The 234,386-nt window shown below is 45.3% G+C and overlaps 1 protein-coding gene across 4 annotated transcripts; it reads right to left on the bottom strand.

Moving 5' to 3' along the window:
* Positions 1–13,832: 13,832 nt before the first annotated feature.
* DAAM1 (dishevelled associated activator of morphogenesis 1) lies at positions 13,833–179,319 on the bottom strand. 4 transcript variants are annotated; one of them, XM_045014066.1, is made up of 26 exons: positions 179,181–179,319; positions 119,066–119,289; positions 98,374–98,463; positions 71,996–72,067; positions 62,922–63,016; positions 60,957–61,290; positions 60,083–60,193; positions 59,886–59,989; positions 59,144–59,210; positions 58,323–58,440; positions 57,234–57,372; positions 56,446–56,504; positions 54,869–55,056; positions 53,738–54,034; positions 53,353–53,460; positions 48,336–48,365; positions 46,377–46,480; positions 35,107–35,191; positions 32,205–32,311; positions 31,045–31,133; positions 29,232–29,400; positions 27,219–27,326; positions 25,170–25,230; positions 23,263–23,394; positions 20,293–20,463; positions 13,833–16,932 (listed from the first exon to the last, which is right to left on the bottom strand). In XM_045014066.1, the coding sequence occupies exons 2-26, from the start codon at positions 119,246–119,248 to the stop codon at positions 16,723–16,725; spliced, it is 3,231 nt and encodes a 1,076-aa protein (XP_044870001.1). In that variant the 5' UTR covers positions 119,249–119,289; positions 179,181–179,319; the 3' UTR covers positions 13,833–16,722. The 4 variants fall into 4 exon arrangements, with proteins under 4 accessions (XP_044870001.1, XP_044870002.1, XP_044870003.1 ...); XM_045014067.1 differs by lacking the exon at positions 179,181–179,319 and adding an exon at positions 131,168–131,334; XM_045014068.1 differs by lacking the exon at positions 48,336–48,365.
* Positions 179,320–234,386: the final 55,067 nt, after the last annotated feature.

Genomic DNA, 234,386 nt, shown 5'->3' with positions numbered 1-234,386 from the left:
AGTCTGGCGAAGGACTGAGGACAACACACCACCTGACAAAGTTTTCAAGCTGCTCTTAAAGCTCAACTCTCCCACCAGCTTCTCAAATCCACTTGATCCCACCTTCTCCAGACTAGCCAGGCCTCTGTGAGGCCCTCCCCGGTTTCCATACTCTCCAAAGGGGGATGGCTGGTGCTGCTGGCTAGGTGGGGGCTGGCTTAGGTTTCTGTGTCCTTTCTTTCCCCACACTGGCTGGCTGCATCGTGCGTCACCAGACTGGAGTACACTCAGCGGCTGCCTGGACCAGTAGCAGCAGCACCACCAGCCTCTAGGGTCAGGTGGCTGAAATGCAGAGCTTGGAGGGTGCCACCATCTGTAGCTGTGGTGCATAAGGAACCATGCACACTGGGGATGACCATGGAAAATTTGGGGATGGCTTCCCTTTTGGCGGGAACTAGGAGCCTGTGGTAAAGGGGAGGGATAGCTCAGTGGTTTGAGCATTGGCCTGCTAAACCCAGGGTTGTGAGTTCAGTCCTTGAGGGCACCATTTACAGACTGGGGGCAAAAATCTGTCTGGGGATTGGCTCTGCTTTGAGCAGGGGGTTGGACTAGTTGACCTCCTGAGGTCCCTTCTAACCCTGATATTCTATGAAGTCCTGTGGCCTATTCAGAATAATGGATGTTTACTGCCCTGTAGCCTTTGCTCTATGCCTAATCCTTAAAATAGGAACTAATACAAATGCAGTGATGAACTGAACAGTAAAGGTCTGCTTAGCCTGACCCCAGTGTGTTTTATGTGACGTTATTCTGAAATTCAAGCTGAATCAAATCTAGACGTTTCGATAGAAAAAGAAAAGGCTATTGCACTCCCTCAGCATTCATTCAAGGGATCATGTGAGTCTATTTACCTTCACCACAGCAGGCTGGGTGCTGTACCACATCTGAGACAAGGAGACTGTACGATCAGTGACATGACGCAGGTTGTTTACCAAATCCAGAGACAAAGCCCCCAGCAGGGAGACACGGAGTAGTGAGAGTGATGGATTAGGATTATCCCCTACTAGAGATGAAATCAGGAAGGCGTGCTTTTACTTCTGTTTCTAATTATTATGGAAAGAAGGGGGGGGAGAGAGAGAGAAAAGAACCCTCTCCCAAAGGGTTTGGATCCTTCCAAAGAATGCTGGTAGCTTGTCCACCTCCTCAGCCCTTAGACATAGGAATCGCTAGGAGAAAATATTCTTGTGTGATATATTTTTACATGCTAAATGTTACTTTAAACCCTTCCTTTCTCCTTGGTTTTTCATGGTATAAAGCCCTGCGCTGGTTTCACGTTATATTAACAATCAAACCGTACTGTGAAATTCTGTAACAAACAGCTGTGATGTTAATCACCATTACACATGCCAGTGCAGCTGGAGTTTGACAAAACATGAGGTCACACAAGCTCTCTTCAGTGGGAAGCACTGGTCTATAAATAGGAAAAGCATCCTGTATTTCCCAAAATTGACGTTGCCTGTGTGCGACAACACCAAAAGGAAGCTACAATAACTAAAGACTAATGGTGAGCTGGACAGAGGTGTTCTGAATTACAGACATCGTCAGTGTACAGTGTTGTGCTTAACGGGTGCAATTTCAGTGTTCGTGACCAGTTTGAAATTAAAGTTTTTAAATGCAGGCACTTCATTTGAGCAAGAATCCTGGAAAAATGAGAAAGCACTGAAAATCCAGGAATCTTGATGGATAGTGTATAGAAAGAAGAATTGCATTATGATGGGGGATTTCAATCTGGGGGATATATGCTGGATGTCTCATGCTGCAACTAGTAAAGTAACTCTGGAGTTCCTAAAAATCATAGATAACTATCTAAGGGTTTATCTACACTTACCAGGGGATCAATGCACGGCGATCGATGCATCAGCAGTCAATTTAGTGGGTCTAGTGAAGACCCGCTAAATCGACCACAGATCACTCTCCCGTCACCGCCTGTATGCCACCTGAACAAGAAGTGCAAGGGGAGTCAACAGGAGAGCGACTCCCGTAGACATAGCATAGTGTGGACCCCGCAGTAAGTAGATCTAAGTACGTCGACTTCAGCTACGTTATTCATGTTGCTGAAGTTGTGCAACTTAGATTGATCTCCCCCCGTAGTATAGACAAGGCCTAACAAAAAATATTATAACTCAGTGTAATTCCATATTAGCTCTCATTTTGACAGATAAAGATAAATTGATCAGTGACCTAAATATTGATGGTTGCCTAGGTGCAAATGATCATGACCTAATCTCATTTGCTGTGTGCAACCAGCCTACAGTCCCAACAATAAATATATTTGGTGCTTTTAAAAAAGCGGTTTCCCAAAGCTGAAAACAATCGTGAGCAAAATTAAGTTGGAGAAAAAGAATGTGAATGATAATTGGGAATTGTTTAAGAAAGCTTTTTAGATCCCCAAACCACACAATACTACAATCTGGAAAGAGAGCCTCTTTGGGGTAAAAAAATCCTGATTAAGAGGAGGGATGAAAGTAGCAATGCAAAATAAAAAAATATATATTATATAGCAACTGGAAAAATGTGGAAGTTGATAGCAATGAGCACAAATTAGCACTTAGGGCACACAGACAATTGATAAGGGAAGCTAAAGGTATCAGTGAAACATCTATGGCCAGTAGCTGTAAGGAAAATAAGAAACTCTTTAAATATATCAGTAACAAACAAAATCCTAGCAATGATATAGGTCTGATACTAGATAAGGATGGTGAAATTGTAAATCATGGAGTAGAAAAAGCAGAAGTGTTCAATAAATATTTATATTCTGTATTCAGAAAGAAGATATATTCATATCTTACTCTGATAATAAAATACTTTCTACTCAGACAGTAACTAGGGAGGATGTTAGACAGCAACTATTAAATGTTTTTAAAACTGCAGGAATGGATAACTTGCACCGAAGAGTATTAAAAGAATTGGCCAAGGGGCTATCTGAAACATTTATATTAATTTAAAATTGAATGGTAAGTAATGAAAGAGACAAGTCGGTTATTCAGGTCAATCTGGACCACTTGGTAAGGTTGGCTTGTTTGAGTAACATGTGCTTTAATATGCCCAAATGCAATATCTAGCAACAAAGAATATAGATCACACTTACAAGATAGGGGACTGCAGCCTGGAATGCAGTAACACAGAAAAGGACTTAGATATAACAATAGATAACCTATTAAACATAACCTCCCAGTGTAATGCTGTAACTAAGAGGACAAATACGATCCTTGGATGCATATGGAGGAGAATATCAAATAGGAGTGAGGCTATGGAATTACCTCTGTATATGGTATGAGTGAGACCATTACTGGTATACTGTGCCCAGTTCTGATATCCACATTTCACAAAGGATATTGTTGGAATATTAGAAATTACAAATATTAATATGGGAGTCCCCTGCCCAGACATCAAATTAATAAAGGAATTTATGGTTAAGTTTGAAAGCCAAATGGTATTTTATAGAATTGCTCTAAACCTGCCTACTGGCCTAAAACTAAGCCGTCACTACACCCAAGACCAAGGCAGGGAGATAGTATTCATAAGCATGTGATCGGTATACTTACAAATAGGCAGCCAGTGGGGAAAACCGTTTCATCCTGGCGTGCTCCAGCCCGTTCAGGTAAGGTCTGATAAAGAACTCACCAATTCCAAACTCTCCTTATACCCTTTCACAAACAAATAATGTCACTGCCAATTACCACTGGAGCCAAGAACGAATTTAAAGGCAGTTCACCTCCTTTCTCTTCTCCTCCTTCCTGCTGACAAACAACTTTTCACTGTACCCGGTTCACATAGGCTTGGCTTTGCAGATAACACTGGTATCCGGGGTGGAAGTTCCATGCTGGCTCCTTAAGACAGATGCTTATTGTCTTATTTCAGAGATGGGCAAACTACGGCCCGCGGGACCGTCCTGCCCAGCCCTTGAGCTCCTGGCCCTGCTGTCCCACCTCCCCTGCAGCCTCAGCTCGCCGTGCTGCCAGCACTCTGGGTGGCGGGGCTGTCGGCTCCTGCTGGGTAGCACGGTGGCGTGGCTGGCTCCATCTGGGCGGCACGGCTGCCAGACATGCTGCTCTGAGCAGCATGGTAAGGGGGTGGGGAGCGGGGGGTGTTGGATAAGGAGCAAGGAGTTCCAGGGGGCAGTCAACAGGGTGGGTTGGATAGGTGTGGGAGCCCTGGGGTGGCCTGTCAGGGGGCAGGAGTGTGGATAGGGGTTGGGGCAGTCAGAGGACAGGGAGCAGGGGGCACTTGGATGGGGCGGAGGAGTGGGTTGGAGGGGTGGGAGTCCTGGGGGGCCTGTTGGGGGCAGGGGTGTGGATAGGGATCAGGGCAGTCAGGGGACAGGGAGCAGGGGTGGTTGGATAGGGGGTGGGGTCCCGGAGAGGCACCTATACGGAGAAGAGATTTCTGATAGCAGATGGCTCATTAACGTAGCAGATAAATGTAGAACAAGATCCACTGGTCAGAAGTTGACTCTAAACAAATTCAGATTAGGAATACGATGCAAATGTTTAACACTACGGGCAATTAGCTATTGGAACAACAATGTGGTGGTTTCTCCATCACTTGAAGTCTTTATCCTCAAAACTAGCTGCCTTTCTAAAGGAAATGCTGTACCTCAAACAGGAGTTAGGGCTCGATGCAGGAATCACTGGGGGAGAGTCTCTGGCCTGTGAGATGCAGGACGTCAGCCGAGATGAGCATCACAGTAAAGCCTAGAACATCTCTTCAGCTTCTCCAGAACAGGCCCCTCCCTGCTGGAGCTGGATCCCTGTACCACACAACTGCTGGCTGTCCTTGCGTGGTGGTGGTGGTGGGGGGGGGAGCAGGGTAGGAGCCCTGGACACCTTTGGCTGCTTTACTGAGCCACAAAACAGATGAGATATTGAACTTAAAATATCACTGAGAGCTCCCCACGGGCAGACCGGGGACTGCAGCTGGGCTGAAACTGAGGAGCTATCAGCTAGAGCTGTGTTTCTTAACCAGTGGGTCATGCAACGCCCGAGGAGGTCATGAACGACAGACGGGGGAGAGGGTAGCCAGACGTTGAAAATTTTATGCTGTAAGCACAGAAAAGCTCTCGCCCACGCTGCCCTCACTGTTCAAGGCCAAGTATTCTGTTAACCTCTGGAAACACACACACTACTTGTATCAGCCTTTCAGCGTTGTCACTGAGATATATTTTACTCCTATTCATAAGCGTAAGCGGCTGCAAACGTTTTTGACTATGGCTAAGGGGCTGTGAACCTGAAAGGTTGTGAAACACTGATATTGACTAATCTTCTTTGTGCTACAGGACCTCCCAGAGGTCTTGACTGAGACTCTGTAAAACCATAAGAGACAATCCCTGCCCCAAAGGGTTAGTTTAGAAACTAAATTCTGCTCTTATTTGCACTTGATTAAATCCAGAGTTACACCCATGCTTTTCACTGGAGTTACTCCAGATTTACAGTGGTGAAATAGAAGCAAATTTGCTTCTAAGTGTTTATAAATGTAAAATATCTGATTTCATAGTTTTCATGGCATTTTTTCTGAGCTTACTTTCCTCCGTCTTTTTTTTTTTTTGGTCTCTTTTGGGTAGCATTTAAATAAATAATTGGAGATATACCTATCTCCTAGAACTGGAAGGGACCTCGAAAGGTCATCGAGTCCAGCCCCCTGCCTTCACTGGCAGGACCAAGTACTGATTTTTGCCCCAGATCCCTAAGCGTCCCCCTCAAGGATTGAACTCACAACGCTGGGTTTAGCAGGCCAATGCTCAAACCACTGAGATATCCCTGATGCTTCAAATGACTTTAAAATGACACTTCACACATGGCCAGCTAAGGAAGGAAAGTGACAAAGATGCTAGTCAGTTTCCCCTCCAGTCCTCTGTGGTTTTTGCACTTCATAGGACAGGAAACTGACTAGGCGCCTGATCTTGGAAACACTTATTGCCAGGTGCACGTGTCCCGCAAGGAGCCATCTTATGGATGGCTCAGTAGTGTTTGCAGGATCCGGCCCTTGTATCCCAAGATCACCATCAGCCTTTGTGGCCAGCTCCCTGCATAAACAGCTGGCCCTAAAAGGAAACTGACTAATCAGTCAATCTCCCTTTGCAGCAAATGCCTTTAACAGGAGCTGATTAATAGGTACCAAGGGCCACATTGTTAAAGGTATTTAGGTGCCTAGTGGTTTCCAAAAGCACCTAGGCACCCAACACATCTAGATGCTTTTGAAAATCCCACAAGGTGCCTAAATACCTTTCAAAATCTGGCCCCAACTGAGTAAGTCACGGCTCCTGCAAGCTGATCTGTATGAGTGGGCTCCTGCACAAAGTTGCACCAGTTTATCTAAAGGCCTGTAGTTAAATTGGAGCACCCATGTGTGGACACTCTTAAATCAATTTAAACGATTTCTAGCAGCTTAGCTTGCCGCTATACGTTTACAAAGGCAAGTTAAACCAGTATAACCAGTTTTAAACTGGTGTGTGTCTTTACACAGGGGTTTGCATTAGTTTAATTAGAGCAGTGCAAGGTGCAGGGGGTGTAGACAAGCCCTCAACTAAGCACAAGGATCCTTAGAACCAAGGACAGAGGAAAGGAGATTGTCTTGATTCTAACATGTTTCTTACATCTCCTAGCCTGGCCGGAGAGTGCCCTGGATAAAAAACAAAACACAACAAAAAACAACCACCGTGCCTCTCCCCAGTACTCATTATTGGATGAACAGGTTACCTGCTGCACCAAAACACATTCCGATTTCTGATCACTTCTCCCTTCCTATCTACATTAATATTAGAAAGTGAAGAGGCAGCACTTCAACTTCTACTCTCTGGAAGGCAGGATGGGTCTCGGCTGCAGAAACGGGAAAACAGTGCCTTGAGCCTGCATAACTCAAAGAGCGAATACTGTAGGGTGACCAGATGTCCTAATTTTATAGGGACAGTCCCGATTTTGGGGGCTTTTTCTTATATAGGCTCCTATTACCCCCGCCCGCTGTCCTGATTTTTCACACTTGCTGTCTGGTCACCCTAGAGTACATGCTGAAGGATCTATCAAGCTTGCCTGCTTTTCCTTAGCGAAAACCAAATGGCATTTGAATTCAGTAATCAGCATTCTTATCTTCATCCCCAGTGAAACCACGCTAGAGCATGGAAGAGTGGGCAGGCAGAGAGCTGTGCACAGGGCTTCCACGAAGATCTGCTTCTGCCGTCATTTCGGATGCAGGAAATCCTTTGTTTACCACAAAGGAAGCACATACATGGTTTTGTCCTCCCTGGTTTTCTTCCACGTGAGATCTGAGATGAAAACTTAATGCTGTTGCTGAGGCGACGGCTCTAGAAATGAAAAATAAGTGCTGGGAGCATAAAACCACAGTACAACCAGGTTCTGCTGCTGGAGTCACGGTGCATTCTGGACAGTTTACCCTCATCACTGGAGAATGAACTATTTCCAAGTAATGCTCAGCACTTTTCGGCTGGGAGATCGGAAAGCACTCGCTAATGGTGAAACAGAGGCACAGAGAGACTAAGGCCCAGAGCCAGTGGGAGTTGGGATGCCTTAAGTAACTTGTCCAAGCTCATAGGGGTGAATCAGTGGCAGATCCAGGAATCAAAGCCAAGCTGCCAGGTTCCTACACAAGAAGGCAGCGTGGTCAGCAGGACTTTGGAAAATGTCCTTTATAGGAAGGCTGGGCAGGATTCAATTTTTATTTTAAAGATTTATTTTCATTTTGACAGGTGCTGGCAATGAAGGGGAGGGAGTAAGATCAGCACCGACAGCGGGGCTGCAAGAGGCCCCCATCACAGCCAATAGGGCCCATATGCTGTGGCACAAAGTGCCTGGGAAGCTGCAGTGCTGGCCTGGTGGCGCAGAGACCCCCTCCCCCAGCCAGGACTGCAAGGAGGAGGTAGAGGATGAGCCCTGGCCATGAGAACAGAATCATTTAGCAGAGGGTTGGCCTCCCCCATGGCTGGGGTGAGGCTCCTCTCGGTCCCAGCCAGCTGGTCTCTGCTCTGTCCCACCGGGACTGCAGCCTTCCCCGTGCCCTGAGCCTGCAGGGCCCTGGTGTCACCGGCTCTGTGGCAGCACTGAGAGCCCTCTGCACCCCTGCTGCCACGGGAGGGAGGGAACAGGTCCGTGATGGGGGAGAAGGGACCTCAAAGGGTGACACCCATCCCTGCAGGCACAGCTGGGGGAGGCTGCAGTTCCACCAGCTGCTCCCAACAGGTTGGTCGATGGCAGCAGAAATGGACATTCAGTGACAACTAAACGCGAGTCCTGCCAAGCCTACTTCCAGCTGTGTCATTCCCCTGTAATGAAACGGTCTGTGGCCCCAGGGTGACCTGCCACCATATCAAAGGCACAACCCTAAAGGTCCTTGGCGCATGACATCGTAACCTAGGAAGGGACGAGCCGGGTGCCCAAGTACAGGCCGTTTGGTGCCATGGCCACGAGCACAAAGCAGCAACAATAATTGTCCAAGGATCCAAGCAGCAGCCGGCCTCAGTGGTGCTCCCCTCACCTGAGCATTTAGCCCCGTAGGAGGAAGAGGCAAGAAACTCCTAGCAGGCAGCCAGTGCTCTCCCGCAGAGTCAGCCAGATACGTAGTAGGTGATTTCGCACTCTCTCCTCCGCCTGCCTCAGGGCACCTTTTCCCTTTTACTTGCCGAGCCAATGGAAGAGTGAAGTTACTATATTGCCCAGCAGGTCTCAAACTGTGGGTCGGGACCCCAAAGCGGGTTTGGACCCCGTGTTAATGGGGTCACCGGGGCTGGCGGTAGGCTTGCTGGGGCCTGAGGCCCGAGCCCCACTGCCTGGGGCCAAAGCCCAAGGGCTTCAGGTCCGGGTGGCAGGGCTCGGGTTTGGCCCCCCGCCTAGGGAGGCAGAGCTTGGACTGGCTCAGGTTTCACTTCCCTCCTCCTGGGGTCATGTAGTAATTTTTGTTGTCAGAAGGGGGATCATAAGAACGGCCACACTGGGTCAGACCAAAGGTCCATCCAGCCGAGGATCCTGTCTGCCGACAGTGGCCAATGGCAGGTGCCCCAAAGGGAATGAACAGAGCAGGGAATCGGCGAGTGATCCATCCCATCACCCATCGCGGTGCAATGAAGTTTGAGAATGCCTGGTGTAGCCTAATTAAGCAGGTATTTCGTCTAGCTCCCTAGATCAATACCCGCACAGTCACTTGGCATCAGAGGAAACCCTAGGACTCCCCAGGGACATGATTCAACATGCACGTCTCATACGCTAGTAAGAGAGCTGGTGGCTCTCCCAGTGCTGAAACAGCCATTGCAGCTGTAACTGCTTTGCACGGCCCCATAGGAAACCTCACAGTGAAAGCCTTAGAACTTGATATAGTCTGGACTAGCCAGGTTGGCCCCCTGCTTTAACCCCATCCCCCATCACGTCCAGAAATGCTACGGCATCGCTAATCTAGCGGAAGGCAGGGAACCAGGTTCTGTCCAAGGAACCATATGAAGAGCGTGGCTACTGCACCTCCTACCCAGTGTTAGGTGAAAGAGAGGTCAAATGACTTCACTTTAGGGTGACCACCTGTTGTGTATTATAAAGGGGAGCCCTTATTTAGACCCTGATTCAGAAAAGCATGTGAGCGCACTCACACCCAGGACTGCCAGCATGGCCTAGTGGATAGAGCACTGGCCTGGCGCTCAGGAGTCCTGGGCTCTAGTCCTAACTCACCCACGAGAAAAGTCATTTGAACTTTCCTGTGCCTCAGTTTCCCCATCTGTAAAATGGGGATAATGATACTGCTTCTCCTTTGGAAAGTGCTTGGAGATCTACTGATGACAAGCTACATGCTTAAGTGCTGTCCTGGAGCCAGGCTGTGGCACTTAATATTCCCTGACCCCAAGGGAGTTAAATAATGGATCTGATAAAACATGTATTTAAACATGAATACCGCAAACAATCACTGTGCTCCGATATGGAATTCGCTATCCCCTGGGGGAAACATGCTGTAGAAATAAGCTCTGCCCTGGATTTTAGCTCCCTTTATAGCCCTGAAACAGAAGCTGTGACTCCACTTCAGTGAAACACACAGCTTTCGGGCCCCAGCCTCCCCCATGCTCGCTGGACACAGCTGTCACCTCTCAGCTGTGTCCAGCACACACTTTTAATGCTTATTGGGAATTTTTCCTAACCAAACTAAAGCCCCGACTCAGGCCGACCAGAGGAAGGAGGAATTCAGTCCGGCACTGGTTTGCAAACAAACAACCCAGAGACGGTAAGTCATGAAAGGATAAAAAGACGATTGACTCAACAAAACAGAGTTAAAGGGAAAGAAAGTAAAAACGCCGGAAGATGGTTCATGTCAGTCACTTGCTGCCATGGTAACAATTTGGTTTTGAACCGATGAAAAAGCAGGGAGACGGCAGCCAAAGAGCAGGTGGGACCTTTTCCTCTGCAACTCACTGACTGGCATTTTTCACATGGTCTTTGTGCTGCTGAGCAGCGAACGCCTCCTCCACTGGCCTTTCTATTGTGCGTGGGGTGAGAGGGGTGATGTTCGGATTCAGGCCCCATGGAGATAGAATCAGGCTCTGGCCAAGGGACTATTCTTCAGTGCGTAGCTAGGAGTTTCTTCCATTCCCTCCCCCGTGGGGTGGGGCAAACCCCACTAGAGCAGGGCAGGAAGGGATTAAAGGTCCCTGTTGGGGCAGCTGGCAGAGCCAGCCGCATCCCACACCACTTGCTGACAGCACCGGTCTATAGCCCCAGGCAGATAAGAGCAAGTGGAGCCGCTGGAAGCCGGCCAGCTGGTGGTTAACCTGTCTCACTGATCTTATTTGTTAGTGTAACCAGAGCCCAGGCATGAGGACTAGATCTTGGAGCCCGAGCTGCATGGAGGCAAGCCAGGGCCCTAGCTGTGTTGTATCTCCCCGTCCTCCCTCTCACACCTGCTGGCCCTACTCCCACCCCGGGCCCCATTTCCATCCCAGGAAGCAGCAGCAGGACCTCTACCCCCACTTCCAGAGGCCCCCCTCCCGCACCAAACTTACCCCAGCTGCTGGGTGGGCCCTGCTGGGGTAGGGTGGTAGGCCCCCCCCCCACTCCCAAAGCAGCGGGGCTTAGCCTGAACCCCTCGGAGAGAGGAATGGGCAGGGCGCACCTCTTGGACCGATTGCTTCAGGCTGGCCTCAGACTCAGACCGAGGCAGCAGCGTTGGTTACACTCCGCTCGCCGGGCCAGGCTTTTCTTTACAGAGATGAGGGCCAGAGATTTCCTCTATTTATTTTTAAAGCTGAGCACCTGACACTCCCATGACTACGGGTGCTGGGCCCCTCGATACAAATCCAGCCCTGCCTGGAGCAGGTGGGAAAGTCACCTATTTCCATCCTTCTTTTAAGAACCTATTTTTATTTAGCCATTCGGAGTTTGTGGAAGGGAAAGCTCATGGGACACGTGTAGTGCCCACCAGCACAGTGACTTCTCCAGTGACAGGGTTTGGCTATTCACATCTCTTTAAAACGTTTGTCATCCTGACCTGCTCTCATCTGGCGAGGAAAGATCTAGCTCACCGGGAAATTAGGCCCTAAGTGGCTGGGTTCTGGCTATTAATTCACAAGCCGGCTGAAGTGCAACATGCAGATCTCCCCAACTTCTGTGCAGAGGCAATAAAGGAGAGGCTGATCTCTCTTGCTACCTGCAGTCCTAAGGGGGCTCCTTCTTGGCATGGAGCACATGCTGCCTTGCCACCCAGGGCCCTTTGCAGCAGGGGGAGGTCAGGGCGGAGAGTGCAGCAGCTGAGCAGAACATTCCAAGGCCATTCTACCTACACAGGGACCATCTAGGGAAGCTGCTGCCCCTGCTCCAAACAGGATCGTTGTGAATCACTGCCCTGCTGCTGCCTGACAGTAAGCATGCTGGGACCTGGGCCACGGAGCACCGCTGGGCCCGGGCTGTTATTCAAGGAGCAGCTCCATTGGGATTCTGTCTTGTATCTGCACTTCAGAGACGGGGGAGATGGGGGATAAGGAATCCTTGAGTCCTCTCACCTCCCCGTCCCATGCAGCCAGCGAGAAGTTTGCCTGAAGTAACAGGGTGGCTGCTGGAGAAAAGACAATTAAAGAAGTTCCTGGAGGATAGATCTGTCAATGGCTATTAGCCAAGGTGGTCTGTGACCCCCCAGGTGTCACTAAACCTCTGACTGCCAGAAGCTGGGACTGAATGCCCAGGGATGGATCACACACAGTTGTGCTGTTCTGTTCATTCCCTCTGAAGCATGTGGCACCGGCTACTGGCGGAAGACAGGACACTGGGCTAGATGGACCGTCGGTCCGGCTGTTCTTATGTTCTAATCTAAAGATTTCCAGGAACAAAAGCACTAGGAGCAGCAGACGGGCTCCACCAGCGTGTTCAGAAACAGGGCATTGTTCTGCTTAGCTGGAATCTGTACCCAGCCAGCAACGTCTCCTGGGTATTGCCCAGCCCTGTCTCCTTCGCCGCACCAGAACCAAGGGCATCCGCAGGGCCTCGCCGTTCCCCTGATCCAAGCGCAAGGAATGCAGTAATCACAAGAGACAGTTCCAAAGGTTAGGAAGAGGATACATGCAAATCATTGTGCCTCAGCAACAACAATAACCTTTTCCATTCACAGTCACAGCACGCGCTAGTAACCGAGCACAGCGCAGGCTGCTGCATCCTCTTTGGGGGTAATGCCTTCGCCACAGGCTTCAGGGAGCCGATACAGCAAGCTCCTCTCCCAAGCCCTCCCCCCGCCCCCAATCTCTTCTGAGCAGGAGGGGTGGGGGCTGGATGCACAAACTGTCCAGCAGGAATGTCTGAATTTGGCCTCTGCGCACTGGAATCTGGGTCTTATTCAGTCCTGTGCACAGCAATGGCAGGAGGCCAATGCACCATGTATGTCCCATGTCAACCCACACAGCTGGGCGTGAGTGGTGCAGACACTTCATGCTGACTGCCCAGGTGGACTGCAACCATCAGCTGATCTGCCCTTTCGATCACACAACGGCACTAGACATTTCTCCCCCCCAGCCCCTCCCTTAGCTGTTCCCTGTTCGAGTAGCCCTGTTCTCCCCTAGTTCCCTACCCATGTGTATGCTATTCCCCTTCCACCCGTTTTCATCTCTGCGCCCTTCGGATACCAACCTCACTGCTCTGCCGGCTCTCACAGAATCAGAGAATATCAGGGTGGAAGGGACCTCAGGAGCTCATCTAGTCCAACCCCCTGCTCAAAGCAGGACCAAACCCAACTAAACTCTCCCCCTCCCTCAAACCCCCTCTGCTCCACAGCGAAGACTAGATCTCGCCCTACTCACTTTACTGCTCTGCCTTGGGTCAGGCTCTGTTTAGCTACGGCATCTCCTCCACTCTGGGCTCCATTCCCGACTGCCACAGACTTCCTGGGCGATCTGGGGCGAGTCACTTAGGCAAAAGGGCATACCTGCCTCAGAGGCCTAAGTCTCATTGACTTTCAGACTCTTGAATCAATTGGGTGCTTTTGGAAAGCTTTGGCTTTTAAATCTTTTGTTCCTCAGTGCAATGGAGACAGCAATTCCTTCCCTTGCAGGGGCGCCACCAGGGTGAATTCACTGGCTGCGAGGTGCTCACTATGCAGACTTTTCCAGCACACAGGTTGATACTCCAGGCTTACACCGGCAGCAGACAGACCAGAAACTGGGCCTTTGTGAACTCATTTGAAAAAAACAAACACTTTTTTTTCCCATTTGTCCTTAGGGATCAGCAGCCTCCTTGCAACTATCCAAAACAGGCAGCTTCACTTTCTTCTGAGGACACACAGGAGCAGCTGCTCTACAAATCGGCTTGAAAAATAACTCATGGGCTCCAGGGACGTACACTCAATGCAAGTCTTTTGCTTTATTGCATATTGCCATCTTAAAAAATGTACAGTCTCATAACATACACAGCATTTTCTGGCAGCTAAACTACTAACATTCTTGCACCTAACTTGATCGACTACTAAGCAAAGAAGGTCCATGACATATACTTCAGTTTACAAGTAATTTTTTCCTTTTTGGCATTATTAAAAAAAAAAATCTGTAAAATACACACCCAAGAGAAAAGAGTGGCTACTGACACCAGCACCTGTTTAAAAGTAGCTTTCAACAATGGCACATGAAATTACCTGCACATGGCCTTTTGTTTGGAAAGAAAACGAAATGGCAAACGCAGCCCAATAACCAGGCTGATGGAAAACAAGAATGATCTGGAAGGGCAACTAAGCCCCCGAGCTCCACTGGAATCCCATAGGGTGAAGCCCGAGAGCACCACATGGCTACACAGGCTGCGGAAGCGGGATCCCAATGCAGGACTAGAGACCTTTTCAAATTCAAAACGCATTATTCCAGCGAAACAATCAACTGACCATTCCTCAGATCGTCAGACACGAGACTCCCTCGCCCACCAAAAAGAGTCCGTTCCCTAAATTGTGTCAGCCCAAATTTCTGAATCTATAAATAGAAAATATAAATAGAGGCACTTTAGTTAAGGAACAAGAATCACCATTAAACTTTTTTTCCCCCTTCTTCTTCTTAAAACAAAGTGCTTCACTCCCAATCTTTGAAAATTTGCAGGTTTCGCAGTTGCTTTGATAGGAGGTGCAGGACTTTACCGAGCCGTAACTTTGTATTTATTACTGCTTTATACGCTTTTTTATACTTACAGTGCGTCGAACGTTGCAATGAGGAAAAACAAAAATCGTTAAGACCACAGCTCTTGACAACTCTTTTTAAAGTGACACTTCACAGCTTTCAGAAAGCACAGAGACCCCGGGCCGGCTCTAGGTGCTAAGAACCATATTTTTATACAAGTTACTTTAAACAGCACATTTGCTATACAGTACATATAGGAAAAATGACACCCCAATCCCACCGATAATACCCATTGCATGAAAAACTTATTTTGAATAGTGTTAATATCTAGTGCAACAGGGACAAACTAATCTCTCCACAGGAAAAAAGAACAAAAAAACAAAAAGAGCATAAGAATATTGATGGTATAAAAGAGTTTGTTGGTTTTAAAAAAATAAAACCACCACAAATAAATAAAAGCAAAAAGTAACAGTCTTCCATATATTCTGTATAATTTAAGAATATTAAGTGTTACTATGTTAATGGCATTTACTTTTTATTTTCCAATTTTTTTAATTTTTTTTTTAATTTATGTATTTATTACTTGTTACTAGTTTACTCCCTGAGAGCTTTGGGGTTTTTTTGGACTGACATTTTACAGGTAGTTTTGCTTACAAATTTTAATGACAATATAAAAACAGCAAACCACTTGAAAAAGTACATTGTTAAGAGAGAAATATTTCTTGGCATCATTGCTACTGTATGTCCGTTAAAAACAAGGGGCCCGGTTCAAAGCCCACTGAAGTCAATGGGGGCCTGTCCATCGACACAATGGGTTTTGGATCAAGTCCTTTGTGCATTGGTTTACATGACCTTCAGTTCGGACCTACATTTAGGTTACGTCTACACTAGAAAAGCTACAGCAGCATAACCGCAGTGCTGCGCCGCTGTAGTGCTTCAGTGTAGACACCCGCTACGACTACCATCACTGTAGGTAGTCCATCTCCTCAAGAGGAGGTTGCTAGGCCAACCGAATAATTCTTCCATTGACCTAGCGCTGTCTGCACCAGGGGTTAGGTCGGCTTTACTACATCGCTCAGGAGATTTTCACACCCTTGAGCGACAGTTCAGTTGACTTAACTTTTTAGTGCAGACCTGGCCTTACAGAGGATACAGTTTGTCCCACTGAATAGAAAATGGAAAAAAAATGACAACACAAAAAGTTGGTGCTCTTTGTCTCAGCAGAACCCCTCCCTCCCCCACTTCCCATTTGTCATGAGCAAGAAAACGTCGTAACAGTAGAACTATGTCTATGTATTGTTCTAGCAATAAGCACACTGTGGTAATCTGTCTTGAGCAAGAGCAAGGGTTGCGGAAAGAGACATAAGTCCAGTGCTTCCCAAAAACAACTGAAAAGGGATTATCAAGAGAGTGTGCAGCACGGAACTCATCGGAACCCGCACAAGAGCAGAGATGTTCAAGTTTTGAATAATAATAAAATGGATGGTTTCCACTTGACTTTCTTTTTTCCCCCCCAAACACACTTCAGACTGTGTGCAAGGCGTTCCTAGCAGACTAACATACTGTATTCTTACACCACCACTACGGTCTCCAGGCTGATCCCCAGCAGTCCGCGATGACACCCCAGCACCAGTGGTTCGGATAGCGGCGCCGTTTTTGTTTCTCTCTTTGCTCTCCGACATCAGTTACACCAAGGTAAAGAATTCCAAAGGGAGACCAAGTAGAAAATATTTCTCAATGCCTTTGTTTACTACAAGGAATGTTTTTGTCATCTCTTTCTCAGGAGACACAATATTGTGCTTGTACACCAGAATAACTACTTTTTGAACAACGTGGTTGAAGGAAAGAAAATGGAATTTGCACTCAGTGACCAGTATCTATATACGTGTTTGCGTGGCACACATATATACACTGTCCTGCTTGACAGAGACAGACAGACACTTATATTCTCCATACATACCAACAACCAGACTTTTTATATACACGATACATATACACACACGCACACACACACACACAGAGAGTGTGCCACTGTTTCGGTTTGAATTACAAGGCAGTATAATGAAAAATCCTAGCCACTTCAAAAAGACTGCTAATCAGTTTTCTAAAAAATGTTTACAAAACCAAAAGAATCAGAAGTTGAGTTTGGTGACCGGCCTCTCGCGGCTGCTGTCCGTCAGCTGGTTGGTGATGCGCTTGCGATTCCGTTTCAGTTTCGAAAGGTCTTTGTCAAAGACTTCACCTGACCGTAAAGCCGAAACGAGGTCGTCGAACTCCCCACCTTCCTCGCTGTTTTCTTTAGCCTTTCTGGCCTTGCGTTCCCGCTCGCGCTGTTCTTTCAGCTAGAGAGGAACCAAGAAGAAAAATAATCCAGCTCGTTTTCTGTAACACATTGACCTGAAAGGGATACAATTTAAGGCCTTGATTTGGTTTTTTGGCCTGGTCTACATTTAAGTAATTTATCATCACTACTCTGTGGACTGGGGTGTGATTTTTTTTTTTTCTTTTTTTAAATCAAAATGGTTACACTGCTACAACCACTTGAATGGATGCATAGTAGAGGTGACTGACTGGTGTGTTATTCACTTCCTCTCAAACCAGAAAGCTACAGCAGTATAAAGCACATACATTCTAGTATACCTGACTCCAGGGGCTGTATTGCTTTAACTATGGCGATACGGCTAAAAGCAGGACAACCTGCTAGTGTGATAAGCCTTCAGGTACCACTGTGACTAGAGCTACGTTGCTCTGGCAGCACCTTTTGGAGCTCCCTGGTCTGCAGTGCATGTGCGCTGCGCCTCCCAGAACCAGACAGCATGCATGGGGAGCGGGCCCTCTGCATAACACACCCTTTGGAGGCGGCAGCACGCGCCCCTGTCCGGGCCGAAACATTGAAATGTTCTGGATTTCAGTATTGAAAAAAGATCCCCATTTAAAAAAGGAAAAGGAAAAATTCAACTAACGTTCCCTCATCTTCTGATCAGTGATCGAGCTAGTCAGAGACACACTTTTATACATTTCAATGGGAGGAAGGAAAAAAAAAAAAAAACTGATGGAATTCTTTCTGTGTTTTCAGCCAGGCCTGGCAATGCTGGCTGAATGCAAGGGGCAGGGGTGGAGACAGCCAACAAAGGCCACAGCCCCCTCTGTCCCTGAGCCTCTTTGGGGTGATCTAAGCCCCTTGGGGCGCTAACAGGGAGCAGCCTTTGTGTGACGGAGCCCCACTCCACAGCGATCTCATCCTTGATTTAAAAACAGAACACAAGTGCCCCGGAACCAGTGCACGTTCGATAGCCGGCCAGCAGACGTCGTTATCCATTTCTGTCACTGCTTAGCAGCTATGTATATTGGTGGAATTCCAGTACAGTGACTGTAGTAACATGGCAGGCTTCCTATGCATGGTGCAGCAACATCACACCGCTGGCATTGCTTTGGAGATAACAATCCCGGTTTTGTCCTTCTCCCCTATGCAAGAGGCTCAGGCATCTCTGCTCCGGCATGCCATTGTGGCTATCAAAACCTTTATACCAGTTATCAGAGCTGAACACTGCGAGGCCAAATTTATCCTGGGGGCAAGCTTGATAAGGTCTGTGGAGTTGAGTACCCCAGTAAACTCAGCTCCTTTTTCCCCCCCATCAGATCACGAGAGGACACATAAGAACGGCCGTACTGGGTCAGACCAAAGGTCCATCCAGCCCAGTATCCTGTCTACCAACAGTGGCCAATGCCAGGTGCCCCAGAGGGAGTGAACCTAACAGGCAATGATCAAGTGATCTCTCTCCTGCCATCCATCTCCACCCTCTGACAAACAGAGGCTAGGGACACCCTTCCTTACCCATCCTGGCTAATAGCCATTAATAGACTTAACCTCCATGAGTTTATCCAGTTCTCTTTTAAACGCTGTTACAGTCCTAGCCTTCATGTACTGAGAAACTGAGTCTGTAGCATCTCCTGCCTACTGAGATGGTGACCTGTCCACAGCAGGGAACTGAAGCCGCCAGGCCTCTCAAGGCGACTCTGAAAAAAATTTGGATAATCAGCTGAACATGAGCTCCCACTTCTTCTTAGTGTATGTGCCACATGCCTCAGGTGGCACGTGACCAGGACTCATCACCAGTTGGTCGTCTGGTTGGATCATTAGCTTCCCCGGCCTGGTCGCTGATGGGAGTGTGACATGAATGCTGATCCACGCCCCCAGCTCCCACTGTGATACTATGGCCAAAAGAGCTAATGAGATCCTGGGATGCATAAATAGGGGAATCTCGAGTAGGAGCAGAGTGTCTGTATTTGACACTGGTGCAACTGCTGCTGGAACACTGCGTCCAGCTCTGGTACCCGCAGTTCAAGAAGGATGAGGATACACTGGAGAAGGCTCAGAGAAGAGCCTCGAGAATGATTCAAGGAATAGAAAACCTGCCTTACGGTGATAGACTCAAAGAGCTCAATCTATTTAGCTTAACGAAGAGAAAGCTAAGGGGTGACTTGATTACAGTCTATAAGGACCTATAAGGGCAACAAATATTTAATGTATTCTTCCATCTGACAGAGAAAGGTCTAACACAATCCAACGGCTTGAAGTTGAAGCTAGACAAATTGAGACTGGATATAAGGCATACTTTTGTAACAGTGGGAGTAATTAACCATTGAACCATTTACTGAGGGTTGTGCTGGACTCTCCATCACTGACAGTTTTTAAATCAAGCTTGGAGGTTTCTCCTAAAAGCTCTGCTCTAGGAATTATTTTGAGGAAGTTCTGGAGCCTGTGTAATACAGGAGGTCAGACTAGATGATCACAATGGTCCCTTCTAGCCTTGGAATCTATGAAACATCTGGCTTAATGCAAGATTTCACTTCCATAGTTTCCAAAGGCAAAATTGTTTTGCCTGGTCTGAAGTCATTAGGGACTGTACTGGACTGCACTCTATGGTTCTCTTAAAGCCACAGGTCCCTTTTGATTCTGCTCCCTGGAGCAAAATTGATTATGCTTTGAAGAGAAGCAATTGGCAGCATGTACTATTTGTATTACAGTTGCAGTTAGAGGACCCACCTGAGATGGAGGCATCATTGTGCCGTGGCTGCACATACACAGAGGTAGAGAGATTCCCTGCTCTATAAAGCTAACCATCTAAATCGACAAGGATGAGGGGCCTGTCCTGGAGATCTCACAGTCTAAACAGACAAGGCACGCTAGGGTGGGAAAAAGCAAGTCAGTATAATCTCCATTTTACAGCTTGGAAACACACTCGGAGAGATGAAGTGACTTGTCTGAGGACACAGGAAGTCCAGGGCACAGCTGGATAGGCTGGACCCAGGTCTTTTACATCCCAATCCAGTGCCCTTATTCACAAGACCATCCTTCCTCTCAAGGGGAAGAGACAGACCTAGGCGGTTCCAGGTGGGATTTCCAAAAGTTCTCAGCATATATGTATTTGTTCCCAGTGAAGTCACTGGAAGTTCCACCATCCATGTCAATGGCAGGAGAATTAAGTCAAGATGTAGAACTTCCAAAGTCCCACCCCACAGTAGCCCTGAGGACTGAAATGAATCCCACATTTCCGAGCACATGCTAATAAAATAGTCACCATCTCAGTTCCTCCCATCTTCTCCTCCCTGTCGAGCATCCTGAAGCACACGCTGACATTGACTCAACCATGCCTACAGTACGAGCACTGAAGATCATAGCGAGCAAGTTCTCCTCATACCTGTGCTTCCATGCGCGCCCGACGCTCCTCCTCCTCCTTCCTTTTCCTCAAGTTTTCGTTCTCCTGCTTGGCCTCAGTCACAGCTTGAAGAAACTGATCAAAGATCCCAAAGAACTCATCCGGCTGCATTTTGCTCGCGTCTTCCCCAAAGTGCTTCACTGCCTTGGTAAACTGGGGAAAGAACAGGAAGGAGTAGTAAGCTAGTGAGAATCCACTGAACCAATAAAATCCTTTCCTGAAAACCATCTGCCTGACAGATAGCCAGAGTAATATTTAAGGTGGTATTTGATGGAGCGGGGAATTAAAGGGGAAATGGTTATCTATTAATTCAAGTCTCAATTTAAAAAAATAATCATATTTCGTCCTCTGCTCATTAAGCGATGGCTTTTAAGCGAAGATTTTCCAATGGGCTGTTCCTTTAAATCATGTAAGGAGTTTTACACTCCTGTTTCTGCTTAACATCCTTTACTACCTAACTCAGTTTTATTAACTAAGCAGTAGTAAAAACAAGGAAGCAAAGTACTGTGGTGCCAAAGACTGAAGACATAAAACTAATAGCAGACACGGCAGGGGCAGGAAACTTGCACTTTTAAGTTTTCTTTGAAGTATTTTTTGGGGGTATTATTTATTGTTGCCACATGGTTCAATATTGAAACCAAATGTGTTAGTGAAGCTCTTAAAAGGCATTTATTATTCAGTCAGAAACGACACCAGTTAGAGGAGTACGAAGTTTGCAAGACCTATAGTACCATCCATGGACAATTCATGTGATTACAGCAACGCGGTAGCTAAGGTCGACGCAAGACTTCCATTATATGCCCCTGCTTCTAGGTGCCTTTAAAACTGATAGAAGTTGTCCTTTGGCCTGAGGTTCCTTGAGCTTATTTGCAGCTGTGGGGGGGAGGAAAGGTGGGGCAGAGAGAGAGAGAATGTGTGTAAACCTTGTTAAAATTGTGATTGTACATTTTTGAGATTATCATGCTTTAAAAAAAAAAAATGTACTAGTTACTTTGGTTTCCGCTCTGCTGAGAAGGAAGGATAAAGATTACGGGTAACGTTTCTGGAAGTGCCTATGTGCACTTATTTTCCAAAGAGGCTTAGCCACTTCCTAAGTCTCATTGAAAGTCAGTGGGACTTAGAATATTAAGGACCAGATTTTAAAAGGTATTTAGGGGCCTAAGGATACAAATAGGTGCCGGGTGGAATTTTCCAAAGCACCCACGTGACTGATTCCCATTGAAGTCAATGGCAGCTAGGCAGCGCTTTTGAAAATCCCACTAGACGCCTATCCTCACCTTTTAGCCCCCCCCAAACTATAAAGGGCCAGATTTTTAAAGTCCCACCAACTTTCAATGAGACTTAGGAACTGAAGTGCTCACAGGGGTGTAACGCCCCTGTAGGCATGGAGGACACAAGCTACAAGGTACCCACCTTGCGCTAACATAGTCCTGTTGGAAAGAGGACGATGTTCATGTGATCTAGGTACCTCGCACCCTCAGCGTGTGCACAGAGAAGATACAGCGCAGCACACTAGCACGATCTGCAATTCACATCCCTTAGTCCGAACTGCAGGCATAGTCTTAGGCGATTCTGAAAACGTTACCCTCCTACCACCTGGAACATTCCAGAAGATTGACCCAGCATCCCCAAAAATAACGATAACGAGACTGAAATCCAGAGGAGCCTTTTAAAAGTGAGCATCACATTAACTGAGCATGACGCAGGGCCCAGTGCATGGCTGCTGCACTGTCTGACAGCTGTCGAAGCAGCAGCTCAGCGTTTTAGAGTAGGCCTTGAGTGACACTTCGGACTTGTCTACACTAGAGCCAGCCATCAGTTGTAGCATCTCCACTGATTGAAATGCATCTTGCGGCCATACATCAGAGCGTACCAGCTGATTGGCCGAATGGCAGCATTAAGTTACCCCGATAGCTGGTACGGGATAAGTGGCCACTGCAGCTCAATCTGCTGAGCGCCAGCATGGATGAGGCCCATGGGGCTGTGACTGCCAACAGCTCCCATCTTTGATCGTTCCCTCAGCCAGGGAACTTAAGAGACCTGCTGGCTGAGAATCCCACAACCCCACTCTGCAGATCAGGAGTGGAGGCGGCATTTCCATAGGGTGGGGGTACAGTGGGGAGACATTGTCAGAGGACTGTGATGGGGCGGGGGAGGCCTGAAGACCTGTGGTGCTGGAGCTGGGGAGAAGATACCTGATGGCCATGCCTGGAGGACTTTTATAGGCAGGCGGAAAGCTGAAGGGAGGGGTGAAGAGGAGACCAAAGATGTTCACCATCTTTGACAGAGATTAGATGACAGCTCACACTCTAACCAGGCTTAGGTCAGCCCAGCACGGACAGGCCTTATACCAGCCGTGCGCACATATTCCGCTGGTAGCGACGCCCTGACTGAAACACAAAGTGCTCAAGGGCAGATGAGCCCATAAACTGCAGGATTTGAGAAAGGCTTCAGTCATCGCTGGGCTAGTCCTCTCTTTCTCCGGAGATAGCAGGGTCAGCCACACAGGTCTCAGAATAGAAGACCGAGGTTATGTCTGAACTGTTATTTCACCCGAGTAACTTTCAGGGAGTGATTCTTTCTGTTTGCAATGGATCATATGTATTGGTGTATGTACTAGTTGTATTTTCTGCTAATCAATCAATCAATCAATCGCTAGATACAACAGCATGACTGCTCACTATCCTATCTCCGTAGGAGACCCTTACCACAGCATCCAGCAATAGCATTCAAGTTTAAGTTCTTAACAAAAAAAATAGAAAAAAATCGATTGGGTTTGAGGGAAGGCTTTTTTTGATAAAAATCTAATGCAAATAGTTGATCTATTGTTTCTATCCTTTGGGGTAGATCTACTGACATATGACATTCAATGTGAGAAGGTCCTTTAATACCAAACCACTCGCCTCTAAAATAATTACCTATGAAGATCATGGATTATACCAGGGATCTTACCAGTTCTTTAGCTTCCATCAGAAGATCTTCAACGTCAGAGAAGCCAAAGCTGGCTAACGTGATGAACTGGCTGACGACTGATACAAACTTGTCTCCAGGCTGAGAGAGCAGCGATTTCTGGTATTCCAGTTCCTTAAGGAAATAAATTTAATTTTGGTCAGTGTCTGTTTAAAAAGGGACATAGGATTGAGCATATTTAACAAAGCCCAAATATATCCGATCTTAAAAAAAACTTTAGCAGTCTCTTTCCCCATGGAGAAACTATAACACAGGTAAGATTTCAATTACTTTACTAGATGGTCTGACAATAAACCCTAGGACCTAGGTGTCTGATCCTGGGCACAAAGATGTGACACTGACTCTCTGTTCTTGCGAGAAAGCAGGGTGTTGAAATACATCAGAACATAAGAACGACCATACTGGGTCAGACCAAAGGTCCGTCTAGCTCAATATCCTGTTTTCTGACAGTAGCCAATACCAGGTGCTTCAGAGGGCATGAACAGACCAGGTAATCGTCAAGTGATCCAGCCCGTCGCCCGTACCCAGCTTCTGGCAAACAGAGGCTAGAGACATCCTCTCTGCTCAGAACAGATACACTGAGCAGAGGTGATGCATGGTGAAACACACCCAGAGGTGGCAGGCGTCCTGCTAGGACTCCTTGTCTGGACAGCGTTGCCATAGTAATAATTAATTCTCATCTCTTCCTATTCTGCCCAATTCTTTGGGGTGTGACTGTGCAGAAACAGGACAATTTTCTGTTTTATTTCCCCTCTGAAACCAGCGAAACTGGTCAGAATTTGTCTGCCAAAGGAGTGGTGCTGGCGGAACCACAGTGTCCCAGATTAGCATTTTGCTGCTGCGTAGCTACGTAAGGGCACCCAGCGTTCTCCATAGTTAGCTGGCTGTTTTCTAGTGGTTCCTCTTCAATTTTCACATTAAGGCTGACAACATTCCCCAAACCTCTGCAGAAATCAGATAAAACATGAACAAACAACAACAAGCCTATAACCTGGTCTTATCATTTACGCAGGGCTTTCCCCTAAAAAAAAAAAAAAGGGCAAAACATACCCACTTTACCTATCTCCTTGTTTCTGTGGCTACTGAAGCTTTAACTCCACCACCATCTCTTTATACTGTCAAATGCAAGAGTTACAGGAAAACTTAAACTCTAGAAAGCCTATTACTTTTCTTGTAGAAGTTAGCTCCCCAAACTGCTATTATTTTTATACATATGTTCACACACAGTCAGTACTACTCAAGGCAGAGTTGCTATCATCGAATGGAGCTGTGCACAACACTTTATGGAGCACACCAGGATGCTTAGGAATTGCACGTAAAACATGCTCTCTCATCACTTCTAGGCTCAATGTACTGTCAGGTCACCAGGCCAGGATTATTTTGGTGCTCGCTCTGTCTAGATCTATACATGGAACTGTAGAGAGCCGCCCAATTATCAATAGAGCCCCATCTCCTATGTCCATGGAGATATCTTCCAGTCCATTTGTTCACCACTTCCTTCCCACGCCTCACGCGAGCTCAAGACCAAGCAAGAGGAGCTGCTGTCTGATCCGGGGGCTTCATGATGGGCAGTTTTAGAGGTGCAAGCCCAGTACTCGTTCATTACCTCTTCATGGTTTTGGTCAACACAGAAAATAACTAAACTTACCCCAACTCCCTGGGACTCTATTAGGCGTCTGGCTGATTTATAACCAGCGTACAGTAACTCCTGTCCCGACGCAGCCTTGAGAGAACAGGCACACATGCAGGGCAGGAAGGAAAGACAAACTGATCCCCAGGAAGTAAGATAAAAGCAGCTTTGCTAAGGGCTTCCTGTCCTGCCTCCCTAAGGATGGATGCTATGAAGCTTGGAATCAGAGTGGACTATTAAGTGGGTAAATAATACTTACAGTTTCCACAGCCCTCAGGCCGCTCCTCAAGGTGTTTATTTCTTTCTCCAGCTCAGTCATGCTGTTGAAAATGGCAACGCTTTAATTTTAAGCCTTTCCTAATGAATTGCATAACACTGTGCTCGAGTCAACTGTGTTTTCCCCTTTTAAAATAATCCCTCACGGTGCTTCCTGTTTTCAGATAAGCAGCTTTCAGGTGGCAAGTTACGATGACACACAGTGACCAAAGAGACTGATGAATGTGAAACTGGTTATGGCTGTTTATTTTGAGCTATGCACACTGTGTTATAAAAGGAACAGCCTCGAGTTAAAAATCACGGGCCAAATCTTGGCATAGAACCCATCTGTGGAGCCTTGCATATGTTTGAGGGGAGGCAACCTTACCCGCGACCCTCCCGGTAACCACGTAGCAATGGTGGGACCACCAAATTCTTCCTCAGGGGCACTGTTTGTCTCCCCACAGCTCCCCGTTCCCTTCCACCTCCCAACTGCCACATATAGCCATTGGGACACAGGGGAATGACATCAGATCAAACGGGGGCTCCATGATGTCCCAACACAGATTGACATGGCTGAGTGGTAGTTGAAGAGGAAGGCTCAATAGGCCCAGCAGCCTGAAGGCATCTCTATAAGAGCTGTCGGCTGTGGAGAGGTCTTGTGGCTTATCGGGGCAAAGATTTCGCCTCCTCTCCCTGAGGGGCTGGGGTAGGAGACAGTAAGTTAGACCCTTCCTGCTCCCCAACTGACAGTCCCTCAATCTTCCAGCCCCAGGAATTTTTAGATGAATATCATAAGGGAACTCTCCTCAGTCAGTGTCTTTCCCCTCAGAGTGGCAATAACCACCATCGCCCCGGTGTGGAAGGATACAGAGACCAGGGTCTGCAGGGAGCTGGTTGTAGAGTTAGGGGATTAATCTCATTTATATAAGGCCTCCCCCACCCCAAACACTGCTCTCTGCTCCCATGGTGTCTCCACCCATATTCAACACCAGGCCCAAGCATCCTGCTGCATTGTCGTCATACCCCTTACTGCTAAGGATTTGGCCACATATAATTATAATATATAAAATTATATAAAATTACTAAAACTCAGTCTGCTGTAAACATTAAAACACTTGCCACCGTTTATGGTATTTTGCATGTCGCTGGTCTTGGACAGTGAATCTAGACTTTGCATTAAAAGGGCCCTTTGAAACGAAAAGAACCACAAGCCATTACGAGGTTTTGTAATACTCCTCACCACAACCCTAGAATTTAGGATTAAACGATCTAACATTGACCCTTTTAATATGTATCAATATATCCGCAGTTCAGCCTTAGACATGCCTGCACCTTTGACTTATTAATACACACTCAAACTCCACAGCAGCAAAGCATACACATTTCAAAACCTTATTCATTTTCGTGTGACTTAAGCATGTGCTTAAGGGCTTTACTGAACCAGGGCCTCAGTCTGGTTATAAAGAAATTCAATCCACTTGCAACTGGTTTAAAAAACTAGTGGGCAGAATTTAGTAAGCAGTGGGCCACGTTTTCAAAGAATGCAGCAGATGCCACAAGGCTTGCATTATTGGTTTAGACATGCTTGGGTGAACAGCTCCCCGCTTTGCATGCCCTAAAGTCGGGTCACAGGCAGAAAAAGGAGTATGCAGATTTGTGCAGACATTGCCATTGCATTCACGTTTAAATATCTGACCTATATCTGCAACCCATCTTTGTACAAAATTCATTCATTTTAAAATTGTGTCTATTCATAAATGGAGTATAAAGGCTTCTGTGGTAAGCATAACAGGACATGGCTGTTCCGAGTGGCTCTCCCCTTGTCACAATTAAGAGATTTACAATTCTTTTCTGTTAGGTCAGGGGTTTAAAATCTCTACAGTTGACGTGTGCTTTGTCAACAGTCTTTTGCTTCTCTCTAAATGGTGGATTCCAGACACTGGTGGGGGAGGGAGCTCATCGGAAGAAATGCAAGCAAAGAAGAATGCAGTAATATTATCACATGTACAATATTCTGTTGGTTTAAGTTGGCACCTTAACTTCTACCTACTTTACTTTGGCTGCTTGAGGGATGTCTCGCAGCTCTTCATGAAGCCTGAGGACTTTGGGATATTTCTTCTCAACTACAGTTATGAGATAGTGCAAAAGGGTGATGTTCCTATGATAAAAGAAAGACGACATTACAGATATTAAACTGTCACTAGCCTCAGAAGTTGGGTATTAGCCCTAGTGTCCTGGCCAAATTCTTGCTTTGGTCATTATAGTCTACGTGTCTAAACTCTTCTGGAAGTCCTAATTAGTTAGGGCATTCTTCACTTCCTGTCCTGATGGCTGGGTAGCATTGGGCATGCTGTCAAACAACAGCTGCCTTCCACCCCCAAGGTGGCTGATGCTCTCCACCCAGGCCTGGTGCAGAAGGTGGCTGCTTGCCTGTTAGCCAACATTAGCTGCAGTGGACATGTTACCTCGGTGCTCCAGGAACTGCATCCATCTCCTATGCAATTCCAGGTGTTGACTTTGGTTTGTTGGGGTCTGGCTATCATGGAGGCTGCCTCTCCCCCACCAGGAGCCGAGGTCAGGCCAGGAGTCCCTACAATCAGACATCTAGGGGCTGGTGACCAAGGATTCTCAATGGAGGGCACTAGACTCTAGAACGTCATTCCCCCCTCGTCCAACACAGTTCAAGTCTGTTGACAGCTAGGTCACAGGGCAAGGGCCCACGGATTCTCTCAAGCACCTGATGAAAAGGGTGGCTGGAGGGAGACAGTCCAGAGACGCGTCCTCCTCTTTCTGCTTCTTGGCAAGAGGAAACACTGCATGTTTTATTACATTTTGTATGGTGCCAGCAGCATTAGACACAGACGCTCATTTAGGACGCTATTTTGTACGGGTGCCTCCAGCCTGGCCACTTCTCACCACACCCTGCACCATCTGGGAGCTGGCTGCAGATGCAGCCCCTCTGAGGGGCCCCCTGCACTTTGCAGCAGCCCTCATTCACCAGGAGGTGACTGGAGCTGGGAGCCAGTTCAATTCCAGGCTGGCCAACCTGCAAGCCCAGGACAGGTTGGGGTGTGTGAGAGAAGCTGGGGCTTCTTCCCAAACAGCCCACACCACCAGCAGGATACCTGGGTGCCCCATCAACACAGCTCTGGCCTGGCTGCATGGCCCAGCACTGGAGGGATGTTCAGGACAGCAAAATCCCTTGTGTTGGTCCCAGCGGGAGACGTGTCCTGAGATGTATTCAGGCACATTTTATAAATTGATCTATAACTCTACAGAAAGGGACCAAAAGTCACCCCAGGCCTGTAGCAAAAATACTCCATTCAAAGCGGACCCAGCAACCAACCACCCCAATCTCCAGACTAAACAGTACAGGTGTGCCTGAAACCTAAATGGCCCCGCCACTGCAGGATCTGCTCACGTCCCTTCCCAGAGCCTGCTAGAGACACGGAGGTACCCCACTCATGGTAGCTGGTGGGAATCATTTCAATGGCATTTCCTCAACCCCCTGATATTATACTGTCACTGACTGCCCAAGGGATTTCTTAGGTGCCTACCACTGTGGTGTCTAAGGTATCCTTGAGCATGCCCAGAAACGCAATTGTGATGCTGGCAGACCAGCTCATGCCAGGGCCTCACTGAACACTGACAAATGCGTAGCTGGAAACAAGTCTGGCTTATCTGTGTGTTACTATTGTTAAAACAGATAGTAGCATTGTGAGAGCGTGTTTATATTTGATGAAATGCTTGTAAGATGCTGCATGTATTGATCTCACTGAAAACAGCTGTATCCCCCGGTATAAAGTTATATTGAGTGTTTGCATTGTTAACATCTGTAACTGTGTAACTCCAACAGGAAAGACACGGGAACTAGTGTAAAATGCTGGCTTTCTACTGAAGGTATTAGGTTTTGCTTACAAGAAGGCCCATTGAAACCAAATTAGACATTGTGAAGCACTGACTGTTCCCCCCACACCTATGAAGAAGGGAGTAATTTATGGATCCTCTGAGCTATTCAGAATCCATAAACGCTTTCACCGATGCGACAGGCTGAGCCGCTCACTTGTCAATGCTGGACTTCGTGTCTGCAATCTTGTTTAGGCTGATGATTTTGAACCCAAAGGCATTGCCTCTCTGGCCTTTATTCATGTAGTTTCCAAAGGCCAGAACCACCTCCAACAACTGCTTCAGGCTGTTACTCTGAAGCACCTCCTTTGAGCCAGCGCGGATTGCTAAAAGGGGGAAAAAAATGTTTTTGCTGCAGTTAGGTTCTGGCAATACATGACACAGACTAGTTTGATGGTTACTTTAAATACCAAGCCACCATAACACAAGCTAACTGGAACTGCAGACCAAATGCTGCAGGTTACCATTGATGCTGACAGACCAGGTGCCAGCTCATACCAAGGCCCCTCGGCCTCACTGAGCACTGACAAATGCATGCTGGCTCACCTGTGTGTTAGCATTGTTAACAGACATGTTAAGTTGATCATGTGTTAGTGTTTGGACTTTATGAAAGGCTTGTGAGTTGCTGTATGTACTCGTAACACCTGTTATAAGGTAATATTTAGTGCTTGCTTTGTAACTATAGAAGTGTTGGCTCTGCAACTGGAAACCCCCCAGTCAGGAGAGAAGCATTACCAAGTCTGAAATACTAGTTTAACACAAGAGGTGTCATCTCCTGCCCAAGCAGAGGCGGCCTATAGACATCAGACAAGCCATTGTGGAACATCAGTGGGCAAAAGACTTCGCTGATTGCTCCCCCCATGCCCAGGAAGAGGAGTCTTGCACAAACCCTCGTCTCGTCACACTCTGAACTCTAGGGGAAGGGACTAAAAATCCCTGACCCAAGGATCTGTATCACTGCGCTGTTTCCAATTGTGTGAGGGCAAAAGCAAGGAACCCCCAAACTGCTTAGCCCTGAAGGCCACACAGAGCTTGCACATTAGAGCTGTTTCTACGACCTTTGAAACCTAAGACTGTAACTCATCTCTGCGTGTACATTACCTGCTGTCACCTTGTCAATAACTTTTCCCTAGTTAATAGGCTACAAGTGTTGGCTTCGGTGAGAGATCTAAGGTACAACTGACCTGAGGTAAGTGACTGGTCCTTTGGGACTGGGAGTAACGAGCATTGCTGTGATTTTTGGCGCAAGGGACCATCTATCACAAAGGCAGGCTTGCCTAAGTGTCAAGAGAGGTCTGGAGTGCCCCACGGGACTGACCGTGGCTCCACGTTAACGCTGTTCCAATGCTCGAGGAGTTCACGCTCGACACTTGGCTGGTGAAATCTAAGTATAGATCACACAACCAGTTTGGTAATTGAGCCCTGGCTTGTAACAGGCTGCCCCGAGGTTGGCATCCATATCCGTGAGCCACTCCAGCCAGCTTGACAACCACCTGTTGGGGCTGATGAATTCAAGCTATTCTAAACAACAGCGTAAACCATTTGAAAGTATTAATAATCACCTCTTCCTTAAAGCAATCCTGTCAATACCAATACACCCAAAATCCGACCTCTCCCTCTTGGTATATATTTGCTACTTCCACATAGCTTGAGCATATTTGGTTTTTGAGATTAAAACCTCAGTTCTCCCCCTCCCTCTTTAAAAAAACCAAACTGACAAGGGCAACACTACAATTAAAAAAATCAATACTCCAGTGCATCAGGAGGGAAAATATTTCTGTTTAGAAACAGATTTTCATTTCTGGATTCCAGGGCCTTGCTAGACACAAACGTATTTGGTTTTATTGTGAAGAATACGTTGAGTGAATCTGGGCTTTATGAGTGATGTGAAAATTGGGGAATGCTTGACATATCAGCAAAAGCTTTCTAGCAAACCAATAAAAAAAACAACAAAATCCCCATTAACTTACATTCAATCTTGGGCTTAACTTCTGCAACTCTCTCCGCAAACTTCTTTTTGAAGTAAAGGGACTGCAGCCTTTGCTGATAGTGATTTATCCTGTCAGAGTAAAAGATGCACACATTGAAATTCGTTTGCTACTCCACTATTCACAGCTGCAGATAGGAAGGGCCAATTTGACCTTGAGAGCACCTTTCTCTCTGAACTGCAGTGGGACAGAACAGATGATGCCTTAAACTGCCATCTCTTAGGCCCCAATCCAGGTAAACGCATGCTTACGTCCATCCCCCTTCAGGACATTATATCACCACTTGCTTAACTTTAGACATGGATTAGTCCCATTGAATTCACTGGGCCTTAAGCATGTGCTCATGAGCTGCCCTGAAAAAGAGATGCTCTCCTGAACTGAGTCCTCAGGATGTTTGTAATGGGCCATAGCTGCATAGACAGGTAGACAACACAGCTACCAGCTATGTGGAACCTGCAACCTTCAGTACCAAAAAAAAGCTTTCCTCTACAGTTGGCCAAGTTCCTCTGAAGCATTAAAGGTACGTCACCGCTGGAGGCAAGTCATTGGGATATGTTGGCTTGAAGATCTTTGCCAGCATGGCAAAGCTGATGTTCATAGGTCCTGAAAATGCAGCAACGTTTCCTAGTTTTTTCCCCCCCCTCTGGGTAATGCAAACTCTACAGTTAATGGTAAAAATTTCTAGACAGAGGGCCAGATCTTCAGCTGGTTTAAATCCGTGAGAGTTGTACTGTTTTATATCAGCTGAGAATCTGGCCCACAGTACAGAAAAAGGAAAATTGCTCCTGTCTTGCATAATTTGGACAGTACTCTCTACTCTTAACCACACTCTCTACAGAGAGTTCTAGCTTTAAACATTCAGCACCGGGAGATGAAGGTTGCACATGGAAGTTCCTAATTTATCCCCAGGGCAGCAAGGCAACAGGCTCACACATGTATATGTGAGCTGCAAAATAAATAAAAATATCCAAGTGGATTTTCAAGCCAGGCCTCATTAGACTCCCCAGCTGCATTACACAAGATTATCTAGCTCATTTATCTAAATATTTTATAGAAGCCCTGTGACTAATCTGCTCAGCTGCCATTCCAACAGGTCTAGTGCGTAACTGCTGACATTGTGCAGCTGGTAGATTCAAGCATACCTGCTCATTTCAAAGAGGAACCTGTCAGCCTTGGCCATGCGATCTAATTCATGTTTGTGCTCCTCCAGAAGGTCAATATCGGCTTTCTCAGGAACAAATTTCAGGAGCTAAAAGGAAACACAATTTAGACACGAGACCTACACTTGTTTTTATGCAGTCCCTTTCTTATAACGGGGCTTTGGCGTCATTAACAAATGAACAGAAAATGAAACACTGCTGTGTCTACTTTCACCCCAAAACCTCCCCCACGTACAGAGGGTGTGATATGGAGCTATTACAGATTGCCTAGGAAATACTGAATGTCTGCCATTTCCCACACACACACATTACTGTTCAATACTTTCCACCATGCCCTGGACATATGGTTTGATTTTACACGGGCTAAGCTGAATCTTCACCCAGTCTGTTATAATACAATTATTTTAGATGGTAGCACAGTGGTTCTTAAATTGCCTAGTGGTCAGATCAAAAGAACGAACTAAAAATGGTTGAAAAAATTTAGACAAGCCATTCCCCCGCCCCTCCACCCCAAAATGCAGTTGTGTTGAATCCAAAATGTTTCACGGAAACATAGTGGTGTCAATGTACATTTCACTGGGAAAGTTTCTCAGGTCCAGAATGCAACAGGGCATGAGAACCACCCCAAACTATTCAAGAGCCCACAATAGGATGTAGAGGACTCAAGTTATTGTCTTGATTCTGCCTGATCCAGAGCAGGGATTTCTGGGTCTCCCACTTTCCAGGGGAGTGTCATCACCACCAAGCTATTCAGGGGTCTCTATCTCTCTCTCTCTTGTGTGCTTTTTCCATGAAAAGTTTTGAAAGGTCTTAGCTCCATGATAACAAATCTCAAAACTTTTCAGAAAATTGAATTTTTTTTTCTACCCAGCCCTGGTTGCCATCAAGGTGTTTTTACTTGCAAATTATATTCCAGCTAATTAATCCTCCCAACTCTGCTCTGGAGGCAGAAGTATTATCTCTGTTTTACAGACAGTGGAGAGCTCTTTGTTTATTTCCCTGAGATGCCCAAGGTGTCTCAGCAATGTAATGTCAGAGCTGGGATTAGAATTCAGGTATTTTCGCTCAGATGTTGAGTTGCCTAGAATGTAGATCAGTGCCTCTTCGGTACTGCCAGGAAGGCAGCCAATGCATCACCACCCTCACTAGTGCTTGGCTGAAATCAGCTCCTGGATAAGGAACAGCTGATTGAAGCTGAACTGGAGTGAGAGGGAGGCGATGCTGGTGGGCAGAGGAAAACACGCGGGGGAGCTTGCAGCCCTGGTGTCGTCTTCTCCGGTTAAAGTTACACACCCACAACTGGTCAAAGCAGCCTCCAGCTTATGGCAGCCCTGAACCCCTCACTGATGTTGAGCTCTCCTATTCCAGCATCCTCAAGTGACTCACTACCATCTCTGGCTGGCTAGGAGACCCTGTGCCAGGCTGGCAGATGATATGCCTTCCCAAATGAACACCAGCAGTGCAGCCACCTGGGCACGAAACCTTCAGCCCTCAGGAAATTCCAACGAGAATAAACCAACACAGAGCCGCTCTCAATTACACCCAGCTGCCTGCAGCCCCTAGGGACTGGACAGGAGTGTTAAAGCTGTGCCCCCTTTTGCCTGGGAAGGCAGGGAGCTGTCAGCTGGGGATATCTCCAGAGCAGGCAGGTCCCCAATGCTGCTGTGCAAAAGGGTTCACAGCAAGACCAAGACTCTTGATTCGCCATTTGAATTCTGCATGTTTGGCTAAACCAATGGCCCTTACTTTTTAAATGGATAAATAAACCCATAATTTCACATTTCTGCCCGGAGTGAATCGATCCGGCAGAGCTAGAGTCCCCTGGAGACAACATTGCTCAAGCAATGAGGCACTCTGGGGTGCGGATCTGCCCTCCCACACGGACAGCTTGGCCCTAGGTGGGGTGATGTTAGTCAGGCAGCATCACCGCACTCTGGTGCCTGCTGCTTTTATAAAATGTCTCTTTAAATAAAATCACACCAAGGAGGGGCATCTGCCCCGCCTCCATTAGGAAATAACAAGCCTTTCCTTTGATTCACTTCTAATTCCTACCTCCACCGCACCCCATGTACCGTGTGTCACTGATCTGAATGAAAGCGCTTACTCCAAGGAGCTGGAGCCTTGTGTCTGGTTTGTTTGCAAAGGCTCCAAGCGCCCTGTAAGAGTTCAATCAATAAAGAAATCAGGATCACGGCAACATTGCCTGACAGCATTCATGGGCTGGGAGTCCAGGTGACTAATCAGATTCCTATGGAAGTAACACGATGTGCACAGATGTCACAATGAATCTACACTTGCCAGTTCTAGCTTTAACAGAATGTCATCTTCATGCTCTGCATACCAACGTGAGCCCTGGCTCCGGGAACCTGCAAAACAGCACTGCGAGGAAAGGCTCTGGGGCCAGACTCACTGCTCCAGCTATGCACCAGCGTAACTCCATTGGTTTTAAAAGGAGTGATAGAAGCCTAAAACCGGAATAGCGCTGGTGGAGGAGACCCCTCATCTGCTGTATGTCCAAGAAACTGGGATTTTGTCTAGCAACAGCAAACCGTTGATTGGACTGAGCCGTCCCCTATGATGTCAATGCATTGCTAGGATCTGAGCACAAGGGTTTGTGGTTGTGAAAACACGATCAGTAAATACTGTTTAGGTCACGTTTTGCATGTTTGCCGAGTGGCACATCCTCTGCTTTGGAGAGCAAAGGTGTTGTAAAGGCTGCGTGGACAAGCTCATCTCTGTGTCGCAAACCCCAGCTACTCATTCGGAGTTATTTTAAAGCTACCGTTCATGAATCTGTCACAAGTCTTCGCCTTATTTTGAAAAGGCATCCAATACTAACAACCGGGCGCAACAATATGCATGACAGTAAGCGTCCGTCACCCACCTGCTCTAACATGTCTTTCGGCAGGTCCTCGTGTTCATCCATTGTTAAAATTGCACGTTTGATTTCATCATTTGATAATTTCAGCCTGGGAAATGAAATAAATGGATGTTCAGAAGAGTGTTATTCACAGATAAAATGCAGCCTAGTTGTTGTGTTATCAACACTGGTTCTTCATGATGTTGTTTTGCCTGGATAATTTAGGCAAGACTCATCCCAGTAACCCAAGCGCACTCCTCGACAATACGGCAGATCCTTTCTGCAGATCTGAACTTCCCTCAGGGCTTTATGCAGGAGTCAGAGATCAGTTCAAGGGATCCAAGCAGGACCCTCTTCTGTTCTACTCACTGCTGTCGAATTCCTCGTATTACAAGGTCAAGGGGAGGGCAATGCAAGCTGGAAAGAAAGGTTAGTTTCATCCCATTATATAATGTAACACCTGAATAACAAGACTGCTCTTCTATTCCATGCCATGAGTGACACAAAAGGAGAGTGGAGGTGAATAATACCTTCCTCCCTTTGGCTTATTATGACCTGGTTGTTTTTCAGCAGACACTTCTTATTTGGCCAGTTACCATGTTAAAAATCGGCAATTTGATAGGAGTAAGATTGCTAAGGAAAGTGTTTCTAGTTAAAATCCTCCCTTTCAGTCCATTCCACACCCCTGGCCTGGGTCAATCACTCCATTGTACGTACTCCACCTTGCACTCCGTGGAGGCAATGATGCAGCTCAGTCAAGGGCTCATTCGGTTACAAGACCAGACAGTTTGCAAGCCCACGTAAAGCTGTAGAAGATCGATCTTCACAGCCCAAGAGGAGATCTGGTGATATTTACCCTTCCTCCTGCTGCAAAGTGGCCTGGGAATGTTCTCTGAAATTGTGTGGTTTTGTCAGCTACCGTTTTTAAAAACCACACTACACAGTCTGTTATATCCGTAGCACGGTAATTCGTCTCTTTTTTACGGAGCCAAATGTTAAGGTCCTGATGTGACAGCCGCCATCTTGGCTGACACACTGGGGATGGACTTCCAGAGCCAACAGCATGAGCTGCTACAGTTTGAGCTAAAGAGTCAGTGCTTCCCAGATGGGGCTGTAATAGACTCATATCCTCTGTGGATCGGGTACCGACAGGGACCTGCAACTCACCAGGTGGTTACACTGACTCAGGCAATTTCCCTATCGACTTTAATGGGCATTTGACTAAGTCAGGACCTCCAGATTTGGCTCATTATTATTATTTTCACATGATAATTGGACAAATGGTGTGTGTAAATTAGCAAACTTTTGCTGCCCCTTAACACCTTTTTGAGGTTCAATTTACTTTTTCCACTTCCGCTGACACCGGACAACCTCAGGTTGGAGTCTATTAAAAATGAAACCACCTAAAAAACAAGAGCTGAAATTTTCAGCCGTAACTAGTCATTTTGGGGGTCCAGCTTGAGACACCCAACTGCTTGATTTCCAGAGAAGAGGGGCTCGGCGCGTTCTGAAAGTCAACTCCTTTCGCTGCGTCTCAGGCGGGAAACCAAAAAATGGAGGCACCCAAAGTTACTAGGGCTTGTCTACACGGAGAGTTCACGTGCGGCAAATCAGGGTGGGACTCTACCGTACTAGTTTACTGCACATTAAGCCTCCACATGGACCCTGCTACAGCACTCCTGTTTCCAACCAGCTGCACGCCAGAGGTCACTATGGACCGTTTAGTGCACAGCCGCATGGGGTCCACATGGCCAGTTAGCGCACAGCAGGCAAGTGCGCCGTCGAGTCACAGCCTAACTCTCCACATAGACAAGCCATTCATCCCTTCTGAAAACGTAGGCAAATGCAGAACAACAAGTAAAAAAATCATTTGCTGTACTCCCTACGCCAGGTATTGATTTAGCACCAAACACCCCAGAATCTAGGCACTTTGGATGAAATTCTGGCCCCCTTCAGTCAAAGGTTTGGTGGGAGGGAAGGGGAACAAAAACAAACAACAAAACCTACACCACATTCAGCTCCTCCTTCTTGGTTCCACCAGCCACTGATTAGGGCTAAATGCCTCTGCAGACTTCCCCACCCAGCTCGCCGGGAGGGCTTTGCTTGCTTCTCTTCCTATTTTGCATTATGCTGGATGGAATAATTTAGATGCGAATGGAAACCCCCCCCCCGCAGAGTTAATGAAAGGGTGTTCATTCCAGGGAGTGAGTATGGCATTTGCATATTATTGGAACGCCAGGGCTGTTTTATTTTCGACACTGTGTCTATTTGCGTGCTCTTAGCACCCTCCGAGGCTTTGTCTGGATTCCACCTCATTTAGCCTGGGTTTGAAGAGCACAGCCTCTGTTTCTCTTTAGATGTATGCCTACAAGAGACAGCGTTATAGGGTGAACTCGCACAAGGAAAAAAACAACAGAACTTGCACATGTTACAGTATCAGGAGCTGGTAGTGATGGTTAAAGTCAGCACTGTAATTCCCCGGATTTCACACACGCCAATCTACTGAAAAAATTCACTTTCTTGCACTTATTGTCTATGCATTCTCTCTGCCTGAAAGCCATTTCCCACCCCTGCCCTTGGTAAAGTTTGAACACAATCCATTCAGCTGTTTATTTACAAGTTACGCGAGACTGACCAAACACACTTTTCCAATTGTAAAATTATTCTAACCATCATCCCTATGGGCTTAGCCAGGATTTGAATGGCACACGGGCATCAGGCTAGTCCCCTGTGCACAGAGCGAATTACACCCTGAGTGAATAAATACCACATTCAGCTGCACATGAAATCAGCTCCTAACCAAAGCATGGCAGTGGTTTAGCCGCACAACGGTTACAGGAACTAATTTAGCAAACAATCATTTTGGTATTCCTGTGCAAAAATAACTACAATGCATTTTCAGAAATAGAATTTGCTCATTTGGGGGAAAATTGTCTGAATTCTTAGGATTCAACAAACATTGTTAAAAGCAGAGAACTACTTCTATATACACAGACAAACAAACAACCGAGTTAACATTTGAAAACAGCCAATTGTGCTTAATTAACCGGATCTATTAATGTGAACTATTATTTGTTGCGATTGTATAAAGCATTCTTGAGACCATTACCGGAAACTGGGGTTCATGCTTCAAAAAGGATGTTGCAATATTGGACAGATTTCAGAAAAGAATGATTCAAGGCCTATATAAACAACAAGGAGTCCAGTGGCACCTTAAAGACAAACAGATTTATTCGGGCATATGCTTTCATGGGTAAAAAAACCACTGAGGTCTGAATATCACTACTTTAAAGAGACTTAAGTTCAGTCTATTTAGCTTATCAAAAAAGATCAAGAGGTGACTTGATAGTGGTTTATAAGTACCCACACTGGGAGAAGATTTCTGATAGTAGAGAGTCCTCTACGTTAGCAAACAACGACATAACAAAATCTGATCACTGGAAGTTGAAGCTACAAACATTCAAATAGGAAGGCACATTTTGATTTAAACAGTAAGGGCAATGGCCCATTGGAATAATTTATCACAGGATGTGAAGGATTCTCCATTACTTTGAATCTTTAAGATTTCAAGATTGGGGGTGAAATCCTACTCCCGCTGAAGCCAAGGAAGTTTTGCCATTGACTTCAATGGAGCCAGATTTTCACCCTGATGTTCTTTTCAAATAATTCCTCTAGCCTATGGCCTGTGTTATGCAGATGGAGAGACAAGATGATCACAACAGTCCCTTCCAACCTTAAAAATCTATGACTGCTTAATATTACAGGCTCAAGAGTAGTACTAACCATTAGAATCTACTGCACGGAGAATAGCCATTTATAATATTATCTCAATGGAACAGGACTAACAGTTTGATGGGATTCCACAAGATATTTTTTCTTGTTGTAACCATAAGAGGAGTCAGGAAAAAAAAAAAAGTCCTGAAACTCTTTGCTCAAAGTTCATTTTAAGCTCAGTTTTATTCTATACTATTCAGTTCTCCTCTACTTTTGACACCAATGCCCACAATACAAGGGCATCATAAGAGAGCTCATCCAAAAACGAGGAGGAAAAATGGTGCCTGACCTGGGGAGAAAAGGGGGAAAGAGAGCAGTGATGGCACTGTGCGGTGCCCACATCGAAACCTGCCACCACAGAAGGCACGGGTACTGCTGTTAAATGGACACAGGGGGTCACAGCTGCAGTAACATGCAGCCTTATCCTGTGCGTATCCTCCCTGTCTCGGACAGACATCTAGCAGGGGAGGAAGGATGGCCTAGCAGACCTGGCTGGGACTGAGGAGAATTGGCTCCAATTCCCATTTCAAACACAGATTTCCTGTGTGACCTTGGGCAAGTCACCTGGGCCTCAGTTCCCCACCTGTCAAATGGGGATAGCACTTCCCTGTCATCCCAGGGCTGCAGTGAGGACAGACACACGCACGCCTGCAGGATGCTATGGCCCCGAGACTGAGATAATCAGACCTGCAGGGTCCAGTGGGTTTGTTTATTTAGGATTACACACTTCAGTCACACTTGCATAGCTTGCTGCGCCAATGAAATCTCACTGCATCGCCTCAAACAGTTGCACAAGGCTTATGCTGCTTGTGGTCTGCAAGCAATTCAAAGGCTGAAACAGGCATGAAATCATTGGTTTCATATGACAAAACTATAGAATGGTTTTCTCTGGAGGACACAGAAATGCAACCACTCCCTTACTTTGATCAATCCCAATGGGGTTGTTGATCTTCTCCTCTCCTGAAGCTTAACTTGAGGGCCACTACGTTAGCTTCACTCCTGCCAGGGAGCAGCCCCGTCTCTCTGGCTTTGTAGATGGTTAAGTGGCCCCCAGGCAGACTGGTGTCACATCAAAAAGCTTTGCACCGGCTCCCAAAAACAAACGCACTAGCTCCACTGAACGGCCACAGTCTACCAGATGACGGAACCAGAAGGCAGGGAACTGCAGTGGTCTTCTGGGTGGTTTCATGTTCTAACACATCCAAGCCCTCTGACTTGGCCAGTTACTGGGTCAGTCTGGCCTGTACCAAGATCATCGAAGACTGAATTTAAACTAAAAGCGTGGCCTGGAACGTGGCAATGCCAGCTTCCCTCACCCTGCCACCAGGGATCCCTATTCTGGATCTGTGAGGTACCACCTCTAGGGAGAAGCACACCGCTCAGTCTCCTTACCCAACGAGCCCCTGGTTTTCCTGTGCAGACTACCCACAAGGATCATGATTAGTGCCAGGTGTAACAGTGCATTTTCTAGGTGACCTAGATAGAGCTAGTTTTACACCCATGCATGGGAGCCTGGGCAGAGACCACTCACTGATGCCATGCAGGTCACTGTTCAGCCAATAGTCAATAATTACATTTTCATCACAACCATCCTGGGCCCTATCTGAACCGGAGTTCTTCTATGGACTTTCCATAAAGCCTGTTCGTTATATGTCAAGTTTAAAAACTTTTCCCAGAAGTGACCCACAATGAATGCCAAGAATTGCAACGCTTCTTAAAACTAGAGTGTTTCTTAATATCTTGAGAGAGAAATCACCCAGTGCTGGAATTAAACAACTTCTCAGACAATTTGATGGGAAAGAGGCCAGTGAAAGCTATAAGCTTATCTATAGCCACAATAATGATCACTGCTGGCAGCAGCTGTCGAACGCAAACCGTCTGAGAGGAACTGGGTCACAGTATTTGCTGTCACGGGGATTTAAACCCCACAACTGAGAGATGCAGAGTGACAGCCCACAAGCTTGACCAATGCAGGGTATTTGAGACGGCTTTGCAGAGGCGAATGGAGAACCTAATAAGTGTGAAAGGAAAAAACAAATTCCACATTGAAAGAGGCGCGCCCTCTTGAAAAGCCCCGTTCAATTAAGAAACATGCTTGACATGGGCTCGCAGATGAGAGAAACAAAACCAGCCATTCACCTACACAAGACTTAGAAACAGAAACACTAAAGTATTCATTTGCATCTTACAAAACACACTACATGCCTCCTGCACTAGAAAAACCTGACCAGAGCAGAAGCTGTGATGTGGTGGTTTGTTGAAAGAGGCCCAAAATGCATTGACATCAGCATGCTTTGAGCTATACTAAAAAAAGCAATGTCAAAAATATTTCCATGTTACATTACAAGTTTGAGGAAAATCCAGTGATCTCACTAAGCAGTAATTTCTCCCAAAACAAGAAAAGCAAGCAAACATCGAGAAAAAGAGATAAAGTATCTAGCCAGCCGTAATCTTTCCATGCTGCAAACCAGACAATGGCTGTGTAGCTTACAAACGTCTAGGCTAAATGAAGAGCTGGCCGTGCAGTCTTTTCACATGCAAAATTCCAATAAAAAACTTCTGCTGGTGTTCCACAGATACAGAAACAGGACAGCATTCACTGAGGGACAACTCAGTAACTCTCTCTAGGTTCACACAATACACCGTAGAACAAAGTGCATGAATTTGTCCTCAAAATACCTAGGAGGCAGGGCAAGAATATTATCCCCATTTTACAGATAGGGAACCGGGGCACACAGAGGCTAAGTGACTTGCCCAAGATCACCCAAGAAATCTGTGGCAGAGCAGGGAGTTGACGCTAGAGCTTCAAAGTCTCAGGATAGTGCACTAAACACTGGGACATCCTGAGCAGTGCCTTCACCGCAAGGCTATCCCTCTTTGCAAGGCCCTCCTTCCTCTCATCCATTTTGTGTTAAGAGTAAGCAGTCTGAAAGCTTTAAGGGGCAGGGACCTGATTTCTCCCCTGCTTGTAAAGAGTCATGTAGCCTTATGGTGCCGAACAAATAACTTAACATGGGCCTTGATGCGGCAAACACTTGGGCCCAGATCCTCAAAAGGTACCGAGGCGCCTAACTCACACTGATTTCAACAGGAATTAGGCACCTAAATATCTTTGAGGATCTGGGCCTTACTGCTGAGCATAACGCTTGCTACTGTAATTCTACTGGCTTCACTACTTACAGCAGCAAAGGTTTGCAGGAGCAACCCTAGGGCTGCTACCGAAGCTCTGAAAGTTACCGTTGCATAAACCCCACAAACCTCTCCAAACATGCTGTGAAGTAAAATGTCGGCATGATAGAGGGGCTTGTCCTCCCGTGTCATTAAATTGAAAACAGGCACCAAACTCACGCAGTCAGTCAAAGACAGGCCTGTCCTTCAAGCTCAGTAAAAGCTCACACCAGGTCAAATTACCTCTCCGCTACAGAACTACTATTGTCCAGCACACAGAGTCCAGGCTGTACTTAACTGCAGGCTGAAGGTTAAGGAAATATCAAACAATTTTAGCAAATTCGGTCCCTTTTGGATCTGCCAAGTGTCTATTTTTGGCTTATTTTGCTTCTTACATTAAGGAGAATATAAAAAATAATATAGTGTAGTTTAAAAATTCCCACAAAAGACCACAGCATTCCCCTGTTAGTAAGACTATTTGGTGTTTTCCACAGTCGAACCAACTTACAATATTAACTAGTATTCAATACATCCTGTTAGGGAGATGAGAATATTTAAGCCAATCTTACAGAAGGGGAAACTGAGGCAGGCAAGTTATGCGACTGTCCAAGGCCACAGAGGAAGCCAGTGTCAGAGGCATGAAGAGACACCATAGTCCGCAGTCAGGCTCAGGTCACTTCCCATGAAGAGGGGACTCAGCTAGCTTGCTGCACTGCCCTCATTACCAGTCTAATGAGAGGGTTGGCTACTGGTCCTCACCAGCTCCATAATGGAGGGGGGAAGACTTGTTAGAAAAACAAACTGAGGTCCTGACTGAGCAAGGCCCTTAAAAATACGCTTTAAAATTAAATACGTGAGTAGCCCCAACCAAAGACAAAAGGACCCTTCATGTGCTTAAAAATAAGCACATGCTTAAGTGCTTAATTAAACTGGGGCCAAAGCCAGCTCAGAATGTGAACACAATCAACTTAACTTCTCAGGGAGTGATGCACCCAACTTTCTAAACGTTAACTTATTTTCCTTTCAAGTGCCCTGTTTAGGGAAATTTCCTCAATGAGGAGACTTTTTATTCTATAATTCTCCCACCCCTTTTCGAGCTTATTCTGAGTTAACATTTCTTTCCTGCGTCCTCCTTTTTTTAAGCAAATCTTTGGAGATGAGGCAGCAAATAGCCATGGGGGAAAAAAAGACATTTAAAATGCAAAGATTTACATACAGCTTGCTGTACTGAGAATTAACTGTCTCCAGGACAAAGGGAAACATCTAGGATACACGGAAGAAGTGCACGCCAGGGAAAATTAACCACTCTTTTTTTTTTTTTTTTTTTTTTTTTTTTTAAAGAAGAGGTATATTTTTAAAGAGGTATTGCATAATTTTAAAAGGAAAATAAGCCTCCCTTTTTCTGAAGCATTATTTTTATTTACTCTTACCTATAGACATGGGGCTGGTGAGATGAAGGAGGCTGGGAGACTAAAGCAGCTAGCCAGTGGGGCTCACCAGCAAAGGAAAGCTGAGAGATTGGGGTTGGGTGTTTTCTTCTCCTTAACTTGCAGATATTATACAAGGAAGATCCCACAATGGGAGGAAAATGGCACATCAACTCCACTGCTAGCGCTCCCTCTGCCTGCACGTCAGGCATTCTGATTCTGGACGCTTCCGCCGAGGCCCTGGGTCTTGACTTGCTAGGAATGTGGCCAGAGAGTGCTTTAAATACATTATGAGCAAGAGAAAGACAGGAAAATGTAGGTCCTTTGCTTAGCGGGGGAGGATTGCTAGTAACTGATGACATCAAGAAGGCTGAGGTGTTTAATGCCTATTTTGCTTCAGTCTTCACTGAAAAGGTTAATGGTGACCAGATACTCAACACAATTAATATTAACAGTAAGGGGGAAAGAACTCAGGCCACTATAGGGAAGAACAGGTTAAAGAATACGTAGATAAAGTTAGATGTATTCAAGCTGGCAGGGCCTGATGACATTCATCCTAAGGTACGTGAGGAACTAGCAGATGCAATCTTGGAACTGTCAGTAATTATCTTCTAGAAGCCATTGGGGACGGGTGAGATCGCAGAGGACTGATAAAAGGCAAACACAGTCCCTATCTTTAAAAAGGAGAACTCGGAGAATTATAGACCAGTCAGTCTAACTTTGATACTTGGAAAGATACTGGAACAATCAGCTGCTCTGGGTCTTTGCCAATAGGACCTCAGGGCAGAACCTCACATCGGGGCTGGCTTTCATAGGTCTCAGACAAGTTATTGCCAGCAGGCTGCCAGGTGGAGGGTTGGAGCACGACTGCTCCCATGAACCTTAGGCCTCCATTTGAGATCCATAGGCCATGACAGGAGGGGTTGCAAGCACTTTGGAGGACAGGATTAGAATTTAAAACAATGGTGACAAATCAGAGAATTGGTCTGAAATAAACAAGATAAAATTCAATAAAGACAAAGGCACAATAGTTTACTTTGGAAGGAAAAATCAAATGCACAACTACAAAATGCGGATTAGCTGGCTAAGTAGTAGTACAGCTGAAAAGGATCCGGGGTTTATAGTGGATCACAAATTGAATAAGAGTCAACAATGTGATGCAGCTGTGAAAAAAGCTCATATTCTGAGGTGCAGTAACAGGAGTGAAGACAGACACAGGAGGTAATTATCCCACTCAGCACTGGTGAGGCCACACATGGAGTCCTGTGGCCATTCTGGGCACCTCCCTTTACGATAAATTGGAGAGAGCCAGAGGAAAGCAACAAAAATGATAAAATGTTTAGAAAACCAGATGTTTAAAGGTTAAAAATTTGGCCGTGTTTAGTTTTAAGAAAAGCTGATTGAGGGAGGAACCTGATAACACACTTCAGATTTAAGGACTGTGAGTAACCGTTCTTCATGTCTGCTAAAAAAAAAGGACAAGTAGTAATGGGCTTAATCTGTGGCAAGGGAGATTTAGGTTAGACATTAGGAAAAGCTTCCTAATTATAAGGGTAGTTAAGTACTGGAACACACTACCAAGGGGTTGTGGAAACCCCATCACTGGAGATTTTAGGAACAGGTTGGACAAACACCTGTCAGGGATGGCCCTGCTTCAGCACAGGGGACTGAAGTTGATGATCTGTCAAGGTCACTTCCAGCCCTACATTTCTATGAAACATGGAATTTAAGCACTGAGAAGTCGAAAAAATGGACCTACCCAAATTCCACATGGTACTTTTAAAGTGATTCTTAGCTTATACGTCATTTCAACATTTTCATGTACTGAAGGAGACATTTTCTAAATGGAACAGGAGAGGTGGTTTTCTTTTTGTTAGAGTATTTATCATTTATTTAATCATTCACATTTGCACGCCAAACTAGACTGGCTCGTATTTTCACATAAATTTAGTCTAATCCATGTACTTTGCTAAAATGCTCCTTTTAGCATGTAAGCAGAATTTAGTTTTAAAGACTAGATTAAATGACTCATAGTAATTAAGTAACAATGTAACCCTTTCCAGACTGTGAAACTAATTTCATCCAGGGAGTCCAATGACATCACATCCAGGGCAAAGTCAGAGGGGTTTTGCTTGTAGCTCTGAACCGCTTCAAATGAATTATAGTCTTGATGAATGTAAATCTCTTTGGGAATGCAGTGGGGTTTATTACCCATAACCCTATAATTCTCTCTCTATTCCTTAGTATCTCTTACCAAACCTTCCCTTGTTGTCTCCTAATCCTAGTAGGATAGCTTGAATCTGAAAATCATTCACATTCCAAAAAATCTAAAGTCGTGCACTGAACTCTCATTACTAGTATTTGACATCCCTTTCCAAACAGCACTCCTCACCATCCAGAAGCCTAAATATAATAATGACCGCCTCTCAGAGGCCAGTTACCCATGGGTGTTCTGCCTAACTGAGCATTTAGAATCTATTTCCTTTTCTGATTTTAGCAGAGTCCTTCTTAAGTATCACCAAAAAAGTAAAGAAAATATAGGGTATAAAAAGGATATACAAATTAAACCTTTCTGAACAGAAACAATGGTTCTTGTAGCATTCCCGCACTGACATCGGGCATTCTCGTGTATCCTATTAAATGCATTTGCCTCTGCAAAACTATACATAAATGGAAGATGTAATTCCATATCTGGGTTCAGGTGTCAGTGAAACTCCTCTGGTTTAATTCCCAGCATTTCTGTATTAGAATCCCTCGAGAGAGAACTACAGTATGATCTCCAGGTCAGGGCACATTATTCTTTACAGTTCACAAGTATCAGAACTTAGAATGACACAGTTAGAAAAAAAGTCTCTAGGTCCTCTCACAGGACACAAATAGCACCCAATAACCAGTTTCCTTAAAGGGAAAAGACATTAACAATACCTGGAGAGAAGAATATTGCAGTTCTGAGCTCTCCGGCCGTCTATTACCGAAAGCTCCTTGACTTTATGTCTGGAACTCAGTGTGTCATCGATGGCATCTTCTTTCTACAAAAAGCATGATGAGAAAGTATGAAGAAACACAGCACATCGACATTTGGAACCCTCAGCACACACCAGTATTGTATATAACAGGTCGCCATTAATCATGAATGTCACAAAGGCTTAGCACTAAAACCTGTAGCCTGTAACTGAAATACAAGAAGCCGTTTTATAAACCAGAGCGTGCTTTGAAAGCCACTAGGTAGAAATGTAAATATGTTTTCACACCGGAAAGTTTGAGAATCCACAAACTCACAAACACTAATGAATAAATAAATCAAGCCTTTCCTAGCATATGTATTTGAGATACTTCATTAGATCTTCACTTGAAATGCTGTGTTATGGACTGTCACACAGGCTCAAGATCATGTTAGTTCTTCTTCTGCCACTCTAAACACCTGTGGCATCCACTCACCCAGTAATACTCGATACAAGGTTAAACAATAAAACCTAACAGGCTAATGAACACAACCTGCAGCATTTATTACCCTTTATGGGGAAGGTTTCCAAAAACATATACAGGATTCAAGAACAGGAGTCAACAGGACTTGTGTTGCTAAATCCCTTGAGTGGTTTGACAATCTTCCTCAAATGATTTACAATGTACAAAATTGCAGTTACACATGCAGCAGAACAAAAATGGTATGAGATTTAGTAAACCTGGCCTATGAGGAAAGGTTAAAATATCTGGGCATGGGTAGTCTGGAGAAAAGATGACTGAGGAGGGATCTGAGAACAGTCTTCAAATATATTAAGGGCTCTTATAAAGAGGATGGTGATCAATTTTTCTCTATGTCCACTGAAGGTGGGACAAAGGGTAAGCAGCTTAATTTGCAACAAGGGAGATTTTTCCTAATATCTAACATAACTTTCTAACAACAAGGATAATTAAGTACTGGAACAGGTTACCAAAGGAGCTTGTGGAATCCCTGCCATTAAAGGTTTTTAAGAACAGGTTAAACAAACACCTGTCAGGGATGGTCTACGTTTACTTGGTCCTGCATCAGCGCAGGGTGGTATGGACTAGACCTCTTGAGGGCCCTTCTACATTGCTGATTCTATCAGTGGTATAAAATACATAGTAACAAACGTAATGAATATTACTGAACTACACAAGTGGTCACGTTTCCTCTGATTTTATTTACACTGTTGCAATAATCTTGATTAATGTTAATAGGTGAATACCTGCCTATTCCATTGATTCCCCAAGGAACAGAACATTGGGAAGGAAGGTGCTAATGCTAGCAGATGTGTATCAAAATGCATAACCATTTAGCTTGGACATCAATCCACTTCATACTTCCAAGGTTTAAAGTGAGCACAGACATGAATTTCTGTTATGCAAGACATTTGCAGTCCAAAATAACTAAGTATCTTTTTACCATCTAGGAATGAGATTTTCAAAAGTACTCAGTGTTGGCCCGACTCAGCTCCCAGGAACTTCAATGGGCCAACGTGGAGTGCTTTTGAAATATCTTATCCCTAGGAATAAAACAAATTTTCAAAAGCATCTTAGTGACTTGGAAACTTCAGTCCCATTTTCAAAAGAATTGTAAGCACTTAGGAGTCCAACTCTCATTAAAAGTCAATGGCCTTTAGGATAAACTAAGCCCCCTAAGACCCATTTTTAAATTTTACATTATCGCTCTACTTCCTCAGGTTATGCTATGTGGCTTTTTAAAAAAATTCTAATTAAAATATTAATCTTTTACAATTATCCAAATATAATATCCAGTAGTACTGCCTATAGCACTATTCTGCTTCGAGATAAGGGTGCTAAACCTGTGTTAATGATCCAGCTAAACATTAGCAAAATCATCACGTTAATAAAAACATAAGATTTCAGCAGAAGCTCACTTACCTGTTTGGAGTTATTGTTCACAAAGAAGTCCTACAGCCATAGCAGAAGCACGGAAAAGGCAGTAAAAACATGTGCAATTCAGTGGTCACAGCAAAAGAAAAAAGAGTCAAAGCATAGTCAGGAAGAACATATAATACAGAGGTATCTACTGCAAGAGAAGCACCTGGGGCATACGAATTCTGACAATGGATAATGCAAATGAAAATGCACTGAGCAGTAAAAGAATATAAGTGAAAGGCCACCGAATGGGAAAAGCACGCAAATCAGTGACAGGCAGGGGAAGCATTGGTATCTACTTGTTTCATCAATGAACCATGCAACGACACACTAAAACAGGGTATTAAAGCAACACATGGAAGGCAGAGAATCCCTCCAAACTTTCTGAAATTCTGAGTTCCCTTCATGCAAGAATCAAAAAGAGCTGTACAACAGCACCAGTGCTCGTTAAGCAAACACTGGGGAGAAAATTGCTATTTTGATGAGTTTGTGGGAATTTCAAGGAGTGAAATGTCAACACATCTGCCAGGAAAAAACAGGGCTTTGAAACGAAAATGAGATGCTCCTTCCGGAGCAAATTTTGAAATGGTAAAACTTTACCATTTGCCATGGCAATGTGTTTGCTCAGGAACTGTCTTACAGGGGAAAAGCTATGTGGGAGCTAGGCAACCTTGCTAGGCCTAGAGAAATACTCTCCCCATACCCAGACTAAACCTTGCCATTGTGCAGTTCCCCAGATATCTGGTGGGCTTGGGCATGCCCCATATAGCATCAACCACATTCCACCAGGCTGCAAATCTGTGCAGCTGGACTTTTATCATGAAACCACCAACATGGATTTTCCCTATTTGTATGCCGGGGTCACTCTGTTTGGATAGCTCTAAAGACCCCCATCATACAGATGTGCAATCTGGAGCAATGTTCAAAGGTGCAGAAATACACCTTTTTGAATCAAAATGACTTGAGATATCTCAGTGTTAGATTTACTCCAAATCAAGTTGCTACACAATCATGTTTCCTTCCTGGCCGTTACGCTAGAGAGCAACTGATAGTCTGGATGGCTGTTTTAAGTTATTATTAATCCCTAAACAGATTTCCATCACAACAGCAATGTTAAAGGAAGCCTTTTTTCTGTAGGTCCTTGCTGGCTGGCGAGCTGCCAATCAGTTTGTTAGCTCATGAATGGGGCGGTGGGGAGAGGAGGGGAGAACGGGGAAGTGGTTATATAAATTACTCCAGAAGTTTTGGGCATTGATTAAACTAACACCTAGTAATGAATCTGAGTTTTAGCCTTTTCTTTCCACAGTGTTGATTTTAGCTTCAATAAAGATTCAAAATGAATTCTGAAAATCTTCCTAGAGTTTTGAAATAAATTTAATCCAACAGGGGGAAAGACACCCTAGCCAAAATACAGAGGCAGATCAGCAAAACACTGCCCTGAACTCCACTGTCACTGCCTGCTCAGCTGCTGTGCCAGAGTTCGCTGTCACAAACAGCAATACACTAAGCTTCACAATGAAGAGGTGCCAAGGACCTAGAGTTGTCACTAGCTGGAGCAGGGCTACGATGCTCTAACTCCACCCTGAAACACCGCTGGAGCTAAGCATGTTTCTGCTCCCACTAGGGACAGGGCCTTAGTTTCCAGATTCTTCATTCCCTGGGTAGTAGCCCCCTTTTTGCAGATTTCACATTTTTGTAGTATTTGAACAGCAGAAGCAAAAGTAGCACCTTGAACCTTGCTTTCAGCTTTGTTGGGGGGCGGGGAACTAATCGGTGCCCACGAATCCTTAATTCTAATCTTAAAGTTTTTGCATGGGTCCCGCCTTCTTACATTGGTACCCTGAGGAGGGGATCCTTTTCTCCACTTTGCTTTATTAAAGAGGAACTATTTCCTAGCTTCAGGGCTCAACTTCCAGCCCAAAAAAGCACTGAAGGAGCTGCTCTATCCTGCCCTATCTAGGTTCTTATATCATTCTCATCATGGTAGTAACCATAGGCTGTGGGCGGTGTGTGTGTATGGGGGGACGGGGGGAGGGTACAGGACAGGGATCAGGACAGGACCTGACCATTGTTTGGCCAGGCCACAGCACCACACGCTCAAATGTGGCCCCGGCCACTCCTCCATCATGACTTAGGGGTGAGTAGACCAAATTTAAGTGGGTGGCGTTGTAACCTGATGGGCGTGGGGGTGGGTGTCAGAGGGGAGGAGGGTGGTCAGGCAGGTGTAGGGGGAATCTATGCCCTTCAACAGCTCCTGAGCGCCTTCTAGCAGACCACTAAGCAATGTGGCTAAACTTCTGTCACGTGTTTGTTCTCTCATCCTCTCCGTGCAGCAGAGTATCTTGGTTTTGGAGTTATCACATGCCCACGTTTCTATACGTCAATGTTAGAGAAAGCAAGCTCAAAGAAATGCACCTTGCACTTGGCGGGGAGGTTTGTGATGGTCCTTAGTTCCTGGAAGAATTCATTCCACAGGCTTGGGCCAACCCACCAAAAAGCTCTGTCTCATTAACTTCATTGAGACTCCTCACATGCTTACAGTTAAGCACATGCTGAAGTGCTTTGCTAGAGTGGAGTCCAAGTACACAAACTGCTCTTTCCTATCGGCACGACAGTGCCACTTACAGGGCGGGATGACTGAACTGCCTTCACTTGGGGATGACACATCTAGGACGGAAATATAGTCAGAGATGGGGCTTGAAATTTGTCCCCTCCAATTTCATAACATTCCTTTGAGAGATCAGAGACTCCGATGTAAGAGCCCTGTGGATGCAGACCAGAAAGTTCTGCTGATCCATGTAGGTTCCACTGTCCAAGCAGAGTGATGTGCCAGAAGCAGCTGAAATGCTCTACTAATGGCAAAAAAGCAATATTGATGTTAAATAACTCTTTCCCTGTATTAGTCAATGGTGTGTTACCAGTAACAGGGATTTGTGTTCTTAAAGTCTTGATAGAATCCCTCTAAATATTGCTGAGTATTTTGAAATATTTTAAGATGAATACATATATATTCAGTGTTCTCAACATTGTTCTGCGTGCAGGGGTGTACACACACACACACACACACACACACACAGAGTTGAGAACACAATTTAATTGAAATATGCAAAGGATGCACTATGCTAGGTCATGGGTGATCATTTATACACCCAGGAACTTCTGAGAGTCACAGGCTACAGATATACACTCTTCAGGAAAGGACCACTCCTTTCTGCTCTCCTGACCTCCCACCACTGCTGCTTATTTAAATGTCTTTTGCCAGCCCCTCCCCAGCCTTCTGCTTTACGGTGACAAATTCCTCAATTCACCTAAAGTTTGGCTTTGATGAATTCCTGACCCCCTCTCTCTCTCACTCTCTTAAAGCGCCTTTTGATTCCAGCTAGAACTACACACATTTCAACGCTCACCAGTACCCATCTACTCAGGCAGAGAAGTTTTCCTGGGATGTTCTTCCAGGAGGTACATTTCTATGCCAAAGACTTGGCAGCAACGGTTGTTCAGAAGTGCTGGAGAACGTGTTTTGCTGGTCATGTCTCCCAGCCTCTATGAGCTCTGGTGCTGGGAGGTATTCAGAGCCTTTTAAACATCTTTGGCCTGTGCTCTGTGCTTTATCTTTCATTACTATCGGCTGCTCTCCCAATCAGGCCATTGGCATTAGTTACAGACAAACAGCTGCCCAAAAAAATGTGTTTGTCCTTCCTGAGCCCTCCTCTCCAGAGCAGTTGAAATATTCCTTCCATATTGGCCCTACAGCCATTGTAACGTGCACCTATTTGAGGGTTCATCTAGCTGTACTGTCAGCTGAGACACAAATTATTTTTAACCCTCTGCCTTGTAATAGTCTCGTATCTAATCTACCTGTGGATTAACTGGCTCATGCTGATGGCTAGGAGGACAAAGACACAATCTACCCACTAGCTCTCTAGTTCGTGCTTCCCTCCCATTTCTTATTCCCCTCTCACCTTCCACCCTGCCAGGAAACCCCTTTGCAGGCGATTCTACAAATTCAAGAACGGAACCCAACCGCAGCTTCGTCAAACTCAAAGCAAGGGGGAAAGAATCACTCTTAGTGACCTGTTTGCAAAAGACACTCTCGCTGTGTTTCCTTCTCTTAGGGAACTCTCGACATCTGCCCTGTTCTAATCTGGCGATGATCTCTACCTGGATTAGCATCAGGAAGAAATTAAGCTCCTTACAGAAGGTGCACGTTTATCTGTTGAATCCATTTGTTCCCTGAAAAGTCCCTCTGCACCTGCAACTAGCAGAACACCCACTGATCATTCTGGCCAACTGACTAGGCAGAGTTCACTATTCTCAGCACTACGAATTCTCCTGCAACCCCATCTCTTTTGGCAGCTCTCAGTCTCCGCTGACACTCATACCATGTTAAAAATCTCAATCTCTTGCCCATCCATGGCCTCAACTCAGGAGAGCAGGTGTCTATCCTTATGTACTGAAGTTATTTGATGAATCAGTCTCACAAGGCTTATAACAAATTGAAATTAAAAGCTGAGATTTGTTTGCAGTGTCACTTTTTGTTTAATACTCAAACTTCACCCTGGGCTTGCTAAAAAAAAATAAGGAACAAGATCCACACATGGCTGATGTGGTTAAAACTAAATCTTTTTGGCTTGAGACAGACATGAATTTTCAACCCAATATGTGGAAGTGAAGCATTTGCTCTTAGAAGTGATCCAAAAACATGACTGCATTGTAATCACATCTGTGTGTTATTTTTAACCATTCCCAATAATTTCTTTTGTGATCCATCTTCATTACGTGCCTGTGCTTACGCTGTAAAGCATGCTGTCAGGTGTGTATGCGGTGTGAAGAGATCTGTATCAGGCAGCTAACCAATATTTAAATGCAAAACACAGGCACGCACAGGGGGAGTGCAAACCGACTGAGCTGAGCTGACAAGTTAAAATGGGATTAGTGTGAAATAATGATAAAATGTATATTCTGAGATCACATCTGACATGGAGTGATTGAATCTGTGCAACACACACACGACCATTACCTGCTGCCTCTGGTAAGCAGAGAATGTTCTTTCAAGGTCTTCGAGATCAAGGATTTTAAACACTTTTGCATCATCAATGTCAGTCCACACGGTGCCTGCCAGCTTGTTCTGAAACACACCAACATTATTAGATGCTGAGTTTCTTTATCCCAGCAAAACTGGCTGTTTCAAACACGGCTGGCATGTGGCGCATCATGTGGTGCCCTCCGTTATATGAGTAGGGCGCACAGGCATGCGTCACTCGTCCCAGATACCTGCGCAAAGGTCAAGTGATGGAGCAAGACTCTTTTTTCCTTTCTAGGAAAACAAAAATCTTTTCATGGTCTGATCCATGAGCTCTTTATAGAGAAGACAGCGGCACGTTAAACAGCCAGTGAGAACTTACCTCAGGCAGCTTAGACCAGTTGAAGGATTTGAGGGCATTCGTCGGCTGTGGGATGTTTTTCTTTTTGAGGGCTGAGCCCATCGGTGCTCCAGGAGGCGGGGTTATCCCACCTAGAGGAGGGGGGCCGGGTGGAGGGGGTGGGCCGCCAGGAGGTGGGGGTGGTGGAGGGAGGATTCCACCAGGCAGAGGGGGCGGAGGAGGGGGAAGAAGGGCTCCTGGAGTCTGAGAAGGTAAAGGTCCACCAGGTGCTCCAGGTGGCAAGGGAGGCCCTCCTGGAACGGTAGCACAGATTGCCCTCTGAAAGAGAGAGAATGAGCACAGTTACAAAAGGGGGCTACGGTCAATCATTTTTAGCCCTTATGCACATTAACCTAGACCAGGTGCTGATCACAGAGGGCTCCGTTAGCTAAGATGGACGTCAAGGGCTGACACATTCTTAACGAATCAGGAAATCAGTTTAGGATGTCCTGCACTTCCCAGCAAAGGTATTGGGATAGCTGCCATCCTGGAAGACATTGGAGATTGAACTGGGGACCTTCTGGAAGGCACGAGTCTCTACAGCTTGAAGAGCCAGGCTTCATTGCTGTGAGTTGTAACCAGCTCACATCCTCAGAGGATGGATACAGAGTGTTGGGGTGGCCAAGGGATTACATACCTCCTCTAGAAACTCGCCTTGAGCACCGGAGGCCCCTAACAGTTTGAATCCCCAAAGGGCACCTATTTACATCCCCCTACTTGATGGACACCTGGGATTGAACCAGGCACTTTCACAGCCAAAAGCTCGGGTCTACAGCTTCAGCTAAGGAGAAGCTGTAATAGAGTCACACTCTGTTTAACTTGCAGTTGACCCAAAATGGGTTTCACTGCAAAAGAGCATCTAACAAGCCCACCTGGGAGGCAACCAAGGAACAAGCCAATAGCCATCAACCTAACAAGGCTATTTCCATGGCTAGTTTAAAGCTCTCCCTTCCCCAGCTAACTACAACTCTGATTTCTTGCAAACATAGTTGGGCCTTTCCCACACTCAAGACCGTTTTGTACCCAGAATTCTTCATCTGCATTCTCTGTTTACTGCAGTGAGAGAGAATCTGGAATTGCACCATAAATGGGAAGCCTGCCACATGCCCTTACCCTATTCAGCTCATGGAGCTGTGCTGTGAGGTCTGCCACCTGTTGCTTGACGTGCTTGTGCTCGGTAGACTCTTTTTCGAGTTTCTCTTTCATCTTACTTAAGGTCTGCATCATCTCCTCTTTCTCCTGAGTCTTGGCATCGCACTCTCGCTCCTTCTTTTCCAATTTCTGCTGGAGCTCATTGTGTTCTAACCCCCAGCCCCCAAAAAATTCCATGAAGTCACTTTTAACTATACCTTCTTCCTGATAGCAAACTACACACATACACGCGCACACGCATAAAATCCTTGATTTCTAAAGAAAAAGTAAAGCCAATAACAAGGAAAAGGAAAGATTGTTGAGTCAACAGGACAAACTAGGACCATTTACTTCCCCCCTTGCGCAAAGGACATTAACCCCTTCTCAAACACGATGGCCAGGACTAGCCATCGTGTTTGACTCTAAGACAGATCATACATAGCGACAAGGAGCTCGCCAATGCACTTTTCTTTTTTTAAGTTATACACAAACAGGGTGAAATCCTGAGCCTACTGAAGTCAATGGCAAAACTCTCATTGATTTCAATAGTGCCAGGATTTTATCCTTAGTATTTTTGAGAACAGTAGCTTTGGAGCGGTCATATGTCATGGACTCTCTCAACCGCTGATATGGATGTCAACACTGATATTTCAGGCTTTTGTGCCTGATACTGTAGTCTGGGCTGCCTTGCCTTAACTTAGACCCCCAATTCAGCAAAGCACTTAACTTTAGCCACCTAAACCCATTAAAGTCAATGGGACTTAGGCACACGCTTAAGTGCTTTGCTGAATCAAGATAAGCCTCCCTGCTGGGCCCAGGTGTCCCACTGTTACCTATCCTATTAATTTTGCTGTAAACATCTAATCCACAGTGTAGCAAGAACTAGTTCTTCTGCTCACAAGACCAGGCTTTGGAGTAGCCCAAGTTCAAGCCAGGGTTAAACAACTGCGCATAACTGAATGGGAGGCAGTGAGCATTGACTGATAGAGCTGAGGTCCCAGGGCAGTACAACAGGATGGTTGGCCTCGGAAAGTCAGGGACCTACTTTGCTGTACCAAGGGAGAGAAAGAGCAGGCGTGCTCTCGGATAGCAGAGCATTTAAAACGGATTTAATTTACATGCCACATTAGAACACGAGACTCAATTTTTCCACTGAAACATTTCCCCTCACAAAAAACAGCGTTTCAACCAAAACGAAAAATTCTTCAAAGAATTTGTATTTTGGTCTAAATATTTTTTTTTTTTTTTTTTTACAAAAAAGGTGAAAGCATTGGGTTTCCGTTTTTCATAATAAAACGGATACATTTTCACTGGAAACAGACTTTCTTCCTCAAAATTACTTGTAAAAAATAAATTGGCTTTTTTTGACCATCTCTAGCCATAGGCACTATGGATATAGGATAGTTTTCACCTAGTTAAATGCACAACTCCTATAGATAAAAATCAGTGAAGATTCCAGACTGGGTGTGTAAGTGTGTATATACACGCACACACTTTATCTTAAAGTATGTATGTAAGTAAGTATTAGATTTAATATATATATATTTTTTGTCATTCACCTTTTCGCATTTTTTCTGCTTGTTCTTTCCACTGTTTAACTTCATTTTCATTAACTAACCTAAAAAGAATAGAAAAGTAAGTTTAGGAAATAATCTAACAGAGAAAATAATACAAGAAGCAATAAACGAGATTAAAGTTGGGTGTAGACTGCAAAATAGCATTTGCAAATATTTGTTGAATGCAAATCCCAAACTGACTGCATTGGTGTTGAGAACATCATCTATTTGTTTTCATGAACATTCACACTGGCAAGTTTTTGTTTGCCAAGTCTTTGCATGGCCATCTTGAAAGCTCTGTGGATTTTGGAGTCACTCAATCAGGAGGCACAAATGACCTTCAATTTAGGTGGCCAATCACCGTACAAATAAAATTATGAATAAGGAATACAGGAAAGAATAGCTATGGGAAATAGTTCATGGGCAATCCATAGGCTGAGCTTGGTTCATAGGCACATTTTATTGAGTAAGTTCAAACAAACAAATTCCTAAAGTCTACCACAGAGAAGTCACAAACGGGAAGAGGGAATATATTAAATATCATTCCCCGCAAACGGTTCACCCCGCTCTACTTCAGAGGTCCAAGAACAGAAGGCTGAAAAGCAAAGTCCACTTTCAAGTTATTAAATACTAAGCTGTTTAAAGGAAAACTAAGAGCAGATTGTTAAAGCTGCCTTGAGTATGTGAATGAACCTGATAGCTTTAACAGATCACAGCCACGTCAAAACACAGCATTAGGACAACTACTTGTCCTTTGCGCATACGGTTCCCAAAGGAGGGCATGCACTTACATCCGGACGACGTTTTTAATATTAAAGTTTTCCAAGGGAGTGGAGTCAGGGTCCTGCCCTTTGTCATTCTGTATGACTATTTGCTGTACAATCCTATCAAGCAGTAGCCAGTACTGGACCGTGTTGCCGCTTCTTTTAACTAAAAAGAGAAAGAGAATACGTAGTAGTGGGAGGGAAAGAAACAAAAAAGGAAGGGTTTTTGGAAGCTGCTTTTCCACAGCATCAAACAGAACCACACAACCACGCATTTGTAAAAATAAAAGTTTATTTGTGGTGTGTCTAGAGGCCCCAACTGAGCTCAAGCTGCTGCTGTTAGGCATTATAACGTGCCCAGAGTTTTTGACACAGAGAGCTTAAAATCTAAGGGTAGGTCCACACTTGTGTCGGTGTGCAGAGTAAAGACACTGCACGCCCAACTAGCACGGATATAAATAGCAGTGTAGACAGTCAGGCACTTCTTAGGTGAGTGGAGACATGCCTGACTCTTATGGTGTGTGTCCACCCTACATTGCTCTCTACACATCCAATGACTACTCTGCTATCTTGAGCAGTGTCGTGTCCCATTGTGGGAGCCTTTCCCTGCCGCAGTGAAAGGCCCTGGCAGTGGGGAAAGGCCCTGGCAGTTCCCTGCTGCCTCCCCCTACCAGAACCTTTCCAGGGCGCATGTAGCTACACACCGCAGCGTGGATGCAGCCTGCCTTTTGCTGCGGCGTGTAGCTACACTGGTCCCTATACGTCACCACAAGTGTAACCCAGGCCTCAACAGAGAAGACAGACGGGGAATGTGACCTGGCCAAGATCACACAGTAGGTCAGAGGCAGATCTGGGATTAGAAGTCAGGTCTCCCAATTCCCAATCTAGTGCTCAGCCCACTACAGGAGTCTGCCTCTCCCCACACTTGCTTTAGTTTGCTGCCAAAAATTAAGAAATTAAAAGGTATCCACATTGTATTATGCATTGTGTACAGTAATTGTTCTACTTCAGCTCCAGGAGAAATCAGATTTTCTGGCAGGGCTGAAATACGAAGCCACTTGCAACATCAATTCCTTATGCCCTCCAGAAGGGCTGCAGATGGATTTGTCTACTCACAAGGCATTTGGAGACAGTGATGAAGGATAGACATAAAATGCGGATACGCTTCCGTGTGAGTCAGCCTCTTCCTCGCCAGTTCGAACATCTGAGTGGCACTTTTCGTGTCTACGTGAACCTGGGGGACAAATCGAACTCAAAAGGTAAAAATAAAAAACATGGACCCAGGGTTGGCTACTTAGCATTTTCACAGCTCTCCCAACGGCAGGTCAACAAGCCAAAGAGAACCTGATCCAACTCTCTCAGTGCTACAGCACTGCATGAAAGACCAAGGACATAATCTAGAAAATAAATTAATAAACTAAAACATGAAATGTGTAGGGCACAATCTACCCTAGGATCAGTCTATGTAGGTACTTATATGGGTCAATCAAAGTATTTCAGTGCCTCAAACATTTATGAATTTATCCTCAAAACACCCCTGGCTAGGTAAGAAAGCATCATCATTCCAAGTTGTATTATGGAAGAAGAAACCAGGGCACAGGGCAGATTAAATGACTTGCTGAAGGTTGCACCAGGAGCCTGTAACTGAGCTAGGAACTGAATCCTGGCCTCCCGAATCCCATCCTATTGCACTAGCTGCCTCTTCCATACCAGAGCACTTTCCAAACATCAGTCCATATAGACTGCAAACCTCTCTGATGCGAGTATTATCCCCATTTTACAGAGAGGACACAGAGGCAGAAAAGGGGTAAGTGGCTTGCCCAACATCAATACAGAATTCAGGCTCCCTCCCACCCCCCGCCATCTCCCAATTTTAACCAAAACAATATGCTGATTCCAAAGAAACAAAAAATTGCAGCAATCGGAAGCATACATACTAGTTCAAATCTTTTGGCAAATTCCAGTTCATCTTCATTTCTAAGCATTTCAAAAAAATCTAAATGCCTGGTGGGGAAGAAAAACAGACCATTTGGAAAACAGATATTTAAAACAGCACATATAAGATAGAGAAGAGCAATCAACTGATTTGATGGGTTTCAAAATCAATAATTAGCAATGATTTTCTAGAGAATACCAGCGATAATTACACATTTATAGGATGGTTAAACAGTAATAGCAAAATGTCAGTTATCAGAGTAAGGCCTGTCAGCTATACACTCTAAAATACTTAAGAACACCTCAGTCAGAATATTATAGTAATGCTCTCTCTCTCTCTCTGACAGCCCTTTGGAAGAAGGAAAAATTATGCTCTGACAAACTAGGGGTGAAACTCCCAAGGTCTATAATGCCACTTAAAATTTAAAATTAGGGTGAAGATAGGCCCTGTGCCTGCCCTCTGCACAGGGGTGAATTTCACCCTAGACGGCTGATAAGTGTAAGCTTTCAATGTACATAACAACGGGCCAGGTGCTGAGTAAACCCCCATTAACTTCAGTGCGGGTTAGGCAGACTTTTGCCAAATGTTATATTACATGGATTCTGTTTAGAGCCAAAGAATCTAGAAACATGTGGATGTCACTCTGAGCACCAGCGAGGGAGTCCTTAAAAAGAGGAAGCTGGCACACAAGAAAAGGATGAAGACAGCAGATGAGCTGAAAGTTATTGAATAGTTTTCCTCACCTGTCTAACGTTGAATTTTCATGCTCCCTTAGTTTATCAATGACTGGTTGAATTCCTAGCATTAGAAATTCATATCTAAGGTGGAGTCTGAAATCCAGACTTTCCTGAAAAGAAAAGGCAAAGGGTGAACGTTGCAGGATGTGGCTCTACCGAAACTCTAGTTAAAAAAGCCCCCCAAAGAGCCACACACAACTTACCACTCCAGCCCCTTGGCTCAGGACCGCGTTAATGAAGGACATGATGGCTGTCTTTAGATTCACTTCGTCTCGATACCTTCCCGTGCTTTTATCCAAGTCATTAATCAGCGTCTGCCAATCAGACGACAGATATGCCACAGGGTGAAAAAACGCGCCGCAGAAACAACAAACCACAAAGATTTGAATGACTTGTTTGTGGGCTCCCAGAAACCTGATGAGCCCCACACACTTCTGATAATGGCAACTCATTTACAGGGTTTAAATGGCTAGAGACACACTTCTACAGCTGTAGAGTGCTGCTTAACATTCCCTGCCTTGACATATACTGCTAATGTTGAATTGTTGCATCATATCTTCCAGGGCTGTTACAGTCCTGGAGCTTTAAGATTCCATTTGCGCTGCAAAAGCAAGTTAGTTTGCTTTATTTCCTTATAAACCAGTAACTCTGTTATTCAATGGACTTCAGCTTGCAGGACAGTGGGAATTTTCAGGCTCCAAGACTACATCCATCCTCTGCCAGGTAAAACAAGGGGATTCGGGGGAAAGCCGCAGTTCCAATTCCCCGGTTTTCTGCTCAGCCCTGGCTCATACCAGAGCAGAACTTGCACTGTCTGGCGATGGTCCCCAAAGGGCTATCCCCTGGCTGGAGACTGCCAGAGTGCATTGTGCCCTGGCCTCGCCCACGCTCCACGTGCCCCCTGAGAAGGAGGTGCAGGAGGGGTCTCTGAGTAGCTAGGGGCTTGCATCCAGTTTCCAGTCAGGTAGCATAAAGGGAACAGAGAAGGGCAGGGCAGAGAATCTTCCCCTCTCAAGTGCTGTGTAAACCTGAGTATAAGAGTTTATGAAGCATGAGGAGAAAACGAAGCCCATGTACCTGAAAGCGAGTCCTTTCGCTGGCGTATTTCTGGTAATGCAGCATGGCCTCCAAGACCTTTTTGTGACCCCCAGGAACCAGGCACACAGCGCCCATGATTTCCAGCACTGCCACCTTTGTCTTTATGTTCTCGGTGCTCAGACTCTGAGCAATTACATTAATACTCTCTGGATGGGCCAGGACATGAGCCCGTCCTTGAGAGTTGTTCATTAGTGCTTTTATACACCCAATGAGAGAGGTATGTATTCGAGACTCCGAGGTCTCATAGTCCATGCTTTTCAGAAAGTTCAGAATACACGTCAAGCCATCCAAGTCGATAAATCTGGTTACAAACCTGTCACGAAGAAGAGCACGTTAAACCAATAGAAAGAATCCCCTGATCTACACATTAGACTGCTGCACGGCATTTGTTAACTCACTCAGCTGATGCCATGTATGGCAGGTGCATTCTCTCCTGGCAGAAGGCACGTGCTGAGTGGATGAACACCCAAAGAGCATGCTGCTGATTCCAGTGTATGGTAACAGACAACAGCAGATGAGGTGGCTGCCCAGCAGTAAAAGGGTTAATCACAATCTGAGGGCTTGTCTAGACGGCAAAATTAGTGCCTGGCAAGCTGGGGGTAAATCCACAACACACACTAGTTTGCCGTGCACTAACTGCCCTTTGGATCCTGCTATAGCGCACTAAAAGTGCCCCTGTGCGTTTTGATCCACTCTTGTTTCAAAGCGGAGCAGATCAAACCGCACCAGGGAACGTTCAGCATGTGGTAGCAGAGTCCACGCGGCCAGTTAGCATGTGGCAGACTAGTGTGCTGCAGATTTCCACCCCAGCTTGCCTTACACCAGCTCACAGTCACCGCAAGCCCTCAGGGAAAGGTCATTTGATACTCCCAGGCCTCCTCGCTCTCCAGCCGAAGCCGGTGGCAAAAGTAACACTCCTTTCAGTGGACGAAAGAACAGCCCCAAAGAGTGAACATTTTTAAAGCCCCAATATCCCATTGACTGTCAATGGGTGATTTAGGCTCCTAAATCACTTGGGCACCTTTGAAGAGTTTTGCCCAAAATCAGAGGCTGGGATTTTCAAAGGCACCTAAGGAAATGAAGTAAATCCCCCTGGATTTCAGTGGGAGTTGAATGCCTAATACCTTAGTCCCCTTTGGTGATGCATCCAGCGCTGTTTGTCTCACAACCTATTTTTTCACTGTGAAGTGGAAATACTTTATGGAGCCACACAGCACTTTTCATACTCAAGAGGGACACCCCATGAAATAGATATTGAAGTTGGTTGAAAACTTCCCAACAAAACAGTCTTCTGCCAGAAAATACTGATTCAATGAAATCTAAAGGGTTAGTGGGCACGGGTTAATTTCAGCAAAATTTCATTTAGAAAGAAAAAAAAATCAATATGAAGCATTTCAATTTTTTGTTCCAAAATAATTTTCAAGGTTTTTGTTATATTTTAGCAAAATATAAAATGAATCAAAACCAAAACAAAAGGTTTTGATTGACACAAAACCATTTTTTCCCCAAAAAATGTTTCAAGGGAAATTTGAATTTTCAGAGTGCCATTCCAATCTGGAGTGAAAGCAAATTTCAAAAGCACAGAATTTCCTACAAAATGGGAATTCTGGTTCCCACACAGTCCTAGTAGAGCTCATCATGCCCCATCTTGCATACGAGGAGACAGAAGGAGAGCTGGTAGTCCCACAAAGTAGCTAAGGTCTGAGCTGAGACTGCAGTTCAGGAGTCCGCAGCTCCAAGTCTCAAGTTCAGCACTGACTATGCCTCTCATCTATCAATAATATAAACAGATATTTCTATTTTAAGATTCCTGTGGTAGAGACTGTGGTGGAGATGGGAGTGAGCATCACCCTCAGCAATTGGGCATTTTTACTGGATGGACTAACTGCAGCTGCCTGTGTTGGAAAACAGTGGCACCAAAGCAAGGAAAGAGAAAAGAATTGCCTCATTGGTTTTGTCCTCAGTGCCGTCTTCAAACTCTCTATTGTTTTATTTCTCTCCTCCTCATCTTCTTTTTCCAAAGCTATCAGCGATTTTCTCTGTAAATGGAGAAAGGCAGATTTATACAACAGGGTTCGGCTCTCTGTCAGCAGCGTAAATGCATAATTACAGTAAGGGGTACTGCAACAGCAAAATATTTGTTGTACAGGGGAATCGCATCTTACGCAGGGGATAGGTTCTGAAGTCAGCGTGTAAGGTGAAATTTGCATACAGTCAAACACTCATTGAGTGGAATGGCGGGCGGAATTGCCCGCACTACAGGTACAGTATTTAAATTGCTATTTTTCTTTTTTTGTTTTGTTTTGCTGAGTGCGTATAGTTAAAATCGTGCAAGTTAAATGTGCCTATGATGCGACTCCACTGTACTATGCAACTTCTATCAAACTGGTCACTGAGCAGATGTACCTAGTAATCGTCAAACTGTGTGTACAGTAATGTTCTAGGAGGAAATATTTATTTGCAGTAGGAATAAGAGTCCCAGTGATAGACCAGGGCCCCATTGTACCAGGTGCTCCATGGACACAGAACAAAGAGCTCAGATTTTCTGTCGGTCTAGTAGCCAGGAAGAACTTCATTCCAAACTCAGCAATTTAACGGAAACAGGCAGTGAATCTTATATCTAAAACTAGTTCCTAATTTGCACTATGGTAGCACCTTGAGGCCCCAACTGAGATCACATTGTAAGAATCTGACCTTGCTATGAAGAGGCCACACTCTGTTGAGGCACAGATCACTTGTAGGTTTAAACAGTGCAAATGGTGGATTCTCTGTAACTTGAGCTCTTTAAATTGTGATTTCAAGGCTTCAGTGTAACAGCCAGAGGTTAGGGGTCTATTCCAGGAGTGGGTGGGTGAAGTTCTGTGGCCTGCAATGTGCAGGAGGTCAGACTAGATGATTGTGATGGTTCCTTCTGACCTTATAGACTCTAAATCTAATCTAAGGGTGGGTCTGCACTTGGAGCTGGAAGTGAAATTTCCAATTTGAGGAGACATACCCGCGCCAGCTCTGATTGAATGAGCATGCTGAAAATAGAAGCGTAGCCATGGCAGAGCAAGCCGCAGGAGGGGCTAGCCGCCCTGAGTAGGATCCCGAGTTGCTAGGCCTGTACTTGGCCCTCCGGCTGCTCACCCCACTGCAGTGACGCTTCTATCATTAGCATGCTAGTTTGATCCAAACTAGCGCAGGTTATATCTTCTCCAGCTGGGAATGACCCCTCCAGCACAAAGCCCAGATGTACCCTGAATAGACCGGACTAAAGATGGGAGTGGCAGCAGAGACCCAGAGAAGGGAAGTGCCACACAGCAAGCTAGAGGCAGAACCAGGAATTGGAGCCAGATCTGAAGAGTCCCGTTCCCTCCCCATTGGAGCGCTCAGCCTCTTCTGCTCGTGGGTAAAGGCCAATCCATTTCACCACCGGAGCTTCAGCTGCAGTTCCTTGATCATGAGATAAGGGGTGGATGTTCTGCTGTATACTCGATGGGCTCCGTTTACAACACAGCTGTCTCTAGATTAAAAGTTCAAGCCAGTCCTTCACAGAGTAAGGGTGAGGGACGTGCATAAAGGTTATCACTCTACACTACCCTGTCAGCAGATCTGAATGGACCACCGGACTCTGAAACAGAGTTTGTGTCTGAGTGGAATTCCCTTAAATATCTGGAGCTGACACACCCTTAATTTCAGGTGCTCCGCATTCATGTTGGGTCCAAAAGAGAAGCAAAGCCCTACTAAATACTCATGGAAATAATCCCCCCCGTTGTAAGTAGCCCACCTTGGATTAAAGATACGCTGTGCACATGTCTATACGCTAATTAGCTTTAATTTTGCTTGTGTGAAGCTTAGCAGTTGTGAAAATTGCCAGAATGAGAACCTTGTGATGGTCTTGTCTATGAGCGCAGGCATAGCTAGAGGCATCGCTACTGGCAGGCCTCCCCCATCAGCTCTGTCATGGAGCCTCAAATCTGGACTGGAACAGGCCATTTATATCAGCACAGGTGAGTGAGTAGTTCAGTCTCAACAGACGATTCAAGCCCTGGCCTCTGCTGAGGTTGCCAACAAGGGAGCAATCAGTGTAGATCATGGTGGGGCTTGGGGCACGTGAATGCCGGTCCACCAGGAACTGGGCTGAAATTACCAAACTCACTCCATATAAACCACTCAACAGTTGCTATTTTTCTGTCTGTCCCAGATCCTGCTGGTCCCACTGAGGCAAGGAACCCTGACGGGGAAGCCAGTCCGGACTTTCCAGCCTGGGTGGCCAGATCCCAGCCATCTAGCTGGCTTACCGCTTCCCAGATATTCATGCCTTGACCCTCAGCAAGCCTCTGACCTCAGGGGGGATCACCCCATTTAATAGCTAAGGAAACTGAAGTAGAAAGGGGCTAGGACCCTGATCCTCAGGCATTCAGGCACCCAACTCACACTGGTTTCAAAAGGAGCTAGGGGCCTAAATACTTTTGAGGATTCGGGCCCAAATGACTTGCACATTGGCCACAGCCAGAAAGAGAAGCCAAATCTCCTGACTCCTGGTCCTATGCTCTAACCACTAGAAGACGCTCCCCTCCTTTATCGTTCTCTGTAAAATAGTAACTCCTTCTGCTTTACCGGGGGACAGGAATGTGGGTGACCACAGTACTGCCAAACCCAGCCAAAAAATATGAGTCAGGCCCCCGAAAATGATGAGGTTTAAATAAATAAATAAATAAATAAAATCAAACACTGGATGTCCCACCACACAATCTGGTTTTTCAGCCTGTAGAGTTCCCATTTTCAAGCTTTTCTCCTCAAGCAGGAAGACCAGACATTTACTTTTTAAAATCAAAGCTGAGCTTCTCAGACAAGTCACAGAACATCAGGAACTGGGACATTAAGACAGACGCTAAATTATCACAAGACTCCAGATAAAAATCATGAGTGGGTAACACCAGGAAGGAGTATGCGAGTTTGAACATAACAGGCCTGAGCCTGCATATTTTTTTATTTTTAATATGGAGCTATACCTCTCTCTCATAGAACTGGAAGGGACCTTGAAAGGTCATCGAGTCCAGTCCCTTGCCTTCACAGCAGGACCAAGTACCATCCCTGACATATTTTTGCCCCAGATCCCTAAATAGCTCCCTCAAGGATTGAACTCTCAACCCTTGGTTTAGCAGGCCCTGAGCTATCCCTCCCTCCACAAAATGGGTTTTAAACACATGTGTTAAATTTAGCTTGTCTCTCTCTTGCACATGTTACTGTTAACAGTGAGTATTCTGGACTTATACATCAGGGATGCCCACAAAGGCATCAGCTTGGTCCAGCACATTACTCATCGGCTTATCCCCTCATGGACCCCTGGATTGTGTTTCACAACAGAGGGAAATGGAGACCAGTGAGACTCCAAGCAAAGGTGAACAAAGGGGAAAAAAAAAGAACACACTGAGGAGGTTGGTTTTTTTTAATGGTTACTGCTTCCGCTCAAGCTGCCTGCTGGTTGGTGATGCAATTGGACAGCTGTCACCGCCGTGTTACAAGGGAGGAAGCTGCCCTGCAGAAATGTCTGATGGATGATGTCACCGCTCCATGAGAGCAATCCACTGTAAAATTCAACTGAAATCCAGTGGGGGTACATTTAATCTCCTCCAGCACAGCTGAAGTGTTTTCTATACACCAGGACAATGAATAGTTGAGGCATTTATGACCCCATAACCCAGTGCCCACATCTGAGGAACACCATTAGGCGGTTTATCCACACTAGGCTTACCATACCATGGGAAAATTGCAAACACACAGGCAAAAGGACTAGAGCGTCTCTGACTGGTAGCAAGTAGGCAAATGACTATATTTGTTCCTTTCAGCAAAGGGAGAAGGGGCTTTTCACCCAGGGGAGACGGTGGCTTGCAGAATTCTCATTTACCCAAGCAAAGGGGGGAAAGGATCACATATTGATGAGAGCAGCCCTGGCCTACTCTGAGTAGCTCTGAAACCTCCCACTGGTCAGCCAGGCTGTCACAAAACAGGGCTCATCAAAGACTCCCTCAGACATAGCAAGAGGGACAACTTAGGGTATGTCTATACTACCCGCCGGATCGGCAGGTGGTGATCGATCTATCGGGGATTGATGTATTGCGTCTCGTCTAGACGCAACACATCGATCCCCGAATGCGCTCCCCACCGACTCCGGAACTCCACCAGGGCGAGAGGTGGAACCGGAGTTGATGGGGGAGCGGCGGCCGTCGATCCCGCACTGCGAGGACGCGAAGTAAGTCGATCTAAGATACGCCGACTTCAGCTACGCTATTCTCGTAGCTGAAGTTGCGTATCTTAGATCGATCCCCCCCTGCCCCAGTGTAGACGAGGCCTATGATACCACCTTAATGTAGCTTTAAGGTGATCAAATAAAGAAAGCCCATCCAGAGAGGGGTGTCTCTCTCTGATATAGGAAGGTGTACTCAGCCGTTACCCTGCTCCCATTCGAGTCAATGGGAAAACTCCCATGATTACAACAACAGAAGCAGAGTTGGGCCCACACTGAGCAGTTATGAAGACTTATTTTTCAACATTTCTGAGGATGCTCATGAAGCTGGAGGGGAGGAAATGCTGATGCAGCAGGGAGTTTGTGTGTTACATAATCAGTAGATATTGCTACAACTCAAGGCCCTGTGGCTCTGCAGCAAGCTCAAGTCCAGGGAAAGGCTTCCAGTTTTGATGTGATGAGCTAATGCTGAATTCTGAAGCAGGTTCACCGGGAGAGGGAAAGGAAGCCAAAATCCAGACTTTTGGGAAGATTAATACAGCCAGTGCATTGTTCCATTTCAGCAGGCCACAGGCGTTTGAACTGACAGTACATAGTTGTGCTAGAGAAGTGCCAAGCAGAATGTTAGACAATAGGGCAAGGCACATGTTGGGACTGTATGGGAAGCAGTGGAGACTTTTACCAGTACATAAGGGTTACAGCTTTTTTCCCCTCTTCTCTGTGTGAGCACGTACATAGTTAACCTGACCTCTCACTTCACCACAGCAAGCCTCGACAGCAGCATCCGCTCCACTGTACCCAACAGCAATGGAACAACATGTTAGCTGAATGACCAGTGCATGCCGTCCTCTGGGTTACCATTAGGTTCCAGAGTCAACACACCATAGAGATGAATGGAGTAGTTTGTGCAGCTCAGACCTATTGTTTCAGGCTGCCAATCTGCAAACTCACACAGACCACCCAGTGCTGAGTCATACTGGGAATGTTTGCTCTGCAACTGTTAGGGCTAGAAGAAACTAAATGAAAGTTTAGGGTCCAATCAGCAGGTTGGTCCTTGGGAGACAGCAGCTTTACAAGAGGCAGAAATAAAAAAAATACAATACAATACAATCACAGTATCTTGTAACAAAACACACCCGATGATCTCTGCAGACAGATCGATATGCACCATGCTGCCTGGGCAGGACTAGGAGTACTGTAATTCTTTAAGCATTTAGGAGAACATTAACCCAGATGCCCAGGGAGCCTGTACAAGAATCACATCACATCTGTCCCTGCACAGAAGGGCAGGGGAACGCAAGAGGACGCTGCAGCATGGTAGTAGGTCGTTTTAGAGGAGGATCTGCACTCACAATGATCCAGTGGGCTCAGACCCTGTGACTGTCCAGGGACCATGGAGGGGTCACAAGACAGCCCTACAAGGGGCTGGGGGCGGGGGCTGTGCTCCCTGCAGAGCTCCCCACACAAGCCTGATGACACAGACTGTGGTGGAGATGGGAGTGAGCATCACTCTTAGCCACTGGGTATTTTTACAGGATGGACTAACTGCAGCTGCCTCTACTCAGCACTCACTCCTGCCAGCGTAACTAGGTAACACGCTGACTGCCCAAAAAGCAGGGTATGTGTAGATACTGAGTCTCTTCTCTTTGATCAAGGGCCTCTTGTTAGAGCCGTTACAGTGACCAGAAACAAATATTCTGTACACACAGCACATATATGTGGCACTGCTCCATTGCAGTTGCTTGGACAGCTGGGGCATCCGAATGGGCTGTTGCTTCAACAGACACTTCCCCCCTTGTAATCACGACAGACCAGCTCTGCCATCCTTCCAGGAGGTAAACATTGCACTCTGAGCTGCCCCTTGGAGCAGGGGTGCTACTCGCGTGGGGAGGCAGCACTTGAGGTGAGTGCGTGTGGCAGAATCGGGCCCTCGCCGATCGTAACTGTCTCTGACATGCGTCTTTGCCTATGGTACCACAGGGCAGCTGGCTGCTCTTCATGAAAGCTGCCGGGGAGGCTTGCCTCATGGCCTGGACAACACAGCAGAGGTGAAGCCAAAGAGGAAAAGACAAGTTCAGGGCTTTGAGATGCCAATAAAAGCAAAAAGCGACGTTCGCCCCTTTCTTCAGGCATGCCCCTTTAATGATGTGTCCGCACTGCCAGGAGATCAAAGGCACTGCCGAGCTCCCGAAGTGCTGAAAAGCCTTGATCACAAAAACTCAGCTCCTACACATGGCTATTCCCAGCCCAGCCAGCTCTCCTTTGCCCTTCTCTGAGCACGTGCACGAAGATCTTCCTGAACTGCACCCCAAGTTTCTCTTCACCTTCTCCCGCCCACCTGTTTCCCTGCCTCTCCAGCTTCCCCCAATCTGGGTTAGCCTGTCTTCCCCCATGCTGCTCCATTTGCCTCTGCCTACCCACGGTATTGCTAAGGCTCTAATGCTGTGAAGCGCCTGGCCATGGCTACATACCAAGTCATTCATTCTGTTACTAGAGCTGAGACTGATCTTAACAACACTCCTGTAACTAAACGGCAACTGACCAGAAGAAAATATATTGCCTCTGAGCTGACACCAAACATGGGGAGTTTCAGCTCAAAAAAAGAGAAAGTTTTTGAGGATGAGAAAACACCAGGATTATTATGGAAGTCTGGATGTAAAGTTAACTAGGGCCTTTTAACTAGGACCTTGTCTACACTAAAGGGAAGTGTTGACCTAAACTACACAATTTGAGTTACGTGAATAGTGTAACTCAAATCGACGTAGCTTAGATCGACTTATTGCAGGATCCTCACTATGCAATGTCGATGGGAGACGCTCTCCCGTCGACTCCCCTTACTCTTCTCGAGAGAGCAATCAGCAGTCGATTTAGCGGGTCTTCACTAGACCCGCTAAATCGACCACTGATGCATCAATCACCGCAGCATCCATCCTCTGGTAAGTGTAGACAAGCCCTAGAGCTTTCGATGTCATTATGCAGCAAGAGCTACAACACTGAGACATGTAGGATTTTAAAGGGTGTCAAATCAGGCCCTTCACTACTAATTGTCTTGAACATTTTGATTTCGTTAAGATCTTTGCTTCTGCCGTTCATACTAATTTTCAGGTGAAGTGATTTGCTGAGCAGCGTGCAATTAAGTGTTGCCTCTCAGGATAGTCTAACTGCCTACCCACTTAGAGCAGCAATCAGTGCTTGAAGAGAGATTTTGATATTTAAAGAGAGATGGAAAAAAGGCAAGAGACTTTAAAATGCCAAGCAACTGTGGTTTGAAAAGCAGCTATTAAAGCAAGTGCACTACAGCCTCCCAAAACGTTCTTGCTTGATCTGTGTCTTTCAGCTTGCAAGTTCTCATGGCAAGGACCATGTCTGTATTTGTGCTAAGTGACTATAAAAATAATCTTTTTGTATCCAGAAATACACTCCTGCCTGCATGCACATCAGAGAGATGAAGTTATGGTGTATGCACAGAATGCTTAGTTGCATCACAATGCAAAGTCCATAGCCCTTGAAAAATGTTTCCACCTACAGTCTCCAGGATTCACATATCAAGAAGCCCACAGTGTAATACAGTATCCCTGTCAGGGCCAAACACAGGAGGTGTCAGTAACAAGATTAGCAGGGATCCAGATTTGTTGCAAATAGTAGATATTGAAGAGACACTGGGGCTGGAATTTTCAAAGGAAAATAAAGGAGTCTGGTATCCAGCTCCCACTGGAATTCACTCAGGTTCTTTTGAAAAATGCAGCAGAACTGCACAGCAGCACTGTTCATCTTCAGTCTAGTTATCGTAGCTGACTCACAGCGCAGCCTGATACGACAGCAATTGCAAAATGGGAACAACTGGCTAGGTGGTAGTACTGCTGAAAAGGATCTGGGGGTTGGAGTGGATCACAAATTGAATAGGTGACAACGTGAGGCAGTTGCGAAAAAGGCTAAAATCATTCTGGGTGAATTCACAGGAGTGTTGTTTGTAAGAGAAGGGAGCTAACTGTTCCGCTCTACTTGGCAATTGTGAGGCTTCAGCAGGAGTAGCGTGTCCACTTCTGGGTGCTACATGCTAAGAAAGATGCGGATACACTGGAGAGAGTCCAGAGGAGAGCAATAAAAACGATATAAGGTTTAGAAAACCTGATTTATGACGAAAGGTTTAAAGAACACAACTAGGCATGTTTAGTTGTGAGAAAAGAAGACTGAGAGGAGACATGATAACAGTCTTCAAATAAGTTAAGAGCTGTTATAAAGAGATTGGTGATCAATTGTTCTCCATGTCCACTGAACACAGAACAAGTAGTAATGGGCTTAATCTGCAGCAAAGGAGATTTAGATTAGGAAATCTAACTATAAAGGGTAGCTAAACTCTGGAATAAGCTTCCAAGAGAGGCTGTGGAATTCCCATCCTTGGAGGTTTAGAAGAACAGGTTGAACAAACACCTGTCAGGGATGGTGTAAGTTTACTTGGTCCTGCCTCAGCGCCCCTGGGGGCAGGACCTGACATTTTGAGGTCCCTTCCAGCCTTACATTTCTATGAGTAACCTGCCATAAGGGTGAACGCAAGTCAAACTGCACGTTATGCATCCTGCCATGACATTTCAGCTACTTACTCTGTGTGCATGTAAAATACACACTGGAGACAGTTTATTGAGAGGGAAAAGAGGCAGAATTTAGCATGGATTTGAGGGCAGTAATATTCTGAAGGGTAACAGTTGATTACATCATGAACTACATTGCTAAAGAACACTTCTGTTTATTCTACATATGCCAGCAAAATAATTGGAAAAATACTTACAGCAGCCATTGAATTTAGCTGATCAATGTAAAACTCAGGCCAGCTAGTGGCTCCTTTATTTTCTTCCTGGTCCTGAAAACAAAAAGAAACTCATCAGGAGAAACAAGGTTTACTTTCCCCATCCTTTTACAATAGCTATGTATGAAGACTGAACACACGGCACACAATACTTCCACTATACCAGTCAAAGTTTGATTTCGATCAGACTAGATCATGATGGTCCTTTCTGGCCTTAAAGTCTATGAGATTTCCTACATTCTGAGCCCGCCATCCCAAGCATTTTAATCTAGGTATATTATTTGGTCTTTTTAACCAAAAGCTCTATGGGCCAATGTCTTTATATGCAATCCGCGTTACAATGTCTGCTTTTAACTAAACATTTCCCGATTTAGCCGTGGCAATCTTCCGGTTCCAAGGTCCCTAGAGAACAACTTTGAAACTCTAAACCCAGATCCCCCAGTACTAGCACTTTAAAATTTCCTCCGTTGAAAGTTTTTGACTACATAGCTTTGCTGAATGCAGTGAGGCTGCTTTTGACGTCAGGGCTGCCCAGAGGATTCAGGGGGCCTGGGGCAAAGCAATTTTGGGGGCCCCTTCCATAAAAAAAAGTTGCAATACTATAGAATACTATATTCTCGTGGGGGCCCCTGTGGGGCCCGGGACAAATTGCCCTACTCCCCCCCCTCCCCCCGGGCAGCCCTGTTTGACGTAGTTTGCTACAACTGACACAGAATAAATAAACTGGATATAAACCATATTTCACTCTTTTAGGAAGTGGCCATCACTTACCAAAACTCAAAATGGGCCATTAGACACTTCACCATAGATACAAGACTCTCAACCTGGGGGGTTATGATTTCTCCACAGATATTAGAGGCAATGACAATTCAAATTACACTCTTTCAGGGGCTTTTGACTTTTTTCACACCACAGTCCCATACTCCATCAGTTGCAAGAGGTCATCCTCAGACGTGCTGCAGGCACCTTAGTCCCCTGGTGTGGAGGATGGTGTAGGGGGCACTCCAGGCTTAGCTGGAAGTAATGAGCATGTAGAAAAAGGCTCATAACATTCCTCATTTAAACAACTGCTGACTCCTGCCTTTGGGTTTAGTCTTGAGGGGCTGAAAACCATTGCGCTATGCTGCATGATTTAGAGTCCAGCTCTCTAGGCTGGAGATTACAACATGCTGCTGGGTGGAATACACCAGATAGCTTTTCAGGCTCTCCGGTGTCCTTGTACATGAGTCACTTGGAAGAGATCAAATTTACATTGGTGACATGGCATAGCAAGGAAGCATGCGAGGCAGGAAAACAAAGCTGTTCACAGGTTCAGTAACATGCTCTCACGATAACAGTTTCTCAATGACAGACGCTTCCAGATTTTTCCCCCCTCTTTCGAGACCTGCAAAACGCCCTCCACACATCTGAAAGTTCACTCGACTCTCAAAGCAACAATCTGGATAGTCTCCTGTTATAGAAAGTTATACGGCATGAAGAGGCATAGGACGCACACGCAGGCCAAACAGACGCTGCTAACTGAAAATCTCCGATCAAGGGCTCAAGAGACACGTGCACACCTGAAGTGCAGCCACAGGGACACTACTAGAAGAACAACCTGTTATCACAGTATTTGCAACACACCAGATTCCATGGCACCAGTCCCTTATAGCAACAGGGTTATGCTGACTGACAGACACAAGGCTAGACAGAGCACATATTCCTGGGAATGGTTACAGCAACGTTCCTAACACAAAAACCCATGTTTTGCTGTCGTTAGGCTGTGGCTTGGAATTACCAAAGCAATTCAAGCTGTGGCTCTCTAAAGTTTTGTTGACTCATCCTGGTACACCCAGTTACTACAACACACAAGGCCAATCCCCAGATAACCAACCCCGCTTTGGCTGCCGGCAGGGATTTGAACCCAAGACCTCTCACATTCAAAGCACAAGGCTCTAGCCCTTGTGCTAAAACACTAGCCCTTGTACTTGGCAGGGGCAATATATTGTTGCTTACCCTCTTATGTGGGCCTGCCACTAGAAGGGGACAAAGACCTATATTGTCCTCCTACAAGACCCTCCCCCAGCCCATACACATCCCTCCTTGAAAATACCAGGGTGTTTCGCTCACTGATGTGGGACTGCAAAGATAACATTTCGTTTGGGGCTGGCTTCAGAAATGCTTTGTTTCCCCTGCCAAGACAGAACTACTGTTCAATTCTAGAGGCGGTTTCCCACATAGCCAGACAGATTTAAAGGGACAAAATTAGTATTTTTGCTCCTAGGCTTAAATCTGGATGTTACTTTAAAACAAAACAAAACAAAAATCAAACTTTTTTTCCGTAGCTGAGCTATTTGGACCTAAGAAATATAAGAATTTGTAACAGAAATCCTGATTCAGCTTTAATTCTAGCCTTGAGAACTGCACTGATAACAGAAATGCCAGGCAGTCATATTGTCAACATTGTTTGGAGTGAGGTTTTTTGGGGAGGATGGAGGAGTGAAGGCAGGGATGGCACAGAGATTATCTGTCCAAGAGTTAGTGTCTAGGATCACACAGACAGGAAGAAAAAGTTCTTGCCAGTTCAAGTGACCCTTGACATGAGTAGGTGGATGCAAGCTTCCCTGTAGAAATATCCAGCAGGCAGCGAGCCCGCTGCTGGTGCATCAGAAACATCAGATTACCTTGTAAGAGAGCCAAGTCTGTAAATGAACCTGTTTCCCTCACTTACAAGGCTGGTGAATTCACGGTCAGTTCCCCAGCTCCCCTGGGGAGGGAAGGGAGCACCAGCTGTCTCACACCAGCAGTGTATATTACCAAACGATCCAACAGTAAAATTAGGTCAGTCCCAGAGAAAACCGTTAGCTTGCGCTAATGGCTCGCAGCCAAGAATCAGTATTAGAATCCACAGAAAAACAATTACACTTTGTATAACCCCCATCCCTCCCTCCCTGCCCCGCAAGGTTACAACTAAATACAATGACAAAAGTCCCATAGTACATTTTTTTTTAAAAGACTTGCAGTTTATGTTCTGCTTTGAAAAGTAAGAGAAAACCAAAGTTTGTATTCATGGGTTGATTGAGTTTAAGGCAAGAAGAGACCATTGTGATCATCTAGTGGGACCTTCTGTATAATATACTGGCCATACAATTTCACCCAGTTATTCTTGTTTCAACCCCATAACTTTGTTTGAGCTAGAGCAACTCTTTTAGGACTTTTATAACATGAAAAATAATCTGTTCCATGGACTTGAGCATTTTATAAAGAAACTCCCTAACTTTTCCCTGTGTGTTAATAAGTAACATCTGCAACAGATACATTTCGCCATCTTGGTCAACACGCTAGTTCTGATGGGATTCCCTAATGCCAACAACACAGCATGTCAATAACTAGCACAAACACTCCAGATCTGACCCCACTGGCTTAAAAGCCCCTGGACTGTTGGGCCTTGGAAAGCTAAGGTAGCAGCAGCCTCTTCAGAACAATTGTTGTTCCTGTTTTGTTAGTGATAAGTCAGATATACTTGCTATGGAACAATGACCTGATTTTCCCCTGAGGTGCTGAGTACCCTCGATTCACAATGAAGTCAAGGAGCGGAGGGTTCAGTTTCTCAAGAGATCATCCAACATGTTTTTAAAGGACTGGCAGCATCAGGACATCTTGGGTGTTCTGACATAAGAATCTCTTCACTACCTCACTGACTTCAGGGTTCTGATTAGAGCTGGTTGGAACATTTCCACATCCCACCCTCTCCTCTGAAAACTCAAAATTTTCTGGGCGAAGTCAAAAAGCAACACACCACAGTCTCAGGTCAGTGAGGGAAGACTGTGCATCATGGGAGATGTAGTCCCACTGGGGATCCCATCCCATTGAAGAGAAAGGGAGCACAAGGCATCCAAACTACAAATCCCATGAGGCACACAGCAGCATTTCAGTATTAAAACACTAAAACAAAACTGGCCAGATCCATGAGGATGGCAAATTCTAGACTCAAGAGTTCTCCATCAAAAAGGCTTTGCCTCCAGCAGCCAACTTCTCCAGCCCCACCAATGATTTACATCCAACGACCGTTAGCAACAGCTTTCCAGCTGATCTCAGTGACTAAAAGACTTGAGACCAACCCATTCCTTGCAATGAGAGAGTCACAGATGGAAATGGAATGTGGTTTTCAGGCTAGCTCCTCTGGATACACTTTCCAGAGTCAACACCCAATGAGAAGATGCCCCTAATGACAAGAGTATATGTGTTTTTCCTCCATTCACATGCACAAAGCAATTTAATGGCAGGTAACAATACACTAGCAAATGCAGTTCTGATTCTTGAAGCAATAGGATCGGCCTCCAGGCTGAGTGCTTTCAACGAGTTCCAGAACTTGCCTTGGTTTTCTAGGCAATTTAGCTCTCAGCACTTTCAAGGCCATTGACCAGAGATGCTCCCACAATAATACAAATCGCTTCCTGTGCAGAATTGTAGCAGCTTCTCTCCTATAAAAGGTGTCCTGGCAAATTTCTGCACAGGCCATCAACTCTTCCCACCCAATCATTAACCCTTAGGAAACTCCCAGTGCCTCTAGCTTCTATAGGTTAGTTTAAAGACATTTAACTAGATAGATTTAGAATCAACAGCCCAGACATCCTCATACCCCCAAGACTGAGGTGCAAACAAAGAGTTCAATCACTTCCACAAATCTGCACCCCCATCTGCTTGAGTGTCTTTACTGGGGGAGAGTGGCTGGGCCTGCGATATATATTGTTCCCCTGTGGCTGTATTTCCTTCTCCAGTGACCTAAGGTCTGGGGGACAAACGCAGCCAGGACATGCTGCTGAGTGTGACTCTGAGCCTGCTGAAGAGGTGGAAGAAGAGGCCACCACTAAAAGCCAGAGCTTTGGGATCTGCCACCTTTGCAGGCAGGCCCTGTGGATGGCTCTAAAGTCACTGATATTTATGTCATCTCAATAAGCTTACCTTGGCTGCCAAAGCTCAGAAATGCTAAGCTCCATGTCACTGCTCCATTCAGGACATGCATGCTCAATTCCGGGAAGAGAAAGCAGGAACGCTTTGCTTAGATCAACTTTTTTTTAAAATTCCCCTGTAACGTGCAAGAACCTATCAGCCTTCATGCAAAACAGGACTGCTTTGGTCTTATACCAATATGGCTTAAAAGGAAATGTTAATCTTTTAGCTGTGTTTGCCACAGAATGTAATACAAAAATAAAGACAGGTACACAGAGTACAATCTAACTTTACAACACAGCTACAAGATTAAGGCCTGTAAAACTCAAGTGTCTGTTTGTGCAGTGTAAGCAAAATACAACAAGTGCAATCCTTTGAAATGCTACTGAGAACCACATATTGCTGTTAAAAAATGCTATTAACCAAGAAGCGTTGCAGAGGATAAACTCAAGCCTTTCTCGCTGTTCTTCCTCTCCATTAAATGCAGCATTTATATATTTATTATTACAATTTACTCGTATTGCAGTAGCACAGAGAGGTCCTAACCAAGATTGTGCTTGGTGCTGTACAGACAGATGGTAGAGACAGTCCCTGCCCCAAAGAATTTACAAGCTCCACAGACAAGACAGACCAAAGACGGGGAAGAAAACAGAAGCCCAAAGAGAAGTGACTTGCCAAAGGTCACCAAATAGGTCAGTGGCAAGTCCCAGTTTAGTGCCATATCCTCTAGGCCACACTGCCTTACATTGAGCTTTCCTGAATCCCTCCCCCTTCTACCTCCTGTCTTTACAATGAACTTGCTGTAAAAACTCATCTTGAGTGACGGCAGCAAATTGGGGGGGAAACCCCCCCCAGAGAGAGAGAAAACGTCTCTTTTGGAAAACAAACGCAGTGCTGTAATATATCAAAATAATCCTGGGGTTCTTAGAGCTGCCAGTCTCCGGTACATCTTTGGCCACATTCATGACTATGCATTAAAACTGCCGGCTGCCAAAAACTGGTTTGGCCGACTGAAATGATCACTGCAGAGGAGAGGTTTCCACGACTGTCAAGGAAATTTAACACCTACTGTTTTAGCCCAGGAATGTTATTCATCTCCCAGTGGGATCCAGGCAAGGTTGTTCTGCCATGAAGGCTATTTACTGACCATTTATCGAGAGTTTAAAGTGAGGCAACTTAGTATTTTTAATATTCACTGAAAGCAGAGTTTACACACTTTCCCTAGATCACTAAATTAGCTCGTCACTAAAACAGGCAGTGGCAACCTATTTAGACCCTCAAATTTAGCATCCATGAAAAGAACTGATTGTTTATTGGCCAATTTAGTCAGGGTGGATGTAGGGTGGATGTAGTCCACTCCGAATAATTGATGAGGAGGCGTCAATACCAAGAGAAGAAAAATTGCTTTTGGGGGGGGAGAGATAGCTCAGTGGTTTGAGCATTGGCCTGCTAAACCCAGGATTGTGAGTTCAATCCTTGAGGTGGCCACTTAGGGAACTGGGGTAAAAATCTGTCTGGGAATTGGTCCTGCTTTGAGCAAGGGGTTGGACTAGATGACCTTCTGAGGTCCCTTCCAACCCTGATATTCTATGATTTGGACAGCACTCAGAGGTTAGTGTTTGGAAGTTAACTCATCAGTAGTACACAATGTTCTGAACTTATTAGCTGTAACTTACATATGCAAGAAAACTGCAAGACATCAACACAGATAACTAGTGAAACTGGGACATCAATTTTTTGAGGCCCAACCTGGACACTTTAAAGAAGTTTGATTTTTCAGAAGGCGCTCATCCTTCAGCCTCCGGGAGCCAGGCCCTCGGAAGGTGTCACAACCTGGACCCCTAAAAGATCGATGCACTCAGAATCGCTCATCACTTTGGAAAAAATCTTAGCCCTGAGTTCATCCCTGGTGATATGACTGGGCTAAAGCAGAAGAGAAAGTTACTCACCTTGCAGTAACTGAGGTTCTTTGAGATGTGTCCCCCCGTGGGTGCTCCACTGTAGGTGATGGTGCGTCCCGGCGCCGTTGATCGGTATCAACGGCGCCAGGACGCACAGTCACCTAGAGTGGAGCACCCACAGGAACAGCACTCGAAGAAGTGTGAGTTATTCACCCAGCATGATGGTCGGCTGAGTCGCTTTCTTCAAACCAAACAGACACAAGGGGAAGAGAGAAAAGGAAAATGAAGGGACAAATGACTCCTTCAGGGCTGGCTGGATTGGCTGTTGTCAGGGCAACCAAGGGCCTGCCCTAGGTGTTTTGCTGCCCCAGGCAGAAAATGTTTTTGGTGCTCTTCCCCCCACCCCGAAGCAGCTGAGCAAAAAGCCAACCCCCTCCAACTTGGCATCCCCTGAATACTATTTGGTGCCCTCTGGAAGCTGGCACGCTGAACGTCTGCCCTAAGGCTGGCCCTGCCTGCCTGGTGGGAGTGGACAGGGTTGCTCTTTGGTGTCTCTGTCCTCCTCTCAGAGAGACCTCAATGGAGAGTTGTGGATGCCTGTGCCTCTTCCTGACGAGCTCTCAGGCATGGGGTCCTGCAGGACACCATTCCGCCATCCTCCCCCCATTTAACGGGTAGGTGAGGGCTCGTAAGGAGTCATGGGTTTTCAGTACGCTGATGGCACCCAGTCGGAGGTCTCTAGCTCATCCAACTTGGCCAAAGCAGTGCAGCACTCAGGCTGCGCCGGGGGCTGATAGCTCGGTCTCATCCATGCTCCCTATCTGAAACTCAACCCAAATGAGACTGAGAGGATGACGGCTGTGCTGGGGGCAGCAACTGGAGGGAACATCGATCCTTTTGACTGAGGGAGTACATCTGCCAGTTACTAGGCAACACAACTTCAGGCGCCCGGCTGCTGTTGGACGATCACATAACAGCAGCGACCCACACAGCAACTTACGATCTGCATCTGGCTAGGTGGATGCAGCCTTCCCTTTCAGCCTCAGAGTGCACTCCTGTTCTCCATGCTTGTCTTACCTCGAGATTAGACTGTTGCAATGTGCTCCACAGGGGGCTGCATCATACAAACATTTGGAGACAGCAGCTGTAGCAGTCTCACTGGGAGCTTGTGACACTGGTGCGCCGGCATCTACACTGGCTGCCTGCTGCTCTGCAGGTGGAGTTATAGGTTGTAACCAACACCTTAAAAGCCCTAAATGACCTGGGACTGGCCTGCCTGGGGGGAATGACCTCTCCCCCCTAGCCATACTGCTGCAGCCAGCTGTGGTGCCCGACGCTGGACCCCTGTCATTGTAAAAGAGAGAGTGGTAGCTGGCAGGGGAATCTCTGTGAGGGTTCTGGGACTGTGGAATTTGCCCTCATCTCCTCCCCTCCCCCCATTTAGTCCACAACCTTTTGAATTTGGTGACTTTCCAGGCACGCTTCATTACTGCATGATGAATGATGCTCTCCCCTATGCTGGTGTAATTCCAGTGAAGTCAGTAGAGCTGCAACCACTTTACATCAGCGTCAGATAAGATCAGAATGAGACCGTGGCTTCACGTTCAAGGACTTGAATTCAGAAGATCTGGGTTCCGTTATTAGCTACAGACTTGCTGCATGACCTTGAGCAAATCACTTGAGCTCTCCGACTCCCTCCGCCCTCCATCATCTGTAAATGGGGTCAGTACTTCCCAAGCTCACAGAGACGTTGTGAGGTTAAATTCAGAACTGTGGGTGAGACGCTCAGTTAAAACAATGATGAAGGCCACAGAAAAATATCTAAACAAACCCACCCTACGGTAGGGCACGTGATCACTAGCATGTGTTTGCACAGGCCACGTTAGCTGTAGCGTCCTTGTGTGGTGGGATACCACAGCCCCTGGCGTTCAGATACACGCAGACCCTGCTTTGCGTGATGGATGGAGGGCTGACAAACAGGCTACCTCCAGAGCCTTTTGCGAGGTGTTGTGGAGCAAGAAGTCCTTCTGCCTTTGGGGGGGACTGGATGCGCCCTCAATGCTTTGTAAGTGGGTTCAGGCCTATGCACAAAGTTCTTCTTCCAGAGACCGCACGTCTAACAGGTCAGTTGTCAGCAAGTGCCTCTTGCCAAGATACTTTTGAATTTCACAATTAAAGTAAAAAAGCCATGGATTTCTTGGAAGTAAAGTTAGAATCTTGTTGCCGACTCACTGAGCAATACGCTTCAGTGTTCACTTCAATGACACATCAAGCACAGCATTCCTATGGGGAGCCGGCCGAATTTGCTTAATATAGGAGCAAAAATAAAATGTTTGCTATAATAAAAGAGCTGCCTCCTTTTATCTGCACAAGCAGAGTGACATTAGCATTTCAAGGGAGTGCAAAATGTAAGTGAGCTAAACAGGTATGTCCTGTTCATGAGCAAAATCGTTGTGTAAATATTAAGGAAAGCACACCCCATTCGGCATATGCCTTCAGTTTAGAATTTTACACAAATACTTGCTATGCCAATGATAATCCCTATAATAAAATCCCTATAATAAAAACTTTAGGACCAGACTTCAAAGAGAAACTGCTGAGCTCCAGTTCATCTGCAAATTTAACACCATCAGCTCAGGACTAAACAAAGACTGTGAATGGCTTGCCAATTACAGAACCAGTTTCTCCTCCCTTGGTTTTCACACCTTAGCTGCTGGAACAGGGCCTCATCCTCCCTGATTGATCTAACCTCGTTATCTCTAGCTTGCTTCTTGCTTGCTTATATATACACACCTGCCCCTGGAAATTTCCACTGCTTGCATCCGAAGAAGTGGGTATTCACCCACGAAAGCTCATGCTGCAAAATGTCTGTTAGTCTATAAGGTGCCACAGGATTCTTAAACCATCAAAACATTTGTTCTTAAACCATCAAAACAAATATCAGGGATAATATATATTTATGAACTTAAGCAAGAAGAACAAAATATATGGCAACTTTTCACAGAGGAGAATGAATGCTTTATTGCTCACTCATAAGATTATTAAATCTGATAAGCAAAAATTATTTGTAGGGCTGTCAAACAAAAGAATTGATCCCAAGATAAAAATATAATGGTGATTCATTGCTGTTTTGATCGCACTGTTAAACAATAGAATATCATTATTTAAATATTTTTAGATGTTTTCTACATTTTCAAATACATTGATTTCAATTACAACACAGAATACAAGCGTACAGTGCTCACTTTATATTATTTTTATCTTCTTTACAGTGCAAATATTTGTAAACAAAATAAATAGTATTTTTCAATTCACCTCATATACGTACTGTAGTGCAGTCTCTATTATAAAAGTGCAACTTACAAATGTAGAATTTATTTTTTACATAACCACACTCAAAAACAAAACAATGTAAAACTAGAGCCTACAAGTCCACTCAGTCCTACTTCTTGTTTAGCCAATCGCTAAGACAAACAAGTTTCTTTACATTTATGGGAGAGAATGCTGCCGGCTTCTTATTTACAATGTCACCTGAAAGTGAGAACAGGCATTCCCATGGCTCTGTTGTAGCTGGTGTTGCAAGGTATTTACATGCGAGATACGCTAAACATCTGTATGCCCCTTCATGCTTCAATCACCATTCCAGGGGACCTGCTTTCCATGCTGACAGGGTCTGCTCAGTAACAATCCAATCCAAAGCAGTGCGGACAGATGCACGTTCATTTTCATCATCTGAGTCAGATGCCATCAACAGAGGGTTGAACATCTTTTTTGGTGATTTGGGTTCTGTAGTTTCCAAATCTGAGCGTTGTTCTTTTAAGACTTCTGACAGCATGTTCTATATCTCATCCCTCTCAGATTCTGGACGGCACTTCAGATTCTTAAACCTTGGGTTGAGTGCTGTAGCTATCTTTAGAAATCTCATGTAGGTACCTTCTTCTCCTTTTGTCAAATCTGCAGTGAAAGTGTTCTTAAATTGAACAGCATATGCTGGGTCATCATCCAAGACTACCATAACACGAAATACATGGCAGAATGCAGGTAAAACCATGGAGAACGAGACATACAATTCTCCCCCAAGGAGTTGAGTTAAATTTAATTAACACATTTTTTTTTAACAAGCATCATCAAAATAGAAGCATATCCTCTGGAACGGTGGCTGAAACATGAAGGGGACATGCAAATGTTTAGCAGATCTGGCATGCAAGTATCTTGCAATGCAAGCTACAAAAGTCCCATGCGAACGTCTGTTCTTACTTTCAGGTGACACTGTAAATAAGTGAGCAGCATTATCTTCCATAAATGTAAAAAACTTGTTTGTCTTAGCGATTGGCTGAACAAGAAGTAGGACTGAGTGGACTTGTAGGCTCCAAAGTTTTACATAACTGCACTCAAAAACAGAACAATGTAACAAAAAAATTTCTACATTTGTAAGTTGCACTTTCATGACAAAGATTGCACTACAGTACTTGTAGCAGGTGAACTGAAAAATATTATTTCTTTATCCTTTTTACACTGCAAATATTTGTAATAAAAAATAATATAAAGTGAGCACCGTGCACTTTGTATTCTGTGTTGTAATTGAAATCAACATATTTGAAAATGTAGAAAAACCATCCAAAAATATTTATGATAAATTTAAATGGGTAGTCTATTATTGTTTAACAGTGCGAGTAAAACTGCAATTAATCATGATTAATTTTTTAATCCAGTTAATATGTTTTATATCGCTTGAGTTAACTGTGATTGACAGCCCTAATTATTCGCAAAAAAAATATGCTACTCAAGGAAACATGGGCTACTTTTTGCCACTGCTGTTAGAGCATTCCCACTTACCATCGTTTGGAAGCTGAACTGGGCAGTAGGAGGAATTTAGGAGTAGCATACTAGTAAATTACAAGTGGCTGACAAAAGCCAAGAGGATTCAAGCAGTGCCTGATGCCAGGCTATTCTGAGAGACCATCACTTTCACTGGAAGTAAAAGGAGGTTTCTCCATGCCATGCTGGACTATGTTTATTCAGGAGTGACTGATATGTCCTGCTTGAAGGACAGTCCATCTCCTCCACCCTCACAAGCAAGGGTGTCTATAAAACTGACACAAATAATTTTTATTCCAAGTCAAGTCTTTGTCACAATTCAAGTCCTGCTGGTCCGTATATTAACATATTTGGACACACACAGAGCCAATTCTAAAATTGAGGGTATTTCTACTGTTGGGTCCTTTTAGCTCAGTCCCCACATCTTACTAACTGATTCGGTAACTTTTAGGATGATCAAAAGCCATTTTCTAACATGCTTCCACTTGCTCTCAGAACATAAGCAAAATGCTGTGTCATATGCAGTGTGACTTTGCACAGACCACTACAAGAGGGCACAATTTGTTAAGAAGGGTCGGGAACTGCAGACCACGGGATATCAACGTGAGGGTCATAAACCCATCCCTTTCCAGGGGACCCTGAAACTTTCTGTTGCCACATAGAGTCATGGTATGGCAAAGGCTGCGAACCAATGCTTCAGGCTAATCCCAGAGGCAGTTTCAGTCATGTTCCTACAGTCACCGGACATGGAAGTCTAGAGGCTTCGACAGTAATTCCCATTTAGAGAGTGATGTTAGAAGTATCCCATATGATGTACACAGAGGCACCCAGAGCCACATCATCTTGAGTTCCAGTCACGTAGGACATCACAACCCAAGTAAGGCAGAGTCCTGATCAGTGCTCGTAGGGATGTCTTCACTGTAATCTTTGAGACGTGATACCGACAAGTCAGTACTTGGCATTCTCCTAGCTTAGGAGCGAAAATAAATAAATAAAATCAATGCCCTGCATCGTGTTGGGGGGCACTTCTACACTACTGGAACCATAGCAGGAACAAAGGTGACCCGGCATTTAACTGAGGTACAGATCACTTGTGGTCATTCAAGATACCACGGCTTCCTCCCTGCACGCCAGGAGGGGAGCACTCCTGGCGGAATCCCATTCCAACAAGAGAGTCCGTAACTAAATCCTGCCGACTAAACTTTCTCTTGGACCTGGCAGCCTCCTTCACTTCCCACCCTACCCGGTCTCGCAGCTGGGCTCCACGTTCCAACCTCTTACACGGCTGTATTTCAGGATCACATGAAGAGAGCCCAGCACAGGCATGTGTGTCTGTATTCCACACACATACTCCAGGGGATCCTCAGGGACTGGGGGTGGGGAATACAGACCTCAGATATTATCACAATCCCCATTGTGGTTGCCTCATTTCACTTTCTATCTGGAGTCATTTGACTTTAATGGGGCTCCTCCCCTGCTGAATGGCAACGAGCAATTACCCTTCACTTGACCCCATTCCCCATCTGGCATTTTAGACCTGGAGGGAAAACAAGCCGAGGTTAAATGAGATGGTTTCCTGGGAGGCTCAGAGGATCCAGAACCTGAAACACAGCCAGAGGGTTTGTCCTGTAGCCTAGCAAAGCAATGACATCTAGAGAGACACAGCATGAGCCCTGAGGAAGTGCAGCACAGAAATATCGTACAGCCCCACAGGGATATCTGACACCTGGCCTGTCACCCCCATGATCATTGCCCCTTGCAACGAGCACTTAACATTCCTTTACGGATACATCATTTGGTTCCTAGCACTAATTCAACACTCCCGAGAGGAGGGCCACAGGAAAGATGCCAGAGCTGCTTAGCCTCACAAGCTTAGGCGTTGAGATGGGCTAGGCTAATGTAACCACTAGATTCCTCCCTCCCTACTACGTCCTGGGCTTCCTCGCAGGAGGGACGGGGAATCGCATACAGGGCAACAGCAGCAAGCTGGAGATAAAGGCAGAAATAAAAAAGGGGAGGGTGCAGGTGATCCTCACTGCAGCGCCTCTTCCAGTGGCCAGCCGCTGTTTGGACAGATGTTACAACTTCCCCTCTGCACCTGTGGCTCCTCACAGCTGTGGGAAGTGTCGGAAGGGCTCGGCACAGCTTCCTGCCTTCTGCTGATGTGCATACAAGACAGGACACATGCCTGCATCCCAGGCTGAAAGGGAGATGGAAGCGCTGTTTGCGTCGGACTGAAAGGAAGTGGTGGGGCAAAAAGGTCTCTAGAGAGGAAAGCTGAACACCACAATAGGCACAACTTTTCACTTACAATTAACTTGCCAAATTATAAAGACTTCCCTTTTTCTCAGCTCCCCCTTGGGCTTTCTTACTGCCGCCTCCCTGTTTAAAGACCCCTCTCAATTAAGTGCAGCAGAACCTCATTAATTCATGCTAACAACCAGGCAGACTCATCGTAGATCACTTAATTCTGCCACTTGGTGAGCCAAGTACAGTAGAAGAACAAAGCCAATGCAGCACAACATGGACTTCCTTCAGATGTTTGCAGAAAGTCGCTGGGCTGTAATGATCGAGGGCAAAAGCCTGCAGTACTCTACTCTGTAACAGTGAAGAAGCCCCCCAGGAAAGAGCAGAGCCAGCTCATAAGTCTTCACTGGGCAGAGTCTTCACTGCGGGTGAATTTTTGGGTGTGAAACTTAGCAGAGCGCATACGAGTGAGATCTTCCTGAGGAGCAGAGTTTGGTTTACAGGCAATACGTTTCACATAATGCTTCTCAGGAGTAATGGGATAGATTAACGGCAGTGCAGTGACTCAGACGAATGCAGAGCATGTGTTCAGCAACTGCTCACAACAGGCTTTGACCTCTGGGCTTTGCAGAGCCCACAGACCCCCCACCCACCCCCAGACTGAGAGGAATTGGGCATTGGAAGGTGCATTTCAGCTTTCATTAAATAGTAGGAGTAAGTTCCTAGCCCTTTTCCCTGGGAAGATCACCTTGGAAATGGAAAGGGATATGAACAATGGCAAGCCAGTTGCTGAAAATAACCAGCAGCTGGACTCCACACCTGCAAGAGGTGGCTGAGGGCCACCTATATGTCCTCCCATCACATACCCCTATAGAAAATGAGACAGTGACATAATAATATATGGAGATCTACTTATCTCATAGAACTAGAAGGGACCCTGAAAGGTCATTGAGTCCAGCCTCTTGCCTTCACTAGCAGGACCAAGTACTGATTTTACCCCAGTTCCTTAAGTGGCCCCCTCAAGGATTGAACTCACAACCCTGGGTTTAGCAGGCCAATGCTCAAACCACAGAGCTATCCCTCCCCCCATCTGGATGTAACTTAACCTCTTTAAAAGTCTTCAGGCCTCACTTGTACAATGCAGGGTAGAAACAGCAGAGAGGGAGAACTCAATTATCCTGGGGGCTGGAAACAAGGCAAAAAAGGGTTTTGAAGGCCTGCCTAAAAATGCTATGTTCAGCTTTCCACCCATCAGTACCATCTTACTAAGAAGGGAAATGCTGGGCAGGACACAGGAGCCATGGGACCTTTGGCTTAGATACACGTGGAAACTTCTCACTGTACAGCACCTCTAAGTTCTGCAGCAGCAGGAGGCCAGAACTGGAATCCATGATCTCTTGTCTGACAGAAGTAGCAACAGCTGATAAAGGAGGGGTTGCCTAGTCTTTCTCCTGCGCTGCAATAGCAACCTTTCTGTCACTGCTGATTAATGTAAGGAAAGAATTGCAGACATGAATCACCCTGGTGCTAATTGTCCGTATAATTATAAAGAACAGATGGAGGAACAGAAGAAATTCAGGGTATAGAAAGCCACTCTGCCAGTGATTCTATTCACTGTGTGATCTCAATAGGTAGGTTGTACATATGCTCTTGTGAATGCAGAGGATATACTATGAGTCTGCTGTCTAAACGGGTCCAGCTGACCAGTTCCTGAATTCCTTCAGGTTCTCACAACGTGTTCATTTTCTTTAATAGCCTCTTTGGACAATGCCTTCGCTCTCCCTTCCTTAGATGGATGGAGCGAGGATATTTGTAGGTGTCCCTTTAAATTCACTAAGCCCTGGTCTACACTATGGGGTTAGGTCGAATTTAGCTGCGTTAGGTCGATTTAAAAATGAATGCGTCTACACAACCAACCCCGTTCTGTTGACCTAAAGGGCCCTTAAAATCGACTTCTGTACTCCTCCCCGACGAAGGGAGTAGCACTAAAATCGACCTTGCTGGGTTGAATTTGGGGTACTGTGGATGCAAATTGACGGTATTGGCCTCCAGGAGCTATCCCAGAGTGCTCCATTGTGACCGCTCTGGACAGCACTTTGAACTCTGATGCACTAGTCAGGTACACAGGAAAAGCCCCAGGAACTTTTGAATTTCATTTCATGTTTGGTCAGTGTGGTGAACTCAGCAGCACTCAGCAGCACAGGTGACCATGCAGTCCCCCCAGAATGTTTCTACGCTCCCCCATCATCTCCGTCCCAAAGGTTATCACAGATTAGAAGGCGAAAAAACGCACTCGCGATGACATGTTTTCCGAGCTCATGCAGTCCTCCCGCACTGATAGGGCACAGCTTAATGCATCAAACTCTACTAAAACTATCTAGTCAACAAGCTTGTTGCTCTCTGTCTCCTCTATCCCTTTAGATTTCTTTCCATTCGGGCTTCCAGCGATCTGGCTAATGAAGATGAAATGGACTATGATCCAAATGAGCTCTTGCACAGTGCGGTTGCTCTCTGCCTGCTTCTCTTTGCAGTGGGAAATTGACAGATACTGTGAGCGCTCTTGTTTCACACCATTGCTAAAGTCATTGGTAACTGCTACTGTACAAGCCTAATTAACAAATGTAGTCAATCTCACTCCCTCAGGGGAAGTAGCAATGAGATGAAGTGCCTCATTAGCACTTTCAGGGGAAGGTCAATAGTCCGTATACCCTGGTGGATGTGCACTGGCAGGGCAGTGGGTGACAGTTTTGTTTTCATCATATGCCACATCTTATAAATGAGGTGAAGCTTTGCTACAAATGTGATTTGAATTTTAATCTACTCTGTACACCCCGTTCACATCTCCCACCTACTTAGCTCCTGGGGCATTTGTATCCTTTTTGCTCATTCTGCTGCAGGAGAGAAGAACGCTCTCCCAGCAAAAACAACGAGGAGACCTTGTGGCACCTTAGAAACTAACTAATTTCCACTTCCGCCTTAATTGAATTGGCCTCGTTAGCACTCACCTCCCCACTTGGTAAGGCAACTCCCACCTTTTCATGTGCTGTAATTATATATACTGCTTACTGTATTTTTCACTCCATGCATCTGATGAAGTGGGTTTTAGCCCACGAAAGCTTATACCCAAATAAATGTGTTCGTCTCTAAGGTGTCACAAGGACTCCCAGTTGTTTTTGCTGATACAGACTAACATGGCAACCCCTCTGAAACCTGTCTTCCAGGAAGTCTCCGCCGCTCACTTTCTTACCACTCTGCATCAACGGCTCGCTGGCTGCTAGTTCTCTAGGCATTCCTAAAGCACCCATCACCACAGCAGCTTAGTGACAAGCACAAAACAGTGTGTTCAACCGCCCTGTCAGAACCTGTAGAGTCTCGTTCGCTATGACATGCGCACACGCAAAATTTGGGCCATGGTCCGGGCTCTTCCTAAAGCGGTCTTTCATTCTGACATTCGCAGCAGCTCTATGAGAAACAGCTCACCCCAACCCGCAAAGAATCTAGACAACTACACCGGCAGCATCATGGCAAGAATAAAGACTACCCTGAAGTTCCCTTACGTTTTGTAACTAGCACCCTCATCCTCAGATCAAAGCTTCAGACAACTCCCTTCCAACACCCAGATCCCAACACCACTGAAGAGCGTTTTGTTGCCCTTTGGCCACAGCACTTCCATCTAGCGGAGAACCCAAGAGGCTTCATTTCTGGCAAGTGCTAAATTAGCCTCTCCAAAATGAACAAAAGCAAGGCCTGGAGAAGGGAGGAGAAGCAGCTGGGCTGCTCTGAACTAACTGCCATGTCTGCCCATAATACCCTTTGCCTGACAAGTACAGCGCAGACAGCCTGCGTTGTGGGCGTGGTGGATTTGGAGCTGCTCTGTAATAATTTATGACCACCATATATTGCCCTGTTTATTGGGATATTTACTGAATTCATTGGGTTAACTCGACAGACAGCTGTCTGAAGAAACAGGCAGGAAGGAAAAGAATGGCTGAATATAGCCACCTCTGAGCAAAGACTTGAGAGATGCTACAGGTTAATGCCAGAACTACTAACTTTGATGATTTCACCTCCCTTTCCAGCCAACCTGCCAAACTGGCTTCGATAAGGAAGGGTTCAAAGCCCAGGAACAAGAAGAAAAGTACGATAGCAGGGTTTAAAAAGGGACTCGGAGAAAGGGGGAACCAGACTGGGGCAGTCAGGCCTGCGCACGTTGCCATCAGAGGACGGTAAGCCTTTAAATAAGACACACCGTTTCTTCTCTAAGTGATTTGTTCCTACTTCTAAAACAAACAATGCTTTGTTTTCAGAAGGCTGTCTGGTCAGTATACACCACTGGCCACAGATTCCCAAAGGAAAAAACTGCGCATGCACAAACTCAGTCAGACTTGCAGGATAAGAACAGCTGGTACAGCAGACCCGGGGCAGATCCAGGAATGAGGGAATTACAAAATTCCACCGCAGAAGAGCTAAAGGCCTGAGGAGATGCATGGGGAGAGACCAGAACGGGAAAATGGATCTGTGCCTTACCTGAAAATTTCCTTTGTTGGAATAATGAGGCCCACAGATCCGAGACACTGGGTCTCTGCTCAGGAAGGGGACAGAGATGCAGCCAGCCCTTCAATTGTGACAGTGGCACCCCTTGACATACAGTCAAATATCTGTGTACTTATATGGATCCCTTCACGGTGCTATGCAAGCGCTATGTAGCAATCCAGCCACAGAAGTCTTGAAAGATCTTCTTGAAGTTTAAGAAAAACAGCCAATATTTTCAAAAATGAATTAAAAGTAGCTTCAGGTACATCACCTGCCTCTGAGTTTCTCTGCAAATCGCTTTTGGCTTTGCAGTCACACCCTTTTTTTGCCAAATAATTTCCCTCTCCCTTGTTGCTTTTGAAAGACCCAAACATAACAAGCAAGCAGAGAGCGAAACTGACTACATACCCAATGCTGACAAATTCACAAAGCAAACTAAAAATTGAGATACAGTCCCCCCTTTCCTCCATCATCTTTCAGTGTTGCCAACTCAGATTTGTAACAAAAATATGTTTGGAAAAGTGTTCAGACAGCAGCGTGTATGATTTTTAAACTGACAGGACCAAATTCTCTAGTGGTTTAAAACTGGCACTGCTCCACTGAAGTTAGTGGAACTGTGCCAGGTTTGCACTAGCAGAGAATTTTGCCCACACTGGCCCTCTAAATATTTAGCTTCACCCCAGCCACTTAGTTTCAGAAGGTGTCCATTTAATCAACATGCAACTAATGATGTTCTCCACTACAATGCCAAATGCTTTTAAAATGATACTGCTAGCACAAGTGTTGCCGAGAAGTGCTGAAATTTAATAGGATTGCTCCTTGATCTGATAACCTCAGCATCCAGATCAGCACATTGCATTATACACCAGACTATTTTCTCTAACGCTAACACCCCCCTACACATATGCCTTGCTTTTCCCAAGGTTTAAAAATTATGCTAACAATAAGCAAATACAGCATGACCAGATGCCTTCATGGTCAGATGGTTCATTGTTTAAAAAGCTTCAGTTTAAAATCCAAAAGATTGCTAACAGATGCAGTTTTTGGCTAGAGACTGGGAAAACCTCTCTTAAACAAAAGAGTGTGTTGTGATTGGAACTAAAAAGGGAATTACCTTTAAAGATAAGAACTACAAACATTTCTTATTGAAAAACACTCCCAGCCATGTAAACAGCCATTTTCTGTAACTAGCAGTGAGAAAAGTTAAAATATCATCTGCAGAATGCTGCATCTGGCATAATATTTCAACCTGTTGTAACAACAACAACAATTGTAGGCATATTCAGGATGCAAACAGGCCGTGAAATGTTTTTCATTCAACCCAGATGACCAAACAGGGCAAAATTCCAAGTGATTTTTTTTTTTTTTATCATCTTCGTCAGTCTCCAGTACCACAGTGAAAATGGTTTTCAAGTGAAGGAGATACAGATTTCTCGCCAAACTACCTAAATGAGCCACCGGATAAAGATATGAACACAATTGTTAACCAGAATATGAAGATGCCCAGAGATACAGGCGAAAGGCACTTAGACAGAAAAAAAAAGGCCATTTGGCTGGGGGTGGGTGGGAATCATTTGAGAATCATCCCTTTTCTAGGACCCCATTCTTCAAAATCCTCTCTGCACTTAGATGTTTCCAGTTTATACTACAGTAGAATCCTGACTTGAGATTTTAGATTTCAAATGTAGGCTTTAACGGCACACTGTTCAATATTTCACTTACTTGCACCTGATATTAATTGCACTAAGATGGCTTTGAACTTTCAAAAAAATCACATTACTAATACTGCTCTGAGTTGTACCGTCTCTTCAGCTTATGTTTCATTCCTTCCCAACCCCCACTCTGCTTTTACAAATGTTGTATGTGACCAGAGAGCTAGCTTTAAAAAATCATAGCGCTACTGTATTTGTGACAGCAGATTCTAGCTAGCAGCCCATTGCACATGGTTGAGAGAGAGAGAGATCAGGTTCTGCATGAACCCTGCATTTCCCCATCTGACTTGGGAGCTCTTCAACAGTCTGAAGTTTGTACTTCAGCTGAAATGAGCCATGAGGTTTTGCCAAAAACCTTAAAAGCTGGACTCGCTTCCCTCCCTCCCCACACTTTCTGACAATGTCCTTTCTAGGAGTAAGGGAACAGCAGATTAGTTATAAAACAAGTCTTTGTCCGATAATATTACTTTTAAATTTGTATTTTATCCTTCTGTTGATGCATCTCCGTAACCTCTTTTCCCTTCTTTATTGTAGCCATACATTGGACTGACAACTTCAAAGGATCTTTCTACAATAATCCGTAAATCCCTTTCCTGATCCGAGTGCTGCACGACTGTTCTATTTAATGCATGCTCCACTCCCTTTCTGGGTCACTGCCCACAGACTTGCTATTGTACATAACATGGCTTTTTCTTTTTTCCCCCACCCCTACATGGCTCCCATTAAATAATCAATTCAAATCCCTCTAAGTCAGGTTGCTTTGTTTCTCATCAGCTGCCATCTTGTGATACTTTCAGCACCATCAGTTTAAGAATCAAAGCAGACAGTTGTGAGAGAGCCAGAAAACCCTGTGAATCCAAGATGGTGGCTACAGCTGCTGCACTGGGACAGTCATGCGGCTAGGTTGTGTGGGTACCGATAAGATCACGCAAAGCCTTGCTCCCACCCCAAGGGTTACACCTCAGCTTTCCAGTGAGGGCGCGGTGCAGTCTCACATGATGTCATTCGGATGAGCCAGTCACGTATATGCTACACAGTGACTGATCTGAAGCCGAAGTCTGTAGGTTGAAGACAACCCCTCGGAAAATTAGGCCATCAATGCCAGTCTACATCTGCTAACTCTCCCCTCCTCACCCTTCAAATATAAAAGTTAAGGGTTTCGTGAGTGTCTGAGCGTCCTGAGCCTCTGTTTGCCAGAAGTTGGGAATGGGTGTCACATTCCTGTCACAGAAGCCAGCGTTCGCAAGGCTCTGAAATGCTCCAGCCTCTCTTTTTTTTTATGCTGTGGTCGTTGACAAAAGTCTTGGCACATCTGTTGGTGCTTCATTGTTTTGTGCACACGTGGCTTTGAAGGGGGTATCACATGGCTTTGTGACTCCAGTGCAACCCAATACCTCCTCAACAGCTGCCACAGTCCACATCAAGGGTCCCAATGGCATAGCAGAGTCCTCCACAGGCCAGAGCCTTTCAGACCAAAACAGATTCCGGCTACAACTGAAGATACTGCTACGTCGCAGCTGGAGGTGCGATTTCCGGCTTGGGTAGATGCAGCTGGGCTAGCTTTGACTGCGCCACTGTGCTAACAATAGCAGAGTAGCGGCAGTGGCCCAGGTGGTGGCACAGGCTAGCCACCTGAACAGATAAAGGTCTCACCTGGGGTTGTAGAAAGGCACCACCCAGGCGCCCACAGGTACACTGCTATTTTTAGAATGCTAGCTTAATCAGTGCTAGTGTGGGTACATCTACCCAAACAGGAATTTACAGATCCTGCCACAGCGTACACATACCCTTAGAAGGTGGAATGGAGTTAGGGCTCAAAGTACGACCCAGTTATTGCAGGATGATGCCACTTCATTCATTTCCAGAAGCTTTAGGACTCAGACAGCATGTTTAAATTACAGCGTCCAGGGACAGTAAATCCATGAGAATGATCTCCAATCTGAGAATATATGTGACCATGTCTTGAGCATGGACTTCTGGGTTTTGGACCCTCAAAAGACAAGCAATTTGGAAGTAAACCCCAAAGGGGAGGTGGTCACAGATGGCTACTTCGAGACTCTGCACTGCCTCGCTGCTCTCTCTGAGGAGGGTTGATTGCGAGTGAGCCCTGTTTTGGTCCTGATCTGCAACTGTGAACATCTAACCCTACTTCAAGTCAGAGCAGAGAAGCAGCACCGAATAAAAGGAAGATGGGGGACACTAGAAATGGGGAGCCCGTACTTAGGAATTGGCATACTCGATCAGCCCCAAAGACCATCTAGTCCAGTATCTGGTCTCTGACAGTAGCCAGCACCATCAAAGAGAGGTGCAAGAGCTGCCATAGTTGACAGTCAGGAACCTATCTGGCCAAGAAGGGTGTCAGTTTAATTCAGTCAGACAGTGCTGGAGCCAATCTCATTGGGCCAGCCAGGCAGGAGACAGTGTTAAATTACATTTTAGTTGTTTCAGACAATGACTTGCTATTAAATCAGGGCCAGGCAATCATAAAATTCAACATATTCTGAGTTTTTAAAGTCATGCGACTACCTTGGCCACTCTGATTGCGCTTCGCAATTTAAGGCGACCTAGGTAAGCCCCAGTCCTAATCCATGGAGTATCCCTTCCCCAGCTGAAAAAGAGAATGTGTTTCTAGCTAGAGAACATCAAAGAGACCTTTCAACTTTTTGCTGAGGAGCCAGATATTCAAGACTAGCACGTAGATGGTTTGCATTTATTTTTTTAAAATACGCAAGCGAGATTTCTAACAAAGCGGCTGATCAGAATCAACAGTTCTGTTTAGATTGTTCACCTGCAATCCTCACCATGAAATCTCAACCCCTAAGGCATCCCAGATATAAAACAGTTTCTACTGAATTATTTTAAAACGTGCAATTTCTTCCTTCTAGAACAGTGGTCTCCAATCTTTTTACGCACAAGATCACTTTTTGAACTTAAGATCAATTTAGGATCTACCTCGCCCCTTCCTCGAGACCCCGCCCCTTCCTGGAGGTGAGTTTTATGTAGCAAGTAGAAGAATTTGTCTCCCTAACAAAAAAGTTATTAGCGATGGATGGAACCTAATTTGGAACCCACTAGCATCATGGGCTCAAAAACGTCTAAGATTGTCCTCTGCTGAGGAGCCCACCCACAACAAAGGGGTGCAGCACAATTCCTGCCCTGACAGTTTAAATCCCAGGTGCCTTAGAAACACCAGACACATGGTATGAGCTGCAAGACAGACCACTATCTTATATCTGATCAGACCTGTCTCTCTCTCAGCACATCTGAAATCTGGCAGCTCTCCTCAGTTTAAAATTACAGGGAGGGGAGGGTACGTGGGGGGAGAGAGGAAAAGGTTAGTGAGCTCTGTTGTGAATCCAAAACTCCCCAGGGTCAACCCATCCCTAGATTTGACTTGCCGCACCCATTACTGAGCTAGCACTTTAAAGCCCTGTCAGTACAAAGTACAAGAGGATAACTGGGGAGGAGGCTCGGAGAGAAGAAGAGAGATTCACCATCTAACCCAGGGGTGGGCAAATTTTTTGGCCCGAGGGCCACATTGGGGTTGCAAAACTGTTTGGAGGGCCAGGTAGGGAAGGCTGTGCCTCCCCAAACAGCCTGTCCCCCCGATCCGACCCCACCCTGCTCCTTGTCCTCTGACTGCCCCAACCCCTATCCACACCCCCACACCCTGACAGGCCCCCCAGGACTCCCACACTTATCCAACCCCCCCCACCCGTTCCTCCTCCCCTGACCCTGTCCCATCCCCCCAGAACCTCCGCCCATCCAACCACCCCCTGCTCCCTGTCCCCCGGAACCCCTTGCCCCTTATCCAACCCCCCGGCCCCCTTACCATGCCGCTCCGAGCAGCATGTCTGGCTGCCGCACCACCCGGCCGGAGCCAGACATGCTGCCGCGCTGCCCTGCAGGAGCTCGCAGCCCCATGGGCCAGAGCACTGCCCACGCAGCGGCGTAGCAACGAGGGGGGGGGGCTGGGGGCGAGCCTCCCCGGCCAGGAGCTGAAGGGCCGGGCAGGACAGTCCTGCGGGCCGTAGTTTGCCCACCTCTGATCTAACCAGTTGAGGAATGAGTTCATGCACTGAATAAATCATGGGCCACCAGAACATTAGGCTAACAGAAATGAATAAGACAAGAAGATGGCTGATGGGAAGAAAAGGGGAAAATGTTTTTTTTAAATGTCTTAGTCGATGTTAATAGTTTTAGTGGCATCATTTCAAGGGCACGAAGTTGTCTTTTCCCTTCCCTCCCAATGCCATGATTAATGTGCTCATGCCACTAGCAGCGGCAGCTCCAGGCACCAGTGCTCCAAGCGCGTGCCTGGGGCAGCAAGCTGCGAGGGGCCCCCTGCTGGTCCCTGCGAAGGCGGCAGTCAGGCAGCCTTCAGCGGCTTGCCTGCGGGAGGTCCGCCGGTCCGGTGGATTCGTCGGTGGGTACGCTGAAGCCGCAGGACCGGCGGACCTCCCACAGGCAAGCTGCCAAATCCACAGGACCGGGGACCTCCTGCAGGCGTGCCACCGAAGGCAGCCTGCCTGCCGTGCTTAGGGTGGCAAAAAAGCTAGAGCCACCCCTGGCCACTTGTGCGTAAATCTGAACTTTGCATTTGTGTGCCTATTAGGAGGGCATCAAGATTTCACTCCATCAGACATGGAAAATGCAGCCAGTGCTGTATCGTACCTGGATTCTGTTGTGCCTACAGGCCAATTAACGTGGTTTCAGCCAATTTCTTTATTAATGAATTGGTGATTTAACGACAGTCTTGGTCTTTTATCAGAGTCACTTGATTTTAATTCTGTAGAACCCTATTGGCTTTATCTCTTTTTAGTTCTAGAGGATTTCAGTGTAAGATATGTGGGCGCCATCAATCACCTGGAAGATGACAAACTCCATATTGAAAGCAGCCAAGTATACAATTTATATTCAGTGTTGTTTGGACTATACCTTACCATCTCAGCCTTTATGCCCTATAAAACTTCCCACCCACAGTGGATTTTTCCAGGTCTTCCATAATGCAGCCAGTGTTTACGTCAACATTTTTTTGGAGAAAGGGAGATCATTCTCTGTCTCGTAACACAAGACTAAGGGGACATTCAATTAAATTGGCAAATTCAAAACTGATGGAAAAAACACTTTCACATAATGTGTAATTAGACTGCAGAACTCACTGGCACTGGAAGTCATGGAGCCCAAGAACAAGATTCTAAAAAGAGACTAATTATTCTTGATAGCCATATGAATAGCCAATGATGGCAAAACTTTGAAAGGAATATTAAACCTCAGATTTCAGGGGTTAAGCCAGTCGCTAACAAGAAACCCGAAAGAGACCTAGCGTCAGGGGCAGATTAACCGCATTTGCTTACTGTGGGGTTCCTACACTGCCCTCCAAAGCATCCAGTGATGGCCACTGCCAGAGACCGGATACTAGACTAGATGAACCTCAGGTCTGATCCAGTCTGGAATTCCTGTATTTTTGCAATACTAATCTCAAATTCATATTCAAGTCAGCAGGTTTTCAGAATGAAAACAGAAAGCTATTTCAACAGAGCCTGCCATTGTGAAAACTCAAGACTGGATTCTTGGGACCACCCTCTGATGGCTGGTGGAGCTGCAGATCACAACAGCAGTGCAAAGGGTGAGTGTGTGTGGGTGGGTGGGGGGAGTATAACTACTGTGTGCATAATTCAGCAGAAACGCTTCTAGCCAGGAGCAAGAGACTTCAGCACTGCGGAGATTCCTCCCTACTCCTGCCTGGCTAGAAAGATGTTTGTGGCCATTTCAAGGCCTTGGAGGGATGTGTTCTGGGGAAGGGAGGAAACAGTCTGATCCTCATCAGTGGGAGGGGGGGGGAGGGGGGAGAGTGAGATCTATATTTAATTGGGGAAGGCAGGGGGTCAAACATCCTTTACACTGAAGTCTTCCAGAACTTAAAAGGGATAAAACCATTAGAGTCCTAGAGAAATAGATCAGAGTTTTGTAGAAGTTACTCTAAAATACTAAAGAATTTAGCAGGCAGGAAGATGCTTTCTATATTTTTTTCCTGAGACATTCTCTAGTACTCCATAGTACAGATGCATTCTTATTCAACCCTCCAGGATGATTCACCAAGCCCTATTGAAGGTTACTCTTTCTAATAAATTTTAGAGAACTTCCCCAGAAAATAAGGAATACAAAAGACAAACCCACGTATCACTCACACTCACACACACTTAAAGTCTCTTACTTTTTTCTTACTGCAGTAGATCTGCCATTTCTTTTCTGCTGGAAGTGCAAACATGGCTTCTCGGTGTTTGTCTGTGAGGTCAAGTTCATCCTGGGGGGAAAAAAAAAAACACAAACACACAGAATTTTAAATCACAAATAAATAAAAATCAGGGAGGTAATGTAAGTCAATGTAGAGTTACACCATAGCATAATGACCGCCACATAACCTCCCTCCCAAAGACTATTGATTTGTCAGGATCAATAATGATAATTATCTTTATTATTCATGACCTCTGTTTGACTTTGGCATCACAGCTGGATTCCAGGAGCAAGTAGGATGTAAATCTCTTTGCACAGTTCCTTCTGGAAAACCCCTTTATTACATTTAGAAAGACATGCGTTTTACCAAGTACACCCATCCAAGCAAGAGCTGGACCCAAACTTCTTATATATTACAGAAGGCTGAAAGTAACTGTACAGAACAGAGAGTTAAAGCACCATATGGAGTAATATGTCTAAGACAAGCATGATGCAGAATGGGTAACTAGGACCTTCCCAACCAACTTGAATAATCACTTCTACTCTGCATATCCTCAGGGAAGCAGACTACTCCAATCATTCACATTCTTATTATTTGTATGACAGCAGTACCTAGAAGGCGCAACCAAGATTGCTACCCCACTGTCTTAGGTGTGGTATAAACACATAGCAAGAGCCGGCATCAATCCCAAAGACTTTGTAGTCTTAACACACAGGACCAGCGAATTGCTGGAGAAAGGAACTGGAGGTATCTCCATTTTACAGATGGGGAACTGATGCACAGCAAAGGTAAGTGACTTGCCCAAGGTCACACAGAAAGGCTGTGGTAGGGGCAGGAATTGAACCCAAACCTCCAGAGTTCATTCCAGTGCCCAGAGGTCGTCTGAGCATGGCTGTACAAGGAATGAGAGAACTCACTTCAATAAGTGAGGAAGGGATAGCTCAGTGGTTTGAGCATTGACCTGCTAAACCCAGAGTCCTGAGTTCAATCCTTGAGGGGGCCATTTAGGGAACTCGGGTAAAAATCTGTCTGGATTGGTCCTGCTTTGAGCAGGGGGTTGGACTAGATGACCTTCTGAGGTCCCTTCCAACCCTAATCTTCTATGAATCTACCAGATTTGCTGCAGAAGTCTCCTGTATCTCAACACTCTGTCTACTCTGCTTTGCAACTGGAAGACCTATGGAGCTCAAGGCAGACCATGGTTGTGACTTGAAAAAGAATACGGTATCATCCTGAAACTAGTACCTGAGTTAAGTGTGCCACAGAAAGAGTCCTCCCTTATGCCCAACTCCATTGGCAAGAGCTGGAAATATAAGCTGTATTTTTATAATTAAGGAACTCATGAAGAGACACTCCACTGCCCTAGAGTTCCTGCTGTGCTAGGATGTTTTGTTTAAGACAGCCACTAGGTTGGCCACATTTTTTGCTTATGGAGAAACCATCTATTTTTACTTTCAAGTCTCGTTAAGAAACATGCCAGTCATCAGAAGACTAGAACATTCTCACAGCAACATGGTCTCCGGCAGCTAGACATACGTCAAGGCTTTTATCGGGAAATTAAATAAATCCATGTCCAGGCAGAGCAGAAAGGTGTTTTTCCAAAGTGAACACTGATCCTAGGGATGTGGATTTTCACCAGCCTAAAATCACGTTGTCTGATGGATGTTTTGGTGCTGTAGTTAGACATTTTGACCATCCATCGTACAAATGGCCCCAGGAACAGACCAGTGTGTGCATCAACCTCAGGCTCTGAGACATAAACTCTGCGGCTTTTTTAGCGTACACAAGTTTGTCTAGCTGAATTTAAATTTTTATTAATAAAATTATTTGTTTTTTTGTAAGGTGGCAGCCTCCAGGGGCCCATTCAGGGATCAGGGCCCCACTGTCCTGAGCACAGTGCAAACACAGAACAAGAATAATGATCCCCACCTCAAAGAATTTACAAGCCATGCAGCTAGGGTTGCCAATTTTGGTTGGACGTATTCCTGGAGCTTTCATCACATGACAATCTTTAATTAAAGATTAATCTTTAATTCCTAGAGACTCCAGGACAAACCTGGAGGGCTGGCAGCCCTACATGCAGCAGCCCAGCTGGTATAATCCAGGCACACATTCCATTCAGTATAATCCAGGATATAGGAAAGTAAGTCTACGTCTTGTAAAACAAAACCCAAAAACTATGGCCATGCATGCACAAAGCACACCAGTTCATAGTACAAGTCACCCTGTACAGAGGCACGTACCCTGGCTTTTTTTGATTACAGTAAAAAGGAAACTAAATAGTTTTAAAAACTGATGCTTTACTACTGCACAACTCCTTTGGTCAAGCTATTGTGCACCACAATGCTACTCATTTACAGTACATTTCTAGTGCGTAGAAGGGGGAAAAAAATAGTCAAAAGTGAGCTGGATACAAGTTTATCTAAAAATCCATTGCACATATTTGATTTCACTTCCCAAGGACAGTAGTCCAACTCGGAACAGGTATCTTGGAACATTTTCAATTACACACAAACTGAGGAGCTTTAAGTCCTACATTTATTGATCGTGTGTTCAAATCAATGCGCAAACTGACTTTGCTAGTACGTGCAAGAAGATTTACAACAAAGTTCTGGATTTCTAGAAGCACCGATTACTACAGCAATCATTACAGGTAAAAAAAATTCTACAGCGCAAAATAAGTTGATAAGGGAAAGAGAAAGGAATAAAAATCCAAGCACAAAAGGGCAAAAGAACCTCCCATCTTTTTTCAACCACACACAATCAACAAGCCCTGCATTAGGGCATGATCCAGCATCCACTGAAATCTGTCAAGTATCAGAGGGGGAGCCGTGTTAGTCTGGATCTGTAAACGCAGCAAAGATGATGTAGACGAAGATGTAGTCTTGCATCTGACGAAGTGGGTATTCACCCACAAAAGCTCATGCTCCAAACCGTCTGTTAGTCTATAAGGTGCCACAGGATTCTTTGCTGCTTTTACTGAAATCTGTGACGATGTTATAGCTAAGGAAAGGACGGGGACTTGAGAAATCAAGGCTCAATATTTGACTCCGCAACAGGCTTCCTCTATAACCTGCGTCACCTCACAATCTCGATGTCTCAGCTCCTCATCTGTAAAATGGAGTTCATACTGTACTTCCTCTCTCTCATCCTTGTTTATTTAGACTGTAAAGCTCTTTGGAAAAAGTAACAGCCTCTTACTATATGTGTGTGTAGTGTCCATCACAATGGGGCATTGATCTCAGATGGGGCCTTTACACACTGATATAATAAATGTTATGAAAATGGTTTCACAAGTCTAATCAATGGCTAAGCATGGGAGATTGTTTTTAAAGTTACAACTCCCATGGAGTATACTTTGTAGACTGCCATTGCTTTATATTTTAAAGTTAGACTCTCAAAATTTATCGCATTGTAAACAACTTGTGCAGAAGTCAAGATTTATTGACCTCAGTGGAAATAGAGATCAAGGCAAAGATGGAACTGGGTGAAGAATGGATGTTTTGGGTTCCTGAGCAATTCTGAAAATTTGAAGAAAAAAAAAGTTTTGTTTCAGGGGGTTGAACCAAAACCAAAACTTTTCCAAAAGTTTTCAGTAATCGAAAAATGTCAAGTTCGGTTGAAACTTTTCATTTTGAGCCGACTTGAAAAAATTTGTTTTGAGTTTAGGCATGTTGCGTTGACAAAAACAAAGGAGGATTAGTCTGACAAAACGGCCAGGGGAAAAGAAGGTGGTCGTGGTGGTGAGAGTAGAACACACGGTGGGTGCATAGACTATAGATTTTTTGATACATTTTCAAGTTGTAAAAATGTATTTATCCTTAACACAGTACGTTTCACTGCATTCAACTTCCAGCGTTTAACTGTAGAACACAGCACTGCGTTACTCAGACACACCTACGCAATGACATCCTACATTATACTTGAAAGAGGCATGTTTAAGTCAATAACATGTGGCAACAAATGAACATGAAATTCCCCAAAATCAGTGACTAACAAGTGTTATTGTCAGCAAAACCAGAAACAGAAAAGTGAAGGCCTGATTCTTCACAGTAGTTTGGATCCATGGAAACTAGGCTGTACTGTGTGTGTAAGGCACTTCTGGCTTTTGAGATTTTATGCACTACCACAGAGGATTTCTATCTCCATGGACACTCAAAATGAAGCAGCCACGGATTGTCCTTCAAACCCACAATCTCTTTGAAACTGGGGGTAGGAAGAGGAATTCTATTTCAAGTTTTTGAAGCCAACAGTTCAATTCTCAATTTACAAGGTTCACTTGCAACTCTGCCACAGAGTCAGAACAGTGCATAGTTGCAGTGTGCAACCTCAAATTCTTGCGTAGATCCAATTAACAAGCATGCACTGAATCATCAGACACCGGGAGACTCCAGCCGACAATTGACTTTGTAGCCCATTTGCGCTCTCATTCTTAAATCGGGTGAATCTAGTCCCCGTTTCAGTGATAGAAGGAGAACACAGGCAAGTCTGGCATAGTAGAGGCTGGATTCTTCTCTCTCTCTCTCTCACACACACCCCTACCTCCTTCCATTGCACTTCAGCCCTGTCCTCCACCAGCCTTGCCACTCCACTCTTGGCACACTCCCGCAGAAAGATTTGCCATTTTAAATATTCCATTTCCATTACAACTGAGGCACGTAAAATAACAGAACACAGTCTGCTACTAAAAGGAAGTCTCTACCGAGTGTTTTTACTGGAAACCGATATGCTACTTTCAAATATTTATCCCATACAGTTAAACTATTAACCTTTAGATGAGGAAACCCACTTGCATGTCCAAACTCTATTTGAAGATGAGTTTGAAAACCCTTTGGGGATTTAATTCAAAAGGCTTTATAGGTTGCTTCTGGTAGGTACAACATAGCAACGTAACGATTTGCTTTGCTAACGTTTCAAGGCATTTCACTGGAAGCAACTGTGGCTGCTCTGAAGTCTCTCGCGGCTAAGCACAAGTAGTGCCAGCTGCTAATATTCAGTTTTTCTTTCAAAGTTAGTTTTTAAACCAGGTGGGTTTTAAGCCCGTTACTTTAAATGGTGAACTATGTAGCAAAGAGCATTGGGAAGCACTACTGTGTGTTTAGTGTAGTTTCCTTTCCGGGAGAGAAAGCAGCAAAATGTAAAGCATGGGGTGAATGCTGTTTCTGGAGTAATAGCACTGAAGGGTTCAGAAGCAAACGAGAACATAAGAGCTAGAGTGAGCAAGGAGGGTAAGCCATGCCAAACAAACAAGAGTCCCTGCTTTGAAAGTGCTTACAGTTTAAAAGCACAGCCACAAGAAAGAGGGCTCCAAGCTGGAATGCTCCACAGAACCGGTGTTTTTGGAAGGGAGCTTGCCAGACACCCATCACAGGTTGTTCTAACAAGGCACAAAAACTGGACCATGCAAGCAAAATCAGACCTAGGAAGCAGGAGATGGGAATGGAAAGACTCGTGCAGAAGTTGGGTTGTGCAAGAAACTACATGGGCAACAGAAATTAGATAAGAGATACCTCTCAATCTAGCACACAAAGGGATAACAAGATACAATCGCTGGAAATTGAATCTAGACAAATTCAGACTAGGAATAAGATGCACTTTTGAACAGTGAGAATAATTAACCAATGGAACAATTTACCAAGGGTTGGGGTGGATTCTCCATCACGGGACATTTTAAAATCAAAATAGGATGTTTTGCTTAAAAAAAGATGCTCTAGTTCAACCACAACTATTGGATTTGAAGCAGGGAATTAATACAGGGAAATCCTATGGGCTGTGTTATGCAGGAGGCCGGACTAGACAATCACAATGGCCCTTTAAAATCTACCAAAAGGTTTGAAGGACTTTGATCTTGATGCAGACAGGAGCATAAGCCACTGGAGGGACCTAAAAAAGGGAAGACATGACTGATGTGGTAGGAGATGTTTATGAACCTGGAGGGAAGAGGGACAGAAGAGGTGCGGAGTCATGGTGGTGATCACAGTAGAAGTTGAGATGACATGGGCATGACCAAGGGATTTCAGAGCATTTTTATTCTTAATTATTTTTGTTAATATATTATCTGTATCATTCCAGGGAAAGACATAGGACTTAGCAGAGCTGGGATATGTTGGAAAAATGAGGCATCGTCAATGAAAGAAACATTCAACTACTTGAGCAGTAAGAGATCCAAATTCCAACCCTGACAAGTTGGTGTAAAACTCCACTCACCAAGGCTCTGCAATAGGGCACGGAGTATCATAGAATCATAGATTATCAGGGTTGGAAGGGACCTCAGGAGGTCATCTAGTCCAACTCCCTGCTCAAAGCAGGACCAATTTCCAGACAGATTTTTGCCCAGATCTCTAAATGGCCACCTCAAGGACTGAACTCAACCCTGGGTTTAGCAGGGCAATGCTCAAACCACTGAGCTATCCCTCCTATCTTTACTATCCCTCCTCCCTTTGTACTATTTTAGCCAAATAAACTCATTAGTGTCCTTCCCTCCTGGGAAGATCTGCTAATCTAGTAATTTAACCCTTTCCTGAGTGTCATGTATGTCACAGTGGAAAGCTTGTGTATTCAGTAAACCAACAAATCCCAATCAATCAGTGAAAGTGGCAGGAAGGGAGGAAGTGCTGGGCTTTTACAAAAAAAACTCAGTAACAAAGCTCTGCCATCACCAATTCATCCAGAGGAAGTTTTAAAGTGAAGTCACTTGGTAAAAATAAGTTTATCACATGGGAATACAGGAATGACAGCACCGAGGAGCATCCAAATACTCAAGGGGAGATTTTCAAAGGCAAAAAGGGCAGCTAGGCGCCTATTTGCTCTTGAATATCTCTGGGAGTTGGGTGCCTTGGAAAATCTCCCCCTTATTTTATATCTGCTGATATTTAATAGCATCAAAGTACATGTCACAACATGATCCTGCCAACCCTTCGGATGGACACCAGGCTGTTGTGATTGGATACAGCTCCTGAATCTATCATGTTTCTAAGCCCCTGGGTCTGGAGAATGACCGATCATGGTTCCTCATTCTAGGTCTCTCAAGCGCACTCCCAGGGTGCAGACCCCACATCCAATGCCCTTCTTGGGCAATGGGACTTTGCAGTCCGGCTACTTGGACCCTGGAACAAGTGCCACAGCCCTCCCAGTTGCTTAGCCAAGTTCCCCGGGGTCCGCCTGGCTAGGAGCGCTCTAGTTTTCTAGTTTCACCATTCAGGGACCACGTGGCAGTAAAACAAGCACACATGGGCTTAGCAACGGAATTTCTTGCTTCCTTTCCCCCCGTAAACAGCACTAGAGCCAGATCGGAGGAAAACAAACTCCTGGCTGCATTCCCCTTGGTGTGACCTTACCACCCCCAGGAGTCCTGGGTCTGACCAGACTTCTTATGCCAGGAGGTTCTTCCAACCTTCTTGGTCACGTGTCATGCCTCTGGCAGTGGAACGGCCTCTTGCTTAGAAAAGCAGCCTCCTTTTAAAACAGTCTGTCGCCTTTCTCACCCATTTCTTTGGGGGATTTCCAAGCTCCAGCTCCCCTTCCCTACCCACCCATCCCCAACTCTGGTTGGCTTTGGGGTATACATAGTCAAATTAAATAGCCCCTGCGAGCAGCAAACCCATTGTTCCACTAGGGGAGAGCCACTCAATGTTGATTTCCTTTGATTCCTCTGTCACTGCTTCCCAAATGTGGCCTCTCCAGTTGGTGTCTAGTCCCGGCTACAAGACAGATGCTCCAAATAAACAATGACGGTTACCCTCTAAGTAGCATTCAAAAGACAACCTGGAACGCATAACTTGGCGCAGACCTACTCCCAATCTGTCACAGAGTCAGCTGGAAAAAACTGGGCTATGTCCATGCAAATCAAACTAATCAAAGCTGGCAGCTCCAGTTATTGCATCACACAGGGTCAGTATATGTGCATATCTCCATGGCAACACCACAGTCCTGTTCTGTTTTGTACAGTGCCTAGCACTATAGGGGCGTGGTCTGTGACAGGGGCTCCTAGGTGCAACTGTAATACAAATAAACAACAATCTGTCAGTCAGTGTATATGGTGTCAAGTTTCAAGTGGCCTATTTACCTCATGGAATTTCTTTTACACAATGATGAGCACAGCCTACGTTCATTAAATGACTACCAGGTTTAAGCAACCAAACTCAAGCTCCTTCATCTGCCTGTCTTAACTGGAATTAAGAACAGTTGGATGGTTGCAAAGCAGCTTTTTGAAGTGCAAGCAACAGCACCACTTTCTTTGGACTGCTGGGCAAATACTTGTGAATGGACATTAAACGCTTTTGTAGAAAGAATCTATGAAGGAACTAAATCCCGTTAGCCTTCCAAGATAAAGAAATGAATTGCAGGTTGGGATGGTGCGTGCACTGCCCTTTGTCACTGCACAGTTAGGTTGATGCAAGGAAGCTTATGTCGACCTATGGAAGGGTCTACATTTAAATTTCACTGCCACAGATGCAACTCCCCTGCTATGCCGACTTAATTCCACCAGTGGTGTAGAGCCAAGGTCGACACAGTGTGGTCGTGAAGACACTGCACTGCTTATGTCAACTGTTACTGGCTTTCAGGAACCATCCTACAATGCTCCACACTGACAGTACTGTACAATCAATACAAGTGTTCCTGTTAGGACATGCACCACCGACACAAGAAGCAAAGTGTAGACATGCACAAGTGATGTAATTACTGTGGCAGCTGTATGGCAACGTACGTTAGGTCAACTTAATTTTGCAGTGTATACGTGGCCTTACCTTGTCTGCCCTATGATGCTGGACAGACACTTGGGTAACCGTGTAGTTTTCAAACATAGCATGTTGAGGAGACTGTTACAAGGAGGGGGAAAATGAATTTATGCAAAATGTAGCAGGGCTCAGTTGTCGGTATTTTTTATAAACTTCTTTAAAAAAATCAGATGTTTATATTGTGGTTTTTCCTCCACATCTAACAGTAAGCAGCAACCACCGGACCAGTGAATGAGCAGTATTATAAAAAGCAGGTGCAACATATGATTGCAGGATGTAATTACATGGCTATCGCTAAACACTTCAAGGACTGGGATGAGTCCACAGGGATGAGAAACTCAAGCAGATGGATTAGAAGGATGTCAAGAAAACTAGCTGATCAGAAACTAGAACTTTTCTTCTTTAAGCTGACACTCACTTTTAAAAACAGGTGGCAATTTTGAAAACATTTTACATTAACTGGTGCAATATGGCAATTTAACACACACTGGTTGAAGTCCGCATCTACTTCTTTTCTTGGAGGTCACACCCATGTTTTTGTTTCTTTCCAATCGTTCTTCTCAGAGGTCATCAATTTGATATACCCGAGTATGCTGCAGTATGAAGGAAAGTTGCCATCAGCATTTTTTCCTCTGGACCCCACCCAATCCAGTCCTTCCTTTAAGCAAATGCGTTGCCTCTTGTGACCTCTTTGCTGATGTCAAATGGAAACTTTTTTCTTGCTGTTTAATTAAAACACACGATACCTGCAGAGTGCGGATTACTGCACCGACCACTCTGAAAACAGTGTTCCACTGCAAGCTATTGCACCCGAGAGTCAAAACATCCCAGCTGGACTGTGGCACTATTATGGGAACATGAGCGCCTCACTTTAAATCCTCTTAATATTTACAGTTACAGGCTCACTTTGAAAACAAAATAAATAGTAACTCTTGTCTTATTGATGATCTGTTACTGTGAAAGACAGCTAGTTCTGGAGATTAATACAAATCATAAATCAAATAGACCGTAAGGGTCTCTGGGCAATGACTGCACCTGATGTGTCTATCTTGTACTGCAATAAGTAGAGTTGGCACTAGAGTGACCAGATAGCAAGTGTGAAAAATGGGGATAAGGGGTAGGGGGTAACTGGCACCTATATAAGAAAAAGCCCCAAATATCAGGACTGTCCCTATAAAATCAGGACATCTGGTCACCCCAGTTGGCACTTAACTGAAGGTTTCAGTCAGAGGTGCCTGAATTCAGGCACTTAAGTCTGTATTTATACACCTAATAAGTGGCCAGGTTTTTACAAGGTGCCAAGAACCCCCAGTGCTGCAGAAGTCAAGGGAGCAGCAAGGACTCAGCACCTCTAAAAAGAAAAAAAAAAAAAAAAAACCAGGCCAGTTTATTAGGTGTATAGATCTGGATTTAGATGTCTAATAGGAGGCACCCATGTTCAACTGGGTTTGTACTCATGAATGATTGGTTTTGCAGCAAACTGCTCAAAAATTGCCCAGCGAGATGTGCCCAGCTGTGTACCACCAAAGATACACTGGAGGATCCAACAGGGAATACAAAAAGTGTTACTGAAACATCACTGAGTTGAACAGCTATGCACACAGGACTGGATGGATGCAGCCAAAGAGGACTTTGCTTATTGCGTGCGCCTATTGGGGCTGTGCCAGAGGAAGAGGCAGCTCCTAATTGGTTTTGGACATTGATATAATGTGAAACTGGGCTCCTTGGATACAAGAGATGCCTATGCTGGGGCGAACAGGAGAGCTTGGTTTTCTTACAGCCCTGGACTCCTAAATGTTGACCTCTGCTATGGAGAGATTTCCACTGAAAGAGCCCAGAGCTCCTGGTTCTGTTGTTTTTGACACCCCCGCCCAGTAGGACAAGTGTGATTTTAACTCTCAGACTGTACAAAGCAAAGAGACATCCCTGGAGGATGGAATTTCTGGATCTTGTGATTCAGCTCCTTATTGAGATGTTTAGCACAAGCTGGCAGCAGCTGCCATTATAATATGCAAGTTCCCTCTTGCTCAACTAATATTCTTTGTAGCTGTGCTCACATTCTGCTTAATGTCTAGGATATATTCCTGAGCTAACCTTTCCCTTTAAGGCAACCCAATTTGTAAGGCTAGTAAAGACAGGGTATTCCATTTTGGGGTGCTCTGTGGAGAGGGAAGTTTTCGCCCCAATCTTAAAGAAAGCAATGGTGTAGGGATCTTTAAGGTCTGTCCACACTTAAAATGCTACTGTGGCACAGCTGCACCGCTGTAGTACTTCAGTGTAGACACAACCTATTCGGATGGGAGGGATTCGCCCATCGGCATAGGTAATCCACCTCCCCAAGGGGTAGTAGCTAGGTCAATGGAAGAATTCTTCTGTTGACCTAGCTCTGTCTACACAGGGACTTAGGTCAGCTTAATGCCGCAACTCAGGAGTGTGGATTTTTCATGCCCCTGACAGATGTAGTTAAAGCAACCTAATGTTCTAGCGTAGACAAGGCCTTAGGGGCAGGGGAATTATGATTCCCTTTCTTTGCATGGTACTCTGAGGAAGACTACCTTTGGGGTCAGTGAGAGAACGGCACTGACATTGGATACACTTACACACAGAAAACTGGAAATGAAGTTGTCATAACTATAAAGGGAAGGGAACAGCCCTCCTGTGTACAATACTATCAAATCCCTCCTGGCCAGAGACACCAAAATCCTTTTACCTGTAAAGGGTTAAGAAGCTCAGGTAACCTGGCTGACACCTGACCCAAAGGACCAATAAAAGGACAAGATACTTTTAAATCTTGTTGGGGGGAAGGCTTTTGTTTGTGCTCTTTGTTTTGGGGGTGGTTCGCACTTGGGACTAAGAGGGACTGGACATCAATCCATGCCCTCCAAATCTTTCTGAACAAGTCTCATATTTCAAACTTGTAAGTAACAGCCAGGCAAGGCGTGTTAGGTTTAACTTTGTTTTCTCAACTTGTAAATGTTCCTTTTTGCTAAGAGGATTTACCTCTGTTTGCTGGAACTTTGAACCTAAGGCTAGAGGGGGTTCCTCTGGGCTCTTTGAATCGGATTACCCTGTAAAGTTATTTTCCATCCTGATTTTACAGAAATGATTTTTACCTTTCTCTCTTTAATTAAAAGCCTTCTTTTTAAGAACCTGATTGATTTTTCCTTGTTTTAAGATCCAAGGGGATGGGATCTGGACTCACCAGGAATTGGTGGGGGAAAGGAGGGGAGATGGTTAAATTCTCCTTGTGTTAAGATCCAAGGGGTTGGATCAGTGTTCACCAGGGACTTGGTGAAGAAGTCTCTCAAGACTATCCAGAGAAAGGAGTTAGTATTTGGGAGTGGTGGCAGCAAAACCAGATCTAAGTTGGTAGTTCATGCAGGTCCCCACATCTGTACCCTAAAGTTCAGAGTGGGGAAGGAACCTTGACAGAAGTTGGTATCACAACTGCATCGTGGTATTTCCTATGAATCTGCAAAACACAAAAACAATCTGGAGGAAAACCAAGAATGATTTCTAGCAAAACTTCTCCCTGCTCAGGCTATTCCTTAGCCATACTACCAGCAAAGCAATACCTATCTCCATTCACTCTTGCCTGTAATCCTTACTAATGCATGAGGAACAAAACCAGGGCAGGTAGGAACAGGAATAGCCAGACTAGATCAGACCCATGGTCCACCCATGGTCCACCCAGTTTAATCTCCCGTCTCCAACAATGGCCAGCACAGAAGCATTTGTGCTCGAAGAGGGACCTGAACTAATTAAGAATTAAGGGACATCTACATTGCAGCTGAGAGGTGCAATTCACAGCTTGGGAAGACATAAATGCGTTAGTTCGACTTGAGCTAGCATGTGGAAAACAGCAACGTGGTTGCGGAGGCATGGCTCAGGCTAGCCCTGTGACTACAACCCCATCAGAGATCCTAGGTACGTTTTCAGGCAGCAAACCCAAGTCACCCTCTGTTCCACTGAGGCCACACAGTTACTTCTACCGCATTAGCTCAAGAGGAGCTAGCACATGTACATCTTCCCAAGATGGAGTCACACCTCCCAGCTGCTGTGTACATGTAGCCTACGAGTCTGATGCACTAGTGACCAAGCTATCCAGACACACACTGCTTGCACTCCTCTTCTATTGTGTGCAGCATGGAAGGCTCTTCACGGGTAAAATGTGTCATTTTTCCACCTGAGAGCGGTTTTCCTCTGAAGCAAAAGTTTCCTTGCTTGCCTTCTACCTGCGACCGGTGTTCACACCGTGTTATAATACGGTCCCGTCACAAAATTACAAGTGTGAAAGAGTGAGGCCCTTACAACTACCAAAACAGCACACAGGCATTCCTTGCTGTAACAGATACTGCAATTGCACAAGCTGTTCAGCTGAGATTCAGCTTCGCACTGGATTATTTTATTCCAGTCTGTAGAACATGTGTGGGCAGAAATTTCTTATTTCCTAGATGAGTAGGTGTGTGACTTCTAGATCAGACAGTTACCGATCAAAACATATGTTTAAGGGATTACTCGCGAATGAGTAAAACATAAAGGTGGTAGAAACAAGTGTGGGGTTATTACCTAGTGAGTGACAGGAGGAGCAGAGAAAGACAAACAAATATATAGATCATGAATACAGAGCAATCACTAGGTTTTGGAAGGAGAACAAGCAAAACCCAAGGTTGGTATCTAATAAGCAGGAATTGGGCCTCCCATTGAAGTAGTCTTTGACTGCAGTGTCCTCCTGGAGTGATTTTAAGAAAACACATGAACCAACCACTGATTTTTCCCCACAGGAAGTGAATTTACATTTGAAAGAGGCTGGTCTTCTGCTTAAGGACTCAAGAGATCAAGGTTCAGTTCCTGGTGCTGCTACAGAACCCCTATGTGACGCTGGGCAAATCACTTACTCTCTCCATGCCTCAGTTTCCCATCTAGAACTCTCGTTCTGCAAAGAAGCAGCGTCACAAGATCCTCTGACCTCCGCTGTGTCTCCGAACGCCCGTGTGAGACTTTTCTCAGGAATAAGTATGCAGCAGACCCAACCACAGGATCTGCTGTACACAAATAGGAGTTGGGCCCATGAGGTCCACAGAATCCAACCCAATGGGGCAAATATTAAACTTCTCATAGCTGCATTTGATTTGTGCAATAAATACATCTCCATTTTTATACTGACATATTTTAAATAATATTAGAATAAAATTGTGTTTTACATGCGCTCTTCTCAGGGGATCTCAACATCATCAAATTCCTGGTAGTGCAGTGACCATGTGGCTAGGAATAGCACTTATGCCCATAGCATTCATTTGCATGTAAGCTTTAAATACGAAAGCTTTGCCTTGCATCTAAGGCCTGGTCTACACTAAGAAGGGGGTTCGAATTAGGGTACGCAAATTCAGCTACGTGAATAGCGTAGCTGAATTCGAAGTACCCTAATTCGAACAACTCACCCGTCCAGACGCGGCGGGGTCGAACTCCGCGGCTCCCCCGTTGACTCCGCCAACTCCTTCTGCCGAGGTGGAGTACCGGAGTCGACTGCGGCGCTTCCGGAGTTCGAACTATCGCGTCTAGATCAGACGCAATAGTTCGAACTCCAAAAAGTCGAACTCTCCGCGTCGAACCGGCAGGTAAGTGTAGACGTACCCTAATACCGGTACATCAACTATTGCCTGAATGCCATGTCTTCTGCATGGGCAAAAATTCACCCTCTTTTCTAACCAGAAACTAAAAACTAAAAACACCAGTAACCAAAAAGAGCCAAATCATTTACTAGCCGGATCAATTTTACTTACAATCTCAAGTAATAATTAATTTCCCAGTTGCCATTCTTCTTAACACATACAGTGTTTGATACATCACCTTCTTCTAATCACTATGTTACTTCTGCTAACAATCCTGAGTTCTAAACAGCATTTTGAACGCTTAGTGAAGTTAATGGATTGCTAATGCAGCTTTCAAAAAAACTATTAATTTACAAGCATTAGCATGCCCACTGCTGTACAGATGTTCATAAACATTAAAAGATAAACACCAAATAACTAAGTGCTTAAGGGGCTAGTGGCTGAGAGGGAGGGAGGGCTGCCGTTCTCAGAGTCCACAGAGGAAAGCCATGAATTATTGATCTGCTAAAGTTTTACATACACAGTAATGTCGCAGCTAGCGTACTACTTCAAAAAGCAAAGCTTCAACACTTTCCCCATGACTAGTTAGTTGCCCTGGGATCAGAGTTTAAAGATGCCATGAACCAGCATACAACCAGGCCCTTGGATTCAGAGACTCCATTCTATTCTAGAGAAGACCATCCTCACTGTGATAGCATCTGAGTGCCTTCCAGTCACTCATTAAGTGACGTGACTAATATCTATCCCAGGGGGTTTGTTCCCTCTCTCTCATCCTCGCTATGAAGTCATCTGTACATGCAGAATGTGAAGCCTCAGCAGATGCCCCATTGCACAATGCTGTCAAACACGGAGAGTGGAAATCCTTCAAACGTGCTCAAAGTCGCCAATGCACATAAAACTGTAGTAATCAAAATGGGGTCGCACAAAACAGAAGCCTTCATGTGACTGGCTTATTAAAATGCATGGAGTGTTCCACCTCGTTGTTGGCTGCTGTTCAATGATGGCACGTAGGCTTAGCCGTGCAGCGTTCGCAACGTCATATGAAATCCCAGGATTAAAAATTGTGATTATACATTTTACGACCCTCACATATGGTAGGAGCAGAGTAGTACCAACGGCGCAATACAAACACGATGGGCAGTTTAAAAGGTAATGCAGCGTTAATCTCAATGATTTGGGGATGTTCTTTCCTACACGTAGTAGGATAATTGAAAATCAAATCTCTAACACACTACACTGAAGAACAGAAACGTTACAAGTATATCAAAACAAATGCATATGTATTAGAACCACAAACAGCTTTTTATTAATAAAAAGCATCTCTAATTCCAATTGATCCATCATGCATCTGAATGAAGTAGCAGAGCTACAAATTGCGCCACTTCAGAGAACATCTTCCCTTTCAGTAGATTCCTGCTTAATGCAGTCACAAATAGCTGGGAATATCAACGATTCTTTGCACTTAAGGGTCTGTTCCACCCAGGCCAACTGGAGCTAGGGATGCTAGGGAGGTAGGACTCCCTGCCCAGTGCTCCACAGCTTTTGAGCTGTAGAAGTGTGGGAGAAAAGAAAAACACTGCTCTGGATAAAGAACAGGAGTACTTGTGGCACCTTAGAGGCTAACAAATTTATCTGAGCATAAGCTTTCGTGGGCTACAGCTAGGGTGACCAGATGTCCCGATTTCATAGGGACAGTCCCAATTTTTGGGTCTTTTTCTTATATAGGCTCCTATTACCCCCCCACCCTCTGTCCCAATTTTTCACATTTGCTGTCTGGTCACCCTAGCTACAGCCCACTTCATCGGATGAATTCCTGGTTCACCAAGGAGTGGCAGTGGCTGGCCCCACAGGGAGCAGTGAGTGGGATTTTCAAAAGAATCAAAGTGATTTAGAAGCAAGTGTCTCATCAACCTTCAAATGTGACTCCTCCTCCTGAGTCACTGAGGCACTTTGGAAAATCCCTCTGAGTGTCTGGATTTCATCAGCTGGAAAGATGAGTCAGCCTGATGCAGGGCCTGGCAGGGAGTGAGGTTCTGGGACATTTCACTACAGCTGCACCTTTGGAATCACCTGCTCTTGGAAGCAGGCAAGCAGAAAAATATGGCTAGAAAGAGCCAGCAAAGACAGATGGCCTTATGTTAGATGCATTGGACTGGGACTCAGGAGATCTGTTTTAAAGCTGTGCCATCAACTTCCTGTGTGATCTTGGGCAAGTCACTTCACCTCTTTGTGGGTAGCTCTACCCTTTGAGCCAGAGGCGTAAATCCCAGCTTAAGCAGACATCCCTGATCTCTGTAGGGCTGATTGAGCTAGTGTGCTAAAAGTAGAGCCTAGCCGCCAGCGGAACACGCAGCAGGAGGGACTCACTGCCCTGAGTACTGGCACACCTGAGACGCTAGCCACTCCCGCTGCCTGTGCCCGCACAGCTACAAGCTAGCTCACAAAGCAGAGTGATCAGAGCTAGCAGGAGGATGGGCTCCTTGAGCTGAAATTTACACTTGCAGCTTGAACCTCACTGGGGCTTTGATCTTGGCGGGGGCCCTCGGTGCTACTCTCGCCAATAACAACAGGATTCCTTAAGTCAAACTGGGGGCTGAACATGGGTAACCTTCTTTAAAAACCCTCTCCCAACTCCCATGGAGAATGCCAGGGCTTTAGCTTTTAATCTGTAAAGCAATGTACATTTGAAGCCAGCCTCTCACACTAATGTTTGCTGATTCGTAGAATCACAGTGTTTGCACGCTGCTTAGCCCAACAGGGCCCTGATCTCAGCCGGGGACACCGGGTGCTACTGTAAAACAAATCGTATCACATCGCTGATCCATGGCACAAATCCATCCACAAGTACAACCTAGAAAAACACCCTATAACTCTAGGCCTGTCCTAACATCAACTTCACTGCGTGAAGCCTCAGGATTCCTTCCGCATATTTCAAATCACCTCATCCCTGTTTGCCAAGATAATTAAGTGGATTCAAAACATCTTTCAAATAAAGAGAGGGAAGAAGCCGCTCGTAGAGCAGTTCCAAGTTGTCGAGTGCGAACTGCATGGCACCATCAGGGCTGCCAGGGTTTTAGAGAGACACCTTTCAGCCCCCATCAGGCTTCAGCAAGCATAAAATCAGCCCAACACCCCTAGCTGTTTTTCCTGTCGCAGTTCCAAATGTTACACAGTGGGCTTATACAGAAACAGTGGGACATTTTCCAAATCATTTAACTAATGCTGAAATCTAATACTCAACACTGACAGGTTACTGTGAGCAGTAAGAAGAAGGGGCTAGGTGTAGCAAGACGAGCCGGGACAAAAGGATTTGCAGCAACATTTTTTAAACTCTCCCTGGTGAAAATTTGCCTATTTCTGAGTTTGCAAAATGTTAGAAAAAACGGAACAACCTTGCAAACACTGGGAAAATCCCTGAGAGTTTCTCATTGATATTTGTAATGGGGAGAAGGGGTAGCAAAAAGTGGGAGCTTGGCTGCAGGGTTTCCACATGGTTTATTTGAATTTCAGGCAGGGCTGGTGTGTTGCGACTGGTCACACACAGTTATATGGTATGGGCGCTGTTTCCTCCGATCGGATTAGTCTGCCCTCATGCAATCAGGAGGCTAGCAGTGAGCCACAGCTGACTCCTCTCACAGGGAGCGGCTGAGTTTTGGGTTCATTCTCCCACCCTGTTAGGGGAAAAACAAACTTCACAGCAGGGCGTGGCTGCTCCCTAGCAGTGTGTGTGGGCAGAGGGAGGAGAAGAGTCACTTATAGCCACACCACCCAAGCACCTGAGGCCAGTCAGGAGGAGTGTAAGTGCCTCCCTAAAAATCATGGTGGAGAGAGTGGTTCATACACCAGTAAGGCATTGTAAGAGGCAGCAGGACACAGTCAGGGCCGGCTTTAGGCCGACTCCCCTGAATCGGGCCCCACGCCTAGCCAGAGCACGGCAAGCCCCGCAGCCAGCCCCGCTCCCCGGGCCTGAGCGCAGCAAGCCAAAGTACGGCTGAAAACTCGGAGCGCCACCCGGTGAGTACAAGCCCCACGAATCAGGCCCCGCACTTGCTAAAGCCGGCCATGAACACAGTCTTTCCCTGCAAAAAGAAACCACCACATCCTTCAGGGCTTGTGGGAAGGAGAGCTCTGAGGGACTTTTGGGTAGACAGGGATTCTGTCTCAACCCCAGGCCTGGTGTTTAATGGGTTCTGATAAGCCTCCCCAAACCCCAGTTCTCCAGGGTGACTCCCCCATCGCTAGGTGGATCTGTAGGCTTAGCATGGCTATGCTGGTGCTGGCTCATAGCATGCTCTTACGTTCAGTTTGGCTATGCTAAACTGAGCTGGCCAGGAATTTTCCAGTGAAAGGCTTTCCAGTGAAAAACTCATTTTCCCAAAAATCAAGATGCTCCATGGGAAGATCTTGATTTAGCTGAAATTTTTCAACTTTCCATCAGGAAAATCAAATGGAAATATTTTGTTTTATTGAACCAGCCTGAAATGTTTCTAATCAGTTCAACAAAATAACAAATTGTATTTCCTTATTGGAGTTGTTGTACGGGCCTCAGTATCTCCTATGGGCCAGATGCCCTGAAACCTACATCTCCCATAGTGCAATGTGGATTTCCCATCTGACCAAGCTGCAAGACAGGAGATGCATTCTAGCCAGGAAGCCTGGCCCATATGGGAGAATGGGTGCATCAAGCTCCCAAAATACAACCACAATGGGAAAATCCATTAATGTTGAACTGACCCGAAACGCTTAGTTTTGAGTCAGTTCAACAAACTAAAAACCAAAACATTTTGCTTTCAGGAATGTCAAAATTGGGGCAAAATTCTGTTCCATGAAAAATTTCAACATTTCAATTTTTCATTTTGATTTGGGACAAAAATCAAATGCTGAAAGGTCGGCATTACCTGTGGGACAGAAATTCCAAATTTCACTCAGGTGTAATGTTAACACTTGGGGTTTACATGCACTTTATTTCCTTCCCAATCAGAGTGTATAGGGCACAAGAATCATTGATGCTCTGGGTATACTGTGGGGCCCTGTCAAGAGGCAGCCTGGCATAGGCACTGTCACACCAGAACAGGAACCAAAATATCACCATTTTGCCCTCAGCCTCATGCTGCCCAAAATTACAGTTTAAGAAGCCACATGCCACTTGGGAGATTACCACATCCCCATGGGCTGCAGAGGAGGAGGAAATTGCAGCAGCTGGACCAACAGGAACACACTATTAGTGATAGAGTAGAGGACATGCCCATATTTACTGCTTAGGCCTTGTGGCACCTGCATTGCCACAACACTGGGATGGATCTATCTGTCCTTCTGATCAGCCAATGCTCTCAGTCCTCCCTTGGCCAGTCATGCCACGTAACAGCAGCCATGGAGCAATGGGAGACCACTCTCAGTTGGGTCCGCTACCTACGTTTCTACTTCCAGAGCACTACCTCTCCAAGATGCCTAAGGTCCATCTACCTAGCTGCTTCCCACTCAATCATTCCAGTCCCTTTTCAGGTTACCAGTGGTTCTGCACCCCAGACTGCCCTACCACCCTGGGAATCACAACTGACAAGGAGATAGGTTTAAACAGGGCTAGGGATGGGAGCAATCAAACTAAATTCAGCTCAGTTGGCAGCCTGCGCTTGGGAGAGGTCCAAGACTGGGGTACAGGTGAGGACTGACTAGGTTGCACTGGCAGTGCCGTGCATGGAAAGTTACCCGCCATGCCAGCCTACACTACATGCTTATGGCCTCCTGGCTCAGGCACTGTTAGACTCTCTCTTTCACAAGCACTACGGTTGTTCATGGCATCATCTGTGCCTGAACTAGAGCCCAGGCTCCACAGGGCAGGGAATATCTACCTCTCAGGCACACTGTCAGACCTAAACAAAGCAATGTACCGTGTAGGAAATAACCATGACTAGAATGGGGTCTGGGGAAAAGACTGACGCTAGAGGGGGTTTTCTTCCAGGAGTGGCAGATGGAAATCCCTAGAGCCTCAAAACGCCACATGTTCTGTGGGGAGAGAGTAATGCTCCTTTACAGGAGCTCTGTATCAACCAGTGGAATTCCCCACGACGGCTGGAAGTCACCAGTGCATCCAATGGGAATTCAAGGCTCAGAGGGCTGTACAATCACCGCCAGCAGAAAACCCTGACGTTCCTTTCAGGTAAAAGCTCATTTGAAAAATCACTCCTCCTGACCTCGCACTTATTAAAATCAGTGGGAGATTTGCCATGGACATCATGAGCAGGATGGGGGGGGGCAATGTTTTTCTGTGGTGCCCGCCCAAAAATAGCTACCCCACTGCAGCAAGAAACATGCAACACTCACCACAAGCTCACTGAACATGACATCCAGCTCTTCCACCGGGGGCATTGGCAAGGCCGGCTCCATGGTCTGTAAGGCGAAGTTGCTGTCATTGCGAAGCCGGTAGGTGATCTCCGGATGGTCATTGCTTCGGAAGCAGCAGAAGATGAATGAAATCCCCCGTCCACTTCTTTTTCTTGGGGCCATGGCCAAAATCCTCTGTGTCCCTTCCTTCTAGCTACTAAATCCTACAGAAAGAGAGAGCACAGCAAACGCTTGAGTATCCACTTTGTCCAAGTGTGCTGAGATCTACTGAGAAGAGACCCAGAATCAAATGCACCCAACATACACAACTTGCAAAAAAGTGACATTTACATGCTAAAGATTTCTGTTCCGGTTTGACATTTACAGTTCCAGCAACCTTGACGACTGTGCTAATTAAAAGATACCTTTCTTCTCTTATGGGCATAATCTTCCCCCCTCTCCTCCCCCCGGCTGTAGTTGAATCAAGAAGTTGCCAGTGAGCAGTTGCTGTAGATGAAAGACAGTGGGATACACCACTGTTCTGTTCCAGCACTGAGAGCTGCAAGAAGAACTGACCCCAGCCCTCTGATTCCTTCTCTATCTTCTATCATCTCGCTCCAAGACAGGTCAAAAGTCACTCTGATGCCAATTAGCCCCATGCTATACCACTCATTTTTAGCTCATGGGGACCTCTTGCAGCATTATTACAGAACGTTTGAGACTTGGTGCGTTGGTGCTGCAAACAGTTGTCTGTTCTACACTATCAGCTAAAGTTTTCAGCACTAGAGGACAAACTTTATGGTTCCAGGGGCCGACCCTCAGCTAGTGAGTGCCAGTAACACACCAGGGCAGTCAAGAGAACTTGGCCCATTTTACCCCAGCTGAGGATCTAGCTCTGGAAATGTTATTTATATTTAAGGGACAGTTGGAAGCCATTTTTAAAATTTAAATTTAAGTAATATTTTTAAAGGAAGTACAAGTCCTAGGTTTGCACAATCCTCCCCGGCATCCAAGCTAAAAGCGTCCCTTCTCAACAGCTCAGCCTGAAATCTCATTTCCCATTACGCACCTTAGGGTTCACACAAAGGTAACTATTTGATGGGCTCGCACAGCCATGTGACTCTTATTGTCTCTTGCTATCTGAGAGTTATAAGCCGAATTCATCTGCAGTATGCTGGAACCAATGAGTTTTTAAAAAGGTATCCCACACCTGGCAAGGAAGTTTTGCTGCCCCCCAACCGAAAGTTTCCTAAAAACAAAACCTGTCTTCTCAACAGGGAAAGGCAAATTCATAGATTTTAAAAAGGCCCCAAGTACCATTTTCCCTACTCTACAGATGGGGAAATAGAGCAGGGGGAAGGGAAGTAATTTGCCTAAAGCAGGGGTTCTCATATTTCATTGCACCGCGACACCCTGCTGACAACAAAAATTACTACACGACCCCAGGAGGGTGGACCAAAGCCTGAGCCTACCTGAGCCCCGCTGCCCCAGGCAGGGGGGACCAAAGCTGAAGCCCGAGCCCCGCCGCTCTGGGCGGGGAGGGGGGCAAAGCCGAAGCCCACGGGTTTCAGCTCCGGGCACGGAGACTGTTACCTCAGCGCTTCGGCCCTGGGTGGGAGGCTCAGGCTTCAGCTTCGGCCCTAGAAAGTCTAATGCCAGCCCTGGTGACCCCATTACAATGGGGTTGTGACCCATTTTGGGGTCCCGACCCACAATTTAAGAACCACTGGCCTAAAGCGATGCAGTGAATCAGTGGCAGAGCTAGGAAGAGAAACCTATTTCCTGATGCTCCCCTCCCATGCAAATCCCCTACTCTCACCACAGGACCGGAACTTTAGTTCTCTTCTTCCATTTCAGATTTTCAAACCGAGAGCTACAAATATATACACGCTATCCTCAGAACACATCTGGTGTTTTCAAAGAGCCTAGCTTACATAAAAACATCAACAGATTTAAGTCTGAATGAAAGAACAAGGATGAGACTAGGTAAAGATTTATTTCTATTTTAGTATTTAAAAGACACGTGGCCACTCAGACAAGGTATTTTGAGATGGCTGCAGCTCTAGAGCTATTGGGATTCATAATTACCATACACCTGCAGTCTTTATGTATCATTTGCAAGGCAGATACAATCCCAGCAAATTGCAGTTACTAACAAGAAGCACTAAAAAACTTGAAAAGGAGAGAAGAACCTTAGCTAGCAGGCAAACCGCACAAATGCTGCTGAATATTCATTAATGTGAAGGATAAAAGTCAAAACTCTGCTTCCTGACATGTTCTTCAGCCAGAACGCTTCAAAACAGGCCTATTGCATCTACAGTACAAAGTCTGGGGTTTAAGGCCTTTTCATTCCACTTTATCATTTACGCCGAATTTGTTAGACATTGGGCAGGGACAATGTTAGCTTGAGAACAAGTCATTCAGCTTAGCTTTCTGCAAAAGTCCTCAGACTTCCCAAAGTTATGGGCGTGAGCAGGACATACGTACATAGGGTACAACCCTAATTAGGTTCACAGGATTTCAAGGTCAGAAGGGACTATTATGTCATCAAGTCTGACCTCCTGTATAACACAGGCCACACAATAACTTGTCTTTTTAGCTCAACCATCCTTTCCAGAAAGCACCTAGTCTTGGATTTGAAGACTTCAAGGGAGAGGGTGGATTCTTCAGCTCCTGTTAGGTTTAATCACCCTCCCAGTTGAGATTAAGTTAATACAGTCTAAAAGTACCTGATCAGATTGTAAACTCCTTGAGTCAGGGACTCTGTCTTTTTCTTCTGTTTGTATAGCATCTAGCACAATGGGATCCTGGGCCATGATGAGGGCTCTTAGGCTCTCCCCCAATACAAACACCACCCTGTAGGTCATGTAAGAATTATTTGTATCTAGCATTTCCTGTAGAAAATGCAACCGGAAAGGCAAGGAAAAAATACCCAGAGAAATACCAGAATATTATGCAGCCCTGGAGGACTAAGGCAGGAGTTAGGCCTTGATCCTGAACAAACTTACACACAAGTAATCTCACTGAAGTCAGTAAGGCTACTCATGAGTGAAGCTATTCATTTGCTCAACTGTTTGCAGGATCCGAGCCTTAAATTATAATTGTTTCTCAGAGGTCTCAGACTTCCTTGAACCCACAAGAATGGGGCAAGCAGCAGCTATGCCACTGAAATACCATGATCGTTTCCTTTTGCTGTTACACCACAGCCTGGAGAACATACAGAATTCTCTCTATTGCAAAAGAATTGTTCTGTCTGTCAGGTGGACACAATACTGGCTTTTGCCAAGACTGCTCATGTGTCGGGCAGCAACGGGGTTATGACTTGCAAGTAAACCTCGTTTTCCACAAGGCACTAGTATGCAAGTATATTCTGAAGGAGTAGGGTTTTTTTGGCTGTCTCCCTTCTTCCTGCATTCGTCTCTGGTTTTATTCCCTAGGGGGAGTCAGATGAGGAACTGTAATGATAGAATATATAAATAATTACAGAGACGTACTTTTGGCGAGTGGGAAAGACTACGAGAATTTGTTTTCTCCAAACTTAGATAACCAGTCATTCAGGCAGCTATGCAAGGGAATTCTCAGTCACTACACACCGGCAATAGACACTTTTTCTCATTCTCATTACAGGATACTCATATGACACCACCACTCAACATTCACAAAGCACTTTTCATTTCCAAGAGGGCTTTACTAACTTTAACCCTCAGCACACTCTGGTGAGGTAGATGAGTAATAATTCTTAGACACATGGCATAGATGGAGAAACAGAGGCAGAGATCTGAAGGAAAACAATTTCCAAGCATGCCCACTAATTTTTGGGTGCCCAATCCAGGACACTGCAGGCCTGATTTTCAGAAGTGCTGAGCACTCGCAACTCCAGCCAAACTCAGCTGGAGCTCATCGCCTCTGAAGATCAGGCCCTGTGAGCCAAGATGACTATTCAAAGCCTGACACACCAAAAATGAGAGGATGCTTCTGAAAATTCTGCCCTACGGGGCTTGTCCAAGGCCTCAAGGCAAACATCAAGGCTGAGATTAGCAGTGAATGTCACCACCCAGAGAGATTAAAGACAGGGGGAAAGGAGTGGTGGGCCAATGATGGAACCAAAGGGAATCACATCACTGAGGGAGGAGAAGTGCAGCCACTACAGTGAGCAAGAGGGAGCTGAGAGAAGAGAATTAAGGCATAAAATGACATCATGAGAACAGGACTTTTGCCCAGAGATGCTCTGTGGAGCAGCTTCAGTTGCTGTGATTGCAGACAGAGCAAGGACTGGGGACAGCAAGGTGGAGGGGAGTGAAGGCATCAAAATACTGAGTCATCTGCAGACAGCCATCCTAGAATCAGTGTAAGTGGACGGGAGTGAGTCAGGAACCACAGAGAGGCTAGAAAGGACAGACGGAGTCAGGCAAGGTACTTATTACTGGATTTGGAGACGGGGATGAGATAGCCAGTTTTTCAGGACAGAAAACGATGATCAATGAGGAGCACCACACGTTTTGGGGTCAAAACCCTTTTAGTAAAAAAAATTTGCAAGAGCAATTTCCATACAATTTCCATGAACTCTTAAATGACCTGGCAGGATGTTGCCAGTTGCACACATACCGTACTGGATTTGTCCATGATATTGGACAAAAAGGAAAGTTACTACGGGTATGTCTACACGGCAGCGCTTTAACGTGGCTGTGTAGTCACAGCTCCAGCAGCGCTGTTAAAACCCACCCTCAAGAGGAGGAGCAGCTCCCAGCGCAGTAGCACTGTTTACACTGCCACTTTACCATGCTGAAACTTGCATCGCTCCGGGGGGGGGGGTGTTTTTTCACACCCCTGAGCAAAGAAAGTTTCAGCGCTGTAAGTGGCAGTGTAGACAAGGCCTAAGTGACGAAGCAACATTCCCTCGAAGGAACTGAAGAAGAATGTTTCAAATTATTTTAAGCTCTTTGGGGCAGGGACCACTTTTCGTTCTGTGTCTGTACAGCAGCTACCACAGTGGGGTTCTGGTCCCTCACCAGCTCTCCTAGGTGCTATCCTGTCCTACAAACAATCAATTTGCTTTCAAATGACTTTTCTCTTTAGTTTCACGTGCATATTAATTCCCCTACAACATGAGGTATCTCCGCCTTAAACCTGAAAAAGGCTGCAACTACAGACAGCTCCAGTGAACTCCTAAAGAACTGTGTTTCTTTGAAAGAGACTATTAAATATCCTTACAGATACCTGCCCTGCTCTGACCTCCACCTGAGGTCACTACCAATGGGAAGTGGTGGTACAACACTTAATCCAGATTCCTTCGAGAAAGGATGGTCCAGTGGTTAGGGCACTAGGCTAGATTCAATTCTCTGCTCTGCGGCAAACTTCCTCTGTGACCTTGAGCAAGTCACTTAGCTTCCTGGGGGTCTCAGTTCCTCATCAGTAAAATGGAGATAGAGCATCCCTACTTTACAGGGGTGATGTGAGGATAAATACATGAAAGTTTGTGGATTGCTCAGACACTATGGTGATGGGAGCCAGATAAGTACCTAATACAGATCGTGTACTGAACAAAAATGTAAGTAGTGACAACACAGAAGAAGCCTATAAATTTCAATATAGAATTTCAATAGTGCAAATAAGAAAGGCACAGTCTCTAGGATAACTGAGACAGGGGCATACATTTTAGGTTCCATCAAAGCTAGTGACAAACGAGCGGATACATTCATCTTGCAGGGATTTTGGTATTAATAGGTGATCGCTGCACAGAATATTATGAATATGTCACAGGCAAAAAGACAACCAAAAAGATTAATGGCAGGGGAAGAGAAGGAGGAAGTTATGAGCTACGGAGGCACCTGTATTCCAGGCTCCCTATTAGAAGCAGAATTCCTTTGTCCCTCCTCTAGTTTTTTCCTCATTCAACAGAATCTAATTTGCTCTGTCTGGTCTGCCATGACCTTGCATACTGTTCTACACAACAATGCTACACCCCCAGATTCCTCTCCTGTGGCCGCCTGGAAATACAACGCAGCAGGGAGTTTTTTTAATCAAACCACTTTCCCTCCCTTTTGTGTTATTTGGCCTGCTTTTATGCAAAGTTCTTTTAATACAACCACGAAAAATGAAACAGCATTAGTTCAAAGTTAATCAGAGCTATCTTTCCAGCCACTCCCCAGTCAGAAGATACGGGTTAGGCTTTAACAGAAAGAAGGACTTACAGACGCAAATCAGACACACTCGCTAAGATAGGAGCCTAATGTTATATTCTTCAATCCATTTTTAGGTGGCTACATAAGTGGCCTGATTTTTCAGAGGTGATGAGCACCCAGCAACTCCTGCTGAGTTCAGTAGGAGCCATGAGTGCTTATAGTAGCCTAGGGTTGCCAACCATCCAGGTTTCACCCGGACAGTCCAGGTTTCAGCCTGATGTTGGATTGGTTTTTTATTTGTGGCAACCCTAAGTGGAAGGAAGGAGGCAGCTGCTCCTGTGGCTCGCGGCGGTGCATGGCATGCAGGGGTGGGACCTTAGGGGGTAAGAGGCAGAGAAGGGAACAGGACCTTTTGGGGGTGGGGTCTCGGAGGTCCAGTTACCAACCATTAGAAAGGTGGCAAACATACGGTAGCCCCCAGGTAAGTGTATGTTGTGCCACTCACGCACAGCCACACCATGCCTGAGCCAGAAGATGAGAGGCTGTTACAGGCCAGCTACAGAACCTGGCTCTTGAGCTCAAGCGATTCCTGCTTTTAGCTCTGGAGGTCCCCACATCAATCCCTGGGGCTGGCCAAAATGGCGACTGTCACACGTCACGCTTTTGAAAACATGGCCGACTATTTAGGTGCCTCAAGATGGATTTCAGGAGCCGAACTTGAAACGCCTGTTTTTTAAAGTCATGGCCTCCATGTAGATTAGCTGGGGCGTGGGGCAGGGGGGAGAAGACGAAGGACTGGGGAATACAGAGACAGTGCTTTTTACTTTTGTTACCAATGGTGTTTGTAACAGAAATACCATCTACATTCCTTTGGACCGACAATAAATGCTTTGGCATTGGTCAAATTTGAGAGGACAGATACTGGTCTTGTCATCAAGTGTCCACCCAGCATGGATCCTTCTAGTTCCTTGCTCCCGAATACAATGGGGGGAGGGGGAGAGAGAGACCACCGCTCATTTTGTTTAACCGTGTGTGAGGGGCAGCTTGTTTTCCACAAATGCAGTAACACACAATGTGCTCCTCTGCCTAACACTTAAGGAGTTAAATATTTTCTACCATATTTAAACTCTTCCTCAGCGCACACAGTTGCATTGAAGCCTATGAAGTTTTAGCTATCAAAGCTGATGTAAACTCTTTGACATTTCTCTCAGGTCACTGAATCAGTGACCTCATCCGGTTATTCGAGTGGGGAGGCATTCTGCCTGCACGGAAAACTTGTGAGATTCTCACAAACGCCGCTACCTAGACCATGGATCACTAGAAATGTACGGCACCCAGAAACGTATTCTCTCATGCAGCCCCATCCTACAAACACAGCACAAACCCATTCTTGTAATATTAGAAACTCTTTGAATTTCTATGCACTCATCACTGGCCAATGTGGCTCGTATTCAAGGCTGATAATCTAGTAGTCACATGGTAACTGTAACTGTTCATTGAAGTTAGGGTGTGATGAGCTACCCACAAGAGAATACAGACTCCACTCTACCCCAAAACCTTTGGTTTCGTCTTCCCTTAAGGTCTTAATGGGGACACTCTTATAGGAAGACTGATCCCTTCTTAATGTGTATAATACCTAGCACATTGGGAGTGCTACTGCAAAACAAATAAAAATAATCACTCCAGCAGGCTATATATGTTGGCGATTAATATTCCAGATCTTTTTCTCCAGCACTAACCCCAGTGCAGCCTCCCATGGCAGCACAAGCTAGAACAGGGGTAAAAAAACCTATGGCACGGGTGCCGAAGGCGGCACGCAAGCTGGTTTTCAGTGGCACTCGCATTGCCCAGGTCCTGGCCACCAGTCCGGGGGGCTCTGCATTTTAATTTAATTTTAAATGAAGCTTCTTAAACATTTTAAAAACCTTATTTACTTTACATACAACAATCGTTTAGCTATATATTATAGACTTATAGAAAAAGAGACCTTCTAAAAATGTTAAAATGTATTACTGGCACGTGAAACCTTAAATTAAAGTGAATAAATGAAGACTCGGCACACCACTTCTGAAAGGCTGCCGACCCCTGAGCTCACGCCCAGGGCTGTTTTTACCAAGGTGAAACATGGCAGCGATTAGCAATTAGAGGAGAGCTTAGAGACATTCTATACACTCCCATGGTGGACTGGAACCAGCTCTCGAGGTAACTTCTCTGTTAAAGCTTAGCTAAAGTTCTTGCTCTAGTCCAGTGGTTCTCAATCCACAGCCACGGCCCAATCAGCACAGAGCTTGCGGCCCCATGTGACATCCTCATGGCCATACAGGTAGCATATATATTGTGTGGATGCAGCTCATAACAGAGAGAGCTGCATATGCAGCTCATAACAGAGAGAGCTGCATATGCAGCTCACAATGGTAAAGGTGCTGAAAACCAGTGCTCTAGGCTAAGTGACCAGCACCCTTACCATGCCCACCAGCTCTCACCCCTACACCAGGAGACTCTTCACCGTTATGCATGCTCCTTGAATCCCTGATCTCAGCTTCAGCATTTCACCCCAACCCCCACATTAAAAAAAAACCCATCACACACACACACCCTTTCTTGTGAGGATGTCACAGCCCAAATATCCATCTTTACCCTGGCCAGTCAATAGAAACAGCCATAGATATGGCAGTACTACATGCACCTGAGAAGAGAATTGCCTGGCATGGACAGGAGCCTCCTGGTACTGCCAGCCCCTTGCTCCTCTTCCCTCAGATCAGTCACAAAGTCACCAGCTCCCACTGAGATCCTACACACTGCACTGGCACCAATCAGCTGCACAGCTCATGGCAAATGTAGGGATGTTTCCAGCATCAGTAGCAAAATCCCCTGCAGATAAGCGTCTATCCTTCATACTCCCGACATATAGTGGGTGTTCACCTCCCTCACTGACCTACTCCAAGCTAGAAGGGTGACATATCATTATACCACTGCATCCCAAGAGCAGGTGCTCCATATACTCAACTATAAATATTCATCAGGGGAGACTTAATTTGCATGTGCCAAATGAGGTAGTCTCCATCCTGTATGTGGAAGGTGGACAGAGATGCAGGGGCAGAGTTCAGGTTGATATTGAAACCTGAACGTCAGCTGTACTACATTGGTAGAGTTTATAGCTCAATATTTTTCCAGACAGACATTCTGGTAACGTGTATTCATCTTTCTCTCTCTTTCTCCCCCACCCACACCCTCCACAATGCATTACTGTCACTATCAGCAGAGGAAACAGCTGAATTAACAGTTAGACTGACCTATCCCCTCATCCCTAGAGGTTATTCTTCGAGGCACCTGTTCTAAGAATATTTCAATCACACAGCCCTATAATTTGGGAGATTATAAACAACCCCTACATACATCCTGGGTTTTTTTTCCTGAATTTATAGTCTCCTATGCCTCAAACTAAAACAGGTTTTACACCCTATACTTTTTGATTAAATATAAATGAATTCCAAATTCACAGTTTCACTAATTTCCTGTAGCTGAAACTGGAAAATGCTCAAATTTGTATGCTAACTCTGTCCTGGCTGTCAGCTAGAGCCCTGGAAGCCCCATCTGCTAGCACCATAAAAGCTCTCACATCAAAAGTGTTTACTACCTTTTGTATTTTTATTATAAGTTACTATAGTGTTCATCAAAAATTAAAACGTACATCTGGGCCTGTTGCCTTGTAAGAACACATTTCACTCCATTTAAGGCCAAATAAGTTTATAGCAAGGCTGTGAATTTAGCCATTAAAAATGCATAGAGGTATCCAAAGAACTCATCAATCTATACACTTTTCCAGTAAACAATCAAGTGCTCATATTCAAAGGTTAACAGATTAATCTATTTCACACCACCATACTTGGTACTGGAAACATCAGCAGTTTTCTTTCTAATACATGAAAACCAGGCATAGTCTAAGCACATCACTGCTAAAATGCTGAGGCAAGAACAGTAATTTATGTTGTATTGGCTACTGAAAGGAGTCGTCGCCAGGTGGCGCTGTTACAGCCTCAAGTTTTTTCTTGGCACATGAACACATTTCTAGTCTTGGAAAGTATGCTTTGTTGTTCTGATGCACTTCTTTGGGTGAGCTATGTCAAGCAGCAAGGGAAGTTGTCTCTGCCTTAATCTCTCTAATTAAGGAAAATTCTTGAGGCAGAGTTGCTCCCTGGGAACTGGGCTGAAATTCCCAAAAGAGATTGCTTGCATGCTGTTTGCTGCATCTCTGTTCCAGGACTGGTATGTGTGTAAACAAAACATGTCACGCTTAGAATATACCCAGACTCCACATCACTGATTTTTCCTCCAATAGAAATCTGACCTGCAAGGCCTCAACATCTGCTGCCAAGCGGCAGAGGAGGGATGACAGTATGCTTGCTGCTAAAACAGAAGTAAGGGCTTGATGCACGAATTACTGGGTAAGGTCCTTTGGCTTGTATTATTACAGGAGGCCAGACAACGATCCTAGTGCTGTCTTCTGGCCTTAAAGTCTATGAAGATATGGAAAAGTTTCTCCTTGTCATATCTAATGTGTACTTCAGCACTACCTACGCCATGGCTATATAAAACTGCAGAAGACATTCCTGGATCAAGAGTTTGGGGCATAGAAAGCACTACATTTACTGTGCTGACAAAGGTTTTCTGGTCAGCCAGATGGAAGATTATATACGATTTCCAGGAGGCCACAATTACTTATTTAAACAGGAAGTTGAATTGCCTACGAGCTCAATGCGTGTTTCCAGCAATTCATTGCACACCTTCTTTTCTTACTTGCACTCCATCAGCACCATGCAGATAACTGCCACATACTTCAGGAAAAATGAAAACCCCTAATCATGGGCAAACCCTGATTTTTGAGCGTGCTGATGTGTTAACCAACCCAATATTAGAAGTCTCATCCTTGCATCTTTCCAACAAAAGTTTTTTTTCCCTCTCTTTTTTCTTTTCTTTTTTTTTTTTAAAAAGAAAACCACAAAAACCACTTTGAATCTTATACTCCCACAACACACATAATTTACTCCTCAAGATCAGGTCACTACACTTTTAAACATACATGCACAGCTTTGCTCCACTGCTAGATCCGCTCCAAGAATCTGAGAGGAAGGTCAAGATGTGAGGCTTAAAAACAGGCAAACTGCTCTCCGGGAAGGGCACTGTATGCAGGTGCTGGGGAGGTCTCCTCCAAAGTGCTGAAAAAGCAGCTTCAAAAGGAGCCATAGAAAGTTTTTGCACTCAAGAATTCTTCTGCAATGAAAATCCTGTCAAGGGGCCCTTCCATTTAAATCCTCCTCTTCCCCCCACCCCCTTTTTTTTGGAAGCAGCTGTTGAAGAGGCTATTGTGAGAACAAACATGCATTGTAGTGGAGCTCAAAGGGTAAGACAGCCTTTTCAGGACCATGTTAACATTCAAGGAGGGATTAATAGCAAAACTGGATGCCTACAAGTGCCCTGAAAATATGAAAGCGAGGAGACAAGATGCTCAAGAAATTTCCCAAGCATGCCTGCATCTAAGCAGAAGAGTAAATTTTGCTGGAGCCCCTCCAGGAGGCAGGAAAAAGGGGGCTACTGATAAACCGGTGAGATACTAACACCACGCTCTGAGCAAAGTGCAGCAAAAGCAGGTCAATAAAATGTTACTAACTGATCTGTTAAGAATATCTAGGACAATAAGGATCGATGTGCCTAACAGCTGTTAATTTCAAACATATACAAAAAGCTAAGAGAGTCACAGGGATAGCTGGGCTAGCAAAAGCTGCACTGGCCAACCAAAGACCCCACCTCTTATGAATCACAAGACCCCTTTCAGTTTTAAACTAAGCTAGCTTGTTTCCAAAAGGTGACTAGGGTTAGCGGAGGGGCTTGCAGGGAGATTATCATTAGCTTGTCCATGGGGGAGGGGGCTACCCATCATTTCAAACCCAGTATATATACACAAAGGACTGCCACACCCCACCTGGGGACAACTCAGTAGAGGAGAAGAGTGGGGCAGAAGCTGGTACAACTGTCACAGCTCGGCCAGGCCTGTTTTTCTAAGGTTTGTCCCTGTCCGGTACGGATATAAAACTGGATGTGGTTTTGTCCGGAATCACGGTGGACGCAGGGAGGATGCCATTTTGCAGAGTGCCCTGCTCCACCCCTGCCAGCGTGAGCAGGTTGGCACGCTCTGCAAAATGGCACCCTCCATGTGGTGTGACCTCACAAGCACCATGCGTACTAGGTCACAGCGGCAGGGTCGAGGTCACGCCATTCCAAAAGTCCAGTATTTTCAGAATGTGCCAGCAGCCATCCTAGCTCCCGTGAACTATGCCAATTTGCCCCAGCTAGGGATGTGCCCCGGTATCTTTGCTGGGTTTAATTCCTTGTTTAACCAAGCCCCAGGGAAAACAGCCACATGCAATCCTCAGAAAAGAAGCCTAAAGGAGGCCGATGTTATCTGACTATTTAATCCCTCCCATTATATCATTCACTTTACATATAATTAGCCATGTATGGCAATTGCTTTATTGGATAATTAGGCAGCCATCCATACTGCAGATGTACAGACCACCTTTCAAAAGGAGAAGAGAGCTCAACGGGACTGCCAAAAGAGGGCTCTGATCTCAGCATTCCCCTGCATGCTTTAACAAGCGACTCCAAGCTGCTTCATTTATGAGATGTATTCAGGTTCAAAAGTATTTACTTTGATGATGGAAAGCTTTGTAAATAGCAACAATTCAACTGACTCTCGTAGCAAGTTGGGCAGGAGTTGCGCTTACAGTTGTTTGCTAATTAACCTTTTCCCTCCAGGACAATTAAAACAGTTAATTAAACGCCTGGCTTTAATTTAATTTCTCCTTTTTTTTCCTTGCTGAGAGCCAGTCACCATTTGTACTCTGACCTCGATTGATTGAATGCAAAGCCTTGGTTGCTAAGATTTCCATTTCACTGCTCCCCATTTCATTGTTAATCCCCAGAGTGTGACAACCTGTGTAGTTGTAAGTAATGGAGTTTTCCCCCGTTAAGGCTCTAATTAATTTGGCATCAGAAACAGAATTTTCAGTATCAAACATTTAAGGTACACCAATGCACCACCACCTATTCCTATCACCATAGCAACAAACGACAGCTTCCAGGCTAGTCCCAATTGTCTAATTTGAGGTCAGGTATTGAGATTTGCAATTATACACACTTAAAATACAGGCTACTGCCCTTGGAGTGTGTCCTTTACCTTTAATTAATAAGCAGAAACATGCAATTAATTAAACTCACATCTGAGGCCACCATTTAGACTCCAGAATATTATGGCATTAAGTCAGCCAATTTTTATTTTGAAGTGACAGTCAAGTAGCATCGGCCCACATTTTAGTTTTGAAAGCGAGAGGTTTTTAAAATAAACCGAACGTTAATACATTTCTAACGATCTAATTCTACATTCCCTACATTTGCCCAAACGAAGCAAAATGCAAATAGCAATCAGTATAAATTAATAGTATACATTAAGATTATTTTTTTTAATTAACTTATTTCTAGACTTTTACATTAAAATGTATTAGTAAGGACTTTTTTCCCCCTTAAATGTGATTTTTTTCACCTTACAAGATTCTTTAATAAAATGCTCATTTTACAACAAAACCTGCACTGTTGGCAAATGTTCATTTCCTGGCAATACAAAAATTCTTCCCAGTGCTTTATCAAACATACGCATTAAAGTGGTGTAAAAGACACTGCATTTTACTCAAGATTTGATTTTTCACAGTTCCATAGAAAGAGTTTTATAAATATCCTAATGTACACAAGCTAATTCTGTTAATAAAGTGGCTGTAAAAGCAGCACATTTTAATCTAATAGAGAAGTCCTCAACCTTTTCGTCTGGCGGGCTCCAGACGAAGGACCGTGGCGGCGGTCGAGCATCCGCCGAAATGCTGCCGAATTTCGACGGCGACGCCTCTCGATGACCTTGCTTGCCGCCGACAAGCGACGTCATCAAGAGCCGCCGCCGCCAAAATGCCACAAGCTCGACTGCCGGCCAGGACGCGGGCGCATTTAGATGCCCCCGCGGGCACCGTGTTGGGGACCGCTGATCTAATACATAAAACTAAAAAACTACTGTTCCCATTTAAAACAAATAGGTAACTTAACTGGCAAAAGGGGAAAAACGTCACACAGACCAGTGAAAGTGAATGCAGTATCATAATATTAACCAGAAACCACTACTTTAAAGAGCCTGTGTTCTATTTAACATCATCATTAAAAGATGGCCATTAAGCTACAGGAGAATATTAATTATCCGGAGAGAAATTTAAATTAGAGAAAGCGTGAAATTTCCATAATTGTTTTAATTACCTGCCCTGAAGACAAATCAAGGTTTTACACTGCTTGAGGGTTATTTAGCTTATTTAAATGGGAACGCACAGAAAAATTATGGCCCTTCCCATCTTTCCAGAAGACTCTGCCTTGTATATTACTGCAGTGGCCAGAAGTCCTTATCTTGCTTGGGGCTGGTCTATATTCAAACTTGCATCAGTTAAAACGTGACTTTAATCTGATTTAGTTAGTTCAGCATAAATCCCCGGATGGACACACATAAGTAGATTGGAGCCATTTTAAAACAGATTTAGCTTAACTGAGTAAGGGATTCACTTCAACTAAAATCAATATAAACCAAATTTAAATCAATTTAAGACCATGCACTTGGGTTTTGACACCGGTTTAACTAAATCTGTTTTTAAACCAATTTAGAGATAAACCAGTGCAGTTCTAAATAAAGGCCAAGCATTAGACACTGTGTCTACCTCTAAGTCCCAGCACTGAAATGCTTATGATTTAGGAATACCTTCTCCATTCAACAAGTTTTTGCTTCTAGTACCAAACCTTCCCTTCTAAAGGTTCATTACCTCAGTTCTCGCAGCAGCCATTTCCCACATTTACACAGAAGAGTGCGTTGTTAGAGTTTCTGATTATGGACATGAACATTTTCACAGAGGCACCAAACTCCTGTGATTTCCTTGTGAATTCTAGGACATTGGCGGTTTTACTTAACCTTCCTGCTCCTGGGGTAATTAAATGAGAATCTCAGTTTTCATTTTTAAAAGTTTCTAGCCTTCACAGTTGCAGAAAAGAAGTTGAAAAGGTGACCTTAGGGCAGCCGAATGGCTGAGAATCCAGGTTTGTTTGGTTTTTGGTATATGAGTTTTAAGGACCAGACTTGGGGTTTTTGAACATTAGGAGTTTGCAACACTACAGGTGTGCCTGTGCACTCTGCTATGACTGAGCTGCTCCTCCACCAGTCATCCAATGTTTTCATTGGCTCTTCACATTGAGGCCAAACCTCAAGGCAGAGCAAGCAGGAGAACAAGCATGCTTGCTCATACAGGAAAATCTGCCATAACAAATGCTTAAGGTGTACATCTCTAACCCCAGTATGTCAAGATTTAAGTCGGCACAGCTGCTGTGCAAAACCAGTGCACATGCAAAACTGAACTGTGTTACATGCATCAGAAGAGTTAGTGTAAACAGAGCGCTTACAAAACCTAAAGGTTCTCCTAATAACCAAGCCAAGAAACAAAGTTCTTGTGCAACAACAACATTCTGGCTGTGAGAGGAGCAATCATGATGCGGCTGTAATTTTACCTTGGAGATTTGCAGCATTTTGATCTGAGTCACCAGATAAGCTATTTTGTTTGCACAAAAGCGTTCTTCCCATCTCTGTGAGGTGTTTGGGCTTTTAACTTGGCCAGTTTTAGAGCATCTTCGTACCTGCCCATGTGACCCAGTCATGCCTTCTTACCAGTGCTGTAAAAAGATGAAAACACCAGCCCCTCCCATCAAGAAATTTCCTCAGCTGAGATACCCCCAAAGAACAGGAGGAGTAAGAATGCTCAGTGCTTCCAGCCTCTCTTAATATCACTGTGCCTGCCCTAGGTGATCCACTTGGGGCTGGAACCCAATATCTTTACTAACAAGGAGACGCATTCCCGCTGAAGGGAGCGAGAGTTACTTACAGAGTAAGATGCTCCTCACTGGGGCTAAGGGGTTCAGAAGCTGGTCCTTTCTGCTCTGGAATCCTGTACATTCACCTCAACCTACAAGCATTTTCAGGGACACCCAGATCACCCAGGTTTTTGATATAATGCTGCCCACCCCCACATCCACCACTGCCATTTCTCTACATAGGACTTGTGCAATGACTCTACCCTTCACCCTTTTGACTCCGGGTTCTAGAGTCCTTGTTTAGAGGTTTCTAACTTATTTCCAAGCAGTTTTATTTGGCTGACATCACTTCAGTCCTGCTCTCCAATGAGAGAGCATCTCCTGGAAACTGCTGGACATGGCAGAAGGAACCTGGGAAACATCTTTATGGACTCTGAAGCAGACAGCGGTGCTAGAAGCTGAGCTGCATCATTGTGCTTCTCACTGGAAGCCTGCAACCTAGAGTAGTCTTTATCTGGCTTTTTTGTTTCTATCAGCCCATCATATCTTCCCTGCCCATGTTCTGATACTGCCAGTGTGTTACAGTTTGTTCAGTCTTCCTGATCCTGTATCTTTTTCAGCTCATGGTGTAGTCACATCCACAATCAGATCAGTGAGTGAGACAGAGTCTGCATATTTCCTCAGTTCTCCAGGATGAGCATGTACCATAAGAGGGAAAAAACCCACTAGTAAACAGAGGCTGTGCTTTCCTTATTGGCTCAAGGGGTGCAATTATATCACATGCTACAATTCAAAATATACAAAAGGTAGCGTTTTGTAAGCTTCAGTCATGCAAGGCGGAAATGGCTGGAAAAGACTAATGTTTTATTACAAACTAAATTTCTGATAAGAAGAAACCCAGGCATGAATTTTCTGTGAATTTCCCAGTGCAAACATGCAAAAATCTGTGTCTTGGGAGGCTGAATCCCCTATTTGCAACATTGGGATAATCCTATTGTGATTATCAGAGGGGTAGCCGTGTTAGTCTGGTTCTGTAGAAGCAGCAAAGAATCCTGTGGCACCTTATAGACTAACAGACGTTTTGCAGCATGAGCTTTCGTGGGTGAATATTCTTGCATCCGAAGAAGTGGGTATTCACCCACGAAAGCTCATGCTGCAAAACGTCTGTTAGTCTATAAGGTGCCACAGGATTCTTTGCTGCTCCTATTGTGATTGGGATACTCAATGTTCCGTGAAGAGTGCATTTCACTGTGACTGAAACAAGGCAGTGGCCAGTTGTGCAAAAGCTGTGCAAAACGGTGCTTTATCTGTACTGTTGCTGATGGAATTATGATCTCTAATCACTGATCAATACGCGTACTAGAGCAGTATTGTTGCAGTAAAGACTAGACGCTTTTCAGAAGCCACTGCCACGCCATTATTCAGTGTTTCCGTGAATGACTTTCCTATTGTGGATGTTGTATATCACAGAGAACTCTACATCTAAAGAATGAGGAATTGCAGGGTTAGAAAGAAATCCAACACGCTGTGTATCAGTTTCACTACAGGTGAAAGTGTAGTGTTTCTCTATGGTGAATAGTGTATAAAGGTGAGTGCAAGTGCTGTCTCTTTTAGAGAAAAAGTCTGCAAATCAGGATGGGATGCCCTAAATGGATATGAAGAAATGTCTCCACAAGGATTAGCTTGAGTTCCTTTGTGGTCCTATGATCATCATCTGTAGTGGACAGCAAGGAAAGTGCTCTTGGATTCTAATGGTTTCATAGCACATTCCAGTTCCAACAACTATTTTCACCTTAAATAGCTGTTTGGAAAGATGAGCACTGGATTTATTCACCTTACCAACTCTTGGTCCACTGCACTAAGACCACGAATATGGCTGCAAGGGACAAAATATCTGAAAATATCCTTTAAGACAAGAGAGAGAGGCCAAAACATTCAAAGTTGCTTGCCTAAAATTTGGCACCTTAATTCATATTGCCTGGCTGTGATTTTTCAAAGATGTTGAACACCTGCTCTTCCCAATGACTTGAACGTGAGCTGCAGGACGAGACCACTTTCTAAAAAAATCATCTGTGCCTTTACTCCACTGGGTGTTCAAAAATCTAAATTACCAGACTGACAGGAGCACTTGAAATACATATATGGTTTATAAATTAGGCCTTCAGTAGTTTTCTGATGCATAATGAAAAAATGGAATGCGCACTACGCAAATCAATCGCATGACTATTCTCAAGCTAATCTAGGTGTTTATTCAGCACACATGGCCATGGTACCTAATAAACTAATGCATGTTATATGGTATTAGTGTGGCTCCCAGTCCTTCAGCTGTGTTCTTACTAGGGAAAACAGAAGGCAGATGTAGCTAGGACGAAAGAGATAAGCAAAAAATTAACAGGAATAAAGAGAGACAAGTAGAAACTGAAGAGAACACCAGGGCTTGGAAAGTTTACCTGACACCTACTAGCCAAGTGGTAGATCTGAAAAAAAATTAGGAGCGCACCAGTGAGGTCCAAGTGAGCTGGTGAGAAATCAACCTTCCACCTTCTCTCCCCAACATTCATCTCCAGAGAAGTATGAGGGTGCTTGGATTTAGACTAGTGTACCGTTCTTAGAACCTATTTGGAGACTCCCATGCTTCCTATCAGTTTATGGATATGGCTGCTAGGGATCTTGAATGTGAACCTTGAACTCCTCTAGCTACAGGCTATACAGCCCAGGGTAACATTAGTGCTAGCGGTACTTAGAATTTCTGTTAGTGCCTTCCCTGCCATGGCAGCAAAACTCCTTACAAGTATTAAGTTGACTAAGTCTCAACACTCTGGTGAAGTGCACAGGTATCATCTTCACATTTCTCAGGTGGGGACATGGAGGCACAGAAAGGGTAACTGTCTTGTCCCAAAAACTCACAGCTCCCTACTCTTACTACTAGGCCATGCTGCCTCCCTGGTACTACACTAAACACCACACCGACGCTGTCATGGCAGCTATTTAAAATTTACCAGCAAGTTAGGCTTTTGATGAAGAACAGAAATACAATTTTAGGTGCCAATTCTGCAAAGGGCCCAATCAGAAGTGCAAACATTTGTTCCGAGTCCAGCTGAAAGTCAATGGAACACTGAGCCCATGCATTTCTCTTGCACAACTGAAGGTCTTTTAAATGATGCACATTACTGAGCTACATGAAGCATAATGTTGTCCCTGTCAAACATGGATGTTCTCTGTTTATTAAAAGGAAGTTCCATCTTAAAAGAGGAGTTTGCAGCTCTCTCATAACCTAAGCGGTGACTAAATAAACAATTCTCATTTGCTTCATGGCTAGCACACGTACAATGCCGACCATTGGCATCGAGTTCATATAGGCATAGGCAGTGACCTTTTTCCTTACTTGCAGCATAAAAATTCCTTTGCCAGTTTATTCACGCACTCTTTGCCCACATAGCTGGCTTTGAGAAGAAATGGTGTTGTTAGTATTGATTGGCACACTGATACAGTTAAAATTAAAATGGTTGCCAACAAATGCTACCATTCAGCCAAATATAAATATACAATGAACGTGTCTTAGACTTGTTACAGACTGGAATTTTAGATAGACTCAGACAGCTCGCCAGCCAATTTTATATCAAAGTAGAAGTAATTGACACTTCTGTAAATAAAGCTGCTATTGGGTTATAAATTAGAAAGAAAATGAGTCTGACTGAATAAATAAGTTTGGATCTTTAATGTTTTGGCATCTTGGATTTGCCATGAGCAAATCAAGTGTTCCCTGTGTGTTGTCAAAAAAAAAATCCAAAAAAGAGATGCTTAGCATCCTTCCCATGTAAGTCTGTGCATGTAAAGAGTTCATGGATACTCACCTGTTTGAGTGGATAGCTCATGTGTGGTACCAACAAGAATGAACCCATGACAAATAATCCTAGTCTGACCCATTAATCTCTTAGAAATGGGCCTGATCCAAAGTTGGCTGGAGTTGGCAGAAAGACTGCCAAGTGACTGGATTTTAGCCTAAAGCTAGAGGTTCTCAAAATCCTAAAGCTGACATCGGAACTCAAACCTTCCCTTTGTGGCCATGTCTACAGTGGCAAAAAATTGGTCCCTTAATTGGCCACACTCCTCCCTCAGTGGTAGCTGTACTGCTAGACAAGGTTTGGGCATCTTTCCCATGGAGATCTCTATCGCTTCTATTAAATGTTTGTACTATTGTAAGAAGGATGGGACCATGGCCTGATTGGGGCCTCCAGGTGTGACCACAATATAATTAACAGAAGCAAGGGCTATTGAAAAAAGAATGCATTGCTGCCTAATGGGTTTTCATCTCTGCAGCACCAGTTGTTTAAGGCAAGTTATGGTTCTGATGTCCTAGCCATTTTTTTTTTTTTACTTGCATGACAAACACAGTTGAGAAGCTTTCCATTTTTTAAAACCCCTTTTAAAAAAAATTCACACTAGATTAGCACTAAGACAGTGGTACATATAACAAAGTTGTTACCACATGCCTTGAACAGCTGAAAGTTATCACGTGGCTTCCAGTCTCATAACAGACAAGGAATTGAGACACTATTTGTCCATTTCCACCACTGCTTGTGCTCCAAGGGATTGATCTAAAGCTCACTGAAGTAAATCATCTTAGCATACACACAACGTGCCTCAGGCGGCACGGGACCAGGATTCATCACCGAGTTTGGTCTGCTGGTTGAATCATTAGCTTCTCCAGCCCCGGCTGGGTACTGATGGAGAGTGGAAAGTGAACGCTGATTCATGTCCCGCCCTGAAGTCAATGGAAAGACCCCATTGATTTCAATGGGGTTTAGCTCAGACCCCAAAATGGGAGTTACAGTAATTACAAAATATTAAGAGCCCCCAACTTTTTACAATGTCAGTCTTTATTGAGGCATTCCCCCAGTGCTACTACGCCAATTACTGCATCCATCATTTTTAAAATGCGGCAGTTTTCCTGAATACTCTGAGCCTGATCATGAGGAGGGCTGAATGCCTGCAACTTCCATTTACTTCAATGGAGTCTCTGATGCCCTGATCATCTCAGGATCAGACAAACTAACAGGGCCCTCTACCATGTTACAATGTTACATGCCAGAGGGAGATTACAGGGTAAATACAAGGTATGAATCAAGACCAACAGCACTGAGTGAATGCTAGAAGGAAAAAAAAATCAAGGTATTAGTTTGGATAGTTAATGTAGATATTCCCAGAGCCCAGGTGCCCACTCTGCAAATACTTTACAATGAATTTGCTAGCAGAAGTGTGCATGTAAACAGCAGCTTTTCAGTTAATACTGCACAATATTTCTAGAATGCAACTGGGAATTCAGAACATCCAGTCAGTGATTGGAAAATACCCTGGGAACTTTGTGTGTCCAAAGCAGCTGGAATTTCAAATGCCTGCAGTGAACTGCACTTGGATTCACTAGAGGCCAAGGATTAATCTTCAATATCTGTTCAACAAATAACGCTGAATATATTTAAGGCAGCTCACGCACATGTTGGTCAACAATCAACAAACAGAAAGAAGGGGGGGTGGGAGGGAGAGAACCATCATAGGAATTAGATTAGAAGTTACTTGCCTGAAACTCCTACAACTAGGATTGTGCGCCACTAGGACTGCCAATTTTGGTTGGACGTATTCCTGGAGGTTTCATCACATGACAGTCTTTAATTAAAGATTAATCTAATTCCTGGAGACTCCAGGACACTGATACTCTGACCTCAGCGGTTCAGGAGCCAAATTAGCCAATCGCCATTACCTAAAAGAGCCACAGTTGTGTGAATTCACTATTGCAGATGGTACTATATATTCATATTTAAACAGTATGGTGAGAAATATTTAGTTTATATATGTTATTCTCACAGCAAAATGGCTGACCAAGTATTATTTTATCAATGACAACTGCTTAACAACACAGTAAAAGCATCGTGATTGGTTAATAATTATATCACACTGTGTTTTAATATCATGTGCTGCAAAGATCTGCAGAAGACACATTAAAGAGCCACTTGTGGCTTGCGAGCCTCAGTCTGGGTATTACTGCTCCAGGACAATCCTGGAAGGTTGGCAACCCTATGTGCCACTTCTACACTACTAGAGTTTGTGGGCCAAACTTGGCCCCCTCATTTACACCTGTGCAAGACTGTGGAAATGAAAACAGCTGAAAGGGAGTAACTGAGGGCAAAATTTGGCCTTCAGGGCTTTTTAAGGAACCGCCTCACACACACACTCACTCACTCCTGGCTATGTAATCAGTGCTCTTTTTTAAGAAAGAAACCTAACAGACCCAAATGCTGAGGTACAGTATCCTTGGCATTGAAGTTTTCAGTCCACATTTGCCTTTCTAGCTGCAGCAGCGCGTCGGTTTGCACTCTGCAAGCCATCTTCCCCACCAGAAGGCTTGAAAAGGCCCTTTGGCGGTGACACCGTAGAGCCTGTAAATTTACTCTAAACTCCAAATTTCTCTGCAGCCACAAAGTCCTGGCAGCCACACTTAGGCCAGATTGTCTAGCGTGCGAGGACACAGCCCCCAACGGACGTTACATAAAAGGCACATTATACTGGATTCTAACAGCAGCCCATGGCCTGTCCACATATTTATATGGTGAGATCTCAGTGGGTGGTCTAATTAGGAGACCGACCATTAGCTCTGTTACTCACGAGTCATGACCTGCACAGAAGTCCAGCATTAAGTTTGTAGTCCACAATATACTCAGTGTAACATACCGAATGTGGTGCATCTATGGCTCAGCTGAGGAAATGCTTTATAATATCCTAATCAACATTAGGGCTGTGGCTTTCCTGTATCAGGTAGTAGGAAGCAGAGGTTCAGAAGGAACATTTATTAACACGTTGAAGAATGATGTGAGGAAAACAGGATAGTCCAAGAAAAACTGTCCACTAGATTTTAAGTCGGGTATTTCATATCCGACATGGCTTTAATATACTGTCATTCTGGGAGACAGAACTAGAATCTGAACATCAACAGAATTCCTCCTTTTATTTAGGTCTCCAGAGTTTTATTCTCAGCATCTTGAGAAATGACTTGGCCAAAGTTCTAGTCAGCAATGGCTAACCAGTTCCTTAGTATTTACATCAGACTTGACTGAGAGAAGCCCAGATAGTATCCAAACGATGTCAGCTGGATTTATTGCTCTCTGAGGCCCACACCTGATGATCACAAAAAGGCGCAATTCTGTCTGTGTTCTCCCTGCACGTATGTCTGTGAGGAGTGCATGTCTGGACGATGAGTTAGGGACACGAGTCCCCTGCTCACGTACACGTAGCCGCAGTAGCACTGGTAGCAGTAACGTCAGCATGGAGTACCTACCCGCCAGTTTCAGGCTGGTTTGTACTCAGCCTGCCTCCACTGCTGCTACCATGGCTATACAACTATTTATACTTTCATTAGCTTGATGAGAGCTAGCATGAGTATGCGTACACAAGCTGGGGGGGAGGGGAATTGCACCCCTAGCTCATACCGAAGATACAGCCTTCAGCACAGAGCTGTTAAGGATCTCCCAGCTATAATCAGAGGCGACACTTATCTACCTAGTAGGGCTACTATGAGGATTAGTGAGCTAATGTCTACACCAAGCTTAGAAAATGCACCCTGCTTGCTATCAGATGCAAATATGCACATTTTGACAGTTTGGAAGGGCAGGTAGCAGAACTGAACAGAGGAAGGAAATCCCTCACCACTCCCTGTATCTAGGCTCTGCAGAGGTAGGAAATCCCTCACCGCTCCCTGTATCTGGGCTCTGCAGAGGTAGGAAATCCCTCACCGCTCCCTGTATCTGGGCTCTGCAGAGGTAGGAAGACCTAGGACAGAGAATCCGGTCCAGCAAGAAGAGCTGAAATGGGGACAGGAACAAAGTTTTCTACAATGTGTGACCACCCAACGGTTTCTGTAGCAGATGCCTGAGGACAGGGTTCCAACAGCCAGATTTTGGGGGAGGGATTCACGCTCCTCACAATACAGAGCTACCTGTGGGACAGCAGGGGTGTAGGAGATACCAGGCACCAAGTCTCATGTGGCAATTTAAACTAAGTTCAGTATCATTCCCCATTCACATGTTAGAGGTCATTTAAAAAGGCAGCACATATTCCAGCCAACATTAACTCCCTAACAAACATCTGATTTAACTGAACAGGGCTTTAATGCGGGTTCTAAAGCTCCAAAGGGAAGCTAGAGTAGTAATATACTGTGCAAGGGACAAGTTGTCTATTGACTTTAATTTCATAACCAGGGCCGGCTACAGGCACCAGCGAAGGACGCAGGTGCTTGGGGCGGCCAATGGAAAGGGGCGGCATGTCCGGGTCTTTGGCAGCAATTCGGCAGCGGGTCCCTCACGGAGCAAAGGACCCGCCACCGAATTGCCACCGAAGAATTAAGTAGCGTGGTAGAGCTGCCGCTGAAGTGCTGCCAATCGCGGATTTATCTCCCCTCCCCCGGCTTCACCGCTTGGGGCGGCAAAAAATCTGGAGCCAGCCCTGTTCATAACCCACCACCAGGCCTAGTCATATAAAAAAATTGGGGGGGGAGGGGAGAAGGACAATTACTAAAAGAAATCTTATTTCCATCCCAAGCACTTGTAATAACAGAAGGTACATGTTATTCCCACGCTTATTAGAACTGAAGAGATTAGAGAGAATGATGCGTCTGTTTTGGTCACTCTGTGCCTTTGCATTGTGGGCCTAGTCAGTTTTATTGTTTTACGAATGGGTAGCTCCTGTTTCATGTACTACCATGAGGCATTCCTCTGGGGGTAGCTCCCTACAGAGTCTTCCCAGTTTCCCAGTAGCCGCAGCAGAGCTGAACCAAACAAAGGGCGGAAGGCAGGAACACGCAGAGATGAGAACGGGTTGGAGGAAGAGAATAAACCCAATTATGTTTGTCACCGTCAGGCTCACTAAAAAACAAATAAAACAAAACAAACAAACAAAAAAACTACTTCTGATCATCAACAGGGGGTCAGGAAGATCAACTTTAAATTTCTTTTTAAAAGTTTGAGGACGTATTATTTAAAAGGTGCTCTGTCACAGAACTGGCTTTTTAAACTTCGTCAACCCTGTAAAAAATTCATGCTGACAGGATCCCTTTTAAGTTTTGCCTGTTAAATTGACTTCTTAAAAAAGGAATCTGTTTACTAACTAACACACACAGACATACACCCCTCATTAAAAAAGATTGCTGGTTGCAGTAATTTGCAAAGCAAGTTTCTAGACCTTTGATCTTTTCTTGGTCCTGGGGAGTCACGAAATGGAGTCACTCCTCAAAAATCAGTCAACAGCAACTCAATACATATTGCCTATGGTGAACCAGACATGATAAAACTGCCTATTTACAAGAAACCTCAAAGGAAGAAGTTCAGCTTTTTTCCAAGTTCCCTTCCAGCCACAGCTTCCTAATGGAACATACAGCATCCACCCCACGGAACAAACAAGTGTAAAGCATTTCAAATGTAAGCATGTGCCCTTCCAGGGGATAGGACATGAAGGAAACCAACAGCAGCTCATGAGAAGAGCTGGACTGATGGCCAAGGAAAGCGAGATTACTTTAATCATGGTAAGTTAACATTTCTGAGCACTAGCAGACGAGCACTGGAATCCAATACACAATGTACACACCATAAAAGTTTGTCTTGGAAGTGAACTCTAGAGCTGGATTAGTGTCACTGGTAACCTCATTCCCAATTTAGTCTCACAGTAAATTTGCCATTTTACCCTCTGATAAACATCAATAAAAGCTAAAATTCTTTCTCCCCCTAGTTATTTTCTTATTTTTTCAGTTTCATATGCTCAGAGAACTGTGGATAACTAGCATTTTGCCTCCAGATATTAGTCAGTTACAGTATATGCTATCACATTTCAAAACTCCTAAAGAGGAATGCACTAAAATGATCACACTTTTACAGCAAAGTCACAAGACCAGCACTACATACTTGAATTCCTAACCCAAGGCAAACTCATAAGAGAATGTACTGTGCATTAGAAGGATGACTTAATGCCAGGAACTGTTATAAGAGAAAACATGCTTAAAATACAAATGTCTTCTAATGGGAGAAAGGGGGAAAAAGGTAAACTATGTGAAATGCTATATTACCATACTTGAATGTCAGATTCTAGCCCAAAAGAGATCCTAAGAATTATGTGCGCCAATATTAGGATTCAGATCTTTTAAAAACCCTAAATTCCTCTTGTAGACAGAATTTTTCTGCTAAAATTCACATTATAACCACTGCATCGGTAAGCAGGAAGATACTTCCAAATACATTTAAGATCAGATTTGCAAATTTCAGTGCAAGGATAGCAGGGAGCTCTGACATGCAGTTCTCACCTAACACTTCCTCTCCCTGCCTGCTTTCCAACTTATAACCAAAGCACTGTTCAGTTTGCAGAGAAGAGATCACTCTTGGGGTCTACAGACAAAATTCACCGCTGCAGAGGCCGAGCACAAGGACTGCAAATCACTGAAGTCCCATTCAGGCTCTGTTGGCCCCACTTAACAGTTGTGTTGGCCCTCCACACAGAGGTGAGTTTCATCCCATGAGGACTGAGCCTCTACAGTATGCAGCAGTAGTCCACAATGAAAGCTAATTAAATGCAAGTTATTGGGTGCAATACAGGAGTAACTAGGAGAAATGTGCATTATGGTAGAGGTCAGACTAAATGACCATAATGGTCCCTTCTGGCCTTAAAGATATTATTTCTCTCACACATGCAGAAAACCATAAGAAAAAAAATAGTATGCAGTTTGACTATCAGCCCCTACATTTACATACAGGATATTCAACACAGTAACCTACAGTCATTGATACAGAACATAAAGGCTACAGGTGCCTCAGAATCACAGGGGTGGTTCCACCACCATTTATAAAACAAAGGCAATGAGTGAATTCTGTGTAGTTTCCAGTCATAATTTAGTCACACTTCCTTTCAGATTGTTTCCCCGCCCATCAGTATGATAATACGGGACCTAATCCACTCAACTGCTCTTTGGGCCTCTGAATGTTAAAGGGACATTATCAGATATAATTTCTAACTGGCTAGATTAGGATGAGTCCAAAATCATTTCAGTACCACACCCACCTCCTGCTGTGGTTTTACAATCACATTTTCCTGTTTTCCAGTGTGCTTTCCCCCTGTTCCCCACACAAACAAAAAGGGGAAACTGACTATAGAAAATCAAATGCAATATACTGAACAATGACAAGGTCGCTCTCTCCCCCCTCAGTTATTATGATCTCAGTTGAGAAACATGTTTTCAGACAGAAGTGATTTTTAAGTTGGCAGTGTCCCTTTCCCATTTATAAATTCAAAAAATAAATTCAAACACTACAACCAAAATCCCTTTCTTCCTATCAGAATTTTAGAAGATGATTTATATCACCTGAATGCTACTTTTTTTAAACAAGACTATCCAGTCCAGGAGGCTATATTAAAATTTGATTTAAAGCAGTCACATTATATTGGTTCGGTCAGTAAGCATGAATCAAAAATACAATCTTCGTCTTTAATATTTACTGCTACATAATGACATGGGGCCAAATCCTGTTCTCATTTACACCAGTGTAAATTAGGAGTGGTTCTTTGAAGTCATAGGCATTAATCTAGATTCACAATTTTGTACCTGCCAAGCAGAATCTGGCCCATATTTTCAACTTACATAAGCGTGACAGAGAACTTGAGGAAATGAAATGCTGTCCTGAACAATTAGGCGAAGCTCCGACAGAACGCTGAAAGACAAATACGCCCTTTGGAAGCTCTGGAGCAAAAACAAAGTTACAAACAGACAGTAACTAATTATCCTGATTAAATCTCGTAAGAATTCAAAAACCTGACCTAGCCAGACTGTAATTGGGAGCCAAGGTGATATTTTTGTGTGTGCTGTCTGCAAAAGAAAGAATCACACCCTTCCTTCCCCCCCCAAAAAAAGGGAAGGGGGGGAGGTTTAAAGTCTAACGTACCCTTAAGGGATTCTGTCGACACTAGCTAAAATTAGACCACAATGAAAGTCAAGTGCTCTGAGCAGATATTCACATGACTCAAGTGGCTGGCTATATTTCTAAACTTGCAATACTTACAAATTTTTAGCTGTGTTCATGGGAAATACTAGGTTTCTTCCCCCAAACACAAAGAACAGCCAAGACAGGTTCAAAACCACCTATTTTTACATGAAGGGAAGTTAAGAAAGAACAAAAACAGAGTCCCTGTCGGGGAGCACGGTGTATAATCTCTCTCCTCTGATGCAGACTTCAAATACTGAGAACAAGAATGGCTGAAGTCTACTCACACAGGGTACGTCCAAGACTACTCGTCAGATTGGCGGGTAGCGATCAATCTATCGGGGAATCGATATAGTGTGTCTCATCTAGACGCAATAAATCAATCCCCAAACGCGCTCCCATCAACTCCGGAATTCCACCAGGGAGAGCGGCGGTAGCGGAGTCGATGGGGGAGCCACGGCCATCGATCCCGCGCCATGAGGATGGGAGGTAAGCTGATCTAAGATACGTCGATGCTATTCCCGTAGTTGAAGTTGCATATCTTACATCGACCCCCCCCCCCCCCCCCCCAGTGTAGACCAGGCCACAGAGAGCTCTGGGGAGCACATGAGACAAAAGCGCACTGCAGCTTCCTGGCTTTGTACAGCACAGGCAAGGCTTGACGGCCATGCAGGGAGACCTGGAAGGCCCATCAACGACCTCCCCCAACACTGCAACTGCAGAAAACAAGGTGCATTGTTTACTCTGTGTATTAGAGTAGGGCCTGGACATTACACTAAGGACTGTGTAAACCACAAGGGGTGCACTCACCTGATCAAACATGGACACTCCTTTTCCTCCCTCTCTGCTCCTCCCCCACCCTGGTACCTACCAGTATGGCCCAGGGGATATTCAATCTCAAACCCAACCTTGGTAATCAATCACTTTGACTTTGTGCATGAGAGAGAGTCACCACCGTTAAGTATCCAATCCCATTCACACCCAGAGATACCAGTGTTATATAGACAAGCTCCCTTTTCAAGTGTGAATCCTGATTTGGTGAGCCCCTTCCAGGGGGGAGAGGAAATCCAGAGAAAGAACACTGGAGATTAAATTGGTCTGGGGATTATTTAAATGACACCATTATATCACTACTCCAATTTGCTTTAGCGCATCCGTGCTTTGGCCTTGCATTTCGTCCCATTCTGCTGTCTCCTGCCAAAAGCAGTCCTGTATCCGGCCTTCAGAGTACAAGCGCTGGGTGCTGCATCATTTTTATAACTGCATGTCACAGAGTGCCCATAAAAATAAAGGAGTTCAGTAGAAGCGTATGCACATAAAATACAAACACAGATTTAAAGAGGCTCAGAAAACCACCCGGCTTCTCCGCCAGCCACAAAGAGCCTGATCCATCTTTCAGTGGATTTCAAAGGGCTTTGGAGCATGCCCTAGCAGAGTTATTTTCTTCCAGGCCAGAGCTGGATATCTAGGACCAGACACTGGCACCAATTAGCCTAAGGCATGTGTAGGAGAAAAGGGATTCCATCAACACTGATATATGGGATCTCTCTCCAAAATTAGACATCACATGGTTCAGAAAGGGGCTAACAGCAGGTAAGTGTTAAAACAAAGGGAAGAAAGGGTTTTGATGGGAGAGGAGAAGGTAAATGCTGGGAGTATAGTGTACAACTTCTGTGCTATTACAGCAGAAATAAAGGAATCCAGAACCAAACTCACTCTTTCCTCTGATTATCTGGGGTCTGTGGATATTTCCAGATTCCCAGTCTCAAGCCCTGGGCCTGATCCTGGAGAGGCACAAAGTGACCTGAAAACTCTACCTGAGGGTTCTCTTGGCAAATGAACTTAGATCGGGGAGCTGATGGGATGGGTACACAACTGGAACTTGCAGACCCCCAAGCTGGAGGAATAGTCCTTAGGGACCATTCTAGCCCGCACGAGTTAGAGTAGCTCTGGGGTGGGACAGACATGAAGTAGTAAGAGAACAAAAGTCTAATGAAGCAGTTTCACTCTGGTCAGCACAGGAGCAAGCGTGGTGCAAAGATGGCCGAAAGCCACCTTTCCCTCCCCTCTGCATGCCGCTGCTGTGGATTGAGTGCTGTGTATCTGAGGGTGCCTCTCATAGGAGGCTACTGTATTAAGTCTCCTAAATAAATACACATACTGGTATAAGATGCATATTCTTTGACTCACAAAGGCAGTGTTAGGAAGAGAATGTGGTGCACTGCAACAGGAATTTTTCAATTCCACTTAGCAGGAAATGCCATGCTGAAATATGAAAGGGAAATGTACCTGTAATCGAGATTTCCTAACAGTGTTATCCTTCAAAAGCCATAACAACCCCATTTTGGGGTTAGGTTTCTTCAGTCCTATAAAAATCAGGAACTGTTTGGCGTATTAACAAATTCCCCAAGTCTCACATGCATCCTAGAGAGAGATTATTTTACATACACATGCCTACTTTTATCCCAAATTGTGAAACGCAATTTCCAAAGGGACAGAGAAACGTCAGATCTACAGAACATGTTGCCTTTGTGGGACATGTGGGAATCTCTGCAGCATGCCACAGGACAGGGCAACATTTTGTGCAGTATGTAGAGCAAATGAAGCCTCCAAGGCATGAAAACAGGATAGATTTATTGACTCATGGAAAATGCCCTTAGAAATGACTTCATTCAGATAAACAGGGTGAGACAAAATGAGGCTCGTTAGCTCTGCTGTTGACCCAGTTCTAACCATCCACACTGCCACGCAAGTTGCACTATGGGACAGAGATCCAGAGTGTAAGAGAATTATTGTCCTGGGAGGAATGTTATTTCTTTAGTTGCTGTTGTTGCTGTAACAGCAGTGGTGCTGCTGCATTTTGAGAAAGAGCGCAAGCGAGCGAGCATGTTTGGTGGTGGGAAAGCGGGAAAGGGTTTGCTCCCCTAAGGAAATAGTCACCCAGCTAAAGAACAGATGTCTAATGAGGTCAGGAGTAGACAGACTAGATCTAGGATAAAGGCTCCCCAATTGTACAGACATAGGACCCTTCAAACACCTCCATTTGCATCCTTAGCTTAATAGGGCTTTCCCCCACCCAGGGGCGGCTCTATGCATTTTGCTGCCCCAAGCACGGGTGAGGGCTCTGACTGTAGGTACTAGCTCTGGGGTGGGGCTGGAAATGAGGTGTTCGGGGTGCAGGAGGGAGCTCTGGGTTGGGGCAGGGGGATAGGGTGCAGGAGGAGGTGCAGGCTACGGGCAGCGCTTACATCAGGCGGCTCCCGGGAAGCTGCCAGCATCTCCCTCCAACTCCTAAGCAGAGGCACGACCACATGGCTCTCCGCACTGCCCGCACCTACAGGCACCGCCCCCTCAGCTCCCATTGGCCGCGGTTCCTGGCAATGGGAGCAGCTGAGCTGAAGCTGGGGGCAGTGCGCAGAGTCCCCTTGGCTGTCCCTCCACCTAGAAGCCAGAGGGAGATGCTGCCAACTTCCCGGGAGTTGCACGGAGCTGGGTAGGGAGACTGCCTGCGGCGCCAACTGGACTTTTAATGGCCTGGTCAGCAGTGCTGACCGGAACCACTAGGGTCCCTTTTCAACTGGGACATTGTGGTCGAAAACCAGACACCTGGCAACCCTACACTATAAGGTCTGTCTTCCCTGCAGAGTTAGCCCAGGCTCTTACTCAGGCGTTGCCCCTCACCTTCTCCCATCCCACCCATCACCCTCTCTGCCAGCTTTAGCTACTTTCAACTCACAGCTGGGGACATGGGCTAAAGCCAGGGTTCCATTTTCACTCAGACAGAAGCTAGGAAGCAGAGAGAGAACTGCACAGTTTGTGGTTACATCACACTCCCTATACAGTGGGTTTTGTTGGCTCACTCAGCTTAGTGGAAAATGCTTCCACATCAGTAAGACTAAAACCTGGACCTTCAGTGGCTCCATTGGCACAGCAGCATCTGAACGAGAGGTCCCATCATACGTGCTTTGGAGAAAACAAACTAAACAGATTAAACTACCTCTCAATGTTCTCTGTAGCACCTCAAGGAAGTGAAGCTTCAAACAGCAGAGCTGAACCCTCTGACAATGTCAAGAGAACATAACCAGACACAAATTACATACCACAGCTCATGGCCCATGCCTCCCAGAGATGGGAATCAGACACAACCACCATGTTTCATCTTTAACAACAAGAAAAGAGCGAGAACAGGACCCAAGGGGTTTCTTTATACAACCCCAGCTGCCTCTGTTCTCTCCAAGTTGAATGCCCCCATGTAACATGAGGAAACCAATGAAGAAAAGGAGAAGTGAGATTTAAGTTAGATATTGGGGAAAACTTTCTAACTCTAAGGGTAATTAAGCTCTGGAACAGGCTTCTGAGGGAGGCTGTGGAACCCCCATCACTGGAAGATTTTAAGAACAGGCTGGACAAAGACCTGTGAGGGATGGTCTAGGTTTACTTGGACCTCAGAGCAAGGGGCCAGCCTGGATGACCTCTTGAGATCCCTTCCAGACCTACATTTCTATGGAAAGAGGCACTTTTGTGGTGCAAGGTGCTATGCCTCTCGGAAACATCCTGTACTGGGGACAGAGCAGGGAAATCACTCTTTTTGAAGTCACCCAGCCCTACCCAAAGAATAATCAGACTGTCAACTCCAGGCTGTGCCTGCACTAGGGATCTGTGCCTGCTATGGCCATTGGTGATGTGCCATCAGTGAAAACCTCTTGCAAAGGTCAGCAAAGCCTCTATAAATTCCAGTTGGCACCAGTGCATTTTATCCCTGCTTGAAACCGGTGCAAGCACACGTTGCAGCCTATAGCAACTTTGTCTGCCTATGCAGGGGTTTTGCATTAATACTGCAGACCCGGTCGCTGGCCACCATTGGTGGAAATCCTCAGGGCAGACAAGGCCACAGATTATCAGAGCCCTCCTCCTGATTAGCCCATGGAACAATCTTTCTCTGCCATTCCACAAGTGTGGGAATGGCCCAGGACAGAGGCTCTGCCTAATCAAGACAGAATGGAAGCGTGACCCCAAAGAGTTAAATGGTTTTAATCGTTATTCTGCTCCTGTGGACAATGAACTAAGGGCATCCATGCAAGACAGGGGCTAACCATCTCTTCAATTCTGGTGGCAGAACAGATAGTCTCCATGATCTTTCTGGTACCAAAAGAGTCTTCAGCATCCAAGTCAGTGATTCAAATGCTGCTTTAAAATGTAACGGAGGAAAAGGAACCCTTACATTCAGGTGCTGGAGAGCTTACAATGAGCTATACCATCATCAGGTGGATGGACTAGGAGAAGTCTTGAGGTGCCTTCTGGCCCTACATTTCTGTTATTCTGTCTCCTCAATACCTCCTGCATGGTGCAAGCAGGAGACAAGCCAGTTCTCTCATGCTCTACCAACCCAAGCCATTGCCTGGCCTTATTAAAACTACAGGAGAAGTTCTGTACAGGGCTACACTAGTAAATCAAGACATATCCCCAAGATCAGGTGGATCGTGGCAGGGAGCAACCGAGACACATGCACTGTAGAGGTATAAATGACAAATAAAATGTCTCATTCTAAATACACTCCTCCTCTCCCCTAGCAGTGTGGTTAATACTTCCCTCCTCTGTCTGTGGACCTGAACGCAGTAGTCCTCCAATTGAAAGGCAGACAGCCTTTCCATAAGCCGACTTCCACTGAGTGGGCTCAGCACAAATAGGGACACTCCTGGAACCCCTTAACCAGCAGCTGTGCTTATAGAATGCTTTTTAAATTTCAGTTTTGAAGCAAACTTCCTCCCGTTAATGTGTCATTTACTCCTTAATCCCCAGAAGCACATTGGTTATCATGGAGAACCTCTTACCAATAATCTATGTGCACAAGGCGGCAAGGGACATGCATGGTCAAATGGTGATGACCTAAGAACTAGGATCACATACCCGTACAGCAAAACCCACAGGAATCTGCTTAGATCCTAAAAAAATAACGTGCCCGCTGTACTGGTATCTGCTTATATTATTTTTTTATGCAACGGGGTATCAAAATGCAGTGGCCACAGTTCGGAAGTCAGCAATTTGACACTGCAAAAACAGTAAGAAGTCAGCCAATTTTTACAACACAGAGCTATCCGCAATGCCACAGCTTTCCCCTGTGTTTAGGCCAGGAACAGGAAATATGTGCGGGTGGATAGTTGTGCCATATGTGTTGACAAATGTAGACTTTTTAAAACAGACTATTTTGTGAGAGAATTTCAAGACAACCAATCCACAAGTGCTGCTGGTTGCAAGCGTGCAGAAGTGCCGGCCTGTGGGAACAGGCACAGGTGTTTCCTTAGGGCAACTTGCCGTTCTCAAGTGACTGCCTTCTTCCCATGCAAGGGGAAACTAAGCTTTCAGTTACAGAGTCCCACAAATAATGAAAGCAGCATGCTTGCAAATGCTGTTTAACAAAACCAAATCCCCACACACTGCCCTAGTCCCCTTTATTTCACAGGCTCGGTCATTTCTGAACAGCAGCTAGAACTGCTGAAGAGCGCGCTAGCGGTTATTTCTTTGTCCAGGATTGCGAGTTCATTATGTGTCAAGTTTTTCTGTTCTCGTAGATGTATGCAAGGTCTCAGCTTATATCTTCTACAACTGATCCACTCTACATGGTGATTTGCGATGCACATGGTAAGTGTTCATGTACGGGAAAAACACATTTCTGACTGAAGAACTGGAAGTGTTCAATGCTTAACAGCCTACTGAATAGATGAATACACCATCAGTGCATATAATGTAGCAATGTTTCTTTTCCATTCGGCCCTTCCCGTCTCCCTTTCCCCCTCCTCCACGTTAGAGAGAGGATAGTCAAGTGATCCTCACACACAGTTGGAGAAGTCTGGAAACTAAGGCCCCAGTGCAGCAAAGCACTTGGCTTTCAAGCATGCGAGCAGTCCCACAGAAGTCAAAGGAGATAACCCCTGCGAGAATGAAAATCCCCGCCCCAGTGCTAACTGCTGAAATTGTTCTCTTTCTGGTATTCTTACAGATGTGAAATCACATCTTTCTATCCCCAACACCTAGCATGAGGAGATCCTGTTCCATGACTGGGGCTCCTAAGCACTACACCTCAATAAAAATAAGGTCAGGTTTTCCAAATAAGACATTGCTTACCAAAAACGGTTGAACCTGGGAATAAAAATGTCTCTTTCTAAACTTCAACCCTGCAGCATAATTAAAAATATGTACCTCATCCCAGTAGCTTTTGTCTTTCTGATCTACTAACCCAGTCATTTTCTCTCACCCACCTCAACGTCTTGCCCCAATTCTAAAATTAAGATTTAACAGCAAAGCGCTCGCTGAAGTCTCTTCAGCAGCAATTAAATCTAAAGGTACTAAAATAAATGTATGTATCACTTGCAAACTAGGTAGAATCATTTTCACAGATTAAGGACAGAGGGACCATTAGATAATCTTGTCTGCCCGCCTGTGCATCACAGGACATTAAACTGTATTGAGCCCAGTAACTTGTGTTTGACTAAAGCATATCTTCCAGAAAGGTATCCAGTCTTGATCTGGAGACATCAAATGGTGGAGAATCCACCACTTCCTTTGGGATTTGTTCAAATGGTGACTCATCCTCACTAGAAATTAGGCACTTTTTTTTTTAAAAACAGTTTGAATTTGTCTGGCTTCAGCTGCCAGCTGGTGTTATTGTTATGCTTTTTGCCAGTAATTGAAGAGCCTGTTAGAGCCTGGTATTTTCTCCTCATGAAGGGAACGTAAACACTAACAAAATCATCTCTGAATTTTCTGTTTGATAAACTGAACAGACTGAGCTCTTTAAATCGTCCACTGTAGAGCATTTTCCTCCAGTCCTTGAATAGTGCGTGTGTCTCTCTCTCTTCTCTACACCTTTTCCACTTTTTCCAACCTCCTTCTAAAAACAGATTTGTACACAGTATTCTAGTCTCAGTCTCAACTATGCCATGTACAGAGGTAAAAATCACCTCCTTAGTCCTACTCATTAGTTCCCCGTCTATACATCCAAGGATCACATTAGCCATTTTTGCCACAGCACCACACCGGGAGCTCATATGGCGTTGCCTGTCCACTATAGGGATGTCTGCACCGTGATAAAAAAAACATCCGGGCACTGAGTCTCAGAGCCCAGGTCAGCTGATTCAGCCCAAGCCTGAATATCTACAATGTCATTTTATAGCCCCAAAGCCTGAACCCGGGCCAGCTGCAGCTGTGCCACAGGTCTTTTATCTCTATGCTGACGAACCCTATGACCCCAAAATCCTTTTAAAGACACAGCCCCACATTTTGTAGATATGGCCAGCACTCCTGGTTTCTAGAAGCACGACCTTGTATTTAGCTGTATTAAAACTCATTTTGTTGGAATGGGCCCACCGTACCAAATGATCCAGATCACTCTGTAGGACTGCCTTCTCCTGAACGTTATTTACCATTTCCCCAGTTGTTGGGACACCGACACATTTCATCAGCAGGGATGTTATACTGCCTTCCAAATCACTGATGAAACTAATGACGAGCAACAGGCCTTGTACCAATCCCTATGGACCCCTCACTAGAAACACCTCATTCAATCGTATCAAAACTAGGCGAGTTCTCAACAAAGAGACTACATTCAGTGATGCAGTATCCTTCATTCATCTGCACTGGGATCACCCAGCCGTTATTAGTTCACATTAACATGGGCCCATTACACACACACACAGGTTTTTCACAGTAACATACACACTTAGTCATATTTTATCACTTACTCCACGGTCAAGAAGCTATTCTGCACAAACTAACTTCACAGAATAAATGTCAATGAACTTTGAGTTCTCAGTTGACGGAGCCAACATTCCCCTCCCCCCACCTTTAAGGACAGCACAGTTAAAGATTAAGTCACATTGGACCTGTCTTATTCAGAGCCATTCACTTGCACATTTCCCTACCTCTAAACTCTCAGAAACTGCTTAGGTTAAATTGTTCCTCCTGCTGGTATTCTGGTTAACTCTTGTGATTAAAAAAATAGGTATTTCTCCAACTACTCCAAATGTATAGTTAAATTCTGCATGGTGATAAAGGTATCACATCTGACTGCTGTGGATGCAACTAGAGCTTTTGTTTTTTCTACAGAAGAGCTTTGACTACCAAAAGGAACCACTGGCCATAGCCCCAGAGAGCACGTCATCAGACCTTTGTCTCTGAAAGTAATGGTTTATGTGCCATGCTATATTCTAGATATACACGGACCAAGGCATTTTTTGAGATGAGGGGACAGTTTGCATTACTTTTGCTTCAAGCTAGTCAAGATGTTTCCCCATTACTAGATAACTCAACAGGGCCATGAAGTTTTAAGAGGGTCTGTACAGAAAGAATGCAAGATGGACATCATATAAAACGTGTTTGCTTTGTATAGAACTGAGAAAGCAAAAAATGGGAGTGTCACCTGCTTAACAACATACCCTATAGGGAGAACAACTGACAGGGACTAGACAGGCTAAGGTCTTGTCTGCACTAGGCTTATTTCCCATCACTGCAGCTCGCCAGTAGTAGTCACAGTGGTGCTATGTTAACACTGACAGGTCACCATGTTGTGTAGGCCTACTCTGGCTGGTCTACCACTACTGCTACCACCAATACTGCAGTGTAGATAACAATAACAGTGGGGAGTCTTAAGAAGGAAGTTTTGCATAAACAGCCTCAGGAACATCACAGGCAGTTTAGCCTGAGTAAGGGCTGCAGGATTTGGCTTTCAAGTGAGCAAATCAGGTTCTGTGGGGGTGAAATGCAGAAAGAAGTTGGGCGTGTGCAAAATCCAGCTTCCCAACCTGGGGCGAGGCTCCTGTGCACACCCCACTTATCCTGGTAGCCTTGCTACAACCGGGTGTAAGAACAGCAACTACCTGAACCACTTGTGTAGCAAGTTGGGATCCACGTAACCGCTGATCTCCTGGCCTCCCTCACCACTGCCCACCGACTTCCTCCATGAGGTTATGGGGATGTGGAGGTGGCACTGAATTGCTTCGGCTAAGAACTCTTTGGCTCTGAAAGAGTCAACAATATTACGTATCGAGTTTTCAAACCGGGGTGCCTAAAGTCGGGTTCTTAAGTCCTTATTTAGGCACCTAAATGAAAGTCGGGCCATTTTTACTTGGGTACCTACAGAGGGACTAACGAGCCCAGCTGCAGAATTTTCAAACCAAGGTGCCTAGCCTTTAAATAGCTGATCCTGTCAGAATCAGCACCAATATCAGAGAAGTGTTGGGCAGGAAAGCACCTCAAGAGGCCATCTAGTCCAGCCCCCTGCACTGAGGCAGGACCAAGTAAACCTAGACCATCCCTCACAGGTGTTTGTCTAATCAATTCTTACAAACCTCCCATGATGGGGATTCCACAATGTCCATTCAAAGCCTAGTCCAGTGCTTAACTATCATAGTTAGAAAGCTAATATCCAATCTAATTTTCCTTTGCTGCAGATTAAGCCAATTACTTCTTGTCCTACCTTCAGTGGCCATAGAGAATGACTTATCACAACAATTTCATAGCACTCTGTGTAATTAAGAGAGGAATTTGTTCTCTTTCTGCACATGGAAGTGTTATTGTAACCAGACCAACCTCAGCATATTGCCATACCTGTCCCACAGGAAGGCAAGGAAAAGAGATTACTGACAAAACCAAATAAAAGGGTGTGTGTCTCTTTAAGGGGGAATTGATTTACATTTAATTCCATAATTACAGTAGCCACTTTTCTTGGCTAGCACACCACAGCCAGTGATACCTGTAAACAGCAATTGAGGGTTTGCAATCCACAGACTGTAAGAGTCACACAGCCTGACCATTTTGAAGCAAATCCAGTTTCAGAAAGGCACTAGCTATTTGATGTGGAGAGCTGTCAAAATTCAGAGCTTTCAGCACGTGTGCATGCATGCAGATACACACACACACACACACACAAAATATTACCACACAGTACATAGCTAACAAGTGCATGATGAGATATTCCAATAAAGCCTTTAGAGATCTTCTGCCCCATTAAGATAAGTTAGCGTGTATTCTATTTTCTATATATCCTTATACTGTGCATTCTTGGAGTTCAGTCTATCAGACTTCCATTCCCTGCCTCATCCCAGTCCCGTATATCCAGGAGAGAAGGATAGCAAATTATGCAATGCCTGCCCTTGATTACTGTGTATTTAGGTAGTGTGAGGAAGCAGAGAGAAAGAGGTGTAACACATTGAAGGAAGATATCAGGAAAGACATACATTTGATCTTCTGAGTTGCTTGGTTTTCTGGGGGCGGGTTCTATTGAATCGTATTGCTGTCCTTTAGTTATGCTGGGGCATTCATTCACTCTCTTGCACTTTAAAGTCAAATCAAGGGCAGCTAGAACCTCTCGGCCGGCATTTTTTCTTATGGTGTGTACGTGTGTGCAAACCTAAAGACATTAAACAGCGAGCATTTTATTTAGCTGCCATTCATAATCAACATCCAAACTAACAGGACAATCTAAAGGCTTTATTTTGAAGCAATGTAAAAGTCACATAATGCAGCATAGATTATTCCCAACACATCAGCACTTCCAGTGAGCATCAGCCATTCCAGCAGGAGGAACAGGGGAGGCTGAAGACACCAACGGGAATTTCCCTGAAGAACAAGGATTCAGAAAGGTTGATGGGGAAGGAGAGAGAGATTCTTAACATCTTGCCCTGTAATTTAAACCTTTTGAAGTGACACATTTTCATGCCTAGTCTTATTCAAACATAGTTTGAATAGTTGCTATCAGAGCAATCTACCATGAGGGCAGGAAGACCGGACCTAGTAACAGGCAACTTCTTTCCATAGTCTGAAATCAGGTACCATCCCTGAGCTAGATGCATTATACGAAAGAGGCAACAATATTAATGTCTTACCAGATATTTTAGTCAACCACAAGTTAACTAAAAAACTGCGAATGGCTATTCGAGGGGCAAGAACACTGAGCTGTTTATTTACACACACACACACACACACACACACTTTATTTTTAAAACTGCAGATCACCACACTGTCTAGGTACTTGTTTCTCATGCCACCGTCTCCTGTGCTTCTAAACCTTTATCTCAAACAGTTAAATTGCCCCCAAACTATTCCTTCCCAAAAGACTTTTAAACCAATCACTTCCAAAAGGGCAAACATTGACTTCCAGTAGGACAAGCTCTGACTTCCAGCTGTCAGATCAGCTCTCTGGCTGCGGAGCCTCTACTGCTCTGTCTATTCCAATTCAAGTCACATCACGAGAGTCCACATACCAAAGAGCACTTTAAATAAGACATGCATGCGAGCAATTCACGGTACAATCCAGCCTGTTCCTTACGCAATTAGAATCAAGATAGTAACCAAGTGAAACCCTTATACACATACTGTACATTTACGTACAATTAATATTATAAGATTCACACAACTCTTGCTTACCATGAATGCTGCATACACTGAGAATTTTAATGTGCATTTCTTTAAATGATCCTGAAGGATTAGTCTTTGCTGGTTTGAATTCCTTACCAAAGATGCTTTAGAAAAGAAGAGTAAACCCCAACTTCTACACTGAAGGCTGTGATCAGAGAAAAGGCATTGTCAGGGTTGCCGACTCTGGTGATTTTTTCCCATTACTCTTGTGATATTTGGTGTTTTTCTTAAAGCCCCAGCTCCTGGATTCATGTTACTGCTGATGAATATCAGATATCGTTTAAAAAAAACATTTCTAGCTCATGTTTTCAGAGGAATGCTTGAAAATGTGACCCAGTGCACCCTGTAGGCTCAAGAACTGGATGGCAAATAAAAAGCACCCAACATTTAATTTTTTAAATGTCATGTTTTTTTCTCATGAGTTCTGAATGCTCGGGATTGGCAATACTGCAGTGTTCACATCTGTTCCCAGACTTGCAAATGGTCAGGGAATTGGGTAAGTACACACACCCTACTGGACAGCCTCCCTGCAACCATAGTTTCTTCTGCTGCTTGCCCCTGCGTTTCCAGCATTGCTACCTGCATTACACTTGAAATGCACATATAAAAGCCATTTCAGAGTGCATGCACTGCCACTGCATTAGTGCATTTCTACATCCTATTCTTTGCCTGGCTACTAAGCTGCTGAAATTACCATTTGAAACACAGCCATGTACTGCACTTTATGGACCAACATGACAGCTTCCTGTCCCAAGGAGATTAATCCATGGCCCTAATCCTGCAACTGGATTTATATGAGCTGACCCTTGCATCTGCATGGAGGCCCATTGCTTTTACATGGGGCACTATGCAAGCACAAGGTTTCACCCCTACAAAGCCAACTGCAGGATCAGGCCCTACGTTCGCTGTTCCTAGTCCTTCACCTTAGACTGGCTGTTTTTGGGTAACAGGAGGCAGGGTAGTTACGTTTTCCTTCCTTTTATTCAGGAAATATATTCTACCCTAGCAGATCTACCAGAGAGAGAGAGAATTCATTTCCCTGTATGAAATCTTTGGCTATGGTTAGATGGTTGCACCAGTCACTGGATTTTAAAATATGCAAGAAAAAAGGAAGGATTTTCTAGCCGAGTGGTTCTCAACCAGGGAAACGTGTACCCCCTGGAAGACCTCTGTGTCCCCCCAGGGGTACATCAACTCATCTAGATATTTGCCTAGTTTTACAACAGGCTACATAAAAAGCACTAGCGAAGTCAGTACAAACTAAAATTTCACACAATGACTTGTTTATACTGCTCTATGTACTATGCACTGAAATGTAAGTAGAATATTTATATTCCAACTGATTTATTTTATAATTCTATGGGGAAAATGAGAAAGTGAGCAGTTTTTCAGCCCTAGTGTGCTGTGACACTTGTCTTTTTATGCCTGATTTTGTAAGTGAATAGGTTTTAAGTGAGGTGAAACTTGGGGTACACATGACAAGTAGTCTGGGAAGGTTGAGAGCCTCTGCTCTAGCCTGACAGTCTGTCACTGCCTTTGCAGCCCAATGTGATCCGTATTAGCACATTTTCAGACATCAGTTTCCCTCATAAACCCAGAGCTATAACTCCTCACTGTTATAGATTGACCAGTCTGCTTCTGTCAGAGCAAACCCTCCGGCCTAGACTGACTGCATTCTGAACCTGGGTTAGGACAAGCCAGAAAAAAACCTCAGCTCTTAGCACTCAGATGCTTTTCCGACACGGGGCGCTCTCCCTCCAGAGTCAGTGTGAAGTTAGCCAACTGCAGTTTGGACTGGCAATCGTTTGAGTCCAAGTAGCCCCAGCCTGGCAGGCTTTTTTATTTATTTATTTATTTTTTTGGGTGGTGGCAGTGGTAAGTAAACAGAACTTGAAGAGATTTGCACCCACCACACTAAAGTCATTTTAATCCGTGCTGCCCCCAGGAATTTGTCTCCCATCGCCCAAGTCTCACACATTTGCCCTCCACAATCTGGTGGCATGTGGGAGATGAGAAGGAGGAGAGTTCTGCTCCTGGGCAGCTTTAAAGGGAAAATATTTGTATATAGCGAAGGACTGTTCAACCCTGGCTAGGCAGCGGGATAGGCATGAAGGCTCCTCGTTGCCTTACATACGCTGTTCTAGAAGGGCTCCCATCTAGAGGCTAAGGTCCTCTACTTAGCAAAGACCGGGATTTGCCCAGAGGGTTCTGCAGTGGCTCAGGGAATTAATAAATGAACCTACTAATTAGGTGCCTGGCCCCTAGAAAAGACACACGTGTAAGGTGAGGTGGTGGCCTTGGGGGGGAATAGGAGGTAGGTGGAAGGGGGCAGTGGGGTGAGAAAAGGCGGTGGGGGGAATTTGGGACATGCCAGGCTGCGGGCAGCCAGAGAAAGAGACAACCTTCCCCAGCTCCAGGGCTGCAGCTGCCAGAGAGATCCCCCTCCTCCTTCCCAGCCCCAGCTTGGGGCTGCTGCAGCAGGGGAGAGAGGGCACATCCACTGCATTAGAAAGGTCAGACTACAGATATTAAAACATGGGTTGTGTGCTTTTATTTGTAGAACAAAAATGTTAATTATTATTAAGTTATTTTTAATATAGCACTTTTATCCAAAGCGCTTTACAATAGTTAGCCAACGGTACAAACAACATTTGGAAAGATCATTAAGTGGTCCGCCGAGACCGTCACAATTTTCAAGTGGTCCGTGAAAAAAAAAAAAAAAGTCTGAGAACCATTACTCTACTTCACTAGACCCAGGGAGCAGAACTTCCCTTTCTGGGCTGTCTGCATCCTGTCTATCCCTCTGCATCGCATGCCCTGCAGTAGAGCCAGCACTGTTCCACCCCTTTTTGGGCTGTACACCATCTCCTTCCCCGACAAAAGAGAAAGGCCAGGATATTCCCCCCCACTGGGCTGAGGACATCTGCACTGGGTGCACTGCATGCTTCCTATGTTCAGGCCGTCAATGACACCCGATTCCTTCCTTGTGGCTTGTTTGGGCTCAGGTAACAGACATAGTAAACGCTTGGGGTATTATTAGATTCTTCTGCTGAGTAAAGAGTGTCTCCACCGGCTGTGACAGCCATGTCATATCACCTCCCGGCTCTTGCTCAGACCCACAATAACAGGAAGGAGTCTGGGAAAGGACGCAAGCTCCTGCCCCCTGGATAAATATAAGCACTGGTGTGGCCTGCTACAGAGCATTTTTACCTCTTACTAGTGTTAAACATCTTGGTTTTTCAGTCATGGACTTCACAAGACAAAGTTGCTAACAGAGCCAGGAGTAGCATGGGTTGACTTACCCATAACAGCCGCTCAAATCACCGAAAGACTGTTTGGCCATCTGCCACATCCATTCTGAAACATTACAAGATCTCAGTAAAGACAGTCACTCACTTTGCATTCGTTAGCAGAAGGCGTTCAAGTAAATAAACGTGTCTGTTATAGAAATGGGCTGACAACACTTCAGATTTATTCTCATTTTTCCCCTTAGATGTACAACTCAAGTATCACATTGCACAGAACAAGCATGGATTGACGTGAACGGGACTACACACACGCTTAAAGTTCGGCACATGCTTCAGTGCTTCGCTGAACTGGGGCCTGAAAGCAGCCCTAATGAGCTGGAATCTCTCAAGTCTTGAAATCCATGTCTTCATACCTCCTACCTGGCTTTTATATTTTTTAAAAGGCAAAATATTTCCACAAGTAATTTAAGAGCAGAAATTCCAGTCTTCGAGAAGCAGGTTGATGGAGAAGTGACCCATGCAGAATAAAGAGACATGGCAATGTTAGACTGGCTCGTAAGTCTACTATATCTGATCTAACATAAACCACTGCGTCAGTGGTTCTTTCCTCTGTGTTTTACAAAGGTGCATTATTGTATGACCTAGCGGCCAATGAAATAAGTGATATCTGAAATCTAGCAATTGACCCACCATCTACAAAACATGTCAACACTTGAGACATGATCCTCTATGAGTGTCACAGTGAAGTGTTGGCATCGTACGTGTCCAGTTCACGTTGGACTGAGCCACATCCCATTATATATAAGCACCATAAAGGATACCTCAAATGCAACAGTGATCAGATTAATGGCAGTGATCAGATGGTCGGTTCTTCTGCTCATTTTAAATAGATGGAATTATAGTTTGTCTTATATCCTTCCTTCTCTTATTACCTGGGCAGGTAGATAAGACATAGGGCATCAATGCAATAGATAAGGTGATTATGTTTCATGCGGTTCTCTATATCATCAGTTTCTTACTTTAAATTTGTAAAATAAATGTTTCCAACCTTAAAAAAAAAATGGGGCACTTGTTTTCCAGTTTGCCTGGATTAAAAACCATACAACTTTGCAATTCTACATCATGATCTAGAAATATAAGGGAAAAAATATAGCAGTACCTTCAGAGAACAGTATAAAATGCATCTTCGTTTTTTTAATTTTAAAAGTGATCACAGAACTAGTTTCTCTTGTGTATGGAGTAAACATTTAGGGTAATCTTAGCAAATGCTCACATCTAGACAGTTTGTGTTTGGATTTCTTTCCAGTCAAGGCTATGACACAAAATGCAAGGCTTGCTGCACTATTACACACTATAATCAGTACTACACAGGCAAACCATTCTATCATAGCTGATATCAAAAGCTGAGTCACTTTAACCAAGCACTCTTTAGACAAAGATTTTCAAAAGGTGATTAATGATCCAGGGTTCTGCCCAACTTGAAGTACCTTAATGAGACCTGATTTTCCAGCACTTTCTGGGGAAAAAAGAGAGAGCCCCCTTTAAAAAATGGTACCTCAAGTTAGGCAATAAAAAAAATAAATCACTAGTCAGTTTTGAAAGTCTTGGCCTTCCTATTTGGCATTATAGAATTACACAGTTATGCACCAGATAGTACAGAATCATAGAATATCAGGGTTAGATGGGACCTCAGGAGGTCATCTAGTCCAACCCCCTGCTCAAAGCAGGACCAATCCCCAGACAGATTTTTACCCCAGTTTCCTAACTGGCCCCCTCAAAGATTGAACTCACAACCCTGGGTTTAGCAGGCCAATGCTCAAACCATTGATCTATTCCCCCCACCATATCTGTCAAGTGGATGGCTGCATTAATATCCTGATCCACAGGCCACCAAAATCAGTTAGGAGACTTTCATTTTGTACAACGGGCTTTTGGTAAGACCCTACATCTGCTGTGCTATACTTGTGTTTCACACATAAGTAAGTAACCAAAGATTTTAATCCTAGGAAATCAAGCTGCAAAAACAACTGAAGAGAGACAAGTTTATGCACCTACAGAACTCTCAACCAGAACTAAATGCTTCTATATTTATCCAGCATACAGTCTACACCATCAGCTATTTTAATCCCTCTATCTATTAGTGGATAGTGACACTGCAGTTGGATAAAGACATTTGACAAAAATCTTATTTAGAGATCAGGACAAACTTAATTGGATTTTAGCCAGACCTGCACAAAGATGGGCTATTCCACACATACAGTTGTTAATCTGCCCATTATGCTCTGTAAGCTCCAACTGAAGAAGAAAGAGATGCTAGAAGGAATGTAATATTTCAGGAGCACGTTTTTGTGTGTGTCCTTAAAACGAGTAACAGCTACTAGATAGTGAATTAGGAACAAGACGACTGTGTGTTTTAAAAAGTAGATTCGCTAGAAAAGAAAACTGCTCGGTCTCTCTTCTGCTTCACATTTGAAATACACTATACCTAATGAACAGCTATTTCAGTTTCTTTAAACAATAGCTAATGAGAATTCTTTAAAGTTACATTTTAATAACAGATGGCCTCCCATCCTTTCCACTGCAAATTGACATTTCCTCAACTAGATGCACGTTTTCCCTTGGTACTGTCAAACAAACGACACTCAGGAAATATGGGTCCACTTCCCAGCCTGTGCGCCTTTTGATCAGGTGCTACAAGACTTGTTCAAAGCCAATGGGAAACGAACCCCATTGACTGACAGACTTTGGATCAGGCCCTTAAGTGATGCATGCCTCAGTTCCCTCTGCACTCTCTCCCTACCGCATTGGGGTGCTTAGAGGCTACATTCATCAATGACCGTAAGGTGATGAAATGCTATGATGGTTGATGGGAGTGAGTATAAATGCAGAGATAGACAGAACACTCTGCTTCTATGCAAATATGCCACCTAAAACCCCAGCCCCCTGGAATCTCTCTCTCCTGGGAGGCAAATACTCCTAGTTTTTATATAATTCAAAAAAGTATTGGTTTTGTTATAAAAATTTCTTAAACACACAGAGTGGGAGGTTTACTACCAGTTCCCCTGGCACCCACGCCCACTCAAATTGCTGTACAATAATTTATATAAGAACATAAAAGCCATTCTCATAATTGCCTATTAGAAATTATACAATAGCTAAATGACAGGGCTGCAAAAGCAGCAAAGATGCTGAAATGGGTGTTGGGTGAGGATTACGACTTCTTTTCCCCTGTGAAATAGCCTAGAATCACTTGGTACATCTACACCACTATCACCACCACGAGGCACCAAGTCTCCAAACCGAAGTCAGTTGACTTGGGCTTGTGGGTTAAAAGTTGCTGTGTAGACGTTCGAGCCCAGAGACCCACCCCCTTGCAGGGTTCCCAGGGCTCAACATGAAGCTAGCAGTGACAGGTATAGCACATGGGGCTGTTGAAAATTTTCTGTTGAAACTGTTTGATAGAAAATTGGATTTCAACCGAGTTATGCTCTTCACAGCCAACAAGTTAGTGTGTGTTTTCTGCCAAAAAAATTGGGTTTTGTCGTCAAAAAGCCAAACACATGAAAACTGAAATATATCTGAATCAGACATGCCACCATGGTGCCTCATGGGAGTTGTAGTTCGGTTGTCTCGTATCCCCATTCTCCTCTATTAGTTGGACTCCCCAGCTGGATTGCAACCACCATTACACACCACTTCCCCTCACCAACGGGGCGGACAATGGACAACATAATCCAACCAGGGAACTTGGCCCATACAGAACGGGGGCATAAGACAACTGAACCACAACTCCCATAAGGCACTGCAGCAGCACTTCCGAATCAAACTGTTGTGGTTTTCAGTTGAAGTATTTTTTTTTTCCCCCTCAGTGAAAAACTGAGACTCAACATTTTCTGTAGGGGAAGAAAGCCACCACCATTTTCCAAACCAGCTCTCTGTAGAACACTTCACAAGCACTGGGGTAACATATGCACCAACCTTGACACATCACTTAACAGAAGAAATATATTAGCTTCCAGTTAATGTTATATTAGAGAAAGACTAACAGTACACTGATTTATTAAAGCCTCTAGCCATATGGAAGAGCCCTATAGAATTTAATAATGATTTAACTTTGCAGGATTCTATGGAAACCCACAAAACTAGAGTTTAGAAAATGATCTCTTTTCTATGGGATTTTTCAGTCACCTTATGAAACTGTATAGCTGGGATACAATTCCTGTACATTTATTAGAGAAGGCTTTTTTTCCCCCACAAACCATAGGCCATCTCAAACTACAGAAAGGTTACCATTTTCTACAGGATTCTCATAAGGGCATAATGTGTCATCTGAGGAGACTAGACATCCGATTTCCTGCACTGAAATTATATGCTTTATTAATTCAAAGATTATATAATTTGATTTTCGGTATATTACATGTCTCATGTAATTTTAAACAATTACATGCAGTTTTGCTCCATTCGTGGGTTAAGAAATGTTTGTGCGCCTCACAAATGGAAGAATAGAATTTACGACAAAAGTAAGTTCCAGAAAACTATGAATATTAAAAAAAAATTAGTTTCCATCTATGGATCAGAGAGTACATTGACTGCACAGATTACAGTATTTAATGTGCTATAAAAATGTTTCCTTTTTTTTGTCCTATGCAATTAGTTGAGTTTTTGGTGGTTTCATAGCCACAGTTATTTCATATGCAATTTGCCAGGCAGACAATCTTCATAGAAAATAATTGGGAGTTCAAAAATGGAACAATACGCCCAGAAGAGCCTTCAACCTCCTAAAAAATGTCTTGATATATTTCAGAACAAGGAAGAAGGTATATGGACTAACTCCTGCGTTCGAGAACATGTTTGGTTTTAAAATCAAACACTTGCACACATTGGTGTCTAGCACGCAAATCAGTTACGCAAGATATTTTACCAGGATACACATTTAAATACCATCTCTTGTAAACAAGGTTGTTCTGGAGGCAACAGGGATTAGTATAGTTCAAACAGTCCCTCTTCCATGGGCACTGCACTGAGTAAAGTGTCTGCATTCACAAACAGAGTTTCCATCAAGGTGGGCCTGAAAAGGGTACACAAATTTTCAAGGACACATTTGCCCCTCACACAAGCCTGCATTCATCCCAGATCAGGAGATAACACTGTGCCGACCAAAGAGCAAAAGCAGCAAACACGAAGGAATGTTAAAATGAGGGGTCCCTGGCAGTCATGGAATAGAAGTCTTTAAATTAACAGATTTACAGCCACTTACATACACACAAGCATCCTTGAAGGAAACAGCTGTACGTCCCTTAGCTGTATGTCCCTTACTTATAGCAGAGACGTTTCATAGAGTCATACAAGAGTTTACAGCTCCTTTAAATCCCATCCATTTACTGGGAGGGGCAAACAAGACATGCTCGTTCAGACAGCGTTCCAGACAGACAAATGGATTACGCCACAGCCCCTGAGACCAGCACTAAATCCTTTTAGGTTCTTATATGTTTGCAAAGAAAAGCCAACAGGTAACAGCTAGAGAACAGCAGCAAGTTAGATGGCAGAAAGACCGTGATGGAAGGTAGCATCACCCAAATGTGTTTGGACCAGAAAGGATCAACACTACAAGCAGCCATCCATTCAAAATGCAGGACTACCTCGGCAGCTGTGCCGTAGCAAAGCTCCATGCGGGTGGGGGCAAGCAGCTCCAAATTGCCTTTCGACCTGCCTTCCCAATCCTGCGACTGGCTGGGAGCCAAACTGGCCTCTAGCAGCCTAAAGGCTGCTCTAATCTATGCTGATTTGTAATGAACAACCTGAATGCCATTACATCGGAAGATCATCAAGCATAGACTGCTCTGGGCTCTTGTCATCAGCCAGCCCTCCCCCCGACATGCCCCTCAGGGTTTGGCCGAGAGTTGGCTAAGCAATTTATATTTCCCTATAGTAATTTTCATCCTGACTTTCTCATGCATTCCATTTCCACAGCAATTCATGTTTCCATGTCCGGGACAGTCCTCATCTTCCCACTGTGGGTTGCTTTCGCATGGACCAGTGCAGGAGCCCAGAGAATTCTATGGATAATATTGAAGCAGCTCTGCCCTTTACAACAGCCTTTAGCACACTGTCCAAACATCGTATAATAAAGGCTGACTGCTGATGCATGATGGGAAACTTAGCCGCCACCCAACAGCGTAAGCAGTTCATATGCCCTATTTTCACCTGCTTTCCTCCCACTGTGGTTAATTCCCCCCCTCAAGCCATAGTCTCTGCTTTATGACTTTCCAATCAATTGCTACGGAGATGATTATGTTGTCACTGACAAATGTAAATGGCAGGTGAAAAATAAGCAGCAGAAGGAAACGAACTCAGAAGAGCCCGTTTATGGCAGGCAACATTTGTATGAAGAGCAGGAAGAGATGCAAAATAACCAGCTGAGTATAGCACAGAGGCAGGCTATGGGTATGTCTACACTGCAATGAGACACCTGTGGCTGGACACCCTGCGGGCTCTCGGAGCTCAGGCTAACAGGCTGTTTAATTGTGGTATAGATGCTTGGGTTTGATCCTGGGCTCTAGGATCCCATGAGGTAGGGAGCCCGAGCCTGAACGCCTACACCACAAATAGCCCTTTAGCCTGAGCCCTGAAAGCCCGGGCCAGCTGAGTATCTAAGTGCAGTGTGGACATACCCTATGATGTTCCTGTGGTATTCTCTAATAAGCATCAGCAGCTCCTTCTGTAAAACCCTGATATATCTTAGGAAGTTCTGCTGAGTTTAAGAGGATGCTGGGTAGTAATATTTTGTCCTATCCATTCAATCTTGGCAGAGAGCTCAGTGGAAACACTAGACATCACCTTTTTGGGGAAATATGTGCCAGATCCAGGGGAGGGCAGCACGGCTAATCTGCACAGAGTAGAACACAGGGACATGGTGACAAGGTCAATCAAAGCTCTCCTCTGTATTCCACTGATTTGGGGGCAGGGCACGACATTGTCTCCTAGACACAATTCTAAAGGGACAAAACCTCAGCAGAAAGTCAGCATGACACCAGGTCCTAGTCATGTCTTTTTCACTACTACCTCTGCAGCAGGGAAAGGAGTGGTGTGACAGTCCCTATATCAGAGGGTTCCAGTAGAGTTTAGAAGAGGTGGCCCCATTTCTCCTGTTCACCTCAAGTGTCTCTCTTCATGGGCAGGGGCAGTATTTAGCCAGTCTCGGTATTTCAGTGGGCACAGATGCCGAAAGACAGCCTTATTTTTCATTGGAGCACATCACACTATGATCAGCGAAACACATCAGGCTCCATCTTCTTCCCATTTATGCTGGTGGATGTATGTCATTGACTTCAATGGGTGCTAGAGGTTAGACCTCACAGAACGTACTTCATTGTAAAAAGAGACACGTGTCTGTGATAATAATTAACTTCACCTGATTAGCCCCAAACCTCCGGTGTGAGACAAGGAACTACTTGGGCCAATAAGCTTGAATTGAAGCTCGCTAACCAGTACAAACATGGAAGACATGATTTAGTTAACCATCCAGCAGCTAGATGTGCATAGTTAAGTATTGCCATCTACATTCCTTTTGATAAGCAAGACGTGAAGCCACTTGTCTGACAAGGTAAATTGCTCTTAAATAATTTGTAAGGCCCCGTTCATGCACTGGAGCTCAGTTTCCTCTGGAGTGGAATTCTCCCATTAGGATTCCTTCCAAGAGCACTCAGTGGAGTAGGTGTGCTGAGAAATACTTGGAGGAAGATGCCATTTCTTCCAAAAAGGCCATGCAGAAGGGCCTGTAACGAAGGCCTTTAGCCGCACTATGACAGCACCCATACCCAGCAAGAGGTAATGGCTGCTGGGGCTTGTAAAGACATTGAAAAAAAAAATAAACAAAAAGGGTTCAGAAAAGAGCTACAAAAATGAACTCAGGTCTGGGAAACCTGCCTTATAGTGAACCTTGAGCTGTTCAATGTCTTTAGCTTAACAAGAAGGTTAAGAGGTGACTTGACCACCGTCTATAAGTGGGGAGATTTCCAACAATGGAGGGCTCCTTAATTTAGCATACAAAGGCATAACAAGACCCAGCAGCTAGCAGCCAAAGGAAAATCAATTTGAACTAGAGATTAAAAATTTGCTCCTTAAGCCATTGGGTAACTAATCAACGTAACAGCTTACCAGGGGATGGAGTGGGTTTGCCATCACTTGAAGTCTTTATATCAAGACTGGATGCCTTTCTGAATAGAGCACTCTAGTTCCACCACACGATAAGGGCTTGATGCAGGGATTGTTGGGTGAAATGGTTTGGCCTGTTTGATACAGGAGGCCGGGCTAATTGATCATTAATGATCCCTTCTGGTCTTAAAGTCTCTGAATGTTTCAATACCCTAAAATCTTCCACTGCTTGGTGTTTAAAATAGACTCTTGCATTTCCAAGCACCATCGTTCTGTTCAAGATACCAGACAGCTGGTTGCCAAGCATTAACTGCCTGGGAGTGTAAACACTGCTTCTAGAGCAGCATTTCTTGCATGCATCCGCCACGGGGTTTTCTTGTGGCCACAGCCTTCAGGGCAGTGATCTGGGGGGGGCAAAGCACCGGCGGTTTTCCAGGGAAGCTGGTGAACAGTTTTGAATGCCAGTGTACACAAACCCAGAGTATGAAATGGCTATTAGGGAAATCCACACGCCACTGTGTTACTCTCTCTATTCTCTTTCAGATGAGAAAAATGGGCTCCACGGCCCCAGGTGCAAGGGTCGCCAGAGCCCCGCAGCGCCGGAGAGTCCAAGAGGAAGTGCTGCACTTGGAGTGGGCAAGGCCAAGACACTGGAATGCTGCGTCCATTCGATGCATCTCCTCCCTCCCTCCTGCTCAAACGCAGCTTCTGCAAAGCCACCTGTCAATGCCTGACTACAGTTTAAAGCCCAGTATTGCCAACCCCAAGCATTCCAATAATCAGGAGATTGTCTTAAAAGCCACAAGATTTTAACAAACACTAATACATTTGAGTTCTTTTCATTTACCTTCAGAATGCTTACAGGGCATTATGTTCTTTACTGAGGTTTTGCTCTGTAACCATAAGGGCTAGGAGTTTGTTTGTTTCTTTTTAAAGGAAAGCTGAAATTCTCACAGTCACAGGACTCCGGGCCCTGGGAGCTTAAATAAAATAATTACTGGACTACAATAAAATCATGAGAGTTGGCATCTCTACTGGCTGAATCCCTAGGGGAGGGTAACAGGTCATCTACTGTCCACCCAACTCCTCCCCATCAGCCTTCCTGCCTGATTTAGACCCCTGGCACTCTCCCTTTCTCTCCTCAGAATCTCCCACGTGTCCTCAGTGACTTCAGTTTTCATGTGGATGACCCATCTGATCCTTAACTGCACATCCCCTCATTCCTCACCTCTTGGTTTGACCCTGCCACTCACCAACAGGACTGTTCACTCGACTTGGTCGCCCCCACGCACGGCTCTCTCACTTGCTGCATTTCCCCTCCCTGAGCATCACTGGTCCCTCTTTCTGCATCACCCGTCACCCCCACATCACACCCCTCTGTCCCTTGGCCATTCTGGGACTTCCAGTCCACCACACTGAGGACTTCTCGTCTGCTTTCTGCCCTCTCCTCCCTTTCTGCCGCCAGTCTGGCTGTTGATTCTGTCCATGCTTCACTCCTCCTCCAGCCTTGATTCTCTCTCTTCCATGACAAGATCCACCCTGCCAATCCTCATTTGCCATCAACACCCACCTCCTCCACTCCGGCTCATGCTCGGCAGAGCATCCCTGGCAGAAATCCCGTGACCAGGCTAACTTCCTCCAGGGCATATTCGTCCTCTCCTCCCCCAGTGCTGTCATCTCCCTTGCTACATAGCTCTGCCTCTCCAGTTTAACTGAATCCCAGACACCTCTTCACCGCAGCAACTTAGTCTTCAAATGCCCCCTCCACATCCCACCCGCATCCAACCTCCTCCTGCCTCCACCACTCTCTCTGCAAAAGTTCTCCATTTCTTCCAAGTGAAAACTGACAGGACACAACCTGGCCTTCCCCCTCCCCCAACTTGCCTTCCATTCCCTCCTCCCCTATCACAGGTACAGGGGTTCTCTCAGTCACAAGCTGCTAGTCTTCACTTTCAAAGCCTTTCCCTCGCATGGACTATCAAGGATGTCGACTCCTACTTCGGATTGTCTCATGATGCCAGTCACCATGGCCTGCTGTGTGACATGTTCAAACAAGCACCTTTCTGCCACGGTGCCCCTCGTGCTTGGGCAGAGCTCCCCATAAACACCCCCAAAAACTACTTCCTCCTCCAAGAACCCTCCTCCTCTCTTCTTTGCTGTGATGCCTATCCAAAAAAAACCCACTTGACAACTGTTAGGCTGCTGGTGCAAAGATGACTGCCTACCATGCTCACCAATATTGTCCCGTTTCCTTGCACTTTCCTGTCAGTCTGTCTGCATCCATCTGCTGACTCTTGTTTTATACTTCAATAGTAAGCTCTTCGGGGGGAGGGGGGGGAAACTGTCTTTTGTTCTCTTTATACAGTGCCTTGCAGAAGGGGGTTCTAGACTATGGACTGGGGCTCTTAGATCTGTGTATGGTAATACAAATAATACCACCTGTCCCTAGCTAAAGGTGAGCAACCTCCCTCCCTCTTCGCACCCCCTCCCCACCTTCCTTATTAGCAAAGAGTATGTTGTACAAATTGCAACCTCACATACCAAGGAGGGGCAGGAGAGCAAATCAAAACCAACAGTTTTGTAATCTGCTCCGTAGGAGTTCTTGCATTAAATGGAATGTTAGAGATAGAGCAACTGGAGGAGGGACTAATGCAATTGTTAAATCAAGCTAATACTCACCTACTTAACTGCTCTACAAACACTTACTAATTAATCCTCACATCCCTCCCACGTGGCAGACAAGTCCTATAATCTAAGTTATACAGATAGGGAAACCAAAGCAACAAGTTCAAGTAACTTGTCCAAAGCCCCGGACAGAATCAGTATCAGAACTGGAAACTTTGAGCATTCCTAGCTTCATCTCCAATCCCAAGATTAAATCATGCCTCTTTCTATAGCCCATCGTTTATTTGTTACGAAGTGCAACCACACACACATTATCTTTAAAAAAATCCAGCAAGGACATGAACTGAATTTTAAAGCATGAAACTAACAGCACCTGGAAATGCATCCATTAGAGCTTTTTAGCTCAACAATAAAATGCAGATCTTTTTTAAAAAGTAAAATAGTATTTTTTTTTAAATCTGGGGTGCATTTTAAACAGCATACTTAATAGCTCTGGTTAAGTCATATTCAATTACAACAGAGGAAGCACACCTTGCTTAACATGGCATTAAGAGTTGATTCATGGGAGTTGCAACTTTTGGAAAAGTTCAATTATTTAATTATGACAGTCAAGCCAGGAATCCAAGTGTCCAACAAAATCCTCGTTTGCGAAAGAAGCCTGGAGAAATCTTGTCAAGCAGGCTTCAGAAATCACCCAAGATGACAGCTGGGAGCTTTGACTTTATCTGCTGGTAGCACATGAAAGAATTAAAGCCATGAATACTTGAAGCATTGCTGGAAAGGACATTCTGACACTGCAAGTCAGCCCAGAACTCTCTTGAAAGATATGAAGATTGACAATTTATGTTGTAAACACTTAAGAGAAATAGGAATGACCAATGCTAACTATTTAAGCATATATTTGAATACCAGGGAGGGAAAAGAACCACACTTTATGAAAGGAGCCTTAACATAATGGGCTTAGTAAATTTATAGATGTTATAATAAGCATGTTAGACATCTCAGCTTGTGTTAGAGATGATTATATGCACATCAGCAGAAGGGGTTATAAACAACCTAGTGAACGCTAACCATTTATTAAAAACAGCTCTGAATCATTAACCCTTTATAACTGGAACCTCGGAAAAAGTCTACAACAACATCAATCTGGGTCGGCCCCCACAAAAAATATGTAATAATGTGGTGTCTTTATTCAATTCCAAGGCTTCCAACTTTGGGGTAAAAGCTTTTTTCCTACTAAAAAGCCCAACAAGAGTTGCAGATTTATCAGGGAAGATAAGATAAGTTTAACTACACACATTCTGCTCCTTTTCTCTGCCCAAAAAAACCCAAACTTTTGCTTGACACACTCCATAGCCCTCCTTCCCCTCCCAGGTTCCCACTGGTTTTTTCAGCAGCTGATAGAGCATGTAAAGGGAAGCAAGTCCAGGAAGTCCTGGCACTTGGAGGAATCTAGACTGCAGGGGTTATGCTCCTGACCAGCAGGTAAACAAGATTTGCAAGAAGCGGAGTACTGAATATCTTTGCACCTCCTGAGTGTTTTCAATGGGAGGGACTTCTCAGCTGGGAGGTGCATAGAAACAATGACAGCTCAGAAGGGAAACAAGCAAAGAGATAAACATAACCCAGTCAGACTTGCTGTCTCGCCCACGCCTCCTTCCCATCTTCTGAATCTAAAAGCTGTCTAGAGTGCCACAGAAGCGTTAGCAGAGAGTGAACTGAAAGGGGGGGGGAGGAGCCTCAGATCAAGACTGGTTTTATTCGGTTTAAAGTATTAAGGAACAAATTCTACAGTACTTTACACTCTACCCATCCTGTTTACTTCACTGGGGCCAGCACAGGGTCTAAATCAGATACTAAAACTGGATGTATGCCTGGTTCGCTGATGGAATCTGAAGGACTTCCTATAGCAACAGCAGAGGAAGGGGCTGACTCCACCCACAAATAAACCCAGGAGCAAGCAGGGCACAGAACCGTGAAGCACTGAGTGCCTTCGGCTGCCACTGAAGTCGCACCTTGGAAGACCACGGTCATAGTTACAAAATGAACTGAAAAGCTTGAAGTTCCTTTTGCTGTTTTGTTCCAATATAAGGCAATTGCAAACAGAACATATTCAGTGTAGACACAATACCTGCATGTTTTGTACTATACTTGGGGTTTTCCTAGTCTTCTGTAATTGATTAATCAAGAGTAATATGGGATGTGCGTTTGGCTTAAAAATAAATACCATACATAGTTCAATCTGCCAGTTTGAGGAGCAAATTTGATCTGACTCAGGTAACAGATTCTGACACAGTGAGACTAATTTAATCATCATGAAACTGACAAATTCAGTGCTTGCAGGAAGATAATTCACTGATCCCCTTTGCAGAAACTCACTGCTATGAAGAAATGTAGTTTGTAACTTTCACTTGCAGAAAGTGGAAGGAGACATATTTATGGCTCACAAAGAACTGGAACAATCAGTATCAAGAGATTTAACATGCAATATCAAAATCAACCTCTAGAGGACAAATTGGCAGAATGGGACAGCTGAGGCATCTGAATGGATCATGACTGGTTTGAGATTCGAGTTAGAAAATGAAACAACTATAATTTTGTCCTCTTCCATCATCATCTGGGTCATTGCCCCAACAGCTACACCTCTTCCTTCTCCTCTCTGTCTGGTATCTAGCCACACAAGGGAGAGTGGGACTTGTCGGAACCAATGGCTCTTCTATCTTTAACGTCCTCCAGAGATCTTTTGGCATTTTACTTTACTAGGAGATATGCTCAAGGCTCAAACTGAGGAGGTATGTGAGTGGGAGAGAGATTTCCTCTGGTACATTGAGTTGTTTAATATAATATTAGAGGGGAAGCAAGGAATAGAATTTCCACTTTTTAACGTTTTTGTTATTTACGCCCCAGCATCCTGTCAACATTCCCTATCACATAAGCTGTAATGTCCAACACTGTACGAGCAGCACTTTCAGAAGTGGCTACTACTTTTAGGCATTCATCTTTGGACACTAAGGATGAAATCTTTCCTTCACTGGGGCTAATAAGCGTTTTGCCATTGACTTCAATGGGATCAGGATTTTTCAGAGGTGTTGGGGGTCCAGGCACTCAGCACCTCTAAAAAAAATAGAACATTTAAAAAAAAAGCCAACAAAGATCAGGTCCTCAATGTCAAATTATTCATTGAAAAATGGGAGCATCCAAAATGAATGGACACTGTTGAAAACTATGGTTTGAGTGACTACCCCAGATCACAGAGCAAATCTGTGGCAGATTCCAGATCACCAGTCTTATGCATGAACCACACACCCAGTCTCCCTCTAACACTGGGGTTTCATAATTTCGTTTGTAAGTCCCTTGGGGTGGGACCCTCTTTTGTTCTGTTTGTACAGCACCTACCACAATGGGATCCTGGTCTCTGACAATACAATACCCTCATTATGGCAATACAAACAACAACAGTTAGTATGCACAGTAATTCCCTCCACCACACACTACCGTAATGCTGAGTTAGACTGCAAAGTCCTCAGAGGAGGGAACCTTATCTCTTTCATTTTGCAGGGTGACAGGTACTCTTCCTCATACTCCATAAATGCTGACACTCTAGCAACAGTATGTATCTCAGACTGTCCCAACCACCAGACAGACAACTGGAGATTTAGGAAAAGTGTATTTGAAAAGCAAGTTTTGGACCTCATGTCTGTAAAAATCATGTTTAAAAGCCAACTCACACTCCTCTTGCCGCAAGTCATCAGTAAGTGGTTGTGTCGGCAGGAGGATAAACAGAAACACCCTCCGGGGTATCATGCATGTTCCCTACATGTCTGTTCAGATGCCATTAGAGAAACAGGTAGGCACAGCATCCTCACTCCCCCAAAGGAGCGAGAGTAACTAAGGGGGAGCGGTAAGTAAAGGGAGGAAGAGAAAAAGCTAGGCCAGTGGTTCCCAACCCACTGACAGAGGACGCCGTGTACTTCCCCCAACCCATCTCAACTCGTGACTTGTCCAAGTGCAGCAACCACGCTCAGTTTCCCTCTCCCATCCTCCTCCCTCTCCCCTCTCCTGGCTGTTCATTTTTATTCTCTCATTCAGTGGCTTCCCCTCTCCAGTCAGCAGAAGGTGGCCCGCTAGGGGCAGGGGAGTTCATTGGTGGCTCCATAGGGGCCAGATCACAGATGCCCAAACAAGCCAAGGCGAGGCGCTTGAGCCAGCAGCCATGTCAATATACCATCCTTTGGCCAGTTTCATGGGGATACAGTGGGGGCAGAAGGCAGCACAAGCCACAGTCTGTACAATGGGGAGGCAGATCCAGGGCTCTGCAGTTTACTCCAGCCCTGCTGTTCTTCCTCCACTATTCTGGAGGGGGGGGTCAACCCCCACGGTAGGAAACACACCCCAGGTTAATGGGCATAGCACTGGGCACACCCACTAGCCACACCCTCCCCAGCTATCAGCAAGAGAACCCCCCTCCCCATCTAAATAACAGAGCAGAGGAAATACTAAAGGCTCCAGTGGCAGGAGTAACCATAGCAACCAGATTCATAATACCCCCCCCCATCTCCCCTGCTCGTGCAGACACACTCTCCTGCAGCCCAGCTCGCTCCGGATTTGACGACAACTAGTCAGGATGCGGAGCAGCCAGAAGCCCAGGTGCTGCTCCGCGCCCCCGGCTCGCTGCTGATCGCCTGCCCCGGCAGGGCTCCAAAGCGAGCCGCCAGGAGCTCGGTCCCACGGGAGCCCGGCGCCCTCGCCCTCCGCCCGGGGAGCGGAAACCCAGCCGCAGTTTCAGTGTCACCCACTGGGGAAACCTGATTCGCCTCTTTTCCGCCCAGCCTGAGCCAGCGGCTTCCCCGGGGCCGCCGCCGGCACTTGGCTGCAGAAGCGAGACGCGGCCAAGCCCCAGCCCTGCCTTGGGCTCGGCGAGCTTGGCAGGGTGGGGGCGGCGGGCTGGACAGGGCACTGCGGGGGGGTGGGATCCTAGCGAGAGGCAGCCACCCCCCCCGCCCCCTCCATGCGGGTGTCACCCCCCGGCGGGGTCCGAGGCGCCCCCCCGGTGCCACACCCCCTTGGAGCTCGGACGCCCGAGCCTGGCCGCTCCGCTGCTAACGCCCAGGTGCAGCTCGCCGCGGCGCTGCACCTTGACCGGCCGGCCGCGGGCCACTGCCCCGGGGGCAGCGCCCAAGCCGGAGCCCAGGGGAACGTCCCTCGCCTCTGCCCCCTTTGTTAGCCGGCCCCCGGCGGAGATGCAGCTGCCGCCCGGAGCAGGCGGGGGGTTGATTGGCCCCAGCTGCTCCCCCAGCCCGGCAGGAGGGTCGCTCCCGCAGCCCCCGGAGCCGGGGGTTTCAAGCTCGCCTCGCTGGCGAGGGGCATCCCTGCCCGGCCCGACCCGCCCGCGATCAGCCATTTTCCGCGCCGGCGGCCACCCGCGGGCGCGGACCCGGAGCTGTCCTCCCGCGGCCCCACAACCGGAGCGGCCGGTTCAACGCGGAGCGGCTTCCCCGGGCTGGGAGCGAGAGCCCGGCGCGGCGCAGCCCCCCACGCCCGGGGCTCGCCCAGCCCAGCCCGCCCCTGCGCTTCCCCGGCGGGAGAGCCGCCCGCCGCCGCCCGCCCTTACCTGCAGACCCCGGGCATCCTTAGCAGCCAGCTCCGCAGCCCGCCTACCCGAGCAGCCGCTCCACTAGCGCCCGTCCCCGCCGCCCGAGCGCTCGCCAGCCTGCAGGTGACATCATCCCCGCTCGGCCCGATAGGATACAAGGCGGCCGGGACTGCGCAGGCGCCGGTCGCCCCGCCCCCCCCCCTCCCAGCGCCGGCTGGGAGTTGTAGTGCGGCGCCGCCGGGCCGTGCCCGCGGCCGCGCTCCAGCTGGGACTACACTTCCCAAGCCCCCTCTGCGCCCAGCCCCGGCTGGAATGCTGCCCCAGCGGGCACGCGGCCGCCGAGGGGAGCGTGCCGGGCAGGGAGGGTGCGGGCGGCTGGTGCAGCGGGGCTGCCCTTTGTCATTCAGCGCACCCCCCCCACCCCACTTAGGGGCCTCAGCGTGGGCTGGGCTGCCCCTGGAGGCCTCCCCACATGGCACCAGCTTAACCGATGAAGCGTTAATTCCTGCAGCCTCCCGGGCACGCCCGGAGGGTTGGCAGCCCTGTCACCCGCTCCCACCTGGCACCTAACAGGGTCCCTCACCCTGCCCCCAATCCCCCCTTTCAGTGCGCCGGGCGCGGCCCAGCTCTGCCTTCTTGGTGCGCACCCGGCGCCCCTGGTTTTATTTCCCTGCCAGCGACCTCTCCGTCCCTTCCACTACCCCGTTGTATCATTGGCAGCGCGCCGCTGCCGTTTGGCAGGGGTCGGGGAGGGCTCCCCTGGCCCCGCGTGCTGTTTAAAGCAAAGATTTAGAGGGAAAAGTTCCCTGTTCGGGGCTTGGCAAACGATTGAGCTGGGGCGGTGGGGACAGATCAAAACGCAGTGAACACAGTTCACTAGGCTAATCAGCCACAATAACGGAGTCACTCACTAGAAATAACGCGGTGAAATCCACAACAGTTTCTCATGCCAGAGAGACGGAGACAGAGCTGTCAGCTGCTGTTGTAATAGCTGCCTCCCTAATAACAGGCAGCAATTCTTTGTTCGGTGCTCCTGCAGCCGGGTTCCTCTTTCTCTAACTGCTGGAAACGCCAAAGAAATTAGCATCCCTTTTAACGTGCATGATACAGGAGGCTAAAGACCCCCCCCAAAATAAACCAAAACAAACAAAAAAAAACCCACCTTGCATCGCCCCACCCAAAAACACAGGCACACAAATAATATTAGACCTCTTTAATCATGAACATTAAAACATTCTCAGAAGTGGGAACAGGCATGTGCTTTTCACAATGGTGGGGGAGAGACAGAACATGCATTTAAAAATGTGCAGACTTGTTTCACAAATTGTATTCATTACTGATACACATAATATGCAAAAAATAGTCCAACAATAATAAGACGTATACACAAAGGCATAAATGTATTAAAGACCATTTTTAACCAGCACATAAGACATGGTAAGACACTAGATTTATTATTCTTTATTTATATTGCAGTAGTGCCTGGAGTACCTGTCAAAGAACACAGCCTCACTGTAATTGGCATTATTCTGGTATGCAGTCAAAAGACAGTCACTGCACCAGAGTTCACACTCTAGGGCCCTGATCCTGCAAACACTTATACATGTATGTAACTTTATGCATGTGTGTAGTGCCACTGATTTCGGGACCAGGAAGGGCTTAGGTTATGTTTAAAGTGGATGGAAGGAATGGAAGGATGAGGTAACAATAAAATGAGCCTATGATCATACCTCATGAGATCTCAGCCCATCACACTCTCAGCTGGTAGCACTTTGTAGATATCATGGCAGAGGTGGGTCTTAAGAAAGGAACTGAAGCAGAATCAGATAGTGGCTTTATGGATCTTCCCAGGTTTATTATTATTATTATTATTATTATTATATTTTAAATGAGATGTGAGGCAGGAAGGAAAAAGCAAAAACCAAACAAATAAACCATCAAAATAAAATAAATCTGAGAACCTGAGTCCGATGATCCTTTTCACATGATAATGTGGAATGTTCTATTAAGCTGTGCTGTCATCAGCTTGGTGATGCAAGTTGTCATGTATTCGTAAGATTAATATTCGAGCTGCTTTTAATGTGGCCCAAGAAAATTCTCCCAGCCTTCACTGTTCTCTTGTTTTCATTCTGTATTTTATAAATTACTTTTTCAAGAGCTCCAACTTCAATTAAGTCAGCATAGCAATCCTGGATCGCTGGTATACAACTGGGACGCTAAAATAACCTCTTTGCACAAGATAAAGCTGTGGACAGTCATCCAGGAGGATTAATTGTACATTTGGGAGCAAATTAAAATTCAAGGTAAAATTAATCGTATGTCATATTTTAACCTAAGTAAACACAAATTTGGGTGCAGAAATCAAGTTTTCTTACATCTTACTACGGCATTTCTCAGCAATAGCAGTAGGCAAAAGGTACAAAAGGCAAGAAGAGAAGATCTCCATAAGGACTGTATTTCATACTCAACCAGATGCATAACATATACAGCCATAGGGATATCAGGGAAGTCCAGTGAGGGCACAGTAAAAGAGAAAGGAGGAACGTCCTGAACGGTATAGAACACAATGTAATATGAGAAGCACAGGCTGGAATAAGAATAAGTTATCCAGATTTTAACATAGTTATCTCCTTTAGGCCCAATATTTGCTTTGCATTCACACCCATAATGAAATCACTGGGTGTACAACAAAAGAGCTGGATCAGACTCCCTGGTCCATCCCCCCTTCCTCCCCCCATGATGTACCTCATCTCCACAGAGTGGGGAAGGGGGTACAGTGCTCAGGAGTCAGGACAGAGCAGGAGAGCTTTCAGTGAGTGCCTTAAAGAGACAGCGCAAGGCATCTCTCACAAACTCCCCAAGCAGGAAGCACACACACACACACACACAGAGTGTCAGTGTCTCTCTCTCTCTTTCACTCTCTCTCACACAGTGACACACACACACTCTGTCTCTGTCTCTAACAAACACACACACTGTCTCTAGTTCACACACACACATTGTCTCTTTCATACTCACCTCCCAACACGTACTTGTATTATTGTTGTTGATACTTCCTGCAGCGCACATATATTCTCTGTAATTTTATTCCTTCTAAGTGTGTTTTTTACTGTTTTGACTGGTCCATGCATTTCATAATTTTTATTTCTCTTACACTTAAATTTAATTCTTTGAGTAGTGAGTTCTAAAATGCCTAACCCATCCTGGCTGGAGTAATTATCCCTATGGTAACTTTTAAATACACCTCTACCCCGATATAATGCGATCTGATATAACATGAATTAAGATATAATGCGGTAAAGCAGTGCTCCGGTGGGGCGGGGCTGCGCACTCCGCTGGATCAAAGCAAGTTCGATATAATGTGGTTTCACCTATAATGCAGTAAGATTTTTTGGCTCCCGAGAACAGCGTTATATTGAGGTAGAGATGTGTATATATATTATATCTAGTTTTTTTGTTTCTACTGGTGGTGCACATCCACACATCCCTCGGTGCACATAACAAAATTTATTCCGTGCTTGGATGGAAAAAATTAGAGGGAACATTGCGGGTGGGGGCCCCTGCCGGAGGTGGAGGCAAAAGCAGCCCCCTGCCCGTGTCCCAGGCCCCCCACCCAGGGCAGGTGGAGGGACCCAGGCTCCCTACAGCTGCCCGCTCGGCTCTCCCTGACCCGGCTACAGCTGGCGGGGCGGAGGGGCATGGAACCACAGCCTGGCCATGATAAGAGCTGGGCGGGAAGCTGTGGGGAGCCCAGGGCTGGATTAACCATTAGGCTAATAAGGCTATAGCCGTAGGCCCTCCTATTTTTAGGCCCTACTGTTCAGGCAGGGGGCACGGCCGGGCCAGGGGAGGGGAAAGGCAAAGCAGCCCCTGGTGGGTTGGAAGAAGCTCAGCTGGCAGCCAGCTGCATCTCCCGGACCTCACACTGCCAGGGATCTGGTTAACACTGGTGACCAGACACTAAAAATCCGGTTACCACGGGAACCCGTGCCAGGCATGGGTGTAGTCTGAGCAGGTATTGTATCTGTCCCCCCCTCCACCCACACACACACGCACTAGGGTGACCAGATATCCCAATTTGATAGGGACAGTCCCAATATTTGGGACTTTTTCTTATATAGGTTCCTATTACCTCCCACCCCTGTCCCGATTTTTCACATTTGCTGTCTGGTCACCCTACCCCCCACCTCCGATTTCTCCGAAGCTCTGCTTAGTTGTCAGGAAAGGAGGAGGCTCCCTCTGTCCCTCTCCTGTGCTGAGACTGTCAGGCAGCTCCAGGACGCTACCTCCTGGGTCCTAACGCCAATTACCATCATATTCTGTGTGTGCTGGGTCCTGTTTCTGGACAACTGGTGAGTGCCTGTGGGAGTGGCGGGGGAAGAGGCAGTACCAGAGCGGTAGGGTGGGAAGCTTGCACAGAACCTGCACACACTCTATCCATCTCCAGCCAGAACTACTGCCCCTCCCATGTATAAGGAACAAATTCCCACACATCTGTAGGAAAACCAAAGCAAAACATCCCATTCTGGATACCAGTACTTTATCTTTTACAGAACCTTCCATCCAGGGGCTTCAGATGTATGATGCACTGTGTTCAATACTGTATTGAACTGTACTAAAAATCAAAGAAATCCAGTTTTTTTCTTTGATGTATTTTTCTGTACTGGGATGCACAGGCAACCAAGTTCTTTCCTTATGCTCAGCCTAGTTCCACAGGCCATCGCATCTTTGTACTTTTAAGGGGTTGCAAAAGCACTGGAGGAAGCTCAACACACAATGTTGGAGGTTTCTCCCTCCCCTCTCCCTCAAGGATTTTAAATCCACTTCTTAGCAGGCTATGATAGAAAGACTGGCTGAACAGGCTAAAGGCAGGTCCTGTCCATTTGCTGGTTCTCTAGCCTTTCAATCCATCATAAAAGTACCTCACATTTGATTTCTTTTGAGTTTCATTCCAAAAACTTAAAGCTAAATAAACCTGAAGTTAGTCCTCATTTTTCTGCCCCAACTCAAACTAACTTCTTTCCCAAGTGGAAAATGTTGGGTAAGCAAGGAATGTGATTTGCTACTCTGAAACCATTCTTGCTGACAGTTACACCTGTGTAGCCTTATTGACTTCAGGGAGAATAGATTTTGGTCCCTTCTGCTTTTTCACACCTAGTATAAGCAGAATCTCATTCACTTTCCTCCCCTAAACTCTGAGCACTTTAAGGGAAAAAATAAGCAAGGTCTGCTTGATTTACACATGCAAATGAAACAGGAAGCTCTCCTTTCATTCTACACCAGCCTTAAACAAACACCAGACCTGATATAACAAGGGTGTCACTACAACAGCCTTGGTTGGACTGTTCTTTTGAAAGATCCTTAATGGTTCTTTTAAGATGCTGATTTTCAGGGAAGTCTTTTTGTTCAGGGGGGCAGAGAACACAACAGGGAATAGCTCTGTTTTGTCAACTTCTATTCATTCAAAAGCTGAAAGGATTTAGATTAAGTTTGTTTAATGTTTGCACAGTGATTCTGAAGAGCTAACATAGTACAGAAGTGCTAAATATTATGACTGGGCAACTCCATCTAAAGATCTGTGTCACTTCTAGCTGTTACCTTTTTCTTACAGAAAACTTAAAACAAACAAATGCAAACCATAGGGGGCTGGTCCACAAACTCATGCTTAAAAACAGTCATGTCGGAGCTGCTGATCACACATTCTAGAACAGATAATACTTAGTCCTGCCATGAGTCCAAGGAACCGGACTAGATGACCACTCGAGGTCCCTTCCAGTCCTATGATTCTAGTCTATGATTCTAATTGTGGAAGAGCTTGGTGACAGAATGGCCTGATGTGAATCAATCACTGGAGATTTAACTACACAAACTGGGTATCATCCCACAAATAATATTTGGGTTTAATTTGAAAACAGTAAGTCATTGTCCTTAGCCAGTGCAACACTGGGAGGCAGCTTTCAGAGCAAGACAGCCTAAAATACAATGCCACCCAATGTCATTTCCCCACTACTACTTCCTCTACTTCAGTGGATTTTACACCTGAGTGGTTTTCTTTTACATAATAAAAGCTGGCTGCCTCCCAGACTGCAGTCAGAGTGAGATAGGGTGTGTGGTGTAGAGGCCATAGCTTGGAGGAAACACCTGCAGGGCTCCGCTTTGCACTGTGCCAGGGGAGTGCTGAGGGAAGAAGCACCAGGGTTGAAAGAGGTGAGAGGATGGGGAATGTTGCAGTGTTCACCCGCACGCAGATGAGCACTCCACTACCTAGGAGAAAGGCGGACTAAGGGTACGTCCATACTTACCGCCGGGTCGACGGGTAGCGTTCAATTTCTCGGAGTTCAAACTATCGCGTCTAATCTAGACGCGATAGTTCGAACTCCGAACGCGCTCCCATCGACTCCGGAACTCCACCACTGCGAACGGCGGTGGCGGAGTCGACGGGGGAGCCGCGGACTTCGATCCCGCGGCGTCTGGACAGGTAAGAAGTTTGAACTAAGGTAGTTCGACTTCAGCTACGCTATTCACGTAGCTGAAGTCGCGTACCTTAGTTCGACCCCCCACCCTAGTGTAGACCAGGTCTAAGAGAAGGACAGTGTAGCATCCCTCCTGCTACCTCTTATTCAGAAGTATCTATCTGAAGAATTGAGTGTCCTGAGAGTAGACTAAACTTGTTAATTTTACATAAAGAAATGATGATATCTAAATATGTATGTAGAGAAATGTTTGATGACTTCATAATATTTTTTGCAATATGTAATTCGTACGTAGGCTTTTCCCTCCCATTAGTCTTAGGCCCCTCATAACCATAATCTGGCCCGGGGGGAGCTGCGGCGAACCCTCTACCTACCCGCAGTGCGGGGGGCCTGAGCAGCCCTTAGCCCATGTCCCTGCCCCCGGGGCTCCCTGCCTGCCCGGGGCAAGTGGAGGGTCCATGGCTCCAGGGCTCCTCACAGCTGCCCGCGTGGCTCTTACCATGGCCGGGCTGTGGCTCTGAGGCCCTACCCCCGGGCCAGAGCCGGGTTGGGGAGAGCCGCATGGGCAGCTTTAGGGAACCGGCGTGGAGTCTTGGACCGTGGGGACATGGGCCGAGGGCTGCTCTCAGCCCCCCTGCACCCCGGGCAGGTGGAGGGAGCACTGTGGCTCCACACAGCTGCTCAGGCTCCACGTCCGGCTCCGCATTGGCCTGGGTGGGGTCTTGGGAGGAAGAGGAGGGGAAGGGGGCAGGGTTTGCCCCGGTGAAAAGTGGATGGGCCAGGCCTGTCCACTTTCAAACAGTGTGAGGGCGATGGGCCCCTGGACCCCCTTGGTTCCGGCGCTACTGGCCCGGGGCCCCAGCTACATGGGAAGGAAGATCGGTGCCCGCAGCAGAGCACAGTGGAAAGCAGGAGGGGACCCGGGGGTTGAGTGTGGGCAGGGCCACGCAGGCAGTTTGGGTGAGGCTGAGCCTCCCTCTGCCTTTGATACCCGCTGCCCATGTGTGACTGCACAGCCTCCTCTCCCTGCAGACCCAGCAGCGCCGGTGTACTCCATGCAGGAGCGCGTCAGTTGCAGAAAGCTGGCATGGTCTGCTGGGAAGATGCTGTGTGAACAGTCCACACCAGCAAACAGGAAGAGGAATTTCAAAACTTCGCAGGCCTTTAAAGTGGGGATGGGCAAATGCCTGTGTACCGCAGGGCAGTGGAGTTCAAACTGCTGACCAGAGTGGTCATGATGGGCATTGTGGGACACATCCTGGAGGTCAATTAGGGCAAAACAAACAAGCGCACTGTCTACACTGACGCTGCATCACTCTACGTTGCAAAAAGCTCTATGCCACTCGTCAAGGTGGTTTTATTTTGTCGGCGTAGCAGGGTAGTTAAATTGGCAGGAGGAGCATTGCTGTGTGTACACCTCCATCGTTTTGTCAACGAAAGCTGTGTAGTGTAGACAAGGCCTTTAAATGTGACATTATTTATTGATTTTGTGTCTAGATCGAGTCACTCTCTGCTGGAGAAAAGTCTGTCAGGGAGGTGTGGGGTACTCACTGGACCCAAGAAAAGTTTTCTGAGCTAGACATATGTAAGATCAATAATGTTAGTATTCCTAGGGCATAGCTTTCATGTGGCTGCTGAGGTGAAATTTCGGTTAGTATGTAAAAGGACACTGTCAAGGACTGCACAGCTCAGGTAATTGGTAATTGGATGCAGAAACGGTCACATTTTTAAAAACTGTTTAGGGCGGCTTTTGGACAAGAAAATAACAGCAGCTTGTATGGTTGTAGATCCTCGCTCTGCCCCCAACTGATCTACTGAACAGAAAAATGGCCGGTAGCCTTTATTTAATCTTTGCATGGGCTTAGGCTGAGGACTTGTACCAAACTGTCACAAATGAACATCTAAACAAAGCCCCACATTTTTCATCAGGCATCCTCTCCTGCTCCTCTGGAGCTCATTGAAGGATCTCCACTGGCTTCCACTGGAATTGGGTCAGGGCTTCGGTTTGGGGAAGGCATGTTTTGTTCTGTCTTTCTGATATCAGGTGTGATGGGATGTCTACCTGGCTTGGTAAAAAGGGCCAATTAACCCTTAACAGGCTGCATCTCGGGGACAGCCAGGGCTGCTAAGGCCTAGAGATGAAGCCCAGCTGGGGAAGACCTCGGACAGGAATAAAGAGAGGAAGTTGGTGGTAAAAGGGGTTGGAAGGCACTCTGCAGTTGCTCCCAGGTCAGGGCACAAGGAAGAGTAAGCCGTGGGATCCTGTCTGGGAATACAGACTCTGGCAAGAACCTGAGAGGAGGTGAACTAGCTACAGGGAGCAGAGAAAGTTCCAGTGGTAACGTGGGGGGCAGAAGATAGAGAAGAAAGGTAGGAAAGAGACCAGGGAGCTAGTGATAAGGCCTGGGAGCGTCTGTGGTTGCTGGGCATCGGGTCCTTGGGCTGGAACCCAGAGTAGTATGTGAGCCCATGTGCCCCTACCGACCACTGGGGAAGTGGCATGGTGAGGGCAGTGGATTGGAAGACGGCCTGATTTGGTTTGTCCAGTGGGGCTTGATCTGGATGATGGGATGGTTTGCACCCTCAGCAAGTTCACAGATGACAGTAAGATGGGAGGAGTGGTAGATATGCTGGAGGGTAGGGATAGGGTCCAGAGTGACCTAGGCATCAGGAATCATAACATTCAAAAACCAGTGGGAGAACACTTCAACCTCTCTAACCACTCAGTGACAGACTTGAAGGTGGCAATTTTGCAACAAAAAAACTTCAAAAACAGACTCCAAAGAGAAACTGCTGAACTCGAATTAATATGCAAATTAGATACAATTAACACTGGCCTAAACAGAGACTGGGAATGGTTGGGTCATTACACTAATTGAATCTATTTCCCTATGTTAAGTTCTCCTCACACCTTCTATGGGCCATCTTACTTATCACTTCAAAAAGTTTTTTTCCCTCCTGCGGATGATAGCTCATCTCAATTGATTAGACTTTTCCTGTTGTTATGCATACTTCCACCTTTTCATGTTCTCTGTATGTATAAATGTCTCCTGTCTGTGTGTTCCATTCTATGCATCCGAAGAAGTGAGCTGCAGCTCACGAAAGCTCATGCTAAAATAAATTTGTTAGTCTTTAAGGTGCCACAAGTACTCCTGTTCTTTTTGCTAGACAAATTGGAGGATTGGGCCAAAAGAAATATGATGAGGTTCAACAAGAACAAGTGCAGAGTCCTGCACTTAGGAAGGAAGAATCCCATGCACCGCTACAGGCTTGGGACCTACTGGCTAAGCAGCAGTTCTGCAGAAAAGGACCTGGGGATTACAGTGGATGAGAAGCTGGATATGAGTCAGCAGTGTGGCCTTGTTGCCAAGAAGGCTAACGGCGCATTGGGCTGCATTAGTAGGAGCATTGCCAGCAGATCACGGGAAGTGATTCCACTCTATTCAGCACTGGTGAGGCCACATCTGGAGTATTGTGCCCCCCACCCCCAACAGAAAGATGTGGACAAATTGGAGAGCGTCCAGTGGAGGGCAATGAAAATTATAAGGGGGCTGGGGCACATGACTTACAAGGAGAGACTGAGGGAACTAGGCTTGTTTAGTCTGCAGAAGAGAAGAGTGAGGGGGGATTTGATAGCAGCCTTCAACTATCTGAAGGGGGGTTCCAAAGAGGATGGAGCTCGGCTGTTCTCAGTGGTGGCAGATGACAGAACAAGGAGTAATGGTCTCAAGTTGCAGTGGGGGAGGTCTAGGTTGGATATTAGGAAACACTATTTCACTAGGAGAGTGGTGAAGCACTGGAATGGGTTACTTAGGAGGTCATTGAATCTCCATTCTTAGAGGTTTTTAAGGCCCAGCTTGACAAAGCCCTGGCTGGGATAATTTAGTTGGTGTTGGTCCTGCTTTGAGCAGGGGGTTGGACTAGATACCTCCTGAGGTCTCTTCCAACCCTAATCTATGATTCTGACTTTGATACCCAGGAAGGGGGAAACTATAGAGACCTGGGCAGAGGGCCAAGCCATGAGGAGGGAGTAACCTGAGTCCAGAGAGAGAGACACGCATACACATACAACAGGTCAAACAACCGAAGGAGGGGGTGTCAGACCAGTGAAGAATAATCCCCAGGTGAGCCACAAGGAGGCTCAGTATCAGGGAGTAGCATAACCTGTTACACTAGACTCTTACAATATATTTTGTGGTTCAGTAACTGATTTGTGAATCCTCCTTTGAAAACAAACTCTACCCTAAATTGGCGTTATCACTGATAGCAATGACCCCAGTCTGTCTGCAGGATTCAAAGGAGCTACTGACACCCAAGAGAGCAGGTTTCAGAGTAGCAGCCGTGTTAGTCTGTATCCGCAAAAAGAACAGGAGTAATGAAAGAGAGCAGGGTAATGCAACGCCTAGAATTGGTGTTTCCCAACTCAAAGGGGAAACAATGTATTTCCCAAACCAGGATTTAGCTCTGTGGATTTAGCTGGGAATGTTAGTGGAGATTCTGTTCCTGGTACCTATGACTTCCAAAGTATGAGGCTCTGATTCAACAAAAGCACGTAAGCAGGTGCTTAACTTTAAGTATGTGAGAAGTTCCCATTGACTTCAATTGGATTTAAATATGTGCATAAAGTTAAGCACACATTTAAGTATTGTACTGAATAGTGATGTTAGTACTAACATGCTTAGAGTTAAGCACATGCTTCCATGATTTCCTGACTCCGGGCCTTGTTGTTATTTATAGACCCTTAGGAATATTTATTGCAGTCAAGAGGTTTTTCTTTTCTTTTAAGATGTCCTCAAAGAAGGGACAAATGTCAGGAATAATTAGTGAGCAGACTGTGTGACTAGATGCTGCCTTTAATTAAGAATTCCCACCAGAAATGTCACTGTAGTAATTGAATCACAGCACTCAATGTCAACCTACTAGTATGGAAAAATGTGTGGTTTGAAAGAACTTCTCACAGTCTGTATGGAAATCCTCTACTGTTCCTCACATGTGGCCTCCAGAATGTGATTCCTTTTCCTACTTCCTTTCTGTAAGTAGTTTTAACCGGTGGTGCCTGGATAACTCAGAGGAGTGGTAATGAGCTATGAAGCACAGGCCCTAAGAGCCTTTGTAGCGTCTTGTTGCCGTTGCCGGGATTGGTCCCTTCTCCGTGGACACTCAATAACAGACTTGAAAGTGGCCATTCTTCAACAAAAAACTTCAAAAACAGACTTCAGCGAAAAACTGCAGAACTGGAATTAATTTGCAAATTAGACACCATCCAATTAGGCCTGAATAAAGACTGGGAGTGGATCGGTCACTACAAAAAGTAATTTCCCCTCTGCTGATACTCACACCTTCTTGTCAACTGTTGGAAATGGCCAGCGTCCACCTTGATTGCATTGGCCTCGTTAGCACTACAAAAGTAATTTCCCCTCCCTTGATATTCATCCCTTCTTGTCAACTGTTAAGAATAGGCCACTTCCACCTTAATTGAATTGGCCTCGTTAGCACTGACCCCCTACTTGGTAAGGCAACTCCCATCTTTTCATGTGCTGTAATATATACTGCTTACTGTATTTTTCACTCCATGCATCTGATGAAGTGGGTTTTAGCCCATGAACGCTTAGGCCCAAATAAATTTGTTAGTCTCTAAGGTGCCACAAGGACTCCCCGTTGTTCTTCCTGATACCATAGGCACCGACTTCTTCTGGCACTGGTGGGTGTTTGACGCCCCTCTGCCCCCGGCCCTGCCCTGATTCCACCCCTGCCCTGCCCCCTCCTGCCCCTATTCCAACCCCTTCCCCAAAGTCCCCGCCCCAACGCAGCTCCCTCCCTGCCCCATTCCGAATCCTTCCCCAAATCCCCGCCCCAGTCCTGCCTCCTCCCCTGAGTGCACCATGTTCCCACTCCTACCCTCTGAGGCAAGCACTGGGAGGGAGGGAGGAGCGGAGACACAGCACGCTCAGGGGACGAGGCGGTGAGGTGAGACGGGGGGGGCTGAGGTGGGGAGCTTGGCTGCTGGTGGGTGCAGAGCACCCACTAATTTTTCCCTGTGGGTGGTCCAGCCCCAGGCCCCAGAGCACCCATGGAGTCGGGACCTATGGCTGATACAGACTACCACTCTGAAATCTGCCTAGAGTGTTCATCTGCTTATTATGCTAATCAGAACCGCCTCTGTGTTACCTTATGCTTCCCGTCTGTCATCTCTGTTGTATTCCATTAAATATTTAGAAGGGAAGGTCTCTGAGGCCCCGACCAACATTTTGCTGAGTGTGTACAGTGTGCCACAAGGGAGTCCCTCCCTGAGAACTAACGGAGGCCCCTAGATGATACAGCAATACAAATAGTAAATAATAATACTAAAGCCAGAAGCTGGGTCTCCTTTCTAGGCAACTTCTTGCCTGTGCCTATTGACCACAGTCCCTCAATAGCTGTCTTGTACATCCACACGCAGCCAAATCCCTTCTCCCCGCTCCCCTCCAGTGGCAACGAGCCTGGGTAAATTGACTTGGGCTCATGGTAGGGGCTAAAAATCATAGTGAAGACATTCCCACTCCAACTGGAGCCTGAGCTCTGAAGCCCGGTGAGGGGGTGGGTCCTGGAGCCCAAGCAGCAATGTGTACACTGCTATGTTTAGCCCTGTAGCGCACGCCCAGCGCGCAACCCAGGCTCAGAGTTGCTGCCGCAGGATTTTTGGCATTGTAGATGTTCGAGGTTCAGGATAATCCCAGCTTTGATCATTCAATGCAGAAAAGAACTGACATTGTATCTATGGAGGTTGCTTCAAAGAGCAAGAGAGAATGTTGCTCCAAGATACGTGCTATGGAAATACCAGCTAATAAAAGCTAACAAGCAATTATCTTTCTTGTGTTAGACACTATTTAGCTACAGAGAGAAGCATAAATGTGAAAGGTGATGAGCTGCCTTAAGCAAGAGGGGTAGTAATCTCAGAAGACATGGAGCTCCAGGGTGGCCTGGAGAAAGAGGTGAAAAGGGGCATTCAAATCTAAGAGCTACACTTATTTACACCAGCTGAGAATCTAGCTCCATGAAGCCAATGGACCTATGCAAATTTACCCCAGCTGTTGATCTGACCCTGCTTGTTTGAGTGGAAGAGACTTTAAGGAGAGCCATGTTTTTTCAGTAACAGGGTATGTCTACACTGGAGCTGCAGGAGTCATCTCCAGCTCAGGCAGACATTCCTGAGCTAGCTCTGATCCAGCGAGTGTGCTAAAAAAGCAGTGTGGCCGTGGTGGCACAGGAAGTGGGACAGGCTACTCGTTCAAATACAATCCCATCTGAGACAGTAAGTACGTTCTCAAGGCAGCTAGCCTGTCCTGCCACTTGCACCACTGCAGTTATAGTTCTATTTTTAGTGCTTTGGCTTGCTCAGAGTTAGCATGGGTGTGTTGACCTGAGCTGGAAGTTACACCTCCAGCTCCAGTGCTGATGGACCCACACTATGTACAGCAAGATGAGTGCAGTATAAAAACTTAATGCAAGAGACTTTACTTATATCCCGTATGGGTGACATTTCCCCTCCTCGCCCCGCATGCAGAAGGGCACAACATCTATGCATCACTTAATCCCACTGAAGACCTCCAAGTAGTGCTCCCAATGGAATTCATGTGGTGGAGGGGGAAGTGGACTGACTGTGAATTTCACCCTTTGCAAAGGCGCCTTGCAGTGGTTGACAGTTAGTTGGATGAGGCCATATCCTCAGAAGTGGAAAGTCCTTAGTTCCACAACTCTTGCAGAGAGAGATGGGCTCTGCGATGTGTCGCCTGGACTGGTCTCAGCACGGCATGATGGATACACAATGTTCCTTCTGCATTCTGAGCCTTGCACACCTGCAAAACTTCACCCTTTGGAACCAAAGGGCTTTTCACCTCTAGGTCACAGGTCTGACTGCAGCCCAGCTCGGCTAGCCAATGGGAGGCAGGTGCCTAGACACTTCTAAAAATCCCACTAGGCACCTCTCTGCATCTTTAGGTGCCTAAATGCCTTTGGAAATCTGGCCCTTGGGAGTCTGTCTCACTGGCTGTCAATGAGCCCAGGGAAATAGCAGCAGAGGATTGGAGTGAGCAGTGTGTGGTTGCTGTGCGTAGCGGGGTCCCTGGGCTGGAACCTGGAGCAGTGGGTGAGCTAGGCTCCCTGACTGGCATAAACCCCAAGAAGGGGACAGGGCTTATTTGGGAGCCCAAACAAAAGGCTGAATGTGAAGGGCCCAGAGACAACTAAAGAGAAAGCAGCACTGAAGATGGTGACTGGGAACCAATGGCATTTGGCAGCTGAGGTGAGGAGAAAAAATGGCCGTCCCAGTCCTCTGTCCCATGGATCACAAAACCAACCCCACGCTGGCACTGACTGGCACCACTGCTGGCATTTCAGGACTGACTTCAAAGACGCAATGGGTGTGCAGACTGAACCACACTCTGACCCACGGAAGCTGTGAAGGGAGTGCTCTATAGCTGTGTGTATCTAAATAGATGTAAGAGCCAATATCTCATTTTCAAACAGGATCCAGGCACTAAATACCTTTAAAAATCGAGGCTAAAGTGCCAGTTAATAGCGCTCAGGACAAGTTTCTAATCGGCTGGGGGGTGCTCCCCCGCCCCGGATCTGCCCAGGCCCTGCCCCACTCCACCCTTACTCCCAAGGCCCCACCCTCACCCTGCTTCTTCCCACCTCCACTCAGCCCCTACCCCGCCTCATCCCAGCTTCTTCCCACCCCTGACCCCACCTCTTCCCCACCCAGTTCTGCTCCTTCCCCATAGCATGCTGTGTCCTCGCTCCTCCCTTCTCCCCCCAGCGCCTCCTGACACCGCGAAACAGCTGATCTGCGGCAGGAAGTAGGCGCTGGGAGGAAGGGGGAGGCGCTGATTGGCGGAGCCCACTGGGGGGCAGGAGGTGCTGGGGGGAAGGAGAGGTTCTAGTAGGGGGGCTCTCGGTGGGTGTCCAGCACCCACCATTTTTTCCCCCTGGGTGCTCCAACCCTGGAGCACCCTTGGGGTCGGCACCTACGGCTCAGAAACATACAGCGTAGTTCCTGGATTTTATAGGCCCAATACAACTTGTGCAGGACATGGATTTCTCAAGCAGCTCTTTATATAGTCTCTGAATAATAGGGGTCCCTGCAGAACATCATTCAGTTTCATTGGCTGGGGAACCCTGCACTGTCATTGCCTCTGTGTAAGTCATTCTGTGCAGATATAATCTGACTCTCTTCCACTGCCTGCCATCTGGTTGTAGCCCTGTCAGCCTGACAGATCACGGGCAAGCTAATGGAGCAGCTGATACAGGACTCTAATAAAGAGTTAAAGGAGGGTTGTTTAATTCATGCAAATAAACATGGGTTTGTGGGAACTAGATCCTGTCAAACTAACTTGATCTCTTTTTTGTTGTTGTTGAGATTACACATTTGGTTGATAAAGATAATAGTGTTGACATAATGTACTTAGACTTTCGGAAGGCATTTTGATTTGATACTGCATGACATTTTGATTAAAAAACTAGAATGCTATAAAATTAACAGGGCACACATTAAATGGATTAAAAACTGGCTAACTGATAGGTCTCAAAATGTAATTGTAAACAGGGAATCATTATCACATGGCTGTGTTTCTACTCGGGTCCCACAGGAATTGGGTCTTGGCCCTACAGAATTTAATTTGTTATTAATGACCTGGCAAAATAAAATAAAATTGTCACTGATAGTTTGTAGATAACCCAAATTGGGAGAATGGTAAATAACAAAGAGGACAGGTAACTGATTCAGAGCAATCTGGATTGCTTGGTAAATTGGGCACAAGCAAACAATATGCACTTTCTATGGGTAGATGTGTATATATATAGGAAGAAAGAATATAGGTCATACTTGCAGGATGGGGGACTCTATCCTGGGAAGCAGTGACTCTGAAAAAGATTTGGGGGTCATGGTGGATAATCAGCTGAACATGAGCAGGAGCAGAGAGGTTATTTTACCTCTTTATTTAATGCTGGCATGACTGCTGGTGGAATATTGTGTCCAGTTGTGATTCCCACAATCCAAGGAAAATGTTGAGAAATTGGAGAGGATTCAGAGAAGAGCCACGAGAATGATTCAAGGATGAGAAAACCTGCCTTATAGTGACAGACTCAAAGAGCTTCATTTAGCTTAACAAAGAGAAGGTTAAGGGATGACTTGCTTACAGTCATATATTAATATTAATCAGGGGTGAAAGTGAGCCGGTACGGGCCAGTACTGCGTACTGGTAAGAACATGCACTGGCCCACACCCAGCCCATACCACAGCAGCGGAGTCTGGAGCTCCGGGCCCTTTAAATCAACACTGGAGCCCTGGGCGGCATGGGCCAGGCAGCCTGGAAGGGCTGGCTGAGGGATGCTGACCCCCAGCCCCACCCCTTCTACCTGAGGCCCCACCCCTTCTGGGGGCCAGAGCTGCCCCCCATACTGGTAAGTGTCCTTAGTTACTTTCACTCCTGATATTTATAATGGGTTCTTCAGGCTAGCAGACGAAGGTATAACATGATCCAATAGCTGAAGGTTGAAGCTAGATAAATTCAGACTGGAAACAAGGGATAAATTGTTGACAGTGAGAGTAATTAACCATTGGAAGAGTTTACCGGGGGTTGTGGTGGATTCTTCATTGCTGACCATTTTTGAATCAAGATTAGATGTTTTTTCTAAAAGATCTGTTCTAGAAATTATTTGGGGGAAGTTCTTGGTTCTACAGGAGGTCAGACTAGATGGTCACAATGGTCCCTTCTGGCCTTGGAATCTATGAAGTCCGCTTACACAAGGGTAAGGTTAGGTAAAGTGGTTGTCAAATACTACCAAAATGAGAGTGACAGGATTTCACCCTCACTTGGCACAGGTGTAAATGACTAGACCAGGGACAGGGGAAAATCAACCCCACAGACAGGCCTTCAGTTTGTGAGGCTGTCAATCCAGCATGTTTCAAAAGCTCAAAGATGTCTCACGTGTCTCAAGATCTACAACATGAGGGAAAGCCCCAGCTTCTCCCATGGCCTGGCATCCATGTAATTAATCTTCACCCCCAAAACCAATCTTAAATAAAACCTGGTCCTCCCCACACCCCAACTCAGGATTGTCCCCTTGACCGTGCCAAATGTAGGAATTGCAGATGAGAGCAGAGACCAACCCCTAGAACAGCACTGCTATTGAGATGGGAATGTTACCACAGACCCCATGCAAGTTAATGGGATTTTAAAAGGAAACTGTTATCAGGCCTATTATTCTTCTGAAAGGTTGTTGGCAACGGGCCAGCTACAAACCTTCTTTGATTCAATAAATACACCACAATTATCATCCAAAGCGGCTTAGGTTTTGGGCTGCTGAAGAGGCACTTAAATCACTTCAGTCTAAAAGAGCCCTGGGCTGTAAAGAGCTTCCCTGCTGCTCTGAAAAAGCCACCCCTCTTCCAACAACGTGTCTCCGTTTTTCTCATGATTATGCAGCCGTAGCGCAGCGAGAGCTATGAATCCATTCCTCTCAGGGTTCCTGGTGATTTCATAAACCACAAGACTGGAGCTGCAGTGGTCTATGAGTTCCCCAGAATGTCGGGATGGAATTATTTCTCTTTTTCACTGCTGCTTATTAGCGAGAGAGAGAATGCGTGTGTGTAAAATGTTCTCTTGGTACTCTGTGAAACTCGGGCTATTTGTACAGTTTCAGATATTTCATTCAAGCACTTCGTAAAACTGCATGAAAAGCACCTTCTTTCAGAATGATAAGGGCAAAGAATAAATGCATTGTTACTGGCACTGTCAGTGTAAGAATCTCTCTACCACCCAGCACGGGGAATTGCTGGCTCAGATTCTCTGTACTATCTTCTAGCACAAAAAAATTAAGTTTGTCAAACATACCAAAAGTTCTCTGAGTTCCATTTCCAACTCAGGACCCCCTTAAGCTCTTCCATCTCCTCGAGGTGGGCTTTTATTCGTTTCAAATTGCTGGAGACTTTTTATTCCCCCACAGGTGTTTTTATTTTCTTCAGATTACACAGCACCTACACTTCTTCAGGGCTTTGTGGTATAAATCTGGGATGTTCAAAGGAGCCTTAGGGGAGTTAGGTGCTTCTCTCCTTTAAATAATCCCAGTTCAAAGCAAGGACATCATTATTTTTATTCAGCAGTTGTTTTTCTTAACAATCTAAATAGAAGTTTTAAAAGTTATAATCCGCTGCTGTGAGGCCAGACTGATAGATTACTATCTGTTGAGTGCTTTCTAGTTTGTTTTGTACATCTATACATTTAACAACCCCCTCCCAGCGTGTTCTTTAGACTGTCAGTTATCATTTAGCCTACAACTCTGCTGAATTCTGGCATTACAATTTCCTTTGTCTTCCTGTAGCGCCTGCCATATGAGAGATGGCAAAATGTTTCACAAACATGCATTAACTAAGCCTGACAATGTTAGGTGAGGTAGGTATGTATTCTCCCCACTGGCATGGTAAGTAGAGAGGGTACGGGACAGAACTCCGGAGAGGTGGGTTCTATTCCTGGATCTACCAGAGACCTGCAGGGTGGCCTAAGGCTAGTCATTTCACTTCTCTGTCCCTCTAGCGGGCACATGGGGTTTGTTAGTGTGGCAGGCAGTCCACCTAGGAGAAGAAAAACTCAATTTCAAACCAAGACTGTCAGGCCTGGCCAGCGGGTTTGTAAAAGGTGTGTCAGTCACACATTCAATAAAGACAAGTGCAAAGTACTTCACTTAGCAAAGAGAAATCAGTTGCAAAATGGGGAATAGCTAGAGAGGTAGCAATGTGGGTGAAAAGGATCTGGGTGTTATGGTGGATCAGACACTGAATAGGAATCAACAATGTGATGCAGCTGTGAAAAGGCTAATATTCCATGGTGTGTTAACAGGAGCTAATTGTTCCGCTCTAACTGGCATCGGTGAGGCATCAGCTGGAGTAATGTTTCCAGTTCTGGGTGCCACCCTTTATGAAAGATGTGGGTAAATTGGAAAGGGTCTAGAGGAGAGCAACAAAAATGATAAAACGCCCTGACCTATGAGGAAAGATTTTAAAAAGGGCATGTTTGGTCTCAGGACACCTGATAGTCTTCAAATATATTAAGGGCTGTTATAAAAAGGACTGGGATCCAATTGTTCTCCATATTCACTGGAGGTAGAACAAGAAGGAAATGGCTTAATCTGCAGCAAGGGAGATTTAGGTTAGATATTAAGGAAAACTTTCTAACTGTCAGGATAGTTAAGCTCTGGAATAAGCTTCCAAGGGAGCTTGTGGAATCCCCACCACTGGAAGTTTTACAGAACATGTTGGATGAACCCCTGTCAGCGCTGGTCTGGGTTTGACCTGATTCTTTCTCAAGGTCTGTTCCAGCCCTGCATTTCTATTATTCTATACTCTATGCATCTGCACTGCTGACTAATGGGACAAGGAGAAGCAGGCAAGTATTCTCCCCACTTTTCAGGTGAGGTAACAGATACAGAGTGTTTAGATGACAAGACCAATGATCACACAGTAAATGAGTGGCAGAGCTGGGCTCAGAACAGAGCGGGGTTTCACTTCCCAGCCCTTTGCTCAAGAGTGCACTGCTTTCCCCATCACTAAAGCCTTTCAAAGATTAATGAATTGCTGGGACAATGTAATCACCAAGGCCAGGGTTAATAAGGATTCTAAGTGGCTTCCGTTCTCCCCAAGCCCTCCTCCGCCCAAAGTATGGCATTAGCCTCCACAGCACAAAAGCTAGGTGAAGTTTTCACTGAAATCAGTTTCAGCTGAATTCATTAGGACACGGCTGGGTTAATAGAAGAGTGGACTTCTATGGTAACCAGACATCTCCGATGGTGTCACAGCTCACCTTGTCACTGTGAGATACTTACTCACCTTTTATGGATGTTTCAAGTGGTGCTGAAAAAGGATTTGACAGAGTGGAGTGGCCCTGCCACTTTGTCTTTTCATTTCAGCACCTCCTGTTTTGTTTTTTAACTCTATTCACAGTTTATAGACTCCTCACGCACCACGTTAACCAAGAGACTCATCACTGACCCGTTTCTATGGAAATGCTGAGAAACAACGGTACTAGTTACACATCCTCTAACTCTGCCATAGGATCCATCATCATAACCGCGCAATATATTAGGCTAATCTAAGCAGTTTTATTAATATGGTTGCCCTGAAAAGTTTACAGGCAAGAGGTTGAAACTGAAAACTGGTGCTATGCTTCATCATAACAATAATGATAGCACTTACGTGGGACATTTAGGGCCTGATCAATACCCACTGAAATGAATGGAAAGACACTCTTTCACTTCAATGGGCTTTGGATTAAGCTTTTAATATTCAAACTAAGACGTTTGAGTCCTATACACGTCTTTCCACATTATTTACTCACACTAAGGCCAGGTCTACCCTAGAAACTTTCCCAGGAAATGCTAATGCTACGTAGGTGTGCGATTTTTTTTAAAATAACTACATTTTTATATTGGCAAAAGTCCTAGTGCTGATGCAATTATACCAGCATAAAAGTCCTTTTGATGGTATGTCTTAGTTCATATGGAGAACAGGTATAAGCTATACCAGGGGTAGTGAAGAGGGGGACCGTGGGGCAAATCCGTACCGCCAGATGCTTTTGAATGGACCACAAAATCTTTTTATGTACTTATTATTTCTATTGAGGTGTGAAATATGTTTCTCTGGAATCTGGACCTTGACTATGCCGTGACCCACAAATCTTTACCTTGACAAAAATAACTGACTACTCCTGAGCTACACCAGCAAAATCACCTTTTTGCCAGTATAATCTGCAGAGTCTACACTAGGAGGGTTTGCCAGCATAGCTATGCCAATCTACTAATACCAGCAACCCTGTGGACAAAGCCTAAATCTTGGGTACTAGAGAAAACGAATTGGATACAGTATGTATGTTGTCCAGGATATAAGAGAGACAAGGTGGATGAGGTAATATGTTCTATTAGCCCAACTTCTGTTGGTAAGAGAGACAAGCTTTTGAGCTTACACAGAGCTCTTCTTCATGTCTGGGAAACAAAGTGTCAGCGCTAAATACAATGTGGAATAGATTGTTTGTTTTTTAGCATAAGTAGTTAACACATATTTCAAGGGACCATCCAAGGTGAAGTGGCCTGTTAACACCCCTCCAGCCCGGGGGGGGGGGGGTTTGTTAGTGAGTTATAGATTTTTGTAATAAGATAAATCCAGTGTCTCTATTTTATCCATGATTTTTAGTGTCTAGCAGAGTTATGAATTTAAGCTTCCAGGTTCGTCTTTTGAAAGAGTTGTGCAGGTTTCCTTTGAGGATGAAGATTGAGAGGTCAGATGCAGAATGATCACTTTGTGAAGTGTTCACCCACAGGTGATAGGGTGTTTTTGTCTTTTATCATTTTGCTGTGTGAGCTCATGTGAGAGCGTAGTGATTGTCTGGTTTCACCCACCTAGTTGTTGGAGCATTTAGTGTGCTGGATGAGATACACCACATGTTGTGGTAGGTATGTGTAGGACCCATGGATCTTGAAAGAAGTGTGTGTGGAGGGTGCTGATCATTATAGTAGTGGAGATATGTCTACAGGTTTTGCGTCTGTTGTTCTGACAGGGTCTGGTGCCGTTTTGAGTTGGTGCATTCTGCTCTGTGGGGAGCTCGCTTCTGATGCTGAGTTTGGAGAGGTTGGGGGGTTGCTAGTGTCAGTTAATTAACAACTTCGTTGGAATTATAAAGAAGTCAAGTACTTGAGCACCTAACAGTAGTCATTCAGAAACCACAAAGACATCAAACATCCCAGTCTTTACTGTGTGACAAAGATAGTTTAAAACTCTTGAGTTGCTCCATGTAACTGATTAATTGTGAGGGGATAGTCTGCAACTTCTATCATAAAGCCTTTGTTGGGGGTAATTCTATATTCACTCACAAAAATATCCAAGGTCTGATTTTCCTCACACTTGACTTAATTGTGGCTAATAACTGATTATGAGCTCCCCTTTCCCTTTACTGTGTATCACAGAATTAGACAGACTAACTGGAAACAGTGAGAGTTGAAGTCAGTGATAAAGAGATTTGGAGGACAGCACAAAGAGGCAGGTATCAGGGGGTAGCCATGTTAGTCCGTATCCACAAAAACAACAAGGGGTCTGGTGGCACCTTAAAGACTGACAGATTTATTTGGGCATAAGCTTTCATGGGTAAAAAATCTGAAGTGAGGTTTTTTACCCACAAAAGCTTATGCCCAAATAAATCTGTCAGTCTTTAAGGTGCCACCCGACTCCCTGTTGTTCACAAGAGGCAGGAATATCACAACTGAGTTAAACCCTGAGGATCACAGATGGAATAACCAACCTTCTGAAAATCAGTCTTCCACCATGATAAAGGACCCTTTTCTGACATGGTATAGCATACCCGGCTAGCCTCTCTTTTTCCCCCCCAAAAGGCCACAACCCAGCTTCCAATTTTGCACCTGCTTGTAATTAATTGTGGGTACACACCATGTTATTAACATGCCCGCAAATCTGGTAGTTAGATGCACAGAATTAATCACAGGCACAACATTTCTCTTTGCAAAATTTCAGCTCATGTCTCACAATCAGGTTAATAACATTTCTGTTCACACAGTATCCTGAAATCCACCCAGCATGTGCATGGTCACTTTGATCTTGCTGCCCATGAGCTCTGGAGATGTATACAGTTCCAATAGAACATACAATGTGCTCCTCAAAAGACTTCCCAGGCATCTTACACTACCGGATAGGATTTGGTAACTGGCACCTAGGGGCCAGGCTTGTGATAGGCGGGTTTTTTTTTTGTTTTTTTTAAGAAACTAAATAGCCTTGTTTTGATTGGTTTTTAACACTGGAAGGAGAATCCAAATCAGAGACCTATTACAAAACATGCCTCAATACACAACAGCAAGGACCTACTAAACAAACACAGCAGTGAACATTCAGGTTGCACGGTCCATCTTCTCTGTCTTTTTTTCCCATTCAACACTCATTGCTCCTGGATTAAATCAGCTTTGTAGCCGCCTATAAAAGTTGTTATTGTTTCTGTTGGGCTACTGTCCATCTGTTTAAAGCAGGGGGTTCCCCATCTCACATATGTTGGCACAGGTGCAGGGAAGGCAGTTCCCTTCACAGTGTCATAAAGTGATCCTGGTGGCCCATAAACCTGAAATAATGAGCTGTTATCTTTCTACAGTGACACTTAACATGTTCTATCTTTCAAGTCCTTTACAAACACTGACTGATCCTATGAAGTAGGTATAAATGTTACGAGCCCATCTTTAGAGATGGGGAGAGACTAAAGGCTGGATTGTACAATTATGGTCTCCACTGCATTAGAAGCAGCACATAGCTGTGACCCTCCAAAAACACTTCAAAAAGTAAATTGTGACTCAGAGACACGATTCCTTTTCTGCTATTGACCCATCCCCATAGTAGATTACCAGCCCTCTGTGCTGGTTCAGCGGTGCTGGCCAGTGCATTGAGAAGTCAGAGACAAGGTTCAATCGACTCCTGTCCATTCCCCCCGCCTGCTTTAGAGTAGCAGACACATAACTTCCACCTACCTCTATGGACCTACAACCAATGTCCAGGGAGGCCATATGGCAACTTGGAGGGGGTCTTACGCCCTCTAGTGCCATTTTGAAGCCATGCAGCCTAGGATACTGCCGAGCACTAAGTGACTGGCCCAAGTTGAAAGAGTGAGGCAGTGTCAGAGGCGTGTTAAATTATACCAGCTAAAGATCTGGCCTGTTTTATTTTAGTAAATTCTGTACTATACAGTACTGAATTTGGAAGAGAAACAAGGGAGCTGAAGGACATCAGATAACAATTTAGTAGCCTGTAAAACTTTTTACAACTATTACATGAAGAAAAAATGTCTCAGCATTTCACATTTTCTGTCCTAACACAAAGTTTTAATAATTTCATGTTGCAAACAAACTAGCCAACCTAGAGAGAAAGAGAGAGTGTGTGTGTTGAACTGAATTCAGTGCTTATTGAAACTAAGCCGCCTGCTTTGCAGAAAAGTCTTGCAATGTCACATTAGAACTTTTATAGTTCAGATCCTTTGCATACCTGTTTTCAGACGGGTGTGCAGATTTTTGCCCTAAAACTATCTGCAGAATCTATATACTCAACTGGTTAAACCAGGGGTGCCCAACCTACGGCCTACCAGAGCAATTCATAAGGCCCGTGACCTGCTTCAACACAATATGTTAACGGCCGATTCGTTAGCGTTTTGTTGTCATGTTTACATCATTTTAATTTACACAAGTGTGTAAATAAACAATACTGTACAGAGAAACAACCTATCTAAATATATACGAAACAAGCTGAACTTAAAATGTAAATCAATACGGGTGACTTTAAATCTTATTAAAATATGTAGAATCTGTTTGGCCCTCACAAGGTTGTGCTCGGGTTTATATGGGCCTGCCTGTGTAATAAGTTTGGGCACCACTCAATTAAACAGTCTAAAAAATCCCACCAAACAACCCTGAACTGCATGTGAAAAACCATCCCAAACTAATCCTACTTGCTGAGAATTTGTAGGAAGATGTACAAGAAAAGAATTATGAACTACAGCACTAATGATTTTAGTTAGGATGTATGATATCAAAGCAACAGTTGGAGGGTGTTAATCTGTGGGCTAATTTCAAGCAAATGATTTTTATTTCCAGTTACGAAATAGCAAAATAGATTATTGCTTAGACCCTGAAGCATGATACATCACTGCTGGTGGTAAGTGAAGGATAATACAGAGCTTGCTTGTACACAAACACACAGATTACAGGCATTCTCCTTAGTTAAGACTGTGCCCGTGTTTACATTGTGAATGATTTGTGAGGTATTTAAACCTGGCCAAACAGGCTGTGCTTTTCAAATGGAAAGCATGAGGTCCATGTGCAAAACATATCAATGATTTCACACTAAGGCCCCAATCCTGCAACCTACAAAGCTGCACCTGCTTAATAGCCTGTTGAAGTATGTGGGGCTCCACGTAGGTGTAGAGATGGCGCAAGGCCCTGATCCTGCAGCGTACTATGCAGAGGCGGACTGCTGTGCAGAGCCCCATTGAAGCCAAGTTGTAAATTGCAGGCTCACTGCCTAAATGTGTTCTTGGACTTTCAAATCTTTCTGGCTTGGTGCTGTTTTATAAATTGAGATCCAAGTAGTAAGAGCTTTCTAGCCAGCCAGCCAGCCAGCCAGCCTTCTTTCTTTCTTTCTTATAAAATTATTTACTGAAGCAAAGAGATCCTGTCTGTGCAGTATTGCCAACTCCACGTATTCAAGGAACAGAATTGGGCCCCCCAAACTATGAGAATTTTAAAAATAGTAGAAGTTGGGTTTTTTTATTTTCTTAGCGATTGGCTGAACAAGAAGTAGGACTGAGTGGACTTGTAGGCTCTAAAGTTTTACATTGTTTTGTTTTGAGTAAATACATTAAAAAAAAACCTCTACATTTGCAAGTTGCAATTTCATGACACAGAGATTGCACTACAGCACTTGTATGAGGTGAATTGAAAAATACTATTTCTTTTGGGTTTTTTATAGTGCAAATATTTCTAATAAAAATAAGAATATAAAGTGAGCATTGTACACTTTGTATTCTGTGTTGTAACTGAAATCAATATATTTGAAAATGTAGAAAAACATTCAAAAATATTTACAATACATTTAAATTGGTATTCTATTATTGTTTATCTGTGCCATTAAAACTGTGATTAATCACGGCAATTTTTAAAAATCTAGTTCATTTGTTTTGCGTTAATCACTTGCGTTAACCGTGATTAATTGACAGCCCTACTTTCAACCTTAGCTCTGATTCCAAGACAGCTTTTGTTTGGGAGCACAGGAGGCATGAGCTGAAATGCCTCCTCTTTACTGCACACTGAAGATACGTGACAATTACTTTGGGTGAGCAAACACCAGTCAGGAAAGGAGTTACAGTTATACTCTGGTGATGAGTTGCAGCACAGAACACTCTGTGTATACAGTCATAATGATTTATGACTGCTGAGATATTTACAAAGCCTTTGTCTGGAAGTGAGGAGTGACGGGGTGGTGTCCCTTTAAATGCTTATCATTTCTAAAGGCCTAATTGGACCCTGCTAACAGACAAAATAAAACAGATAAACATTTCTATTGTCATCAACCAGTTTCTGAAAAATGAAGCCCAGGGTTATTACATGCCCCCATTTTCCAAATTAGCTACAATGCTTCACACTAGCCATCCCAAAAATGAAGGTAAGAAATCAGGGCCGTATGTTCCCCTTTGTAGTAAAAAGGTGCCAAAATATAAACAAACAAATTACCAGACAAGCCATTTAATATATTAAGCATCACCAGCCACGAGAAAAAAAGTCCCTTGACGTGGTCACTCTGTCTGGAGTGGCTCACGGTCGTGAGTGCCAACCTCAGGGCAGACTGTCAAGAACAGGGCACAACCCCCAAACTGGTTGCGTGTTCTACAATTAGACTTCACCCACCCAATAACAAGAGTGAACTCCTACAAGCACGATTACGGTCTTACCATAGAGTCACAGACAGTCTCCTTGGGCAGTCCAGTCTATCTTGCTAGCCAGGCAAGCTGGACTATGTGATAGATGGTGCCTTACATCAAAAAACACAAGAATCCTCAGGTTACTTCCAGTCCCAAAGGACCAGTCACTTACCTCAGGTCAGATGTATCTCAGATCTCAAACCAAAGACAATGCCAGTAGCCAATCCTGTGACACACTAACTAAGGATTTATTAACTAAGAAAAAGAAAGGAGAGTTATTTATCAGGTTAAAGCAGGTAACACACACACAGATGGGTATCAGCCTGGAGTTTCAAAAGATAATAGAAACTTCTATCATAAGCAGACTCTCTACGGCCTTTGGGCTAACCCAGGCAAAGCAGCTGGGGGGGGACGGGGAGGGAGTCTTTTGCTGGTGCTTAGTGATTCTTGCCCCTTTAGAGTCCGAGCAGCAAAAAGAAACAAGTTTCTCTGTGTCAGGGATTTTTAACTCCTTCACCCCAGACTCCAAGATGATGGGATGAGTCCATGCGCAGGTCTTCCCTTCCTGAGGAGGTGAAGAATGCAGTCAACAAGGTCTCTCTCCTTTGATGCTTCATAATGGGCCTTCTTTTGTGCAGCACGAGCACTTTACATTAACTAATGCTTCTTTCCTGTCTGGTGAGTTACACAGTTACAGAGGTTCACAATGCAAACATTTACTACTGCTTTAGAACACTGGGTACAGATAAGTGAGATTAATACATGCAGCAACATCCTCGGATCTAAACACATTCTTATCAGCTTAACATCTATTTTAACAAGGCCAACACACAGGTGAACCAGACTGGTTTCCAGCTATGCATTTGTCAATGTTTAGTGAGTCCCGGGGCCTTGGCATGAGCTGGCACCTGGTCTGCCAGCATCACAGAAATAACAGAAAGCATGGCTGGAAGCACCCAGTCAAGTGATTCAAAATCTGTAAAAAGAAGGAGGAGTACTTGTGGCACCTTAGAGACTAACAAAATTATTTGAGCATAAGCTTTCGTGGGCTAAAACCCACTTCATCAGATGCATGCAGTGGAAAATACAGTAGGAAGATCTATATACACAGAGGATATTAAAAAATAGGTGTTGCCATCCTAACTGTAACTTTTGTAGTGATAATCTGCTGATAATAGCCCACCTTAACTGATCACTCTCGTTATAGTTAGTAGGTTTCGGTAGCAGCAGACGTATTGGAGCTGTCTTGACTCTCTGTTCAGCTCCATTCGCTGGGGTGTTATCTTTTTCTTGGGAAAGCCCGTAGAATTTAAATTATACACCCCAGCAGCTGGCTAGCTTGTTTTACGGAGGTCATAATAATGGAGTCAGAATTCCAGTTATAGTTCAACACAGCAAATGTAGCTGGTTTTGCAAATGATAAAAATACAAGCCTCTGCCAGGAATGTTGCAGAAGGGAAGCGTGTGTGTGGTTTTCAGAGGGTTTCTTTAACCCTGGCTGTACTGTGAGCCAGTTGTTCCCATATAGAAACGAGGATTTATGTGGGACATAGTCTTGGGTAAAATGTTAGTAAACAAGACATGCTCTATGGAGCGTACACACCTCAAGGTGCGGAAAACTGTGCACTGGTCCCGAGAGAGAGAAATTTATCATTAAAAACCCATGCACACCTTTTTGTCCTCTCATTTGTACATTACCAAGGGTCTGCTTCCAACCAAGAAGGCTGCTGCTGAAGGGGTAGGAATTCAAGTCAACATGAAAATCTAGAATGGATTCCTTCAGTATGGAGCTCAGTCATGAGCCTGAGCTAAACTTAATGCACCTGGAAGAATGCGGGACAGAGGTAGTATTATGTTAATTTTCTGGCCACAATAATCCTGGGTCTGGGTGAGGCTTGTTCAGCCCTCAGCATAAATTAAAGCAGCCTGTCCTGTTCATATTTACAGCAGCAGGAACATTTACTTACATCTCCCTATGCGATATTTTGTTGGCACAGGGTCACCAGAGTGCATTGTACCCAACCCATCCCTTCCGACCCCTGGTACACCTCATGTTACGATATATGGAATCACTGATCTTCTAAAAGAGAAGGCATTTATTACAGAAAACAACTATGACTAGATCTTCAAATAATCAAGCTTCCAACGCAGCTTGAGTTCCTGCTCTATCTCCCTTGTTTACCAGGGAACATGCCTATGTGCCTGGAACTCTATACAGCACACGAAGACAGCTAGTGGCTGAATAATATACTGAAAGTAAATATACAATTATCAGGATGGTGCCCAGCAGGGACTGGCATAGACCTATGCTGGATTTTTGTCTAAAATTGTCCTCTGGGCCAGTGCAGATGGGAGTTATCACAGGGCATGATTGAGCTCATGGGTTTCATTTTGATTGGCTGATATTATGGTTGCATATCTAGAAAATACTTAGTCCTGCCGTGAGTGCAGGGGACTGACTAGATGACCTCTCGAGGTCTCTTCCAGTCCTACAATTCTATGATTTTATTTCCTTTTATTTTTAAATGAACACTTTCTCAAAGCTGACTATGGGTATGGCTACACTTGCAGCTGTACAGCGCTGCCACGGGAGCGCTCCCGCGGCAGCTCTTTGAAGTGCGAGTGTGGTCGCAGCACCAGCGCTGGGAGAGAGCTCTCCCAGCGCTGCAGGTACTCCACCTCCCTGAGGGGATTAGCTTACAGCAATGGGAGCGCTGGGGCACTGTTTACACTGGCACTTTAGAGCGCTGTAACTTGCTGCGCTCAGGGGGGTGTTTTTTCACACCCCTGAGCAAGAAAGTTGCAGCGCTGTAAAGCACCAGTGTAGCCAAGGCCTATGTAAGCTATATTCTCTCTGGTCTGTAGAAGGAATTTGCAGATGTACAAACAACGTAGTGCGTCTAATCTGTATTTACACAGAATGGCAATAAAGGAATTCCTGGATGATCATTTAAACTCTCCTGGGGCTAAACTGTGCCATCACTCACAGGGCTCTGATTCAGCCAAGTCCTTGAGCACGTTCTTAAATGATTTGCTGACTAGGGAGGACCTTAAGCATGTGCTTAAATTTAAGCACAACCTGAAGTGCTTTGTTGAAGTGATGACACTGAGCAGTACCATATTCTGCAAGGAGGCTGTGAAATAACTGGGGCTATCACTGGAGTTAGGGTGGCACAATCTGGCCCTAAGTCAGCAAGACTGTGCCCTATTTTAAGCACATGAGGAATCCCACTGAAGTTAGCCGGACTACGTGTGAGAGTAGCTGCTCCCCAAATGCAAGTAAGAGGCTCGCAGCCTGGCCCCGAATGATTTGAAAGACAGGAAACTCTTTGAAATGTGTCTAAGGATTTGATGGTGATTTTTGAATTTCCCTTTCATATCACTGTCACATTTTTGTCTAGGCAGTTTATCCCAGCCACAGAACCTGGCATTTATTTCTAGTCAAAGATTTCATGCATTTGAAAATAACGAAATAAGAGTGAAAGAGAGTATGGACAATAGAACTGTTCTAAGACACTTTGGTACTGTAGGCAAGTATATATTATGAGAGATTGATTGACTGTTTCCACCCCTCTGGTGAAAGCACGCATTGTATACAAATAACGTAGCGAGACAAAGCTACATCTCCCAGTAAATATTTCAGCAATGTACAGTGTAAGACAAACAGAATGTACTGTGAATACAAACAGGGTTATAACATGGCACCAACTGCCTGGAAGGAACTCTGGGGGAGACAAATGACTCCAACGGATCTAACCTATTAAGGGTCTAATAAATAAGAAAGTGTGTCCCTTGGGGACGAAATTATATTATTCTTTGCACAGAAGCAGCACATGCACCACCACGGTACTTTGATGGGAATGAAGATGGGTACTGGGCCTTGTGCACATGGGTAAATTTCACCATCTGAATACCGGCGAATCATTCCCACCAGAAGTCAGGATAGATCATTTCCTCACAAAGCAGGAAAAGGAAGCAGCATCTGCACTCTGAGGCTACATAAGTAAAGGAAGAGGCTGCCTGTCTGATAAATTGCATCGGCGTGATTGTAAGGGTTTCTCCAGAGGACAGGCCCAGACATATGAAAGGCATTTTCTCCCTTGTCTGCATTTGAGGCAATATGTGCGGGAAGTACCTATGATAACCTTAAAGTACAGTCCTACTATGAGACTATGTAAAAACACCTCCTTCTTAATCCACACATTTTATCCCAGCGTGTTCAGGCTCAGATCTGCTCACTGCAGGGATATATGTTCACTACTTTCTGTTTGCAATGGCTAGGCAGCCGGTGGACAAGGAGGCTGGTCTTCAGAAGTCAGACCTACAGCATGATGGAGCTAAGGGCATCATTGCAACTCAGCGAAGGCGTTAACGACACCACCCTAAACATGCTCCCAATGGGCCAGACACTGCTGCTTGCTTTGTTTATGCCAAATGCCCATTCGCTTGAACAGGAGTTGTGTGTCCACAAAATGGGCAGGATTTGGCCTGATATGTCAAGCTGAGTACTGCCAAACTGAGCAGGAAAAGCGCGCGTTATCTGTTTTCAGTGTGGAGTCATTCCCACACAAATATTTAGTTAAGGCAGAGTTATGGGTGAAAGTCCAGCTAACCTCCACAGACAGCAATGCCTTTTCTTTTGCAACCACCTCCCATCCCCTTACAAACTCCAACCTTTAGAAGGCCTGGAGATGAACTGATAAGGGAGCCAGTCAAGCCAAAGAGGGTTTTGTGTGTGTATCAGAGCTAGTCTACACTGGCAACGTTCAAGCGCTGGCATGGCAGCGCTTTACCGTGGCTTGTGTAGTCATGGAAGAGCGCTGGGAGAGAGCTAAAACCCCACCTCCATGAGGGGTGTGCCTCCCGCGGGGGCACTGTCTACACTGGCGCTTTATAGCGCTGAAACTTGCTGCGCTTGTGGGGGGGGGGTGCGGTTCACACCCCTGAACGAGAAAGTTGCAGCGCTGTAACATGCCAGTGTAGACAAGCCCTCAGAGTTTTACCTGGGTGGGACACAGAGGCAGGGGACAGTGCAAGTGAATGGTGGGGGAGGTTTTTAACATTTACAGATTTAAAGGTGATTAAAATTTCACGTGAATCAGAGACTCTGGCCTAGATCCTCAGCTATGGCACAACTGTGGTGGGGGGAGAGGGAGGGGAAAGTTAGCTCTAGTCCACCATTGCAGTTCCCCGATCCAGGACCATTCCAGCCCCTAATGTAAGTTAGAGAAGCCGTAGGGATATTCTAAGTCAGCGGCTCTCAACCTTTTCAGGAGTCTGATTGTCTTGTATACCCGCAAGTTACAGCTGCGTTAAAAATGACTTGCTTACAAAACCAGACATAAAAATACAAAAGTGTCACAGCACACTATGATTGAAAAAAAGGCTTAATTTCTCATTTTTACCATACAATTGTAAGATACATCAATTGAAATATAAATCTAGTACTTACATTTCAGTGTATAGCATATAGAGCTTATAAACAAGTCAGTGTCTGTACAAAATTTTAGTTTGTCCTGACTTCGCTAGTGCTTTTATGTAGCTATTGTAAAAGGAGGCAAATATCTAGATCAGTTGATGTATCCCTGGGAGACCTCTGCGCACCCCTGATTGAGAACCAGTGAAGTCACAGGTAGTGGTCAGTGACCCCTAAGGACCATTCCAACAACTGCAGGTTGCTGAAGCACAGCAATGGCTCACCTACACCCACTTCTTCCTGCTCATGTTCCCTCTGCTGAAGGCTGCAAGGGAGAAATCCCCAGGGGGCAGGATCTGCCAGGTTTCCAGAGGTGCAAATCTGCTGGAAAAGAGCTGAGGATGTGGCCCATGGATTCAAAGGACCATATGGTGCCTTTCCTTAAACCCTGAGGAATCCTATTAAATAACCTGGGATTGCCTTGGGGAGTGTGAATTTAAGGCAGGATTTTTCCTGTTAACTAAGTTCAGGGACCAGCCCTGCTCTCACTGAAGCTGATGGGAGTGGAATTAGGCTCTGGCTCTGCAGCGGGCATGGAATCGCCATGTGGATTTCAAGCACAAATGGATCTGCTCCTCTTTGTGTCTGCCAAGTTACATTTTCTTGAGTGAGGAGGGAGAGGGGGAGCCCCTGGGTTACTGACTATAAAATGATGGGCCTGGAAGGAACAGGTCTGCCAATAAAATCAATGCAGCTGTTTCTAGCAGGAGGAAGAAAAGTGTCTGGGAGGTGATTCTGGCACTAATGATAAAGCCATTGACAAGCAAGACCTCCACAGTGCAGCATGTGAGGGTAGCCATTAACCCTAATGAATTTAGGCAGGGATAAGTCCCAGCTTCTTTTATATGTAGAGATTTCATGTTTTATTCCCATTAAAAGCTATTCCCCCATTAAACTCTTATGTCTGCTCTGCTATCTCTTGTTTCCTTCTCTCTTCAAACTGAACTTTGTCCTCTGGAAACCTACTGGAATAGTTCTCCCTTTAGTTCCACTTATGGCCTCCATCACCATGGTATCTGAGCCTCTCACAGCCATTCATGGATTTCAGTATTGCCAGACCCACCCATTCAAAAATCATGAATCAGCCCCCTCGCTCCCCCCCCCCCGTGCCAATTCCTATGAGCTTTTAAGAGTCAAAATCCAGTCTTAAATACACATGGAAAAAGTTGATCTTTCAGCTGGCTACTCAGAGGGGACTCTCCTTTCCCTCCACTACCCCCAGAGTGGGGGAGCTGCCACCTGAGCCCCTCCATCTTCCACCCCACTCCAGGACTCCTCCTGCACAATCTCAGGTTCCCTCTTGCTCCTCATATTACCCCGTTTCTCTTAGTCTCCTCCTGAGCCCGCATCCCCTTCTTGCCTCCAGTCCCCTGTAAACCTTAAATCTGCCTCCAGCTCCCTGCTCAGTCTCCCCATGCCCCTTTGACCAGGCCTCTGCTGTTCCTCATAGTCCCTGTGTCCCCTCCAGCTGCGCAAACCATTGTATGGCAGCCATTTTGCCTGTGGACATGGCTTCAGTCTCACTGAAAACAATAGGAAGTTGCAGCCATCTTTATTAGGGGCAGGCTCACTTCCACATGCAAAGCGACCATAGGGAATGGTGGCATTTTGCTGCCTTCAGCCTCATTGATAGTAGTGGGTGATGGTGGCCATTTTGAATAAGGGAAAATTAATGTGTTTTTCATGTTTTCATGAAACAGTTAAAAAAAAGACCTTAGATTCATGAGTTGCCAGCATTGTTTTTTTCCCCCATACAACACCCCTCTGAGGTGCCCAACTTTCTCATCCCATTTTACAGAGGACATTAAGTGATCCAAGGTCATGCCATAAAGATATGGCTGATCTAGAAATTGAACCCACATCTCCTGAGTCTCCAGCTTGTGCCTTAGCCACCAGGCCATCTTCCTCCCTAGAGGCCTATAATTTTCCTGGCGTCTTATTTAACGACACAACAGTTTCAACAGGAGCTGCAGCAAAAGAAGCTTTTGACAGTAGCCTAACCAATATGCAGAGAGCAGAGCCCATGTCATCAGGTTGAAAGGGTAGTTCAGGCTCCACATGCATCAAGCCCAGGGCTGGCTCCAGGCACCAGCCGAGCAAGGCGGGCGGCGTGGCGGTCGGGGCCACGTGGCAAGTGCCCCGCTGAAGCCCTGGCCACCCCCCTTCTCTCTCTCCCCCCCCCCCGCTCCCTTCCCAAACCCCCGCTAGATCAGGCGCACACTCTGCGGCATGTCTGCAGCACAGGGAGTCCCCCTGCACCCTGGCTCTGGCCGCCCTGCAGGCTTTTTTTTTTTCCCCCTGGTTTGCCGCTCCGGCTGCCCTGCAGGTGTTTTTTTGTTTTTGCTTCGCTGCTCCACCCCCACCCCCGATTTATTTTTTTTTGCTTGGGGCAGCAAAAAAGCCAGAGCCGGCCCTGATCAAGACTTACCTTCTCTATTTAGTCTGTCAGCCCCACGAAAGCCCCCTCCTCCCCCGCCCAATGAAGTGCCTCAGGCCAGCTAATGTGTATTTCAACATGCCCATTTTTGTGCCCTCCATAACACTCTGAGGAATAAGTCTGGGTCACTTTATGCATCCCTCTTTGTTTTATGAATGGCATTTATGATTGTAACCTTCCGTGTAGATTAGAACCTGTTTTGAAGCTGAAACAGACTATGTCTGGAAAGATGAAACAGTGCCATCAACACTGAATGATTCTATTCTGGTGGGACAATGGGGTTGCTACCAGCATAGCCATTGGCTTTTAATGACTCTTTGCCCAGCAACTGGTTGGAGCATAGAAGGAAGAGAAACAGAAAAGGTGTCCGAATATGCTCTGAGCAAGGGAGCCATACCAACGCCAGAACCAAAAGACACTGATGGAGGAAGGGCTTTGCCTTTACCTAAAGTCACTGACCAAACCCAAGGACTCTCAGGAGCAGTGAGGGCACTGAAGTGGGATTGCTGTGTTCAGGCATTTGTTGTTTGCAAAGATCTGTAACGCACTTGTGCAGGCTATGAATAAAGTGAGCCCGATTAAGAAGTTCCTGTGCATAGCCTGTGTTCCTTATTTTACTTGCCACCAGTCCCCGAAGAGTTAAATGATAAACTAGAGTGCCCATGAAAGTGGAATTCTGGGAGAGCATGAATTATTAACTGGGGAGGCTTGGGAGGTCTTGACACTGGTTTCAGTCTCTAGGACAGTGGGACTATGAAGTCCCACATTCCAAGGAAGGGAGCCGGAGAGGAAGACTGCACCTTGGGTACATCCCCATTGCAGCAAGTCTCAGAGCATGGGTCAAAAGGCTTGGGCTCACAGGGCTTGTGCTCCAGTGCTAAAAATCCCAGAGTAGATGTCCCTGCTCAGGCTCTTAGACCCACCACTGACACCAGGCTTCAGAGCCCAGGCTCCAGCCTGAGCAGGAATGTCTACACTGCTATTTTTAGCACCGTAGCACAGGCCCAAGTCTGTAGACTCAGGCTTGGAGACTTGCTGCTGTGGGTTTCTTGTGTAGATGTACTCCTTCTGCCCTCCCCTCAAGCCTAGTATGATAGTGTGTTAGATACAGATACTCTTCACCTACAAGTATCAGAGGGGTAGCCGTGTTATCTCTAGCTTGCTTCTTGCTTGCATATATATACCTGCCCCTGGAAATTTCCACTACATGCATCCGATGAAGTGGGTATTCACCCACGAAAGCTCATGCTCCAAAACGTCTGTTAGTCTATAAGATGCCACAGGATTCTTTGCTGTCTTCACCTACTGTTATTGTTAAGGCTGGATTGACTCTTTGTCTAGCATTGTGAGAAATGACCAAATTTTACTCCACAAAACGATCATTGTCAATGTTGAAAATTCCCTCTCCTCCTCCCCCCAAAGAAGTTTATAAATATTTACAAACTGTGTGAAATTTTGCACTGGTCTCCAGTATCATTTGTAATACAACTGAGGCAAATACAAATGTTTTATGCAAATTTCCACAGCCACGGCCCCTCTTTGCACTGGTAAATATAGACATTAGGTATTTCCTAGTGGGAAGATCATTCTGAGCTTTTTTGGGGGGAAACATATATATTGGAAACCACAAACAACATCAACAGAACGGTACCAAACTTTTGAGAAATCTGGGAAACCATTATGTGACATGAGTCTTGTCAGTGCTGAGAAATTATTTCACTCAGCTCTGTCTAGATGCTAATTCAAAATCTAAAGTACCAACAAATTATTCTAATTCATGGAGTCAAAAAATTAGACACTCCTCTAACTTATTTGACTGGAACAGGTTCTGTAGCAATTAAAGTTCTTCCAGTTGTATTTGTAGAAACTGGTTTATACATTTAGCTTTCAGTTCATTCCTGTGTTAGTTTTGGAGTCAACATAAATCTCAGGCAGGAAGTACAGAATAATTAATTTCTGAGCTACATTTTTGCTTTGAAGTGCCTATTGACTATTAATAAAATCACCTTTGTTATCCCTTTCTTTAGAAACCACAAAATCTATATGCTTTGGGCCCAATCCTGTGTTCCTTGCTGCCCTTGGGCACTTTGCCTACGTCAACAGTGGTGGTTTGGGCCCTTTGTCCAAGAGCCTGAGGGAAGAAAACAACTTTGAGATGGAATCCAGTCCTGCATTCATTGTGCTGGCAAAAATGCCAATAACTGAGTCAATGGGCGTCTCTCATGGAGCAGAAGCGCGGACGTGAGTGCACAGAGTTGATGATTTTAGAGGGTGGGGCATGGACAATGAATGTTACATTTTGCTAGAAAGCCACTAGTGTTTCTACAGCCCAGATTTAATGAAGATATTTTATATTTGATTGAGAGCTAAATGCCTTATAAATCTGCACTGAGTATTTCATGGGATATACTGTATGTTCTGAGTCTGGTCCACATCAGAATTAACGATGTGTCTAGAAACACAGATGCCTTCTGATTAACACCTCTGTGAGTGTAAGTCAGGAGGGCTAAACTCTCTGCTGGTGGATACTGGGGCATTGAAGTCAATGGAGCAGTGCCTGTTACACCTGGGAACTAGGCTCAGGATCTTTTAGCTTAGCTTTTTAAATAAAGGAGATAGTAAAAATGAGTTAAAACTAAGCAGTGGGCTGGAGTGCAGCTGCTTTGTGTCACACCAGCAGTGCAAAGCAGGCTTAAAGGGGAGATCATGGAGAGATCATTCCAGCACAGGGGAACACTCCAGTAACAGAGAATCTGCATGCCAGCCCTGCAGCCGGCAAAAGGGGCAGACAGGGTAGAGCTGAACATTTGTGATTTTTCTCGTGGGAAAATCTAAATGAAATATTTTGTACTGGGTCGGTTTGACCCAGGCACTCAAAAAAAAAAAAAAAAAAGTTTGCAGCTCACAAGTTTGCCAAGCAAAACTAGGCCTCAGTGTTCAGCTCAGCCTATCACTAATAGGGACCAATTAACCACTCAGAGCTTCCAAACAGCAGAGCTGATCAAGGAGCCAAGGGTCACAGCCACGTGGTCGCTGCCAAGACGCAAACAGGCCCATTTCAGCTGCCTATTACCAGGCTGTGTCACTTGAAGCTGCAAGGTGATAGCAGGGATTGACCCCAGATCCTCATGATCCAAAGAGCACAGGCCCCTACACCTGAGCAGCATAAAGTCTCTAACAAGTAGGAGCTATATAGGGCCTGTGACAAACACAACTGAACAGCTCTGATTCCATCCCATAAACAGCAGTGATTCATATACATCAGGGTTCTCAAACTGGGGGTCAGGACCCCTCAGGGGGTCACGAGATTCTTACATTGAGGGGTCACGAGCTGTCAGCCTCCCCCCCATACCCTGCTTTGCCTCCAGAATTTATAATGGTGTTAAATATATTAAAAAGTGTTTTTAATTGATAAGGGGGGCTCACACTCAGAGGCTTGCAATGTGAAAGGGGGTCACCAGTACAAACGCTTGAGAATCACTGATATACATATTAACTAATTAATTGCAATTATTTGGACACATTCATCCTGAAATAATGTGCATAATTTCTTGGGAGGGACCTGCTCAGACCTGTAGCTTAGCAGGTTGGACAGGTTGTTTATTTATCAATAGAGACCATTTATTAGGGTTGAACTCAGTAAAAACAGGCTGTATGGCTGAGAGTTGGATATGTTCCAACAAGGGAAGGGAAGCAGTTGCTAAGGACACACTGAAGCAGCTTTACAAAATGTATCCTATGGTGTGAAAAGTCCTCATTATATGATAACTTGACTCCACAAACATACAGCGCCTGTTTAGGGTGAAACTGAAGTTCTACCTGAATCATTAATACTCCAGAAGATAAGTCATTTCACCAGATGGTTTTCACCATTCTAGCAGACAGCAGAGATGAGGCCTGATCTCTCTTCTTCATGTGCAGTCCCCTGAATGGTGCAGCGTGGCTGAACAGGCATTGAAGATTCAGTCAATGATGCATGTCAATTCCTTGCAGCCATAAAACTAAGGAATTGCAAATAATTATTACCATTTTCCCACTGATTAGATCTGCAGTATTTTAATTTTAAAGACCCAGCTTTGACTTTACATCCTCTCAATTCTCACTAAGTTGCTGTTGTATATATTTTCCCCGAGTTCCTTTACATTTTAAATGATAACAATGTCCTTCCTCCGCACTATCCCTTACTTATAAGCTCTCCATTGACTTTAGCCTTAATGCCCAGTTATGATAGGATAACTGATCTGGGACATTCTCCCCATGGGAAAACCAAAAACAGTGCTCCAAAGTCCATTTCCCATCGGGCAGGAAGGTTTATCTATATGGCTTGGGTCAATACACAACTGCAAACATCTGGGCTGTACTCGGCCTCGACTCATAGCCCAGGCAATGCTATTGATTTCAGTGGCATTGCAGGGCTGTCAGTGAGGATAGAATATGGCCAGATGGCCTCACTTCATGCCTAGGCGCCTCTAATCTCTCAGCCCTGCCTTTCCTTTCTCCTCGCAGTTCTATTGTAAAGTCCTTCACTGTTAAATGTCCATCTGGCATCTTCCTGAAGCCTTGTTCTGTGTAATGTGCTAGCCCCCAGCAGTGTGTGTTCTTTGCTTTGCTAGCCTAAGTATGCTTCAGCAGCCGTTTACAAAGCACAGCATATTTCTCGCATACATACTGGGGAACCAAGCCATTGCTCGGCTCCTTTTCCTATCGCTCTTAACTTCCTTCATGAATAGAGCATTCAGGGCTGCCCGGGGCCGGAGTGGGGCAAGTGGGGCAATTTGCCCCCGGCCCTGCAGGGGCCCCCAAGAGAGTTTTTTGGGGCCCCTGGAGTGGGGTCCTTCACTTGCTCTGGGGGCCCCAGAAAACTCTTGCAGGCCCCGGGCCCCCGGAGCTTCTTCTGCTCCAGGTCTTCGGCGGCAATTCGGCAGCGGGGGCTCCTTCCCCTCTGGGACCCGCGGCAGGGGCTCCTTCCACTCTGGGACCCACTGCCGAAGTGCCCCGAAGACCCGCGGCGGGGGCTCCTTCCACTCTGGGACTCTGGTAGTGTTTGGAGTCACGGCTTTTCACAGATTCAGAGATTCCAAGGCCAGAGGGGACCATTGTGATCATCTAGTCTGACCTTGTGTAGAACATGTACCAGAGAACTTCCCCAAAATAATTCCTAGAGCAGACATTTTAGAAAAAAATACATCGAATCTTGATTTTAAAATTGTCAGTGATGGAGGATCCACCACGACCCTTGGTAAATTGTTTCAACGATTAATTAAATTCCCCATTAAAAATGTAACCTTATTTCCAGTCTGAATTTGTGTAGCTTCAATTTCCAGCCATTGGATTGTGTTAGACCTTTCTCTGCTAGAGAGATTTGGCCATTCCCTAGATCTGTGTCTGTGAACGGAGTGCTACTTTACACGTGTGTAGTCTGCATAGCTGTAGTCTGTAGGCTGTACCATCTCCAAGTGCACTAGCCCACTCTGTCTTTCTGCTGTTTATTTCACCCTTTCCCCTTTGTTTTGGCTGTGAAGTCTTCCATGCCACTGCTGTGGAGGCATGTTTCAGTACAGCACAGTCAACTTTGATATATAGTTCACTTGGCAGTGTTCTTTGTCAAATATTAATGGATTAGCTCCTGATCTTCACAGTGACCTCATCTGAAGCATGATTGATGCTTTCACTTGTTTTCTTGTGACCTGTAACACAGGAAAATAGGCGAAGTTGCAAAAGAAACAGCAGTGGAGTAAAGAAATGGCTACATTATTCAGGGGCAACTTCCATTAATTGCTCGATGGAACAGGTCTGATTTGGGGAATATTAATGATTAGAAATAGCAGAGTTTCCATCATTCACCATCAGCTTTTTCCATGCATGTCATTTTAATATGGCTTGTGACAAACGCATTCAATGAATGATTGATGTCTAAAAGGGCTTAGCCTACTTTTGGATCTTCCATAGGAATTAGGGCTGTCAAGCGATTAAAAAAATTAATTGCGATTAATCGCGCTGCTAAGCAACAATGGAATACCATTTATTTTAAATATTTTTGAATATATACTACATTTTCAAATATTACTATCAATTACAACACAGAATGCAAAGTGTACAGGGCTCACATTATATTTATTTTTTATCACAAATATTTGCTCTGTATAAAAACAAAAAAATATTTTTCAGTTCAGCTCATATGGGTACTGTGGTGCAATCTCTTTATCGTTAAAGTTGAACTTACAAATGTAGAATTATGTACAAAAAAACCTGCATTCAAAATTAAAACAATGTAAGACTTTAGAGCCTACAAGTCCACTCAATCCTGCTTCTTGGTCAGCCAGTCACTCAGACAAACAAGGTTGGTTACAATTTGCAGGAGATAATGCTGCCCGCTTCTTGTTTATAATGTCACCTGAAAGTGAGAACAGGTGTTCGCATGGCACTGTTGTAGCCAGCACTGCAAGATATTTACATGCCAGATGCGCTAAAGATTCATATCTCCCTTCATGCTTCAACCACCATTCCAGAGGACATGCTTCCATGCTGCTGATGATGATTCAAAGCAGCGCAGACCGATGCATGTTCATTTTCATTATCAGAGTCAGATGCCACCAGCAGAAGGTTGATTTTAGTTTTTGGTGGTTTGGGTCTCTATGGACCTGCAAGAGGGATGCTGACCCCTACCTCCATGTGTGTTTGTCATGCAAGTGAGCCTTGTAATGTACTAACCCGACTTGATGTGCCACTAAATCTGTGTGTGACTAAACTATTGCACCATTGGTTAAACGTGAGGTTTGGCATCTCCACTATCCTGGGTTGCTCAGTTGAACACACTAGGTCCCAAAAACACATGCCATGGGGATGACTTGGTTACGAAGCAGATATGAAGGAGTTCACTCACTGCAGTATCTCTTTGTGGCCAGGCATGGGCATAGCAGGTTCCTCTCTTTCCTGGTGTACCCTGCTGACAGCTTTTCCAGCCCTATGATGGTCTGCCTTTTCCCCGTCACTCAGCCCACCATCCAGGTCACACATATTTATGTCCATCCCTTTTGGAGTACATCAAGAGTCCAACACAGGGAGGTGAGGGGCTCCAGGCCTCCTCTTGGTGCAGGTCCTGGGATCTTGACCTTTCTGGCATCAGGGCCTTCTTTTGTCCAGATTCTCTTTTATCAGGGGTAGGCGTTCCACCGTTTGCACCACCCAGGGGCTGGTAGGGGACCCCAGGCCCACCCACTCCACCAGGTTCCAATCTGGATCCAAGCGATGGGCAGCTAAGTTCTGCTGCTTCCCTGGATCACTTCCTACCCCTTTCCCCTTCCCAAGTGGATAGAGACATTAAGCAACTGAAATCAAAGGTAAAGTCTCAGACCTTTTGAGTGTAGTGAGTCCCTTCTGTAACGAGCTGTTTGGAGAAGTCCCCACAGCTAGAGGGCCCAGGCAGCCGGCCCTCCTGCTGTGCTGCTGCCCAGGAGCTGAGAGTTGAGGTCAGTTCACCTCCACTGTCTGCTGCTCTAGTGAGTGGCCTGCTCTTCTTTGGAGCTCCTCCTCCACGCTTTGCAGATGTGGCAGAGTGGGGCCACATGGAGCCAGGGCAGCTCCTTAGCCCCTTCCTTACTGGGGCGGGGTTTGTATAACCTGGCCCAGCAGGATTTGCTGCATTGTGCATGTGTCTCCTCTGCAGCTCCTGCTGGGAAGCTGAGCAGCTTGGGACAGGATGGTTATCTGCATTGTACAAGGAAGGCTGATGGTTGACCATAGCAATCACTAAGGGATGGGGAAGGAGGGGTCTGTGTAGCCCCTCATTGCACACACACTCTGCTCATTAATATGCACACTGGGGGAAGAATGAGCCTTTTTAATGTACACAATGCTGTGCCTGGAAATCCCAGTGGTAGTGGAGTTACTGTCAATCTCACACCCATGGTACAATATTATTATTATTCAACACACATTTATGATACTGTCTGTGGTGTGCTAGGCAGGTTCCAGACATTGAAAAAAATATGGTGCCTGGCCCTGAGAGCTTGCAGGTTAAGGACAGTTTTTAGAGGAAGAGGAACAACAAACAGGCAATGAATGTGTCAGCTCAATTCACCATAAACAACTCAACAGGAGTGACTTAGCTGTCCCAGGGGTCGCAGCCTAGACCAGAGGTGGGCAAACTGCAGCCCGTGGGACCGTCCTGCCCGGCCCCTGAGCTCCTGGCCGAGCAGCTAGCCCCGGCCCCTCCTTGCTGTCCCCCCTCCCCTGCAGCCACATTGCTGTGCGGGCAGTGCTCTGGGTGGTGGGGCTGCACACTCATGCAGGGCAGCACGGCAGTGTGTGTGGCTCCGGCCAGGAGGTGTGGCTCCAGACATGCTGCTCTGAGCGGCATGGTAAGGGGGCTGGGAGGTTGGATATGGGGCAGGGGGTTGTGGGGGGCAGTCAGGGGACAGGGAGCAGGGAGCAGAGGTTTTGGGGGGCAGGGGACAGGGAACAGGGGGGGTTGGATAGGGGGTGGGATTCCAGGGGGTGGTTAGAGTGGGGGTCCCAGGAGGGGGAGGTCAGAGGACAAGGAGGGGGGGGGAGGTTGGATGGGTGGGCAGTTCTGAGGGGGGCAGTCAGGGGGCGTAAAGTGGGAGGGGTCAGACAGGGGTCAGGGACCAGGCTGTTTGGGGAGGCTCAGCCTTCCCTACCCGGCCCTCCATACAGTTTTGCACCCAGATGTGGCCCTTGGACCAAAAAGTTTGCCCACCCCGGCCTAGAAGATGTGCTTGGGGTGGTCGCAGCATGCCTAAAGAACCAGATGAAAGGAATCAACTGCTGGAGAGACCACAGGCACCAGCTGCCTACTTTCCCCTTTTATATTATACCTAAAAATCACACGCCAATTCTTACCCCTCCTGCAGGATCTCTCAGAGGCTTTAAGGTCAGAAGGGACCATCACAATCATCTAATCTGACCTCCTGCACATTGCAGGTCACAGAACCTCGCCCACTCACTCCTGGAATAGACCCCTAACCTCTAGCTAAATTACTGAAATCCTCAAATCATGGTTTAAAGACATCGAGTTACAGAGAATCCACCGTTCATACTAGGTTAAACCTGCAAGTGACCCGTGCCTCTTTCTGGGGCTTTCGACATACATACAGCATCCATGCCAATGCCACTGCTGGAAAGCCATAAGGACAAGTAGTGAGGAAAAACCAGGGAAATATCTTAGCTCCACTATAATACATTGGAGAAGCAAAGCTTATTGGCAGAACAGATTGGAAACATTATAAGGAATTTTACTAAATAAGTGGGAACTGTCCCTCTGTATTAGGATCATTGGCAAGATTTTAACCTATATAACCAGAGCTTTTGGTAGTTTAGTTTGTGTTTTACTTTCTGGGGGAAGCCTATTGTATCTAACATATGGCTGCTTTACAGCACAAGGCCTCACTCACTCCGTGAGCACATATGGGACTTTTAAAATCCCAGCGTTAAAGAAACCCCCCCATCCAGAGTAATTAACAAGGTGGTTTTCCTCTCTGGGGACAAATGTAATTAGAGAGTTGGTTAAAATAAAGGGAGTATCAAAGGTCTCTTGGCACATGCCTTGGGCTGAGCAAGGGAAATCCCAGGCTGTGATGCATGGGGCATCTATCGTAAAAAGAGGGGAAATGAAACACCACATAAATACACAACATACCTAAAAATAGCTGCACTGGAGAGGTGTGATAAAATATACAGCTAGAGATACACAGAGACGCCATCCCCATACACTTATCTGTACATGTGAACAGATACGGATTCATTTAAAAAAATGTTCCATCGCGATGCTTTAAAAATAAAACACAGCAGAAACAGCTCAAGATCCTAAATGGGTAGGAAGGAGGAAACCACAGTGAGGAGATGGCCGAATGCTAGATGGCAGTGAGGAATTGGAATACCAGTTGTGATAGATTTGCAGGCTTGTATGGCCTTTTTCTTCCTGTTTACATTTTTGGGCATTCTAAATGGATGAAAGAGAGAATCTTTGTCCCCTACAGAGCTGCAGCAATCGAGAGCAAGAACTACTCAGAGATCAGTAACTCATTAACTTTGGTCATTTGTTCAAAGAACAATATTCAAAACAAAGATGTCTAGCATCACTTCATATCTAGAGCCTCTTCAGATACAGAGCTGTTTCCAATAGGAGTGATATTTATCTAACGAGCAGCAACACTGACACCTACTGTTTGGTAGAAGCACTGGATAGTTTCCTGCACAGTTTTTAAACAGATTACTTTGGTCCAGGGGTAGGCCACCTATGGCACGCAGTGGCACTCACACTGCCCGGTCTGGGGGGCTCTGCATTTTAATTTAATTTTAAATGAAGCTTCTTAAACATTTTAAAAACCTTAATTACTTTACATACAACAATAGTTTAGTTCTATATTATAGACTTATAGAAAGAGATCTTCTAAAAACGTTAAAATATATTACTGGCACGCGAAACCTTAAATGAGAGTGAATAAATGAAGACTCGGCACCCCACTTCTGAAAGGTTGCCGACCCCTGCTTTGGTCCAGCCTTTCAGAAGAGCTCAGGGCAGAGATGGCCTGGCCCCCAGGATGACAATTCCATTACATGGCAACTTTTGAGCTTTCAAAATTTGTTTCTGTTCCACATTGAAATGAAACCAAAAGCCTTGCAAGATGGAATGATGTCAAATAGCTGTGGCTGGCTCGAAAAGCTCAGGTTTCCAGTGCCCCACCCTCCCCTTTGCCAAAATGCACATGGCATGGCTCAGCTTCCATGACATGGCATATTTTGACAAAAATAAATTTCCGTGAAAAGGTCCCAATCAGCTCTAGCTCAGGGCCAGATTGTCAAGTGCTCTGTACCCAGAGTTGGAGCCAGATTTTCTTAAGCTCTCCACACCCAATGCTCTGCACACTTTTGAAAATATGGCCCATAATGCATCAGCCATCTCAGTTCTACCAACCACACCTATACACTCACCAGTGATACTGGCACTGCTTAGCACCCCTCCCTTCCACTCCATCAGCACCTTCTATGGTACAGCATTTGAAATAGCCATTGAACTGTCCTAGCTCCTCTTGTTCTAATGAAAGTGCAACAGTTCCCTAGCCTAGAGTTCTCCCAACCTACTGTAATGTACACTCAAGGTTTGGGACCATGTGACAGAGGTGCCATCCCAGTGTGCCCCCCTCATGGAGTGCAATGGTGGTGCCTCAGTTTCCCCACATGGTCTTCAACCCACTTCCACTGTAGATGGAGCTTAGCCCTCTGGCCAAATCACATATGAGAGTTCAACCTCATCCAGGCTAACAGAGTCCATCAGTCAAAATCCAACAGACATACCAAAGAAACGAATCTTCAGCCCAGCTGGGTTAGCCTTCAGCCCCCTTCCTTGCAGGCAGAGTGACCAGCTGTTGTGGCCTCTCCCAACACAAGGATACTGAGCCTCAGTCAAACCTACGATCCAGCCAGGCCCACTCTCCTACCTAAGAGCCTGGACTGGATTAAGAACTCTTGGGGCCCTGGACACAGAATATTCTGAGGCAACTCCCGCCCCCCATGCAACACATCCTGGTTAAAAAAATAAATAAATACAATTTCCCAATATGATTAAAAACATGTTAGTTAGAGAATGAACAGAATAAGGGAACACCCCACACATTAAGACATTAAAACTTTGTTTTAGCGAGCAATTAGCATTTCCAGCCAATAGGTTTCCACAGAAGCACTGCCTGGTGCAGAAAGAGAGCGATCTGGTTTCATGTACAGACTACTGCTGAAGCCAAGTATAGTAGAAAATAGATACAACACTGTTCACTAAAGTGAAATTTATGATCACTAACAATTTACTACCCAACTTTTTCACCTTCCCAGTCCTTCTCCAAAACAGAAGACCAAAAATAGGCCTTGGTATCAGAACAGGCAATTCTGAAAACCAGATAAGCACTATTCTATTGTCTGATATTTGATAGAAACATAATATTTCATGCAACACATAAAGCATAATTTAGCTTATCCTTCAGGCTTTTAACACAAATTAAGATTGTTAATTTTTGTTTTTGATAAAGACATAACATCAAACAATAGTTGTAGAGATAAACAACTTGTTTTAAACACAAATAACTGTGAAATACAGTAACAGACCTACACAATAGTTAGCATAATGTAGCCAATGGCACATCTCATAGGTGAATAAAACAAATGCTTTTGCTATGGGCATTTTTCTGAATTTAAAACCAATACAACATGATTAATACCTTTTTATGCAACTGTTTTCTTCCTAACTTTAAGCAAACTAAAGTCAGGGATTAGGTTGTCAAAATTCAGTTCTTGGATCAACTCTGATTCTACTGCCAAGAAGGACAAAGCATTCAAGAGGCTTTGCTGCATTATGGATCTCAGTTAAGTTTTTTATCCTCAAAAATGACTGCCATACTTCCCAGTTAGTCCCGGGTATGGTAAGAACAATTTGTAGGGCAAAGTCAACATTAGGAAATGTAGACCGAAGACAACTGTGCCGGAGCATCCGATCAAGTGCATCTGTAGGCTTATCTATCTCGTTTTGTGCAAAGAACTGAAAGAGTTTGTCAGGAAAGTATTTGTGGGTAAACTGCCGCAAGTCCTGTACATCTGCAAACCCTACTGACATCCAGCGAACCCAGTTTTAAATAGGACACCAAAGCAGGGGCTGGGGCACCATATCAGATTCTGGTGGGGAGAGGGCAACTTTAACCCGTAATTCCAGAGGCTACTTGAGCACCTGAAAACTCTTGGTTTTTTTTACAGATAACTTAGATACAGTCTGATAATAATTTCTAATTCCTATATAAAGAAAATTAAATAAATATTAGCCCCACTCAGCTCTAATACTAACATTTTTTGACATCTTGTGTCAAGTCACTTAAGGGGCACTGGTTAGGTTTAAAATTTTAATGTATATTCTTAATTTGTTACTAACTCTTGAATACAACAATTGAAACAATGGTAGGAAAATCTAGATGACTTTCTATCACTTTTTTGTAGTTCGTCAGGCTTGGAATAGATCATTTAACTTTTGAAAACATCCTATTAGGGCAAGGCCCCGGGAGTTTATACTTCACCTGCCCGGGTCTCTAGGGGCAAATAATAGACTAGAAATACTACAAATAATAGACTAGAAAATGACTTTAAACAGGAATGAAACTGACACTTTCGAGTCACATTCATAGTATTGCTAACCCCAAATGTTCAAAAATCAAGAAGCAAGTTCACCAAAAATCATGAGATTGGCTTTAAAATAATGAGATTATGTCAAAATTATAGATTTGGTGGGGTTTTTATTTACATTCTGCTTTTTGAGCCTTTAGGTTACACTGGCGTCATATTTTGAAGCTTTCTCCAGAGCCACAAGAGCTAGAAATTTCATTTCTTTTTAAGAAGGAAGGCTGAAATCATCGCATATCACTTGACTCCAGCAGCTGGGGCTTTAAGGAAAACAATAATTATCATGAGACTCATGACAAAATCATGAGAGTTGGCAATACTGCTTTCACTTCTGTTTAAAGGCTAGTTGCTTTCCAGAAGGGTCTTAAACACAACACTATAGTGATTGAGTTGCAGTTTTCACAGGAGAATATTTTAAAATTAAACACCAAGAAAATTCCATGTTTTAAAGTTGGGGAAAAAATTGAGGCTTCTGAGGTATATCATGGGTACTGCAGACAGGAAAAGAAAATAAACCGGCACAGGAGCTCTGGGCAGCTCTTCCTCTCGAGAGAAAGTTGGAGAGTCAAATCTTCTAGTCCTTAATCAAGTAAAACTTCTATTGCCATCAGTACCTCCACTCATAGATATAAACATCACAGTGAACATGTGATAACATGTCTGGTCAATAACGATACGCTTCATACTTAAATATCGGCGTCATCTTATCCAGTTACACATCTTCTATGCGTTGGCTCAGGGACTACATTTTCTGGAATATTCTGACCAGTGCTGAGCACACAGATGGTGCCCAGTGAATAACACAAATCTGGACAATAATCGTCGACTTTATGGATTCTGTGGATGCAGTTTCTCTTCTTTTTGCTGGAAATGATCTGAATACAGCTGAAACGCTAAGAGTTTGATGTATAATCACATCTGATACTCATAGGACACTTTCTCTTTCCTTTCTTTTCTCAAACTCAGAACAAAAAATGACAAAACAAAATGGTTTTCAGTTAAAATCTAAAATTGCACAACAGGCATTGCTGTACAACCCAGCCTGGGGCAGAACCTGCCGTCCATTGGTGGTTAAGTTCTCTCCTTTCATCTGACTCCCATTCGCTTTCTTTCTCCATCCTTCCTGACCTCCATGCTGCTTTTCATACTGTCAACCATGACATCCTTCCCAATCACTTGGGACCAATTGCTGGAGTCTTAGAGAACTGGCTTCCTTGGTTTTGCTTCCATCCATCAGAAGCCTCTTTTTTGCAGCATGCAGCACAAAGAAAGGCTGCTCCAGTAGATAGGGAGCTAGCCCTGAGAGACCTGGGTTCTACTCCCTGCTCCGCCATGGACTTCCTGTATCACCTCAGGCCAGTGCCTTAGGGACAGAGTTTCAAAGGTTTTTAGGCACCCAAAGATGCAGCTAGGCATCTAGTGAGGTTTACAAAGCACCTAACCTTCTATACGCTTTTGAAAATCCCACTTGGTGTCTAAATACCTTTGAAAATCTGGCTGTTAGTCTCTCTGTGCCTCATTGGCCCATCTGTACAGTGGGGATAACAGCACGGCTCTACCTCACCGAGGGGCTGTGATGTGAGGGGCTCAGATACTATGGTGATGGGGCCACATAAGTACCACAGGTAGCGTGGGGACTTCTGTATATCACTGCTAGCCCTTCCCTGGGTTTTGGCCCCTTCTTTTCACCTGTCCCCCTCAAATCTTCCTCTTTTCTGAATGTAACCTTGGCTCAGAGGGCTTGGCTGTATTTCTTTTGAGTCCCTCTGCATTCTCCCTTCAAACTCCCTCTCCCCACACCACCCGCAGAGGGATTCTTGTTTTACTGATTAATCTAACGCCTTCCAGATCCTTAATTTAATTACCAGTCTTCTCTAATCTTAATCACTCGGGGGTGGGGGAAGGGGGCAGGGGGCGAGGCAGCCCCCACACGCTACCTAATTGGTGCCTTTGCACCACAGCTTTCATACAGCACATTGTAAGCATCCAGTCAGTGATGCAGACAAGCTGTAAGTTTGTCAGTTATGACCAAAAATGTTTCAGTGCAAAATTGATGGCTTCCTTCGAGTACTGGCTTGATCTCTTAAGACTCATCCTCAAACTGTTTTCTTTTACAAGAAGGATGCAACTTGTGTTGATAGTACTGAGAAGTAGCACTGCACATTTTGCACTGAATTCAAAATCCTCAAACTGGTCACGCAACATTGCAACAAATGTTTCTAGGAAGCACAGTAAATTAACAGCAGTAGTTAGATCTACGTCCATTTTCTGTAGCAAGATGCTGGTCAGTTTGAGCTGCTGAAGCCCAGTGATCCAAAAGTATGCCATGAAATGGGACTCCAATTGGCCCATTTTCTTCGGAAGAGAAGCTGCATTTAAATGAGTGTCAGGTGCCCAATTTGTATCTTTTGACAGGTCTTCCAAGGCTTGTAGAATCCCGCTCTAGTTTAGACAAAATGCCTAGGTAGAATCAGCAGGACTACAGCATCGCATATCTGACAGACTTGTGAGAATCAACAATCTCTGGCTAGTGTCAGTATTTGCATTGTAGAAAATAGCTTTCCTTTTACTGAAAGAGTATAATGATTGCATGAACTCCCCAAACTGACTGCATCTGAGCAACTGTTAACACAATTGAGCCCAACTAAATTTAAGGAATGTGCAGCACAGAACACATAAGAATGGCCTCATTGGGTGAGACCAATGGTCCACTTATCATGATCCTGTCTTCTGACAGTAGCCGGTGCCAGATGCTTTGGAGAGAATAAACAGAACAGAACAATTAAGAGTGATCCATCCTTTGTTTTCCAGTCCCAGCTTCTGGCCGTTGGAGGTTTAGGGACACCTGATAATCAGGGATGCAACCCCATGCTTCTTGGCAATATATATATACACACACGGTCTTAGTGGGTTATTCCGCGACAGATAGCCTGCAGACCATTGTAACAATCAGCCATACTACTCGTAGGGTCATCATTCGATTGCCCATGGCAGTTAGACACATCCAAACCTGTTATTTATCAGAGCCAGCACAACTTAACCCTGGTTTGCACCTCTCTGGATCTCAAGTATCTGCAGCCTGATGAAGTGCTCAATTATTTGCCCATCTGAACTGAGAAATTGGAAGATGAATGAGAGCTGGTCTACAAACACTGAATCAACAACAGAGAAATAGCTGGCTTGCTGCAATTCTCCTGTGATGGTATTTTACATTTTCTTTCCCATCAGTTCAATTAATTTATCACATATAGTTGAGGACGAGTAGGAGGGCTTCCCCTTCTGTCCCAATTTAGCCAGCTGGTCAGACAGAAATTGATCAACCCTGTGATATTTGCTCCAAAATCCCCAAATAGCTTCCATTGCTTTTGGAGCCTAATACTTCACCCTGGCCACAGAAGCCAAGTCCATGAGAACTTAAAAAAAACGTAACTGCCACTGCACACTGAAGAACATCTCTCCAGTGCTGCTGCTTTGAATTAAATTGGCACGCCAAATCAGAGGCAGTCCTATCAGACGGTGATTTTATATGTGTTACCCAAGCCAGTGTGCAATTTCAGTGTTCTGTACCCCTCTTGTGCTCAGAGAGTCACGCAGGATGTTTCCCATGACTAATTGGGGGTGCAGGTTGTGTTCTTGACTATCCTCCCAGGAGATGAATGCACAGTTGTGCAGATGGTACCATTGGGAGGGCTTTGATTTCCTTGACCTAGTATGGCCGTTCTTATGTTCTAAGCTAGGTTCAAAGGGGGCAGGTGACAAAAGGCCACAGGTAAGTATATAAAAGGCAACCTAAACAGAGGGCTAGATATTGGGGAGGGGAACATGGAAAATTACAGTAGGGTCATAGGAGCAACAAGAGAGAAATCAGTGGGAGAATCTGCTCAACATCTTAGATGTCTATTTCCCATACTCCTTGGATTTGTGTATAAACAGGAGGAACTGGAAGTGTTAGTTCATAAGCTAAATTATTACTTAATTGGTTGTTCAGGAAGGACAGGCAGGGAAAAAAAGGACAAGATGTTGCCTTATGCATCAGAAAATATACTTGTTCTGAGGTCCAGAAGGAGGTGGGAGGCAGTCCAGTTGAATCATAGAATAGAATAGAATCATAGAATATCAGGGATGGAAAGGACCTCAGGAGGTCAACTAGTCAACCCCCTGCTCAAAGCAGGACTAATTCCCCAGACAGATTTTTACCCCAGTTCCCTAAATGGCCCCCTCAAGGATTGAACTCACAACCCTGGGTTGAAAGTGTCTGGGTAAAGATAAAAGGGGGAAAATAGAGGTGACATGGTAGGGGTCTAATATAGGCCATGAAGAGGTGACACAACCTCTCCCTGGTCTGAATTGCACCCCAAAGTGTGACAACTATGTCCAGCTCTGGTGCCCACAGTTCAAGAAGAATGTTGATCAATTGGAGAGGGTTCAGAGAAGAGCCATGAGAATGATTAAAGGATTAGAAAACCTGCCTTAAAGCGATGCTCAAAGAGCTCAATCTATTTATTTTAACAAAGAGAAGATTAAGGGGTGATTTGATCACAGTCTATAAGTATCTCCATGGTAAATGAATATTTAATAACGGGCTTTTCATTCTAACAGAAAAAGGTGCAACATGAGCCAATGGATGCAAGCTGAAGCGAGACAAATCAAGCCTGGAAATAAGACATACGGTTTTAATTGTGAATGTCATTAACCATGGGAACAATTTACCAAGGCTTGTGATGAAGTCTCCATCGCTGACAATTTTAAAATCAGGATTGGATATTGTCTAGAAGAGCTGCTCTAGAATTATTTTGGGGACATTCTTGGGCTGGTGCTATACAGGAGGTCAGACTAGACAATCACTAGATCGTTCTGGCCTGGGAATCTATCACTGGAGGTTTTTAAGAACAGGTTGGACAAACACCTGGCAGGGATGGTCCAGCAATACTTGGTCCTGCCTCAGCACAGGAGGAGCTTGCAAGGCCCCTTTTAGCTCTACATTTCTGGGATTCTGTTAAATACTTCTGTAAAAACAGGCCATGTACCAGAGATCAGCGTGCAAAGCAGTACACGTTTCCGGGAGATGGACAGTAAATAAGCCAATCTTCAAGTATCAGAGGGGTAACCGTGTTAGTCTGGATCTGTAAAAGCAGCAAAGAGTCTTGTGGCAACTTATAGACTAACAAGACGTTTGGGAGCATGAGCTTTCGTGGGTGAATACCCACTTCGTCGGATGCAATCTTCTGCAACCACTTCCCGGTTGTGCAGGGAAAATGAAAAAAGTTCTTTAGAAAACATTTCTTCCTTTCTTTGTAATTACCCAAGCAGAAGTCAGGAAGTTTTCTACGTCCATGTGTATACACACAGCTGAACCTTCAGCATCACAAAACTGCCTGTCAGTTTCATCAGGTTTTTCTCCGCAGGATGTGTAGAAACTTGGTCATTGGGAGATACAGTTCCCTTTTCTTCTTGCACAGCTTTGAATAGGCTGCTGTATTGCTCTAGTCTTTCCTTCTGCTTGCAACTTTTCAACCATTACCAGCTCCAGATGGACCATGTTGTTCCCTGTCATCTTTTCAGCCTCTTCACACATTTCTTGTGGGGGCTTCTCTGGGTTTTTTTAAAACACGCCAAGCTTGAGCTTTGGAATTTTTTCAAATAAAACTGCTTCTTTTAAACATTTTTCTTTTTTTCTTCCTGTTTCCATTTAGCACCCTGACTCAAGTAGCAGCGGTTGGCACACAAAGCCACGCTTTGCAGAGTAACATCGCAGGAACAGCTAGAATATGCCTTTAACGCCAGCATGCATGGCCTGGGCAAGCACACAGTGGTACGAGCGTCAATGTGCATACTAACGTCGCAGCTCCGGCACGTTGGCGTTCGTCTAAAACCAGTCAAGTCATGTGTCAGAAATACAAACCACTTTCAGTGCGGATGTGAGGGTGTGTGTGTGTGGGTGGAAGGGTTCCAGTGTTATTAAAGAAAAATGTACAATTGTTCACAGCATTTCCTGCTCTCTTAGTGATGAGCATAGGATCCATGTGAATGTTAAGGCCCTGTACATAAAACAATGGAAGATGAAATATGTAAAATCTTAAGAGGCCTTTAGTCTTCTGAGGGCCTCTGGCACTGGGGCTGATAGGCCTGTCTTGACTAGGACCCTGCCAGGGGCTCGGGCAGGCTGCAGACCAATCTCCAGAAGGACTTCTGGCCCCAACACAGGAGCAACCGATCTGTTCTCCTCCCCTGTCAGAGCTCAGCTGCTGGGCGTCTCCCCTTTTATGTCCATCTCTCAGGCCCAGTGTAGCAGGGTGGGGCTCACTGAGGCAACGCCTGCTCTGTAACCCCTTCCTGGGGGGGTTATACCCCCATCACAGATCATTACTGTAAAAGAGAGCAAGAGGGGATGCTTGATTTTTAATGAGGGTCCCTCTTTTAGGTTTTTTTCTTGGCCTCCCCACTAATGTAATTCGCTCCAGAAGGACTGAGAATTCTCAGGTACTGTATCCAGGGCCGTCCTTACCCATACCCAAAGTACGCAGCTGCGTGCTGCTCCAGCCCCTGCTCCGGCTCTTCCCCAGGGCCCCACCCCTGCTCCGCCTCCGCCCCGCCTGTGCCCCAGCCCTGCCTCTTCCCACACCCACCCGGCCCCTACTCTGCAGCAGGGCCGGGGCTGCACTCTCCAGCGGTGGGAGTGCAGCGACCCAGCCCCAGCCATGCCGCTGGTGAGTGGTTCCCCCCTGCCCCCCAAGCCAGCCTCCCCCATGGAGTCCTGGGGCCCACTTGTCCCCCACGGAGGCCTGGGACCTGCTCCTCGCCCACTCCCCCTCCCCCCCCCACAGAGGCCTGGGGCCAGCCCCCCCACAGAGGCCTGGGGCCCCACACCCTCTCCCCCTGCAGGGTGGACAACTGTGTAGGGCCCCAGAATAGCGAGGGGCGGCCCTGACTGCATCCTGTGGAGGCCCCGAGCAAGTGAAGAATTTGAGCACAAGCTGAACTTGAAGCATGTGTTTACAACCATCCTGATTCAGCACCCCGCGGTCTTGGCGACCGGAGGCTGCATCATTAGTGGTACCAGTTGTGCTGTGGTACCAGAGGAGAGAGGTGTTGGAACTTTCATGTGCGTGGCAGGTGACCCTTGGGTGTGAGCCACATTTGAGTTTCCCTTCCCCCTTGCCCGGTGCATGCCAAGAG

This window comes from Mauremys mutica, chromosome 4 (genome assembly GCF_020497125.1).
Source record: "Mauremys mutica isolate MM-2020 ecotype Southern chromosome 4, ASM2049712v1, whole genome shotgun sequence".
Taxonomy (NCBI): Eukaryota; Metazoa; Chordata; order Testudines; family Geoemydidae; genus Mauremys; species Mauremys mutica.
The sequence above is the reverse complement of the archived record's forward strand: the minus strand, read 5'-3'. Positions and strand labels throughout refer to the sequence as shown.

What these genes read in the sequence shown, in the direction of transcription:
- DAAM1 (XM_045014066.1), bottom strand. Translation starts at nt 119,248, where the DNA reads ATGGCCCCAAGAAAAAGAAGTGGACGGGGGATTTCATTCATCTTCTGC. An exon ending in TTCCTCTTTGAAATGAGCAG is followed by an intron (nt 31,134 to 32,204) that starts GTATGCTTGAAT and finishes TTACTCTGACAG; the next exon opens with GATAAATCACTATCAGCAAA. An exon ending in ACGAAGTCCAGCATTGACAA is followed by an intron (nt 27,327 to 29,231) that starts GTGAGCGGCTCA and finishes CTTTTATCATAG; the next exon opens with GAACATCACCCTTTTGCACT.